The sequence below is a fragment of the Neovison vison genome, chromosome 7, assembly GCF_020171115.1.
Source record: "Neovison vison isolate M4711 chromosome 7, ASM_NN_V1, whole genome shotgun sequence".
NCBI classification, from domain to species: domain Eukaryota; kingdom Metazoa; phylum Chordata; class Mammalia; order Carnivora; family Mustelidae; genus Neogale; species Neogale vison.
In genome coordinates, this window is record NC_058097.1 from 27,357,368 (window position 1) to 27,645,725 (window position 288,358).

The 288,358-nt window shown below is 46.8% G+C and overlaps 1 protein-coding gene, 2 long non-coding RNA genes, 1 other non-coding gene and 1 pseudogene across 6 annotated transcripts; 2 read left to right on the forward strand and 3 right to left on the reverse strand.

Moving 5' to 3' along the window:
• Nucleotides 1-2,548: 2,548 nt before the first annotated feature.
• Nucleotides 2,549-168,423, reverse strand: GNAO1 (G protein subunit alpha o1). Of its 3 annotated transcripts, XM_044256116.1 has the most exons (9): nt 167,991-168,402; nt 167,726-167,768; nt 85,471-85,612; nt 28,596-28,756; nt 23,558-23,686; nt 21,573-21,702; nt 8,277-8,430; nt 4,915-5,130; nt 2,549-3,857 (listed from the first exon to the last, which is right to left on the reverse strand). In XM_044256116.1, exons 1-8 carry the CDS (start codon nt 168,106-168,108, stop codon nt 4,943-4,945), a joined length of 1,065 nt encoding a protein of 354 aa, XP_044112051.1. In that variant the 5' UTR covers nt 168,109-168,402; the 3' UTR covers nt 2,549-3,857; nt 4,915-4,942. The 3 variants fall into 3 exon arrangements, with proteins under 3 accessions (XP_044112051.1, XP_044112049.1, XP_044112050.1); XM_044256114.1 differs by having other exon boundaries at nt 2,549-5,130; nt 167,991-168,400; XM_044256115.1 differs by lacking the exons at nt 2,549-3,857; nt 4,915-5,130; nt 8,277-8,430 and adding exons at nt 11,411-15,647; nt 17,631-17,784 and having other exon boundaries at nt 167,991-168,423.
• On the reverse strand, nt 42,513-42,621 carry LOC122914786. The gene has a single exon (XR_006385864.1). It is a non-coding gene; the product is annotated as a U6 spliceosomal RNA (small nuclear RNA).
• On the forward strand, nt 94,484-99,482 carry LOC122911437. The gene is made up of 3 exons (XR_006385464.1): nt 94,484-94,577; nt 98,409-98,569; nt 99,318-99,482. It is a non-coding gene; the product is annotated as an uncharacterized LOC122911437 (long non-coding RNA).
• Nucleotides 168,424-169,284: 861 nt separating the features above from the next.
• LOC122913786 lies at nt 169,285-224,910 on the forward strand. Its single transcript, XR_006385740.1, has 3 exons — nt 169,285-169,697; nt 170,762-170,864; nt 224,855-224,910. It is a non-coding gene; the product is annotated as an uncharacterized LOC122913786 (long non-coding RNA).
• On the reverse strand, nt 203,652-203,809 carry LOC122914752 (annotated as a pseudogene).
• Nucleotides 224,911-288,358: the final 63,448 nt, after the last annotated feature.

Genomic DNA, 288,358 nt, shown 5'->3' on the forward strand with positions numbered 1-288,358 from the left:
AGTGATGAGTAAATGTTTAGGCCAGGATAATTTATTTGAAGAAATCTTTCAAAAGCCTTACCTTGAAATGCTGTTAGTAGATTTCTGTGATTTTTTTAAAAAATTGGTTTTGTTTTGCTGAGAGCATAGCTATTTGTTTTTATTGTAAAACAATAATAATAATAAAATGCAAACTCTTCTAGTGTGTTGTGTGTGGCTAGAAGCTAAGGCAGTTTCTTTTCGAGGGGCCCGAGTTGAACCCCACTTTGATGGAGGGTTTCCTCATCCTGACATCCTAGGTGTTGCACACGTTAAAGATGACCCTCATTCTGTGTGTTCTTAGGTTTCAAATGTGTGAAAAGAGGGAACGGCTTGGAGACTGTTTCAGAGGGTCTTGAGACATTGGAATAAAGCAGTCTGCCCGTGATCAAAGCGGAAACCTGCCTTCTGTAGCTTAAAGTGACCCAGGAAGAGAAACCCTCAACGCACCCTTAGATTTTGTACCTGGACAGGAAAGAATCCTGGGCACTGTATAGTCGCTTGGCTTCTTCTCTTCTTGGGGGCATCTAGGACAGAGGCTCAGGGTGGTGGTTGGAGGCCAGGCCAGGGTCTGGCCACACTGGGGCGGGGCGGGGGGGGCGCTTATCCTGTGCTGTCTCCTGTGCACTGGCGGTCTCCGGGGCTCCAGCTCCTATTTGTCAGCTGCGAACAGGTGCTGTGGGGAGTGACGGTGGACTTGCCCTTGCCCTCTTCACGCTTTTTTGGAAGTGATCCCTGTTACTGCTCCATTTTCTTATGGGCCCTGTTTTATTGACATCTTAGGTTCTCCAAAGTCCCTCATCCCCAGCCCCCGCCCCCCACCCCAAATTTTGAGGCTTTTATGAACCCCAGAACAGTGGTCCTCGTGGATGTCTTTCTTGTGCTGATAGAGATCCTAGGTGTCCAGGTGGCCACACGGACCTGATTTCTTACCAGATCTGTGTAGACCATGTGCCGTCATCCTCAGCCAGTGGACGCCGTCCTCTCGGGAGTGGAAGGCAGGCCGAGGGCTCCGCCGAGTGGGGCATAGCACATGCAGGGAGCCACGGCCTTGTGACCAGCGGTGACATCAAGCGGTGACCTCTGCCCGCCTGCCCTGCCGCCCTTCCTCATCTGGAAGCCTCCGTGTCTCATCACCCCTACTCGTGGTAGGTGAGAAGTGGTTCCAACCTGACCGCACTGGAGTCCCTCGTGGCGCTTCTAGAAATCATGAGGCAGAGGTTGCCACCCCCTAGCTCCTTGTCCTAATTGACTCGTCTTTTCTGCACTCTTTACCCCAAAATACTTCCTGACTTGGTAAAGAGGATAGGGCAGAGTCCTGTTTGTTTTTACCTACAAAACTCATCTGAAAGGTAGGAAAGAACACTGTTGGAATATGGCTCATTTTTAGGGAACTTCAGGTAGACAAAGTCACGGCACCTTCGACCTTCTGTCTTCATGCTGGTGTGCCCCCAGACCGGTGTCATGTTGTCCAGTTGCAGGCCATGCGGGCGACTTTGCTGTCACCAGAGATGGCGGGGAGCCTCTCCCTGCAGGCTGGTCAGAGGCTGCTGGTGGGAAAAGCACAGGAAGGGGAGGAAGGCCAAGGGTGTCGGATCGGCTCTTTCAAACAGGGAGGCCTCTTGTTACTCCTAGCTCTGTGCCACAGTATAGACAGACCTCTACCGCACCCACCCCAAAACTCAAAAGACCCTTGGGGTTGCATCTGTTGGTGTGTGGAGGGAATCCAGCCAAAGGACCTGTCTGTGGCCCTCCTGTCCCCCTAGGTGGCTGTCACACTGACTGCGTGGATAAGAAGTGATCCATGGACATGATACAAGGACTTGGCTGGGCTGGGTTCCCTCCAGGTCCCAGTCTCAAATGGTTTGCTGGTCATTCTAGCAAAACCCAGCGAGCTAGGGTAGAGGGTAAGGCCTGCATCCTGGAGGAGCAGAGAGTCTGATTTCCTGTGCCAGGCTGAGCTGATCTGTTATCCTGTGTGTTCCGCCTGTGGTGGGCTTCCTAGCAGCCAGGTGCAGTAGGGGAGGCTTCTAAAGGTGTCCAGGTGGATAGATGTGACCCCTGTAGGTACAGGAGGCCCAGGCAACTTGGCCTTGTTAGGACCGACCACCCACCTTCTCACTTCAGTGGGAAGAAACAGGGCGGTATCTTAACAGAAAGTTCGGAATTACCTGCTTTGCCCATCCCACCCCCCATTTTCCTCCCATTCCAGTCCTCAATGCTACCCTTCCCTCAAACCAGCTGAGTGAGGGGAGGCGGGGGGGGGGGCACCAGGAGGAAGAGGGCATCCACAGGCGGGGCAATGGCCAGCCCATTCCTAGACCCTCCTTGTTCCTAGGTGGCTGAGCTCAGTGGGCTCCCCTTGGTGGCAGCACTGGTGGGGGGGAAGGGGGATGTGGAGAAGGTCAGGCATGTGGTTGGGGGGTGGGGAGAAGATCCTTATCCGGCAGCCAGCCTCCCACTGTCTGGCCCAGTCAAATCCCTCCTTCCCTCCTGTCAGAATGAAGCCCGAGGGTGAGAGACTCAGGAATACAGACAAACATTCTCTTTATTGAGCTACACATGAATTTTCCATTAGTCAGAGAAGTAGACTGGCAGTGTGTAAGATATCACAGAAACCTCACCGATTGGGAATAGAAAGGCTTAGAAAGACCCGTGGGCTGTTTTTTTTTTTTTTCTTTTTTCCTTTTTTTCAAGTTTTTTTTTCTGTATTTTTAATTTTTTTGTGTGTTTTATCTTTTTGCCTCCTCTTTATCTGAAATGGCCGTGACTGGTCTTCTTCAGCCAATAGTAAGTCTTAAAAGTGACACTGTGAAGAGGTTGGGGGTTTGGATACTAGTCAAAGTAGAAATGACATAGGACTGATCATGGAAACTGGCTTTCGTGTAAACACTACATTCCATCTGTTTTTAAAATTTTTTTTTTGCTTTTTTTCCATCTTGTGGTATTTAAAAACTTTTTTTTTGTTTGTTTTTTTATCTGCAGCACAAACATCCCCACATGAGAAGGAGCGAACACAGGTCACTGAAACAAAGGAGGAGGGGGAGGGGGCACACACACAAAGGAAGCATCCATCCGAGAGACTGAGAAGCAAAAATGTTAAAGGAAAAAAAATCCACAACCCCGTTTCCCAAAGACTATGAAAGCTGATCCAGTGTGTGATACAGAGTGCTCACTGGGACAAAAACAAAAGCAAAAACAAAAACAAAAACAAATCATAGAGGGAATCTGTAGAAAGGAGGTTGGTGGGAAAATGGTTTTCTGCAGGGCTCTATCTATATGTTCCATCGGTATTCTTTTAGGCAGCTACTGGCCAGTGAGAGCTGTGCTTTTCTAGGTGAACCTGGAGTGAGCCTGGGGCAGGCTGGCACATGGCAGGTGGGGCGCTCTGGGAAGCTCAGCCTGACCACGCTCCCCAGGACCCATGTCCCCAGGAGGGGCGGGCAGATAGGTGGCACTTCTGCAGGTGTGGGAGGGTGGCTGTGGGGGGGGGGGGCTCTACACTGGGGATGGATGGGGGTATAGGTGCAGATGTGTATGCTGCTTTATTTCCAAAAAAGAAAAAAAAAAATGGATGAAATGATTTTTCTTTTTCCTCTTTTTTTTTTAAGCTACAAAGCACATGAGAAATGTTCTTTTTTTTTTCCTTTCAAATTCTAAATGTAAAGACTCAACTAAAACCAGATTCTACAGCATTCTACAGAAATACACAGCCGTCAGTCACTCTGGGGTCGTAGGTTGGACAGGGGCTTGATACAGAAAGGCTGTGTGTCTTACAAAGGCCAAAAGGTCATGCTACCAGGAGATCAACGTCAACAGCAAAGAGTCCGTGAAGCAGTCTGTAGAGAGAGAGATAAGGGGGTCCAGTCTGACCATTTTCTTTGATTTTAAAATCCAACCAACCAACCAAAAATAAAAAACAAACAAAAAAACACAAAACCCTAGAAAGTTTTTAATAATGTGGGGGTAGGACAAGATGGGGCAGCGTCACAGGAGGGATCAAGAACTCCAGGAAAGCCCAGCCCAGGCCCCCTAGGAGGCCTTACCCCATGGGACCCTGACTATGGTCAGGCCTACAAGAATCCGGCCCTCCCCAGGCCTCTGCTGTCCTCCTCACCTCCCCCCTGCTCCCTCTGGGCCCTTCTCTTTCCAGGGGGCTGGCTTCAACTCTGCAGGTGAATTGCAGCCATTGTTTCAATGTCCCCTCCCCTCAGCTGCTTCTAGAAAGCAGGCCAAGTCTCCAGTTCCTCCAACTCTCGCCTTTGAATAAAGAAAACTCAAGAGACAGTGGATTGGTCGGAGCAATGATTCTTCTAAATCCTTGAAATTAACAACCACCGCCACCCAAGACAGAAGCATCCTTGGTTTTCCTGTTGTTGGGAGTAGAGGGCAGGGAGAGGTTTAGGGTGTTGGCCAGTTTTTGAAGGGCTTTGGAATTTGCACGAGAGCAGGACAGAACTGAGACCGCACAGCCTCGGGGGAGTGGCAGCAGAGAGGCTGGACCCCCCAGGCCTCTCTTTGCCCTCCCTCTGCTCACAGATAACGGGTCTCAGGGTAGAATCACGTGGCTGTTCTTAAAAGGATGGACTCCCAAACCAGGACCCCCACCACGACGTGTGTGTGTGTGTGTGTGAGTGAGAGCGCGTGTGCACGCGTACAAACACACGCTCAATTGCTGTCCTGGGAAAACTCTGATGATCTATGGGATGGTGGTCAGTTCTGTCCGAAGCTCTTTCTAATACAAACTAAAAAGAATTTTTTTAATATATATTTGTATATATATAAGGTCTTGTTATACCTTTTTAAAGTTTATTTACCAACTTGCATTTGTCAGTGGTGTGTGTGTGTGTGTGTGTGTGCACGCGCAAGCTTTTCTGTGAGTGCTGGAGTCATTACCAAATAGGGTGCTATACAGGACAAGAGGTCAGTACAAGCCGCAGCCCCGCAGGTTGTTGGCAATGATTATGTCGGTGACGGCGTCGAATACCACCTGGATATTATTCGTGTCTGTGGCACAAGTCATGTGACAGTAAATTTCTTTGTTGGGTGAGCGGTTTTTGCTTTCAAATTGTGCTTGGATGTAGGCGGCCGCGTCCTCGTACGTATTGGGGCCTGCAACAAGACAGAATAGGGGGGAGGCCCCTGGTGAGAGCTGCAGGGGCAGGGGGGCTGGGAGAGAGGCTGGGAACCCCCTCCCGGCAGAGGCACGGGCTGTGCGGTTCCGGGCATGGTCGCATCTTTCAGGAAAGACCCCATCAGCTTAGCATTCGCCCGGTTCTGGCCTTTGTAAGGCCTTTGACTCTGTTTCCACACTGGATCCGCCCAGGAGCCCTGGGAGGGCAAGGGCCATAGTCACCCCTTTTGCTTTCTAGGGGAGCACACCGAGGCTGGGGCCCAGGCTGCGTGTCCCCACACTCACCCGTGATCTAAACCAGGACAGGGATTCTGGTAGAAGAGCTCCTGGGAGGGGGCGGCCCCAGAACTCGTGGTGTTCCAGGCTGTGACCTGATGAGCCGTGGCTGCGCTCCTTTCTCTAAGGCTTCCTCTCTCGAGAAGCCCCTCGGCAGGGCTGGGGTTTGGGAGCAGTGGTCTCCCTGAGTGGGAAGTTCGAGGGGCTTGCCGTGTGTAACTGGCCTGGCTGCCCTCCACAAGCCCTTGGCTGTCTCCTAGGATCCTGGCCAGGGCCTGGTAAGGGCAGTTTTCCAGCCAGCTACAGCCCAAACCTTTGCAGTTCTGCCCGGCAGACGGCTTTCAGTGACCATGGAAGGTGGGCCAACAGAGAACTGCCTGAAAGTCCCGTGGAAGGAAAATGCCCTGTTTTCACTAGCGCAGCTGGGATTTGGCCAGCATGGAAACGATCGGATCTTTCTCCCCCTGCCCTAGCCTGCCCTGGCCCACTCTCCAGTGGTAAGGTGTGAGCCATGGTGGGGCGGACTGGGGCTCGGGCGTCTGTGGCCAGAGTCTCGAAGAGGAGACGTCAAAGTTAAGGGGGTGGGGAGGTCTCTGAGGTGGGGGGCAGGGCAGAGGCCTCAACCCCACTCTCAGCTGGGACCAAAAGCAGAAGTGCCTGGAGTGGCAAACGTGGGGAAGATATCAAGTCAGCGGCAGCTCAAAGATTAGACTCCGCCCCGGGTGGACCCCGTCAAGGAGCTTCCTGCCCAGAGAGCACCAAGACGAGGCACTGATGGCGGGGAGAGCCCAATGGGGCGCCCCAACCAGGTGGCGGGGTGCCCACCTGTGACTTAGCATCTGCGGGGTCCGTCCATCCCTTCGAACTCACCTCGCAGCCCCAGCCGCCCCTGCCCCTTGCCCTGTGGCCCGTTTTGTGTCCCACGAGCCTTGGCGCCCATGCGCCACCGTGTCAGGGACTGTTTGTTACCCAGCGAGACTGTTTGAACTCAAGCTTGATTCCTCTGGAGGCCCCGGAAAACTCCCCATGTTTTCCCACATTCAGGCTAACTTTCTCTGGGGGTGTCCAGAGCCCTATACCCCCCAGCACCAAGACGGACCAGTGCTCGGACCAGGTCCCAAACTGGGCTCCCGGGGGGAAAGACCCTGGGGACAAGGAAGAGCTTAGGGTCAAGCCTGCACTGTAAGGGTAGCGCTGGCCTCAGGAGGCCTGCGGGGGCCCGTGGCTTCCAAGTCCCTCTCTGGTCACCACCACTTTCTAAGGACCTGAACTGATCCTAAACGGCCTCAGCTGAGGCTGTGGGAGGGCAGGAGTGTCCGTGAGAGCAGGCTGCAGCCAGGCGGCCCACAGGCAGAGCCTCCCTCGGCCCCGGGGCAGCTCGGGGCCAGGCCTTTCCGGCTCGCCCCATGCCCTCCCGGACTCTCTCTAGCTCCAGGGCCAGTTCCCCTTTCTTGGTTTTCATCCTCTGAGTAACATTAGGAGGGTGACAGCCGGTGGGAAGTAGGCTTGGCGCCTGGCTCTGTTCCTTCCATTGACCCAGACGGCCACCCCGAGCAGTGGGCATTATTGTTAGGTACCGCGGTGCCCGGATGGAAGGCGAGGCACAGGTGACAGGTTTGTCCACAGTGGCAAGCTGCCTGGCTCCAGGAGCCTGTGCCCGGGATGGGGGGCAGGGCGCCCTGCGGATCCGCAAGCAGTGTGGTGCCTTGATGAGGGGACAGGCCGATGGGTCTTCCTCCCCGCCAGCGATGAGAGGGCTGACTCTCTTCCTCATAGTAGAGGGGGTAGAGGGGGCGGCCCCTATTTCTTCTGGAATCTGGTGGGGTTCAGGGACCTGTGTAGCCCTGGGAGCCGAGTCTAGGCCTTTCTCCCTCTCTGGGGTTGTCAGTGTGTGGGTTCCTGGCGGAGCCAGCTTGTGACACGTCCTCTTCTACCACTGCCCTAAGGGCCACTAGAAGCTTCTTAGTCCCCAGAAAAATGAAGGCTGGGCTCTGGCCTCCATCAGCGCTGTTCCAGCCTTTAGCAGCAGCCCAGAGCGGGGACATCCTACAGCAGCTGCCCTCTGCCCACTGAAGGAGGCGACCTGACCCCTCACCCGCCCCCTCAGAAAGAGCTTCTTCATGGGGGTGATGGGAGGGGTCTGTGACGTGTCCTTCTGGAGCCTGATGACAGAGAAGGTGCCCCACTCCCACCCCGAGAAGATGGGAGAGAGGCAGGCAGGGAGAGAGGAGGTGTGCAGAGAGCTGGAGTGGTTTGACTTGAGGAAAAGGCCTTCACAGGAAGAGGACAGCAGGGATGTGGGGGGCAGGGGGGCCGAGGTGGTGAGGGAGGGGTAGAAGGCCCTGGCCCGGCACAGGCAGGCGTGCTGCACACCGTGCACCCAAGCAGGTAGGGGCTGAAAAGCAGCCCAGATTGCCTCGCAGGCCACGTGTCCATGCTTGCGAATTCATGCCAAGGTGCTGTGTGGCCCAGCAGCCTGCTGGTGCAGGGGTCAGGGGACACCACTGGCGGGCGAGCCCGGGGGAGGCAGGAGAGTTTTTCTAGAGGGTGAGCAAGATGAAAGGGGAAGCCTGTGGTCCTGTCCTGCCTCCTGAGTCCTGCCAAGGTGCTCTCAAGTCACGGCATGGCAAATCCAATGGATCGGGAGGGTCCACTTCCCACCCCACCCAGGGCTGTGTCCTGGGGAAGGCCGAAACCGGGTCACACCCGACCGTGCGTCTCTGCATCCCTGCCGTACTGGGGCAGAGGCCAGGCAGCCCCGCCCTGATCCCACGGGCAGTGGGGCTCTGGTTTGGGGCTCTGGAGGAGACCAGGTCCCAGGCAGAAGCGGGGCCTCCCCGACACCCACCTGTGTATTCAGGAAAGCAGATGGTCAAAGGTGACTTCTTGATCTTCTCACCAAAGAGATCTTTCTTGTTGAGGAAGAGGATGATGGAGGTATCGATGAAGAACTTGTTGTTACAGATGGAGTCGAAGAGCATGAGAGACTCGTGCATGCGGTTCTGCAGCCCCAGGTGGGGGAAGGACAGCCAGACAGACAGCGGGACAAACAGACACGGAGACAGGGAAAGAGAAGAGGAGAATTAGGTTTGAGAGGGAGGAATGGGGCCGCTTAGCAACTCAGGCAGGGGCTCCTGGGCCCCCGGGGCCCGTCCAAAGATGACAGTAGAGCTGCGACCTGTCACAGCACAGGGCCACTCGGGCCAGCGTTCGGGGCCGTCTATACCGTTGTCCCAGGACTAATGGCAGAGACTGGACTGGGTCGTGGTTATGGCTCCCTGGGTGAGGCTGGGACCAGGGCAATGTGGGCCCTCCTTGGGACAGAGTCCCCAGCCACAGGAGAGGCTCCCTGCATGGGCAGGTGTGTGGGGGTGGGGGAGGCTGTGCTGGATGGAACCGGGGAGCTGGGTTGTGGCACTTCCAGCCCAGGTCTTTCCGCTGGGGCCCAGTCTGCCGATGATGTCCTCTGGGAGTGGTGAGGGATGGAGGGAAGTCAGGCCAGGCTCCTGGCAGCATCCTTGGGGGCCACCACTGTGGAGAAATGGTCCTGCCCAGGCTGCCTCCAGGGAAGGGCTCTGAGGGGCTGGCCAGACTTCCTCTGGCTGGGTCCAACTCAGCTATGTTGGATGCTGCAAGGGGTTTGAAGCAATGCAGACATGAAGTACTGTCTCGCACACCAAAGGCTAGCAAAGGAGTGACTGTGGTGGGTGCTCCCAATGAAGCAGATCCTGGGGGGTAGCCCTTGGCCTGGGCAAGGACTGGCTCATTCTACAGTAGGGTGCCAAGCTTATCAACTTAGGTAGTGTCTCTTGGCAATGCAGGGGAGCACATCTCTCCATGAGTGAAGCCATTTCTGCTGGGAAGGTGGTTCTTCCACGAAATGTGCCTTCCTGGGGGAAGGGACAGTCACTCATTTTCCCCCAAAGACCCTGTCCTTGCCTGGGGAACTTATCCATTCCAAATCCAGCTCCATGGGTAACTCCAGGCCACGCTGTCCCTTTTTAGTAAGAAGATTGAGACAAATCATCGCAGAGAGCTGGCATGGGCACCACGGGGCATTATTCTGTGGGGATCAGCTCATTCCCCAGGGCCCAGCAGGCAGTGGGAGCTGAGTGCATTGCTGGGGGAGTCGCTGTGGCCACCTTCCTCTAGCTGAGTGGAGGGCGGGTGCCCCCACCGGTCACCGGGCACCAGACACCAGTCACCAGGCCCCGCTCTGCAGAGCACCCAGCTCAGCACTTCCCATGCCTCACGACCCTTAGGGAACAGGGAGAACTGGCAGAGCCGAGACCCAGGAGAGCAGAGACGTGGCCCCAGCTCTGGATCTGAGCCAGAGCTTATGACCCCAAACAGGTGTGTCCCACCAAGATGAGCCGTCTGTGGCCTTTAGAGGAATAAGTCAGAAGAGGGTCACGACCGGGTCTGCGCATCTTCAGCCCCTCTCCCGTGACTGCATGAGTATCCCAATGACCTGGAAGGGTCTCCCAGCCCCAAACCCTGTTCTTATGGCTCCAGCCAGTTGCTGGGACAAGGGCTTAGCTGCCCCTTGGGGGCCTTCATACAACTGGCATTCTTAGTATGCAGCTGTGGTATGCAGCCTTGTCCTCCTGCTCAGTAAACCAGTTCAGTAAACACCTATGATCTTGTTATCCCGCCCGGCCTCAACAAGCAAATTCTGTTCTCAGGCCCGAGCATCGGCTCACCATCTGCACAGTTGCATTGGGGGGCGGGGGTGGCTCCTGGGCCACAGCCGGGCCCCAGCTGGCTCCCAGGGCCTGTTCAGATGACGGGCAGAGGCCAAGTGAACGGAAGCCCGAGGCCAGGGGCTGGGAACACTCAGGCTCATGGCGCCACCTCTGAGGGCGGAGGACGGATGCTCGGGCACCCAAGGACCCACTAGGAAAGAGCCTCCCACCGCACAGAGCCACCTGGTCCTATAGCTGGTCACCAGGAGCGGAAGCCCACAGCCAGAGGCCCAAGCCCACTCCACAACTGTCCCAAATATCATTTTGGTCTTTGGACACCACGGGATACAGTGGGACATATGCTGGAGTGCTCCCAGGACCAGAAGGGATCACCAGGGTGACCTGAGCCGAGGGGGGACTGGGTCCCTTTGGCACACGGGCCGGCCTAAAGGGTTTGCAGGAGACGTGGGGGCCGGCCATTGGGGCCCCACATGTCCACTCTGCTAAGACTCAGCCCCTCCACGGCCTCTCTGCCCAGCAGCGCCGACTGGATTTGCGTGCAGGGCTCTGCTGGGCTGCGGGGGGACTGGAGGACGAATAGCTCAAGTCCTGCTCTTGAGAGCTCACAGTCTAGCTGCGGAGATGGCGCCCACACTGGGAAGTCTTTGGTCTGCAGAGGTGCTCTGCATAGCTGGGCCTGGTTTTGTGGGGAGGTCTTGGAGGACAGCAGATCCTGGCAGCACGGGGAGAACACGGGGGAGGGGAGGCGCCGGCACTGAGCCCCCTCCGCACCCACAGGCCTGGCTGCCCTTCCTCTGCACACGGACTGGAACCCACCACCCGCTCCAGAGCTTCCCCGGAGAAAACGGGTGCAGGAGTAGATGCCAAACGGAGACGCAGCACTTGAGAAAAGAGAAAGAAGCCAGAGATCACAACCGGGCGATAGCCACCCTCTCCTGCCCTCAGTCGCTTTCCTGCCCACCCCACCAAGGCCAACAGCCGCAGGAAAGCTCCATGGGCCTGGCCACTGCATCCTACAGGGCAGGGGTGAGGCTGCACCAAGCGCGCGAGGACAGGAAGGTAGGCTCGTGGCTGTCCCAAGGGGTCAGCAAGGTCAGGCCAGCCACCCCCAGAAGCCTGTGCCTGTCTGCCAGGCGGCCGGCAGTCCTGGCCCAGGGACCAGCCGGGGGACAAGCACGGGGACCTGTCATGTAGGTGCTGACGCAACGCATCACGCTGGAGGAAGCTACACTCTTTATTAACGGCAGGTCACTAATGAATACATTACGGCAGCCAATAAATTATTACAATAACTAGAGATTTATTAAACCAACAAGTCACTCTTCTTACAAAATTACAGTTAATGTAGGGTGGACGGCGGCAGGGCTGGGAGGTGGGGCTTGCTAAGGAGGGAGAGCAGCGCCTGGGCTCCCCTCTGCCTGGGACAGGAATGAGAGAGTGTGGAGGAGGGGGAGGGGCAGGGATGAGCCAGGAGAAGAGCGGGAGGGAAGCAGGAGGATGGGGTGGGCAGGCGAGGAGAGGACGGGTCACAGTAGTGCTGTGAAAAAAGGGTCTGGGCTCCTGCTGGTGGAACTGAAGCACTGGGCCTGCGGCTGAGCGCTTCCCCTCCAGAGGGAAACCCCCCAACCTGACGAGAGGGCCCAGGACTTAGGACTCGAAGGCTCTTTCTGCTTCTGTTCCAGCCTGCCCCTCCCTTAAGGGGCAGGGCGCTGGGGCGGGGTCTGTCTGGAGCCCCGGAGCCCCCAGAGGGAAGGCCACTCAGGGCAGGGTGGCTCAGGACTTGCCTCACTGCGGGGTGGGGAGTCGCGGGTGGTAGCTCCCTCCGCGCCCTGGTCCCTGGTCTGTGTGTTGTACCCCATGCCGCCTCCCCTGGGCTGCTGTAGGCTTGGGCGCTGACCCGGGGGAGCCGTCTGTGGGCGCTCACCACTCATGCCCCGGACTGAATCGAGGTGGCCACCAACCAGAATCGCGGGCCTCTCCATGCCTGAGAGCTGTCGGCTGCCCCTAATAACTTCCAGAAGCTTGGAGAAGAACAGTGTAGCCTGACTTCTCAAAGGGGACTGGACAGACTCCCCCACCTGGTTGGGAGCAGGGGCTGAGCTGGAACTGGGGCGGGTTTACTTACCAAGAGGGTTGAGGAGGCCTCTGAGTGAGGCCAGGTGGAAAGAGGGAGGGACAGAGAGGGAGGCTGGGGCTGGGTGGGGGGGCAGGAAAACTTGCAGAATCAGCCACTGGGGGACAAGTGTAAACACTCCTGGGGGCAGCCCCTCCCTGCAGGGCTCATCCCTGCAGAGGGGAAGTGCCTGGGTGACAAGACTCTGGGGCCTTCCCTGTTGGGGGTGTACAGACAGATTGCTTAGGAGGGATCCCGTTGCGGGGAGTTGCGGGGAGCGCTTGCTGTCGCTGCCCACCGTGTGGGAGAACCAACTATTTCCCAGTATGGTTGCGGAGGGCCTGGGTGTCTCCAGTTCCCGCAGCGAGGTGTGGAGCTGGGCTGAGGGGAGAGGCAGGTGTGGCCTTCTGCCAGGGCACTGTCCCCACTTGTGGGTCGGTGTACATGGCTATAGACCCTCAGGCTCCACTGGGGCCAGAGAGGGCACAGAGGAGGGGGCATGTAAGGCCTCCATGGAAGATGGCCAAGGAACCCAAAGTGTCACAGCTATTGTCGAGGGACCCAGAGCTCTGCTTTCTGCTCAGGCCTGGGGCAAAGCCCACACCCTCCGCAGACGGGTTTAACCGAGCCCCTACTTGGGCCTCAGGCCCCCCTCCCTCCAGCCAGGCCGGAGAGCCCTGCGGACCTCTTGGTTCTCAGTAGGAAGGCCAAGACCAGGCTTTTGTGAGGGCAGTCAGTGCGGGGCACAGAACTGGCCCACAGGCATCTAGACGGCAGGCACTGTTATCATGGGTTTGGCAAAGGCGCTCCTCCTAGAAATCCAGTTTCTCCTCAGCCCACTGAATTAGAGCCATTCACAGACTTGCAGCATGGTCCTTTCGGGGACGCGCACGGGGCCACTGCGGACGAGAGACCCACCCGTGTCTGGTCTCTCACACTCTCACACTCTCACCCTCCTCCCCTCACCCCCACACCCGCGGCGGAGCCGGACTCATCACTGTCTGTCATCCCTCCCCATGCTGGCGCACTGGGAACCACGTGGATGGGAGACGCAGTGGACAGGGAGGGACTTTCGTCCCCCGTACCCTCTCCTTGTGCGCTCCCACTAGACAGCAGGGACCCCTACTGCAGGCGGGGCGGGACAGCGGCAGCATGGCAAGCAGCAGCAGGGCGTCCCGGGGCACAGAAGGGTGAGAAGGTCCCGAGTGACCAGCCCTTCCTCTTTCTTGTGCTGCAGACGGGACGGCCCTGGGCCCAGGCGGCCGGGGGCTCCCACCGCCAGGGCGATGGCGTCAGAGGTGGGACTGGACAAGCAGCCCTCCTCTGGGCCGCTGCTTTTGGGTCTGGGCTCAAGGGGCTAGTTGGGGGTGTGGCCGGTCCCTGCCAGGGTGGTAATACTGGGAGAGAACGAATTTGTTTTAAATGGCCTTGCTGGTGCTGGCCGCTTGTGACGGGACAGGGACCGCTGGCTCTCGGGGCCTGTCCTCTGGCACGCCAGCAGCTGGTATGAGGTGCTTCACATACAAGGCAAGTGACACTGAAGTGCCCTCAGGCTGGTGGGGTGGTTCCTGCAGCCCGGCCGCCCTGTGTTTCCCACAAGCCTGGGGGCAGCAGTCAGAGCCCGATGAGGGAGGGGGCTTACCAGGGGCGCCCCTCCCTGGAGGCATCTGGCACTAGGGGGGACGCCCTGGGCCTCCCGTGCAGCAGCCAGAACTCCGTGCCTACTGGAGCTGAGAAGCCTGGAGCTGTCGGCACGGGGCTCTTCCTGGCTCCGGGACAGTCCAGGGGGCTGCACTGGGAGCCCAGGACTGGAGCCTGGAGTGCCTGGAGAGCAGAGGGCTGGAGGAAGCAGCCAGAGCCTCTCCAGTGGCAAGTCTGATTCCCGAGGCAGAGCCTGCCCTACAGGCACACGGGGCCTGCCTAGAGAGTTGGCTGGTGGCACTGGCCCATGGAAGCTCCTGGTAAGAGAGGGAGGCGGGCTGATGGCCCAAGTCCAGCCGGGGCCTGACTTATCAGAGTCACCCCACCCCTTTCTGCTCAGTACAGCAAAACCCCTCCAAGCCATCCTAGGACTCTCTCTCCAGAGAAGGGGGTGCTAGTGCTGGCTATGTGTCTGAACCAGCCTGGGCCCCCCTCCTGGTGTAGGTCCCAGCCTGAGTCCCGCACGTCTGTCCTCTAACCTGAGGGACACCACAGGCTTTGGACAAACTCTGATTTCTTCACCAAGACAGAAAGAAGCTGAGGCCTTGGCTGCAGGTGCCACATCGACACCAGCCCTGGGTCTCCCCAGCCTCAGAACACGGTGCCTGAAGGGCCGTGCCTGCCCCTGCCGAGCCAGAACTCGAGAAGGAAAAGCCTGTCTACCCACTTTCCGCAGCAGCTGCCTGGAGACCCAGGCGATGGGAGAAAGTGAATGGTCCCCCTTGAGCCTGCAAGCACGGGCCGTGAGGCCCCCAGCCCAGACAACACCAGAGCTCCTTGCGCTCAGCCTCCCCTCCGCCGCCGCCTCCCACCTCTTCCTTGACCTCGGTCTAGGCGCGGGACTCGACCCCTCCCACCATCAACTACATGCCTTGGCAATACCAGTCTCAGAAGCATCTCCACACCTATGAGGAGTCAGGGATGGGGTTCCCCAGGAAGGCCACGGGACCCTCCGAGGGTGTGCAAGGAAGGATGGCCTGGATTAGAAAGGGCTGTGCCTGGGGCTGAGATCCAGGCAGAAGCAGGGGGGAGGCACTCGCCAAGGTCGAGCCCTGGGACCGGCACACACTTGAGCTGGTCCCACCTTGGCTTTTGGTGACGGAGCTGCCCCGACCAGACAGACCCCAGAAGAAGCTGAGCAGTGGCTCCCGCTGGCCTCACCCTGGCCAACACGGTGCCCCCCAGAGACACCCCCACACAGGAGCTTGCCCGTTCTGGACCAAACGGCGGCCAACCCCCGCCCCCCCCTCGCCAGGATAAAACGCTCAGAGATGAAGCAGAGGCCCAGGGGCACTCAGCCCCCGTGCCTGGCCCCCGGGTTACCACGCGCTCCGATGTCTGGGGAAGGGGCGGCCCGTGGAGGCTGTGCTCTCCTCCCTCCTGGGCACCAGCGGGGAGCTGCTGTGTCAAGTGCCGAGAGCGGCTGCGCAGCGGCAGGGCTCTGGTTCCGGGGCGGGGGTGGGGCAGCAGGCCAGGTGGGGAGGCAGGCAGCTGGGGGGTGAGGCAGGGGCTCAGTAGAGGCCGCAGCCTCGCAGGTTTTTGGCGATGATGACGTCCGTCACGGCGTCAAAGACAAACTGGATGTTGTTGGTGTCGGTGGCGCAGGTGACGTGGGTGTAGATCTCCTTGTGAGCGGACTTGTTCTTGCTCTCGTACTGGGCCTGGATGTAAGCCACGGCTTCCGTGAAGGCACTGGGGCCTGTAGGAGAGACCGGGTGTGGGGCCGTGAGGCAAGGCCACTGCGGGGCCTGGGCCTCCCCGCGACAACCCCGAGGGCACAGCCTGATTGGGGAAGGGGCGTGATGGCCCCCGCTGAGCCCACGGGGCGGGTGTGTGTGTGTGTGTGTGTGTGTGTGCTATGAAATCAAGTCTGTGGTCCACGTCCAGTTTGAAAACAACGAAGCAAAATAACAAAGCTCCCAGTGGCTCCTCTGGATGAAAGGTGAGTCCCGTTTCACGGAACTGCTGTTTTCCTTTTGAATCTGCACCCACTGACTCCCACTGCGAGTGTGCAAGAAGGAGGTCCTGGGCTGACACAGCCCGCAGGCCTGTCCTCCGCATGTCACCTCCCTTGGCCACTGCTGGGCGCCTGTGAGCCGCCTTGGCTTCCCTGCTCCGTCTCCTCACCCCTTTGCTTACTCTGGTCGCTACCAGGGATTAACAGCCGCCTGGGGGAGCCATGCTGCCCGGTTCCAGGTGAGCCCAGGGACAGGTGTTTCGGGAGAGCAGCTGCTGTCGGGGGAGAAACAGAACTGGACTCCCGACTTTGCACTGGAGCCTTGTCCCAACTTTGCACTGAAGCCCCCAAGGGCTCCGGCAGCCAGGTTCAAGGCCTGGTAGGGCCGCCACCACCCGCTGGGGGCAGGCAGGGAGTGGGGCTGATCTTAGAGCCCCAGTGCGGGGCTGGGCAGGAAGCCTCGGGGGGGACATATGTGGAAGGGGGTCCCGGCTCCTCAGGCACATGGGCACATGGGCCTGGCCTTGAAGGTCTGCCAGACCACAGCTCCTTCTGAAATCAGGGCTGGAGGTGAGGGAAAGTGTCCCTAGGACCTACAGGTCATCACTCAGACCTCCGGAGCCCCAAACCAGCCGTGGTGACCAACTCATCTTGCCTGCTTCCGCTGTGCCACAGGCCACAGCCCAGGTCACCGAGGACAGGATCCATAACCCCCTAGCTGGTGGCCATGAGGGCTTTGTCTGTCTCTGGTCACATGCTAAGTGGGGGCCTGGCCTTGAGTGAGGGGGCCCATACTGCTTGCCTGGCCCCAAGCTATGACCCGCACATCTCCTTTCGAGGAAGTGGGGTTCAGCCTGGAGGCTCCCCTGAGAGGCCTGCCTTGTTGGGACTCTGCCCCTGCCCTGTGCGTTCCAGGCCGGGGGCTGGTTGGGCTGGGAAGGCCCATTTCTCCACCCACTCACCCCTCTGGCCAGGCTCTGACCATCTGGAAAAGTTGGTGGCCACCCTTGCTAGTGCATGGGGCCCTGGTCAGGCTGTCCTCCCCAGCTGCCCATATATCCCGCAGCTGGGTCAACCATGGCAATGGTATCAGCGGTGGCTCTGACCTCCTCAGCCCCTCTGCGGGGAGCCCAGGGTCTCTACTGCTCGAGAAGCTCTGTCATCGCCCACGGTCACTCGCCGCATGTAGGAGCCCATACGCGAGGGGCTGGTTAGTTACAGGCACCACGACAACAGCCCCGGCGTGTGTTCAGTGAGTTCCTACTATGTGCCAGCTGCACGCTAAGTGCTCCCTGCTCACTGGCTCACTCTGAGTCCTGAGGGAGGGCTGCAGAATCCCAGGGATTACGTGACCTGCTCTGAGCGGCAGGGCTGGGCAGGACCCTCAGGCTGCCTGACTCGAAGCCCCTGCTTCTAAGCCCTTTATCATCCTGGTGCTGTCACCTCCCTGATAATCTGTGTTTCCAGATGGCCAAGACAAGGCTCCCAGAGGGAACCGGGGCTCCAGCAGGCCTCTCCTGACTGCTTGGCCTGCCTCCTGACAGCACATTCACAGGGACGGCAAGGGGGTGGGGGAGCGTCTTTGTTCTCTTCCGGAGCCTTCCTCACAGAGCCCAGTGCCTCCTGGAGCACCGTGAAGGTCCACTGGGCTAGGCCGAGGGGCAGCTCCCTCAGGAAGCAGCTGCGCAGGCTCTGGCTGTCCCTGTCGGGACCGGGACTCTCTACCTGTGTATTCGGGGAAGCAGATGGTGAGCGGGGACTTCTTGATCTTCTCTTCAAATATGTCCTTCTTGTTAAGGAACAGGATAACGGACGTGTCTGTGAACCATTTGTTGTTGCAGATGCTGTCGAAAAGCTTCAGGGACTCGTGCATGCGGTTCTGCAACAGAGCGGAGAGGCAGGTGAGGGCTGGCAGTGCCCGGGGCCCTGACCACCTGTGGCTGTGGACAGCACACCAAGCAAAGGCAGGGCCCTCCGACACGGCCGACCGTGCCACCGGGGGACGGAGACGGGAGGCCCCGCGGGACAAACGGACACGCTCCTCACTTCATTCCACACGCAGGCAGGCTGGGGGGCAGAGCAGGGCGGGCAGGACGGGGAACGCTGCCCACCCCCCCACCCCTGCAGAAGGCCGCCCTGGGGTGGGGCAGTCAAGTCCCCTGGAGGGGCTCCAGCTCATGGAGAGGACATGCACCATGCACGCGGGGGCAGGGGCAGCACCACCATCCAGCATGTCTACACGGAACCACGGGCCATGCAGAGTTCTCTACCGGGGTCTCATTCAGTTTCACCAGCAGGGGTGGGAGGGTGCACGCATTCCTTTGGGAAACATTAACCGAGGACGAAGAGATCCTCGAATTAATCCAGAGTTGGAAGCAGACACCAGGGGACAGCGTCTGGGGGGTGATCTTGCTGTGGCCTTGGTGCAGTTGAGGGGTCTGGTTGGTTGGCTGGGCCGTGGCTAGGCCGGCGGCCACTCTGGGTGGCCTCGTTGTTGGGGCTGGTTTCTCAGTAGAGTGGCCAGAAGAACCCCAAGAAGAAGCCCAGCAAAACAGATTAACACAGAAAAGAAGATAAAAACCCAGAATGCAGGAGGAAAAGCAAGAGGAAAAAAACAGAAATACTGGTTCCACCAGTCTCGGGTCCGGGAAGTCAAGGGCAGCCCATCCTGAGGCCCCCACACAGGCTGGCAGAGGACCAGGACGTCGAGGGTAGGAGGTGGGAGTGGGCGGGGCAGGCCGTCACAGCAAGTCACCCGGAGGGGCCCTGACAACCTGGTGCTTTCAACTCTTAACTGATGGTTTCGGTTGGAGGGAGGCGCTTCATACCTGCCCAGCTTGGAGCGTCTCCCAGAATCTGCACATGGTTTTGGCCTTGGTTTGGCCAGTGAAGGCCCTGCAGGCAGCGGTGACGGTAGTGGCCTGAAGAAGCGGTGGCAGGCCGAGGCCTGGGGCTGCTGGAGCCACCAGCCTTGGGTATGAGGACAGGATGAAACCCTCGGGCTGCTGGGGTGCAGAGGGCTAGGCGGCTGGCTGGCGGGGGTGGGGGGCAGCCCCAAGGCCCCCGGGACCTCCGGCCAGGCTCCAGGAGCTGTCTGTAGACTCTTCTGTCCCCGGCAGGCCCCGCTCCTGCCCCAGGCCAGGAGGGACGTGCGGGATGACCACGGAGGAAGTCTGAGGACCAACGATGGGTCAGCAGGGTCCTGCTTTTGCTTCCCGGGGCGGAGTGTCCATGTCCCACAGCTTGTCCTTTCGCCACACCCTGGGACGGAGCAGCCCGACCGCGGCCGGCTCCTGAGTGCCGAGTCCGATGGGCCTCCCTGCTGCCCACAAGGCTGCTCGGCCACCGTAGCCATTTTGCGAAGGAGGGAAGGAGGAAGGGAGAGGCTGCCACGCTCACCCCGTGGCAGGGCCAGGGCCTGGCTCTGCACCAGCATTGTGTGGCTCCTCAGCTGCCCAGCACGGCCATGTCCTGGCCACACAGGTGTTTGCCGAGCTCTCTTGCTGTCCCCGTGGCAATGAGCTGCCTTTGTGAGTGGCTGTCCTGTACTGAAGCCCATTCGCTCTTCCCAGGGGGCGCCGACGGCCTGCTTCTGGGTGGAAAGGGCTCCAGGAAAAGCCTGTTCCTGGCCTTGGCTTCCCCAAGGTCCTCTGCTTCAGCCCTTGTGCAACAGGGCCGGGAAAATGGGGCAGGAAGACGAGAGAGGGTGGAAGGGGACAGTAAAGGCAAGAAGAGAAGGAGGCGGCGGGGCCCGTGGGCCGTGTTCCCCGAAGGTGTGCACACGCAGTGAGGGGCTGGCGGGGAGCTTCCGGGGGTCAGCCGGGCTGGACGGGGAGGGTTGTGCGAGCACGAGGCCTGGCACCTAACCAGACCACGGACACGGGTGACCGACGGCTAAGGAGCTTGGGGCCCTGTGGCTGCCAGACCCACATGGATGTCCCCTTGCTTCGACCCAGGGCTCCAGAGGTGAGTGAGAGGTCCTGCCCCACGGCTGTGGAGCCTGGGACTCAAGGTTTAAGCTGTGCGCAGACCCAGGAGGGCAGGTCACAGGGGGGAGGCGGATGGAGGGAGCGGGGCCCTCCTGCCCTCCAGCTCTCTGCTTTCTTTGCAACCCTTGGGTTATAGACGCGATGCTAGCCCAGCCCTGCTTCTTACTCCCGGGCTTTGGAGGGAGGAAAGATGAACCGAGTAAAGCCCAGACCACATGGGTGGATGCCACTGTCGGTGACGAACAGCTTCGAAACCATAGAGTCAACCGGCGGAACAGTGAGAGAAGTGCCAGGGCCGTCCCTGGGCAGGGGTGCATAGTGGGTGCAGCCGGTGAGTCCGGGTCCCAGCACAGCCCAGCGCAGGCCTCTACCCACCACCCGGCTCCAGGGATCCGAGATGCCGCAGCCGGCCGAGGCCACTGACGGTACAGTGACTGCTTTACCAGAACGAGCTCCCAGCCAAGGCCCTAGGAGCCTCACCCCTAGACAAGGCAGGGCTCAGGGGCTTTGCTGGAACCCAATTCAGGGGTGCAGCTGGCCCCAAAAGAGGAAGGACAAGGCAGACCATCATGGGGTTCACCCTGGCCCCTTCAACCCCCTGCTGGCGGCTCCGGTCCCAGTCTGCCGAAAACCTCATCCCGTGCCAGTCCCTCCCCACAGCGCGGCACCCCAGCCCGCAGCCCACCAGAGGTGCCCAGAAGGCCTGCAGGACCAGCAGGCCGGGACTGAGACGGGACAGACGGCGAGAGACCACCTTGCTCAGGGCCTGCCGTGACGACCGACACATGGCTTCACGCCCTCAACGCTGACTCTGAGAGGCTAGGGCCCAGGGTTTGCACGTGCGTCCCACAGATGGGGCTGACCCCACAGCCAGGACCCCACGAACCCTTCAGGTGCCACGGGTTCATCTCCAGGGACCCTGCAGGTGCATCACGCCGACACCCAGCTTCCCTCGCAGGCTCCATAGACAGGCCTGCTGCTCAGTGGACGCCACCCCCCGACACACATAGGGACAGTTGCCAGCGACAGTACAACCACCAGCTCCGCGGTTCCGATGGTTTCACGCGCATTCTTTCAACGTGTCACCAGCGGCCCCGAGACGAAGTACTACGGTTACCCCACTCCTGCAGATAGCAGTAGCCGAGGCAGGGAGCGAGCCGCCGGGACCTGGCAGCACAGCAGGAGCAGGCCCCGAGAAAGGCCGCACCTCCCTCCAGCTGAGGGCCTCTCTTTGAGGCCAGCATGGCCAACCTCCTCTGAGGAGGGGCCCCGCACCCCGTGCACTCCCCCTGCCAGCCACACGCAGCGCCTCTGGCCACAGCCCGGTCGGTGCTGGGGACAGGCTGTCGGGCCTGAGACTGGCTATTTCTGTCTAACATACATTCTTGCCTGGCTGCACCTTGATTTCTTTTAGGACTGACTGGCTTCATTCGGTTCTGGCCCGGCGGCTTCTGGGCCTCTGCTGTGTTTACCGAAGAGGCACTGACGGCCCACAGTGGCCTCTCCTGCAGCCGCATCACGGGGCGTCTGCCTGGCCCCCCTTCACAGGAGGGAGCGGGTCCGGCCCCCAGCGGCGGAACCCCAGCCAACACAGCTGGCCCTGCCCCGGAGCCCCCAGGGCCACTGAGACCGAGTCTCTCCATGCCTCCACAGGCCGGGTGGGCCCAGGGCTACTCACCGTGGTCTCGTCTTCATGGAGCACCTGGTCGTAGCCGCTGAGCGCGACACAGAAGATAATGGCTGTGACGTCCTCGAAGCAGTGGATCCACTTCTTGCGTTCAGATCGCTGGCCCCCGACGTCGAACAGCCTGGGAGGGGAGAGAGGGAAACTGTGAGTGGTGGGCGGTGGGGTTCAGGCTGGTGTGGGAGTGCCTGGTCAAGCCCCGAGCCTCCCGGGACACCCTGTCACAGGAGCTGATGGGCGGACTGGATCGTCTGCCCCATGATGGGCTGTGCTCATGTTGGGGCTCAGAGACCTGCCCTTGCACCTCGAGAATCTTACAAAGGGGGCACCTCAGGTGGCCCCCAATAATCGTTTCTGTGAGGCGCTTCTCTTGGGCAGCACGCATAACCTGTCGCTGGGCTTCGGCGTGTGTGGTCCTGTCTGTGGTCTGGGCAAGCCCCCGGTCCTGGGGGTGTCAGGTGGGCAGGGATCAGTGCCCATTACGTGGAGGGAAAGGGAGGCACCAAGGGCCTTGTGAAGGGCCTGTGGTCCTGGCGAGGGCTGATAAGGTAGAGCGAGGGTCTGACCCGGATCTGCCTGCAGACAAGACACCCCTGCTCCATGCCATGCCTCCCCAGCAGAGGGCTACCTCCTCTCTCCCTCTAGACACCACCCCCCAGGACACAGGAGGGCTGTAAGAGGAGACTGCGGGCAGGTGTGACCGTGTCCTGGAGGTAAGAGGTCCGTCTCCTACCCTCATGCCCCGAGCAAAGACCCACCGCCTCGGAGGCCTGGGCTCTGAGCCAGTGTGCATGGGGATTGCAGGCCCTCCCGACAGGGGAGAACCTTTGTGGGCAGAGGCCAGTAAGTTCTGTGCAAAGAAGTAGGCTGGTTCCTGTCCTACTACCGCCTCCCATGGCTCCTGCTTCTGCATCTGAAATATAGGGTCACGGCCCCTGGCCTCTGTGAGCCCTCCCCAATGCTTATTCTCACCCTCTGCCTGCTGGCAGCCCTGAGTCCAGGTCCCCTCCCTATGCCCAGAGGCGTGGGCTGGAGACACTGAGGAGGCCAGAAGGTTAGAGACACCTTGTGGGGCTGCTCAGCTGATTGCTGCACTCTCCAGATTCAGGGGAGGCTCTGGTGTCCAGCGCTGACTGTTGGGTCCAGGGCCGCCAAGGCAGAACTTGAGCCCCCTCAGTCTGTGTGAGAGCAGGATGGGGCTAGGGGGCCAGTGTGGGGTCCAGCCCTCCCAGGCAGGGCACGTGGCCACAAAGCAGGCCCTTACACTGGTCTACCGGCCTGTAGTCCCTGCCCCCTGACTTCTCCTCCTGCTTTATGGACACCCAGAAACCACATCTGGCAGGTAGGTGGGAGCAGGACAGGGACTCTCAGGCCTCAACACAGGGAGGTTAGCCCAGGTGGGGACACAACTCTCCAGGAGGGCCTGAGAAGTCCAGCTTCCTGCCTCAGGCTAAGGTGCTCTGAGCTCTTGGACTTGAGTTGTGTTCTGTGTTTGGGGACAGCCTTGCTCCTCCCAGCCCTTGGTTTCCCCACATGTACCTAGAGACGGTGGGTCGGCTGATCTCTAAGACCCCTCCAGCTCTGAGATTATCCGGGTTCTTGGTGTCTCACAGGCACTGTTTGGGTCTATCCATCCTCCTTCCCTCCCCCTCCCACAAGGAGGACTTCAAGGGGCCACCTGGGAGATTTGCCTTCCTCCTCCTCAGAAGTCATCTAGGGACAGGACTCTGCTCCTCTGTCCACTCCAATCCTCTCTGTTCCTTGGAGACCCACTCCAGAATGCCTCTTCCAGGAAGCCTCCCTGGTCGTCCCGGCCCCTGAACTTGGTGGAAAACATACACAGGCAGGTCCCTTCTTGTATCTAACTGCCTGTCCCAACTGGAAAGCTCCCCAAGGCAGACGAGACAGGGCCGAGAGGCCGGTGTTTCCCATCCGTCCCAGTGCCCTCGTCAGGGTTTGGGAAACTCCCTGGGCCTCACCTGAAGTGGAGGTTCTTGAATGTGAAGTGGGTTTCTACGATGCCAGTGGTTTTGACCCTGGTTCGGAGGATATCCTGCTCGGTGGGCTGGTAGTCGGCGGCCCCGATCCGATCCAGGCTGTCCAGGTAGCTGGGGAGGGCAACACAAGGGGCCCTGGAACAAGCCGGCCCAGTCCCGGGCAGCGCCCCCTGGGGGCCGACCGTGGAAGCAACGGCGGCCCCGCCCCCCACCATCCATTGCCCCGCGGTTGCGGGCAGAGAGTGGGAAGAGCTTATGTTCTACCCTCACATCCTCAAAGAGCCTCTAGCTCAGACCAAGGGCTGCTTGCGCAGGGCCAGGGGCGGTGCTTTTAGAGGTCAGACTCTTACATAGTGGCCAACAGTTACCTTTGACTCTTGGCATGTGTGATCATGTTTCACCCTTAGTTGCCCTGAATTATATGAACTGTTTTAGAGATTAGAAAACTGAGGATCAACAAAGGCCCAGCTGGGAGCCGGGGCTCCAACCCAGACATCTGGTCCACCCCCTAACAGTACTCCTGAGTGCTGCCCAGAGGCATCTGGGCATCCGCTGGTGTTTCCAGACTTGTTTAGTCTACCGGAGCACTGGTCCTTGGAAGCGAGGCTTAGAGGTGACACAGCTCAGAGGTGACATGGGGATGGGACCCATGTCTTTGGCATCAGGGCTCTCTTTTCATGTCACCACTGGCTCTGGAGACAGACCAGGTCTTTGCACTTTACCCATCCAGCCGGAAGGGCTTCGGGGTTAGGTTTGAACCCAAAGCAGGGGTGGGATCTGGAAAACCAGAAAGCAGGGAGGTGGGCCAGGCCTGAGGAGTATTCAGTGATGCACAGGGCTGGCTGGGCCACTTACCCCCTTGTGCTGGGGGAGAACCGCACACAGCCCACAGGGGAGGAGTCCCGAGGGTCCAAGCCCCAGGACAATGTGGGGTCCTAGTTTGCGTAAGGAGGGGCTACCCTTCATTGGCACTAGCCCTGGGACCTGTGAGGGTCAGTTTCTCAGCCTGAGGATGCTCATGGGGCTGGAGGGGGAAATGCCTTCAGCAATGAGGGTTTCCACTGGTAAACCAATAATCCAGGCCCCCCTCAAATCCTTGTGAGGATTTTCCCTGAAGAAATAAAACTGAATGAGGGAATCCCAGGGGTAGGAGGCATAAGCTTGAAGTCACATAGTTAGAAAAGGGACCCTGCTAGGATTTGAGCCTGGATGTGCCTGACTCCAGATCCCGTGCTCTTTGGGCCTGGACCTGGCAGCTCTGGCTGCCTCAGCATCTCTCGACCAGGCCCCTGGGAATGTCTGGACTCTGGGCTCAGCCTGGAGGAGCCCTCCCGGCCTGTCCCAATCCTCCTAACTTCTCTGGGCATGACCCCTCACACCCCCCTCACTCCCTGCCCCACGCCCACTGCTTCTGCTTAGGAGCTCTGCTGGTTTTGAAATGACCCTCGTTCTGTTGTCTCCAGCTGGATATCAGGATGGGGGAGTCTCTGGCCTTGGCCCCCTTGGCCACCCCCCCCAATCCCAACAGGGGAAACCTCTTTTAGACAGAAAATCTGTCTCTCTGTCTCTCTGTGCTGCTGAGCCTCACATATGGACGTGGCCAAGGGAGGGGAGGGTGAGCAAGTGGGAGAGGCACCTACTCGTTCCCCAAGCCCCCATCTCCCTGGGTGCTGGGATGAGACAGTGAATACGACCAGTACCGTCCCCACCTCCCCAGAGCCTACATGTGTTTGTGTGCACATGTGTGTGTGAGATAATTAACAGTTAAGTAAGAAGGAAAGACAAAGGCAGTTGGTAAGGAGGAGGCCTGAGGAGCATTGCTATTGGGCAGAGGGGGCGCTGGGGAAGGCAGGATGACACTGGAGTGGAGGCAGAGCCTCTCCCCTTGCAGGTACAGAGGACACCCTGCGGTGGTGGAGGGGCCTGGGACGCAGGCCCTGGGCAGGGGTGGTGTGGTGGGAGGAGGGAGCTTTGGGACTGGAGTGGGGTGATGGAGGCAAGGGTGGGGCGCAGCTTGTAGGCACTTGGGCTTTCACGCTGAGCGAGATGGGAAGCTTCTGGAAGGTTCTGGTGAAGAGTATGGGAACAACGAGTCTGCTGCTGTACGGAGAGCAGATCAGGAGGGAGGAGAAAGGACCCCTGTAGGGAGGTTGCTGCAGCCTTGCAGGTGAGAGGCCGCTAGGCTGGGGCCTGGCGGAGGCGGGAGTGGGAGGCAGAGTCCATTAAAGCCACCTCCTCGTGGTATAACGAAGCTGCTCTTAGTGGGAAGAAGAGTGGGGCAGAGCGGGTTTGGGGGAGGGAGGAGCTGGGAGTCAGGTGGCACATATTAATTTGGGAAGTGCTGAGATGTCCGAATGGACAGGGAGGAGGCAGAGGGAGGGCTGGGCTGGCCCCACACGAGGGAGATTTGTCGGGGCGTGTGAGGAATGGAGGTGGACGGGGCTGGAGAAGCTCACCCAGGCCCTGAGCATGGACTGGAAGAGGTTCAAGGGTTCCAGAGAGGGCACAGGCAGGAAGTGGGGAGGGAGCAGGCATGGGGGTGCTACAAGGAGGGGGTCGAGAGCCTGAGCCATCTCAGCGGGGCGCAGGAGCAAAGCCAGAGAGGGGTGGGCTCCGGAGACAGGGCAGGAGAAGAAACAGGCCCAACCAGACCATGGAACTAGCTTGTCCAGCCCCTGCCGGGATGTGCTTAGGTTCCTGGGCTCCCGGGGCTCGTCTCAGCAGCATCCGGAGGGTCAAAGGGAGAGCCAGCCCTATCCACAGAGGCCTGGGTGGAGGGAGCCTGGCAGCACCAGCCACCTCCCTGTCCCGTCAGGGCCCTGGTGTCCTCACCAGTTAAGTGAGGGGATTGGTTTGGGGGACAGGGGGAGTCACTCACACCACCCCTTGGAATTGGTCCCTGAGTCAGCCCTATGGGGCTCTCTCTCTCTCCCTCTGTCACAACAAATCCGCTGTTAACTGTTTTGTATATTGCACCCAGGATTCTGTCAGAAAAGGGGATCTGGCTGCTAAGACCAGGGTCGCAGAACCACCCTGGACCAGGCAAGGTTTAAGGCCCTTCCTTACCTGACTGCTGTGGGTTCCCGCCCTGGCTTGTCCTGGGACCCTGTCCCAGAGACAGACACATGGAGAGAAGGAGCCAGGTTTCCTCAGCTGACTTGGCGGGGAGTTGACAAATATTGACTCAAGCTTCTTACTTAATGTTATAAAGGCAACCACCAGAAGAACCACAGGTCATCCCTTAACTAGCAAGAAGCTGGTCATGAAAGTGGGGCAGAGACATGGGAGGCGGGCAGGTGAGCCGAACTCCGATCCCATCCCGGAGGCCACTCAACACTATGGCTGCTTGGAGGGTCAGGTTTTCCTGGACAACACTGGGACAGAGAGATGAAATAATTACGAGTGGGAAGGGGACAGACCTGGAAGAAGGAGTTTACTATTAATTTTATACCTCTCTGTAGTGTTAAAAAATTTTTTTTTCAGTGTATTTAGGTTATAATTAAATGGACAACAATTTAAGTGGAGACCACTATTTGATGGCCTGAGGGGAGTGGGGGGTGGGGATGGGAAGGCCCTGGACTGGGGCCCAGCAGGGGTGGGGAAGCCATCCCCCCAACCCCCAAATGGCTCAGGGGGGCGACCTGGGGCCACTGGAGGAGTGACTTGAGTGTGCGCCGGCAGCAGTAGGCACAAATCCCCACGCTCACACCCCTGCCCACCAAGGTAGCCCTGGGGGGCTCATCAGGGCCCCAGGGCCCGGCTCACTACCACCTGGGACCCCTAGAACCTAGCGTTGACCCAGTAGATAGTCAAGGTGTGCAGAACTGGGGGGGCACTCTGGCCTTGCTCAAGTCTCTAGTTTAGTAGCTGTCATCGTGGCCGACGGAAATGGCCCAACATCTGTGAGCAAGTGCCGTTTTCTGGGCCCTTGGCCCTGCGACACCACCAGGGGGTAGGCCGGGATTTCTCAGGCTCAGCACTACTGACATTTTGGTCCGGATGATTCCTGCTACAGAGGGCCGTCTGCTGCACTGTAGGACGCTCAGCCGCATCCCTGGCCTCTGTCCACTAGATGCCAGCACCACCTCCCGAGTCGGGACAATCAGGAATGTCTCCAGACATTGCCACATGTCTCCTGGGGGCAGAGTGGTGGAGCAGCAGGGGTGAGGACGGCTGAATGAGACGCGTCCTAAGACGGTAGGTTCAAACCCAGAGGCTCCCACTGACAACTTGGGCACAAGACTGCAAAAGTGGGGTGTGGTCCCAGAGTCTCCAGGACAGAAGACCTGTCCGCAGCCCGGGCAGGCCATTCCCCGGGGCGTGGAGCCCCTGCTCTGAGGAACAAGGGCATGTAACCTTAGGGACACTTGAAGTGACAGAGCTGCTGTCACAGAAGAGCCCCCACAGGCTACTTCTCTGCTCCCCCCTTTGTTTGTCCCCCTTTCAGCCTCTCTGGCTTCCACCAAGCCTCTTCCCTCGCCTTCACTCCCCCTTCTCTCTTCTCCTTTCCTTCCCCGTATTTGGTTATAACGCACTATCAAAGGATATGTTTGATCATTTCCTTAGTCTTATTTAAAATATTCATTTTAAAGATAGAGGAATGGAACATTCATTTCTTCTAAAATGAAACAGAAATGGCATCATGTCAATTACTTTCTGCCCATATGGCTCTTGGTTTGTACTTACAGGGTCAGGGCTTCTCCGGAGGGAAAAAGCTATTAGACTATAGACTTTCCTTCTGGAGTGCCAGGCCCTGTCCAGGGCAAGGTACTGACGGATCCCGCCCTCTGGGAGCCCTACTGTTCGCTGTCTCTCGAGTGTTCGGCCTCCCCGGCCTCTTACCCCGGGGGAGCGAGGAGAAGCCCTTTCCCTCTCCTTCCAGACACCTTTCCTGACACCCGTGGCAGAACACATCACGCCAGTTCTGACCTCAGCCGAGGCCCTCTCCCTGTGCACCCACCTCCGCCTCCATGCTGGCCTCTGTGCCTGCCGGCGGCCACCCCAGCCCCAAGACACTCACTATTTGGCAGAATCGTTGAGCTGATACTCCCGAGACCTGTTGAAGCATTCCTGGATTCCTGAGTCGCCCCAGAGCCGCATCATGGCGGAAAGCAGTTCTGCAGAGAAGGGCTCGGTGTCTTCCATCCGACTTACCACGTCACACACCATCTTGGCGTCAGCCTGTGAGGAGACAAGGGTGGTCTTTGAGGCTTCGATGGCGTCACAGACCTGGCCAGGCACAGGCTAGGGTACTGGGACCTCGGCTCAGCCCTTGGCCTGCTCAGGAAAGGCGGGCCACTGGATATAGTGGGGATGAGAGCTATTGGAGCCTTCTGTCTGGCACGGCGACTTTCAATGTGGCAGTTTCTACTGTGCCCCATGCAGCCTGATTGTCTCCTATGGGCAGGAGGGGAGCATATAGGGCTCAGTCCTCCGCCCGCCAGCTCAACCAAGGCAGCCCTGCTTTCATCTCTTTTGAAAATGGTTTTGCAGAGTATTCTTTTGGGGGAAAAAAAAATAAATCAATGTTTTTGACTGTTATAATTTTCTCTACTTCTTACCTAGGTGGAGCAAAGTCCCTGGAATTGGGCAAATCAGGAAGAGGAACGTTTTGGTTACTTGAGAATTCCAGGTAGCTGAGGGCCTGGCCCCCAGGGGACCTGTGTCTTGGGGGACAGAGCATGAAGCATGAAGAGGCTGGTTCTCCAGTTACGTCAATATTCAATGTCAAGAGCTGAGGCCCCTGGCTGGCCTAAAGCTAAAACTTAAAAAATTTTTAAAAGATTTTATTTGTTTATTTGCAGTGGGGAGGCAGAGGGAAAGAGAGAGTAACTCAAGCAGCCTCTGCGCTGAGTAAGGAGCCTGACGCAGGGCGTGATCTCATGACCCTGAGACTGTGATCTGAGCCAAAATCAAGAGTTGGTCGCTTAACTGACTGAGCCACTTAGGCGCCTCCAAAACTTAATTTTATTAATTTTTAGTTACTTATTTGCCGTTGACCTGTGGGCTACCTCTCCCTGGAGGCTGGAGAGGCCCAGTCCTGGTTAAACAAGGGAAGGGCAGAGGGTGAATAGAGAGATAGGGAGTTTGTCTCTCTCTGCCTCGCTCCCCCTCCTCCTCGGTCTGACGGGTACCCCAGGGTGCCCGGGGAGCCCGACACTCTGCTGCCCTTGCACAGACATCATAGTATAATGAGCAGGTGTCCTCCCCCTTCCCTTTCTCTGGGATACCACACAGGGTCCCCATCTTCAGAGATGATGGATCACGGACGTGTAACCCCAGACGGGGAAGGCAGTGGTCTCTGGAGATGCAGGGGCTCCTGGAGCAGTCACAGGACCTCCCCAGGCCAAGCACCTTGCACACACACAGAGCACTTTACGCCTACAAAGCACGCGCCTGGGCGCGCTCGTGCACGCGCGCACGCGCACACAGCACACACACACACACACACACACACACACACACACAAAGTGCCTCCTGGAGGGGTGAGGGGAGGCTGCAGTAATGGGCCTGGCTCTCCGCCCGTCTGGGTCCATACACCCTTCGCTTCCCATCTTTGCAATTTCTTGTCCCTGAACACAGGACACAGTTCCTCTGTCCTTGACTGTGAGTGGCTGGGGACCCCGCTCCGGCCCATATAAGAATGAGGAATTTCCTCAGCCTGCCCTTCTGAGGCCTCGCAAGACCCCGCTTGTCCTGTGGGGCCTCCGCCATCGTCATGAACACGCCCAGGCTCCCCCATTCATCCCAGCAAGAGGATGGGGGACCCATGGAGCACAGTAGAGGCACCCTGGGTCTCTGATCCCCAGCTGAACTTCTGCCCCGTGGAAAGAAATAATTGCTGCTGCAAGTGACCGAGTTAGGGAAGGTTTCTTTGTACTGTTGTGGCCATCGCTAACTGGTACAGTAGTCTCTGTGTTACTGTCCCCATTTTACATGTCGGGAAACTGAGGGCCAGAGAGAGGAAGGCACTCACCTCTGCTCGTGGGTGGAGAGTGCCAGAGCTGGGAGTCGGCATCAGGAGGCTCTGACCCCAAGGCCAGCCTCTGGGATCAGACCCACAAGTTCTGAGAGCAGCTGCCCAGCAGTACCTGTGAGGGCCAGTGGTGCCTCACGCAGGGTCCACACCAAGGGCAACAGGTGCTACCCACAGGCTCCGCGCTCCATTGGAGAGAAGTGTTGCTTTTAACATCGAGATGGGAGCGGGAGCTGATGCACCTCACTCATACCTGGGCACTTGTCCCGCTTGCCTCAGAGGGTCCCTACAGAGGGCCAGCTTCCTGGCCCAGCCTCACTGGCCCTCTGCTCCCGCCGTGTGGCAGGCTGCACGGTTTGGGACTTAGTGTTCGGGATGGGCAGGAGGGCGTGCGCACACAGCCAGGCTTCCTTGCCCTCCTAGAGAGGTGACTCTGAGACGCGTCTGCCAGGCTTTTAGAAGACCCTGGCTGCCCCAAACCCCCATTCCTGCCCCTACCCTGCACGAATATCTGCACTCCCTTCATCCCTTCCCTCTCCTGGGTCACCTACCCTGTCCCTTGGTGCTTCCTGAAATGACCTGAAATTCCTTGACTTAAGGTCAATTTTTTGAGGAACCCAAACCAGGACAAGAAGGTGCCCATCGGAGCCCAAGCCCCAGGCAGACCTTACCTACGGAGTGTTCCCATGTTTCTGCCATCACAGGGCCTGCCCCAGGTCACTCTCTTGACCCCACCATGCAGCCCCTCAGCACAAGCCCCCCAAAGGTTCAGAAGAACATGTCTGTCTCGTGGCCGCTGCCTGCCCCCCGCCCCGGGGGGGACATCCTAGTGGCCGGGGAAGAGGAGAGGCTGGGAGTCCATGGCAAGGAGAGGGGGTGGCTGCCCAGTGGCTCCTTCGTGCTCACATGTGCACAGACCAGCGGGGCCCAGGCCATCTCCCAGTGCAGGTCAGGGACCTAGGGTGGCAGGTGTGGGAAGCTGAGGCAAGGAAGCCGAGAGGGGGCTGGCGGGCACATGCCCTACTCTGGGCCAGCTATGGGATTTTTCAGTAGGATCAGCCTGAGAGGATGCGCCCCTAGAGTCCGCGGTATCACCAAGACCTGTGTCCTGCTCCTGGCTAAGGCCCCAAGAACGAAGCTAGCAGAAGGAAGCAGGCCAGTGTCCTGGGGTTCAGGGCCCTCATCCTCTCTGCGGCATGGCCCTGGACAAGACAGGTCCAGGGAGCCAAGTGGGTGCAGGGCAGAGTGGGGCTTGCGGCATCTACCCTGGCTGGGCCGTTGGTGTTGGCTTTCTAGGGTCCCCTCCTCCGGCTGCCTTTCCCCCCGTTCAGCATGCACGGGCTGGAGCCTGTGGTGGGTGGGGCTGAGCCCTGGCTGGGGGGAGTGGGATGCCCCAGGCCTGCCCTATCCCTGACCTCAGGGGTCCTCTGGCCTTGGGTCTTCATCACTAGCTGATCCCTCTACCCTCAAGCCCTTCCAGCCCCCAGTCCTCTGACTGGGCTAGAGGAAACACAGACGACTTCACCCCTGGCAGGTGGTTCAAGAAGTGAGGGAAATTGCTAGAAATCTGCAGGTGTTCCTTGGGTGGAGACACACAAAGGAGATGAGGTTTAGCATCTGGGCACTCTGTGTTTGACAACAGATTCTATACAAAAGGTAAGTGGGGCCAAAGCCTTCTGTGGAGACTTTCTAGAACTGAGCTGAGCAGCTAGGTAGCTATGTACACATCAGAGGCCCATTTACTGCGGAAAGCAGAGGGGCAAGCTCTGGCGGCCGTCTACCCGGGGAAGGAAGCTGCAGCTGGTCTGGAGGCTAGCCGGCCAAGCCCACAATGCCAGCCCTGATCCAGCTTCCCTGGGGTCCCGTCCCAGAGATCCTAACCTTCCACTCACAGCTGACACGGAGGGCTGCCCACCAACACAGGCTGGCCCCCCAGATTCTGAACCATGCTGGAGAGGAGTTTCTGCAGCCTCTGAGCCTCCCCTGGGGCACAGACCTGGAAAGCTGGCCCTGGGGCCTGGGTGATGGGTGCCCTCGGCAGGCAGTGACTCAGGCGGGGTGGGTGAGCTGGGGTGCTGCCTCCACCTGGGGCTAAAAACAGGCCTATGAATCAGGGGCCTACATGCTGACTCTGCTCTCAAGTGCCTGGGTGACCTTGGGAAACCTCGGTCTTCCTCAGCTCTCCACGTGCCGGCTGCCTGTCTTGTGTGTGGCCTGCGGTGCGGTGGTGAACTTGGCCAGAGCTTTCCCAACTTCCTCCTTTGGGCCCCACCTTCCTGGTTTCTGCCGGGTCCGTGACAAGGGAGTCAGGATGTGCAGGAGAGCGGAAGACACCCTCGGACCTGGGTTTATAAACCATGGCTACTCTTGACCCCCTTGTTTGTCCGCCCCCTCCCCCCGCCATGTCCCAGCATTCCAGCAGGATGACAGCACAGTGTGGGGAAGGCTGGGACAGCTGGCTTGCTGGGCATTCTCCAGGGGACAGCCCAGGGGCTGGAGCTGTCCTCCTGGCTTCCTCTCATCCCAGAGGTGTGGCAGTGGGGACGGGGATCCTGTGCCGGTGGCACCCCCCACCCTCCCCCAGCTGCCCTTGCTGTCTCTGCCCAGTCTCCCCCAGCTCAGTGTCCAGCACCACCACTAGCTCAGCTGCCCAGACACAGACTAGGCATCGCCCTTGGTTCTGCTGCTTCCCTTCCAGGTCCGGTGTCCTGCTGGTTTTTCCTTCAAAGCTGTGTTCAGTCACACCACTTCTCCCCACCTTCTCACACATGTTCCTGGGGCCAAGCCAGCACCATCTTTCTCCTGACTGCCCTCAGTCCCCCTCCCAAGGGCTCCCTCCCTCCCTTGCTTCTCTCTCGTTTGTTCCTCGCATGGCAGCCAGCAGACTGTTAGTGTGACATCAATTCTCCTTAGAAAAAGAACTGAGCACACGGACATCCAAATAAAAGACTACATTTCCTCACTTTGCTTGCTGCTAGGTGGGACCTAGTGACAAGTTCCACCCAATGAGAGGTCAACCAAAGTAGAGCACCCTTTTGAAAGGCAGGTTGTACCCTTTTCTCTCACTTCTTCATTCCTGGAGCTGGAACTTGGTTGTGATGGCTGGAGTTCTAGCAGCCAATTTGGACCATGAAGATGAGGTCCATAACCTAGAAAGTAGAAAACAGCCCTAGGTCCTTGATAACTCTGTGGACACCCCAAACCTTCCGGAGATTTTTAAAGAATTTAAAGTAAATTTATTATTGAAATCATTATTTTTCAGGGCTCTGATATTCACAGTCAAACCTAATCCTAATGGTTAGAATAGGTAACCTCTGTTTAAACTCTTTTAATTGCTTCTCATCATACCTAAATTCCAAACTTATTACCTTGGCCTCCAGCGCCTGCCTAGCTCTCTGTCCCAATCACTTCGTACCTTTCCCCTCTCATGGGGGTCCAAACACATAGCCCTTCTTTCTGCTGCCCAGGCAAACCAGGGTTATCCCACCTCAGGGTGTTCTGTTGGCCAGCTGATCTGTGCCTGGGCCCATCCCGACAGCACACTGGCCACAGGCACAGCTGGTGATGTCATGTGTGCCTGTTCCTCAGGGCGGGGACGGGTTCCTGATTTCTCACAGTTCCCTAGGTCTCACAACGTGCCTTGCATATAGCTGGTGCTCAGTGACGTTTATGGGACAAAAGGCTTTTTGGCACTTAAATATCAGTCATGGCCCCAATTTCTCACTCCATCCTATCTGTCCCCTGACTCTTCTTATCTGGTTGATTTCAACAGTATCTGTAGCTAATTTAATCATCACGGTAACTCTATAGGGATCCATCCTATTTAACAGACGGAGAGACTGAGGCTCTGAGGCAAGGGAACTTGCCCAAGACCATGCAGCTAATAAGGAGGATAGCCTGAGGCCAAGGGCAACCTTCCCTGCGCTCCTCTAGTCAAGAGCCCTGGACTTGTCCTTGAGGCCAGAGTGGAGGATGCACTGGTCCTAGCCCAGCTCCCTGGAAGGTAAGAAGGAACAGTATGAAGGGTCAGGCTTGGAAGGGAAGGAAGGACCATGCCAATTTGCTCTGGGACCCTGCAGAGGGAGCTAGGCTGGTGCCAAGCTTAACAAGCAATTAATAGACCCAGCGGAGTCTCTTGTCCCTTTGTCTACCTGCTTTCAGGGACCCCGGGGAAGGTGCTCACACTGGGCCTGACCTTCCCATCCAGGTCTCCTCCTGGGCCAGTAGTGAGGATGTACTCCCTCCCCCAATCCCATTTCCTCACCACTGAGATGTCTTCCATCCCCTCATTTTCTGGTCCTAGAGTCCAGCTTCCCTGAAAGAGAGCACTTCCTCTGATCTGGCCTGAGCAGTTCAGGTGGGGCTGACTCTGTCCCCTGGTTCCAGCAGGGGACACATGGTCTGGGCCCAGCCAGTCATCCCACTGGCCTCAGTGAACAGTTTGGGATAGACAAAGAATCCATATTTGTTAAATTAGACTACAAGCAGCCCCACTAGCCCAGACAGCCCCAGGACATTTGTAGAAGCAGTCACATATACCTCTGACTTTCCAGTTACTTGAGTCAATCCCTTGATTTTTTCGGGCCACGCTGGGGTGCTGACCAAGGACAGCTGGCATCAGCCCAGTTGAGCGGCTGGAACGAACAACCCATCCTTCCATTCACCTGCCAGATGCTGCTGGAGCCTTGGAAGTGCCCAGGTGTATTCATCAGCTGAAACTACGGTGGCTAACTGCACTTTTAACTGAATCCTTGGTTCTTCCAAACCTTTCCTTTCTCTTCAGGGCACTTTGCACTTTTCAAGAGACAGCGGCAAAAGGGCTTGGAGCTCAGGTGCGACAGAGAGCCTCTCCCTTCATCCCCACAAGAGATGAGATGCAAAGGGTGTGTGTGTGGGGGGGGGCATGTGAGCAGGACTTCTCGGTCGGGTGACCTGGGTTTACATCCTGGCTCCACAGCTCTCTAGCCTTGCGACCTGGCACTGCCCACGGCACCTCTCTGAGCCTCTGTTCCCTGATTAGTTCTCCCCTCCCAGGGCTGTCTGGGCAGATGAAAACAGCCGAGGGACGTGACGCAGCTTTGCAGCATAAAGAGCCCTGCACATGTTCGTTATTATAAGCTAAGATGAAGTCCCCCAGACACAAACAACAAGCTGACATAAAATAAGCCCGCTTTTGTACAAGACTTTTCAGGCAAGCAGGATCGTCTTGATAACAATAATCACAGTAATTATAATAATAACCCCTTTCATTTGAGGAGTTGCTTTGGATCTTTCAGAGTTTTGCTCCATCTCTAATCTCCCAGGCTAAGTGAAGTGTGAACTCACGGGTGTACACGCGCATGCACACGCACGGACCCAGTCTTCTAGGGGCAGGGAAAAGCCAGCACCTGGCCCCGCCCCACCCCGCCCTGTGTGCTGCAGTTACCAGGGCCCCCGCCAGGGGGCAGGAGCACACAGGAAAATGGGAGTGGGAGCGCCTCGGACAGCCTGAGTGCAGAAGACCAGGCAGGGCAGGGCCAGGCAGGGCCAGGCAGGACAGGGCCGGGCAGGGCGGGCCGAGTGGGTGTCTCTGCCTCCCTCAGGCTGCGGGGAATGTCCTCTCAGCTCCTCTAGGGGAAGAGGCACAGAGACCCCAGCTGCTGGAGGCCTGGCCTCTGACTGCAGTCCTGGCAGGTGGAAAATGGTGGGCTGGGCACTCAGCAGCTGTTGGCCCAGCCCACCAAGCCTGGACCCATGAGGCAGCAGGGTGGTCGTGTTCTCTCTCACACGCACACCCAGGGGAGAGCCCTCGCTTCCTGTCTCGGCAGGGCCTTGGGACCACCTCTTGGGTGGAGAGGGGGCCACACCCTCACCCCTCTGGCAGGGGCCCACCTTTCTGGCCCTGGGCTGGCAGATGGCTTCCAAACTGTGAGCCTCCGGGAGGGGCTGCACACCAGGGGCAGCTGAGACGTTTGTGAAGTGTGTTCGTGAGTGGTGACTGTGGGGGCCCTACATGCATGTAGTGGCTGAGGGCCAGATATCCTTGGGGCTTTCTTCACTTGGACTTCTGGGTTTTAGCAAGGCCTGTGTCTATAGCACACTGTCTGTTCACAGGGTCTCTGGGGGAAGCTGGGGGACATCACAGGTCTACCACTTGCCCTAGGGAAGGGAAACTTCCTGGGTCCCCAGAAAGATTCTGAAGCGGAACCAAGGATTTGGTGGTTTCTAATCTCACTTCTTATCAAATCTGCCCATCCATCCATCCGTCCATTACTATACTACCTATTGAGGGTGCCTACCCACCACACGTCACCCATCCACCCCCTCAGCCATCCACCCATCCATTACATCATTGACCCATCAGCTACCCTCGTTCATCCAGCCACTCACTTCCACACCCACCCACTGTCCCTTTGCCTCTCTTCTATCCTACAACAGCTCCTGTCTGTCCCTTAATTACTCATTGCCATGCCCATTCCTTTCACTCTGCCTTGACCTAGCTAGCCACCCACCTATTCATCCACCCATTTACTCATTTACCCATTATACGCCCACTAACCAGTGCAGTCTCGGCCTCAAGAACTTTCGCGTTTGGCAAAAAAGAACATACCGCCTAAATCTCCCCAGCCCGTTAGCTGGTGCCCCAAACACAGCAGGGGAGAACTGCCCCCTTGGCCTTTCCTCCCGATGCCCAGGTCCCCATCTTTGTCAGGACCCTGCAGTCTTCAGGGATTTGTCTTAAGCCCTTCCGAGAACCTTCTCTGTTCTGGTCCAGGCTGCCTCCTGCGGAGGTGGAGAAGGCCCGGGTTTTCTGAAGGATCACACTCTTTGCAGCCTCAAAACCCTTGGATCTTCGAATTACTCAGAAGCAGCTCTTTCTGCTGGCTCACGATCCATCGAGCTGGGGCTTATAGTGGAAATTGTGGGCTGAGTCCTCTGAGACCCTTTCACGGGTTCCAGTGCTCAACACCTAAATGTTTCCTCTCCGAAACCATCCGTCAGCCCCTGTGACTGGTCATGGGGTCCTACCCCCGGCCCCAGCCCAAGTGAGGCAGAAGGAGCCGGGGCTAGTCCAGTCATTGTTTCTTCCCCACAGGCTGGCCGAATGTCTTCCTGTGCTGAGCCCAAGGCTGGGGGCGGGGACCCACCAGCCAGCAGGACCTGGACCTCGCTGGCCCAAGCCTGTAGTCAGTGGGGGCATTGGGTGTATTAACCGATCTGACTTCTGGGAGGAGGACACTGAGTAAGTGCTGGGCCTGGTGGAGAAACTGGGGTGGGTGGGGAGGATGTGAGAGAGGTGTGTCCGGGGCACAGGCACTGGGGTCAGCCATGTCCAGGAGGCAGGGCACAGTCCAGAGACGGGTCTTCCCTGAGGAGGGAATTAAAGGGGGAAGACAGAGACCCTAATGGGAGTGTCCTCGAGGACGTCAGATGTCTCTCTGGCCACTGGCTGGGCCTGAGGCCTGGAGGGCCATGTCGCCCTTAGACATTAAACTAGGAATAGTCACCTTGCCTGCACAGGCGGCCCAAGGGGCGCCCACACAGACTGCATCTTGTAGGGCATCTGTCCTGAGCAGGTTAGTGTGAACGCGTGCACCTCCGTGGGGAGAGGGCTGGAGGCAGCCTCGGTCCCCTGCTGGGACAGCTCTGAAAGTCAGAGTCCCGCGGAGTGAACGCTGATGCTCCCTGAGTGCGGGGCCTGGGAAGCTCTCTCCCTTGGCCTCCCCTGCCCTCCTCTCAGGGCCCAGCCCCTCCCGGCCCCAGCTCTGCGGCTCTCAGATGGCGCTGCTTTGTTTCATCTGTCTCCCAAGGCTACCCCTGCAGGGTGTCCAGTGTGAGTCTGGGGAGAGCCACGGGAGGGTAAAGGGCGGTAGTCAGTCCACAGCTTCTGAGTGGGGAGGTGCTAAGGCCGGTGCAGAGTGGGCTGAGACCTATGGAGGAGGCCTGCCAGCGCACAGATGGGAAGACCATGCAGGTGACTGGCAGAAAGGGGGGGATACAGGACCGAGGCTTGCCAGGGCCCTCGGCGGGGAGTTGATGGTATGTTGACATCACCGAGGCCTCCGATCACCTCAGATCCTTGAGGATGAAGTGGAGACTCACCCCGGTCCAGAGGTCCTGTCATCACCTACTTTGGGACAGCCCGACATGGTAACCACTTTCTCTTGGTGCCTTTCAGCCCTTGGCGGGTCCAGAACCTGCCAGGCTTTACCTCCTGGGCGTCTCTCCTAGACAGGGGTGCGGGGGACAGCTGAACCACCAAGCAGGCACTGTTCAGTCAGAAATAAACTTTGAGGTGAACGGGACAGGAATTTCCAAATCTGTGATACCCTCACCCTCCGCCGCCTTTCTCCTGAGCACAATGTTCTAAGATAGGAGAAAAGAACTAAAATTGGAGAGGCTAAATTTCTAAGAAACGAACAAGGGCAGAATAAAATTACCCACACAGAGCTCAGTCAAAGGGAAAGAAAAGTGATAATGGCCAACCTCGTCTCGTCAGAACACGAAGTGACGATGGTTTAATTAGAGCCGCCTCACTTGGGAGATATTAGCAACACAATTATGGAAGAGGGAACATGGAAGCTGGACCACCACACACATGGCAGGGGTTGGAAGATGGCCCGCAAATCTGGAAGAGGGCAGGTATGGCCGACTGGTGCCTCTCCCCAGGCTTATTCGTTAATACCCCTTCCTGTCTCCTTGTCCCTAGCTGGAGGCACTTGTTCATCATTACCTTGATCAGATACTGCCTTTGTTCAAAAAGGAGCGTGTCACCCTGCTTCTGGGATCTCAGGGAACGGCCTGATGCAGTGCCTCAAGTGTCAGAAGATGTGGCTCTGCCTCCAACCTGCTCGGGGACCGTGGGCAAGACTCAGCTCCTCTCAGGGTCCCAGGGTCCCCAAAGGCGCGAGGACAGGATTGGCTACACCAGTGGTTCTCAAAGTGTGGGCTGCACCCATGGGGATCTCCAAAGTGCTTGTGGGGGTCCACAAGATCAAAACTGTGTTCGGGACGACGCTAAGGCGCTATTTTTGACCTTCCTAATAGCATCACAGCTTGCACTAACGGTGCAAAAGCCACAGGACAGAACACCACTAGCTCCTGAGCCGCAAGCAGGACCACCAGACTATCCCAGCAGCCACCACGCATTCCCGTGGCCGGTCACAGAAGATGCCACTTTCACTTAAGAATGTCCTTGACGAAGTAGTAAAAATCATGAATTAAAGAGCGATCTCTACCCTGAGTACCCATCTTTTTCATATTCTGTGGGATGAAATGGGAAGCATGCATAAAACGCTTCTGCAAACCGAAGGATGATGGCTTTCTGGAGGAAAAGCACTTGCAAGCCTGAGCTGCCAGTGAAAATAGTGCCTTTTTTCGTGGGACACCACTTTCATTTAAAAGAATGCCTGACAGATAGACAATGGTGATTCTGATCTGGTCTCTGGAAGACATTTTCTAAAAACAAACCAAGCGAGCCCATCATTTCAAGGAAAACAATGAACATATCTGGCACCAAAATGAAAAAAAAAAAAAATTCCAGCTTTCAAGTGAAAGAATTTTGGAAAACCTGTGTTTGCCATCTTGAGCTTCATAGCTTCCCAGTACCTGGAGGCTTTTCTGATGAGGTGGGTGTTGACGTTAACAAACATGAGTTTTTAATCCTGTGTGCTGAAACATGTCAACATTTGGAAGAGCCGTGTAACTCTGAACTAGCATTTTCCAAATGACCCAAATGGTGTTAAAAATCATGCATGGTTAAGAGAACCATTCAAAGCGCAAAGCAGATAAATGGACATTTTCAAGAGACTTTACTTTTTTAAGAGAAGGTTTAGATTTATAGCAAAACAGAGAGGAAGGTAGAGGTTTCCTATATAACCCCAGCCCCCCTCTGCTGTCCACATCCCTCACCAAAGTGGTCCATTGGTTGCCAAGGATGATCCTATGTGAATACATCACACTCACCCGAACTCTGTAGTTAACCTTGGGGTTCACTCTTGGATATTGTACATTTTGTGGATTTGGACAAATTTATAATGCCCTGAATCCAGAATTATGGAATCGCACAGAGTATTTCCTCTGCCCTAAAAACCCCCCATGCTCTGCCTATTCATCCCTTCCCCTCTCCCACCCCTGGCAACCACTCTGATCTTTTTACTGTCCCCATTGTTTCGCTGTTTCCGGACTATCGCACAGTTGGAATCATACAGTAGGCAGCCTGTTCAGATCGGCTTCTTTCACTTAGTAATGTGCATCGAAGCTTCCTCCATCATGTCTTGTGGCTTAAGAGCTCATTTCCTTCCAGTGTGGAGTAGTATTCCATTGTGTGAATGGACCAGTTTCCTTCCCCACTCACCTGCTGGAGGGTATCCTGGTTGCTTCCAAGCTTTGGCAGTTATAAATAAAGTTGCTATGAACACTCACGTGCAGGTTTTTGTGTGGACAAAAGTTTTCACACCTTTGCAGACAATATGGAAGAGCCTGATGGCTGGATCCTGTGGGAGGAGTATGTTTCATTTTATAAGAAACTGCCAAACTGTCTTCCAAAGTGTGGCGCCATTTTGCCGTTTCCCCAGCAACAAGCGAGAGTCCTGTGGCTCCACGTCCCCGTCAGTATTTGGAGCGGCCAGTGTTCCAGATTTTGGCCACTCTACTAGGTGCGTAGTGGTAGTTTGTTGTTTTAATTTGCATTTCCCTGATGACATATGATGTGGAGATGCCGTACACTCTCTGCCATCTGTACATCTTCTTTCGTGGTGTGTCTGTTAGGAGTTTGGCCCATTTTTTTTTTTAAAGATTTTATTTATTTATCTGACAGAGAAAGATCCCAAGTAGGCAGAGACGCAGGCAGAGAGAAAGAGAGAAGCAGGCTTCCTGCTAAGCAAAGAGCCCGACGCGGGCCTTGATCCCAGGACCCCAAGATCATGACCCAAGCCGAAGGCAGTGGCTTAACCCACTGAGCCACCTGGGTGCCCCATCTTCGGCCCATTTTTAAGTTGGGTTGTTTTCTTACCATTGAGTTTGAAGAGTTCTTTGATTATCGTGGACACCAGTCTTCTAGTAAACATGCTTTTAGCAAATATTTTGTCCTGGCCCCCGCTTCTTCTTCTTCTTCTCTTGACGGTGGCCTTCACAGAGCAGTTTTAAATTTCTGTGAAGAGTAGTTTATCTACTCCTTTATGGATTGTGACTTTGGTGTTGTGTCTACAAGTCATCGTCGATCCAAGTTCATCTCGGTTTCCTCCTATATTCCCTTTGAGGAGTTTTATAGTGCTGCCTTTTACATTTAGATCTACCTGTGATCCATTTCAAGTTAATTTTTGTGAAAAGTGGAAAGTCTGTATTTAGACTCTTTTTTTTTTTTTTTTTTTTTGGTATGTGATGTCCCAGTTGTTCCAGCAACATTTGTCAAAGAGACTGATGGATTCTGATGTGACAGCATAGGGATGGGTCCCTGCTATAGTTTCAGACTGCAAACATCCTTTCACAAACTACTACTTGTCCAGTTTGGGTAAGTTTCAAAGAAGAATTATCTGAAAAGGCTAGTAAAACCTTCCTTCCTTTTTGAAATATGTGTTTATGTGGGGCCAAATTTGATTCCTATTCTTCAACCAAAACAACGAATCATGACAGACTGAATGCAGAAGCACATATGAGAATCAAGCTGTCTTCTATTAAGCCAGCCATTAAAGAGATTTGCAAAAATACAAAACAATGACGTTCTTCTTACTACATTTTTAGAAATCAGAATAATTTTTCATAAAAATATTGTTTATGTGTAATAGGTTTATCATAGTTATTTTTGAATGAATGAAGATTTAAAATTTTTCTTGGTTTTCATTTTTTTTTTCAACAAACAAATATTTATTGAGCGCCTATTATGTGCCAGGCACTGTTCTAGGAATACCCCCTCCCTAGAGGGGAAAAAAAAAACAAAACAAGATAGAAGCAGAAAATAAAATGTGGACTGCTTCAAAAAAAAAAAATGTGGACTGCTTCACAAATTTGCGTGTCAGCCTTGTGCTGGGGCCATACTAATCTTCTCTGTATGGTTCCAATTTTTAGGTATAGGTGCTGCTGAAGTGAGCACTCTTGGTTTTCTTTTCTAATGCAATAAAACTTGATAGCTGTAGCCTACATAAAGAAATTTGGGGTCCTCCATAATTTTTTAAGAGTTTAAAGGGGCTCCCCAAACCACAAAGTTTGAGAACCACTAGACCAGATCATTCTTTCTCAAACATTCTCCCCTAGCACCTTTATAACTTCTACAAAAGTCCTGTTTCATCTATGACTACCAGTTATTAATTTTCTTGGACACATCTTTGTGCTTTATAAACCTCATATCCTTACAGTCAATGAAAAGTGAAGCATTCAAAAATGGAAGACAGCCATGAGAACAACGACGGCGAAAGCGGACACCAACGTTAAATTCTCGCAGGATCCCGCTGCCTGCTGAAGGCTTTTGGCCTGGAGTCGTTTTGTCTTTGTTAACAAGGGGGAGAGTTCAGAGGTGTTAAGGGGATACTAGTACCAGCCTGAGACTTTCTTCTCGAGCTTCGCAGGCTGACGGAGAGGAAGGAATCGCGTTCTGACTCGGCGAAGCCATGTTAATAAACGTAGTGACTCTGTCCACCATCTCTCAGTACTCACACCGTCTCATTGCACAGAAGGGCAGCACGCACCCCCCCACCCCGGGCATAGGGGTTTCCCAAGCAGGGTAAGAGGGAGCTGATGAGGGCTCCACCTGCATAAGTGTGACTGAGTCACCCCCCCCACCACGCGGGCTGAGAGGTGGGACACAGAGCCACAGCCAATACCTCTTGGTTAGAAAATGGAGAATTGCAAGTTTTTGCCAGTGGTGGTGGACAGCTGCCAGCGCTGGGGTTCAGGAGGAACCTCTGGGGTGAGGACCCAGGGCAGGCCAAACCAACCGGGTCCAGAGGATCAGCAAGTCCCGGCTACTGCTGTGTCCAGGGTGAGCACTGGAGCTGGCAATACCGTCCCCCACACAGAGACACACTCATGGACATGCCTGCCAAGGAGGGGCCCCGAGACATAACCACAGTAGCCAGTATTTAGCGAGCACTCCCGTGGACTTTAGTTCATTTAATGTTCGTAAGTATTACCGTTTGGTCCTTTTATAAAGAGACAAACCAGAGGTCGGATGGGCTGTGATCCGGCCCAAGGTCACTCAGCCGGCAGGTTGGTGCGGCTGGGGTTCGAACACCAGCTCTCTGGCTCCAGAGCTTGCACAACCCTGCTTCCCACGTCATGCTCTGGGGGCACAACTGAGGCCTGGGTAAAGGAGGTGGGGCCTTGTCCGAGGTCACCCAGCAAGCCTGGGGGCGGCACCCGCCGGCCGGAGTCCTGGTCTCCCGGCTTCGCCTTGAGGGCGGGGTCTGGGAAGGCTGTCCCCCTGGGCTTCCCTGAGCCCCACCGCTAAGGGGACAGGGCTCCCAGACGGTGCCCACTCCGGGACCCAGTGTTAGCGTGTTGATGCTGGCACTGTGTACACATGAGGCGGGTGGGATGGCAACAGGTGGTAAAAAACAAGGGTGACAAATAGTCTCGTCAACCAAAACACTGGAAAGGCAGAGTGGCAGCCGTGGCTGTGCCCCAGCTGGACCGGGCAGAGCGCCAGCGGGCCACCCTGGGGGCGGCAGGAGGCAGAAGATATGGTGGGACAAGGCCGGAGGCCGGCTCCCGGGGCCCCCAGTGCCTGGCCATGAGAGAGGAGCATGGGGCAGGGAGGCTGGGAATTGGGTGAAGGGGGCCTGTCTCTCACATGAGGTCAACAGGGAGGGGAGGATGGAGCGCCGCACCCCGTGGGGTCTGCAGGCAGCTCGAGGTCAGGGGGATGAGAGCTGCTCCATCCCCGGTGCCACCTCAAAGGTTCTCTCCAAGGCGTGGGACCAGGGTACATGGCCTCCCCTCCCTTGAGGCCCCACTGTCCTCATCTTCCTGACATTGACCCTGGGTGATCAAGGGCATGGGGTAAGGACAAGGCCCTAGCTGCACAGACCTGGGCATGGGAGGGTGGTCAGGGGCCTCAGAGCCTGAGGCTCAAGTCTGCTGCATGGGGCTCATTGAGGAGAGGGTGGGCCGTGGAACACCCCTACCCCCGTGGGATGAGGTGTGCAGAGGCTCAAGCCAGCCCTCACAATCTGAAATGGCAGGGCCTCAAAGGAGGCCATCTGGTGCTTCCTGGGCTCAGGTTCCTCTCCCCTCCCAGACCACTCTTGCTTTCTTCTGTCCCTCTGTCTCCTCTCTCTCTGTTCCCACGTCTTCTGCTCCGGTCCCAGCCAGGGTAGAAGCCAGCCCCACAGCACCTTTGTCAGGGTTAGGAAAAAGGAGTTCTTTCCTCCATGCTACACAGCCTGGCAAGGGGAAGGTGGGCTTAGTTTCAGCCCTCTCGTGGCTGCTGGGTTAGAGACCCTTCTGCAGGCCACCACCTGCCTTGTAACTGAACTAGAGTCGATGGAGTATGAAAGTGAAGTGCGTCGCCTGTCGGCCAAGGCTCCCAAGATGTAACCGTGTCCCCCCTGAGTGCACGTGATGACAAAGTCCTGGGTAAAGCAACTGGGCGGCGGTAGTGCCATAAGATGGAAAGAGCTGGCCCATGAATCACCATGCGGAGGAGAGCCACCCACCCGGAGCACCTGCCCTAGACTATCAGATGGGCAGGAAAGAAACTTCTGTTGCGTTTGAGCCAGGAAACGCCGGGCATGATCATGATAGGAGCCAGGGGTGCCCTGTCTCTGTGTCCTGCTACTGTTCCTCCTCTCCTGCTTCCTGGACAGGAAACAGATTGCCCTCTCAAGAAGCCGGCCGCAGAAGGGCAGAGGCCTGTTTTCTGGAATATCAAAAAAATCTGTGATCCCGCTCCTCTCCCCTGCAAACAGGAAAGGGGGCCCCAGAGCAGCGCCTCCTGGGCCTCAGCCACTCACATACCTGCCACAGGCATAACTTTCGTTCACCACTGCATCTGCAGAACCCTGTGGGGTACACAGCAGGCGCTCAAAAATGATGTGAAAATTCGGCTGGGTTTGGATACCATCTGTGCCACAACTGACTTCATGATTTTCTTTGGACTTATACCTACTTAAACTTATTTTAAGAGAAAGGAAATGTAGTATCACTAACAATAATATATTCAGAAGTATATTCTATAGGTTAGTTTTTTTAAAAAAAGATTTTATTTATGTATTTGAGAGAGAGACAGAGTGCGTGTGCAGGCTCACAAGCAGTGGGAGAGGCGGGGGGAGAATGGAGAGAGAGAGAGAGAACGAGAGAATCTCAAGCAGACTCCACACTGAGCCCGTAGCCCAACGTGGGGCTCCATCTCACGACCCTGAGACCATGACCTGAGTTGAAATCAAGAGTCGGACGCTTAACTGACTGAGTCACCCAGGTGTGCCAGTTTTTATCTTTTTCTAATATGCACTGATGTTAAGAACTACTGAGATAGAAATCAACATGTGTGTCCAGCATGCTAGCTAAGGTCTGCCCACTTCCTCCCCTTGGGAAGCAGCTTCCCGCAGCAAGCAGCATAAAGCAAGCACCCGGCCGGTGTGTCCTTGGGACTCGGAAGGGAGCAATGAATCCGGCTCCGGGCCCTAGGTGGTAGGCTGGGAACATCCCCCCATTATGCCTGGCTTTGACTCTTTCCCACCAGCAGGGCCTTGGGTTGGGGTTCTGTGAGGCTTGGAGGATCACCCAGACTTCTTGGGAGCATGCACTGCCTCCTGGGGACAGCACAGGGTGGGAGTGGGCACACCCTGGGCTCCAGGTCTCCTTGGCCACAGACTTCCTGTTTCCTTCTCTGTCTCAGCCTCCCTCCTTGTTCCCTGGTTTTGGTTCCACGAGGGAATGAGCTCACCGGTGGTTGCAGGTTCCAAGGAGTGTGTGGCATTCTCACTGGAAGGGACAGGGTACCTGCTTTTCTGTCCTGATGGATGCCCCCATCTCCCCACCCCCACCAGCCAACTTGTGGCCTCAACTTTGTTGAGATGACTGCCCAAACTGCTCAGACACAGATGCAGGAGAACCAGGGCCTCTGGCCTGCTAAGGAGCTTTGTTGTCATGGGTACTTCGGGTCTCCTAGCTGCCAATGTCCTCTTAAAGGGGAGTGTGAAGGTAAGTGCCCAGCACCAAGGCCAGCAGGGAAGACAGAAGGAAGGAGGAAGGGACACCCATCCTGCCCACCTGTCCCCAGCAGCTTCATGGCTAGGTGGGCATTTCCCCTCCAATGAGGTGGGTGCCCCCCAAGCAGGGGCTGTAGGACACTTCTCTTGGTATGCTGATGGGGGCCAGGGGAGAACCACTCCTTCCAGCGAGCCACTGAATCCAAGTCTAGAATTGTCCCTTAACAAGCCTCTGAGCCCTCACCTAGCCACCAATTTAACTCCACAAAACCCCCAAAAGGAAAACCACTGTGGGTTTCATTCCTTAATGTGGATTAAGACCTGACCTTCTGAAAAAGTGGTCCTGACTCCCCTTCTGTTGAACCTCCAACCCCCTCCCCCACCATTCCTCCCTTGGGTCCTTCTTTCTCCCTCTAGCTTCCACCTACACAATGCTCTGGCCTCCCATCCTAAGCCCATCCCTGACACCAATGCCCCCTGCAAGCCACCGTCCTCCTTGCTTCCTCCATTTGTCCTGCCACCTCCCTGCCTACCTCCGGTGGGGGCTTTCACTGCCCTCCCCATCCCCTGCTGCTGTCTGTTCACTTCTCCTCTCTCCAGATGCTGAGCCCTGTAGATGCTACTTCCTGGTCAAGGCGCTGTCTTCTAAGTCATGTGAGTCCACTGTGGGCTGTCTCCTATGTGGGCCTCTGTCCCTCCACCCAACATTTAAGTTGCTGAGGGCTCAGTCCTCAAACACCTTCTTGCTTTTGTAAGCCGCCTTCTCCCTGGGTGGGATGTCAGAGGATCCTCCTCTATGCAGGGGGCTGCCGAGTGGCTCCACCTGACCTCTGGTGGGTTTACTGGCTCCTCCACTTGGCTCGGCATGTTCCCAGTCTATCCCACCCTCTCCCCTGCACCTGGGTTCCTGGGCCACTGTCTCCATCACTGCCTTCCTTCCCGTCTCAGTCCTGTGATGGCTGCCAAAGTAGCACATGACCGTGGTTATTTCCTTAATTTTTAAAAATGACCTCAAATGGACTCATTTTAAATAATCAGCTTATCCTAAACAATAACCTCCATGAAATCAGAGGTCTCTGTGTTAATTTAATACATAAAAGTCCTCCAATGAAAGCTGTTGGTCTGTAGGAACGGCCCCAGGAATGGCCGCACCACTCCACGGGGACACATGGCCCTTGTGCAACGGTAATTCTGTGCTTCCGGTCACGCACGCCAGAGACCCCAAAGCCAGCTCCATTCTCTTCCCTTGTTCTGTTCCTCCAGCCAGTCTGATTCCCAAGAACTGTCATTTGCCCCGAGAAAGGTCTGAACTCAGACCCTCCCAATCTCCCTGCAAGGTCACTCTTGCCCGTGGATGACAGCAGGACAGCAGGGGTCTAGCCCAACCAGTCTCCTGGCCTCCAGACTGTTTCTTTAATCTACTTTCAAGAAAGCATTTATTCACACCTCAGCCCTCCACAGCTCCCACATTTTTGGAACCAAGGCTGCCCTACTGCAGCTCATTCCATTACCCCCTGCCTCTCAGCCCCCTCACCACCCTGCCGCCCTCCGTTCGAAGGAATTGGGTAGCGACCTTTGCAGACAGGGACATGTAGAGAGGAGGAAATGGATGGCACAGAGACCCTGGTGGGTGATCAGGAGGGCGGGGGACAAGTCGGGGGAAGCAAGTGGGAGGTAGGGGCATGAGGTCGCTGGATCTGTGGAAAATGCCAGGATCTGGCCTCCGAGGGCCCATCATTTCAACTCCGTGACTTAGTTTCCTCAACTATAAATGGTGGTGTTGCCCGCGCTGTGTTCTCATCCAGGGTGCGTGAGAACCCAGGGTCTGGATGGGTGTGCCCTGGGAACCAGGCATGGCTTAAAGCATGCCGTGTGGGTGTGCGTGTGTGCATGGAGATGGGTATGAATGCATAGAGATGGGTATCGGCAATATGAGAGAGTCGGCCTGGTCAAGCTGTCTTTGTGAGCTAACCCAGGGTGCGCAAAAGGAGGGGCACAAAGGAGCTTCTGAGGGAATCCTGCGCATCATACCTGGAGTGACTCTGTCCAGAAAGCAGAACGATATCCTGCATTTTGGGTGGCTCCCTGGGCCAGCTGGCCCCTGGCCCTCCCACTTGGGAGCTGACCCTCCACCTTCCAAGTTGAAAGGGACTGGTATTGCCTCTTCCAGGAGTCTTGGAGGGAAGGGGAGGGCCTTGTCCACCTTTTGGGGCTTAGAGGCTGGCAGGGAGGAGTCCCAGGAGGCAGGGGCCCCTCCCCAAGAGGATGCTGGGGGCTATTACACAAGAACCAGGCCTGTTTCTATAGCACAGGGGGAGACTGGGGTGGGGTGATGCCTACAGCCAGCCCAGGCCACAGCTCTGCCCAGTAAGTGCCCCTAAGATGGCCCAGGCTGGACAAAAGCTCATTCTTCAAGGGCAAGGCTGTTGCTTCAATTAGCTCTCCTCCCAGGAGCGGGTCCACTGATCCCCTAAAAGGCGCAGCAGGCTCCCGAGGGCTGCGGCCCCCTGCGGCCCCAAGCCTTTGCTCCAGTCCCAGCCACATTGTGCCCAGAGGCCCCATGCTGCTCTTTTCACTCCCTTTGCCTGGCCAGCGGTAGGCGATGCCTTTGAAGTCGGTCCTCTGTTCCAATTGGAAACTTTGTTCAGAACCAAAATTAGAGAGGCTGCACAATCAGCTTGCAATTTAAAATGCCACCCAGGCCTCTCCCTAACCCCCCCTTTGCAAAATGTCATCTTAATTAGATGGAGCCAGGCTTCATGTTTTCCGAATTTCAAGGTAATTTCTCTAGGACATTTCTCCCCTTGTAGTTATTTTTACCTCCAGCATAAGGCGGGGGCAGGGGGTAACGTGAGGCCCATCTGCGGGCTGTGTGCACCTCCATCCTCCAGCCGCTGGCGTTAGCTGCTCCCCCCAACACTCCCCGGCTCTCCAGGAGGCTGAACACACTGATCTGCGAGCTTTCCTGGGATATCTGCTGAGGGTTTTTCCTCGGTTTAATTCATCATAACACCTTCCAGACCTCTCTGCCAGGCAAGGGGCTCTGCTAGGGCTTGGGATGGAACACTGCAGAGGCTGGCTGGCTCGGCCAGCACTGTCCCCGGTCAGTTTTTACCCGGCCACTCATCTGGGGGCCCAGCCCCTTCCTCACTCAGCCTGTCACTCGCTTTCCTGCCCCCGCCGGCTGCCCTGCCCCACGTGCTTGAAGGAGCGTCCCCAAAGTGTGGGCCACTGGGGACCCTATATTATGCCACTGAGTTACACACCTGGGAGGTTTCTAATTCTCTTTCAAGGATTCTAAGTAGTCGTGGGTAAGAAAGTCTCAGTTTGGTGCCATGAAGTCTTTGACGCCCTTGACCATACTAATCATCTCCTTGGACCAAGAGGAGGGCAGGCTGCTTAGGATGGGTCTCCTCCGGGCTCCCGAGGCATTTTACAAACGCTGATCCACAACCCCAACCTACTCTCAAGGAGCACACCAGGGAAGTCTCCCATCATGGGCTGAATGGTGTCCCCCCTCCCCGCTGGATTCATATATTGAAGCCCTAACCACCCAGTACCTCAGAATGTGACGGTACTTGGTGGTTGGGGGGTTCTTTAAAGGGGTAATTAAGTTAAAGTGAGGTCTTCAGATTGGGAGCTAATCTATTACGGCTGGCGTCCTTAGGAGGAGATTAGGACACACACGGAGAGGGGAGACCATGTGATACAGGGAGAAGACGGACATCTACAAGCCAGGGAGAGGGGACTCAGTGGAAATCACCTCTGATGACACTAAAATCTCAGATTTTTAGCCTCCAGAACTATGAGAAAATAAAGTCCAATTGTTCATGCCACCCAGTCTATGGCATTTTGTTTAGGCAGGCCTAGCAAATGAACACAGCTTCCAAGAATGGGCTCTCCCTCGGGCTGGAAGCAGGGGTTCTCTCTCCATCATTCCGAACTCTACCCAAAAAGCAGTGCAGGATCTGGGTCCTGCCTCCTCTTAAACCTCATCCTGAGGCACCCTTGCCCTCACTTACCACCTGCCAGCCACCCTGCCCCCTTTCTAGGCTTTGCAACACACATGCAAGTTCATTTCTACCTCAGGGCCTTTGCATGGCTCCTCCTGCTACCTCAAGTCTGCAAGACTGGCTCCTTGTTTCTTCTTCCTATCTCAGTTTAGTATATGTACTGCCTGAGCAAGGGCCTCTGGTCTCAGTTTAAATATAACTCCTAGAGAAAGCTCTTCCTGACCACACCCTTCCCTTCTGAAGCAGGTGCTCCTTGCTGTCCCCTTGACAGTCTTCTTTTCTTGAATAGCACTTATCACAACATGTAATTATGTATACTTGTTTCCTCGGTGACTCTTTCTCTTCCTAGAAGGATGGTGAGCTCCAAGAGTGTAGGGCCGCATCTGCCCTGTTGCCCACTTAGTTCATTCACAAGGTGCTGCTTGTGGAATGAATGAATTCTAGGCCATAAGTGGAGATGGATACCAGGTGCCACCCCCTCGTCCTTGGGAGGCCCAGTAGCACAAGGAGCTAAAGGTGGGGCAAGAAAGCAGAGAAAGGACCACCCAGCGCCTACCCTCAAGGTCACTGCTCAGCTCAACAGGAAATGTGGGGAAGGAAGCGAGGTTAGGGCACAGACCGGTGATGAGCCAACACGCCACAGGTATGAATGGAAATATGATGCCAGGTGACCCCCACCTGTCCTGGACATCTCCAGGGCAACTGCAGGCAAGTGTGCTGGCCCCACTCCAGCAGAGGGAGGCAGCCTCCTCCACAGGGCCTCCCTCTGCCAGCTGAGCAATGACAACCACATCTGTGTGTGGAATGCACATGCACCCTTTTGCAGCCAGTCCGAGATGGGCGCTCAGAGAGGTTCTGCACCTGAGTCATGCCCGGGCCAGTGCCGTTTGCAGGGTGAAGAGGTTGGTGCTCTCCTCTCAATTCCAAACCCTCTGCTATTCCTCTGAAGAGACTGTCTGGCTTGGAACATAGGGATCCTCCGCTTTTCGAAAGTTTATGTTATGCCACTTCTCTCTTATGAAAGACCCATGTTAGCACCTGTTTTCTCTAACCAGAAGTCATCCGAGGAGGATTTTCACTTTTACAGAAACAAACAAACAAAAAAGGCACAAAGCAAAACCAGCATTCAGCATTTCTTTTGCAGGGAGCCCTGACAGAGGCAACACGTACCCCGAGGAGAGAGCGAGAGCGCCCCCACCAGGCTCCTTCCCTGGAAACTGCAGCCTGCATCTCAGCCGCCATAGCTTTGAATGTGTCTCTGAGCCCGAGCTATTGCCATTCATTTTGTGTACCCATTAGCAAGACGCATTTCAAGGTATCAGAAACACCTGAAAATAAGGTTATTTTGGGGGTCTGCAAATGCTCAAAAATTTTCCCATATAAATTAATAGTAATTGCTTCTTTGCTTTATGTCTTTGCTTACAAAAGTTTTCATAAGAATGCTCTGTTTTTGCGTAGTGGGGGAGACCTGTCCTGCAAATGGAAACTGAAGAAAGAACATGAACTTCACTAAAGTGGAGAATGTTTGCCAGCATTAAAGAGAGAGAAGGAACTTGTAGACCAACTTTGGAGCCTAACTCTATAGTTATGTCCACATGGGCTCAGGTCCCAAAAAGTTAATGTAAATTAAAAAAAAAAAAGTCACGTTATGTTCAGTGCATCTAATAGAGCCCTTATTTTGAATAGTAAAGAAACACATTTTCATTAATAGAAAATTAGTCTCTCCCTGGATCTGCTGAATAAAGGACGAACACCTCGAGAAGACCAGCTTGAAGAGGGACCAGGGCTCTGCCTACCTGGGACGGCCACACGTCTTGGTCATCCCTAGAGACAAGACTGGAACTGAGGGCAAGGACTCGAGCAAGGAGAGAACAGAACACAGGTGTCCAGCTGAGGGGCCACGTCCCTGAGAAACAAGTGAGGCAAAGACAAGGGGCTCACTGAAGTCTGGGATGGCGGGATCTCAGCCTCACACCCCAGCCCCGAATAAGGGTTGTACTGAAGGTAGCTCTTACCACCTTCTAGTTTACGTGTTTCCCTGGACCCTGAGCTCCTGCGACACCAGACTCCTTGCATTTAGGATATACCACTGAGCTGGGCACACAGCAGGGGCCCAGTAAACATTTGCTGAACAGATGAACTTGGTAGGTAAAGAGTAAAAAAGCATTGTACCAGGGGGCTGGGAGACCTGGGGCATAAAGAGGTAGTCTCCCTGCAGCGGCCTTCCAGGTTGCTTTCCTCTGCTGTGTTCTGTAATGTAAGGGAGCTGTACCGGGTTGACCAGAGGTGGGAAGCTGGCTTCAACTTGAGGACCAACTCTGATGGAGCTGTTGGCTCCTGGGGGCACTGGTAACCTGAGAGGAGTCAGGAGAGGCTCAGTGCTGTGACAGATAAGCAGGGGCTGCCGAAGTCAAGGGCTGGGGGTCAATGGTAGCCCACACACCCCATCTCTGCCTCTCTTTGAATGTGATCATATCTGAGGTCACTGGTACCATCTCACTCTGAAATGCTGCAATTGGCAGGCAAGCACTTAACAAGTTCTACCATCACGAAGGGCTCTCTGGCCCCAGAGGGTGAAAGCGTCACCCAAGGCCTTGCCACCTAAGATGCCAACTGCAGCTCTGCTGCCTCTAGGCTGGGCTTCCCAACCTTGCCCGTGTTATAGAAAATGATGGCATCTGTACAGCACCTTGCAGTAAATGTAAGAGAGGGTTCCTTGGGTGTGCCCATAGCACATTTCATGCCCCAGGACGTGACGGCGGAGAGTCTGCTCTGGGAAGGCTCTGCTCCAGCTTTCATTCCTGGCTCTCTTCTGGGGTCCTATCCTGGGCTCCAGAGCACAGTCAGCTGCTGAATGGGCTTCGTTGTGTCAGTCTGGAATGCAAGACTGTGCTCCCCTCTTGGGGAAGGAGCTGTGTCTTCTCTTGGTGCACCCCACCGCAGCCATGGGCCAGAGCACAGAGCTGGCCACCCAAAAGGTGGGGCTGGAGTCATGTGAAACTGTCTGGAAGTGGCAGAATTAGTAGTTGAAGGCTCCTTATGACGCCTGTGGCCCTTTTCCATGGGTTTCACCTTGATTGGCCCTCAGCGGTCCTGTTTCAGGCTGGGGGGAGTTCCAGAAATGGCACTGGGAGGTCCATGAACTAAAGCTGGGAAGCTAGATGATATGCTCTGGGTGTGTGCTGGATGGACGCTGGCCACAGCATTTTATTCTCCCAGAAAAATTTGAGGTGGAATTATTTATAGATAGGAAAAAAGTGTTTTTCCATGATTCACTCAATTAATTAGAAGCAGCTGTTTTTAATAATTTGGGGGCATGGAAGAAAAGGGAAATGTCAGGGCAAGGCATACATCTAAAGTTAAGGACGCAGGTTAGGGGAGGAAAGGATACACACAGTGATGGTCATCGGCAGGGCGGGAAGTGGGCAGGCGGCGGGCAGGCGGGTTGTGCTCGAGGCCCTTTCTGAGCAGCAGTCAGTGTGAGACGCCCCAGCACGCAGGGCACCACTGACCATGGAAAGAGGGTAGACTTTTATTTTGGGTGTGGTGGAAAGCCACAGGAGGGCGGCGGGAGAGCCAGAAGTGAGGCCACAGAGAGGAAAGAAGGATTTCACTGCAATTATCTATGCTCCCTCATCATGCAAGTTGGGAAAGTGAGGCACAGGGAGGAAGGGGCTGGCTCAAGGCTACAGGGTCAATGGTCGCTTAGTTGGTAGCTCCCAGCACAGAGGTGAGGGGAGGAGCAGGTGGTGGTGGATCCACCTCCCTCCACCGCTGTGGGAGAGGCCACAGATCGCAATGCCAAGCAGCCGAGGCCTAGGGAACCTCAGCCTGCTGGGGCTGGCCCTGGTGTCCCTGAGAACTGCAGACTGCTGGGGGCGGGCGTGGTGTGGTGGTGTCAGTGGGGCTAGAAGCAGCAGATTCTGAGCACACTGAGAAGACTGCTCAGGTCTTCCAGACAGCAACACTGGGAGCCGAACCTGCCCTTGGAGACCAGGCCTTCTTAGCCTCTCTGTCTTCATTGGTAAAATGGGGATGATAATAGCACCTCATTGCACGCTGTGGGTTTTAAGTGAGTTATTGTCGTCAAGTGCTGAACCCTTCAATCACGTGTAATGGCTGAGCTGTGTTCCACTTGGAAGAAATGCACAGTAAAAAAAGTTTAAGTCAGGAATCTAGCTAAAAATAACTCACCAAAACAAAACAGAAAAATCACAATAGCCAAAAAAAAAAAAAAAAACCAAAAAACCCCAAAAACCAAACACCAAAAAAACCTCAAACCCAAAACTGCCAATCTCTCTTTACACACAGAACCACACAAAGCAATAATGAAAAAAATCACCTGCTTCTGTGGTAAGTGCTTAGAGAGTCAGCAGAAACATGGTCCTGCCTGCCTCTTCCTCCCCTGGATAAGCAACTGAGAGCAAGGCCAAGGGAAATGGAGGCTAAGAGATCTCCGAGCTAGAAGCTAGTGCTGGAGCGTGTCTAGATCTTCCCAATCCCCCAAACCTATCGGCTCAACTGTCCATCCTCTGGAAGAGCCTTGATCTTCAAAGGCACAACCGAGTCACCTCAATGGACGTCATGAAGTGTGTTACACAGTCCCGTCATACTCCCAGGGGCTCAAAATGGAAAACCCTCCACCAACTGCATTGCTCAGGGGCCCACAGCTCCATGTTCTAGGCCCCTGTAGCACGGAGAGCGTTAGCACTGCTGCACTGGCCGGTACTGATCACGGTCAGCATCAGCTGGCCTGGGCTCTTATGGCTGCAGAGACTGACTTCAGGGCATTGGGCAGTCCAGGGGGATGTGGCCTCACGCTCAGCTGCGACAGAGCCACTTGGGTGGCGAGTGGGCCAGGGAGAACTAGGTCCCCAGACAATCAGTGGGGGCAGGGGCCGTGCTTCTGGAACGGACACTGAAGATGCCTGGGAACCCCCACGAGTTAGTGGGAGACGGTCAGACCCTAATTTGTAAAATGAGGCTTAGGTAGAACTCCTCTCCTTGGTGGTTCATTGGGAGCCCTGAAACTGTCCAGGAAAACACAGGGACACCTATGGTCCTGCCACAGACACGCCATCAGCTCCATCAGGCACTGCCGGGCCAAAAGCAGGGGGGTGATTTTCTGATACTTAAGTAATCTCTACACACCCAATCTGGTGCTTGAACTCACAACCCCAAGATCAAGAGTCGCATGCTCAACTGACTGAGCCTGCCAGGCGCCCCTAAAAGATATTCTTTTTGCTTCTCTGGGATAAGCCAAAGAGGGAATCATCCCATTTCACACATGAGAAAGCTGGAATCTGGAGGTGAGTATTTTACCCAGTGAGACAGCTGGAGGGGGGGTAACCCTACGGTTTGGTCTGGGCTCTGCCACTAACTGTGTGACCTCACCAAGCCCTAGCAACCCAATCTGCTCAATAGTTCCAACTTCTTGGGGGTGTCGTAAGGATCCAGGGATGAATATAAGCTGTTTGGACAGTGCGACACCAGCAGAGGTCAGCCACGGCAGAAGCCAGGTGGCTCCCACCCTGACTTCAAGTGGCCCCCGATTCCCTGCATCTGCTTCTTTCAATCCTTTCCATTGTGAGAGCACAGTCTGGTTGTTGTCCTTAGTTGCTGGTTTATCTTCTCTGAACTCTAATTTCCATGAGAATTACTCTTCTCAAAGGCTTCAGCTAGCCTCCTACACACTCCACATAGTAGGTCTTTCATGGGACCTTTTCAGGATTATAAGTGGCTCCTCCAAGAGGGCTTTGAGAAAGCTAGAGGCTCTCTCCTTCGAGAAAGCACACAGCCCAAAATACACAAAACCACATGCACCATATCTACACATCCAAATGCGTGTGTGTGAGCGTGCACACACACATGCACACCCCAACTTTCCTTTTGTTTGGGGATTACAGCCGTAGAAACTCTGATTAGGAACCTGGCCAGTCATAAAACACAGGGATGCACATGGTTTCTAAGCCGCAAGCTTTGTGCTGATTGTCTGGGGTCCCGGGAAATGGGGCTGGTTTCTCCCAGTGGAGCAAGAAACCCGGCCACGTTGCCAGTGTGACTGTCCCCATCTGCTGAAGATGCTAGGCCCTCACCATCCATGCTGCTGGAGGAGGCTCTTTTGCTGAGTCCCCATGCAAGTTTAATAACGTTCTCAGTCTTGGTGCTACATAAACGCGTTTCCCACTCTGAGGCTTCAGTTCTCAGGGGGAGGCTTTCAGAAATCATTCCCGGAGTTATTTGATAGACTAAGTAGACAGCTTATTGGAAAAAGTGATTCAGAGGCAAGAATGAAAGAAGAAAAGGAAGCGCTGGGAGAGGCCCTGGAAGAAGAGAAGGGGAGGCACGGGGCACTGGTGGGCCGGAGCTGGGACCGCTGGCCCTGGGGACAACGGGGCAGTTGCGGCTGTGGTCACATGCAGCGGCCGCGCCAGGCCCTTTCTGAAAAGGCTTTTCTTTGAGAGAATTAGACGCTGACTGGAGGAAGCAGGCCCAGGGCCCCACTTCCCCAGAGTGGGGTTCACCTCCATTAACCTTTCTGTAAAGAACCAGAAAAGCCTTCTTTCTCCACAGACAGCCAAGAAAGGGGCTTCACCTCAGCCGTAAAGATGAGAAGGTTCACCTGCGTTGTGTGCTCTGAACCACCCTGGGGCTGCTGGCCTGCCTTTGGAGTCAGACGGGGCTGGGGCTTGGTCCTGGTCTCTTGTCATCTATCAGCTGTGTGATCACGGGCAAGGCACTCACCCTTTCTGAGCCTTATCTGTAAAATGAGGATGATCATAGACTCAGCACGCTCCTCTGGGCAGGTGAGCGTTCCTGGACTTCAGTCCTCTCTGTCCTGCTTTCAGAAGTCCTGCCTGATCTGTGTACCAACTCTGCCCTTCAGTGCACAGTGGGTTTTGTTGTTGTTGTTTTTTACTTGACTTACTTCTGAAAAAAGTTAAGTCCTGATTTGGGACTTCTAATATCTTGGCAATCATGAGCTGAATAGGCTACATATTTTTTGGAGTCGTATGAAAACAGATATATCACTATTACAGTGAAGCAGGTCAGTCACAGTAATAATGGAAGCAACAGGGTCTGGCACAAGCCTCCCTTTACAGGGTAGCTGGTCACTGCCCTGCCGTCAGCACGGTCACTCAGTAGTGCAGGCTGACGGGGAGGTGACAGTGGGGCCTGTCCAGGTACATGTGGGCTCCTAAGACTCTTCTTGCCAAAGCCTGGACCCCAACATGGGCTCCCCTTCACCTGTTTCTCCCCACGTCTCCCATACTGCCTCATGTCTATGCATACAGAAAATCACCCTATACGAAGATAACTACATTTTTATTGTCTAGATGTACATAAAGGAGGGAATCTGTCCTCCCTGACCCAGCACAGCTGCACACATTTTCGTCTTCACAACTCCTTCCCCCCAATTTGGTAAAACCTGGAATTCTAAGGAGGGAAAAAGTACTCTATCCAGCACTGCCTGGTTATTTGTCAATTCTGCCGAGCTGACTAACCCAGAATTTCCTAATTACAACTCCACCAGGAAGCTGTAACAGTTTCACTTAAAAAAAAAAGAAGAAGAAGAAAAAAACCCTCAACACCCTCAAATTCAAACCTCAGCAAAAATTCTCACCTTATAAAAACAAACAAACAAGCCAATCAAACAGTGGGTACACTGTGCCCATGGCTTCTGTGCAGCTGGAGTCAGTGTGTGCAGAAGAAACAGGGCTGGGTGGGACTCGGAAGTCCCGGCACCAAGTTCAGGATTTGGACTCACCATCGGTGTGATGCTGGGCAAGGCCCTTGACCTCTCTGAGCCTCACTGCCTCATCTGCAATGGGGGTCAAGGCAGGCTGGCTGGTGAGGCTGCAGTAGGGACGAAGGGCAGGGTATGAGTGCCTTGTGAGGTGTGGGGCACCATGGAACCATTAGAGGTGTGGGCTGTTTTCTGGTGTAAGGGGTTGCTTTTGGGCCTGGCCTTGACTGAGCGGGGAGGCAGGGAGAATTTATGTGACCCCACCCTGGGCACAAGGAATCCCATAACTCTACTTCCAAAGGGCTGTTTTCTCAGTTGGCCGATGGCTAATCATCACTGGAAGATGACTCTTGATCCAGGGGTTTTAGTACTTTAACCAGGATTCCTAGAGACCTAAAAGCCTAAAGGGCTCCATCTCTAACCGGGGCATTTTAGGCGTGGGGGAGACGGTGGTGAGTGGGGCTCCACCACCACCTTTTGGATAGTACGCCCCTTGTAGGAGAGTTCTGGGATGGTTACGGCTTCCAGATAACTGACAGCCTCCTGTTCTATTCCCAGCAAAGAAACTTGGGTCCCAGAACCAGCTCCAATTCTGACTTGGAGCCTTGGGCCGGCTCCTACCACAGGCTCTGTGCGGTTTTCCAGAAGTCCCCGAAAAACCACTTGGATTAGAGATCAAGCTTTGCTTTCCAGTCCCTCCCTGCCCCGGGTCCTTGCCCCTGGGCCCGGGAGGCTGCAGCTGCCAGACAGCCGGCAGGTTCTGGGGACAGGTGACCACCTGGGGCAGAGGCGTGGTCTTTCAACTTTCGGACTCGGCATCTGGGTGTCCCCTGGGTAGGCGCTGGAAGCAGACAGAGCCCAACCGCACTGCTGAAGCTACTCTAAAGTGACCAGCCAGCCATTTCTGGGTCCCTGCTGATGCGGGCGCCCTTGAACGCTGCTTTCTGAGGCCACTCCACAAGGGAAACAAAGCTGCTCCCTTCAGAGCTGAAGGACTTTGTTTCGCTGAGCTCTGTTCCCTGGAGCCTGTCGCCCTGGCAACCGGGTCTTTGGGGGATTTACATCTCCTGCATCACAACAGGGAATGGCTACTCAGCCAGTGGTGGGGGGAACCCACAACACAAAACCCATGCACCGTCCCCCCACCCCAAGAGTGCCCGCTGCAAAACAAAACAGGATCAACAACAACAAAAATCTCCCACAAGCCCATTTGGCCTTGGCTGGCGACCGGCCAAACAGGAATTCAAACTTAATCAAACTTTCATGTCTCCCTTGTAAAGCTCAGGAAATCAGTAATTGGTTTTATAATTGAATTTTCTGATCACGTATTAAAGGAATGGGTCCTGCCAAAGGCCAAGGAATGGCCTGTCTCCAAGAAGGACAGCCAAGGTCCCTGACGGAGGCTCTGGAAGGTAGAGGAGGAGAGCTGACGGCTGGTGGGCTAAGAATAGGGCCTGTTATTTATAACCAGAGAAGAAGCTAGTGACAGCTGGGCCTTGCCCTTACACAGTGGTCTCCCCCAAACAGCCACCCCAGGAGCCCTGGGTTTCTGGCTCAGAAAGGAAGTCTTTGGCAATGGTGGCCGTGGCGCGTGAAGCGCAAGATGGGGTCGGCAGAAGACGGGGACCGTCTTGGTAAGGAGTGAGTCCAAGAGCGCTGGAGAGCAGGAAGAGGCTTGACTGGGGCAGGGGCCCACACAGAGAGACAAAGATGATTCAGGAGCCATTCTGGAACAGGAAGTGAGTGAGGGGAAAGGGGGTTCCGAGGTTTTTGGCCTGAGTAATGGGGAGGGAGGCGGTGTTTTCAGTACAAAGAAGGAGAGCAACAATACACACATATTGAATCATGATGTTGTACACCTGAAACCAATATAATGTTTTATGTCGAAAAACAAAAGAAGGTAGAAGAAAGCTGCTCTGTGCGGCCAGTTCTGCACGGGTTAGGGCGGTGGGGTCGGGTGCTGAGGGGTCTTAGCGACAGGGATGCTAACAGACACAACAGGGCTTTTGTGCCCTCTCCCTAGGTGCGTCACAATTGTCGTGTCTTTTCATCTTCACACCAGCCGACGAGAATGCATTCAATGTTGCCATTTTCCAAACAGAAAAGCAAGGCTCAGAGAGCAGAGGCGAAGGATAAGCCAGGCTGGGACTAGGGCCGAGACCGCCTGATCCCAGAGTCATAAACGCAAGCCCTAAAGCCATTCCATCTCTTTACCTGCAGATAAAGCTACCCCACAGCTGGACAGAAATAATTAGTAAAGGGGTTCCCAACCCTCAAAAGGGAGGTACGGGCCAGGATGGGAAGCTTGAGAGTCTACGTATCAATATCCATTAAAAATGTTCATTGCAAAGGCAAGTCACGGGCTGGGGAAAATATTTACAGGACACATACCTGACAGAGAACCTGAATCCAGGATCTATTTTTTAAAACCTTCTTACAGGTCAATAATAAGAAGACAACCCATTAAAAGGAAAGAATAAGAAAGATGTGAACGGATCCTTTACAAAAGAGGGTATAGGAATGGCCCCAAAGCACATTAAAAGGCGCTAAATATCATTAGTCATCAGGAAATGCAGATGAAAATCACAGTGAAATACCACCCCGTACAAACTGGAGGAGCTAAGAGGAAAAGGGCCGACAGTTCCAAGTGTCAATGACAGGGCGGCACAGGCGGGAAGTCTCCCACATTGCTCATGGAGTTTTAAATAGTACAACCGCTTTGGACCGCAGTTTGGAAGCTTCGTATGTGGTTCCCATACCCCTGCCATATGACCTAGCAATTCTACTCCTGCACATTTACCGAGAGAGGTAAAAACACGGGCACACAAACACCTGTACGGCAATATTTTGGCGGCATTATTCTTTTCAGCCCTGAGATGTCCACTGACCGATGAATAGATAGGCAAACGGTGCTCTGTGGTCTGGAGTGAGTCTGAAGGCTGGCCACAGGGGAGTGACCGGGTGTTACAGCGAAAGACAGCAGTGAGATTCCTGGGATCCGGGGGGGATCTGGGGGGCCAAAGCTTGCAGGCATCCAGATCACATTCTGTCCAGTTGGTTGTTTGTTTTTAAAAGCAAAGGCTTCTACAGTGATTGATGTGAGGACAATAGTCCTTAAGTTCTGCAGGCTGGGTCCTGCACAGGGCACTAAGCTGGTCCCCGCTCCAGGCGCACAGGGAGCCTCGGGCTCAAAGAGGGATGTGGCATGCTTAAGTCAGCCCCACAGGAAGGGCTGGAACTGGACTCCCCTTGGACAGCCCAGCCTCTGAATCAGGCACATCGGGCTCAGAGCCTCGCCCTGCTGCTAGCTGGACAAGTGACTTCTTAGCCTTTCTTTGCTCATCTGTACAATGGCGTTAATAGCACCGATTGCAGGACTATTGGCACAGTTAAATGATATGATGGTTTTCTTAGTAACGACATTAGTAACTAGTACCTAGTGAGCAGATAACATGTTATCATTTGATCCCTAACTGCCCTCTCTCCAATATATATATTTGGATATATATATATATATCATATGTGATATATATATATATATTATGGGGACATGCTACAGAGGAGGTAACAGGTGCAGACGGTCATACAGCTGGTGAGCTCTGGAACCATCAAGGCAGACTGGCAGCTGAGCCTTTTTGTCCCATGTCATGTTCCCAAACTCATTCACTCATGTGTCTTTTATCCCCATATCAGTAGAGCCCCCAAATCAGCTTCATCTTGAGTGATAATTTATGCAAAAGTTATGGGTTTTAAGTGTTAGAGATTAAAAAAAAAAAAGATTTTATTTATTTACCTGAGATAGAGAGAGAGTGAGAGAGCATGAGAGGGGAGAAGGTCAGAGGGAGAGACAGACTCCCCCCTGCAGAGCTGAGAACCCAAAGTGGGACTCAGTCCCAGGACTCTGGGATCAGGACCTGAGCCAAAGGCAGCCTAACCAACCGAGCCACCCAGGCGGCAAGTGATTTTTTTTTTTTTTCCTAATACACATTATCATAAACATATAACCTCAAAAGTAAAAATAAAAGGTTTGAATGTATCACTTAATCTCATAGCCACTGATGTATGCGTGTCATGCCAGGGTAGCACTGATAGACAAGAGAAGGCCCCAGAACACTGGCTCACAGCGCATGGGGCCCAGGCCCCCGGGCAGACGTGCAGCCAGCACCGGGTCAGCCCAGGTTTACAGAGCTCGGATAAAGGAACCAGAGAAGCGTGGGGCAAGGGGAAGGGGACACTCCACCCCAATGGCCACCAAGTGAGCTTGACGCTTTGGTCCACCATGTCCCGGACAATCAATGCTCTTCAACCTCTCAGTCGGGCCCCAACGTGGGGCAGAAACAGGGCCAAAAGAGCCAAGAAATGGACTTCTCACCACCCAGAGGCGGCATTTTGAAGAGCTGGAAGCCATGTCGCTGAAATTCACATCTGAGCCCTAGGGCAAGCCTGGCTCCCTACAGTCAAGAGTATTTTGACTTTTCCTCTTGAGGTCATAACCAGACATTTCTGAGACCTCCTGGCACTTAGATGTGACCAAGTGACCAAGTTCTGGTCGATGAAGAGTGGCCTGGCCTCCAAAAGCTTCCCTTGTAACCTTCGATGTGTCCAGCAGAAGACCCCGAGGGTCTGGCAAAGCCACAGATCAGAGAAGGAGTTGGCTCCCAACAGCGTGCACTAGCCTGGCCCACCAGCTTTGACATCAGACCATGATGTGAATGAGAACAGATCCTTAACTGTGTTTAGCCGCTGAGGTTGTGGACTGGTTTGTTGCAGCAGGAGAAGTTGGGCATTTTCTGAAGTGTCAGAGAGCTTGTGTGGCCACTGTGCTGGGACTTTGTCCTGAGGCGGTACCAACACTTTCTCTAGTATTTCTGAATGACCTTGGGCCTCTCCCAGAGTAGACATTAACCAAATGGGCTAGGAGACATATGCCCCTGAATCAGACATGTGCGGTACAGTGGTGGATGGCAAATTCTGGCTGCATTTTATGCACAGGGTAGAGACAGGGTAGAGACTAGTGTTTTTTCACTGTTCTGGGGATGTGATGGTTTAGTGCATGCGAAGCTCCGAGGACGCAGTGGGTGCCCCCTGTATGGTGCTCTCCCCTCCCCTTGCCCCACGCTCATGCTGTGGGGCTGTGGGCACAGCTCAGCTCACAGCCTCAGAACCCCTCAAACCCAGGGACAACCGCAGTCTGGGTGCAGGTCAGGCTGCTGGCTGGGTGAGAACCTGTTGGCAACACTGGGAGAGGATGTCCTCAAAGCAGTAAAGAGTCTAGTCCTATGACCCCAGAAAAGTGCAAATCCCTAGAGGAGAACAGGGAAGAAAGAGGAGGAGGCCCAGAAAGGAGAGGGAGGCCCAAGGGAGAGGGCAGGGGCAGGAGTGGGTGGAACATCTACAGGACAGCATCAAGGAAGAGGAAATACAACCCATAGAATAGAAGAAGATATCTGGAAGTCATATATACATATCTGAGAATGGACTAGTATCGACAATACATCAAGAACTCTTATAACTCAACAATAAGATAATCTAACTGAAAAATGGGCCACGGTTTTAAGAGTCTTTCCAGAGAACATATACAAATGGCCAAAAAGATATGACAAGATACTCAACATCCTTAGTCATTAGGGAAAAGATGTCAGAACTGGCAGGGATTTACTTTTGTGCCAAGCCCGGAGCTTGGAGCTGGGAAACACAGGGTTTCCGCCCTTAAAGGGGGCTCAGCACAGAGCTGTGTAGTAGGCAAAGGCTATATACAGGTCAGGTCAATTTATCACCAAGGTCAGAAAGGCTAAATAAATCTTCTTATTAGGAGTCTATAGAGTGAATATATGTAACCACCCAAAATTCCTATGTTGAAGGCCCAACTCTAAGTGTGGCTGTATTTGGAGTGAAGAAGTAATTAAGGTTAAGTGAGGTCATAAATGTGGGGGACCTGATCTGAGAGGATTAGTGTCCTTATAAAAAGAGACATCAGAGAGCTTTCTCTCCCTGTTGGGAGCAGGTACCTAGGAAAGACCGTGCGGAGACATAATGAGAAGGTGGCATCTGCAGGTTAGGGACAGGGCACTCACCAGAGACTGAATGGGCCAGAGCCTTGACCTCAGACTTCCTGCATCCAGGACTGTGAGAAAATAAACTTGCTTTTCTTTTCTTTTCTTTTTTTTTTTTTAAGAATTTATTTATTTATTTGACAGAGAGAGATCACAAGTAGACAGAAAGGCAGGCAGAGAGTGAGAGAGAGGGGAACAGTCTCCCTGCTGAGCAGAGAGCCTGACGCGGGACTCGATCCCAGGACCCTGAGATCATGACCTGAGCCGAAGGCAGCGGCTCAACCCACTGAGCCACCCAGGCGCCCCTAAACTTGCTTTTCTTAACCTACCCAGTCTATGCTTCGTTAGGGCAGCCAGAGCAGATGAATAAGGAGCTTGCACATACTGATGTACCAGGCAAACGGTCAGGCCCTACACAGTGTCCCAAACACAAGGTAGGTACCACTTTTACTCCCCAGTTGACAGCTGAAGGAAAAGAAGGGCAGAGCAAATTGGCAGTTCCCCGCTGGACACACTGCTGGCTGGCAAGCTGCACCCCCAGGCTTTGTGAGGAGGCAGGGACAGAGGTTACTTGCACAGGCTCTGTAAACACTGGAGGAAGGATGAAGAGATGTCCATGCCTAGGCCATGACAACAGGGAGTTCCAAGGCCACCAGGGCCTCCAGCTCCCCCACAGCAGTCTATGTACTCTCACTCAGTACCCTGGGGGTTCTTTATCCCCCTGTTCAGGACCCGTGAGTGCTATGCAGAATCCAGGTCAGGAGACTGTGCTACTCAAAGATAAATTCTGGGTGATTCTTTTGGTGGCTCTCTCTACTACACCCATGGGAAGCCTCCCTGCGCATCTGTGGGTGCCATGGCCCTGGGGGCCTCGGGATCCACACAGTCAGCTCACTAAGAGACCCAGTGAGAGCATGTATTCTGGGGTTTTTCAAAGGACCACACAGCTAGTGACTAGAAAAGCAGGACTTTTCCAGAACTCACACCAACCTGAGACTCTTCTCAGGCCAAGGCTTGGGGAGGAGGAATGGGCTGGGTGCCTGACACCCGGACTTCGCCAAGCCTGTGGGGCTCATGGTGCAAGGTGTCCACAGGGACTCTCGAGTCTGTGATGGTTACTTTTTGAGGCTGGAGAACCGGGAGGGCTGGGTAGGGGAGAGCCTGCCTGTAGCTGTTTCCTGGGCTCAACAGAGACACTAGCAAGAGGGACCTTTCAGTTTCGGAAGGTGCGGTGCACCAGACATATATGAGATAAGTCCATTCTGACCCCAGCAGACAGCTTAGCCACCAGGGGCAAGTAACTGTTTATGGAGCAGAGTTTAACTGAGCACCGACCTGCCCTGGGCCAGGCACTGGGCTACGTGCTGGGTACTCATTCCCCTGGAGCCACGCAGGCACGGTCCCTTCCTTCCCTGCGGTCTAGCAGGGGATCAAATATTCTACACACATACATTTACAAATGTGGCAAGGCCGTGAAGCAAGCTCCGAGGGCTCTGAGAGCCTCAGGACAAAAGGCCTGGCTTGCTGTTGGGGGATCAGGCAAGGATTCCCAGAGGTGACAGTAGAGCCCAAGTCTAGGGAGACAGGGCACAGGGGGCAGGGATGGATGGGGAGAGCAGGCGTGGGAGAAATGTCTCCTGTGCTGGTTCTGGGGCCAACGAATTTACAGAGTTTAAGGCATGAGAAGCAGGCCCTGTGGCAGGAGCACAGGCCCAATGCCGGCCCGGCTTGGTTTTGAGGGACACAGAGGGCTGTGAAGCAGAGATCAGCTACACATTTGGAAAAGATCTTGCTGGCTGTGGCTCGGAGCACTGACTCCGGGTCAGAAGAGGCTGAGGGCTAGTGAGAAGACTCCGGGGGCTTGAGCAGGGCAGGCAGGGCACAGAATGGGTCTGGGGGAAATTCAGCAGCGGCACTGGCCAGTGCTCTGAGCTCTGGGTGCCTGGAGGGCACCACAGGACATCTGCCCATGTGCTCTGGGTTTGGGGTGTGGGTCTGTCACTGACATGTGTGCAAAGCATTTGTGACAATGCCCAGAGGTGTCCCTGGCATCACCTCCCCCGCCGCCCCTAGAGCCTGTACCGTATGCCTTGCCACCTCCTTCTTGTCAAGCAAGCAGCTCCTGAAATCCACCTTCCCTCTCCCCACCACCCAGGGAGCCTTCCAGATTGATCAGACCCAAACTGACAGCTTCACCCAGCCATTCATGGGCCCCTGTCACCCGCAACACGGTTGCCCTTGACACAGATGCAGCAGTGGGAACACTTGACAGCGTTTTTCTGCCTGGCTTAGTAGCTTCATCCCCACGGCTCGGGGCCTTACACGCACCAGTCCACACTGGGGCTCCTGTGGGCCTGGGGCCACGCCCATCCTTACAACCCCGTTCTGGTCCGCAGGCCCTGGGTGCTCATGGAGGACCCCCACCGGGGCGAGTTGCCGCCCTCTGCCGCTAACAGCGACTCCCACCTGGAAAGAAGTCAGTCCAACTTCCAACTTCCACACATGTCCTGCTTTTGAAACTCTGCGGTTCCTTCTCTTTTGGATAAAAGGGAAGAGCCTTGTGCTGGCAATCACCTAACCTTAGCAATTAAGCTCTGCCAGGAGAATTTATAGAACTGTTTAGAATTTATAGAACTCACATGGGGGAGGAGGTGGAGGGGAGATCTTAGAGGCCATCTGGTTCTTCTGTAGGGCCCTGTGGGATAAGGGACATGCCTGAGGTCACACAGCCAGCCGGGAGTGGGGCTGGGCCAGGAACTGAGCTTTTCTGCCATGAGCTGAGGCCTGGCATGCCTCTGGCTTGAGAAGGACCCTCACATGATTAAGACCCCAGCACTCCCTGATGAGAACCTGGGGATCCCAGGCAGACTGGGCTCTCGCCCCTACGGATGTCAGGGTCACAGCGAGGAGGCCTGGCTCATACCAGCTGTTCTCCCTTATGGAGCTAGGTGCCTGGTGGGGTTAGGACTGGGTCTGCATTTCCCCACTTCCCCCACTTTCCTTGCAGAGGCAAGGCCTGATTCTCCTCTACCTTTCCAGCTTGAAAACCTCTAGGACTTGGAGCCCAAAGACGTCCTAGGCTTGCTTCCTGGCCTGCTTCGGATGGTGACACCAGAACAGTCTTTCCACCCACTCACACCTGTGGCTGGCAAGGCCCAGGAACCAGTGAAGGAGGCAGAAGAGCTGCTCGCTCAGCACCTCGACCTCACCTGCTGGCAGGCTGGGTGACCATGGCATGGTGTCAGTTGACGGCTACCAAGGCTGGCCCTTTCCTGGTCTTCCAGGAGTCACTGGTTATCTCTACATACACAGCTCAGTGCCTGGTCCCAGACCGTGGCTCGCAGAGATCTTCTTGGCGGGGGGGCCCAGGTGGAGAATGTGGGCCCGCATCCTTGCTAAACTGGTTGAGAGCACAGACTGTGGGCCAGGCTGCCTGGGTTTGCTCCCGCTCTGCAGCAGTGTGACCTTGGGCTTCACTGTTAGCTCCTCTCCCTGAACTTCAGTTTTCTCATCTGCAGAACGAGGGCATAACGGAATCTATGTATCAGTCAGGGTCCCACCAAGAAGTGGGAAGTCCTCCAAGGGGCAAGACGAGGACCAGATGTGTTCCCATGGAGACAGTGCTTGGAACAGTGTGGGCACAGAGGTGCCCAAGGCTGTCCTTCTCTGTGCTTCTGGGCCCAAGCAGAGTGCGGGTGAGGGTGGAAGTCTTCGAGGGATAACCCTGGACCCACTCTAATTCAGGGACGGCAAGAACGAGAGCCCCATCTGGTGTCACTGCTTCACTCTTAGTTCCAGGGGTCACACCTCCCATCCACGGAGGCAACAGCAGCAGAGGGCTGGGGAGACCAGACAGGCAGGGGGGCGTGGGGCAGGGACTCTGGAGAAGGGAAGGAAGCTCAGGAACAGTTACTGGTAGGCGGGAGTGTGGCTCTTGTTTCCTGTGACCTGTGATGTGACCTCGTGCGGGCCTCTCCTCCCACTGTGCCTCTGTTTCCCGTTCTGTAGAAGGAAGGACCTGAACGAGAACGCAGGTTGCAGGGAATGCTTACATAACTTCATCAGATGACTCAAAAAAGGAAAAAAAAACCCAACAAACCAGCAGTGGGAAATTCGGGGTGAGACACATACAACAAGCTTCCTTTCTGGAGGGCCTGGAGTGTCTTTGACATTGCGACGTGCATAGCGCTTCCCCGAGAGGAGACGCAGTCTGGGTTCCCAAGCTCACTCGACAGGACAAGCATGTTTTGCGCGATCACGTCATGGGACTAATGCCTGAGGAGTCCCAGGCCAGCTGAGTGTCAGTGAGACTCCCAGCACAAAATCGTACGCTTATGGCAAGTGCTTGCAGAGAAAGCTGTGATTATAATCCAAGGGACAGGAGGCCCAAGGAAGGGAAGTGTCAGGAAGAGCGGCGTGCTCCGAGATGCTTCCCTGAGGAGGGGCCGGAGGTGCTGGGCGAGGTAGAGCCAGTGCTGCGGAAGGAGGCTGGCCACATGGGTCCTGGCCAAGGGGGCTCTGAGACCCTGATGTTCAGAGAACCGCTGGGCTGTGGATGAAAAGTGGATCTGAAGCAAACTGACACAAAGCAACAAGGTCCAGGGAAGACATGGGCCGTCCTGCCCTCCATGCAGTGCTGGTGGAACGCCGCTCAGCATGGGCTCTTCCCCTGCTCGACACCTCTGAGCTGACGCCACAGAGATGCTATCCTCCTTGGCCCGACACTCAAGGCCTTCAACAATCCAACCCCTCTCCTTTTCTGCCCCCACTGCTTGCGAGAAGGGGCAGCTGGAGCTGCCTCTCAGGCCTGAAAGGAAGCAGTGACCCTGAAGGTGACAGAGCCTCTGAGCGGTGGGCAGAAGGGCTTGATCCTGGGTCACGTCTGGGCAGCTGAGGCAAGAGAGAGACGCCCTTCTCTAATTGATGTCACTAGGTGGGCCCCATGGTGTAATGGTCAGGACTCTGGACTCTAATTGATGTCACTGTTACTTAGGGGTCTTGGTTATAGCAGGTAAGCCTGTATCTGGATTGAAATCCACTGTTTTTTTGTTTGTTTAAGATTTTATTTTTAAGTAATCTCTACACCCAACCTGGGACTCGAACTCACAGTCGAGATCGAGTCACACGCTCCACTCACTGAGCCAGCCACCTGCTCTTGAAAGACACTGGTATCATTTTTTCTATATATGAGAAAACTGTGGTTTAAGGTACACAAGGAACCTGCCCGATGTCACAGAGCTCAGAAAGGAGGGTCTGGTTTTGACCCTGTACCTGACTCCCAAGCCTGTGCTCTTTGCCCACCACATCTAGAGCTTCGTGTGGAAGTGGGGCAGATCATTCTCCACGTGTGGATACCAGAGTCAGCTCCCCCGCCTCCCCACAAACTCCTGGACCCGGTCCGGGGGGGGGCAGGATCTGGGAGTCAAGCTACTCCGCCACTCGAACACCCAGGCCCAGAACCTGCAAACGGCAGCAGAGCCCCCAGCAGGCTCCTCGGGCCCAGACAGCCCCTTCCTTTCCTTGGCCAGTTGTCATTAGGAGAACCAGCTGCTCTGGGCACCGTGCAGGGAAGTATGGCAGGAAGGAGAATAGAAGGAAGACAGAGGGCTGGGGAAGGGGAGGAGGCGCCCACAGAGCTGGAAACGCTGGACCTAATTTGGCAGTGAGCTATTTCAGGACTGCGCCCTGGGGACCTGGGACCAGAGACACCAGGGGGAGGGCAGTCTGGGTGTGTGAAAGCTCTCCGTCCGCAGCTCCTCAAGAAGCTGTCAGCCGCTGCTGGGCTGCCTGGGGAGAGAGGAAGGGGGGAACTCGGCCTGCTAGCACTTGCGCTAGGTGACGTGAGCTGGCTGGCTGAGCCAGAAGGGCCTGTGGGCGTCAGTGGAAGTAACAGGCTCACGCTGGGTTTGCAGGAGCACATTGCAACGCAAGAGCTCCCTGTCCATGGTTATTTGTTATCAGAATGACAGAATTATCTCTAGTTTACCAACGAGGAAACTGAGGCTAAGCATAGGGGTTTGAGGGAGTCAAGGCTAGAACATCCAGAAGGGACTGAAGTCAGGGGCTGGGATGGGGAGGCCATAGCACTCCGGAGGCACAGGGCCTGGAGGAGGTTCCCCCGAGGACTTCCTGGATGCCCAGAGCAAGGTGACCAGGGCTGTCCTTGTGCTCAGGGCTTGGGGTCCCCTCTGCATCGGTTAGGCTGCGGGGGTGGAGCAGAACTCCTTCCACTCACCCAACAGACACCTGCAGGCTCTGGTAGGCTCTGAGGCGGTGTGCCGAGGAAATATGGCCCAGTGTCACATGTGAGGTAGGTGGTGGGCAGACCTGGAGGGAGTCCCAGTCCCTTCTTGGGACAGACTGTGTGCCTCTTTCTCCCTGGATGCCCACAGGAGCCTCTTTACTCTTCCCCCTGTTGCCATTCTTGCTGCCACCTAGCCATTCTCCATCCGGCAGCCACAAGGAAAAATCTTTAGTGGCTTCCTTCTGAGCTAGGAACAGAGCCAAAATTCTTCCCATGGCTGAGAAGTTTCTCTCATCTGGCTGGCCCCTGGCTCCTTCTTCAGCCTCATCTCCTACCCCTATGCCCCCTCGACCTGTGGGCCTCAGTCACACTGGCCTTCTTCAAGACCCTTACACTTGGTCAGAACTCCTCACCTCAGGGCCTTTGCACATGTTGTTCCACCTGCCTGCAATGTCCTGTTTCTTCTCTCCCACTCTTGTTTGCTTCACTCACGCCAGTCCCTGCTGCTCTTTGTCAGACACCTTTTCCTCTAGCACAGGCCAGGTCGGTCCTGCAGCCAGGATGTTTTCAGCTCTCTAGAGCTTCTAAGGGGTGTCCATCTCTTCCCAGACTGAGCTCTGGGACAGCAGCACCCCTGCCTGTTTCCGCTCACCCAGGGTTTGGCACTTGGCCAGTGCAGACATGGCCAGAACACAGGCTTCCCAAACAAATGGACGAGTGAACGAAAAAGAGAGACAGACGTGGGCATGTCGGAGAGGGAGCAGACATTTGTATGCGGAGGGCCTAAGGAGTGGCTTGCCATGGGAATGGCATCCACACGGCCACACAGCCCTAACACAAATTACCAGCAGCTGCCAGGCACTGGGCTAAGCCCCTGCTGACTCAGGGATACCTGATGGCGTAACCCTTCCACTCACGAAGAACCACCTCAGGAGCTCCCCAGGCCCCTAGAACCGTCTGCCTCCCCTCCCCCTCTCTGCTGCCCTGCCTCTTCTTCTTGTTGTTCCCTCTCCGGCTTCTCTCAGGCCTTGCCAAGCTCTGACTCGGGAGCTGTGCTCCTCAGCGCCACTCCGGCCAAGCCAGCAAGAGCAGGAGTTGAGGCTCCAGAACCAGAACCAACAGGTCCGGGCAGGAGGTGGGGCGTGCGGGGAGGCCCCCTCTTTGACCTGCAGTAACTCAGAGGCCTTGGCACTAACCCTTCACGCCAAGTTTGAAACACTGTCATGTACAGACTTCTGGTCATGGCTCCTCCCCAGACAGGCAGTGAAGTGGGGTAAGAGGGGAAGGAAGAGACAGCTAGCTGTTCACGGAGCGCGTACCTCGTACCAGGCGCCTTGCTTAGCTCTTCGTCTGTGTCATTGCTTTTAACCAGAACAAACTTGTCAGCAGGTAGTGCTGCCATCCTCAGTTTTTGGAAGAGGAATCTGAGGTGCCCTGGACCAGGTGAGCAGCCTGAAATCCAATGTGGTGAGAGGCAGGGCCAGGATTCAAGGTCATGTCCCTCTGACTGCAAAGCCCGGCTCTAGCCCCGGGTGAACGCTGGTCTCAGTGAGTGGTTGAGGATGGGCCTGTGGTCCAGCAGGACCACTGAGAGAGGGACCTCCAGGACCTGGGGCGGTGCTTAGGGAAGAGCCAGCAAGGTGTGGCCTATCTCCGCATATGCCAGGACGCTCGCTCCTAGGTCAGGTGTGGTGGGAAGAGGTAGTGAGTCTACTGCTGTAGCCAATGATAGGCAAGGTGAGAGAGCAAATTCATGGAGCCCAAGGTAAAGATCACATAGTGGGACAGAGTAGAGAAATGAGGAGAAGCCAGGGATGTCCTGGGAGCGGCTGAATCAAGCCACACCTGCAGCTGTCCCTCTAGACTTTTTTTTTTAAAAAGATTTTTATTTATTTATTTAACAGACAGAGATCACAAGTAGGCAGAGAGGGACGCAGAGAGAGAGAGAGGAAGGGAAGCAGGCTCCCTGGTGAGCAGAGAGCCCGATGCGGGACTCGATCCCAGGACCCTGGGATCATGACCTGAGCCGAAGGCAGAGGCTTTAACCCACTGAGCCACCAAGGCGTCCCCCCTCTAGACTTCTTAATCCCTGGGCCAGATGACTTTTTTTCACAAGCCAGTTTGATGGTGCCTTCTATACTGGTGACCAAAAGAGGCCCACTTTGTCCGGAGAAGGGTCTTTGGCAATGACACCAGGCCACTGTAAGTTGCCTTGCCAGTAACACGAAGGAGGAGGAAACAGAGTCAAGCACAGGATGAATGTGTACGTGACTGTCAAGGGGCAGACAGGTTTGGTTTTTGCCGGGAAGCCACCCCCACCCTAACGTGTGTGGAACTTCCTTGGTGCCTCCTGGCCCCACCCCCACCTCCAAAGAAGCAGGGCCGATGAGCTGGGTAGAGACCTGGATACCACCTTGGCCATCCCCACGCGGCCTACGATCGTGGTCTCCCCCATGTGATGCTGCTGCTTTGACAATCCTAACCCCTTTCTCAGTCCCCAGTGCCCACCAACAAGCTGGATTTTAGCAAACAGGCTCCTCTGTGGTGTCCCGCTCCTCTGTGGTGTCCTGGGTCCTCAGAAAGGGACTGCACATTCACAAAAGGCTCAAACTGGGGGCTTGGAGCAAGTGAGGTAATGGACATAGTTGGGGAGAGAGCACGGTAGTAAAAGGTGACAATGCAGGTCACAAAACTTTCCCAGGTGACCCACTGCAGGACCACATGGCTGGCACTGCCTTGTGAATGATTACAGTAGGTCTGGAGCTGATTTTTAGGTAGCACAGCTATAGTGCATTGTGTCTGCAGTGGGTCCAAGGTATTCACTGTTAAGCATATACATTTAAACTACACCACACTTTTGTGACCTTGACTTGGGCATTCTTTACTTTTTGATATGCCAGGAACCTCACAGAAATGGCATTGGTCAGGCAGGCTGTCTCTTAGCCATCTTTGGCTAGTTCTCTGCCATCTTCTAAGGCTGAGAGGTCCCCTTGGTAGCTCGCTTGCCCCCTGAAAACCACTATGCTGAGCCGGAAGGATGCTTCCACAGGAATGGCTCCGCAGAGAGGAGGCCAGCAGCTCCCGCCGTGGGGCAGCCAGACAGAGACGGGACGGGCTGTAACGCAGGGGCCTCCCAGACATCACAGGAAGGGCCATTAGTGGGGAACCACGTCAGTCCTGATGCTACAGGATGTTTCTTTGCGCGGCTGTAACATTCTCCCACCGTCAGAGCAGAGAAATTAGCGGCTTGCAGGGGGTGGGGGGTAGTAAGCGAGCAGGAGAGAGTCAGAGAGAGAGACAGAGAGCCATGCAAGTGTGAGGCATCCTTGCCTGCGGCCTTCATTGACTGCTCTCTGCCTTGTGTTCCTGCGGGCTCTCCCATTTATGCTTCCTTTTCCTTTTGTTTTAAAAATCCTATGGCCCTATCTATAGGCAATGAACACATGAACGGGCAAAGGCCACGGTGGCCTGGCTTAGCAGCCCTCTACTTGACATGCCACGGAAGGGGCACTGGGGCCAGATGGGGGCCAGGGCTGGCTGCGGCCTCAGCCACACCTCATAAGCCACTGAAGCTGGGGTGTGGGGGTAGTGCAGGGCCAGGGGGCCCTGCCCCACGATGCTCCAGATGGATGTTCTTCCCCTGGACTCCGCCACCAGCTTTAGGCTGCTGGCATTCACTGGCCAGCAGCTATTTTCTTGTCTCTGGTGCCCCTGGGGACAACATCGACTTTCTGGGTCTCTGTGGGGCTACAGATGGATGTTTGTGTCCCTGTTGCCCTGCAAGTTCCTGTGTTGAGGCCTATTCCCCAGTGTACTGGTATTAGAAGGAAGGTCTGTGAGAGGGGATGAGGTCATGAGGGCAGAGCCCCCATGGATGAGGGGCCCCCATGGAGGGCCCAGTGAGCCCACAGAGCTCCCCCATCCCTTCTGCCATGTGAGGGCCCCGTGAGGAGACAGCTGCCCAGGAACCAGAAGGTGGGTCTGATCTCCGACTTCCCAACCTCCAGAATGGTGAAAAACGCGTCTTTGTTGTTTAAGACTGTGGTATTTTTCTTATATCAGCCTGAGGAGATGAAGACAGTGGGACTACGACAGAGCCAAAACCAGAGAAGAAATCAGGCCCCTCCTCTGCCATCGCCTGGAAGGACAGGTCACCCTGGAGTCCCCATCCCCCAGATCATCCGCCGCCCCCACCCCCATGGGCTTTGGACTCGGCTTCCCAACACCTCGGCATGCCACCTTCATGGTCTCTCTGCTTCTCACGGCTGCCTGCAGGGAGGGTGGCAGGCGGTACCCCGTGTTATCCCTGAACTGCTCTCTGCCTGTGTGTCCCACTGAAATGGCAAAAGGGTCCACAGTTCTGTCTTCTCCACTCCCTTACTGTCCGGCCAATGTGGATGCTCCGCTTCTTCCACCCGCCTCCGGACTCCTCGCGAGGAGGTGTGCTTCCTGCCATCTTGGAACCAAGAGCACCCAGAAAGCCTCCAAGTGCAGACCCGGGCCCTGGTGCTGAGCCCTGGGAGTGCCAATGCTCGGGCCTCCCTATCCACAAGACATTGACTCTCCCTACGGTTTCGGACACTGCTGGGAGGGTGTGTTTTTTTTCCTCACGGCCAAAGGCATGCTAACTTACTCGGTGACACTTGGAGTGGCTGGCTCGAGCACTTACCACTTAAGAGTTAAGGGCACGACTACCTGAGATCCGAAACGTCAAACACCTCCCTAACCATGCCGGCTGCCTGCCCTGCTTCTCAAAGAACAAGCTCAGGGATTGTGCTCAGACTTGGCGTGGCATCTCTGGGTCAAGGGCCTCACAGCAGGAAGAATGTGGGCTTTCTCCTAGGTAAACTGTTTTCAAAAACTCTGTCCCCAAAGCAAAGCAACGTCTTCAGAAGGCCCTGGGGCGGCATACTGAGCCCAGCGTCCTAGGAGAACGTCCTTCACCTCTGGGCCTGGACCACAGTCCCCCATGTCCAGAGAGAGGATCGCAGGGCCCAGGGTGCTCCTCCATTAACAAGGGAGACCAAGGTGTGTTCTCAACACTAGACTACTAAGGCAGGGGATGGCTTGGCCTTTTATCAATTTATCAACATTTAGTAAAAGGTTTTCTTTTGGCCCTCAGCAAAATCCAAAGTCCGTCTGAGAAAGCTCATCTTTCCTTCAGCAGCCTCTAGTCTAAGGGCCAGACGTGCGTGAACTGGCTCGCTCGAGCCTGCTCTGGCTTCCCTACTATTCCTCTAGGATGGACAGCTGACCACAGGACAGAACCTAAGCCAAAGCTGTGTCACCCTATGTGTTCTCAGCTGCAGCGACCGTCTGCCCAGAAGGCCCGGACCTGTCTCCCTCCTTCCCCTCAGCGGCCATGCCCAAGCAACCTTTTAAAACTAGAGTAGTTGGGGGCACCTGAGTGGCTCAGTGGGTTGAGACTCTGCCTTCGGCTCAGGTCATGATCCCAGGGTTCTGGGATCGAGTCCCGAATTAGGCTACTTGTTCAGCAGGGAGCCTGCTTCCCCCCTCTCTCTCTGCCTGCCTCTCTGCCTACTTGTGATCTCTCTCTCTGTCAAATAAATAAATAAAATCTTAAAAAAACAAGCGAATAAATAACTAGAGTAGTGGTCACTTTGCTTTAAGGCATATGATCTGAATACTAAGTCGCCTCTCCTGAGCACCTACTGTGTGCCAGGCCCTGCTCGAGGAGCTCGTGCCTCTTGATTCGTGTTGTCTTCAGACAGGCAGGAGTTAGGACATGGTTACTACGTCTGTCATCCTCACCTGCCTCAGGGCTCATATCACGGCGCTTCCATAAAAATAGGAAGCGCCTGAAGTGTCTGTCCTGCTTGCTCGTGCCCCTTGAGGGCAGGGGCTGTGTCTGTCCTATTCATAGGAATGCCCCTAGCACCTAGCCCAGCACTTGGCCTGAGAGGGCACACACCTGGAGTCACTCGTGAACCCGTCTGTCCACTGAGCCCTACTCTGCACTGAACACAGTGATACCGGGAACGTGTGGGCAGACAGGGCTGCTGCTGCAAGCCTGGACCAAGGTTCCTACAGCCAGATCTGGCTTTGGACCGCAGGGAGGGGGTGGACCTGGCTGCACTGGGTCCTGCAGAGCTGGAATGTAAGGGCTGCTTGAGGCCTCAGAAATCAAGAAATCTACCTTCTCTTCCCAGAAACACGATCTCTGCCGAAGCTAGGGAGCCCCAACACCTTTTTAATCTTTGTAGCCAACCCTGCTGGATCGTAATGCATAGTCTGCCACGAAGTGAGTACTCGGTAAGTATTTTTGAAGCGAATGACTGACCAACTGAATGAAAGAAAATGAGGCCCCACATGGGCTGGGTAATCTGAGGCAGACTGGTCAGATGGAAAGAGAAGAGAACCGTGACTCCAGAAACCTGACATTCTAGTCCTTGGCTGCCTCATCCTCTCTTGAGTAAGTCCTTTTCCTGTTTGGGCCATATGGGGCCTGTTTTGCCCCATCTGCAAAATGGAGCAGTAGAATTACGATGGTTTTGAATGGAGGAGTTTTCAGCTCTACCCATCTGGCCAGGCCAAGGATCAGAGCAGGACTGGGCCTGGGCTGGTGTGACTGGAGAGCCAAGGTGTGCAGGGCGCGGCAGGCGTCCAGGCTGTTGCCACACGGAAGCCTCTTCCTGGCGTCAGGTTTGGGTACAGGTGCACGGAGGCCGTCATCCGTCACCTCCCCAGTCCCCATCAGATCTGACAACCACCCCTGAGGTTTCTCCAGGCGGACACAGGCCAGACAGCATCCTTGTTTCTGCCCGATTCAGAATTCATGTAAACTACAGGGCAAACGCGCCGTGCAGATGAGGCCACAATATTTCCCTGATTAAAAAAAAGATAGGGTTCTGAGCTCCGCTGTGTGAATTAAATGTCAAGATTTCTTGTACCAGAGGAGATCTGATGACATTCCGGAAACCAGGTGTGAAATGTGATTCTGCCTCCCTAAAGAGTTGCATTTATCTCGGGAGGGGCGGGGAACGCGAGGGAGGGGGCAGTTCTAATGAAGCCCCTTGGTGGGACAGAGGAGCACCAGGCAGCCACGCCAACCAGCTCCAATCTCCAGTCCTGTTTAGGTCAGTAATCCTGTCCTTGTGCCTCTGTTTCTCACATGCAAAATGCAGATCAAACTGTACCCACTCCTCACCAAACCCCTGTGAGGATAACTCATCAAGATCTTACCAATAATTATAAACAACAAAACCAACAAAAAAGAACAAGAGTTAATATGTGCTGTGAACTTTCTATGCGTCGAGCACTATCCCAAGCACTTTGTGTGGAGGCCAAGAAAAACAAGGCTGTACCCATCTCGAGTCTAGCCCTGACATAAGTGCAGCCATCTTGATGTTCCAGATTATCACAAAATATTTCTTGGGCTCTGACCTACTCAGGTTAGCACTTTAAACAGTCCCTCTCTCCTTTAATGATTGATTTAAACCCCTGGACTCAGCTGCCTCTGTCTTTCATAACTCCCCTACACATTCCCTAACTGATCAATGTTGACCTGAGTAGGTAGGGACAACTCTAAGCCCCTATTCAGCAGGAAGAAGTGACAGAAGATGAGATCTTCCACCTTCAAAAACCTTAAAGATTTAAGGGTCAAAATTGTTCAGGGGGAAATGTGGAGGCTGAGAAAATTAAGGCCATCCCACCTCAAGTTTAGCTGATGTGGGAAACAGAGGCAGAAGAAAATCATTAAAATTCCTTACCTACTGACAAGCCCTTGAAACAGACAGAGTGGCTCTCCCCTGGGGACTTAACTGCCCTCACCTTGAGGTTTTGCTAAGGACAATCCTAGCCTGACCGACCCCCTACCCCGACAGGTCCCACCAGGATCCTGTAAGTCTACTTAAACAATTACTTTATCTCTAAACCTCCAAGATAGTGTCGAGAATCATTCCCAAGCATATGGCCCACTGATACACATTTAAAGGGTCTCACGAGAAGATTTTTTTTATTGGTAATAAATAACCTTTCTCCCAACAATAGCTAGCCCCTTGGAGACTTACATCATCCATAATCCCCTTTGTCCTCACCCACCCGAGTCCACCCCTACTCTGCCTTTAAAAATTCTGACTGTAATCTGGTTCAGAGTCCAAGTCCCTACTCCGCCGTGTCGGGTATACTTGGGCCCAAGCTTAAGCTTGTCAAATAAACCCACGTGTGACTGCATCCGTGCCTGGCTCCTTGGTGGTCTCTCAGACATGAAAACTTGGGCATAACACTTTGCAAGCATTATCTCATTTAATCTTATAGCGGAAGAATGAAGAAGGTATTAGGATTATGACCATTTTGAAGACGCAAATACTGAGCACTGAGAAAGTTCAATAATTTGCCCAGGGCCATAGAGCTGGTGGTATAGCTGGGCTATGAACACAGTATCTAATACTTCTTGTGTCAGGCATTGTACTGAAGATCTCTATTCTGTCCTTGAGAAGTTCATGATTTATTGAGAGAAACATGCACCTGTTCAGATGGCGAACAAATGAAAATGAGAGTATTTTCCACTGAATAAAGTCTACAAGTTCAAGGCATTACTTCTTCTTATTGTCCGGCTAGTTTACAATGTGTGTTACATACCTAAGTATACAGACATGCACATCAGTGTTACGTATGTTCATATGTACGTGTGTAATAAAATCTGTGAACATGGGGTTGTGTCCCCATCCCCACACTGGTCCAAGCGAACCTTCTAACCCAGTATTTGTCCAGTTTCCCCCAGCTTTTCTTTCTTTTAGTGTCTGAGTTCAGGCCAGTTCTGCCAGACAAGTTTCTCTGCTTTTGTGATGCAGATGCAGGCCCTGGGCTGAGAACTGAGGAAGCAGGAGGAGGGAGAGAGACTCAGCTCCAAAGGTTAAGACAATTTACATGATAATGAGCAGGGTGGAGGGGTGGGGCATGTGAGGAGGGAGAGAGCAGAGGGAAGCAGAGGAAGGGAAGGGAGGAGGAGAGGGTGGGAGAAAGGAGGCGGTTGGGGGAAGGAGAGATGGAAGGAGAGGAACAGATGGAAAAAGGGAGAGAGGAGAGGAAGAGAGGGAACCTCTTACAGGTTACAGAACAGCCTCCCAACAGAGAGGAGAGTTAGAAAGAGGGAGAAAAAAGGTGGGGGAGAGAGGAGGAGAAAGAGGCCAAAGGAGGGAAAGCCTTGAAGGCTGGGAGTAGAGAGGGGGTGTCTGTAGAATTGGGGGGAAACAGCACAAGATGGTGGGGGTGGGGAGACAAGAGAAAGACGACGGGAAAGGATATATGAAAAAAAACAGGAGTGGGAGTTGTCCTTTGGGTCCCTTTTCATATTTTTAGAGAGACTTAGGATAGAGAATTGAGATTCTTTTAAAGATCTGGTGTGCGTGATTTTGCTGTGCCTATTTAAATGGGACTCTGCTCTGGACCCGAATCACAGGGACGACAGCTTTGTTAGGAGTCCTATCTAGATCATATACCTACGTGTTTTGCCTGCAGGACCTTGGGCAAGTCACTGAGCCTCCCGGCCTCCTTTTATTCACTTGTAAGGGATAACCACAGCACAGGTGGTTGTTAGGATTAAGTAAATAATGTCAACTGTTTCAACGGGGTCCTGAAACATACAGACCAGAAGTCACTATTATCACCACCTTTAATTCCTAAAGCTTTGGTTCTCTGATCCATCTGCTTGCTGATCACTCCCGCCGGGCAGCCCACTAGTTCGCAAGGAGACGCAGCACACTGAGCCCAGTCCAGCCCCATCTCCTGCTTGCTGCTCCAGGTTTCACTCGCGCTCAGTAAGCCAGTCTCTGGATCCTCACCCTTCTGCCCCAGCAGCCCATCAATCTCAGGCCCTCACCTTCCTCTCATCAGCACACATCACTTTGCTCCCCTTCCTTTCCAACCGCCATGGAGAACCGAGCTTTGCATGTGTGTCATTCCCCGTAGCTCCAAGCCTTCCTCCCTACCTGCAGTCCTCCTCTTACTAGTCCCTCCACCCCTACACAGGCCATCATGAGACTCTCCTAAAAACTCACTTTCATCCCACCCCTCCCCAGAAATCCTCAGAAATCTAACAATGGCTGCCTGTTGCCACCAGGATCAAATCCAACCTCCTCGGTGCACCTTCCAAGCTCCCGCATCCCCCCTAAGTCTGGACCCCACTGCATCTTCTAACTCTCCCACACCTCACCATATCCCAACCCTCCATTCTGGCCACTGGCCTTCTCTGTCCCTCAGATCTGTTTTGGTCGCTACCAACCCACAGCCTTTACTCCTGTTCCTCCTACTTCAAGTCCTTTTCCTTACCCATATCTGCCCTTGTCAAGCTACATCCCTGCTTCAAGGTCAGTGCCAGCCTCATTTCTTCAAAGAGGCTCTCCCTGACTGCCTTCTAATGGCTGAGTGCATTCAGCTTGTGAGCCCTGTCTTCCCAAGGAGATCAACTCCCTTTTCCCCCAAATTCTAGTTTGTTAACATATAGTATAATATTGGTTTCAGGAGTAGAATTTGGTGTTTTATCAGTTGCATACAACACCCAGTGCTCATCACAACAAGTGCCCTCCTTAATGCCCATTACTCATCTAGCCCATCCTCTACACACCTCCCTCCATCCACCCTCGCTTTGTTCACCACTGTTAAGAGTCTCTTATGGTTTGTTTCCCTCTCTCTCTTTTTTCCACCTTCTTATATGTTCATATGTTTTAAATAAACTCCTTAAAGATCAATTCCTTAAAGGCTCTGTGTCACATACCTCTGAACACTTAGCACAAAGCCTACCCATAGTAGGTACTCAGTCAGTATCTGCTCATTTAGTGATGAATCACAGGTACTTTTCCTTTTTTCTGTGACAGCTGAGGAATTGAGACATGTCATTCCACTCAAGGGGCTTTTTGTGAAGGCCTACTATATTCTGAGCCCTGTGCAGGTTGTTTGGGTGAGGAGGGGAGTGAAAGATGAATGACACAGGCTTTGGGCAGAAGGATGTAAAATCATGAAGGAGTTCTTATTCCAGGCTTTATGAGTGCCAGAGCCCCCTGAAATTGTATGTGGGATTTCCCAGATGTGTGCATGTGTGTACTGTTCTGGAGAGAAGGCTTACTGCTTTCATTAGCTGATCAAAAGGGTCTTGATCACCCTAGAGCACAAGGGTCGCAGCTTTAAGGAAAGAGTAACATAACCAATCTTCATGCTGGTGCATGGGTAAGCGCTCAATGGAGGGAAAGAGAGCCTTGAGCTGAGTTCTGCTGTCAAGGGGATGGAAGAGAAAGGAGCTGAGCTGGGCCTCACTCAACAGGAGGAATTCCAGGAGGAAGAGAAGGGGCGAAGGGCACTGGAAGCAGATGTATGTCCTGAGCTAAGGCCTGGAGGCATACGAGTGTGTGGTGTCTTTAGGGAGAGGGTCTGTGGTCTGGTGTGCCTGGGACATGGGGTGTGGAAGCCCCAGACTGCTGTAAGGGGAATCCTGGATGCTTGCCCCCATGTAGTGGCTTCTTCAGGCTTGGGTTCATGCACAGAGAGGCTGAAGGAGAAAGCAGTCGCTTCTCCCTCTACTGGAGAGCCAGGAAGGGTGATGAGCCAGCTACCAAGAGAAGTTAGGGACACCTGTTTTAATGAGGTACAGCAAGGGAAGCTTCTAGATGCTTCTTTGTATGGAGACTGCAAAACTGGCTGGCCCAAGCAGATTCTGGATGTGAGGCTGTCTTCCTCTAGATGTTTCATGATGGGTTGGGGGAGGAGGGCAGAAGGGGAGAAGCTAAGAGAATAAAGGAAGTCGTTGGAGGCCAAAACACGAATCTGGATCTGCTCCACATGGGGCACTTTTCACAACATGCAAACAGCAGATCCTCCACGTAGGCCCCTCCCGGGGTCCTGAGAGAGGAAAGAGAAAGCTATTGGAGACCCAGCCCTGGGTCAGGGCATCTGGGCACCATCTGGCTGGCTGTAGGCAGATCTGACTGAAAGGCGTCCAGTACCCCAGGGCCCCACCCCTCTCCCAGGGTGTGGTTCAGGCATTCTCTCTTCCAACATGCCAGCCTCACTCCTTTCTCAGGACCTTGGTGCCTTGGTGCTTACTTGGAAACTTTGTTCCCCTCTGCTCGCATGGTTGGCTCCTTCTCAGAGCCAGATTTCATCACAAATGTCCCTTCCATGTCCAGAAGAAGATTTCAGTTTGAAGTAGTTGCCTCTTCACCCCAACCCAGATTAATGTATAGGGATCCCTGCACTCAGCTTCCCAGACGGCAAATCCATGCCAGCGTACTTCCAGAAAATACCATCCCCAGATGTCTGGCTCATTTTGGCCTGATCTTGGGTCAACTTTTCTGCTCCTCACAGGGGACATGACAGAGAGGTGCCCAAGGGCCTGGAGGCCTTTGTCATCCAGGAGGGTTGTGCCTGAGGAGCTGGTGCTGCCCTGGGGGTGGGTCAGACACCCCACTGTGATGCCACCCACTGTTAACAGGACTGGCGTCCAATGCTACCATGTCCGGCAGACTCTTCCGGGCATCTCCACTCTGTTCCTGGTGTCCCTCTGTACTGGTACCTCCCCTGGCCCCCTGCTTGATGACTGTCCTAAGGGGGAAACCTCAAAGAAGAGAAAGACCCACAGAGGCCCCAGGGGCCCCCAGCGCCGTCCTTGATACACTGTATTTATTCCCAGTGATTCCCAAGCAATCCCCTCTCTGTTCAGCATAATCAAATGGTGGGGAGGGGGACAGGAATCCCACAGGAATAAGTCGTGCTTTCAGAACTGAAGGAGAAAAGAATTCCAAAGTCAGAATGAATTTCCGTGTTTTGGTCAGGGCAGGAAGTTTTTGGGAGGGAAATGGTTGGGAGGCAGGCATGGCAGTGAACACACATCCGCTTGGAAGAGCGCACGGGCCGTGGACGTACGTATGTGTGTGTCTGTGCGGCGGGTATGTGCTGTGGACATATGTGCCTCTTGCACAGTTGCTGTCATTTGGGGGACGGAGATTCAGGTACCTTGTTCTCCCTCTGGCCAAGAGGCCTAAGGCCTGTCCTTGTCTAAAGATCGCACTAGGCATTTCCTGCTCTGGGTTTTCAGGGCCGAGTTAATGAAAATGAGTTAGCATATGTAAAATGCTCAGTGCAGAGCCTGGCAGCAAGGAGGTGCGCCATGAAAGACAGCCCTTCCTATTATCACCGTGACCATTACTATTATTAAAAGAAATGGAGCCTTGTAACCTGCTAGGCTGATTCTGATGATGGGAGTATGTATGTGCTAAATGCCTGGTTTCTCAGGGTGCCGCCCCCACTGGGTTCATTTCTGGATCCCCAGCAGCCAGCACAGTGCCTGGCCCACTAGAAGCTGTCAGCTTATATGTAATGGAAATAAGACAAGCACTAGTGGTACCCCTCTTTCCACAGGCCCTGGCTCTATGGCCAAAACCAAAGCCGGTCCCCCCAGTGGGAAGAGCTTCCTCTGCAGAACTGGTTGCAGAACTTGGCCTCTCAGAGGAGCAGTGGGAGGGGCCCTGCTTCTCTAGCCCAGGCTGGCCTTGGACACACCCTCCATCAACAAATCACCCCCATCCACACCACCCCCACCCCCGCCATGGAGGAGAAGCCCATGCCAGAGCTGGCATGACTCTGCCCCATGGAGTTAGAATGTTGTGCATAAAATACTGAATTTTACACTTAAAGCTATCTATCAAAGGTTCCTCATCAGACCCAGAGGCAAGGATAGTTTTCCTCTGGGAAGGAGATGATTTTTTTTAGCAAAGACAGGATATGTACAACGCACAACTGAATCACACAGTAATCAGAGATGAATTCTCTCTATCCAAAGGCTCCAAAAGGCGGGTCTGGGCACTCAAAGACCTCCCCATCTGTTCTCTTTCTCTGCCCTCCAGGACATAGGGAAAGGGTTGCTGGGATTCACAGTCTCACCAGGGGACATAGAGCCACTTCTGGATAGAATTCTCTAAGACTGTTTTTCCTTCCTTCCCTCTCTCTTTTATTTAGCTTTGCCAAGTATAGCTGTGTATGTTTCAGTCTTATGGTTAATGCAAATGTTTGCAAATAAGAGGCTTTTATACACTTATTCCATTCACCACTTATCAGACACCTGGGAATTCAACTGAAAAACAGTCCCTTATATGTAAGTGTTGAATCACTAAATTGTACACCTGAAATGAATATTAACAGCATATGTTAACTCACTGGAATTTTAAAAAATTAAAAAAAAAATTAAAACAGTCACTATTCTAGAATATCAACTTCCTGCAGGAAAGAGAGCCCCTTAGGCCCTCCAGCTCACCCGGGAGAGGCAGACAACACATCCCCTGGTGTAAAGGAGGATAGAGAGTCAAATCCAAATGGCTACAGCCTGCTCCCAAGAAGGCAAGGGATGCTCTCCTGAGGAGGGGAGATGGTGCTCAGGTATTTCTCATCTGGTTTGAGAAATACTTCGGTTCAAGTTAACTGCCCAAGGGCAAGTACTTGTATAATGCTGCGGGAGTCCCAATTTAAGACATCAGCAACCCTCTGTCATATGCAGAATAAACCCCGGCACTGGGTGGCTGTCGTCTTTGTTGGCGACTTTGCTTTGGAGGTGTGCCCAGCACCTACACCCCTGTTTGACCGAATTTGCCAGGCTGACTGGTGCATTGGCTTGGGCTGGAGACTAGCCTTCTCTATCACAGACAGCACTCTCTTCTGGTTCCTATAAGGCAGCCGACATTATAAGGAGGACAGGCCTTCTCCTTACAGTGCCCATGGGCTCAGCAGCCTACCTTTCTCTCCTTGTCACCATATTCGATGCCCAGAGTGTCCATGGCCCGGACGATGGCTGCCAATGACTGGATGGTGTTGCTATAGACAACAGGCTTATACTGTTTCACGTCTTCTCCGGAGAAGCCATCTTCGTGGATGATCCTAGAGAAAAAGCACACAGGCCGCATCTGATGAGTGCACTGTTCTCACTTGGCACCAAGAGCCCAAGGCCTGTCAAGCCTCTGGGGTCAACCTGCTGGCTTAGCTGGCCGAGGGCAGGGTCCGACCTGGATGCGGAATTCCTGAGCTGAAGGAAGACTCTACCTGAATTACTGAAAATTCAGCAGGAAAACAGAATAGTGGTAAGAAGAAATGCAGTCTTTTTCCATTCCTTGGACACAGTGAGAGAGATGGCGTCAGCAAGGAGCTGAGTGTACCTGAAAGTGCTTTGAACGGTGGGGGTGGGGTGGGGGGGCGGGTGGGTATACAGTAAGAATTCAATATATGTGAGCCGTTAGTATTTTTAAGCACAGCTCAGGGTCTTAACCTAAATTTCCACTTAGAATTATGTTGATGAAGACCCCTGCTAAAAGCCTGCAAACGAATAATAATTTTTCTTTTGGGGAAAGCTCACAGTGCTTGAAGGTAAGAGGACTCACTTAAACGAACTGTCTTCATCTTTGAGCATGGAAGACTCCACAGAAAGGGTGTACCTGCTCTTCCATCCTCGGCTGGGATTTGACTACCACGTCACCTTTATTCTGGAGGCTCTGAACAGTGACACAGGGGACACATAGGTGACATTATAGTTCCCAGAGGCCTTGTGACACTCTCTGCTCTCCTGTTCTCAGGTTCCTCTGAGGTCAGGGGTAAGGCTAGATGTGCCCTAATGTCCCTTCTCCCTGCACACAGTAGTCACTCAATACATGCTCACTGCTCCCCAGGTTCCAGAGAGGAGAGAAGGCTGGGAAGAGGTGATAAAACTAAAACTTGGCATGGATTCTCTTCCGGTTGAAGTAATTAAGAAGAAGCGAATGGTGTTGAAGACTAACCTTGGACAGGAGCCACCACGGCCCCCAAGATAACCGTGCACACTCTTCACGGGTCACGTGTTACTGTTCAGGATTGAATACGCCATCCAGTACGGACATACATCAATCTAAGGGGTGAGGCTTCTCTTCCACCCCACCACAGCACCTTCCCATGCCTTCATTACCTTCAGCGCAGAAGGAAATCGCTCGCAAATCTTTTTTTAAAAAGAGTTTTACTGAGATATAATCCACATGCCATACAATCCACCCACTTGAAGTGTGCAAGTCAGTGTTTTTTAGTCCATTTACGAGCTTGGGCAACACTATAGTCTAATTTTAGAACATTTCGTCCTTCTCCAAAAGAAACCCTCTACCTATTAGTAGTCACTCCCCGCCCCCCATGCCTAGTAAGCAACCACTAATCTGTATTCTGTTTCTACAGATTTGCCTATTCTGGATGTATCATATAAATGGAATCATACACTACACAGTCTTTCATAACTAGCTTCTTTCACTTAGCACCATGCTTTCCAGATTCATCATGCTATAGCATTTTCTAGTACTCCATCTCTTTTTATTGCCCACTTATATTCCATTGTATGGATATACCACATTTTATTTACCCAACCACCAGCTGATGGACACTAACAATTCTTGTAAAATTTGACTTGATACTGGGTGGTAAGTCTTTAGCTTGGGTTTCTCTAAGAAGCAGATCAGAATGACCCTTCTGACTTTTCTTAGACTTCTTTAACCCTAGATCCAAGTTTCTAGAGGGAAGATACACCCAGATTGGATCATTGGTGCACTACCCCAGAGGGATCTTAGAGGAAATTGCTAGCTCCCACTGTAAACAACTAAAAAATGAGAAAATATATACACCAAGCAGTTTCAGGCACAGTACAGGACTGTGATCCTAGAGACAAGGGAAACAAATATGATGAGTCCTCTGGTTGTGATGGCTTTCCACTTAGGAGTCATGTATCAGCCCTCAATGAAGGGAGGGAGAGCCCAAGCAGAGCAGAGCAGTCTCACTTAGTTGATGAGGTAAAGATCAAAATTCAGGAAGGCTGAGGTAGCTGGGATTCCATGGGCAAAGCACCAGAGAGAAAAAAACCACAGAGAGAGAGAGAGAGAGAGAGAGAGCTCTCCATGCATGACCAGGCATCTCTTTGAGTCTTGGGCTGAATAGGGTGGGATTGCATGAGCTCAGCAAGGAGCAAGCATCAGGGAGCTTATAAACTGGACACTTCCCAAAGCTCACCAAAGGCTGGGAGATGTGCAAGTTCTGACCAGGCAGAGTGGAGAGCCCTTATTAAGCCATGAGGACACTCAGCAGAGACTCCAGAAGGCTCATGCCATAGTAGTAAGGCTAAACTGGCTCTAGAGTAAAAGTTACTTCAGACGTGCCCTGACAAAGCTCAAAAATTAGATGCAAAAACATCAAACTGATCTACAAATAACTTAATTGCCTTAGAATAAAGTCCAACTCTCTTTAAATGAGGACAACAAAATTAGACACCTAACAATATAATATTTTTAATATGTAGCATCCTATACAAAATTCCTGGCTATGTGAAGGAGCAAAGGGCAACCCATAACCAGGAGAAAAATCAGTCAATAGAATCAGACTCAGGAGTGACAGAGATGATGGAAATAACTAGTAAGACTTTAAAAAGACCCATTTAAAATATTTTCAAGAAATTAAAGAAAAACATGGACATAATGAGTAGAGAAATGGGAGACATAAAAAGAACAGAATGGAGTGTCTAGAGAAGAAATATCTGAGATAAAAATTTCACCATATGGGATTAACTCCTGGAAGATTAGTGACCTTGAACAATAAGCAATGGAAATGATCCAAACTAAAGTAAAGAGAGGAAAAAGGCTAAAAAAAAGGTATTGTGATATTTATAACATAAGTAAAACGAAAACTTACGCAACAATAGCACAGAGGATGGGAGGAATAAAATGGAAATATACTGTTGAAAAATTCATATACACGAAGCACTTAACAGTACAGCATGGTAAATTAAGACATATAATATAAATTTTAGACAACTTAAAAGCTATATAAAAAAGCCCAGTGTTGCCCAGGCTCCAAGACCAGACTCCCCTCCGAGGGTGGGACACGCCGGGAGACCTGAGAGGAGCAGCTGGGATCTGTGACTCCCCATGATACCCTCTTACAGGAAGCCAGTGCAGTGAGTTTCTGATTCTTCATTTTGGTCCCTGGGAGTACTTTTCAGACCCTTGGTGGCCTTCAGAATTTACCCCCACTCGGGACAGAAGTATAATTTTTCTCACCCATTAGTATCCGTCATGATAGCACCTACTAAGGCAGGGAGGCCAGGTTTTTTATTATACCTACTTGACATTAGAGGAAGTGAGCCCGAGAGAGATTAAGTAATTGGCCGAATGTCTTCTCCGTCCAGGAGTAGAGCACAGGCTCCCTAGTATACTTCACTTTTCTACCCCACCTCAGTCCTTGGGCTGGACTGGGTAGAAAACCACCTGGAAGGTCTCAGCCTGGTGCCCGGGCAGGGGGTCGGGGGGCTAAAATAAAGAAGCTTCAGGGGAGGTTTGCAGAAATGAGGCAATGCAGGGAAAACTTGCTCCAATCATGACTACTAGTTCAATTACTTGTTCAAAAGGGCGGACAGTAGCTTAAAATTGGGCTTCCTGTTTCAGGGTAGAATTTTATGTTGGACTTTACCAAGTAGTAAGTATATTGGTCTTACTACCAGTAAGGAAAGTTGGATGATATAAGACAACACCAAAACCAAACCAAACCAAAACTACTATTAGTAATCCCATCATTCAGGCAAAAACACTGATGTTTTTAGTGTCAGCCCTAGTATTGCTTTCACGCCACCTTCCTCATCTTCTCCCCCCAACAGGGATTTGAGTCATATATCCTTAAAAGTATCACTTGAGGCCCCTTTATTTGCTATTCCCCATGTCATCCAGAGAGGCAGAGAAGAGCAGTGGAGGCTGACTTCTTGGGCTAAGGAGCCAGACAGATGTGGGCAACCCTAGCTCTATCCTGATGAGCTGGGTGTCACTGGTAAAGGATTTAAACCCTCAGGTCTTGGGTTTCTCCTATACGACAAGCTGTTGTGAGGAATAAATGCAAAATGCCTACTATATAGTAAGTATGTATAAATGATAGCTGTGAGTAGTAATAGTTGCATTCTAAAGCCAGACCCCCCCCCCACCAAACAGAATTTCCTTCATTGGTATCAAGGACCAAAATAAGAACAGTGGTAGATGTTGGGGGATTTACTCTCTGCCTTCTGTGCTTTACACATACCCTCTCGTTTAATCTTCAAAACAATCCTAGGAGATGAAAACTATTATCATCTCTTTACAGATGAGAGAACTGAAGCTCAGAGAGACTAAGCCACTTACCTGAGGTCACACAGCTGGTAAGCATCAGAGTGGCATTCGAGACCCTACTTGTGACCACCAGACAGATGCTGAGAGGCAGAGTCACTTCTGCCCTAGATCCCTGTATCCAGGCTCCCAGAGGATCCAGAGATCTCACACACAAAGTGAATATCAGAACATGTCCTATGGTATCAGTGCAAGGAGTGTGGGGCAAGGAAAAGAGGCGTCTGGTCAGGGTTATTTTTATTTATGTATGTATGTACGTACGTATGTATGTATGTATTTATTTATTTAAGGAGGCTCTATTCCCAAAGTGGGGCTTGAACCCATGACCCTGAGATTGAGAGTCACATGCTCTACTGACTAAGCCAGCCAGGTGCCCCCGGTTAGGGGTTGGAGAGGCAGCCCAGGGGAGTCTAGGCTCTTGTGACCGCTTAGGTCTGAGCCCTAGAGGACATAGCACTAGGATTTGGAAAGCAGGAGTAAGGCTGCGTGTGACAGCTTAGCGACAGTCAGTGGCATTTCCAGTATCATAGTGCAATAGCCCCAGAAACTGATCTTCATCCGAGGGTCAGATCACATCCCAGAGACATCCTGTGAGCCACTGGATCCAGTCATACCTGAAGCTAATCCTATCTCTACATTTTTGAGTGACAGGAGCCCAATCATTCTCCTAATTTGACTTGGGTTTCTGCCACTTACAACTGATAGAGTCGTGATAAAACATGCTTTGCACCTTGAGAACCACAATAAGCAGAGATCATCTCCTGCTAGACTTGTTTATTAATTTTCTGTCTTTACCACCAGCCTGTCAGCCCCTGGAGGTCAGGTACCATAGCCCAGCCATCTCGCTTCCTCTTCTCCGCGTTATTTGGCTCAGTGCTGGGCTCTGGACAGCACTCAGAGAAAGTGGGACATAACTACGTGAGCCAGGAGTAGACAGACGCACAAGCTCCACCTCTCTCCAAGGAGCTCACTAACCGGAGGCGGGTGTGTGTGTGTAAGTGTGAGTGTGAGAGTTGGGGTGGGGTGGGAATCCACCAGATTTCTTACGCCTGCAGAGCCAGGCTGGCAAAGGGAAGCCAAGCTAGATGCTGCAATGGCGCCCACACCAAAGTCAGGGACCCTGAGGGGAGGACCAAGGGCTGACTCTGCAGCCCTGAGTGTTTGACTTTGGACAGGCGCCACCGGCTGGTCTCTGGAAAGTCTCAGGAAACCTGGCGAGGCAACTGCAGGAGGAGATCTCAAGTGGAAATGGGGAGAGAGAAGGAGGGAGGGAGGGAGAGCTGGTCTGAGATTTCTGGGCAGAGGCCAACAAGGAGGGACCCCCAGCCTCCCCAGCCTTGGCTCCTTGTCTCTGGGGCCTTGGGGACCTTGCAGGAGGCCTGAACTTGGGCTCTGCTCTCTGCTTTCCCCCCTCTCAGGACGCACTCCGTTGCAGTGAGACTCCTTGGGCACACTGGCCTTATATGGTCACAGAACCACAGGCTCAGGAGCTGGAAGGGACAGAGGAGGATCGTCTGGCCCAGCAGCCAGACAGCCCAAGTTGGAACCACAGATGCTTCTGAGATGGTGACAAACGCACCAACAACCAGTTTTACTCCCAGCTTCCGGTGGTTCAGAAACTTAACGGTCTGAAGTTGCTGGAACGCGTGATTTTCCATGCCATCTCCAGGCTAGACTGGATTCCTCTCCTCTGCTTCCCTTTCTCCTGCACTGGGGATGTCTGTCTGTCCCCCACCGTAGTCCTGTTAGGGATCTAGATTAAGTGGGGTGCTTTGGGAGCCTGCTTTGGGAGCCAGACTTGAGCTGTGGGACTGAGTAATTTAACTGCTTAGCGATTCAGCTCCCGCAGCTTTCCGTGGAGATGAGTCTGGTAACACTAATTCTCCTCTCCAGTTGCGCTGTGTAAAGGCCAAGCGCGGGGCATGGCAGGCACTTGATCGGTTCTGCTATTATTATTACTGTTGTTGTTGTTGTATTTGGTGGGGGGGAGGTGCAGTTGGCTGGCTGTCCCCGTCGGTCCTCTTGAGGAGGGGGTGTAACCTGGGGCCACAGAGCAACATGGCCAGGAAGCCACGGGAGGACTACTGCCTGCAGGGAGCAGGAAGCCACAGCCTCAGCCACAGAAAGGAAGATGGGGCAGGGAGAGGGGGCGTTCTCGGAACTGGAGTAGATTCGAACATCACAGGAGCAGCAGCGAGCTAAAAAGCTGAACTCCCTGATTTGGGGGCTGCTTAATGGTGTTACAAAATGTGTTTCTGATCACAGCCGAAGGTTCATACGCTGACTGTCTAGGTTAGAGTCGGTGTTGAGTGCCTCACTATGTGATCCCTGACAACGGTTCCCTGTCGTCAGGGAGATGTGGTCAGCCGCGGGGCTATGGCCCTGGAGCCACACCCTTACCTCGCAGGGGTGGGCAAGGACCTCCCTGGATGCACAGAACACATTTTTAACCCAACAGTGAATGGTGAGATGCCAGTGAGTCCATGACTCACACACAGTGATTAGGGGCTCCACAGAACCGATCAGACAGCACGGGGCCCAGACAGGACTGGAACATGAAAACACCAGGAGAGTATAATGTGTGTCCTGTGAAGCCACTTTTATAAAACTACATTTGTGTATGATGATTTTGGTAGGAGGAAGGGGTGTGGAGGGAGTAGGAGGGAGGGGGGAGGATGCTTAACAAAATATCGTCAATAATCATTTTTGGGCAGTGGCATTCAGTGACTTTTTTCCTCTTTTATTTAGTTGTTTGTTTTGTTCCATTAAAAAAGCTTGCATTTGTTATTTGAAAGAACAACACATACTTCCCAGTGGGAAATAGACACTTCATGTCTAACCAGGGGCATTTTGGCCAGGGAAGAGGACTAGAGTAAAAAGGGGGAGAGTCATTAATCAAGAGAAATTTTCTGACATGTTTCACTTGGGTTCAGCCTGATGTAAGGTCTTATCAGACCTTGAAGCCCGTAAAGCCTGGTCTCTGCCTCCCTGGGGCCCTCCTTCTGGACGATAAGGTGCGTGTTGAGAACACCATTGCTAACGACATAAGGTGGTATCTGCCTAGGGCCAAATGAAAGGTCTGTGTGTCAGACACTTGGACTGCCACCCAACAAACATTCCCTTCTCACCATGGTGAGGTCCTCTCTCGGCCTCCCTTGCAGCTACGAGTGACCGTGTGATCCAGTTCAAGTAAGACTGAAGGGAAGTTGGCTAGAAATGCCTCGGAGAAATGGTTTTCCTTCTTGGTCCAAAGAGAGAGGTTTTTGAGAACAGCTTTCCTGCCTCCCTACTCCACTGCTCCCCTGCTCCTGGCTGTCCCTCTAATGGCCATTCCTTGGCTTCTTGCCTCTCTATGTGATTGTATAAGAAAGTGAATACTGGCACCATGGCAGCCATCTTGTGACCTTGAGGTTAAATGCCAGCATCCTGAAGATGGCAGATCTAAGGGCTCCAGGGGTTTCCCAGTGACACCACCGAACTGCCAAATCAATGCTGGGGCCATCTGATAACAGAGGGCGTGCTCCTACCACGGTGCCCTCTGCTGGGACAGGGAAATAGTCCTCCTTGGAGCCAACATAGAAATAGTCATTTTCCAGGCGGGAACCACTGACTTAGAGAGAAAAGACTTGCTTACAGGCACATGGTTAGCTTGTGGCAGAACAGGGACAGAATTCCCAGAGGCCTTCCCCATTGTGCCTCTGAATTCCTGTAGTGCTCCCGTGAGGAGGGGGACGGGTGGGTGACACCAGGTGAGAAAAACATCTATCGGTTGCAAAGCAGAAAAGATTTTTTTCCCCCACTTCTGTCTTAAAATCTCTAGCTCCCAATGATTTGGAGGCTTCTTTGAGGGTATTCTGTAAGCATCTCTGTCCATTCATTCATTCATTCATTCACACATTCCCTAATACACTTTCTACCCAATGTTTGGGTAGCTACTACTGGCATGGTATCAGGGGCTGGGGATCTAAGAGTGAATGGGAAGACACAATGGAGCTTGAATTCTACTGCAGAAGGTAGGCACTGAATAAGCAATTTCACAAATGAGTAATTAAATTGTAATTGGAGTGAATGCCACCAAGAAGAAAAATACCAGTGGCAAGAGATACAAGAGGAGGCCCTACAGCATGGGCTTGGCTGCACACGCAGGCAGACAGGACTCCAGAGAGGGGGACCAGCACGTGCCAAGGTGGCCCTCTCTACGTGGTCCCTGCGTGTCTTCCAGAACCTCCTCCCCACCCCCAGCAGGCACACGGGGTACTGGGGAAATGGGTGATGAAGGAACAGAAGCCTGGAAACCAGAGATCCCAGACAGGAGGGCTGCTCTGGATCTGGGGCGGAGGTCTGAGGTTTCCTCCAGAGGGAGGGTTCCACCCAACTTCCTGGAAAACCTGTAAACAGCAAGTTAACCCAGTGTGGGAAAGGTTGCAAACACCGGCCAGCCTGAGAGTACTGGCAGGAACAGCAGACCAGCTTGAGGGGAGGCACCCAGGGACAAGGGGCCTAGAGCACTGCTGAAAGCCAGACCTCTCCTCTTCCCTGGGGAAGCTCCCACCGACGGTTCTTGTGTCTACTTACACTTGACAGAGGGTCCGAGTGCCCTGCCCAGTGGGGTGCGACCTGCAGGAGAGACCCTGGCCCCTGAGTCTGTGGATGCCACCAAGAGTGAGGACTAAGCAGAGCGGTCAACAGGGGGCCAGAAGGTACTGTGTGTGCAGGGCTGGCGGTGGATGGGAGGTGGGTATTTCCAGCCTTGCAGCCCCAGGTCCCTCGATGACTGGCTGACTGACTTCCTCCCTCCCTCCCTCCCTCCCTCCCTCCCTTCATTCCACGAATAGATACCGAGTACCTGTTAGGGGCTGGACACACCCGGACGCTCCTATTGCTAACAGTGTGGACTCGGGCCGGTTGTCAACCTCTGTGAGCCCAGGTCTCCACTCTGTCAAGTGGGGATAATGCCTCTGTCCCAGGGCAGTCAGCAGTATTAAAGAATGTGTGGGGAGGACCTGGCACCCGCTCAGGCCCATTAATTGCCAACTGCTGCTGTGATTTAAAAGTCACAGACCAGGATGCCTGGGTGTCTCAGTCGGTTAAGCATCTAACTTGGGTTCAGGTCGTGATCTCGGGGTCGTGGGAAAGAGTCCCACATTAGGCTCCCTGCTCAGTGGAGAACCTGCTTCTCCCTCTCCCTCTTCCTGACACTCCCCTGGCTTGTGCACTTTCTCTCCCCTTGCTCTCTCTCTGGCAAATAAATAAATAAAATCTAAAAAAAAAAAAAAAAAAAAGGTATAAAAGTCACAGGTACTGATCAGTACCAAAGCAGGGCTATACTTCTACTCTCGTCTCCTGGGTCTGGGTCCCTCTCCAACCCAGGGCAGCAGGGCCTTGACCTAAATGAATAAGGTGCTGGGGGCGGGGTGCAGAGGATATCCATGTTCTGAATGACTGGCTCAGAGACCCCTGACTGGGCAGAGGTAAGATGTGTGTGTTTACAAGGTAACTATGCTGAGACCCTGATTTCTGATTTCCCAGAGCTCCAAGAGAGCTGAGCCAGAGGCCCTGGTGGGAGGTTAGAAGGTTTGCTCTGGTCTAAGCTTCCTTGAATAGCAGAGCCAGAACTATCCTCAAGGGGATGGTTCCCTCTTCCTCCCATCCACAGAACTGAGTACAATGTGTCAAGTGCTGTTCATACAGGCAGTGGTGAACAGGATGAACATAGCCCTTGACTTCAAAGGACTCCCTGTGTAGCTGGGGAAGACAGAAAATAAAGAACTAAATGAATAAATATTATAGAGTGATAAACACAAAAAGGAAGAGTGTTGGGGGTTAGAGTTAGGAGCCAGGAAAGGAGGTGGTGTATGAAAATGAGGCCTGAATGATGAAGACCAAACCTTACATATATGTGAGGAAGACAATTTCGAATAAAGAGAACAGCAAGTGCAAAGGCCCTGCGGCACCCTGTGCATTAGAAGAATGGTGAAGAGCCAGTGGGGCTGTAATGGAGTAAGTAACAGGGATAATGAGGGCAGTGGGGAGCTAATCCTGTAGGGTTATTGTAAAACTTATATTTTTTCATAATATGCATTAAAACAAACTGCCACCTATTAAAAAAAAATGTGTCCCCCATAAACCATTGTGAATTCTGCCATTGGTTCTGCTCTAGGTGTGGATCACTTTTAAATGGCAGCTCTCCCTCCTCCTTCCCTGACTTCTCCAGCTCTGATGAAAAGGCCTGTTGTTGGAACACTTAGGGATTCCAACTTATACAGCTAAGCAAAAAAGAAAGAAAGAAAAAAATCAGCCATCATCCCACCACCTGCAGGGAAGCACCATCCACATGTTAGTGTATATTTCAGTCCTATTATCTGAGAGCCCGTAAGTGTACTGTCTTCTGAAGCAGAATCACACAGTGTGCTTCCGTATCACCCAGCAGTTGTCACTGGCTGCTTGGTGTCCCATCATCTGAGTGGGGCCTGAGTCATTCGGCTGTGCCCCAATCAGCGGACTCTCGGGTTGCTTGTGGACGGGAGCTTGCCCCAGCTTCAAAGTCAGCTGTTGGGGAGGCTGCCTGACCATGAGCCCATGTCTCCTAATAAAGGCAGAAAGCTACAAAACCTGGACGGGACAAGCTAAAGCCTGGGTGACCCCTGGCCTTCCGGGCTGGGCTCGAGCGAAGCATGTGAGCACAAATGGGACCTTTCAACTAGAAAGGAGAAGAAAGATCCAACTTAAAATCTAGCTATTTCATGGTGGGATGAAGTTGTATGGTTTGAGAAAACTTATTTAAAAAATAGATGAGATCCCTTAGTAATTAAGACTATATTTAATACTTGATATTCTTAGAATAACATAGAATAGAAGGGTATTTAAAATAATGGTATTAAACCAATCAGTCCCCCGGGGGAATGACTGGTACAAAACAAGGGATATGTCCTGTTGACAGTGACTTGCAGAAATCTGTTATAAAGATGCCAGTTTTAATAAGGGGTAACTCGGGCCAGAAGCAGTGATGTCAGCTGCCAATTGTCACCAGACAGAGCCAGGGGCAAGGCCAGGACTTGTTGTGATTCCAGGACAGAGTCTCTGCTGCCATTATCTGGAAAACAGAGTGGACCTTGCCCTTTCCCAAGACTCTTGGTGCTGTGGGTGAGGGGGGTCGCATGCCGGCTCTCACTCCAGAAGGGTGTGACGCTCAGAGCACTGCCTTCTAGAGCCCTGTTCCATTTTCTCTTCATGGCAGAGGGGCTGGTCTGAATTCTGGGACCCTGGCCTTGGATTAGAGACTTACGTCATGTCTTAGAGTTGGAGGCAGAAGACCCAGGTTCTTAGGCAGTGTGACCACTAACAAGTATCACAGCCCCAGGTCAAGTGGGCAGAAGAAATGCCCGGAGAGCTGGGGAGTCTGACCTAGCCCTCTTTGGTTAGTGCCATCACCTTGGCCTGGGGCTCCACCTTGGTGCTAGAGGTGCTCCCCACTATGAGGATAGCCTTGGCTTCCTAATCCTTCCAGTGTTTTTAGGAAATGCTCCATTTACTATGATGGCTTAGGCCCCAGTTTGCTCAGGAGACCTGAGCCTTGGGTCCACCACTGACTAGGTCTGAGAAATTGGACATGTCCCATAGGTCTTGTTCACCAACCGTACTGCCCCAAGCAATGCCTAGACATCAAGAATGATCAGCTAACGTTGGCTGAGGGTGCTGAATGAAACGCGATTGTGTAGGAACTCTTCAGCTCTAAAATGGTGGCTCTACATGTGACTCCTTCCTGGGAAGCTAGCTGGCCTTTAAATTGTGGGCCAGGATGAATGTGCTTTCCCGACCCACCCACTACCTCCCCCCCAGCTGTAAATCCCATCTCCCAACCTTGGGTGCTGACTGGTCTTCCTCCTTAGGGGCCAGAATCTGTGGCCCTTTTCCTACTGATGTTAATTAGAATTACTCCCTCACTCACTGATGTGAGTTCATTCCCTTTTATCCCTGACCTTGGTTCTCACGGGTTTTCTACGGGTCAGGACATACAGACACCCTATGTTGCCCACTCTACGCTCACTTCTCGGAAAATCCAAAGCCACTGTGTTAAATTCATTGGTTATGTTGCGAAGACACGACAGAGAGCTTTATGGCTTCTGAGCCCTTTTTACTATGCCTTATGTAAAGACGTGAGCTTTCATTAAACACAGTAAGAAGAGCCTGGCAGTGAGGCAGATTGGTTCAATGTTGATTTTACTGCCTAAATCTAAGGAACATTTCTGGTTTCCCATCTGCCCTATTAGGGCAGCTGCTAGATTGCCCTTTCTTCTGCTGACATAATGAAATGAAATATTCTTATTAGTACAATGTTTCATATATGAATAATATACATTGGGAGGTCGTGTGCACAACTTTTTAATTATATTTTGTGGAAAAGGCACAAGTGAGGCTGCAAAGCTCTGTTCATCTTGCTCAATCCTTGGGGAAAAAGTGCTCTCCGGGCACTTCTTCTGCCCACCTGTCTACCGAATGTTTATTCATTATTTATGATCCCTGTTCAATAGCCCTGGATCCGGTCTCAAGAAGCACAGGAAAGGAGACAAGAGCACTCGAGCCCACCGTCTCTGGCAGACAGCTCAGAGACAAGACGTTCGCCAGCTCGAGCCACCTAAGCTTCTCCTCTTCCAGCCCCAGGCTGACCGGCTCTGTCATCTAGGCAGACCAGGTGGGACTCTGGCAATCTGTGGGAGGGCTCCTATTTGGGTTCCTCGCGGCTCCCTTGCCACTCGCTGTGGGGTGCAGTGGTGACTCACTGCAGATTCCGCCTATGAGCAAAGACGAGCTTTGTAAATGGCACATGAGGGCTGTCGCGGACATCTGCTGTTTTTGTTTGCCCGACTTCTACTCTCCCCTCCTTTGGAGAGCACGAGCCTTCCTCCCACCATGGGGACTCTCCCGATCTCTAGTCTAAGTCCCTGGGGCGAGCCCCTGCTCCCCACCTGCCCAGTTAGGGTAGCACATCCCTGGATCTCGACATGTCTGGCTACTCAGTTACACGAGTCGATGCGTTTCCTTCCATGCCTCAGCCACACTGAAATGAGGATGACAGCAGAGCCCTCAGGAGTTTGTTTAGAAGGACGGCGACAGGACACGGGACAAGCTGTGCAGACTTCCTGATCTGAAAGGGGGTGTCTAGTTACTGCTTAGCTTCTCGGGGCTCTGAGGGCTACGACACTACAGGAAAGGATGGACCCCAACCCCACTTCGCCAGTGACCAAGCCAGGTTGCTGGTCACTTTGTCCTGTAGGCATTTTCGGGGGCCAGCGGCTCCCCAAGCACTGTCCACTGCCCTGCAAGCCCAAACAAGCATCAGGAATGTCATTCCTCTTGCTCCTAGACTACAGACCTCAACAGCCTGGAAAAAGTCTTTTCACAGGCTCTTGGTTTTCCCCTTCCTGTTCTTTTTTAACCAGGGTTTGTTTTTCTTCCACTTCTTACCATGTGATTGGGAGGAAGGACACCAAAACACCACCACCAACTTGCAGAGACAAAGTGGCATGAGAAGAGTCCCCCATTCTCCACTTCAGGTGGCTTGGCATGCACTCAGGGGACAACTCGGAGATCTGCCATGGACCTCCCTACACCCCGCCATCGTCCCAGACGGCAGACAATGCTAGGTGAGTGTTTTATTCTGAAACAAAGAGATAAACAAAAAGCACCCTTCTCAGATCTCTACCTAAGAGAGTTCAAGGCAAAAGGTAGAGATCACCAAAACAGGGCTCTTTGGGGGGGAAAGTCACAATGTCCGCTGGGGGCAACGCTTGTGGTAATGTCTGCCAAAAGCAAGTCTGAATCCACATTCCTCTCCAAGGTAACTCATGTCTCCCTCAAAGCAAACAGCAGCGGTCAGTTGTCATGCCAGCTTTTGCCGGACACAGACGGCCACGTCTGTACTCAGGTCCCTGAGCCTTTCTGTAACATGTTCTTCCGGTTCCCTCTGCATCATCCCTTTATTGAGTCTTTAAAAGAAGGTGAAGGAGAGGGCGCCTGGGTGGCTCAGTGGGTTAAAGCCTCTGCCCTCAGCTCAGGTCATGATCCCGGGGTCCTGGGATCGAGTCCCGCTTTGGGCCTCTCTGCTCAGCAGGGACCCTGCTTCCTCCTCTCTCTCTGCCTGCCTCTCTGCCTACTTGTGATCTCTGTCAAATAAATAAATAAAATCTTTAAGAAAAAAAAAAAAAAAAAAAAAAAGAAGGTGAGGGAGAATTCCAGGTGAAGGCCTGTCTTGCCAGACCAAAAGAAATATAGTCACAGAAAAACAGAGCAAAACCCAGCTTGGCCAGCCTTCCTTCCCTGGCGGTGGCCGTGGCCCAGAAAGGATGCTAGTCTCTGTGTGGTGGAATGAAACGGCCCCGCCGTGGCCTCTGGGGCTTCCCACCCCAGCCTTTCTCAAGCAGATGGAAGCTCCTTGTTAATAACCGCTAAGGTATGGTCACAGCCCAAAAAGGAGAGTCCACAGAAATCACTTTGTGGGCTTCCACATCCATTCCCCTCTCTAGGGATGCTGGGGTGGGGTGGAGTGTTCTGCTCTTATGGCCGAAGGCATACATTCAGCCTGTAGGCGGGAGCCTGGCTGTGCCCTCTTGGCCTAATTTTGCCTCAGCTGGGCTTAACATGCAATGGAGTTGGGGCTCCATCGATGGCTCTGTTGCTCACCTGCGAGGCTGACAGGAGGGTACGTAGTTCCCGATCCCTCGCGGTCTCCAAGCCTGTTCTGAGAAGACCGGCTTCTGGGCCAGTGACTAGCAGATGAGGGACTGTGAATGTGAATCAAGCCTGAAATTGGCTCAGACTGAACTCAAACGTTCCAAGGAGGATGGGCCTCTCAAGCTACCATCCTGGGAATCCACTGCTTGGTCAGATGTTCACGAGCATCTCAGGTAAAGACGAAAGAGACATGCACACTGCTTACTGTCTGAGCTCTCTCGAATGCACGCCACTCAGCACACGGGGGGCAGTGAGGCTGAGTCGTGGGGAGCAATGGTGGCACCCGTTGAACCCCCACAGGCTACCAACATGTGCTGAGGGCTTCACCGACATTCAAACCTTCACCCCTTCCAGCAGATCCTTGGACCTCACCTCCCGGCACCCAGCCTTAGGGAACAGTTTAGTTTTCTCGAGAAAACTGGCTAACAGAGAAGTTAAAGAGCTGTCCCAGGGTCAGGAAAGGCAGGTCTTCCCAGGAGCCCAAGCCCCCAACCACTCTATGGAAAGTCTGTGAACCACCATTTCCAAGAAGCACTGATGACCTTCCAGCACAGTCGGGGGATGGAGACTGGGCTGATGAGGGGCAAGAGGACTGCCAACTGGAAAGGAGGGGGAAGGGCGCTTCCACATTAAGAAGGGGTCTCAACAGTCAGGTTTCTGTCGTCACACTGGCTCTGACTTGGAAACTCTTAGCCCTAGTTAAACATCCGGTCACCTCTAAATCTTATCAAATGAACCTGTATCCTGGCTCTTCTTCTTCTTCTTCTTTTTTTTTCCCCAAAGTATTTTATCTATGTATTTATTTGAGAGAGGGAAAGAGAGCACGCGAGTGGGAGGAGGAGCAGGAGACAAGCAGACTCCCCACTGAGCTCAGAGCCCGATGTGGGGCTCGATCCCAGGACCCAGAGATCATGACCTGGGCCCAAACCAAGAGTCGGCGCTTAACCGACGGCTCCATCCAGGCGTCCTGGTGCTGGCTCTTCTGCTGACCCCTCCCAGCCCTGTACCTGCTCCACTCAACGCCCTCTACCTGATACACCGCTTCCTTGTGATGCGTCTCCACTCTCTCACTGGGCTGAATGCCCCAGAGGCAGACACAAGGTTGTGGGAGGTGTGGACGACAAAAGAACGGGTGGAGTATGTCCGGGGAGATCCCTGCCCCTGCCAGGTGGCTCTACCACATTCACTCCCGCTTGTTAGCACCAGGGCCAACTGCTGAGACAACTGCCCTAGGGTACTTCTGCACCCCTGTGCTCTGAGCTCCCACAAGCTCACTCATCAGGATGGTCTGGGAGCTGTGTGGTTAGGGACTGGGAAGGCTGGTGGGAGGGGCAGAGTATACACACCATCTTCCAGCATTGGACACAAATAGGACTGCCGAATTCAATTCAGTAAACACCTCCTAACACCCCCGAAGTGCAAGCAAGGCATGGTCCCTGGTCTCTTCGGTGTGTGGGGAGGCAGCATTTCTGCAGTGTGTGAGGCCGGTGGTGTGCTCAGTCTAATTTTGATGTGTGGCTCCGGTTCCTGGTGGGCCTTCCTGGGTGGTGCTGCCTATGCCCTTGGAAGGCTCCAGCCTTCTCCAGCTCCAACATGGACTTGCAGACTTGCACGGCTCGCAGATCAACCCTGGGGTTCTCCCAATGGTTGTACAGGAACGCGTAACCAAATATTCAGCTGCATGGGGCGGGGGTCTGTTGTTGCAAGCCTGTTACCATACTCTGAGCCTCTAATAATGGGCCATAGGAAGCCAAGTGTGTGCCTGGCAGTGCTTTCTACGAAGAACAAAGAGCTGTGTGCAGGAGCAGCTTGGACCGAGCTGTCGCCTCAAAATGAGAAGTACCAACGGGGCTCAGGGGCCAGAGCTAAAACGGGGCTCCCCTGTCCAACCTCAGACGAACCCCTCTCCCAGTCCTGCTTTCAGGCAAGAGGCACGGCACGCACTCATCCCTCACTGCTCTTGAAGGAGAAGACGAAAACTCTGCGTCTGTTTCCCTAGCACCGCTCAGTCTCCTGGATGGGCTGCCAGTCCCCGACACCAGCTCCCAGGGAAGCTGTGGGGCCACAGCTCTGGGTGGTCCTGCACAGCAAGTCCCAGGATGTCAGGAATATTATCACTGCCCTTGCTTTCATGAACCAAATAAAGGTGAGATGGCTGAGTAAGGCCATTCGTGGAACAGGCTTGCTGCCTCCCACTGCTGGAGGGACAAAGCGAGGGGTTTCCTGGTCTAGCTGCTGTGCCGCTGCCCCTCACGGCGATGAATAACCAATGCTTCCTTTTAAGTTCTCCCAGCATTTCTACAGATACTATTTGAATAATAACAGCTCCTACTGATTAAACACTAACTTTGGATTAGGTATTTACATATATTATCTCACTGGATCCTCATAACAGATCTCAGGGATGAGTAACACAGTTATCCCCATTTTACAGATAAAGACACTGAGGCTTAGAGAGGTTAACCAGTTCTTTGGCCAATGTCGCAGCGCTGGTAAAGGGTAGAACGGGGGATTGAAACAGTGGTTCCTCCATTATCTCCATTCCAATGGCCCTGATAATGGCCCAATTTTCCAGTAATGGGGGGAGATACAAGTATTAGGGTGACCAGCTGGCCCACTGTCCCAGAGCAGAGGCCTCCAACTGGCCATCTGCATCCTGGACTTGGGCCAACAGAGGGAGATGTGTTTTGTTTGGTCTGCAATGGTTTTGAGTTTTTTGAGTTTGGTTTTGTTTTTTATTGGAGCAAATGTATTTGAATCAGGAGATGTCATTTTTGGCTTCTGGAAAAAGCTGGACGGGCTGATGTGCCTTTTCAGATAGGACCTGAGTCTGGCCACCTGCTGTGGGGCAGGGCCAGGGTGCTCTGGAGACCAGACAGGTCCCACCAATCTGCCGCCCTCAGCTATGGCCCACTGGCCCTGTCACCCCTTCAAAGAGCTGCTTAAGTGACATTAGCCACATGTTCCTGGCAAAATAAACATTCCCAGCATGTTAGTAGGAAGGAAAAGTGCTAAACTCATGGCAGGTTTCTTCTTCTCCTCCTCCCTCTTTTTTTTTTTTGTTGTTGTTGTCCTAATAAATATGGGTAGTAGCCAGGAATTTGACAGGTCCAGTGAATCTGGAACATGTAGTAGGAACCATGTTCAAACTTGTGAATCAGGTCCACCTTGCTTCCATCCTTTCAGTCAGCCTTGTTGGGACGATTCCACACCCCCTACGGATCTGACAAGATGCATAGCCAACCCGAAGGCTCTGTACAGCTGGAAGTTTGGCCACAGGCCAGGTCTGCACTTAAGTAAGTGCTGCTGGGTTAGACGCATGGAACACTAATGACAATCACGTGGCCCCGGCTGCCGAGAAGTGGTCCAGAAGTGATGGGAAGCAAACCTCGTGAGTTAGCCAATGCAAAGGCACTTAGCCAACAAGTGGGAAAGACACCTATGCACTGGCTAACCGTGAGGAAAGAATCCAATCTCTAAACACAGCAATGCCCCCAGGCTCAGGCTTTGGATTGCCTCTCAACATCTCCACTTACTTTTTTTTTTTTAAAGATTTTATTTATTTATTTGACAGAAAGAGACACAGTGAGAGAGGGAACACAAGCAGGGGGAGTGGGAGAGGGAGAAGCAGGCTCCCCGCTGAGTAGGGAGCCTGATGTGGGGCTCCATCCCAGGACCCTGGGATCATGACCTGAGGCAAAGGCAGATGCTTACTGACTGAGCCACCCAGGTGCCCCTCAATATCTCCACTTACATATGCACGAGGCGCTGCAGACCAAGAAGTCCCTCACTGAACTACTGATTTTCCTTCTAAATCTCCTCCTCTGTCAGCCTTCCCCACCCCAGCTAAAGGCAAATACTGTTGCCTACCAAAGACTCTGAGCATGCCACCTGATCTCTTCTTGTTAAAACGGAGATTAATAAGTGTTAAAGAGGTGTCAAAGACATAGTAACACCAAATTCAAGAATTTCTATTTCTCATGATCAGAAGAATGGGAAGAGAACTGAAAAAACAAAACAGAAAAAAACGTGCCCACCGTGGGCTTCACTGTAACTGAACACTGTGTCCCTGTTACTAGAACAAATCATCTGAAGGGTCATCAACAGCTCCCAGCTCGCAATGCAAGGGACCCTGGAACAAATGGTTCTGGAATCTAGTCCAGTGTCTAATCTGATTCCAGCAGATAGAAGAGTGGAGGGGGTTTTGGGGGCAAGGGACTGGGTGATAAAATCCCCGGGCATAATGACAGCCTGCCCCTAGGAAGGAAAGCTCAGGGGTTATCCAGTCTCAGCTGACCCACAGGAAACCCAGAGGATGACAATGACTCTGAAAACAGAGCAACCTAAAGGAGATTAGCATCTCTGATCTATCTGCCCATCCTGAATCAGAGAACTGCTGAGGCTTTTGGGGTGGGAGGATGTGTAGAAGATAAGGCTGAAAAACTGGTGTGGGGATCTCTCCCCTTTATTTGAAGACCTGCTTCACAGAATATCAGAGCAAGGAGCAAAGGCTGGGAAGAGACTACCCAAGGGAGGCCTGTGGAGCCCAGTATGTATGTGGGAGTTGGGGAGGAGGGTTGGGAGCGGATCTTTGCTTGACTGGCCCAGGTATCCCTGGAGCCCAGGGGGCCAAAAAGTAGCAGAACATATGGGCTGCATACCACCTGACCCTCTGCCTCTGGGGCTGAAGGAGAACAGGGAGGCCAAGGGGGAAGGATTCTTTCAGATGACCCAAGAGCATGCTAGTGGCTCACCTGCCTTGACACTCCTGGCCACGAGGGCAAGGGTAGCTCCACTCCCCAGCGGAGTGTTATCGCTGGGGCACCAGAGTAGTCTCCACAACTGGAGGCACCAACAAAGAACAAAGACCACTCACAACAGGCTTCCAAGACCCACTAGCAGAAGATCAGTCAGGATAAGCAGTGCACACATGAGCTGAAGGAGGGTTGCTCCAAGAGACAAAGGACAGGTCAAACAGAAAATCACATGTGCCTTAAAGCAATTCAGGGCACACATGAAAGACTTGCTGCGTATTAAAAAAAAAGTCTTGCCAACTATAGTAGGTGAATTCCTGTTGAGATGTGAGTTAGTGGCCTGGAAGACCAAATGGAAAAACTCTCCAAGTCTAGAGCCAAAATACAGAGACAGAATTCATGAAGGAAAAGATAAAAGGCCTGGAGGACAGACCCAGGGAGATCTAACCTGAGAATGCTGGGAGTTCTAGAAGAAAAAAAAAGGAATTGATGGAGGAGAGCCAGTAATTAAAATGACAAATAGAAGAGAATTCTCCTGTGTTGAAAAAAGACTTGAGTCTGCAGACTGCAAAGAGCTCACAGAGTTCCAGGAAGGATGACAAGAAGAAACATACACATAGGTTATCCCTGGAAAGTTCCTGAACTTCAAGAATGAACACAAAACTTTAAAAGCTTCCAGTCAGTTAAGTGTCACACTCTTGATTTCTGCTCAGGTCAGGATCTCAGCGTCGTGGGATCGAGCCCTGTGTTGGGCTCTGCGCTTAGTGCAGAACCTGCTTGAGATTCTCTCTCCTTCTGCCCTTCCTCTGTGTGTCTTTTTTTCTCTCTCTCTCAAATAAATTAATTATTAAAAAAAAAAATAAAAGCTTCCAAACAGAAAGAACACATTGCCTACAAGAAAACAAAAAAATCAGAGTGACATCAGGCTTCTCATCTGAAGCACTAGAAGCTAAAAGAGCATGGAATACCATCTACAGACTACTCAGGAAAGAGAACCAAATCCCCTCAAATACTCTGCCCATCATTTTTCATGGCAAAAGATATTTTCAGATATACAAGAATTCACAGAGTTTACCACTGACACATGAAAAATAAAGCAACAAACAACAAATGCAGCGGAACAGAGACCTTGCTGTGGGGAAAAATGAACAGGTCAGGAAACTATGATGAATACAGACACTTGCTTACACACTTGCTCCTTCCCCTTTCTCCTAAACCTAAATGGAACTGGTAAATAAGGACTCTGAAAATAGAAGGGCCATACTATGAGGGGAAAATTCCAACAGCAGCCCAAAGCTAAAAATATTAAATTATCCTAACAAATCAAGGAGTTGAAGAGGAAGGGAATAAAAATTTTCCAAGGTCTTATCTTAAGTAGTGGACAGGGAAATAATTCGAAGGTCTCATCCCACTGAAGTAGAGAAAGGCAGGGAGGAAATGAAGCTTCCTGGAGGGAGAAGTAGTTATTTCGTGTTATCTTGACTTCAAATAATAGTGGAGCAATATGCATTTGATTATGAAGTAAGAGAAAAAGAATGTAACATTTAATACAATGGAAAAGTAGAGAACTTCCAAACTGACATAGGAAAAGAAGGGAATGCAAAGCCACTACATCAAACCAGCACAAACAAGAAGAAAAACACAGAAATAATGATGCAAGGAAATTAAAGACATACCATTAGACAACAGGAATAAAATCAAGTATATCAGATTATGGGCTAAATGTCTCACTAAAGGACAGCAAAGGTCAGATTGGGTTAAAAAATTAAAACAAAAACAAAACCCAGGTACATGATATTTATAAGAAAACTAATTAAAATAAAGATATGCAGAAATGCTGAAAATAAATGCATAGACAAATAGAAATCAGGCACATGCAAACAGAAGGAAAGTAGGAGTGTCAAAATTAATTAGACAATGGGGAATTTTTAAAAAATTGCAGACAATAAATATATCTTTAATGATAAAAGGAATGCTTTTAAAATTTTTTATTTATTTGAGAGAGAGAGAGAGAGAGAGAAACAGACTCCCTACTGAGCAAGAAGCTTGATAAGGGACTCAATCCCAGGACCTGGGATCATGACCTGAGTCAAAGGCAGACACTTAACTGACTGAGCCACCCAGGTACCCCCCTCCCCCATCCTTTTTTAAAATGTAGGCTCCAGGGGCACCTGATGGCTCAGTTGGTTAAATGTCTGCCTTCAGCTTAGGTCATGATCCCAGGGTCCTGGGATTGAGCCCCACATTGGGCTCCCTGCTCAGAGGGAGCCTGCTTCTCCCTGTATTCCCTGCTTGTGCTTTCTCTTGAAAATAAGTAAATAAAATCTTAAAACAAACAAACAACATAATGTAAGTTCCATGCATGGGGCTTGAACTTATGACCCTGAGATCAAGACCTAGCTGAAATCAAGAGTCAGACTCTTAATCGACTGAGCCATCAGGTGCCCTGATAAAAGGAATGCTTTATGAAGCAGTTACAATCATCTGAAACCTGTAGACATTAAACAAGAGAGAAGCTAAATATAAAGCATGTATTAGAAATGAAATAAATGCAATTTTAGTGTGAAATTTCAAAGATGTCTATTTCAGAAATGAACACATCTTCGAGGCAAATATTAACTAAGATAACAAAGGAAATGAATCATATAACTTGAAATACTAGAAATATGTAGGACCTCACATTCCTTGAATACAGAATGGACTACTTTTAGGGAACTGGATCATTTACAAAAATTGATCATGTATTGGGTTTCAGAGATAAAACCTGAACAAATTTTACAAAGGAAAGCTTTCACAGACCACAGTATCTGAACACAATCAACAAAATTGGAAATTAAAAAAAGTTGAGAAGAAAAATATTGACCTAGAAATTAAGGAACCCACTCCTAGATAAATCTAGGATTAAAGAGGAAATCAAAAGGGAAATGACAAATTATCTAGAAAGCAGTAAAAAAGAACATTTCATATCAGTTCTCACAGGACAGAGAAAAAGTCATGCTCAGAGGAAATTCAAAGCCCATATAATTAAAGAAGAAGTATGAAGAATAAAGGGACTTTTAGTCCTTTTCTTAAGAGATCACAAAAAGAATGAACCCAAACAAAAGAAACTATCATTGTAAGTTAGTAAAGTTAAAAGCTGGAATTTATAAGGTAAAGAATAGTGGACTAGCGGATAAAATAAATAAATATAATAAGTAAAATAAAACCCAATGTGATCGATTAAGAGCAAATATACAAAGAACAAAAATGAGAAAGGAGACCCACCCACCGCTGCAGAAAAAAAAGAAACATAGAAGAATATTACATGCAGCTTTCTGGCCAAAAACATGAAAATTTGATAATTCCCTAGCCAAATATAAATTACTAAAATTGACCCAATAAGTAGAGGAACACTTGAAAAAAACAAATTACCATAGAAAAAGTTGGAAAGGTGATTAAAGATCTGTTACTGAAAATGGGACTAGGTATTTAGCACCGGATAGATTCAGTGAATTTTATCCAACCTTTAGCAACAGAGACTTCCAATATTATTTCAAGGATCCTTAGTCATACTAATAGATGGAGAATTCCCCAATTAGTGGTATGAGGCCATCATAACTTTAATTATTAAAACATGAAGAAGCTAGCAGAGGAAGACCATTCTCATTTATTAAAAGTGATGCAAAGATTATTTTAGAAAATTATCACATTGAATATACCCAAGTCGCATGAGAAGAAACATGTTACAATGAAACCTGTTCATTTTAGGAATGTGAGTAGTTCCACAGTATTATCCATGGCAACCACAAAGAGGGAAAAGCTATTTGCTCACATCAATAGATGCTGAAAATGTACTTGGTAACATTGAAATCATTCTTCATTAAAAACCAGGAATAGAAGCTAATTACTGACACAAAATAAAAACTGTTTACCAAAGCCCAACAGAAAATATGATTATAAACAGTGACATTCTACAATCATTTCCATTAAAATCTAGAGCTGGATAAGGATGGCAGTAATCACCATTAGTACTTATCAAGATCTACTACTACAACCCAATGTAGTAAAGCAAGAAAATGGTATCAGTGATGTAAAACAAGAGCTACAACACCTTTTTGATGATCTCTGTGTAACCAGAAAAACTAAGAGACTGTTGTCTCTCTCTTTTTTTAAGTCTATCATAATTAATAAGAGAAATGGTAAGGTGGCTGAATCTAAGATAAATACTCAAAAATTAATGTTTTTTTTCCCCTAGCAGCAAGTCCCTAAGAAAGAAAAGAAAGCAAATAGCTCATTCACAACAGTGACAAAATGATAAGCATCTAGGGATAAATTATATAAGAAACCTACAGAACCTACATTAAAAAAAAAAAACAATAAAAAAATCTACTATCCAACAGTTCCGTGTTTGGTGTATACCCAAGAGAAATGTTTACATGTGTTCCCCAAAAGCCGTGAACAAGAACGTTCCTAGCAGCACTAGTGACAATAACTCAAAATCAAAAGTCACCTCCATCATTTGGGGAAGGAATAAATAGAATTGTGGTCAGTCCCGCAATGTAATACTATACGGCAATGCAGAGGAACGGCCACAACTGTATACGCAGCAGAACGGATAAACCCGAATGTTAAGTGAAAGACAAAGGCATACCACAGGATTCTATTATTCAAAATACCCAAACTGGCAAAACTCCTCTGTGCCGCTGGAACTCAGGAGGATGGCTTCCCAGGTCGGGGGAATGAAGAAAACACAGCAGTGCCAGCCATGTTCTATGTCTTGATTTGGGTGTCGAATACTCGGGTGTGCTCACTTTGTGAAAATACATCAAGTTGTACATTAGGATTCGTGTATTTTTACTAGATACTTTATACTTAAAAAAAAAAAGATATTTTACTGAAGGCAATAAAACAGATTTGAAGAAAAGACATATGTTCTTGAATGGGAGCACTTAATATTATTAAAGAAATTCCCCCATATATTGGGATTTAATACAAATTTCAATAAGGTTTTTATTTTTATTATTATTATTTTTTTAATTGGAAGCTTGATCCCAGGAAGACTTGACATCTCCCTCCCACTTCCAAACAGAGGAGGAGGTAGAGGCTCGATGTTGGCTTGTCTCTCCCATTCAGCCACTCACATCCCCCTATCCCCAGCTGTTTCCAGAAGATGATGCAAGTGTGCAGCCCATGAGGTCAGAGTCCCACCCCTGCCTCTTACTGGGGGTTGGACCCGAGAGGGACCCAGCAGGGTGACATAAAGATCGCCACTGAAACTAAGCTGGTTAGTCCAGTGAGAATGCCTGCTTTCACCCACCAAAACCAAATGGATGGAAAGTGCTATCTGCTCCCATTGGACTGTGAAAAAGAGTTCTACTTCTCAGATTCACCTCTGGCTTTCTTTAAAAGCTTCTCAAACACCTGAGCATTTCATTATGGGCTAGCTTATTTGATATTCACACATATTCTGTTAAGGAGAAAGGACAGCTATGCTCTTTCTCCCCATCTTCTAGGAGAAAAAGCAGGAGTTTGGAAAGGTAATATGACTTGGTCAAGGTCACAAGCTGACAGGCAGCCCGTGCTGGGCCTCCCACTGTGGTCTTCTGACTCCACATCCTAGGCTTCCTTCCTGCTAATCTCTGTGATAAGACCAGTCACAAGTGAGATGGGGGAGTGGTGTGGGTGACTGGTCCTGGCAACGGACCCAGGGTCCTTGAGAGAGCCTTTTCGGGAGAGCTGGCCATATCCCGGGCCAGGCTAGGGGAGGCCCGGAGGAGGGTGATGCTGTTCCCTGCTCAAGCACTTGGCTCCAGAGGTGGCTGCCGCCGCTGCTATCTCATCGGACACTCAGAGGTCAGGAGAGAGCAGCTCCCCAGATGAACTCCTGGAAGGAGGCAAGTGTGTCGGCCCCTCACCCGTGAGCCCTACTGCAGCCTCAGAGTCGGGCTCCGGCATGGCACTTCCCTGGGGCGCCCTGGACTCCGCCTGCCAGCAAGGCTTAGTGAGCGGCAGGAAGGCAGCATACCAGAGCAGCTGGGTGCCCCTAGCCTCTGCACACAGGGCCCACCCAACTGCCCTCGGGGAACAGCAAGACTGGGCTGACACTAGAGTAGGCGTGTAGGGCGTCCGTGAGTCCACCTGAAGGTCCCAGTGAGGACACTGGGTGAGCTGCTCCCCAACTGAGAACTCAGTGAGGGGACGGTCCTCAGGGAGGGTGAGCCCTGAAGCAACACCCGAGTCCCTGAGGGGGGGACCCAGACCCCAGGGTGGGACGGAAGAGGTGGACAGCCCGAGGGGAACATGCTGAGGAACTGCTTTGCTCTGTGCCCTGGAGCGCGCTCAGTGGTTCGCAGGCCCCATCTCCTTTCAGTCTGGCTCTCTGAGGAAGGGGCTCTTCTCGTCCCCATGTCACAGCGGAGACGTGGACGCTGTGAGAAGCGAGATCATTTGCTCACGGTTACCCAGGTTGTAGGCGGCAGAGCCAGGTTTCTGTTGAACTGCGAAGCCTGTGGCCTACCCTAGGTAGCAGCGTGCCCCAGCCCCTCCCGACTCCCTCCTGGGCTGCCCCTGCTCTCCTTGCATCCCAGCGCTCTACTCCGCTCAGCACAAGGCTTGCTGCTTCCCTGAGCCTTCAAGCCTTTGTCTGAGAGGCTCCTGGGAGAATCTTCGTATCTGGGGAACTGACCGAGGGGGTCAGAAGACTTGGGTTCACACAGGCTGTCCCACTCAGTCCTGTTACTGCTCTGCACCCAGAGACTAGTAACCAGTGGGGACAGAGCACGGCACCTATAAGTCACCTCACCACCTTCATGTGCATTCTTAGTGAATTAGGAACTCACGTTTCTGGCCTGATCAACTCACTTGACGTGGGACTTCCCTCCCTCCTCCTTGGTGTGATCCTACTTTGAGGGCAGAGGATAATTTCTTCCTCCTTATAATTTCTGCTCTTGCTCCCTCTGTAGGGGACACGTCTGATTTGTTGTCCCCATGACAGGGCCTCCGAGAACTGGAGACAATTCTAGTGCCTTCTGGCCTAAAGCCTTCTGGCTCTATCTGGACCCAAGGAGAAGTATCACAAACACCCAGAAATGTAACAGGGTGCCTTTGAATCCACCTGGAGACGCCTCCTGATCAGAGAAAATGGAGCCTGGCTGGCCAGCTGGAGTTGGAGTTCAGATGAGGCACATGGAGGCACACAGTCCTCCATGGTACTGGAATGACTCCCGCAGGGAAAAAAAGCTCAGGGTACCAACCTTGGGAGCAGAATGAATTGTCACATGATCTGCAGGCCTATCACCTGACAATGGTTTGTGTGAGGGCAAGGAGTGGGTGGGGTGCGGAGTGCGAGGGGGCTCATCCCCAGGCAAGCTCTTCTTTATAAAGGAGGCTGTTAGGAAAATCCAGCTCACACGTGGCCACCTGGGGTTCTATACTCTAATCCCTCCTAGGACCCATTTCAGCAGAAGGGTGAAATATTTGCTGACTGTTTTGTACGAGTTAATTAACTGTTATTAAAACATGCCCTCGAGCTTAATGATGTTCTTTATTTTACCATTTACATATCGCAAGCCTTCAAGTGATGGTAACTCCTTGAGCTGACTCTTCAACTTGATTTCATTTGTGCCGTTTCGAGAACTTCTCTCTTCAAATATGCATGCAGACTCGGAGGGAGTCATAAATGTCATGGGCAATTTTCCTGGCGGAGCAGGCTATAACACTGGTCTCGGCGCCGTACGACCTGGATTCCAAGGCCAGACCTGCTCTTCATGTCTGGATCACCCTGAGTCAATAATTCGATATCTCTGACCCTCCTCTGTAAGGTGGGAGAATTCCCACTCAGCCACCTTCTTAGGGATATTGTGGGGATTAAATGAGAGGTCTGTGACAGCTTGTTATAGGGTGGAAAACACAAAAGGGCACGGTGGGGGAAAAGAGGCTGGACTTCCCTCAGAAGTGGAGGTCATCTTGGATTGGATGTTCGTGGCGTGGGACATCCTCGTATCTTTGACCTTTTTGCCAGCTGCGTTCTGGGGTCTGTAACTCCTCTATTAGGACTTTGCAGCGCCGCCCCTCTCCAGCTCTGGGTCAGTGTCATGAAGGTGAGATCTGCGCACACTGCATGCCTCAAAGCCACGGCCAGGTGGTTGGTTCAGGGATAGGAGCATCAGCCAATTAGAGTCAGTGAGAAGCAGTAAGCCTTTTCCTGGGACACCCAGGAAGGAAATGGACGCTTTGTAAGGGGATTGAAAGCTGAGGCCAGGATGGCCTGAGGCTGAGGCGGTCCACTTGGAGGCCCTGGGGGGTGAGCCCCCAGGGGGTGAGCCCATCTGAGAGTGACCTTAACTAGAGGAAAGCTGAGTTAAAGTGCCGATGATGCCCCGGGAGCCCTTGGATCCAGACTTTTCAGTGACAGGTGTTGCTAAGTTTCTTTCTTATTTAAGCCAGTGTGGGCAGGATTTCTACCACTGGTGACTGGAAGGGTCTGCTAACAACCTGAGTGAAAGATGGGACCACTGAAGACTCAGAATCAGTTTCTGGTTATGTCGCCCAGAGGAGAGTACTCTGTCCCGCGTGCTCTGCTTCCTGCCCAAGAGCCAGAAACTAACCCTGGCCTCAGCCCAGGACTTAAGCTGAGGCCATGCAGTCCTCAGCGCAAAGTAGAACTGCTTAGGAGAATTATCACTTATTTCATATTATTACTCATCACTTGCTACTTAGGAGTAATCTTTCTTATTTTAATTGTCCAAGCCTCCAAGTTCTGCAATTCCTTCCTTGAGATGGAATGATCTTTGAGATCTGTGGTTTTCAAGGACTGTTCTGAAGATCCTTGATAATCCAAGATTATCCACATGTTTCGTGGTTACGGTTTCTTCCTCCCCTCTCTGCCACACTGTGCATAATTCATCAGCCCAGCCTGTTTGTCCCATGGACCTGCTTTGTATTTCATGCTTCTGTGCCTCTGCTCAAACTTTTCATCCCACCTGGACACCTTCCCTTCCTACTTCTCAGCACCGATTCCTCCCGGCAATTCGAGGCTGGACAGACACTGTCAGTGGCCAAACCATCCACCGTGTGGCCTCTCTTTGCCGGCCAACTAGCCGCTGTGTTCTGATGTCTGCAACTCTTCCTGACTGTTCTAAGCTCCTCATGTAACTCCACCTGCCCAGCTGGTGACTGCCTTAAGGAGAGATATGTGACCCAGATCTGTCCAATGAGACTTAAGGGCCAGTCTACCAGCAGGGCTTCTGGAACAAGGGTTAGTCCCTTTACTGCACCTGGATTTAGGTGTGTGACTCCATGCTGCCCGGAGCTGCCACAGAGAGGAGTCCGTTAATGTGCTGAGGCTGGCAGAACGCAAAGGCAGGAAGACCTGGGTCCGTGATGGCTTCATTGGGCAACGCGGGGACTGCTTCATTTCCAGGCTTTTTGGCCTGTGGGCTAGTAATTTCCTATACGGTTTAAGGCACTTTGGGCTGTGTTCTTTGTTACCTAAAGCCAACAGCCCCCTAACTGACACGAAAGCTCACCTCGAAAATTGCCTCATCCTTGGAGGTGTCCTAGATCACGCCAATCCATAGGAATAGCATCTTCCCCAGCACTGCCCTCCCTAAAGCACATTCACTGGATTTTCTGTCAATGCCAGCAAAGTGGAACAGTTTCCATTCTAGGAGTGAGTTTCTGAAGCAAGGTGCGGAGATGTGGGGGCTACATTTCAGCTGAGCTGGGAAGAGCACTATGGCAGTGTCCGCCATGACTTTAGGAGGAAGCATATTTGGCTTCATGTGTCTAAACACAACTCCTGACCTTGCCACCCGAATCTGTTCCTTCTGTGGTCTTCCGTGTCTCAGTGAGCAGCATCTCCATTTTATCAGTTACTCAGGCCCTGGACCTTGGACTCACCCCTGACTCCTTCTTTCTCGCACACTCACAATCGATAGGAAAGGAAATCTTGTTGGCTTGACCTTCAAAACATCTCCGGAACCTGACTGCTCTACCGCCTCCCCTAAAGCACGATTGCCCTAGTCGAGGCCACCATAGTACCTCTCTTGAGTAACTCCAACAGTCCCCTAAGCTTCTTCCTGCTTCTACTCCTTGTTCCCAGGCTATTCCGTACAGTGAGATCAATACTTTCCAAAGACTTTTGTCAAGCTCAGAATGGAAACTCAAGTCCTTGCTGCGGCCTCAACCATGGCTAATGTGCCCTCTCCTGACCTCCTCTTTCCCCACGCCACCGTTCACCAGCCCTTAAACTCATGAGGCCCCCCTTCAGGGTCTTTGCTGTTCCCTCTGCTGGGAACACTCTTCCCACTCGCCCACATTCCCTTCAAATCTCTGCTTAGAGTTACCTTGCAGGGGCTGTCTCTGACCACCCTCAGCTCCCTCTAACCCCCTTCCTGGGCCTTACTTTCCTTCTTAGCATACCTGCCCCTGACATACTTTACTCCCTCTTTGGTGGCTCTTAGTCACTGCTGCACCTCTGAGACTAGAGCAGCTCCAGTCACAGGGCAGGGGCTTATTCAGAGGACAAACTCTGTAACCCTCAGGAGATGAATACATGCCTCTTTATACAGGGCTTCAGGGAAGAAGATGCGAGTTGGGCTTTGGAGGACTGCTCATCTCACTGTAATCCAATTATTTGTTGAGCGTCTATTATGTGCCCGGTGCTCTGCTGAGGCCTTGCAACTTCAAAGACAGGGGGCGGTGTACAAAAGGTTTATAATCCCATATGTGAGATAAGATCTTGAAAAAGACTAACCTTAATAAAAAGCAGCAAAATGTCAGATGTCGCAAGAGAAAAGAAAAACCACCCATGTTCTAAAGGGGCTCAGAGGAGGAGGAAGCTGAGGGAAAAATCAGGTGGGGCTTTGGGAAAACCATGACACTTCTCGGCCTAGGAGAGGTGGGTGTGACAGGCAGAGATGTGGGACATGTGGGCGGGGTTATTCCAGGTAAAGGAAAGCGTGCACTCCAAGGCAGGGAGAGAGCAGAGCGCAGGGTGCTGGTGGTAATGTTCCACTCCGAAAGGCCAGCCCTGGCCTGTGTTCTCTGGGGAGTACAGATGGTGTGTGTGTGTGTGTGTGTGTGTGTGTGTGTGTGTGTGTGTGTGTGTTTGAGAGAGAGAGAGAGAGAGACCAAGGGGAGCGGAGCTGGGCAAAGGCTGCTTCAGCAGGCATCTGGACACTGGATTACACTGGGGAGAAAGGAGAAAAATGACCACTTAAAGAGGCTGTCATTCTAGGGCTGGGTCACGTAGGAGATTTAACTCAGCCAAATGGGCTTTTTATTAACACTTTATATTGATGTCATATATTCTTTTTATATGTACAGAATATTACATCGTAAAAAGGCCTATTTGATCAATTTATTTAATGAACAAACACAAATTAAACTTTTGCTCTTTAAAAAAAAATCTTTTTGAAGAGGCGGATACCCAGGAAAGAGAGCGGGGAGGGCTGGAGCAGGGGCAAGAGTTGTAGGAAAGGAAACGGGGAGGAGGCGGGACAAGAAGGAGAGCAGTAGACCGGCCACAGCGAAGACAGTAGGGGGCCGTCTTAGCTTGGGGGGCCGGGGGCACATGAGGGAGAATGAAGAGCACAAACAAGGCCCACAGCAGAGTACTGGGGGGACAAAGGTGTTATGAGCTATTCCTAAAGGAAAATCCTGGCCAGAGGAAAAGCATCTTTGGTCCATGAACGTACTGGCTTCTCTCCCTGCCCTGGGCCGCCACCCGGAAGCTCCCTAAAGCTGCATGGAGCCAGGAGGCCCTGAACTTGATCATAAGCCCATAGATGGTGGCAGAGCCGGGGGTTTCTGCAACTGGATCCCTGCTTCTGTGTACCGGGCTCTGGGTGTGTCACCGTGAACGCAGACTCCATGAGAGAGGTTTTCCTCACTGATGCCCTTTGTGATTACAGATGGCAGATTTAAACAGGGGTTTTCCATAACATGACCTTTGAGGAAAGATTAATGACTGTTTTAGGAGGACCTGAGACTCACGAGCCCTGAGTTGCTGGATGAAAAGGGGAGTTTGGATGGTAGGGTTCTCTCTGACTTCACCTCAAACAGGTGAAGGGAGGTGGGAGTCATATTTCCCCCAAGTCAAGCAGACAGGTACACGCCCTGAGGTCATAAGCTGAGGGGTGGCCGGGCTGCGAGGAAAGGAGGTGAACCTGGGGGCTCTGGAGACCTAACATCTGTCTCTGACTGACTCAGGGACCCTACAGAGATCTCTGTTGGGAAGAAGCAGACTAATCGTGAATTGCGCTCTGGACTCTGAAGATCTGGGTTGGAATTCTGCTGCCCCTTCCCCTAACCCACCCGAACTCAGTTACCACCCTCCCACTAGCCTCTCTCCCAAATGCCTGTATTTTCCCCAATTTGTAATGGGATTGCTTGTGTGTTTATTGTTGCTCGCCTCTATAAAACCTTCCACGCCCCATTAGGACACAGGCCGCGCTTATATTGCTCATCATTCGGTCCCAAGGGTGGTACCTGACCCGGCACACGGAAGTATTTATTCACTGTCTGCTAAGTGGATTGATGTACCTGGTGAGCTAACGCCTTGACCTCCCTGGGTGTTCCTGGTGCTCACGAAGCCCTCAGCCCCGTGCACTGACACCATACCCATCTAATGGATGGGAGCTGCCCATTAGAGCTTCTGAAAAGACAAGGAACTTGGACTGGGTTTTCAGAAGTTAGAGCAGAAAGCAGATGACCATCTGTCGCCCTAGCCCCATCATTTTGAGGATGGAGAGCCCCGCACAGAGAGGGGAAGTGATTTACCCTGCCGAGCTTCCCAAGGAACCTGCCCTTCCTCCACCCCCTCAGCTGTAGCCTCCAGACTTGGTACTCTGACTGTCTCAACTGCTATTTTTCTTGTTCTCCGTGGGCCATGTTTTGACAGACAAAGTACACCATATCAGTTCCCAGATCTTACGAATTCCTGAGGGGCCAGCTCAAATGCTATCTCCTCCAGAAAGCCTCCCCGGGCCCTCAAGCATCCAGTGGCCGCCCTTTATATTCGAGAGCCCCAGCCCTCCTTCTGGCCCAAATGATTTCTGCCCTCGCATTTGGGTGATTAGAGCATGTGCCAGCAAAACCCTTACCTTCTGGCTCAGGAACACATGCACAGCAACCACTGCCTGCTTCCCAAACACTGAGGGCAAGGCTGTTGCGTTTATGCATTAACGAGTCAGTGAGGGAGATGCGCCGGTTCCCCAAGGGCGCGCCACTCTTTAACGGGTCAGGGCCATGAACTCTTGTACAAAACACCTGAGCATCACCCCAGCCAGGCTGAATCAAATGCAGCTTCGAAGCTGTGATTCCAAGACAAATCCATACAAACTGAATTTAGTGCCTGCTCAGAGCAGAGGCCGCAGTGACGGGTTTCCACGGGTGGCTAAATGGTCCTGATGAGTGGAAGCAGCGGCACTAGCCTCCGGGAAAGGCCACATCTCCCTGGACCAACAGTGGCAGAGGAGGTGTCTTTTTAAACAAGCCAAAAGGGTTTTCTCATCTAGAAGAATAAATAAATGTTGTTCAACGGCTGCTTCTTGGCTCAGTTGTCTTGAGGCTCCAGCGTAGGCTGATCCCAAAGGCACTGTTTTACGCAATGGAGACATTTTAGTAAAACAGGTTTTGAGAATTAGTGACATAGAACACGAGTGCTGGAATAGGCCTGAGGGGCCATCAGTGGAGCCCGTACCTCAATTACTCCTAATCCGGTTTATTCGCAGAGCTCCCCAGGCACAACGGAGGATGGTGCTAGTGAGCGGGCCTGGAGCCTGGCCTTCTGCTGGAAGAGAAAAAGCAGTGGTGGCTCAGAGCATTGCGGGCCCCGCCCATTGTCCCGACAGCATGGGTGCTGGGCCGGTCACCCACTGGCTGATTGTCCCGAACTCCTGAGTGAGGAGGAGAGGCCTCCTTTGCTGGGACTCTTTGCTGGGAAGCCGAGAGTCCAGGGCCAGGCAAGTCCCCTGGGGTCCCCTGGAGTCAAAGGACCTTGGAGGATCACTAGCTCACAGAGAGGCAGAGGCCTCCAGATGCGTGCTGGCCTCGCCCAACAAGTGGCCCAGAGAACAGGCTATGGAGGACTGCTGTACCACGCAGCACTTCCCAAGCAATGAAGGATTCCATTTCTCATTTTTGCCAAGCACAGTCAGATATGAAACTGCCAATCAGAGCTTCTCATCAGGCTGAGATAACCAGGGTTACTGCCCAGACTAGATGTAATTCCAGCCAGGAGCAAAGACGCTCCCCAGTTTCATTAGACTGCAAGGCCTTTCCCCAGATAGGATCACTGCTAGATTTTTTTTTTTTTTTTAAATGCTAAAGGTTGTCCACAGACCTCTATGACTAACTTCAAAAACTCCAGGATGGGGCCCTCTTGCATCTGGCCTGGTTTAAGAGAAGAGGTTTAAGACATGGGTTAAGAGAAGAGGAAACAGGCCCAGTAATGCTGCACCTTACCTAAAGACTGTGTGAATTAGTGTACATGGTCATCCAGTGTTTCTTGGGTGTCTTTCTCTTTTATGTGCATGGTCAAGTAGATAGTGACTCCCCAAGGCCAGTGACCTCTTCCCTTTATATCTGGCACAGCACACCAGGTGGCCAAGAGTGGCAGGGTCTGGTGCCAGGCAACAATTCTGCTTCCTCGTGTGCTGGCTACATGACAACAGACACAGGACTGCGGCTCTGTGCCTCAGTTTCCGTAGGGGTTAAGGTAAGGATAGTACCTGGGGCAACTCTGTTTTAGCTTCTTCAGCTGCAAAATGGGGGAGATTCATATAAGAAGGCATACTGCCTTGGGGGACTGTGAAAATATTCAGTTAATAGAGGTAAAAAGCTTAGAACTGTGCTGGCACTTAGTAGTCAATAACTATTTTTAATTGCTTTGTTGGAATTTAATTCAAATACCATACTGTTCACCTATTTAAAGTGTACAATTCAATGATTCTTGGTATATTCACAGATATGTGCAATCATTCGCACACTCAATTTTGCACCACCAAAAAACGGTGGCCCGCTTTTTCTCAAAAAGAAAGCCTGTAGCCATTAGCTCTCACCCCTCTCCGCACCTCCCCTCCCATGTCCCTTCTCATACCTAAGCAACTGGTGAGCAAACCGATTTTCTGTCCCTACCAATTTCCCTCTTCTAGAGTTTCATATGAATGGAATCATAGAGTATATGGTCTTTTAGGGCTGGCTTTTCTCACTTAGTATAATGTTTTCAAGGTTGATCCATGTTATACATGCATCAGTATTTCATTTCCTTTTATGGTCCAATGATAGTCCATGGTATAGATGGACCATGTTTTGTTTGCCCATTTGTCTATTTGGGTTGTTTTCCAACCATCAGGTCATAAAGTCAGACCGCAGAGGCACAAGGTAACTCTATGTTTAATTGTCTGAGGCATTGCCAGATTGCTTTCCATGGAGGCTGTACCAATTTTGCATTCCCACCAGCAGTGTACGAGAGTTCTGATTTCTCCATCCTTGACCCGCACTGGTTTTCTGACTAGCCATCCTAGTGGGTATTAAGTGGTATCTTGTGGCTTTTGTTATTTGCATTTTTCTGATGGTTAATCATGCTGAGCATCTTTTCATACACTTCTTGGCTATTTGTAGATCATCTTTGGGGAAGCATCTATTTAGATCCTTTGCCCATTTTAAAATTAGGATATTTGTCTTTTGAATTGTTTCATATGTTCTGGATACAAATCTCTTATCAGATATATATGAAATGCAAATATTTTTTCCCATTCTTTGGGTTGCCTTTACATTTTCTTAACGATGCCCTTTGAAACCCAAAACCTTTTAATTTTCACAAAGCCCAATTTATCTACTTTTAAATTTTGTTGCTTGTGCTTTTGGTGTTGTATCTTAGAATCCTTTTCCAGATTCATAAAGATTTATCCCTGTGTTTTATAAGTTTTTGCTCCTGTATTTCTTTGATTCATTTTGAGAAAAATCTAATATATGGTGTGAGGTAAGGGTCCAACACCATTCTTTGCCATGTGGCTTATCCAGTTGTCCCAGTACCGTTTGTTGAAAAGACTGTTCTTTCCTCATTGAGTGGTTTTGGCATCCTTGTAAAAAATCAGTTGGCTGTATGTTTGTTTCTGGACTCTCAATTCTATTGCATCGAAGTACACATCTCTGCTGTGCCAGTACTACACTGTTTGATTACTGTTGCTTTGTAGTAAGTTTTGAAACTGGAAGGTGTAAGCCTTATCTTCTTTTCTTTTTTCAAAAAATTTTAAAAAGATCTTATTTATTCATTTGACACAGAGAGACAGTGAGAGAGGGAACAAAGATGGGGGAGTAGGAGAGGGAGAAGCAGGCTTCCCGCCGGGCAGAGAGTCCGATGTGGTGCTCGATCCCAGGACCCTGGGATAATGACCTGAGCAGAAGGCAGTCACTTAATGACTGAGCCACCCAGGCGTCCCTTTTTCAAGATTGTTTTGGCTACTCTGGGTTCCCTGAAATTCCACATGAATTTTCAAATCAGCTTGTCAGTTTCTATAAAGAAGGCATCTGGGATTCGGATAGGTTCTGCAATCAATCTGCAGATCATTTGGGGGAGATTACTGAATAAATATGAACTTTTCTCTCATCTTTTTCTTCCTCCTCCTCCTCCTCCCATTACTACCATTCTACTATTACCATTAGCACTAGGAGAAGTAAATAAGACCACCCTTGTGAAGTGCCCGCACGCAGTAAGAGCTCAATACATGTTTGTTATTAGTGTTTCTGCAGTGCCTGAGGCTGTCCTAGTCTGGCAGGATAGTGGGCTGAGTGACCTCCACAACCCTCTGATTCTGGTGGTAACCATCCTGTAATGCAGGGCGTTTCCAGGTATGGTACAGGGAACACCCAAGTCCAGGGCTTTTCATTTTCCCAAGTGTGGCTTCGCACTGAGGCTCGGGGTTGGGGTCTCTCTTAGCAACAGCACAACTCAGCTCATATACAGCCCACAGGCCTGTAAGCAGGAGCTCTTGTGAGTGATACAATCCACACGCACTCAACCAAAATGCCTTCTCAGCTGCCTTGGCAAGAAGGGACGCGAGGACTGCGTGGTAAGGAAAAGATGGGTCTGATTTAGCGTTTCTCAAACTTTGGTCATTCAAGGACCACCCTCCTGCTGTGTGCTCATAGCTGGGTACCACCATACTTCATTAGCTTAGTAGTTGAATATAATTCTATACACTAGAAACAAATATCTTATTATTTTAAAAAAGGAATTTTATACTGTTGCCTTAAATGGAAAGCTGGTATCACATGCTTTAAATAAGAGATAGCCATGAAAATAAATACAATGGAAAAAAAAAAACCATTTACTAAAATGCTCTCTGTTAAAAGAAGATTAGCAAACCTTGGAGGGAGATGTTAAAGACATCTTATTGCCCAACTGAAACTGTCTCCTTGACGTGATCAGGACTGGAAGAGAACAGAAGAGGGGCTCATTTCCCCCACTCAGTGACTGAGTGGTATCCAAAGTTGCACACTAGGCTGAGAAAGGGGCTAGAGAAGTGAGGCTCCCCCACCACCCGCAGCTTTGCTGCTCCACCAAAGTGGCATTCCCTGATGGTGGGAATTCCCACACCAGCTCTGGGCATCATCCCCCATCCACAGTGCTCTGAACTCAGCAGGAAAAATGCCATTGGAGTGCTGCAGGGTCAGGGGCAGAGCACTGCATGGCCCCTCTTGGGCTGCAGAGCCGGACTGCTCTGTTCTCAAGGTCTGCCCCTGCTCTGTGATGCAGCGAGGAGGGGCTGGGCCACCAAGCACGCAGTGTTCAGAAGACAGGGTGCTGGGCGGGGGGGATGGTGCTGATGCCACCTTCCCAGAAGGAGAGCTTTTCCCCGCGAAGGCACCTTGGCCTTGGCTGTCACCTGCCTTCTCCCTCTGCACAAGGGTGGCCATCCTGAGCACAGACAAATCAAACCAGAGCCCACAGAGAACTTGTGCAATTACAGTTGTCCAAATACTCCTCCCACACCTGCGCTCTGAAGGCTGACCCCACTAGAGAAGAACCCCTTGGCCCACTTCACAGCTCACAGCTTTGTTATCACCCTCAGCAACCTGTGGCTGGAGAGAGAGGAAATCACAATCCAGACAAACAATTAAACCAAGATTAAGTCAAACCTCCACTTAGCATGTTGTATAGGATTTTATGGAGGAACTGGCAAAGGTCTACAGAAATGGGAAAAATAAGATTCTGATATGAGATTCAGATAAAAGTCCAAGACAATAGAAGAAATGCCATCTGACTGACATGTTCAAAAGTACACACATATGGGACCCCCACCCAATGAAAGAATTAAACAAAGCCATGACTGATGGGACAAAAAACAAGCCATTTTAGGGAAATAGTGGAAAACTGCTATTACCCTGGGGAGTGAAGCTTCTCTAGTGTCCATATCTGCCTCCTCCACAGACACCTGAAGGCAAGGCAGCCAGTGTCGTGCACCACTAAATTTGGGTCTGGGGTATTTAAACGAAACAAAATTCGGATTCACATAACTAGAGGGACAGGCAAGGGTCCAGGGAATGGTGTTCACAAGACAAAGGGTCTCCACGTCTGCCGTTTAGTCCTCTTGCACTTAGCACAGACTGAGCTGACATCGATGAGTGGACACTTCCCCAGAGGATGCTGGGGAGACTTTGAGATGCATCTCCCATCTCTTCCTCAGCGATCAGGGACTGCCTGAGCCCCTGTCCTGAACCCAGCATTTGTTACATGAGGCCTTCTGCTTCACTTTTCAGACCAGCACAGGGTCACCTTCTGCAGTCCTAGGGGACAATGAAAGCTTGATCTACCTTTGTGGAGACAGGACTCCCCTTCTGAATGGCCCAGGGGCAGTTCGAGACCCTTCTCCTCCAGAGGCACCACCACAGTCTCTACCAAGTTGCCTCCCCCCAAGATGCTGTATGCTATCTGTTTCCATCTTTTAATGAATACATAGCAATCCCATTTATCCACCTTGGAAAAGAGATCCATGGCCAAAGGCTTCAGTGAAAGCAATGGCATTCAGAAGGGTGTGGCACCTGGATTATATGTAGTGGGCTCCCACATTTGCCAGTCTGTTCTGAATACAAAAATTCTGAACTTTTCCCCTAGAATAATAAATATTCAGCGACTACCTCTAGAACTTATTGCTAAAGCAATTCTTCATTAAAACCAGAAGAATAGGATGCCTCATTACCTCTGGATAGTGGCTCCAAAAGGGGACAGATATTATTTGGTAGTGTCTTACCAGTCCTGGTGGACTCAGTGGCTGGGGGGGATCAGGCTGTTCCGGTATGTCCCCAAGACCTTCACTATCCCTGGAGGGTTTTTTTTTTTTTTTTTTTCCCCAGTTGCAGGAAGCCTAGACTGGAGAAGGGGACACTGACCTGGCTGTTTTTTATTAAAGCACCTAATTACTAATGAGAGTTCTATTAAAACATTTTCTTTGCTGTGGCAACCTACTCAGTGCTTCTGAGTGGCATCAAGGCAATTTCCCACGGTAGCCATAGTGATGGTAGCTGATGGTGCATTTTATAGAGCTGGCCTTCACCTTGGCCATGACTCATGGCTGAGGCACTGAGTGTACTCATAGTTACAATTCACATGGGAAGGGTCTCAGCCTCGTATTTCTGATAGGCCGCTACAAAACTTTCAGAGGTGCTTATCACGTGAGTCTGTGATGCAATGGTAAGGTGTATTTTCTGTAGTCTCTGTCTCTAAAGGCAAGAAGAGAGAACCAAAAGGAAAAGATCTTTCAAGAGGTCTGCGCAGCATGCAAAGTCATATGCAACTGCATTTGTTTGATATGTGTAAATGTCCAGAGTCCATACTAAGTATAAGGATGGTTATCAAAGTGTTCAGTTTGATACTAATCAAAGTGATCAGTTTGATACTAATTTTTGCTTAGAAACACGCACATGCATTGAGAGAAATCTGAAAATAGATACACCAAAATGCTAACTGTGGTTTCCCTGAGTGGTGGGAAAGCAGGTGATATTTATTTTCTGCCATTTTTAAGTCATTATATTCTAATTTATCTACAACAAACAAGTGTTAATTGTGAACAAACATGTTATTGAAAACACATGTGTATAGAGAAAGGCATGCCAGAGCAATGGGTCTGAGTCTACCACTGTCTGTCTGTTCCACGCACCACACAGTGGAGACAAACCAAGAGCAGAAGCAGAGTTGGGGGCAACGATGGCTCTCCGGAACCTGTTTTCCAAAAGAAGGACCATTATGACCAATTTTTATAGCTACACCGACATTACCAACATTGACAAAGAATGTCATAAGATGGAAGGCAAAGGCAGACACTATGGAGCTGTTATCGTCTATTTGCCCCTACTCTCAACCTGGTCTCAGTTCCGAGACGTTAAAGTCCAGCTGTGCCTCTGAATGCATACATGGGCAAGGATGTTCAGGTATGTCTTCGGCCAGGATGCACCTTTTTCTTAAGGAAAAGAAATGCACCTTTCTACATTAAGATGGAAGAGAAGGAGCTGCCAACCTGCATCTCGGCCTCTGTCTCAAATCCCGGGCTCTGCTGGCACTCCTACACAGGCTGTCATAGATCAGGGAAGCCTGACCCTCTCAGCCCCACCCTTGAAAAACCTCATTTTGGGGCCAACTACAGAAGGATCCAAAAAGTGTTCTCCCCTATGCACGTGCCTGTGGGTATATGTGATGGGGGAATCCATGATGGAGACCCTCTGTCATCTGAGACTCAACCCATGCACCTCCTTCTCCTCTCACTTCCTTAGAACGTGATAAAATGTATGAAATAATGCTTTGGGCTCAAAGCTTTGGGCAAACTTGAAAAAGGAGGTTCTATCACAGCCAGTTATGGCTTATACAGATGCGACTGTACAACTGGTACCCCCAGGTACCTAGATACTGAACTTTTTAATCCACTGCCAGCTGGTCTTGCAGTGCGCAGCTGCTAAATAAACAAGAAAGGGTTCGTGTTTTAATTTAGATGACTTTGTGCTCCATAACTTGTCCATTTTTTTCCCCCCGGAGCCAGAGTGTTTGTTATTTCTTTGCAATTTCAGAAGTTATGAAATGATTCATGGTTTTGTTGGAGCTGAAGTCAACCAAAACCATTCATAATTGTGAACAATCTCTGTTATTGTTAGAGGGAGAACGCCAAGGCATCTGTGCTTCCCAAAAACACACGGGGGGAGAATTCCAGTTTGGAAATGGAACGGCTGTGCTTTTCCCCCTAGAGTTAAATTTACCCAGACTGATTTCCAGGGAGATTGTTGCGTTCTTCTGGTTGGAACAGGGGAGTGGCCACCAGAATGCACGATTTCTTCTCTCTCCGACACAGGGCACCCCCGTGGTGACAATCTGCACACTGGTGTTGACCCATTAGAGGCAGGTCTCCCTTCCAAGAGGGTAGGATTCATGGAGGTAACACCGTATCAGTCTTATCACCCAAAAATACAGCTTGCACATAGTAAGTGCTTAAAGTAAATACTTGCTGGATGACTGCACAGACCCCACTAGGCTAATGTTATTACTCTTTAGTTCTTGGATTCTTCATGTTTATTTGTGTTGCTTGGTAAGACCTACAACTGTAAGAGAAACTAAACAAAAATGAGAGAGAAGAATAAAATGATGGTGATGGTGACATTAAGGACAACGATGGCAAATATCTGAACACTTTAAGTGCCACCAGCATGCTAGACACTTCATAGATAGCATTCCATCCCACCCAGTCCTCATGGCTTTATACGTTAGCTGCCATTATTATTCCCATCTTGCAGATGAGGTATGTGAGGAACAGGTAAGTGGAATAAACTTGTCTAAGATCCCCCAGCAGTTAGTAGTGGAACTAAATACAGACATCCAAATGTGCCAACCCCTCCGGTCCACCGACACTGCCTGCCGCTGGTGAAAGCACTTCTGACTCCCCTTTCTGGAATGTACTCAGCCTCTAAAAATATTTAGTGGTGGTAAAACTTCATTCTCTATTGGTGAGTCTGAACATGTGAAACAAACAAAAGTCATTCAAAGCCATAAGGAATTTGATGATCATAGAAGATTGGGAACAAAGCTGCTGGTTTGATGATAAGGACAGGAGGCCAGTTTGCTCTGCTAAGTCATGGACCAGCCAGGAAAGATCACTCCAGGGAAGAAGTAACATGGTGTAGTGAAACGGAGCACTGGACTGGGAGTCAGGATTTTGTTTGCAGGATGGCCAAAGACTGGTATTTCATCTTTCTGAGCCTGGCCAATGAAACTGACAGCACTGGTCTGGAGCAGTGAGGTTCAGACCTTTTGGAAGCTTTATCTGGGAATCTCTAAGGTCCCTAAGAATGGTACTTCTACTTCCCCTTCCTCTCTTTTAGTCTACCTCTGACAGTTAATTCCACAGATTCAAACTGATCGCCATGTGGGTGCGTGTGTGCGTGTGTGACAGGAAAGGCACAGTTTAACATAGGCTCCCTTCTCTCCAACAGTTCTAAAAGTTTGGGGTCTTCCAATATCAGCTACTGCAAGAAATGCCCCTACCACTCAGTTCTTCTCTTCAGAGGAGAGCAATATGGATTTTCCAGCAAAGGTCAACCAGTTCAGCATCTTTAGGAAAGATCTGAGAAGCAATGATGGGAGAACAAAGTTTCCTCTTTACCTAAGACGTCAAATCAAGCATGATTTCCTGGACTCAAATGGAGCCTGGGCTGACAGATGACAAAGTCTTTATCTTAAGACCGATGCTTAGCTTCTCCATGTCAGAATGGGCTAGGACTCAGACTCCCCATCTCTGATGAGTCCTGATCCCTCTCTGCGATGATTTCAAATGACAAAGCCTTACCCAAGTCATGTACATAAAGTGCTGTTCCATTTCCCTTCCTGTTTGACACATGGCCATGAGATGTGCACAGGTTGAATGGTGAAGATCAGTACCTTACCTCCTGCCAGAACTAATGCACATTCATCTTGGTCCCACAGGCTAGCTGCAAGGTGGGATTATGCTTTCTTAGTCCCAGGACAGAGGTAGGTGACGTGGTCAGAGCGTAAAAGGATGCAGAGACTGTAGCCCACACAGCACAGCAGTCAGGGAGGCCTGAAGAGGCCGGGCCTGCTGCACATCTCCATCAAAGTCCCATTCAAGTGGAAGGTTCTTTCTCCCATCCAGGTACTAACCAGGCATGACCCTGCAAGGTTCTTTCTTAGCCAGCGTTCCACCATGAGCACTTACATTTGGAGACAAGTTTTAGATTGGTGTGTCCTCTAAGGGCACACCCTGAGAGTTGAGGGGAAATGACCGATGGCAGTGGCTGCCAGAGCATTGGACATTCACCTGCCATGTGTCCTGGTAGACTCTGTGGGCATCTCTGCTTCCTCCTTTGTGAAAGGGCCAGGTGGGATACATGCTCTCTTTAACTCTGGACTTCTCTGTGATTCTGAATCCATTTATAATGTTTCTGGATGAGCTACATGGACTGAGCCTTTTGTTAACATCCTGATGGCACATGCAACCACAGGGAAATCCTGGAATTTCATATCCTAGAAGAAATAATTCATCTCAATCGTCAGCCCTCAAGACGGCATAAACCTGATACCTTTTCCCCTGTCTCCAGCCATACCCTAAGAGCATTGTGAGCTGTGGCTAAGCATCTCTGCTTGGTCAGAGAATGCGTGTCCTCTGTGGGTCTCAAACACCTGGTCTCACGTTTAAGCTCCCTGGGGAGTGGGGGTAAGAGCGATATGGATAACATGTGCAGGGGAAGCTGGTGGCTGAACCATCACAGGCCAGGTGCAGAGCAGCTGTACATGGCCATGCACTTGTCACCCTGAGTGAAACCCAGACCGTTGACCATAGGGAGAGAGGCAGACTGGTTTCTTCAATTCCTAGGGTTAGAATGTGCTCTCTTGGGAATCTTTGAGTTGGAAAAGGCCATCAATACACCCACTGCAGTCACTAGAACAACTGTTGTGGCGTGGTGGTGCTGGTCCTATTCTGAACCACGTGCCCTCAAGAACTCGGATGCTCTCAGACAAGACTCTCCAGATATGAGAAGCAAATGACCCAGAGGCTAGGGGAAATGGAAGGTTCAGAACCGAGAGAAACTGAGTCAGCTCTGAAATAGTTCACAGGCTCACGCAGGCTTCTGCCTTTGGTGAGATCTCTCCAAACTGGCTGTTCGAACCCCTTGGGAGAGTTGAGGAATCTCAGGCCCAGCTGAATCATGGCTAACCTCTTTTTCCAGCTGCGCTTCCTGAAAGATAGCGTTCAACTGCGGCACTCAAGCATTTCTGTCTACCCCCGCTCTAGAGATCAGTCTGATATGCACCCCACCCCAATCGTAAGTGTCCCTAGTCTAAGGACATTCTGGGCCAGAGGGCCAAGGACATGAGCCTGATGGGTCACACAAGTTTTGCTTAGACCTCTGTCACTCCCTAGACTGTTTGCCACTGGGTTCTCCAGCCAGAGAGAGTGGGATAGATTCCCCCTGGGGTGTCACCTGAGACCGGGAGGGTTTGGGTCACTCACAGTCCTTAAAAATAACTAAGTCTAGGTAAACCCTGGCTCCTTTAGGAATAAAACAGCATGGGACCACACTACCATGAAATGGAGTGGAAACAACCCCTTAGCTTAGGTGCCCCAGGCAGGGTTGAGGTTACCGGAGGCGAAGAGAGGCCAGGGGCAAATCAATATCACGGCTTCCCGGCAGAGCAGGGTCAGCACAGCGTCTTGGCTGCTTATTTTGGTCTAGTGCCTTGGTTTTGTTTCCTCAAGAGAAAACAAAATCAACATCGGCAGGCCAACGGTTCACATGCCATTTTGTGGTTCAAACCCCAGAGGAAGGAATGTGGAGCCTGGTGGGGAGGGGGGCAAGAATGCCAAGGTGGCCAAAGAGCTATTGGTCCTGCTTTGATAGCAAGGGCCACTTCTCCTTCTGGAAAGCAGCTGCAGAGGTAACCTCTCTCCTGTGACACTGTAAAGGTAAAGCGTTCTCATGCTGGCAACTCTCCGGCTGGGGCAAACACAGACCTGCACGCGATAACCAGGAATAGAAATCCACAAGGCTCGGAACCTCGAGGCCCGAAGCATTCAGATGACACTGTCACCTTCCAGGAATTTGCCTTGCACTCTGCTTCTGAGTTCTACACCATGACTTGCATCCTCTTGGGTGCTGGCTCCCCATTTATGCACAGAGAAGACAGGGCAAAGGAAGCCAAAACCTTGCCCTGCAGAAAGCGGCTCATTTTTAACCTGGTGCCTGCTCTGCTGGAATCCGAGTCTCCGAAATGTGCTTTGCTGTCCATACAGAGATCATCCATTCGTTTTCTCACTCATTTGACACATCTTTACTAAGCATCTACTATGTGCCAGCCCCTGTTCTAAACACTGGGGGTACAGGAGTGAACAAAACAGCTGCTGCCTACTTAGAGCTCTCATTCTAGCGATGATAACATTAAAGGCAAGTGCTGGGTGAATATTGCCGCTGCCCCGCACACCATTCTAAATGGATCAAAACACGGATCTCGTGTCATCCTAAAACAGTCTTGGGCAGATACCGTGAGCACCCCACTTAACAGGAGAAGGAACTAAGACTATAGCCGAGCTGAGTAACACCCCCTGGATATGGCAGGATTCAAACCCAGTTAACCGCAATGACACTCTCCCTTCCACGCTATGTGAGCGTCACTGATGCACCTTCCTGACGGCTGGTCTTGAAAGCCGTTTGTGAGGAAGACGCTGTTTTGCTATACTCAAAAAGTGCAAAGAGCCTATGCCCTGTCTCAAGACAACAAAAACAGAATCTAAGATGGAAAGAAGAGATGTCCTCATGAAGCCATCTTTCTTCCATCCTTCTAGTAAGAAGAAGCAAAAGGCTAGCTGGGGAAACTCTACCTCCATCCCCTTTGAGGAGGACTTTCAGTTTCCCCCAACATATTTTACTATTAAAGAAAAAAAAAAAAAACCAAGCAAACAAACCCAGGAGTGTATAAAATAGAAAAACTGGGTACTCACTTGAGTGAGTGATGGAGTTGGGCTGTGGCTGGAGGAGACGAGGCCTGAGAGGCCGACAGTTTTTCATGCACAGAGTTCTGAGGTCAAACAAGTATGGGGAATGTTGAATTAATACAAAAAGAGCTGCTGAGAGTTTTTTGAACTACAGAACTTCTCAGAGTCTTTAATATGCTAAAGATCACTGTATTTCTCCAAGACAGGGGTTTAATCAACAGCATTTTCTAGACTTCCATGTTGTACAACTATTTGGTGGGGAGGTACAGAACTCATGTTAAAAGCTCACACAGGGCGCCTGAGTGGCTCAGTGGGTTAAAGCCTCTGCCTTCGGCTCAGGTCGTGATCCCGGGGTCCTGGGATCGAGCCCTGCATCGGGCTCTCTGCTCCGCAGGGAGCCTGCTTTCTCCCCTTTCTCTCTCTCTGCCTGCCTCTCTGCCTACTTGTGATTTCTCTCTCTGTGTCAAATAAATAAAATCTTAAAAAAAAAAAAAACTCACGCAATCAGGGATGCCTCATTAGTGTGAGACTCTTGTTTTCAGCTCAGGTCTTGATCTCAGGATTGTGAGATCCAGCCTTGCATCAGGCTCCATGTTCAGCACAGGGTTTGCTAAAGTTTCTTTCTCCGGCCCCTCCCGACTATGCGTGTTCTCTCTTTCTCTAAAATAAATAAATGAGTCTTTAAAAAAAGTTCATGCAATCAGAATTCCAAGGACTATGAACCTGGGAAACACTCGACTCACTGGAACTCCTTGCTTTAGACTGAAACGTTTGTCTCACTGGGCACATTTCTGACTATGTATGCATTTCTCCAGTAACTACCTCAGAGTTAAGAGGTTTAACAGGGATGTGTCAATCATATTAAAGCGGGTATTGGAAGGCCCTTGTGAAAGATTTTCTTTGTTTGTTTGTTTTTTTGTAGGGCAGGCTGTAAGAGGAAGGAAACATCAAAAGAGAAACAGTGGTAAAGTAAGAATTAAAAAAAAAAAAAAAAAAAAAAAGGTTCCAATCTGGGCTCTGCCATTGTCTTGCTACATGCCCTTAGATAGGTCCTTTACCTACTCTGGGCATCGGTCCTCACTTACCCTTCTGTAACAGAGGGACTACATGGCCTGAGGGACCCTCTAGCTCCCATAGTCTTTCTCACACTATGATCTGCCATCCAGCACAGGCAGCATGGGGTGACTGTAACAGACACACGTGCCTCCCGGGACCAGGTTCACCTTGCTGAGGGCCCTGCTCTGCTCGGGGGGAGGGTATTGGGCCTCAAAGGACCAGAGGCCCATAGGGAAAGCAATTTGGGCCACCAGGGAATCAAAACCCCTTGACTTCAGGGGTGCCTGGGTGGCTCAGTGGGTTAAGCCTCTGCCTCCAGCTCAGGTCATGGTCTCAAGGTTCCTGGGATCTAGCCCCACATTGGGCTTTCTGCTCGGCGGGGAACCTGCTTCCCCTTCTCTCTCTGCCTGCCCCTCTGCCTACTTGTGATCTCTTTGTCAAATAAATAAATAAGGTCTTAAAAACAAAAACAAAAGCAAAAAACCCTTGTCTTCAGATGCCACTGCCTGGTATCAAGCTTAGTGAGTTTTGAAAGAATCACAGTCTGTTCAGATTTATGTAAATGGTTCAGAAACCAGGAGGATATTCACTCTTTCCTTGATCCAGTCCCTCCCCACTGTTCCCCCCAATACCACTATCTCTCCAGTCCTATCCTATCACTGCCTCTCCTTCCCACTGCTACCCGCTGGTCTGAAAACACTTCCAGGTACCCCACATACGGCAGAGGCCCCCAGTCCACACACACCCTTCTCGCCCATTCCATAGCTCTTGGTCTTCCCCAGAACTGCCTAATTCCTCCCAGTACCTTTGCACTGTACCCAGTTTCTCCATTCCCCCACAACTCCCCACCATTCCTCCTTTTATTCATTCAACAAATACGTAATAAGCACACAGAATGTGCCAGGTACTCGTCTAGGTTCTGGGGATATGGCTGTGAACAGAGTAGACCTGGCCCTGGCCCACAGGGAATGTCTGTTCTGGAAAGGGGAACAGACATGAACAAATAAATACATGAGAGGTCATGGTTAGTGAAGAATTAAACAGAGTAAGGGCACAGGAAGCGATGAGGGTGCTATTTTTTTTTTTTTTAAGATTTTATTTATTTGAGAGAGAGGGTGAGAGGGAGAGAGAATCTGTAGCAGACTCCACGCTGAATCCAGAGCCCACTGAGGGCTCAAAACCAAGAGTCAGACGGTTAACTGACTGAGCCACAGGTGACCTGAGGGGTGCTATTTTAAAAGGCAGGGTGTCAGGGCACTTGGGTGGCTCAGTCATTAAGCAGCTGCCTTCAGCTCAGGTCACAATCCCAGGGTCCTGGGATTGAGTCCCACATCAGGCTTCCTGCTCAGTGGAGAGCCTACTTCTCCCTCTCCTTCTTCTGCCTGCCGCTCTGCCTACTTGTGCTCTCTATCAAATAAATAAAAACTATAAAAAAAAAAAAGGCAGGGTGTCATTTTGAAAGAAGGCCTCCTGGAAGAGGTGATATTTGGTTAGAGATCTGAACGGGGGTGGGTAGAGTGAGTCTATTCTCGCCAAGCCAGCCACGCTAGGCTTCAGAGAGTTGGGACGTGGTCGGGCTGGGTTTGAATAGGGACCGACCAAGTCCGTCAGAGACACAGTAAGCCAAACTGCCAAAGGAAAGGCGGCATCCTCCTTGGGACTTGGACATCCTCAGTCTCCTTGCCTCTTGCTGTGTCTTTGAGTCCTGGCCTAGGATATAGCCATAGGATGGAGGTTAACCAGAGGGGAAGAGTGAACAAAGCCTCAGCTCTTTCCCAGCAGAGACAGACACCCAGGCACCAACTACACAGCACTGGACTGGGAAGCTGAAGACAACAGATCACAGCAGGGTGGGGACCTCAGTTTCCCATCTGTGAAATGTGTGGGCTGGATGGAATCTATGAGCCCTTCCAGTTGTCAACCACTGTATGACTCTGAACACGCACAGACATGGTTTCCAGGAAGAGGCAAACAGAGACACACAGAGGAAAGAACCCGCATCCGACAGCCGGTGGAGCACCGTCACTCCCCCCTTCGAGAGGTGATGGGAAACTCCGTCACTGGCATTAACCTGAAAAGAGGTCCCTTCCGAAAGGCCCTCGGCTCTCCCGACATCAAAGTCTTGTGGACCGAGTCTCTGCGGTCCATTTCACACACCACACTGGCCTTCTGGTTTATATAAAACAAACCATAAAGGTTATTCCAACAGCTTCGGGGCTAGTTCATCCTCTCCCCACCCACTCTCTGACTGGGGATGAAGGGCAGAGCTATAAAATCTGCTTGAGAGGCAAGCCCTTATCAGGAGGCCGGGCAAGGCACTGTTTGCTGAAGGCCCCATTCGCCCAGGTGCAGCCACCATCCAGGTCTGAAACAACAGATGGCTCGGGCTTGGAAGTGAACATCCCGTTTCCCCTGGACAAGCCGTGTTTACACAGGGACGAGTGGCACGAGATCCTGCCACTCGGGGGATGGAAGGGACCAGGCCCCACACCAGGCCCCACTGTGGCCTTCGCCCGCTGGGCTGGACGACTCCTGGTGCACGGAACTCACACCAGGAGCATACCACACACAAGGTCAAAGCCGAGCGGCAGCCCTCATGAAGTTTTAAAAGAATTATGCCATGTAAGTAGCTAAATAATCAGAAGCATTATTTTCACAGTAAGATAGATAAGAGGGGTTTCCTTTATGGTCTGAATCTCACGTGGGTTTTTAGAATCAAAGGCCAGATGTCCCAGAAACTCTGGGCCTGCGGTGGGCTGCTCCAGCAGCTGCCCTTGGCCTCCCTGCGCACACACTCCCCTTCCATGCGGCCGGCCCAGTCGAAGGGCCTGAGGAACTTGCTCAGGGTAGTAGCTGGGCTTTCTGTCACTGCACAGATACTCCCTGTGGGCTGCCCTGTGCCCACCAGGGCTGGAGGCACTGCGGAGTTAGGTACGTTGAACTTGCTGGGCCTCCAGTGTTTGTTGTTTGCTTTTATTTTGTAAAACTGAGATAATAAACTTACCTCAGTTACTGCGAAAGTTAAAGTCTTTCTTTTTGTCTGTCTACCCCCCTCCTAGAACAGGGCCTGATAATCAGCAGAGACCCCATTACTCATAGTTTCCATCCCCAGACGATGGGTAAGACAAGTGCAGTGTCTTCCAACAAAGCAGACACCCCTTAAAATGATTCTCCCTCTACCCTCTACCCTCCTCCTTCTGAGCCTTCAAGTCAGTTTCTGTTTCTCCTCCATCACAAAGGTTCACTAAGCAGCGTTAGGTTATATAGAGAGGAGGTAATTCATTCAATCAACAAATATTTGTTGAGTTCCTTCTACGTGCCCGGCACACAGCAGAGAGCAACAGCTGATCCTTGCGTTCACACACGTGGGGAAAGAGATAATGAGCAAAAAATGTATAAAAACATGTCAGAGTGCAGTAGGCATTTTTAGGAAATAAAAGACAGGTAAAGGGAAGGGGTGGCAAATAGTGGCGTGGGATACTAGTTGACACAGGGCAGCTGGGTGGAAAAGCCCTATGACCTGAGGCAGTGAGGCGAGGACGTGCTCACTGCACAGCACATGGCAAACTAATGAGCAGCCCTGGGACTCGGAGGGCCCCCCCCTACCCCGGGTTCTTCCCATGGCACTAGCTCTAGGCCAGCAGGCCTGGCTTGAGGATGGGGGTGGAACCAGATAGAGCACGCCGCCATGATCCACAGGGGCTTAAAAGAAACGTGAACCTTTCTAGTTATGATAATTTTTCTATTTGTCCTTAGGCATTTTAATATACATAATATAATTACATATATTTAGGATATAGACCCAAAGGTTTTGTACTAAAAAAGGTACAAAATCCATAATGTCTGGGGAGCCCTGCTGTCCCCCAAGGTGGGCTCTACCTATCCTAGTCCAGCCTGGCTGGGCCCAGATTAGGCCTAGGGGAACCTTCCTCTCTGGGGGCACTGGGAATACATGAACCTGTCCCGACAGAGGTAGCTGGGACTCCTCCTCTGGCTCTGAAAGCGCCACTAGCTCCAGAGCCATGCTCAGGGTCAGCAGGTCAAGCCAACTCCAGAATGGGACCTTCCCATCAATCTTGCTGGGCCACATGTGTGTCCAGCAGGCAGGTGGTGACGCAGGGGACAGAGTCTGAGATGGTGGCCAGAGAATGCACACTCATCTACAATGATGGCTCTTTCTTTGTTCTTTTAAAAAATGCAATAGAGGCCAATAAAACAAAATTAAACAAATTACAGTAGTTCCCCTTCATCAACCCACCCCCCATACCCCACACAAAATATCTGAGGGTGGGGCGTGATGTTGAGGCGACCGTACTGCAACCTCTGTTCTGAAAGTTGTTTCCGAACTTTCTCCAGACTCACTTTTAAAAATCCTAAGAAATGCAGGGTAGAGCTGAGGATGGCACAGTTTCTGGATGGTGGTTGGGGAGGGGGCAGTGTGTGCAATGCTTAGGCTCTTGGGGGTGATATCAAATTCAACTGAGTTCAAACTCAGCTTTGCCATCTACTGGCTGTCCAACCTCGGTTCAGTTAATTAGCCCTTTTATCTGCACCTTACTCTTCTGTCAGTGGAGAAGAAACCACCAAAAGCTTTGGTATCGGAAGGATTAGCATTTAATGAGATGAAGCATGCACACGCCCAGGGCTTAGGAAGCAGACGTCCCTTATGCATCTGGACAAGAACGTGGCCAGAAGAGAACCATGTTTGTCCCTGCCCCGCCTCACTCCCCGGGTGTCAGCACTCCCACTGAGCTGCTCAGAACCAGGCCCCTTAGAATGATGGGGGTTCCTCTGGTGGGTGGTGACCCCCCCATCCTCTGCAGCTGAATCAGCAGTGTGCTGGAGCTGGCTCACCCAAATTCGCAAGAGCTAGCTGTATCGTTCACTATCCCGGTGGGACTGGTAGCCTGAAAGCAGCCCTAGTGGGCACAGGACACCACAGACACTGGCATGGTATAAGTAAGGGCTTCCCTTCCACCTCAGGCTGGCCACACCACCACCACCACCGTCCTGCTCATGCCCCAAATACTGCCCGATTCCAGTAACTTCTCACCTCCAAGACCAGAACCCAGGTCCCAGTCGCCCCCATCTCTCACCCACCTGGAGGACTTGGAGGCCTTCTCCCTATCTCCTTGCTCCCTCTTGCTCTTCTACGGCCATCCAGATATGTCCTCCAGAGCCATAGTGAGCCGTCAAAGTAGAAATCAGATCACATCTCCTAATTCACTCCCTCTAGGGGCTTCTCAACACACATTCTTGAGGTCCCTAAAAGCCCCTAGGCCCCTCCTACAGCTCCAGAACTCCCCCAGCCTCGAGCCCCCCACTTGGCTTCAGCCACTCTGGTAGCCTTATGTGCCTGGTGGTCACAAGCTCACCACTGACTCTGAATTTGTGTTCCTGCTGTTCCTCCAGTTTGGGAAGTTCTTTCCTAGGTCTTTGCTAACCCTTCTCATGACTGGGTCTAAGCTCAGATCTCATTCTATAAGGAAGCCCCCCACACCCAGTGACCACTTAGCTAAAGCTGCTCCCCAGCTCTCTTCTATCCCATGTCCCTCTCTTGATTTCTTCACAGCATTCAGTTCCTGTCATCTATTATTAGTGTTTGTGTGACCTCCTGAGACTGGAATGGCTGCACCCTTGGGCGGGGACTCGGATTCTCCTACACAGTTGTATGGCCAGTGCCTGGAACAGCACATGCAACAGACACTCAGTAAGCACTGATGGTCTTACTGATGGGTGGGGCCGCCATCATTCCACGACTGTTTTACCCATGCTCTCTTTGCTAGAATGAACCCCCTGTCCCAGCAGGAGGAAGGCAAGAAGGCTCCAGCCCCACCAGATCTGCACAGAATGCACACACCTGCAGGCTCACCTGACAGCTGAATGAAGGTCAGACTCAACTAGACCCAAATAATTCCTACAAATGCCCTTTGGTTGACAGGGAGAATCACTGCTACCCAGCCTCCATTTCCTCCTCTGTAAAACTGGGGGAAAAAAATTCTACCTGCCTCGAGGGACTGGTGTCTGTCAAGGCAGGCAATATACAGAAGTGCCAGGCCCTGGGCAGGCATACAGGAGGAACACATGTTCGTCCCACTTGCACAGTACCTGACCCACGCTGCATCTTCTGTTCCTCTCATAAGTCACCTGGTACCCCGTCATTGTGACACTGGACATTCCTTGCTGAGAAAGGAACCATTCAGACTTTGCTCAACTCTCCTCACACAACCAAACATAGCAATGAGGCCCTAATTCCCATGCGACATGGAAAACGCCCCATTCGGCTCCACAGAGATATAATGGCTTTCCCTGTGGCGGCCTCGTGTCAGGGGCAGCCTGGCACAGCCTCAGGGACCACAGACACTGGGCTCCACTCCGTCCCGCCTTAGCTGGCTCTCATGGAGATAGGGGACACTACCAGCTGTCCAGAAAGATCTCATTGGCTGCTAAGCTGTGTTCAGTCTAAGCAGAGCCAGGGAGCCCTGGGGACAACAGTACATCTCTGTCCCTGAGGTTGATGCGAACATTCTCAAATCAGCCCTCTAAAAGGGGCCTGAAATACAAGGCTGTCACTTGGCAATGTGGAGATATCTAGATGGGTTACAAATGAGGCAACTGAGTCCCAAGGAACCACATGGCCCTTGGTCCCGTAATGCTGTAAGTAAAATGGGTCGGCTCTACTCAGGTGCCTTGCTATTGCCAGCCACGCAGCTTGGGTCAAAGCAGGGGAGCATGACCGCAGGCATGAGAGGGCATCAGGCTTCTGACTGCTGTTCTACGAGGGAGCTGCTGCTAGCAATCTACAGAAGCCTGAGGGACAAGCTACAGTGAGGTCTTGCCAAAGGCCACCTCTAAGAGAAGAGGGTGGGGGCTTTCTCTTCTGTGTTAGTTCTTCTTTCTGAGGCTGTGCCAGGGGCCAGGGCCAGAGTCAACTCCTCTATCCTGCTGGACTGCCTCTGGCTTGGCCAGTACCGCAGGGTCTAGAAACCCCCCCAGAAGAGAATTCATTGTGGTGTAGAGAGACGTACCGACCAGGGAGGGACAGGCTGCATTCTGGGGCTCTGCCACACTGGTCACCAGAGGCAGCATTCCCCTCCACCAAGCTGATTTCCAGCTGCAAAATGAGGGGCTTGGGCTGTTGACCTCTAAGAGACTGCTCAGACAGGTCATTTCCTCTTTCCAGATCTCGGCCATGTACTCCACATACATCTCTGAGCATCTTTCCTAGGTAGGCACTGTATTAGGTGCCGTGGGGATAAAGAGATGAATGTCCTCTTTCTCTCATGGAGTTTTGAATGTTATTGCTTAGGCAAGTTATGTAATGTCTCTTAGTCTTAGTTTCCTCGACTATGGAACAGGTTTGATAATAATTCCCACAGTTAACACCGAGTAAACATTTACCGCCTGGGCCAGGACCTACCCGGCTAGGCTTTATGTTCAGGGCTCATAGCCCAGGGGCAGGAAGCATCATCTTCCTCACTTAACAAAACTGAGAAGTTCAGCACTACTTCCCTCAGTCACTGTGATGGAGAATAATGGATGGCCTCGCAAGAATGCCCCCACCCTAATCCCTCCGCAACCTTACTGGCCAAAGGGGCTTTGCAGATGTCATTAAGGTTAGGGACATTGAGAGGAGGAGATTATCTTGGATTATCCAGGTAGGCCCAGTCTAATCGCATGAATCCTTTCCCAACTGGGTCAGAGAGAGATGCGGTGACAGAAGAGGGACGGAGAGATGCTGTGGAGGAGGACTCCCCTCATCTCTGCAGGCTCTGACCATGGAGGGAAGAGGCTACAAGCCACAGAAGGTGGAAGCCTCCAGAAACCGGGAACAGCCCTCAGCTTACACCCAGGAAGAAATAGGAACTCCTATAAACACCAGGAACTGAATTCTAATAGCAATTCAAGAGAGCAGGAAACGGATTCTCCCCTAGTGATTCCAGAAAGGCATGAAACCTATCAACACATTGATTTTAGTCTGGCGAGAGCTGTGCCAGACCTCTGATCTACAGAACTCTAAGATAATAAATGTGTATTGTTTTAAGCCATGAAACGTGTAACAACGTGGAACAGCAGCAATGGGAAACTAATGCAGCTACTACCCACCCAGAAGGTACTGGATCTGGGAGCTGGGGTTCCAGGGCCCGTGTTCTGTGCAGGGCCTTTGTGCATGCCACGGACACTCGACCACGCTATGACGCTCAGCTCACAGAGAATGCGTAAGAGGATACCAATTCACTGTGCTTGGCACCCAGCAAGCACTCAAAATATGCTAGCTACTATAATCGCCCTCATCAGCAGTTCTCCTAAATCTAGCAACGAAGCGATGTCACACTGCCTTCCCATGTGTCAAATGAAGGGGCTGGCCCGCATGCTCTCCCAGGATCGGTGTCCTGGGTTTATCCTTGCTCACTCCCTTCCTGCATTTCCACCTGAGCTGGAAGGTCAGGCTCCCAGGCTCCAGGGTGCACCTCAAGTCTTCAGAGGGGCTGACTGCAATTCCCTGCACCTGGGAGCACACGTGAGAAGGAGAAGCTCTCGATGAGGGAACAGCTCTGATCCTTTTTTGGGGGGGGAAGGGAATGCCACCAATCCAGGGAATCCTAGGGCTCCAGGTTTTGGGAGTACATTCTAACCAAGACTGTCACATCACCCTGGCTGGAGAGGGGCAAACCCCGGGTCCCCTCTTAAGGATGCCTTACACAGGGAGTCCACCACCTCCTGCTATGACAACCCTCATGTCCTGCAATTTCTGGGGTGTGGGGGAGTTCTCTGACACTCTTGTGGGTCTGTTGCAGAGCTAATGAAACGGACTGCAAGGCACGTTGCAAACCAAGGAGGCGGCCTCACTTGCCCTGCAAAGCTGTGAGCACGTTGCTGCTCCCTTCCTCCCTCCCACTGACATGCTCTGCTCTGAATAGGGCTCCCATAAAGATCTCTCCTGTGAGATAATCATAGACTCTCCGGGGCACGCCACTCTTAGCTGTCAGCAGCACTGAGGAAGACCTTATAAAGGCTTTCTAAACCTCCTGTTCATCTCAAAGTTGAGCTCTTAGAAACCCTGTGAAATCCCATTGCAAAACTTTGGTGGTTGACTCCCAGCTCCTTTCCTAAGTCTCCCCCACATACCATCTGGCCTCTGGCCATCGCCCCCACAGAAGCAGAGTGCTTGGGTCCCACAGCTCCATCTCGCTGACCACCATTGCTGGCACTGGTGCTAGTCACCCTTCTCTCTGCTTTGGCCTCCTCCCCGACCCTGAGATGACAAATCAGACTCTACAGGATGCTGGCACAGGTACAGTTTTGCTCAAATGATGACAAAGGCCACAGAGACACACCCATGCTCCTATCCTCTCTTTGCTGCGATCAACTGCCTTTGGAGAATTAACAACTATTCTCACAGAGCAAGGCCATGGCCTCATTATCTGGTCCTGAGTTTCTTTATCCGTGATCCAGGAGCATCCCAGGCAGGGTGTGGCGGGTCAGGGTGCTGCCTTTGGGAGACTGTTAACCCCGTATATAAGCACTGTTTCTTCAAATTCAAAAATGCAAGAGCATTTTTCTGAGGAGACTCTTAATAGCTTCATCAGTTTCCCAAAGAGGTCTATGACCCGAGGGACATTAAGAACCTTAGTTTTAGGCCCTAACCTCCTCCAGGAGGTTTGGGACACTTGCAGGAGAAACTCCAAGACCCCTCTGTTCCAGAAGCCTGGGCCTTGTCATGGAACCTGGTTGTAGTGGGCCTCTCAGTAAATGATTTTTAAAAGGAAGATTTCTGAAAGGACCCTCCAAGCTGCCGTGTTCATGCGGGGAGGCAAGTGTGCACGGAGGAGGTGGGGGTGAATATTCACAGGCAGGTGGGCACAGTGGCAGACCCGCACGCTGTGAGGTCTGAGTCCTCATCCCAGGTGCCCAGTCTCCAACTTGTTTCTCTACCTGCAAGAAGAGGCCAGAGACATCTGTCCCACACAGCTGTCCCAGGAGCTGTGGGGAGGTTTCACAAAACTCTGTGTGGTATGGAAGAGCTCCGTCAGCAAGTGCCGCCGTCTCCTGCCCTTCTTGGCAGGTTTCTGTGGCTACCATTCCAGTAGTACTGTTTCTCCGCATCAGGCAGAGAGACCATATTCCTCTGCTTTGCTGGAGTTTTGGCTGACGAGGACCTTCTCTAGTTCTAGAAATTTAGATCCTCAGATCTTGGAGAGTCCAAAGCATCAGGGTCTTTTCATACTGATGGGAACCACGAGGCAGGTTTCCCCTCTGCTCTGGAACCTTTAGCATACATCTCCACATACTTCTCTCTCAGGGGCTGTTTTGTAGGTTGGGGGTTTTAGGACTCTTCCAGAGAACAGAGGAAGTCATGACAGAGCCACATAAAAAGTAGAGCATGGCAATGGATGAACGCCTGCATCAAGGGTCAAAGAGATGTGGGTTCAAGTCTTGACTTCTTGTTTGCTGTGTGACCTAGAAAAAGTTAAAATTCCTCTCTCTGTGTTAGTATCTTTACCTGGGGGATGGGGCATAGGGTGGGAGAAGGAAAGATCTCCAATTATCTGCTACAAAAGAGAAATCTTCAAAGACCTCTGGCTTCCTGGAAGGCAGTTACAATCGTGATGATCTGACCCACTGAGGGGACTCCTGAGAAGACATTTGTTTTAACAGGACATAGCCAAGAGCGAAGACCGATGTGACACTTTAGCTTTCCAAGTCTGGCTGACTTCTCAGCCACACAGGAACTTCCTCCCTAAGCTAGGGGCTTGCAAGAGAGGGCAGGGTTAACCATAGCAGACCTTAACCCAGTGTGGTGCTTTCAACCCAGGACCCACTGGGATCCAAAAGTCATGGTAGTCAGGTACCAGTCTGCTTCCTAAGTTCATCAACATCTCCTCCAGCAACTGAGTCTGAGACATTAGGAAATTTAATATCTCTGACGTTTTAACAGAAAGATGTAACTTGCTTTTGGACCATGGCTGTGCTGAAGTGGAGGAATGGGCTGCCCATTTGGGGCTGAGTCTTCAGGTCTCACAAGGTCCCCAGTGGGGATGCTGCTATTTCTAAGATGCACATTGCACATTTCCTACATTTCATATCTGTGTATTTGGATAAGGGAGGGAGCAGGACCAACGTGCTTATACAATGTGATATGGACTGAAACAGTACTTGAAAATTTTGACTGTTCTGAAATAAAAACATAAATATATTTTTTAAAAAAAGTGTCTTTAGGGTACAGTGGCCTCTCTCTGAAATGTGTCAACTCAGAAATGTAGCTTGGGGCTTGGGGGTGGCTAGGAGGCAAGGAATGGTTCCAACTGAGCACATTTCCTCAAAGTAGTGTCGTTCATATTTTCAAGAAGGTGTGGAGGTATACCCACAATGAAAAGATCATAGGAGGAGTAGTGGGTAGGTCTGAACACTGTGCGATGAGAACCCCAGTGGCCAGTGGGTTCAGAGGAGTTTTCTGTGAAGTAGTGTCTGTGCTGAGGCCTGGACGGTGAGTAGCTCTGGCCAGGCAGGGGAGGGTAGAAAGGGTGCCAGGAATAGGGCACAATGTGGACCAAGGCCTAGAGGTGTACGCAAGAGCACATAGGGTTTGTGTCAGAAACCGAAGGAGGATGAGTGCAGTTCAAGCATACAAGGAGGCAAGGCGACTGTTGAGGTAAGAGGCCAGAGAGGCAGGCAGGGCCAGAGTGGTTGGAACCTGGAGCCTGTCCTAGGGAATCAGGCAGCAGGGCGTCAGCAAGTCGCGGCCCAGCTCTCATGGGAACAGAAAAAAATGTCCTCCAGTGCCTGTGGAGCCACTTAGCACGGTGCATGGCTCGGCTGGGCCCCAAGTTCACTGTCAGGTCTCACCATCTCACATTTTACGTGAATATTTGAACCTGGAGATCTTTCTTGCCAAACATACCACAGCAGAACATGAATGCTCTGCCTTGGTTTTCTCCACTGACACTGGTACCTCCCTGGTACCTCCCGTCCCACTTCCTCCCTACAACTCACACCCCAGCAAGAACCGAAAGGCTGGATGATATGGTCTATCCCCACCTACCAGGAAAGGCATGTGAGGCTCAGACAAAATCACCTCCTGACTCCGGACAGTGTGAGCCAGGTGAGCCTCCAGCCTGGGGAGCGAACAGCTTTACTCAATGCAAGGGGGCATTTTCCATCTCCTACAAAGAGCAGTAAGGGAAAGAAGAGGGAAGCATCAGTGGGCCATTTGAGAGGACTCTCTAGTCCATGTAGGGATAGGCACAGCCTCATAACTGCTTTTGACATTCCCTAGAATATCAGAAACACACACTGGACATTAGAATCGCAGTGCAAAGCACAAGAGAACTGATTTCAGATTATGAGCTGTTTGGCACCTCCCCTGCCTCCACCTGAATCAGCAGCCCTGCCCTCCTGGGAACATACACAGTGCATTCTCTGCCCCTTACCGGACTTCACCATGTGTTACAGTTTATCTACTGATGCTTTTGATCTCTCCTACTTGATTTTAAGCTGCTCCGAAAAAAGATCTTCATTCGTAATACATTAACACAATGGGAATACTAACCCTGGAGCCCTGGAACAGTGCAGCACAGGGTCCTAGGAAAGCTCTTGAAATCATATCCTGGCCACACCCCACGATGGTGAGCTTGGACAACAGACCTACCCTTATATTATTTTCTCATCTGTAAGAAGAGAGTCATAATACCTACCTCATGGTGTAATGTCTGATGACCAAATCATCTTACTGCATGTAAAACACCCGACACCTGGCCAACCTTCAAAAGATGTGGCCTTCTTATTTTCCGCATTTTCTATAGTATATGGCCAAGGGCTTCATAAAGACTCCTTCAAAAACTGGATGAAGGGTCAACACTCAACTCTAATGCTAGGGTATCCTTCAGGCTGGCAGCCCTGAAGCCAGGAGGTCAGCTGGATAGGACTTCTTAGAATCCAGGCCCATAATAGGAAGTTGCAGAGGCTCAGCCTGTAGAACTACTATCCTGAATTTGATGTGCACACTACCTCACTGCAAGCATTTAGCTAAATCTGGTGTCCTGTTAAAAATGACTAGGCAGCAATCACCTTGAATTGAATAAGAAGACCCAGTCTGTCACTTTTTCGCTGAATTGTAAATCAGAGAGCTCACAGTTGATGCCGCAGCAAAACTCTGAAGGCAAGGACATGTCACAGAGGGCCTTTATCTATTAGGCAAACTCAAAAGATTAAAGGTTTTTAGGATGGAAAAAAACTTACCAAATACAGCAAATAATCAATCTCAAGTCCCAAGTCATGGAAAATAAAGCTAGTGCACGAAGTAGCTATATTGAAATGAGATCTTTAAAAAAAATTTTTTTAACCCCTGTTTCTGCTCGAAAAAGATGTCTTCTCGACACTTAGCAGACATCTTTGCTCATGGTAGTATTAGCTGCGTAACTGAGCTCTGAGCAAAGTTCTTTACCTGGATTAACTCCTCTAATCCTTAGTACAACCCTGTGGGGCAAGTGCTGCCAATATCTCTAGGTTACAACCGAGGAAACTGAGGCCTCATCAGTGTGAGCAGCTTGCTAAGGTCATACTGCCAGTAAAGTGGCAGGGCCAGGACCAATGGACCCAAGCAGTCTGCTTCTAGAGCTTTCATGCTTAACCACTGGGCGTTACACTGGCCGTCAAAACCTGGGCTCTCAAACATGGTGGAATTACGCTGAACCTGGGGGCGCACTTAACTGACAGTTTATATTTCCCATCCCTATGAGACTTCACACCCATGATCTCATTTGCTACTCCTGACAACCATGAGACTAATAATGCACGTCTTAATACCATCTTACAGGGGTTAACTCCCTCCCCGCCCCCTCCGAGGAGGATCGGGAGAGGGTAAGGACTTGCTAATTCCTAGCCCACAAGTGGCAGAGGCAGGACATGAATCCCTGGGCCCCGCGGTGGCCGGCGGGTTTGTGCCAGAGAGGGCTGTGGCCATGAACTTGGGTGCTGGGCAGTTCAGGGCATCTAAAGTGGGTGCTGGGGCATCTTCTCCCAGTCCTTCACTCTGGGAGAAGGGTATGAAGGGTATGAAGGAAGCTCACAGATGGCTGATACTAGCAGTTGAGCAGGGAAAACTGGGGTGTCTGGGGCCTGCCCTCCTCTTTTGAGCACCCCTCCCTGCTCCCCACAGAATCAGACTCTCCCAAGGCTGGTAGATTCAGAGAGGCAATGCTTAATTTCCTAGGCCTTGGTTTCACAAAAAATACCTTGACCACCCTTTCAAGGATTGAGAAATGGCACACGTAATAATACACATAGAACAATAAATAGAGTAAGACATATGCATTTTAGGTGTCACTCAACAGATTTGTATGGGTGTGTAGCCTGTGGGAGCACTGCCTCGATCAAGATACTGCTTCATTTAGGTTATTGCCCTCAGCAGTACATGTATAGGAAGGGAAGGCCCTGCCACAAACTCCTCTGCTGCTCCCATCTGGCCCCAGCACCTGCTGGAAGGAGTTGAAAACTGAAGATCTGTAAGACAAGGGAACAGAGGCATGGGTCTAGGCTGTGGAGAAGGGAGACAGGGGAGTCGCAGAAGGAAGCTCCCTCCATAGGTGTGCAGACAGCAGAGCCCTTCCTTTTCCCTGTATATAGTAAGTGCTCAATAAAGAGCTGTGGTGTGGCAGGCTCACTCTTAACCCACTGGGGACCCAAACATACAAATAATATACACCATGTATGTATACTGAAGTTTCACATAAGCATTGCAAAAACTTCTTCTACACCCAACAGTCAATTTACAAGAAAACCCACAAGAGCGTAAATGGGGGGTGCCTGGGTGGCTCAGTGGGTTAAAGCCTCTGCCTTCGACTCAGGTCATGATTTCAGGGTCCTAGGATTGAGCCCCGCATTGGGCTCTCTCTATAGCAGGGTGCCTGCTTCCCTTGTCCATCTGCCAGTCTCTCTGCCAAATAAATAAATAAAATATTTTTTAAAAAAGAGTATAAATGGGCTCCTCAACCTATTATGTAAATTTACCCTGAATATTCACTGTGTACATCGGAACTAACTGGCTCATGGGGTAGAAATGATGATGAATTGGGATTCCTTCCACAGGAGGCTTACAGCCTAGATGAAGAGGCTAGTCTTAACACATACCAAGTATTTGCCAATTGGTGAACAATAACAACCATGGTTATTATTATGTTCCTAGTACGGGGCTAAATACTTCCCACTCTGTTTCATATGGTCCTCACCCCCACTTGCCCAAAGTCACAAAGCTACAAGGTGGCCCAGCCAGGATTCAGAGCCCTTGCTTCTTCATTTCCTCTTCCCCCACTGTATGTGGCAAGCTCCCTTTTCTCCATCAGGTCTAATTTCAGCTCATGGTGCCCAGGGCGGCCTTAGAAGACCACTGTTAAAAACGGTAACACATTCCCTCCTCCCCTTCTCTCCTCAGTAGGCACTCAGTACGTGTCTGCAGACTGAAAAAAAATGAATGGACAATATTGGTGAAGAGCATTTTGACCAAGGGGTTTCAGACACTCTAGGATGAGGGCTACGAACATCTGAAAATGGCCAAATCCACATTCTTTCTTCCCTGGAAGAATTGCTAGTGTAGGTCTTGACCAAAGAGTAGCAATTGGGTCTGACCTGGCTTTGCTGAGTGACCTTGCAGTTCTCGTGCAGGTGAGGGGACATCCGTGGTGCCCACTGCCGTGGAGAGCTCCCGGAGATGTCCCTGATGATCACACAGCGTGACCCCATGTGTGCCCATGTCATTGTACAGAAAGGGCCCAGCAGAACCCTTCTGCCACAGAGATCCTACACACAAGCCTTGCTCTTGCTAAAGTCAGCCCAGCATCTTCTGTAACAAACGACAGTGCATCACCCTTGTCTGGAAGCTACTTGTCCATCAATTTCTGTGACTCGAAACCCTGCCAAGAGCCATGAAGGACAACAGAGAACTCTGAGCAGCAGAGTGCACAACACCAGCAACTGTGTCACCCTCACACACATTTGTAGAGCAGTTCATAGCAGCCAATTTGTTTTTACACAATTAATGCCGCAGCATTAACAGGCAGAAGTACAGAAAGGTCCGGGCACCAAAGCGCAAGCAGCCTACTTGTAGAAGACGTCCTCGCTTCTATCTTACGTAGTCTTGCCCTACACACTACTGCAACACAACCAGTCATGTAGTTTCCCAGGCCATTCCAGATTCAGAGTGGAACCAGAGAAGGGAAATGAGGCTCGAGGTAGGAACACAGAAAGCATCAAGACATGACAGATGACAGCAAGTGAAGAGACAGGACAATTACAGAAAGCATATCAAAGTGGAGTTAATTGCATTCCAAGTCCATGGGGGCAGGGCAGGGGGGACCGGGGGTGGGAAATGGTCTGTACATCAATTGCCCTTTGGGGCACTGCTGACTTTTAGCACAAAGCAATAAGAAAAAAAATGATGACTTGGGGCCATCAGAACAAAGGTTAAATACTGTGTACGGCATTCAACTACTTTTGGTAACACCATATGACTACTTTCTTTTGTAAATGTCCCTCCTAGTCTCTAGAACTCTCTCTGAATTGATAAATAGAGTTTGAAAAGAACATTTACATTTTGAAAAAAAGTTAAAACCCACTCTCACAAGTAGGCCTGTGACAGGACTTCCTGGCTTTTCTCGGTTGCTAAAGACCTTCCTCCCATCCGATCGCCAAGTAGCTGAAGTGTGCGCTCTACCGCTGTAGGTCTAGGCCGAAATACACAGCTTGCCCCTTCCTTTCCCCCATTGGTCCTCATTGTTTAACTCCGGGGTTGCATAATTTACAGTCAGCCTGTGAAGGGCCGTGTGTTCCAGAGTAGGAAGCTGTCACACTGAATAGAGCACTGCTGGGCTGTGTTCACAAACAGAGCATTTCACAATTTCTTTGCACAGCCAGCAACAGCAAACCTCTTCTTTGCATGCAGGCAGTTCCCGCCAATCAGCGAGACTGGGGGAAGGGGTACCAGGAAGAACTACAACCATAAATTCTCTCTAGTCCACTGTATAACAAAGCAGGGTCATAAAACCCCAACCATATTTTCAAGAAGTGAGGACTGAAACAAGATGCCCAGGGCCAGTCCTAATTTGGTTCCTAGAACCCAACAAGTTGTGAACTAATTCTCTCAGTTGGGAGGGAACGATGGAGGGGAGGGCAGGGTGAAATGATCTCAGGACTTTGGGTAGGAACTCCACCCAGGAGTTGACAATAAGCAGGCTCCTGTGAGTCTGAAGATGACAGTACAGCTTTTTTAGAGGCAGCCCCAGATCTGGCCAGGGCGGGGGCCCTGGGAGATGGCCTGGTTGAAGTTAGGAGGCCCAAAGACTTCTGTGGGTGTCTAAACTTGAATGAGAAGGTGTGCAGACTGGTCTATGCATGAAAGAGAAATAGGACTCCTCCAACTTTGGAATGTCCTCTCAGTGATGAACCGAGGTGTGATCCTCAACATATTTTTTGAATAACCTCTGAATCTTCCTTCATCTGTAAAATGGGGATAACTGAAAATCAGCCTCCAGTGACAGTTAAGCTGATTATGTGTACTAAGCGTCATAAATAATAGCTGCTCAGTAAATGTTTTTTTCCTCTTCCCTGATGGCTTACCCCAACCCTTCCTGAACAGTTGTTGGGAGGTAGAAGTGGGAGAAATGGGACCACACTCATTCTTGCTCTGTTACTACCTAGCCATGGGAACCTAGACAGGTCACTTCCTTCTCTGGGCCTTACAATCTACAGATTAGCCATTTGAATTTATAGAAAAGTAAGTTTCATGAATACAAAATCAATATACAAAAATCTATCATTATTTCCATATACCACCAACAGATACAAAATGCAATTCAAAAAGAGAAGTGGTTACAAGACCACTGTAAATAGCAAGTATTCAGCTATAAATCTAAATGAAAGTACATAAGACCTCTATGGGAAACACTATAAATATTTTTTTAAAAGATTTTATTTATTTATTTGACAGAGAGAGATCACAAGTAGGCAGAGAGAGAGGAAGGGAAGCTGGCCCCCTGCTGAGCAGAGAGCCCTATGCAGGACTCAATCCCAGGACCCTGAGATCATGACCTGAGCCGAAGGCAGCGGCTTAACCCACTGAGCCACCCAGGTGCCCCGTTATAAATATTTTTTAAGACAAATTATGATAACCTACATGGACCAGGAAAACTTGAGATTTAAAGACCAATCTGAAGATGTCAATTGTACCCAAACAGATTAATGTCATAAACAGAGTCTAACATTTACATGCAAACACAACAGGCCAAGACCAAAACACCCATGAAGATCACCAAGAGGAGGGATTTGCTAAACCAAACATCAAGACATGTTAGAAAGCTGTAGTAATCGAGACAGTGTGGTACTGATATAGGAACCAAGTCCAGCGGAATGGCCTAAAGAGACAAGAAACAGGTCCTTGCATATATAAACACATGACTTAAAATAGAGGTAGTTCTACAGAACAGCGCCTGAAAAAAAATGGCTTTTTGTATAAGCAATGCTGGCACAAATAGGTATCATTTAGGGAAAAAATGAAAACTAGACCACCATCTTACCCCACATATAAGAATTACAGGGGAATTAAACACCTAAATGTGGAAGAAAAAAAGCTTCAAAGCTTTTTAAGAAGGTAAAAAAAGAGGGTAGCTTTTACCACTTCAAGAGAAAGAAAGATTACTTAAATAGGATACAAAAAACAATAAGCAAAAAGGGAAAGACTGCAAAATCTGGCTACATTAAAAATAAGAACATCTTTTTATCATGGCTCACCATTAACAAAGCAAAAAAACAAGCTAGCAAATGGGAGGTAATATTTGTAATGAATAAACTGGAAAAGGACTAGTCTCCAGAACATATAAAGAACTCTTATAGATTAATAATAAAATTACAACCTAATTTACAAGGTCACAAAAGAACACGTGCTTCACAAAAGGGGAAATCAACTGCCCAACATATATGTAAAAAGATGACCAATCTCATCAGTAATCTGCACTGTTTTACAAGGATACGTACAGTAAAAGCACAGTGAGACACTACTGTTCACCTATACAGTTGGCAAAAATGTAAAATTCTGATAATACCAAATACTGGCAAGGATTTGGAATAACGGGAATCCTGTCTGCCAGCACAGTTCAAAATCGAATAACCACTCTGGAAAACAATGTGGCATTATCTAATATAGGTGAAGATTCCCAGCAATTTCATTTCAAAGACCACTTCAACAGAGGCACGTGTCTTATGACCACATGGGTGTTCCTAGCAGTACTCTTTGTAACTGCCCAAAACGCAAAATAACCCAAAGGCATATCAACAGTAGAATGGATAAATACATCAGAGTATAATCATAGCTGGTAAATAATGATGTGTACTATACAGCAGTGAAATCAATAATATATAGCATATTCATCAATGTACATAAGTATTTGTAAATAATTCACAGAAAAATGATAAATGTTAAGAAGAGAATGCTATAGAATACTTATAGCAATGAAAATAAATGACATACAGCCATGCACGATGTGGATGAATAATACAAATGCAATATTGAAGGAAAGACATAAGACTTAATAATATATAAAAGTATGAGTCCAATTACATTCCAACCAGGAAAAACTGAACTATATGAGTACAGGATACATATGTGGGTGGTAAACTCTACAGAAGGATAAGGAAACACCACAAAAGTCAGGAATTAGGGAGTAAAGGAGGGAGCTGTGATCAAAAAGGGATATTTAAGGAAATTTCCTGGCCATTAGCAACATCCTATTTTTAACCTAGTGATGGTTACATGAATGCTTGCTTTTTAAAACAAATTAGCATTTTGGACGTATATTAATTTATGTCACAATTAAAACGCTTTTGTTGTTGTTGTTTAAAAAAAGATATTTTCAATGTGACCTCCTCCAGGAAGTCTTCCAACACCCCAGACCGATGTAGGTGTTCAGCATTTTCCACTTCTTACCTGGCTATAATGCTTATTAACTGTAAGGGCATCTCCATTTTCAAGGGCAGAGATGGATCCCGTCTTGGCTCACCATCATATCCTACGCAGTGTTGAGCACATGGTGAGTGCTTAGTAAGTATTTGTGGAATTAATCAATGATGGCGTTGGTGGATCTGACTTGGTGAAGAGTAATCAATTAGCCCAGTACCAGTACGCTGCCAACTGGTAAGGATGCACTGAGTGATATGACGGAAGGAGAAACACACCTGGAGTAGAAGAACTGGGATCTAGCTCCATCACTGGTACAGACCATATCACCCTGAATAGATCTCTTTTTTTCTGATAGTAACAGTGAATTTCAACTATGTGCTAAGTGCTTTTAGCTCTGTTAACTTCGTTTAATCCTCACATTGTGTCTGTAACGTGTTTCCTATTCATCCTTCTCATGATTAAGAAATTCAAGTTCCAAGAGACTAAATAATGCTCCCCAAATCACACTGATAGTCCACAAATGGCAAAGCTAAGATCTCCAAGATTCACGCTTCTCTGATACTGCTACTTCTTTTCCCCTCTGTTTCTTGGTCTGTAAAATGGGGATACAGGCCTGTATGGGGATTATGTGGCCTGACAGGACTGTTGTTAAGGCCCAAAGGTGACAGTGAACGTAAGCTCTCAAGCACCATGCAGATGTAAGGACAGTAATATGTAACAGTATCTACCATGGGTCCACATGAAGGAAGCAGATGGCTTCTACCCCTGTAGAGCTCTCAAGTCAGATGTAAAGGAGAGCTAAGTAAACGGGAAAACTGGGAACACACATCAATAAACTGCCCTAAGAAAGCCGGCGGGAGAAGCACATAATACAGCTCAACTCTAAGACCAGCGGTGAGGGCATTGTGTCAGGCACGTAAGGCTTGTGCACTCCCTCCATCCTCCACCCGGCAGCCAAAGGAATTTTGTTAAGGCTTACTGCAATTCTTTTTCTTTTTTTTCTTTTTTGATTAAATGATGTACTTTTTACAAGTCAGATTTACTGAATTATAATTTAATTACAGTAAATTCACCCTTTTAAGGTATGGTTGGATGAGGTTTGTTAAACATACATGGTTGAGTGACCACCATACAATGAAGAGACAGATTATTTCTATCAACTCTGAAAGTTGCCTCATGCCCCCTTTGTAGTCAATTTCTCTTTCCCACCAACCGTAGAAACCAGTGAAGTGATTTCTGTTCCTATGGATTTGCCTTTTTCAGAGTGTAGAGGGATCTTTTTGATCTTTTGTCCTGTATTTCAACCACCCATGGCATTCAGCATGAAACCCAAATGCCTCTCTCTGCATGGCCACCAGGCCTCTTTAATCCCATTTTGTGTCACTTTTCCTTTCCTAAGGTCCAGCTTCCCTAGCCTTCTTTCTGCTTCAGGGATCTTTTTTTCTTCTTTTTTTAGGTGAGAGAGAGATAGAGAGAGAGAGTACGCACACATGTGCACAGAGGAGGGTGAAAGGAGTAGAGGGACAGGGAGAGAGAGAATCTTAAGCAGTTGGGCTAGAAGCCCGACACGGGGCTTGATCTCACCACCCTGAGATCATGACCTGAGCCGAAATCAAGAGGCAGACACTTAACCGACTGAGCCTCCCAGGTACCCCTTCCTCAGATCTTTCTTGACCCCCTTCCTTATCCCTTATTCTGCCAACCACTCTCTTCTGTTTAAATCTTACTTCCTCCTTTAGAACATATCACTGTATGAAATGACCTTACTCATTCATGAACTTGTCTATCTCCTTTCTCTAAAACTGTAAGATCCCTGAGGGTAGAGAAGCTGTCAGTCTTATTAAGAGCTCCGTTCCTAGAAACTTAGAATGAACACATGATTGGTCTTCCACTAGTATTCAGAGTGAACAAACAGGACCCACTGAAGGGAATAGGAAAGTGTGTGTAACTGAAACTTTTAGGAAAGGATTAAAAAACAACAGATGTTTTTGCACACGGGAAAAAAAAGGTAGTAAGACCAGATGCCATTCTATCATCCCTTCCCCAAAGTTCTGCATCGACAGGGCCACAGAGTGCCTGAGAGACAGAGCTGCCACCTCCTCTGCCCTTGCCTTCCAGTGACCTCAGGCTTGTTGCTCTCCTGAGGCATGGGTCTCTCTGGCTCTTCTTCGGCCCACCCTGCTGGAGCTCCCCCGCACAGCTAGCTCAGGTTCATAAGCCTTCTTTCTCCTAGCCAGTGAATTCAGAGAGAGGGGACCCCCAAAGTTGTTTTGTGTTTGAACTCCGGAATCATCTTCAGCACTCCTCCCCAAGCAAGAGGAGCACAGAATCCTGCTCCTGTAACCCGCGATAGCACGCGGAGACAGAGTCCTACCTCACAGGGCCCCACACGCTCTGTGGAGAGGACACGTCGATGCACACGCGCTGGTGTCCACAACTCCCTGAGCTGATGCCCCAGTTTTCTTTCTCAGTTAGCACTAGACTTCTGAAAGCTTAATTTTGTTATAATTTATTATCTCAGTTGGGGGTGGCCAAGGGAGAAGGCGGGGAATTCCTTTGCCACAAAAACATCTGTTTTGCTGGACAGCAAAATTTAAATTATGACCTCAAGACTTGAGCAGGAGTGTGCAGATCATTCGATCCGGTTTCCTAATTTTGTAGGTGAAGCTCCTAAGGCCTAGAGAAGGTATGGAACTTGCCTCGGGCCACCAAGCTAAATAGGGACAGAGCTGGGGTAGCCCTCAGGTTTCTTTACTCCTAGCCCAGACTTAGCCACCCTAATATCTTGAGGATGGCTTCTATCTGAAACTGCTCTTCCAAAGGCCAATAATAGCCATGGTCACCAAATACAATGGCCCTTTTTCAGTCCTTATCTAGGTTGGCAGTGCCATGGAATAGAGCCCTGCAGCCACACAGAACTTCCGGAAGCACATTCCCTCCCTGGAGTTCTCAGCAGGGTACCGCTCCTGCTCCTCTGACTCCCAGCCTCTTTTCCCAGGGGGAGCTACTTATGAGCCTACCTAAGGCAGATGTCCCTGCTTCCCTCCACATCGGGGCGAGGAGGGGCTTCTCCTCTCCATCTGCATACTCATCCCAGGGGAGCTACACCCCCTCTCACGGCCTCACCACGCAGGGCAGCTGGGCCCAATCCTCCTGCCAGCCCTAACCTCTCTTCTAAATGCCAGGATGCCTTCCTAACACAACCACTGAATGATGTGAGCATAATACAAAAGTCATCCTGGAAGGATCCAAAATTCGCCCTTGTGCTTTGACTTGCCCTCTTCTGTCTACTACCCCACTCCCTGGTCCTACGCCTCCTGACTTGATGGCATCACTAAACTCTAACATCCAGGTTCAAAACCAGGAGAACTTGTCTGATCTCCTTTCTTCTCCCCAAGCTCAACTAGATACCAGGTCTCACCCATTCTGCCTCCCTCAATCTCTTCCCCACCCAGTTCCTCATTGTGGTTCCTTCCAATTTCCCAGTTCAGACTATAAAAATCTCCCTCTGCTTTTCAGCATCTCCACTGGTCTTCCTCTTCAAGCTCTGCTGACTTGGCACCCTACTACCTTACCATGGATGGTAGTGCACACTACTCTATGTTCTAAGTATATGCACCTTAGCAAGGCAGTCTGGGAACCCCACAATCTAGCTCCGCTCTTCCTTTCTAACCACTGCTCGTCAAATTCCCAACAAGCCCTTTGGTCACATGATTGCCCAGTGCTCCCTGATGGCGCCCTGCATGTCTGAGTCCTCCTTCTGGGCTTAGCTCACACTGTTTGTTCTTCCTGGATGACAAGGGAACAATCCCACCTGAAATTAGTTTACGTAAAAAAAGGGATTTACTGGTTCACAGAGCCAGCTCAGAGATTATAATAATTACTGTTAGATGTCTTTCTGGCTTTCTTCATCTTATTCTGCCTTCTCTTCATTCCCTCCCTCACATCTCAGTCTCTCAGCCTCAGTCTCTTCCATGATAAGCAAGCTCCCTCCTCGCAGAGTAAAGGAGACGTGGAAACAAGGCCCCGGACAGCTCCAGGCTTTCATCATTCCAACCCAGGGAAGATCTTGCTGGGATCCCAGAAGAAGAGCTTCTTTCTTGTACAGACTATCAAATTCCAAAGAAGGACTCTGACTGGCCTAGACTGAGTCTTATCCCATCCCCCAGTCACTGTGGCCAGGAAAATGTGATTTTGTGAATGGCAAGGCCTGGGTCACACACCCACTTCTTATCTTCCAGTGGCAGAGGGGCAGTGACCGGCAGTCTCACTGGAACAGCCTGGAAAAAGTAAAACAATGGGTATCCACTGAACTTTCATCTCTCCACCTAGCTGTCTTGAGGCATGTGTGATCCCAAGCCGTTGTCCAAATCAGACTCCATCGTTGCCTCTTCTGGGCCTTCATGGCACCAATTTGTCTCCTTCAACTGACTCAACTCTCTTGAGGGTAGGAATTGAATCCCTCGGTGATCAGCGTAAGGTCTTACTCAAAGGTGTGACTCCAGAAAAATTTTCACAGTCTGCAATTACAATGCCTGACTATTTGTTTATGAAGTTATTGCCCGAGTCCCCTGGGATCTGACTTGTTCACCACTGAATCTCTAAGCACCCAGAATGGTGCCTAACACATAACAGGTGCTAGATATATACTGGGTAAATGAATAAATGAATAAAGAAAGACTACCAGGCTTTGGTGTCCCGGTAAATGAGCACAGTTGCTTTTTCAATTCTTCTCACTTCAGCAAAATAAAAGGTAAGGCAGGAACCCCCTCAACATCTTGTCCCCATCATGCGCCCTCCAAATATTTCTCCACGCACTCACTAGCCTCACTGCCCTCTGGCAGTCTCAGGGAAGATGACACACATTTGTGTCAATACCAGCTTGCCCAACCATACTCTGCATCCCATCTCTGCCCCATCCTCTTCGGGGTCTGCTCCTTCTACCACTTCTTTCCTATACCTTCAACATCTCCCTCCACATGGGCCCTTTCCTTCCTGCTTCTCAACAGAACCAGGTCCCACCATGTTAACCAAACAAACAATTAAAATAAAGCCCCTGCTCAACCCTATTCCCTCTCTCCCTTCTTCTGTCCCTCTCCTTCGAGAACCCATTTTCTTTTCCGGGGGTCTCCATTCATGGCCACCACATGCTCAGTCCCACTTACTTAATGCCCACTGCAATTTGGCTTTCCTCCTGCCACTCCACTGGGACTGCTCTTGCCAAGTTCACCAACAATTTCCCAGATCCACTGGGTACCTGTCAGGCTTCAGCCTATTTGACTACTGCAGTATCTGATTCATCCTCCTCCTTCTGGAAATTCCTTCCTTCCTTGGCTTACATGCTGCTGCTCCACTTCAGTTTTCTTTCCGTCCTTTAGCTCATGACCTTCTTGGTTTCCCTCACAGGCTCCTCTTCCCAAATGATTATCACATCCTGGAGCTGGGATGCATGCGTGTTGTGGGGGCTGCATCTTCTGCCTTTTCGCTTAGCCTGGTGAGGTGATGAACTTTCATGGCTCCCACTGCTCACAGTAGCACAGAATCCCACATGGACCCTTCTCCCCAGGTGTGTCCTACGTCCTACCCCACATATCTGACAGGCTGCCAGGGATCTCCACTTAGATGATCCACAAGAATCACCACCATGAACAAAGTCAGTCTCATTTTTCTCTGCAGTCCTTCCCTCTCCCTCTTGCATTGCTCATCTCAGGAAATGGCACTACCACCCCACCAGTAGCCCAACTAGGAATCCTGAACTCATTTGTATCTGTATCCTTTATTTATTTATTTTTAAAGATTTAATTTTATTTTTTAAGTAATCGCTTCACCAAGTGTGGGGCTCAAACTCACAACCCTGAGATCAAGAGTCACATGCTTTTCTGACTGAGCCAACCAGGCTCCCCCTTGTCTATATCCTTTAAAATGAAATTCCTCAGGATGGCTGGGTGGCTCAGTTGGTTAGGCGTCTGCCTTTGGCTTGGGTCATGATCTCATGGTCCTGGGATCAAACCCCACATTGGGCTCTCTGCTCAGTAGGGAGTCTGCTTCTCCTTCTCCCCCACTCCTTCCCACCATTTGTGCTTGCTCACTCTCTATTAAATAAGTAAATACAATCTTAAAAATAAATAAGTAAAATGAAATTCCTCCCCAATGCACTTCCACCTGATTATCAAATAAGTTCAATTTTCCCATTCCCCCAGTATCTCTAGTCTGTTTCCTTTTCCCATTCCACTGCTTCAAGTTACTTTTTAATCTTTTCCCACCTGGATCACAAAAATAACTTTCTGCCTGGTCTTTTAACCTCTGGGCATGACTCTCTAGTTCACATATGTGATCCTTTTCGTGCAAGAAATGACCCTGCCACCCATTTCCTTAGACCCTTATGGGTCTCGAAAGTTCTCATCACAAGAAAAAAAAATCTGTAACTATGTGTGGTGATGGATGTTAACTGGGCTTACTGTGGTGAATATCTTGCAATTTATGCAAATATCAAATCATTACATTGAACCTCTGGATGTAATATAATGTTGTCAATTGCACTTCAGTAAAAAACAAAACAAAACAAAACAAAACAAACAAACAAAAAACCCTCCTGGTGGCATCTTATTGTACTTAGAATAAAATCTGAAGTCCTTAGCACATCCAACAAGAAGTTTCATGGTCTATCTCGGTTTCTTCTTACCTCCTTCATCTCTGACAGTCCTCTTAGAGGCTATGCTCTAATCAAACTGAGTTATTTTACACTCTCGGCCTGCTCCATGTGCTGACATATCTCAGAGCTTTTTCACATGTTTGTCCCTCTGCCTGGCATTCCTTTTTTCCACCTGGCTAGCTACCTTCCATTTTTAAGACTCAGTCCACGGGCCACTTTCTCCCTGAACTTCCTGCCTAGAGATGGTGACCTTCATCCTCATGGGCTTCCTGATCTGAAGTATAATCATCTTTTACATGTCACCCCCTTTGGGCTAAGTTCCTGAAGGGCAGGGACCTAGACCTTCCTCTCTACTTCCATGACACCATGTACATGTCCAGCGAATCAGTAGATGCTCAGTAAATACTTATGGATGGAAAGACGGATTGAATGAAGGATGGATGGATGGATGGATGGTTGAAAGGCTGTATATACACTACTATTTTGTCTTTCCCAAGTCTCCTCCGAACCACCTGCTTCTACCAAAGCCAAAGTCTTCAGTGGTAGCTTCTCTCTCCTGCCACCCACAAAGAGCCCACACTTCCGTGGCAGCACCAGCAAATGATTTCAGGAGCTGTCCAGATGGTGGTTGGGGAACACGCTGGTGTCAGAATCAGTGTCAAATGTGAGGAAGGCCACCACCTCCATTTCCAAAAGGAACTCAGCACCAATCAAATACCTGCTATTCTCTCAGCCCCTATCCTCAGCCAAAGCTGCTGATGGGCACTGGGTCCCGTCTGCCAGCTCTACCCTGCCCACACTGGTGGTGGTCTAGAAAGAACCCCGTAGGGTTAGAACGGAAAGGACATGGGCTTTGGAAGTAACCACATCATGGTCTAAATACATCACTGTCACTTACAAAGCTGTGTGGCTTTGAGCAAGCCACCCAAATTCTGAGCCTCACTCCTTCATCTGTAAGCAGGGAGTTGATGGCTATTTTTCCTCATAGGTTGATGTGAGGAAAAAAAAAAAAAAGAGGATAATGGATTGCATTGAAAATTATGAATGCTACGATCATCAAAGTCTTCCAATATTATTTATTATTCTGGCTTATGTACAAGTGAGTTTGAGTTCATTGTGAACCTCATTTCTTTCTCTTCTCTTCACTTATCAAGCATTTATGAAGCACCTCCTGTGTGTCAGACATTGGGCTCAGGGCTGTATTATGAGCAAAAATAAGTCACCATCCCTGCTTTAGGGAGCTGTGGTATGGAAGGGGCACTGAGGCCAGCAAAGAAGACAGATCTATTACATACATAATTAATTGACAATATATAGTTAGTGCTCTGAGACCCTGGAGGCAGGTGACCCAGGGTTGATTTTATGACACAAGGAAGCTGTCCCTATAAAGTAACAATTTTCCATAGAAAACCTCTCAGTTGGCTATGATGTAGACAGAGAATCCAGGGTAAGTTCTTAGCCATGTACTATCCTGACATGCTATTCCCTTTCTCTTTCTTCCTTCTTGGTTGAGAAATTAAGTGAGTAGGGGGACAAATTCAGGGCACTGACTATTAGCCTTGGAGGATTTTATTTTACTTTAATTTTTTTTGTGCTATGAAAAGCACAATGTTTTTCCTCTTCTCTGTAAAGAAAATTAGAACTAAAGATGGCTCAGCAGATAAAAGCTGTGGGCGGTAAATACTCCCACACGATTCCCCCTTGCATTTCAGGCTTCTAGGTTTCTCTTTGCATTTACTGGATCTTAGAGCTAGAAACCTGAAAGAGGCCCGAGAAATTCTGTGGTGAAAGCCCACGTTCTAATTAAGAGATGAACAAACTGAGGCCCAGAGGGTCTAAATGACCTGTCCAAAGTCAAATTAGAGAATGAGTCGAAATTAAAACACAGTTCTCCTTATCCTCCCCTTTTACCGATCTGCAAATCTCCTAGTCCCTGGGATCTGAGGGACTTGACCCCAGGCAAGTTCCTTTACCTGCAGCCATCCCTGGTAGAGCCAGGCTGTCTCCATTTCTAAGAATCCTAGAAGCCACAGACAAACCACTTCTCCCTCTAACATGTCACTGGGGCTCTCCTCCCAGAAACATCCTGTTTTTTACTAACAGGATACTTTCAGATCCTCCTCTTCGGTTTGAGAACCACATCTGCATGAAAAGTTTGGTTAGAGGTGGTTTCCTCAAAATGCCTCTCAGGACTATGACTTTCTTGGCTGACAAAGCTTTGTGGTTGAGGTTGCTATTCAGCAATTCTCTTGGCCTTCAAAGAGCTTTCCCAGGTACCCCCGACCCCTGCAGGATGGAACTGTAATTTTATGTTTAGAAATGCTCATCAAAGTTCCCAATTTCACAGACTGGTCAGAATAGGGAAGGAGCTGGGGGTGACAGAACCCTCAGAGAGGCAGGGGGAGAGCCACTTGTCTTGACTCCTGGTCCAGTGCTCTTTCCCACTCTTTGTAATGTCACTCCAGCCTCATGGGCTGAAGCAGCTGCACCATCAAAAATGTCACATCAGTTATGACAACACAGTGTGTTATGTAACGGCCGTGCAGAACAGGCAAGGGGAAGAAACCATGAGCATGAACCACAGCACTCCCCTTCTGGCTTTCAAGGAAGGTAAGGCCCACATACTTCAGAAGAGAACTCCATATGGGAAAGGAACACCCACTAATCAGTCAAAGGAATAAAAACTAGAGCTGACATTTGTATAATGATTTTTAGAACACTGTTATATGGGCATTTCATACACTACATTATTTACTGCTCCCAACAACTCTATTAGGTATTTTTATTATCAGCCCCATTTTACAGGCAAAGAAACTGAAGTACAAAAAGTTAAGCAACTTGTTTAAGGTCACACACCAAGTTAGTGGCAGAGCAAAGATTCGAAGCCAGGTAGCCTGGTTACAGAGTCCGTGCTCCTAATCACCTGTCAGTTTTAGGGAAGCATGCTAAACGGCTTCTCTAAAAAACAAAACCGGTTATTTGCTCGAACCAGTAACAGGCCACTGCTCCTTCCTCTCCTATCCCTCTATGCTAATGCCGGATTTGTTAGATGGTTTCTTTTCTAGCCAGTATTGTGTATGAGAAAGAAGCACAGGATAATATAAGAATGTGATGCAAATTTAAAGAAATTCTTAGAATGGAGATCATCTGAGCACCGTTCAGCCGTTTACAGTGATGCAGTCCATAAGGTAAAGTGCCCTATCCATAGTGCCCGCTGTTCTTAAATTCATGTAGTATGTGTACAGACACACACAGAGGTTTTATTTTTTTGTCAACATCAAAAGTTCTTCTTTGCCAGTATCAAGTCTGGGGGTAACCCTTTCCAAAATATTTTCTCATTTTGAAATCATCCCTTTCCCAGCTTGCCTATTGCCTTTCAGATCACGATGTGGCTCTTGTGATAATGGTCTGTCTAGCTTCATAAGAAATGAGAGCCTGAAGACACCCTGGGAGACAGGAAATCAAGTCCCTGCATCCAGATGGACTGACCACATGTCAGAAAACCAGGACCGTATTCTGCTCATATTGAATCTCCAGTGTGAACAGAGATAGGGTACTGTGAGTCACTGAAGAACACGAGTGACCTGTCCTATCTTTAGCAGATGTGGCACTCTGAGGAGCACGCCACAATCTGGGGAGTTCCAAGTGCTAGAGAAACAAGACCGTACTCCGACTCTGATCGTTGCGCATCTAACCTAGTCCCACACCGAGAGAACAGCAACTCCGGAATCTGTGAGAGCCATGTCGATCCAGAAGGAAGCCTCATGCATTTAATCTAGTCAGGAGCAACCCTTTCGACAAGCAGACACGTTCTACTTCAGAGGCCAACAGGTAACTGGGGTTCAGGAGTTCTGCGGCTGATTCCTGAGATCAGGTGGACCGTTTGCTACTCTTCTGGCAGGAAGGTCTGTTGGTATTTACAGCTCAGTGAACAGTAAGCAGGGAGAAAGCACCATCCATCAGCAAAGGAGAACTCGTCTGCTACTTGATCTGACATTCTGTTTGCGCTCACACGGTCTCCAGAGAGCAAGGTGCATCCATTTGAATAACCATGGAGATAGGAGGAAGGGGGAAGGGCAAAGCAGCCAAAGAGAGGACTCCAGAAATAACAAGTAGGAAGAAGAGCTGCTCTAAGAAGAGTAGCTCTCCAGAGTGCTGCCTCCACGTGGGACCATGTGGGACCCTTCGGGGATGTGCAGGAAACGCCCTTTTAGACAGCTGCCCTTTACAGAGTAATGGCTGCACGTGGTCATTCCCTTCCACACATGACTGCCACTTAATGCAGGCGCTGCACGGCAGCGTGCGGGATGAACACGGACTTGCTGTGAACCTAAGCTACAAAGGCAGAGACACCCAAGTTACAAAGGCAGGGTCAGCTGGTGGGAGGACACCTCCAGCTTTTGGTGGCAGGTGACGTCTGAAGACCCCCTGCCCCAGCAGGATGGGGTCTGTCCTCAGAATTAGAACCTGCCGTATGGGCTGGGATATTTGTATAAGAAAGGACGTCTTCACCCAGCAAATCCTGCCATTTGTTTTACAGTGGTACCAAGCAAGCATTTTGGGAAAAAGCACACACCCCAAGTGCCCCATTTTACTGTGCCCATTTATATATAAAGCCAGCAGCTTGCAGGCCACGCCTCAGTGCCACCTTCCAACTCTCTGTCTTCCTAAAATCCACTTACTGCTCCAGAAACAGACAGCCTGAGTGTAACATCACAGACAACTCAACACCTCAAATGAGGGTGAACTGTGGTACCTACAGCAACTCCACGAGTTCTTTCGTTTTTTGTTTTCATCAGGTAGGTAGCCCTAACAGTTGTCACGGCACAAAGTGGGAAGTCCCACTTTGATATTCTGTTGCTTCCACACTTCATAAAATACGATTCTTCAGGAGAGCTCTTTGTAAGGGTTTTGGTAATTAAATAAAATTAATACCTCCTTTTAAATTTTTGATTAGTCTGAATAAAGTGTCCCACGGATTGCAAAAATGATGAGGCCGTATCGTAGATGAGGTCCCGCCCTCCTAATGAGCAGAATTATGTAAATACCATGTATTGAAAAAGGTCACTGATTACTCATGGTGTGTGTAAAATTTTGTTTGTGTTGTGTCAATGATCGTTGTTTATTTCTCAGTACTGAAATGTTGTCTGACACAGAGCTCCCAAAGGCTAAATCATGATCACCTATGCAAAGGAAAACAAAACAAAACAAAAACACCCCAGCAAGCTATGTTCAAAAGAAACTTTTAATCAAGCATTAAGGATCAGGCTTTGAAAATGATGGTCTAATCTCTGGCACCTCTTAAGTGGATGGAGGTTTCCCACTATAACATGCATCAAGCAAAAGAATTTCAAAGGTCATTCTCCCTGCAACGTTCTTAGCCCGAAGTGAGTGTTAATACTTTGTTCTGAGCAGCATCTACTATTCAGTCCTTTGTCATATAACTTCACTTACTATTTATATATGGAAGCCTATTCCTTCCAATCAGTACGTCACAACACACAGTTGAGAATACAGGCTCAAAGGATTGGCTCTTTGCTCTTCTGGAAATGCTGATTTAAAAGGATCTGGAGAAATCTGAATATCAATATTCTTTCTCTCAATCCAACAGGAGCTATTAAACCCCAGACCCCATTAGGAAATCATTATATTCTCACAGGGCAATCACCCATGCAGAACTCTAATTTCATTATCCAGGTGAAATAAAACAGCATCTAAATTAATTCATACATCTGGCCTGATAGCTTGGTCACCAATCCCACTACACAGGGAAGTCCAGAAGTGCTTTCTGCAAATGCCACCCAGATTTTTGGGCCCTACCCCACCCACAGTACAGGTCTCCTGACTCAAGTAACTCTCAGTCAAGTGGCGATTGGGAAAATCATCTCTGCAAGGGAGGACTCAAAAGAATTTGTCACTAGGATACAGTGACACCAATCCCACATTTTGTGGTTAATAAAACAAGTCCTGCATCCAGCTTGGCACAAGGCCCTGATCTGATTTATTTCGAGCCAAGCTGGAGGGCTCACAGAAAAAGCTACCATTCATGAATGCTTCAGGAGGACAGGATGGCAGGGTCCCTTGCAGCAAAATCTACACGGCCAGAAATCTTTTACACTGACCTTTTGAACAAACCTAGCCTATTTCCTAAAGAGTTGGTGTATTTTTTAAAAAAATTAATAGTTTTACCTATAAAATCTCAGTTTTGTCTGACATTTTTCTCCAAAAATATGTCCTGTGGGAGTAAGACAAGTGGGGAGTAGGGGGTACAGGGGAAAGAGAAGAAATGCTGATATCTGATTTAACCATCTCAAACATCAAAGGCTTGACTTTTTCCCCCTCCTCAGTGTAACTAAACATAAGACACATAAGACTTTCCCCGGAAAAGCCTACATGCAGCCTTCATTTAAGATTTCCTGCCCCAGTATATAATTAGGAATTTTCATTCTAAAATGGCACACCTATTTCCTCGGAGAACTCAGCTCTCTTTGAATAAAAAAGGCGACGTACCCTTTGGGGGACTCGGTATATATTTTTAAACTTCTTATTAAATCAACCTAATTTATGGGACACGTTCGGGGGAAAAAAAGCAGGTAAGGAGTTGCCCTGCTGGATGGAAAGTTAATTTGCAGACTACCCCCACCCCCTTCCCCGAGCCTTTCCGAATGCCTCCGGCCCCCTCCGAAGCGGCTCGGTTCTCTCCGCCGGAGCCCCGACTCCGTTCCGAACACTGCCGAATCTCTCCGAGCCCCGCGCCCAGTCCGCACCGAACCTAGCCGAGCGCCACCGAGCAGAGCCCCATCGACTTTTCCGGCCTGAGCTGGGCGCTGTCCACCACTCGCAACGCCTGAAACCTCACCCAGCCCCGGTGGCTGGGGCTTCTACCCGGCTTTGAGGCCACCACTGCAGATTACAGACTTCTGAAGTTTTGAAACATCCCCCTCTGGGAGAGAGGGGTGGCGCTGCTTGCATTTACCGACCTGCAAGGGCTCCAGGCAGATGCAACATGCACCTTGTTGCAAAGAGCAATTCCCCAGGCCCCGCCTCCCCATCCATTTGGGCTGCACAAGCTCCAGAGAAGCCCCAGGCCAAATTACCCGTGGCTCAGAGGGGTGCGGCAAGCCGAGGGGGCCTCTGCAAAGAAAGCCCCAGGGAGCTCTCGAACGAAAATAAGAATATGTCAGGCAGACGTGGGGAAATTGTCTCTGAGTCGCTACTCCCTACCATCATGGCGCCGCCTAGAACCCGCTTGTCATGCCTGTTACACATGCAAGATTTTTTGCATCTTGGTTCTGAAACCGCAAGCATGCTTCGTCTCCCACCCACCTTTCCGCGAAAGGGGTTTTTATTTTCCATTGTTTTCCTACGGGATGCAATTACTTCAGCTATTCTGTCAAGTTGAAAAATAATCATTTTTGTTTACTGCACAGCAACCTCTAATTAGGAGCTGTGTGTGCACGAAGGTGTCACAGCAAAGCGACGTGGAATCCTCGCTAAACGGTCTTAACGAACTCCTCATTCCCGAACTGACAGCCCAACGGAAGCAGCAGGGCCAGGAGGCCGTGAGGGCGCACACCCCTTCCCCGCAGGCCACCCCCTCCCAAGCAAAGCTTCCTGTGGGCTCACCAGGAATCGCCGAGAGGATGGGGCAAGAAGCAAGCCTGAGAGTGGGAAGGAGGGGCGAGGCTCCTTACTGAGAAAGTGTGGAAGGGAAGGAATATCCCATTTTGTTTAAATTTTCAACCATCACTCAAATCCACCCCCAGTTAATTAGGAGGGGAAACTGATATCTTAGGCAGAAGGGGGCGGCCAAGTGGGGCCTGAAATCCGCATTGTGGGTACATTACAAGGAAAATGGCCTATGAAGAGTGTAAATGAATACATTGATAAAGGCCACTGAGTGAAGGAAAACTGCCCCTGTCAGAAGAGCCAACGCTGGGAGGGTGGGGGGGGCGGGGGGGGGGGAGGAAGGGACCGGCATTCAGCCTCAACCAGCATCCCTCTTCCACCTCTGCCTTGGATACAGCTGTGCCAGTCACATCTGCTTGGAAACCCATCTCCTTCCCTACCACATACCCCTTCCCTACCACATACCCCTTCCTAACCCTAGTCCTTTTGGGGGGGGTGGGGAGGGGGAGAAACCACAACCTCCAATTCAGCACCAAATCCCTGAACAGCAGACATTTGATCCTCCACCCCAGCCTAGGACTGGGTCCCCTCCCATCTTTTAGTCAAGTTCAAAATCACTGCCCCAGTAGAAGAGCAGGGGCAAGTGAGATTAAGGACGTGGGAATGGAGGGGGGGGGCGGGTGGAGGGAGGAGGAGAGAGAAGTACAGAATGAAACCGAGACAGAGATAGAAATGAAGGTAGTGATACACCCAAGAAGAGTAATGATCATAATCATGCCAATAGTGTGATGTTCTGATCAATATGGCGGACACTGTCATTCATACAACTACAGGCGCTCCATTCCCCACCCCCCCGGCAAAAAAAAAAAAAAAAAAAAAAAAAAAAAAGCAACCCACCCACCGGGAGTTGGGGTGGAGGACCCAGAACCAACGTAGGGCGGGGGGGAGGGGAGTCAAATCCAGGTAGGGGTGTGTGTGTGTGTGTGTGTGTGTGTATGTATGTGCGAATCAGAAACCAGGCCTGGAGAGCAATGTAGAATGAGCAAGGTAATACAAATGACAAAAAATTATTAATAAAAGTACAAATCCCAAGACCACAGGGACTTACTTCATCTGCTTCACAATGGTGCTTTTTCCTGATTCTCCAGCCCCTGTTGGGACAGACAGGGGGAAAAACTGGTGAGTGTCAGCTTAGGGGAAGTGGGGGGGGGTGCATGGGGGTAAGGCAGGCGAGAGGGTGGACGATCCTAGGCACACAGTGGTGCCAAATCGGGGACCAGGTCTTCCCAGGCACGAATAGGGTGGGAGAGCAGGTGGAGGTGGGTGCGGAGTGGCCGGGGTCGGGAGATGGGGGTGGCAGCCCCGGTCCTTACCCAGCAGGAGTAATTTCACGTCTTTGGCGGCGCTGATGCCATCCTCTTTGAGGTTTTTCTCAATCGCCTTGCTCCGCTCGAGGGCGGCTCTCTCCTCTGCGCTCAGAGTACATCCCATGGTGGCCCCTTCCCTGCCACAGCCCGCACGACTCGGCTGGCACGGCTCCCCGGCTCGGCGCGCCCCCCACCCCCCCAGAGAGCAGAGCCTGGGCTCAAAGGGGAAAAAAACCACGATATCCTTCCCTTGGCCGAAAACAAAAATGTCGGGAAACCAGAACCCCCCAAAAAGACAGCCGCTAACAAGATTCCAGCGCGGAGGCTCGCGGCAGCTGGCGGGCTCTAGGGGTGTCGAGGCGAAGGTGGCCGGGGTCTGGGGCTCCGGGGCCAAGGGAGGAGGCGCCCGCGGTCCGAGGAGGCGCGGGCTGCAGGCACTGAGGCTTGTGCACGACCCAAAATAAATAAAATAATAGTTGAGGCAGGAGCCGCAGCCGGAGCCGGCGGAGGGTGGGGTGGGGGGCAGGGTGGGTCCTTCTGCCGCTGCTGCCGGAGGAGGAGGAGGAGGCGGCGGCGGCGCGGGGTGTGGAGGGAGTGAGTGAGGGGGTGCTGCTAGTGCATGTGCATCGCGGGTCCTCAGCCGACGGTGCGTCCGCGGCGCCTTCGCCGACCCCCGCGCGCAGAGCAGGGCTGGGCAGGGGGCCGGGCCGGGGGGGCAGGTCTCTAACGGGAGGCGGTGTCGCTGTCTCCCAAAGCTCGCATCGCTCGGTGGAGGCTACCGGAGAGAGAGGGAGAGCGCGAGGGAGCCGCGGGCAGCGGGAGCTCGAGAGAGAGAGAGAGAGAGAGAGCGAGAGAGAGAGAGAGAGAGACAGAGGGAGAGAGGCTGGAAGGGAGGGGAGAAAAAAATGAAGGGAGAGCAAGCGAGTGCGCGCGCCACAGCCCGGGCGGGGGAGGGGGCGAGCGCAGCGCGCGAGTGCGCCAGCGGCTCTGCGCACCCCGCACCGCAAGCCGCCCGCTGACGTCAGCAGGGCCGCGCGCCGGGCCCCCGGGACGGGGAGGGGCGGGGGCCAGGGGAGGCGCGCGCGCAGGGGACCGCGTCAGCTGGCGGCGGCGCGCGCGGCGCTGCCTCTCCTCCCCCCAGCGGCCCCCGGCCCGCGGCTCCCCTAAGTGGGCGCGTGCGGGGCCTGGAAGGGGGCGGAGCCTGGGGCCGGGCGCGCGCCGGGGCGTCCCTCCCTGCCTCCGCCCCTGCCCCCGCCCCCGCCCCCGCCTGGCGCGCGGGCGGCGTGGACCTCCTGGTCAATGGGAACGCTGGACTGGGCCGCCGGTGACGCGGTCAGGTGGGCCCCCCAGCTCGCGCCCCGCGCCGCCTAGTTAGCTCTCCCGCTTCCGCTCCATCTTGGCTCCGGTAGCTTGGCTTCTTGTTACTCTCCAGCTGCTGGGGCCGTAGCAGCCGGGACCAAGTGACCTCAGCAAACGCGAGGAGACAGTGGGTCTGAGCAAACCCGCGTTCCCGAGAATTCGCCTGGGGCGTGAGGGCAGATGCGGATTGTCCGCTTCCTGCGACCCACCAACATTAACTGAGCACCTAGTATGTGAGACAGGAAGCTGTGAGGAGAGGAACACATCAGGATGAGACAAAGCCAGGGCCTGTTCTCAAGGAGCCTCTTCCTCCCCGTGCCGTCGTGGACCCTGCTCCGAGATTCCCGGCCATAGGTATTAGCCCAGCACACAAGTCCCACCCTGGGAAGCTTTCTGGTCGGGAGGGACAGGTTTTCATGAGCCTCCTAGCACATGCTTACGCTCTACGCAGAGTTTAAACGCTTTTGCTCATTTTGAACGGTTTAGCTTGGTTGAAGTCTTTGCATTGAATTCCCTTGTCCTGCCCCTTCCCCAAAACACAAATACGTAAAATAAATTTTAGATTTTTGGTGAGAGAAGAGATTTTATTCCTTTTGTCAATTTTTAGGACACTTTCCCCCTCTTCTTTTTTCCAAATGAAGACCCAGAAACCGGGGTCAGTTATTTAGCATGCAGCTAATCAAATACTGAGGAAACACGTACATATTTGCCAAAAATCAGGCATGTTCTGGGCGGTCGGTCTCTGAGATTTTGAAAAAACTAGTTTTCACTGCACAAAATGGTTTTACAGTTAGTTCCCGCAGTCAGCCCCAGGGGCCCTCCTAGAGAAAGGGGCCAATAGGAAAGGTTGCGTAGGGATAGGACAGGCAAGAGGCCAGTGGAAAACGTTTTTTCTAACAGTTGGGCACTTCTGTGACTCTGAAAGCGAACTTGTTTGTTTCATTTCAACAATAGAAAAAAGCATTCCTGTTTTTGGAGATGTTACCCAGCATAAAAATATATTTGCAATGGTGGTTGGGTGGGGGGGGAAACTAGTTAAGGCCCACCCAGAAGAAAACATTTTTTTCCCTTGAGTTTTTTAATGAGTTATTTGTCTCTTTATATAAATAACTATGTCAACAGTTGTTGTAATGCAATTACAAATTGTTGTAATGCAATTTGAATATTTAAATTTGAATCATATTTTATGTATTCTAGGAAACCTACAAAGGGCTTCTAAAGAATTTGTTTTATAAAATAAATAACTTCTTCGCTACCTCTCCTGACCCCATCCTCTTTTGGTGTGTCTCTGGGGAGGGGAGCTTAAGGGATAAATCTGGTTTGCTTAAAAATCAGTATGTCACTAAAAATCAGCCTTTCAGATACAAAACAGAGCTTGGGTACCCAACGTTCTATAGAATCTATTATTTCCTCTACAGGTTGCTAGGATGATTATGCAGATCTATCTGATAAAGGGAAAAAATTTCAGCAACTTCACCCAGCTTCTACTATCTACACGGCTGCATTTGAAAGGCCAAAGAGGTAAGAATATAATCATTTTTTTGAAGATGAAGGGCCAGGTCAGTCTTACATCTTAATATATTCTCTTTCACATCAGATGGTTCTTAAAATGTTAGTCTTGTGGGGAATTGTTAGGAATTTTGGGGGAATGGTTTAATCAAACTATCCTTGCTTTTAGTTTTATTTATCCTTTCTCAGTATTACTTTTTTTTTTTTTTTTTTTTTTGGTGTGCGTGTTTTATTTACTCAGTACTTTCTTTTTTTTTTTTTTAAAGATTTTATTTATTTATTTGACAGAGAGAAATTACAAGTAGATGGAGAGGCAGGCAGAGAGAGAGAGAGGGAAGCAGGCTCCCTGCTGAGCAGAGAGCCCGATGCGGGACTCGATCCCAGGACCCTGAGATCATGACCTGAGCCGAAGGCAGCGGCTTAACCCACTGAGCCACCCAGGCGCCCCTACTCAGTACTTTCTAAGCACCTATCTGTCCTGCCCTAGGTAAAGTTGTAGGCACCACAGATGTAGTACTTCAGGTTTGTCTACATGTTTTCTTTTTCTGGGTCACTTTGCATCTTTATAACTAGACTTCATACAACAACTAAGAATAATCCACTTTATCTGTATAGTGCCTTACAGCTCATAGAACGCTTTTGTAAAACTTATCTCTTAGGATGTTTCCATGTAAACCTCAGTTAGGCATTGTGCTGTGGGGAATGGCAAGGAGGAGTGGAAAGAGCCAGGGTTATGAGTGCAGATCAGCCCGGGTATCCATTTTACAGTTGAGAAAACTGAGTCTCTGAAGGGGTGAATAACTTGTTTAAGGTTAGGCCATCATTAAATAATAAACCAGAGCTCCTTTTATAGGTTTGTGGACTATGTGGGCAATAAAACGTTATATAATAGCCCCAGAACCCACACATATTTGCCCCCTCAAAGGAAGTCAAGATGACAACATCCCAGTTCTCTGTGAGCTATTAGTAATTAGATAATACTGCAAGTGTTTAATTTGTCCACAATTAATTCCTGTGGGAATGGGGAAATTACAATCCTGACATCAGGAATGATCAAGGACAGATTCCATTTGCTTTTATTTCGTATGATCCCCAGAATTATGTTTCTCTGATTATTGCTTTTGGCTAAAGAATCATGCGCATTTACCGAATCCTCAGTCCGCTCTCTCCGTTACCATATACACACACTGTTCAGCATATTTTAAAGTTTTAAAAGTAGGTAATTAGAATGTTCTATATACTCTCTAAAAGGGGCAACATTGAGTTGCCTTTTTACTACATGCACTCTTAATGCTGGAGGACAGGAATTTATGATACATACAAGACTCCCCAACCTGACTTACAGAATGCGGGCTCTGATTAGATGAGCTGAATTTCCCTATTTCTTCTCATTTGTAATTACATTAGTTAAATATGCATATATTGATAATCTACTGTGTTTAGTATGTTGATTTAGATTCAAAAGAAAGTTTAGGTAGGTATAAACTTGGATTCTTGAAACCCTAGGACTGTTTTTTTCAAAACCATTCACATCAGAATTCGCTGGGGTGCTACTTAAAAATTCAGTTACCCGTCTTACTTCTATGGAGTCAGACTCCTCTGCAATCTGCATTGATAGCCACTCCCAGGTGCCTTTTCTGTACAAAAAGTGCTAGATCTTGTACGTTATACAGAATCTGTATGTGCCAATTAATTCTGTTAGGAGCTTACTTTTTAAAGTTCAAATATCTCACGTTTCCAAATTCAACTTTATGTTTACTAGTTTTTTTTATATTTTTTGCTAAAAGAAAGGATTATAAAAATTGCTCTTCCTGGGGCGCCTGGGTGGCTCAGTGGGTTAAAGCCTCTGCCTTCAGCTCAGGTCATGATCCCAGAGTCCTGGGATCAAGCCCTGCATTGGGCTCTCTGCTCAGCAGGGAGCCTGCTTCCTCCTCTCTCTCTGCCTACTTGTGATCTCTGTCTGTCAAATAAATAAATAAAATCTTAAAAAAAAAATCGCTCTTCCTTATGAACACCACTGTCGTGGGAAGAAAATAGACTAAAACTTGTGGTTCATGAACTAAATGAATCCATACTAGGCATTTTAGGGAGAATGATAGATCACTAGAGATTTTAAGCTTGTGCGCTAAGGGTTTCTATTATGAAATTGATAACTCACAATTTAACTTAGTGGTTAATATAATTTGGGAAAGTGTCTGGGGTTGGGCTAAGAGATGGCTTAGTGTTTTCTGGTGGATATCTGGCATGAATGAAGGAGATGCTTTTTTTTTTTTTTTTTTTTTTTTAAATCAAATCTCTGTTTATGTCCCTAGAGGACAGGCCCCCATATTTAGTCCCTATTCAACACTTTTCTGATATTATTTTGAATATATCTCTCAGACCTACTGGAACAAGGGTTCTCAAATGTTAAATGGTGCTAAGAGTTACCTGAGATGCTTTAAAAAAAATGTGGATTCCTGGGTCCCATCCTCAAACTTTATCAATCAGTAGGTCTGAGATGGGTCCTGGAATGTTCATTTTTATAATCATACCTTCACCCCCAAGTAATACTGATGCACTTTGGGAACCACATCACTGGAAACACAGCAACTCCTTTGAGGTGAGGGAGTTGTCCTATCACTTTGTGTATGTCCCAAAAGGTCAAGCATGGCCCACTGTCCACAGGTTGTCAGTCTTAATACTTGTAAATCACATTCACATATCTATAGACAAGGGTTAAATCAGATCACTTACCAAAGTTCTCCCCAGCTCTGAGACTTTTTGATTTTTCTAGTAGAAATTTTGTGACTTGATGATTTGGGAAGATTTTTAAGATTAAGTTCAAAAAGGTAGTAGCTTTTTTTCAAGTCAGGTTCTAAAAACTGAAATGATACTGAGTTTAAATAAATAAATGGGAGATTTATTGGTATTTGGGAGCTGGTGAGAAGAGAGCATATGCTAAATGTTTTTGAAGCCCCATTAGAAAATTCTTTGCTAAATTTTGTGTCTTGTTTGTTATTTTGTAGAGTTCATGAAAAAAAAAAACAGTTGTTTCTTTATTTCTATTGTTAGAAATAAAAGATGCTATGGGAAGAAATGAAGGGATTGTGTATTTTTTTAAATGAAGGGACTTGCATGAAGGAGCAGATTAAGGCTTGTAGGTAATTGAATTGAGCTCTTAAGTTATTGAAATCCATTATGTGGTCCCTCTTGAGAACATTATTTGTTGAGTGTACTTTGATAGTTCAAGAACCCCAAAGAGGGTGTGCTTTATGATTTTTCTCAATTTAGGATAGCAAGAGAATCCCCCAGGGATGCATTTGGCTCAGACTGAGTGGAAAGTTTGAGGGGCTAAGACTGGTGCTTTCACATTGATAAGATTGACCAAGAGCTGAAATTAAAGTTGGAAGCTTGGCTTAATATAAAGGCATCACCTACCAGCCATGGTCTGTGTTAGAATTTTCTTGGAAAATCTTTCTTTAGAAGTCAAGATTCTTATTTTTTTTTATGCTGGGAATAATGGTACTTTTCAACCTCCCTTGGCTGAAGTTGACAGATAAGATTAGCAGGTACTTGTTTATAAAGTATTAATTTAATACTTACTAAGTCCTCCAGAAGACAGGAGATTTCCTGACACCAAGATTTCTTGCATTATTTATCATATTTTCTATCTCCATAGAGCCTTTCATGCATGCAGCTCCAACACGTTTTAGACATTATCTCATTAGTCTTCTGTAAACTTCAAGGTCCAAAGAATTATCATCACATTGCTCTCTACAAATAGAAATGTTTCTCTTTGTTCCTGTCAGTTGTATTTGTGAAAGCAAAAAGTAGGAGAATTTTTATCTCTGTCCAGTTAATCCCAGTTTGAACTGGCTGTAACAAGTATAACTGGGGAGACAATTAATTCAAACCTATTAGAAGTGGGTTGAAGATAGAAGTAGGTGGACTAGACCGATTTAATTTTGTGACCCTTCTCCATCCTCTTCATGTGATTTGGGGTGTTCCCAAGGCCTGCCAAATACCAAGAACACGCTGTTCCAGTAGGGTAACATCGTCTTCAGTTGAGCAGACATTTGGGCATGCTGTCTGTTCCCCAAAGGCCTGAAAAACCCTGACCTCTGTGACAGAGAAAAAACATTTTAATGAAATTCCTATGTGTGTGATAGGCACACATCTATAAAATTAAAGAAGGGCAATTCAAAGAGACACATTTTTAACCAGACACCTATCCCACAGGACTTTGAGCTAGAATCATTCAGAGCTTCAAGTAGAAAGAAAAGAACTGAACTGATTTCTTCTCAAGCTGTCTCTGTCGTCTGCTGCCCCTCCCCATGGCCACTGTAGCTTTCAGAGAGGGCTACGAGAAGAGGAAAGAAAAAGGAGGAGGAGGACTCTGAATTAGTTATATACATTTTAAATAAAAAGCAGTGCTGTTCCTAATGACCAAAGAGGGAACACATAACAGATCTCAGTAAAAACACTGAATGCAGTAGTTTAAAATGACCAAAATTAATGAGGTGAATGCCCAAAAGCAATCTTTTTTTTTTTTTAAATTTTAAAGATTTTATTTATTTACTTGACAGAGCATAAGTAGGCAGAGTGGCAGGCAGAGGGGGAGGGGGAAGCAGGCTCCCTGCTGAGCAAGAGAGCCTGATCCAGGGCTCATTCCCAGGACCCTGAGATCATGACCTGTGCTGAATGAAGGCAGAGGCTTAACCCACTGAGCCACCCAGCCGCCCCGACCAAAAACAATCTTAAAGAAAAAAAACAAAAAACAAAAAACAACGTTGCGATCTCTGGTTATGAGGTGGGATGAATGGGGCATGGAAAGAATTGGTTGGTTTGATCGTCCTTTCTTTTGATTCCACCACCTCTACTTCTGTTCTAGGAAAGAGGGGACACCAATCATTTCTCTTTCTATTTTGCCTTTCCCATTTCTGCTCCACTCCTTTGGCTTGACTCCGCCTACCCCCATAAACATTTCTCCAGCAAGAAAATAGTGATAAGAAAGACGTTTCCCCCATCATTGGCTTTATTTATTTACTACGTGTTCAGTGTGCTTGTACCACATGCCAGACTCTGTGCTAGGTGTCGCGCTAAACTGTGGAATACGACACACATGGTCCCCTGGCATCATGGCATCCGTCGTCTCTGATTTTTGAATTATACCAATCTCTCAGACATTATTTGATTTGATCTTTTCAACAACTTTGAAATAGCCAAGATTTCTATTTACGTTTCAGGCATAACGAAGTTAAGCTTTGAGAAGTTAAAGTGATTTGCCCAAGACCAGCTGGTAAATTTTATGATCAGGATGGTCACCCTAATTTTCTACATTCTAAGACAGTGGTCTTCCTGCTATATCATGCTACTTCCCTGAAATCTAAGGTTCAAAGATTATATCTAAAGTTGCTCTGTGAAATAGCACCCAGACCAATTGTATTATTCACATTTTGGTTAGTTTTTGCTTTACTCAATAATCCTCCCCTGCACTTTCAGATATTATTGATCATCATAAATGGACCTTTCCAAGCAATTCGTGATCCCATGATATTTATTCTAATAAATGATTTCTAGCTCTTAATATAGAATAAATCATTTTTGTAGTGCACAATTATCAGAATACTCTCCATGTTTGGGGGCACCCCCTCTCTCATAAAAATAACAACTAGAAACTGGGAGAAGACGATGTATAGCTGTTAAAGGAAGATAGTAGAATGCTTTAGTCCCAATAGATTTGGACAGATAATAAATGAAAGTAATTTTGAAAACTAAAAGGAAGTGGCAGCAAGAAAGGCAGCAAAGTATAAAGAGCACTGCACTGGGAATCAAGAGACAGAACTTCCCGTCTTGGTTCACCCAACTTTGGGACATTCAGTTCATTTTCCAGGGCTTCATTTCCTCAATCAAGGAACTGAATTTCAGGCACCTACTGTATTCTACCTACGTAATTCTAAATCTGAGTTAAGTGGACAGAGATTCTGGAGCGTGACATTGGGGAGGCTCTAGAAGGCAGATCAGTTGGCCCCTTCAATGGAGCTAAGTGAGAAAATGTTACAAATCCATTCAGTCCTTGAATATGAACTCACCTGTTCCACTTCTGAAATGGTCCCCTTTTCTCTTTTCCTCTCTTTGGATCAAAAATGAATCTTCCATCCTCTTAAGTCATTTGCTTTAGAAATAGAACACCTCTGTAAAGAAGACAAGCCGGTATTATGAAGGGACCTTAGCTTGACTTTGATTTTTTCAACTTAGAAGGGACACCACTCCTAGATACACTAGATTTTTGTTGTTGTTGTTGTTTTTACATCCATCACCCATCGTGAAAGGTTTTCTACAGATTGCCTCATATTCCTTTCAGCACAGCAGGCAGATAATGGCTAATAATCACCACCCAATTGATTTTGAGAGTATTTCTTCGTGGGTGAATGGAATGAGTGGGGAACATCTCACAGGGCTGAAGAGGGATAGCCAAGGGATTCCCATAGATCCAGGAATGAGACAGCCAGTGGTAAGTAACCAAAGGGGCAGAAACGCTTGCCAAGTGGTCAGCCTTTTCTCCACAACCTCCACTAGATCTGTTCAGTACTACCACTGTGATATTCTCTGGCATTGGTTCTAACAGTTCTTCCAGTGCTTCACTTACTTCCCACACCCCCAGAGTACATCTGCCAGATTAGTAAGCACTCTGTTAGAGAATACTAGTTGCTCCCTGCCTGTTTGCTGAGTTTCACCCAGGGACTAGAGGAATTCAACATATGCTTTCACAACTTTAGAGATACCAAGCTCTAAGCTCGCAAGAACCAAGGATTTATGGGTTCATCTAATGGTGAGATAAAAATTAAAGTTTTTCTTTTACTACAAAAGTAATCTATTTTAAAGAAAAGTGGATGGAACTGAGAACACCTGGATTCTCTACCCTGGAGTGACTAGGCTGTGATGTTTCAGAATTTCTTGGGGTGAGGACAATTGTTGTTGACTCCAGGACCCGTTGCTCCTTGCTCCCCTTAGGGAGCTATTCTATTTAGGACTCAACCCCTTTCACAGCTAGCTGCCTACATTATAACTGCTGAGAAGAACCACTGTCACCCCTGTGGCAACATCCTGAAGCTTACATCTGGAGCAGAATTTAAGTAGGGAATGGGAAGTTGGGTCAGATAGGTCCTTTGCAGTCTTGTTCCCTGGAGCAAGCTAACTCTTGTAATGGATCCTGGACTGATCCAGTCTGTGATCAAGGAAGTCCAAGAGCCCCTAGATGTGCTGCTTGGTAGCTGAGCATCAAATCAGTCTCTGTGCTGGTCCTCCTTTGAGCTAACTCTGACCCTACAGAGTAGCCTCTCACTTTGGTCCATGTGACTGATTCCAGTAATGGGCTATCTAAGTTCTTTCTGACTCTGCTTTGGGATTGGAGTTCTACTTTGATCCTTTCAACTTTGTAGAAATTAGAATCCAGTTCTTAAACCTAAGTCTGCCTGAGTTACTACAAGCTGCCACATCTCCGAAGTTCATCATCTGTTTGAAACTTTACCTGTTGCTAATCCCCAACTCCTAATACATCTCTCCAGTTTGGTTTCCATCTGTTAATATTGTAGGACCGTCCTCCCACCCCCGTAATGGTCAATATGAACAATCTGCTTGCTGCCAAATTCCCTTAACACCATGTCTTGCCTGCATATTTAGAGATTTTCCTGAGTGGATCCATTATCCTGCCCAGTTCCACTGTGATTGTCTATAGTCATTTTCAAACTTTAATGTGTATAAAAATTACCAAGAGTGCTTGTTAAAAGTGCAGGTTCTGGGTCATTACCTTTAGAAATTGTGATTTAGTTATTCTGAAACAGGGCTTAGAAACCTGCATTTAAACATATATCTCTAAATAATCTTGAGATGTAGATAGTATGAAAACTACACTTTGACAGACTCGGTCTAGTCTCTGGAACTTGATTGTTAAGTTCATCCCATCACCAACCAGACCTGATTTTGACAGATCATGAGAAAATCACTTTTCCATGAGGATTTTCTGAATATCCTAATCGTTATGACATTTTAGAATATTGTTTTTGTTTCTACTTTTCTGCTTACTGGAAACTTCACAGAGGTTCTAATTCTTAGCTCTCAAATCTGGCTAGTAAGTCATTTAAACATACTACAATTTAAAGACATCAGATTTTTGCTTTATACTTTGGGTGCTGGATTCTCTGTGGTAAAGATAACTGAGTGTTTTAGAAATGCATGACTCAATGTCTCTGACAACAGCCTGCATTTTAAGGCATTGATAGAATGTGTCATCCTCTTCTTGGGTCTGGAGTCATGCTTAAAATATTGCCCTTGTCAATGTGCCTATATATGATGTCATAAGAGTAGCATAAACTCATGTATAGATTGGCATAAAGAGAAAGGAGCTGGACGCAGGAGCTCTGGAGACAGAAAGAGTACAAGTGCAAGATAACATCTCTATTGTAGTGTTGTGGCTTATGTGAGGCCTGGTCCAGATGCAATATTCCTCAGATTCAGGTTAAACACTTTTGGAAAGAATACTTCAAAGGGCATATTGCGTACCTTCCACACCATTATATCAGGTATGGGAAAAGGCACTCCCTGTGGTGCAGAGAAAATTCTGAGTCATTTGGGACCCCCAGGGGTATCAAGAATCCCAGAGAAATAGTTCTTTTTCCAGTCAGGATGGAGTAACAAGTTCTGCCTGTTTATCCTCCCACCTGAAACAACTAGAAAAAAACAGACAAAATACATGAGAATGTATTTTAAGACCTTGGACATCAGGCAGTGAAGGACACTGATTCCTGAGAGACAGGAAACAAATGAGGTAACCCTATGATTGCTACAGTTTACTGCCTTGAGGGAATTTTCAGACTGTGGTACAGGGAGGGAGAATCTAAGGGAGTACATCAGATGGAGTTGAAAATCCAGGAGGACCAACGATGGTAGAGTTCTCATGGCAGAGTTCTGGAGGGGAGAGATCTGCATAGAGAACTCTGGATATCTGCAGAGTCCTTCTTGAATATTCAGCTTGCTAACTGGCACATGCATGTGAGGAAACTACCTAAGACCAGAAAAGAACCATTAGAGACTATTAGAAGGAATAGTGGCAGCACTCACACAGGTCCAAAAATAGGGCCTGTTCTTGTTAGCTAGAACAAACATCTCATAATTCATGGAATATTTGAGAGAGTACTCAGAAGGTTCCTGCCTCAGTAGTAGAGAATAATCAGTTTCAGACTAAATGTTGCATTGATCCTACCCAACAAGCAAGATCCAAAATGATCAAACTGTTTCCAGGAGACTTTATTGTTATGAAATAAAACTCAAGAATATTTAAAGAAATACAAAAAATACTCAGAATGTCTGACATCCAAACAAATATTACCATGCATTCAAATAAACAAGAAAAATCTGACCCATAAAATGGAGGACAAGCCATCAAGCAAAACCAAATTAGAACTGACACAGATATTAACGTTAGCAGAGAAAGTTAGTAAAAGTTATTGAACTCCATCTTATCTGAAAGTAGAGACTTAGAATATTGTTAATGTATAAATTAAATGTCATGAGGTGAAAGTTATCATAGATGGAAAATACACTAGATGGGATGTGCACCATATTAGGTATTAAGAAAAAAAATTCATGAACTTGATAATGTAAAATACAAACTATTCAAATGAAACACACAGAGAAAAAAAGAGTTTTAAAATATGAGGCAGACATAAATCATAACTTATCAATAATTATATTAAATGTAAATGGACTAAATACTCCAAGTAAAAGGCATAAATATGACCCAAATATATGCTGTTTACAAGAGACAGTCTTTAGATTGAAAGACACAAATACACTGCAAATAAGAGGATGGGAAAAAAAAAAGATATGCCATGCAAATAATAATCAAAGAAGAGCTATAGTGGCTACATTTTTATCAGACAAAATGACTTTAAGACAAAAATTGTTAGAAACAAAGAGGGATATTTTATAATGATGAAAGGAATATATAACAATTTATAACATTTGGGTATAAAACAATTATAAACAGAAATACACTTAATGTCTCAAAATACATAAACAAACATGGACAGAATTGAGGGGGAAAGTAGACAATTCAGTAATAATGGTTAGATGCTTCATTATACAACACTCAATAATGAAAAAAAATAATTATACAGAAGGTCAGCAAGGAAATAGAAAATCTGAACAACATATAAGTCAACTAGGCCTAGTAGGCATCTGTAGCATATTCCACCCCAAAACAGCAAGATTCACATTCTTCTCAAGCCCACATTGGAATGTTCTCCAGGCTAATTAGGTCATGAAACAAGCCTCAAACTTGAAATAAAATAGATGGAATAAAAAAGAGCATCTCCAGCCACAATGGAATTAAATTATAAACCAATAACAAAGAAATTTGGAAAATTAACAATTGTGTGGAAAATAAATGACACATTTCTAAGTAATCAACAGGCCAAAGAGGAAATGACAAGAGAAATTAGGAAATATTTTGAAAGAAATGAATGTAAAAACACAGCATGCCAATACTTTGAGATTTCAGCTAATGCAGTACTTACAGGGGGAATTTATAACTAAAATGCTTATATTAGGAAAGAAAATAGAAAAATCAGTATCCTCATCTTCCACCATAAGAAACTAAACGAGAAAAGCAAACAATTTCAGCAAATAAACTGAGGAAGGAAATAATAAGATTGGAAATAGAAGAAGTAAGGAATAGTAAAAGGGAGAACATCAATGAAGCCAAAAATTGGTTGTCCAAAAAGATCAACAGAATATAAAAATTTCACTGAGAGTGATCAAGAAAAAAAGAAAAAAGCCTCAAATTACTAAAATCAGAAGAGAAGGAAATTATCACTAATCTTAGAAAAACAAAAAATATTACAAAGGAATGCTATGAAAAATTGTATGGAAACTAATTAAATAACATAGGTGAAATGGACAAACTGCTGAAACTGACTCAAGAAGAAGTAAAAGATCTGAGTAGACCTGTAACAAATAGAGTTTGGATTAATTATTTAAAATTTCCCAGGACGCCTGCCTGGCTCAGTTGGTAGAGCACGTGACTCTTGATCTTGGGGTTGTGAATTCAAGCTCCATGTTGGGTGTAGAGATGACTTAAAAATAAAATCTTATGAAATGAAATAAAATTTCCTACAACTCCCAGGCCTAAATGGCCTCACTAGTGAAATCTACCAAACGTTTGAAGATGAGTTCTAATATTTTAAAACCCTTTCAAAAAATAGAAGAGGAAGAAACACTTCTCAACTCAATCTATGGTAACAGTGTTTCTGTGATACCAAAACCAAAAATATCACAAGAAAACTTCAAACAAATATCTGTTGTGGATATAGATGTAAAAATCCTTAACAAAATACTAGCACTGAATCCAGTCATATGCAAAAGAGATGCACCATGACAAAGTAGGATTTATCTCAGAAATATACACAATGTTGATATAATATCTGAAAAACAATGTAATGCACCATCTTCATAGAATAAGGGGTTAAAAATATGATCATCTCAGTTGACACAGAAAAGGCTTTTGACAGATTCTAGCAACGGCAGTCAACAAAGTAGAGATAGAAGAGAACTCTATCAACATGATAAAAGACATCTAGGGAAACCCTGCAGATAACATTATATTTAATGGTGAAAAACTGAATGCTTTCTTCCTAACCTCCCGAAGTTAGGATGCCAGCTATCATTCTGTTTAATATTTTACTGGAGATACTGGTCAGGGAAATTAGACAAGAAAAAGAAATTAAAGACATCCAGATTGGAAAGAAAGCAAAACTCTCTATTTGTAAATGACAGGATCTAGCAGGCTTGCAGGATGTCAGATCAATATACAAGGCAGTTATTTCTTGATACACTAGCAATAAACAATCTGAAAACAAAATTAAGAAAATTTAATTTACAATAGCATTAGAAACAAAAAAATACTTGCAATAAATTTTTAAAAAAGAAGTAGGACTTGCTCATTGAAAACTACATAGTGTTGTTGAGAGAATTTAAAGAAGATCCAAATAAATGGAAAGGTATCCCATGTTCATGGATTGGAAAACTTAGTATTATTAAGATGGAAATAATTCCCAACCTGATCTACAATTTCAGCATACTCCTTATCACACCCTCAGTTGGCTTATTTTGAAGAAATTGTCAAGCTGATCCTAAAATTCATGTGGAAATGCAAGGGACCCAGAATAGCTAAAACAATTTTGCCAAGGAAGAACAAAATTGGAGGACTCATACTTCTTGATTTTAAAACTGAATACAAACCTGCAGTAAGGAAGCCAGTGTAATACTGGCACAAGGACAAACATATAGAAGCATATAGATCAATAAAAAAGGATTAAGAGTCCAGAAATAAACTCTTATATTTATGGTCAATTGATTTTCAACAAGAGTGCTGAGATAATCTAGTAGAGAAAGAACAGTCTGGATAGGTTAAAAAGAATAAAATTGGGTCTCCACCTCACACCAAACACAGAAATTATCTCAAAATGGGCCCTAGGCCTAAATGTAAGAGCTAAAATAATAAAACCTTTAGAAGAAACCATAGGAGTAAATCTTCATAATATTGAGGAGATGCTTTCTTAGATACAACACAAAAGTACAAGCACAAAAGATAAATAAATAAATTAGACTTCATCTAAATTAAAGCCTTTCATGCTTCAAAGGACATTATCATGAAAGTGCAAGACAACCGAGAGATGGGTGAAAATATGTGCATATCATATATATGTTAAGAGACTTATATTTAGAAAATATAAAGAACTCTTACAAATCAATAATAAAGAAGACAATAATCCAGTTTAAAAACAGATACAAGATCTGAAGGGAGATTTCCCCCAAGAAGATACACAAATGGCCGATAAGCACATAAAAAGATATTCAGCATCATTAGCCACCAGAGAAATGAAAATCAAAATGGTAGTGAACTACCACTTCACACTCAATAGAATGGCTTTAATAAAGGGACAATAAAGTGCCATGGGGGTGTGCAAAAATTGGAACCCTCATAGATTGCTGGTGGGAAAGTAAAATGGTGTATCCACTTTGGTAGTTCCTTAAAAAATTAAATATACCTCATAACCCAACAATTCTATTCCTATTCCCAAGAAAAATGAAAACATACATGGACACAAAAACTTAATCTCATAACTGCATTATTCATAGTAGCCCTAAAGTGGAAACATGCCAATTGTCAATCATTTGATGAAATGATAAACAAAATGTGGCATATCCAATAATAGAATATTATTAAACCATAAAAAAAGAATGAAGTGCTTATATGTACTACAACATGGATGAACCTTGAAAACATTATGGTAAGTGAAAGAAATCAAGCATGGGAGACCAGGTATCATAAAATTCTGTTTATATGAAACGTCTCAAATAGGCAAATCTATAAAGACAGAAAGTTAATTAGTGGTTGTTTAGTGTGGGCAAGGGAGAGGATGGGGAATTACTGTTAATGGGTTGCCAGACATAATAGTGGTCTCCAAAGATGTCCATACTTTAATCTTTAGAACTTGTGAATATATTACCTTACATGACAGAAGGGACTTTGCAGAAGTGATCAAGTAAGTATATAGACCTTGAGATAGTGAGATTATCTTGAGTTACCCACACAAATATCTAATCACATGAATCTTTAAAAATGAAGAAGCTTTCCCATGTTTGGTCAGCGAAGGAGATGTGAATAGTCAGAGACATGCAATGTTGCTGGCTTTTTAGATGGAGGAAGGGGACCATGAATCCAGAAATGTGGGTGCCCTTTAGAAGCTGGAAAAAGCAAAGAAATGCACCTTTCCCTAAACCTTCCAAAATGGAATGCAGGCCTACCAGTATTTTAATTTTAACCCAATGAGGCCATTTCAGATTTCTGACTCCAGAACTCTAAGATAATAAATTTGTATTGCTTAAGCTACCAAATTTGTGGTAACTTATTGCAGCAGCTATAGAAAACTAATACAATGGATATCCTTTAAGGATAATGAAAATGTTCTAAAATTATATAGTGGTGATGGTTGGACAACTTTCTGAATATGCTAAAAATTGCTGATGTGTATACTTTAAACAGATGAATTTTAACATATGTGTCTCCATAAAACTGCTTAAAAAAGAGAAGAGCATCCGTGAAGTAAGAGAGCCAACATATATGTAATTTGAGATCCCAGAAAAAGGCAGAAAAAGTATTTGAAGAAATAATGACCAAAAATGTTCAAATTTTGATGTAAACTGCAAACCCTTAGATCTAAAGATCACAGTGAACACCACACATGAGAAACTTGAAGAAAACTATACCAAGTCTCATCATAATCAAACTGCTCAAAACCAGTCATTAAAGAAAAAACTTAAAGACAATCAGGGAATAAAGATGCATTATGTGTACAGGAACAAAGATAAGGATGAGAGTGATTTCTCTTAGGAAATGAGAGAAATAAGATAGTGAAATGATATCTTTAAAGTACTAGAAGAAAAATACTGCTAATATAGAATTATATACCTACAGAAAAGTAGTCTCTAAAAAATAGAGGCAAAACCCCCCTCTACTTTTTCAAGAATACAAAAGGTATATTCATCACCAGTAGACCCACACTACTAGAAATTCCAGTAGGAAGTTGTTCAGGCAGAAGGGTAATGGCACCAGGTGAAAATAAAGATTTTAGAGAAAGAATTAGCATCAGAGTTGGTAACTGTATGAGTAAGTATATAAGACTTATTCTTATTATATAAATTTATTTGGAAGAATTTATTGTCTAAATATATTAACAATATGTTGTGGGGTTCATAGTATAATGGCAAAAAAGGGAGGAGGGGAGAAATAAAAATACACATTTTAGGGCAATAAGATTCTTCCATGTAAACTGATATAATATTATTGGAAGTTACATGTGATTAGTTAAGGATGTATACCATAAATGCTGAAGCAACTGCTAAAATGTAAACTAAGAGTTATAGCTAAATAAGCCAACAAAAGACATAAAATGGAAAAATGGAAAAATAAAAACTCAATTGAAAAATAAATTGAAAAAGGAAAAGGGAAAAAGAATAATTGGGAGAAACAGAAAATAAATAGCAAGATGATAGACTTTAACTGAACTAGTAATCACATTATTAGTAATAATAATATTAGTAATCACATTAAATGTAAATGGCCTAAACACCCCAATTAAAAGGCAAAGATGGTCAAATCAGATTTTTAAAAATGATCAAATTAGATATGGTGTTTATAAAAAAACACAACTGAAGTATAAAGACACAAATAGGTCTAAAAGGATGGTAAAATATATACCATGTTGATGCTAATCAGAAGAAAGCTGGAGGGTCTACCTAATATTAGACAAAGTAGATTTCAGAGCAAAGAATATTACCAGGGAGAAAAGAATGTCATTTCATAAGGATAAACGGACAATTCATGAAGGAAAAAATATGAATTCAAACTTTTATGCATATAATTACACAACTTTAAAATATATGAGACAAAAACTGATAGAAATTAAAAAAGAAATCCTCAATTATGGTTGAAGTTTTCATAAGATTCAAAGTGATTCATAAGATATATAGAAGATTGAGAAAAATACAAATGATTCTACAATCACTATCAACCAGCCTGACCTATAGAACACTTTCCTTCCCAAGTACTCGATGCAAATTCTTTTCAAGCACATATTCTAGGCCATAAAATACATTTTCATTCATTTAAAAAGATTCAAACCCTGCAAAGTATGTTCTGTAGCCATATCTAATCATATCAAATAAGAAATCAGTAACAAAGATGTCTCAAAAATCCCCCAATATATGGAAACTAAATGCCATACTTCTGAATCACTGTGGGTCAGAAGAAGTGAAGAGGGAATTTAGAAAATATTTTGAACTGAATGAAAATGAAAACATACCGCAAACTGTGGGATGCTGCTAAGGCAATACTTAGAGGGAAATTTGTAGGACAAAATACTTAAGTGAGAAAAGAAGAAAAGTTTCAAATCAATAACCTAACATTTCACTCTAAAACTAGAAGAATAAATTAAATCTAGAGTATGCAAATGAAAGGAAATAGTAAAGATCAGAACAAAGATCAATGGAATATAAGACAAAAAATAGAGAAAAAAGAGATAAACCCAAAAGCTGGTTCTTTGAGAAAATTAATAGAACTGGTAAACTCTGGTCAGACTGATAAGGAAAAAAATATATAGGAAACAAATTACTAATATCAAGAATGAGAGAAGTGATGTCAGTAGATTATGCTGATATTGGTAAGGATAATTTGGGAATACAATGAACAACTAAGGTGCCAATAAATTCAACAACTTAGGTGAAATAGACAAATTTATTTTGAAATACGCAAATTACCAAAGCTTACTCTAGAAGAAATAGATACCCTGAATAACCCTATGTGTTACTGAAATTGAATTTGCCATGAAGAAAATGGCAGGCCCAAATGGCTTCATTTGGGAGTTCTAAACTTTTAAGGAAGGAAAAATCCTAATTCTCACAGATTTCCAGGAAATCAAAGAGAAGAGAATACTTCCCAACTCACTCTATGAGGCCAGCATTGCCCTGATAACAGAAACAGACAGACATTACAGTAAGAAAAAAAATCACTGATCAGTATTCCTCATGAACATAGATACAAACATTCTAGAGAAAAAGGAAATTATTAACTCTTTACTAAAAGCAAAACTCTAGTGCCTCTCCTAATTCAGCAGAGGTTTTTGGTAGACAGCTACATGCATTTATATTTCTAATAAAGTAATAAAGTATATAAAATAGATGTACATTTTGATATTTCGTGTTCCTAAGAAACTACTTCAGTGTGAAGAGGCACTGGAACATTAAAAAGCCACAAACAGAAATGGTTTTGCCCCCTGGGAGAACTTTATAGTGGCTTTCACTATGTAAAGACAGAAGACTGGCCACCTCTGTTTATATATCATTTAATTTATTTGACAGTCCAGATACAATTTATTTTAAGGTGAGCTTACTCTTTGTTTCTTTTGACTATCATTTTTTTGCATTAAAAAAATCGTCTGTAATTAGCACACATGGTTCCAGATTTTAAAATTCATTACTATGATTTATTCTAGAATATTTTGAGCTTATGATATCTAGACAATATTTCACCCACCTTTGTCTCATTTCTTCTCAATTTTGTCAAGGTTTGTTTTAATAAAGGTGAAATGAATATACTGTTTCTATATTTTCAAAGTTTATTTTTATATTTTAGTGATTGCCTAATATACTAAAGAAATTATTTAATGCTTTATATTCATTATGTATATTTTTTCATGATAATCTTAACAGGTGATATCTTAAGTCTACTCATAAAATGATGAACCAGATATGTTTTATTCATATATTGTTTTACCAGAAATATGTTGGTTAACTTTTGAATTTATGCCAATCTATCAGTTAATTGGGTTATTTAAAGGGTGTATACAATACTATCCTTGGTCCACACAGGTATAACTGGCTTTATTTTGTTATTTTTTAATTTTCTCATTTGTTTTTAACCCTTCTCTGTGGCCATATAATATGCTTTTAAAAAGCCAAGATTCTAGCAATGTTTCAAGCTCTTGCTAATACTGTTGTTTTATCATTATTACTACTAATTTTAATTTTGAAACTCTAAACACAAAATTAGCTCACAGAATCATATGGGCCCTATGAAAAATACATTTCAGTCTATAGTTTAAATATAGCATTACCATAAACACTGACACTATTGGTGTATAACCATTTAGATAAAATTATGTTATGGTAAAACTACATGTCACTTAAGAAAGAAGCAAAATCTATTTGGTGAGACATTGAACATTTGATTGTGATAATTCCAAGTATCTTGATTATGCATGAAGATGATAAACAAACTAAGGATATAATTGAAGGAAGTGCTATCTTGATTTAATGGCTCTCCAGAGGTTATATTCAAATAATTATCTTTCATTTGTGGATTGATAAAATAATTAAGTTAATAAATGGAGCCCTAAAACTGTTTTAGAAGCCACTAATATAACAACGATAATCATCATGTTAACAAACCATAATAACAATTATTACTGCTACTATTACCACCATTTGTTGAACCATTCATTGGGTCAGTCAGGCAAAATACATTCTTTATTTTCATTCTCACCACAGTGCTATAATGTAAGAGTTGCTATCCTCGTATATAATGGGACAGTCTCTCAGTTTTGTTCTTTTTCTTTTGTGTGTGTGTGTGTGTGTGTGTGTGTGTGTGTGTTTGTGTGAAATCCCATCTCCTCCATTGTTAATCCATATGGTGTAGGTGGGAATGCTCTAGCCCTGGGTGCCAGAGGGAAAAACAAAGCTTAGAACTGGCCAATTTGAGAACCTCCTCTCACTGGTTACAGTGTTTGCTTTAAGGGGCAAGTGACTCAAGCTGAGCCAGTGAAGATTTTCCCAAGACTATTTCTGGAGCTGTTGCTACTTTAAGTAACAGTATGGCCTATCTCAGACAAGACTGACAGCAAGATCAGATTGGATGTTCAGGATGGGAGATCCAGTTGCTAATGATTAACACCTATATTCCCCTGTCTCTAAAGTTATGATGGAAGGTCAGAAACATTCATGGGCACATCTGAGCCTTGCTCCTGGGATTTGTGTGGGCAACATAAAGTGGACTTTTACATGGCTATCTACTTTAGCCTCATACTAAGCTCCAGATCAGTGAAATCATGGTTTTTATGTGATGGTTTTATTTTTTTCCTGTACACATTAAGGTAATCACATAGCCATTAAGAAAGTGATATCTATGTACCATCTAAAATAGTTTCGTGTCTTCCACAACCATGTTGTGGGGACTGTTGGGCTAGAGAAGATACTGCATCATCTCATGTTGTTGAGGATGCCGCTCTTGTTTGTGCATTTGTGTTTAAAGTCCTATATTGACATCTATATTGTAGCAACTTGCTTTCAAAACAAAACAAAAAAAGCTACCATGAGCAATGAGGTTGGGGAAGGACACCTAGAAGAAACACTTCGGATTGCATTTGAAGTCATATTTTGAGCCTATAGGTCTTTGAAATAGTTATGAGGTGGTCCCTTTGTGTGTATTTGGTAATATTTTTCTCTTGTAGTCCATACCATTTCTCTGGAGCCTTACCTGTAGCTCTGGGCAAAAGGAAGCCACAGTCCCACCGTTCCCAAGTTAGAATATCTTTCTCTTACTTTCCTATTCAAATACATCCTTTCACTTCTGTTTCCTTCTGTTTAATCTTACAGGTTAAGCTCATGAGGTCAGGCTCAGGTCTGTTTGCTTTTCTACCATATTCATAGCACCACACCAGTGCCCAACACAGAGTAGGGGGGGTCAATGAAAATGTGTTGAATGAGTGAATGAATGAATGAATGAATGAACATGTTTACACAAAGGCTTATCAGGTAAGCAGGTCAAATATCATTGATGGTGGAACTGAGGTAGGGAGTTACGAGGTGTCTTTAATGTCATATAATCAGTGACAGACTTGGGACTACTTTTACCCCTTCATAGTGTAGCTCCCTGAAATAAATTTGTTGAATAAATAAGTTAATGAAACAACAATATATACTATTCTCCTAAACACACTCAGACAGAAAATGAATTTGTTAGATAGAAAATAATCATTTTATTTAACTGAAAAAAATGTTGTTTTTAGAAGAGGAACATTTTAAGGAGAGACATTGCCTTTGTGGCTAATGTCATTAGGAACTAACGGGAAGGGGGGAGGTATAGGAATGAGGAAGAGAGAATGGGCAGATTTAAAATGACTTAAATACCTTAGAAATAACTGAACATATTGTCTATCAATAAGAGTCGTTTAATGACGGAATGGCAATGTATGCCTTAAACTAGCTCACAGGCCAGTTTTTGTCTTTGTCATATAATGTGATTAATAAGAAACTTGTTTCCTGCTGGAAAATGCTGCTTGTGAGATATATATTTTGGCCCACAATGCGCCAAAACATTTGTGTCTATTTACCTTGAAAAAAATCCCCTTCGGAGATAGCATGTGGAGAGGAGCCATCTGTTCAGGATCACACTCTGAGCGCGCTGACTCTGTATATGTTAACTGAAAAAACAAGGACTGTTTCCCCATTCGTCTATCAACACTATGGTAAAAATGTACATACATTCTAGAATGCATTAGTAACTGCTAATTGGCTATTGAATAACATATTAAGCTGGGCACCCCGGAGTCTGTGTACTCAGTCGCCGTTTCACTGTTTTTACTCTGCCACCAGACCTTAGAACAACTCATTAAATGTGTATCCCATGTACATATGAAGAAATGAAGAGCAACACCCTAACCCGAAAGGAAACATTTTGTGTTTCATTACAGAACAATTTTATAGCAAAAATAGAAATGACTGTGAACCAGCCAAGAGGTTTTTTCCAGTTACTTTGTTTGATGAAGTTTTTTTTACTGTACCTTCAAGGTCACCCTCATATAAAGAAAGCAGAGTTAACATCTGGATTTCAAAGAAAATTAATCACTTCTTCTGAAAGCTGTCCAATTAATCTGTTAGAAGGTGTCATCATTAAGAAATTAAAATGAGAGCGCCAGTACTCCCTTCCTAAGATTCGACTGGAGTGATGAAACTTCTGCATTCTATTCTGTAGTTTGGCTTTGGCAACCTTGAACACATCTTCTTAACCTTTTAAAACTCATCTAAAGCATGTCCCCTAGAGGTTTGTTTGGGTTTAGAACCACTTTGACATTTTTTGATTAAGTGGTGAGGTGGACTGAAGCTTAAGGAGGCTTGGAACTAATGAAATATTTTTTATTGTTCTTTTCAACTTTCTTCTCTAGAGGATCAAGGAACATTTTATTCTTGGACCATTTACTTATTCACCAAACATTTATTGAGTACCATGAACCTGACCATGACTAGCACCCTCCTCTCTTCCTCTGGTACTTTGCTATTAGATGATGCTTCTGAGAACTCAGCAGGAGGCCTTTATTTCCCTTATGGAATGTGAGTGCATGGTGGCTGTTTGCAGGGACTTCCATTCTGCTGTCTATGCAAGAGCAGAATTTTCTGGCCCTCCATATATGATGAGTACTTTATCATCTACTGCTTTATTGCTATTAAATGTTTTATAAGCATTTGTTATTGGAAGGTAAGCTCCTTGAAGGAAGAAATCATGGCTTATTTTTCCTCTATTTCTCTATTAAGTACAAAGCAGTAGTGAGTTCTTTACCCAGGAATCCAACGGGCTTTATAGGACTTGTGAGCTCCCTGAAACTGTGAAAATTATTTTTGCATGTGCAGTTTTTTATGGAGAGGGTCTGTCATTTTCATGAGATTTTTAAGGCGGTCAGCGGCTCAAAGGCTAGCCACTAGAGGATAATCACTCTAATGGGGTTTAGAAGAATACTTGAATGGTAGAGACTACTCAAGACAGATACGACCTTGATATACAAGAAAGTGTTGTCATGGTTAGAAGGCATGCTTGGTGATGGCTCTCTGGTTCCCTAGCACCGGAGATGGTCAGTGAATAGCTGGGTAACCCATCAGTGATAATACTGTTGGGATGTTGATCTACTCTTTCTGCTCTATTCTGTGATAATAATTTTCATTAGAGAATACTTCTAATTCTTCACACTTCCCTCTGACCCCTCATATCCATTTTTGCGTGACTCACTTGAACTATTTTTATACCTAAGGAATCTTTTTGACAGATAACCAGAGGCCTACAAATCAAGCTATGAGAACTATGACCCTAAGAATATGTGTGAAATACCGAATAACAGGCAGCGAACTTGATATGAACTCTAGAAAATACAGAGAAGGTGGAATGATTTTTGAGTTGAGGATGGAAGAATCAGAAGAGAGCAGTTGACAAGCAGGTCAACACAGTTGCTAATAGATTAAACAGAATAGGATTTAATTGAGTACTAAATTGGGCTAGTTACCTTTAAATTTAGGTCTCTGAGCCATTTCGGTTTGTGCTGTAATTTTGCTACTTTCATTCAGAGAAATTAGGACAATGCAACTCCAGAGATGAGTTTCAAAAGTGCAAAGTGGTGAAAACACACTCATTTTCAAGTAAGTATATATGCAAATTCATGCATGAATAATACATACATGTGTGCAATAACAAGTTCATGCCTCAGTACCCGTGAGGGTACCGCTCTAGCCACATGAATGCATTAATTCACACATATACCAGATGTGAGGACGACTAAATAGAAAATTTTCATTTGCAGAGAACTAGAGTATTTTCAAGCACATATCCAGCAGGTGAGAACAATATATAATGTGCTGATTGATGTCTCTTTCAGGGTTGTCTCAAAATGTTACAAAACACAGGATGTCACAAAACACAGGATGTATAGGAACTGCATACAGGCAGAACCCAAGCTGACAGTCTCATACCAGGAGATAGTCTAAGTGAGAGAATCCTAATGATATCCATTATAATCTGAAGGAGATTGGCCATACGACATGCTCCAGTTTTCCTTAGTATATTGTTAAATCATAATCACCAACAGCTCTAGTCCCACAATCTTGGGTTGGGCATGGGGCCCTTTAATGAAATGTTTCCTCAAAATGCTTTCTGGCGATCTTCTGAGCTAGCTGCTTTGTTTACTCTTCAGCATTCTGCAAAATCTCACTTAGCATCCTTTAGCCTGTGCATTTTTGATGAGTATGGTATTACTATTTTTACATACATTTTGTAAACTCCTTTGAGGAACACAGAGGGGGTACCCAGAAGGAAAGAGGTGGTGATGAGCACCTCCGTTTACTTAATCCATCCCCCAATCTTGCAGGGACCAGTATAAAGCTGTACCTATAAAAGCTCACTGATTTGCCAAGTATTTTTGCTCCGAAGGGACATCACCTATTTTTAGCAACAAAGAAGTGTTAGGAAGGGGAGGAAAGCATACCTCAGAAGGACAGATCTGAAATGAAGCCCAGAATACTGAGGAGAGTGGAGTGGAAAAGCAAAAGAGTGCCTAGTGAAAAGTCGCTGAAGCAGAGAGTGCAGATCTCATGCTCTGGGTGGTTGTAGGAAAACCTCAATTAAGAGTTCTGTTAATAGAGAATTGGGGAAATGTTATTCAAAGTCCTCTTAGCCAGGCTAATAAAGGAAATCAGGCCGTGGCAAACTGAACTGATTGTTTAATTTGTTCAGTAATCTATATTTTTTTATTTTTATTTTTATTTATTTATTTTTATTTTTTTAAAGATTTTTATTTATTTGACAGAGAGAAATCACAAGTAGGCAGAGAGGCAGGCAGAGAGAGAGGAGAAAGCAGGTTTCCTGCGGAGCAGAGAGCCCAACGCGGGGCTCGATCCCAGGACCCTGGGATCATGACCTGAACCGAAGGCAGAGGCTTTAACCCTCTGAGCCACCCAGGCGCCCCATCTATATTTTTTTTAGATTGAAGCAAGCTATCAACACATTTATTGAGTGAGTATACTTATACAAAGCATGGTGCTAGGAAATGATTGGAAGTGTGGGAGTATGGTATTTAAACAATACAGAATGAGTACATGTTCTCCAAAAATATATGAGAAGCTATGTGTTAGAAGCTATGTTGCATGCTTTTTTTGTATCTTATACCATTTAATCTTTAAAACAATGATTAGGAATCAAAACAATTCCTATTTAACAGATGAACATTCTGAGACTCAGAAAAGCTAAGCTTTTCCCTCCCTCCCTCCCTCCCTCCCCTCTCTTCCTCTTCTTTTTTTCCCCCCTTTTTCTTCAAATGAGGTTGAATTCAAACGGTTAGTAGAATATGGTTCCTTTCTTTCAGGGTTTCACTCTTTCTGAAGATAGCAGAATTATAAATCTGTAAAAGAGCTATAGTAGAGGTATGAACCCAGTAATATAGGCATTTAGAGGATGGGACATTCCATTATACTTGGTGATATCAGAGAAGGCTTCCTGGAAGAGGTAACATTTGAATTGAGTGTTAAAAGATGAGGAGTTCATCTAATAGATAAGGAAGATAAGTCAATATTAACAGTGTTGCAGACACTGTTGGCTGCCCAGTCAACACCCATCACCTTCTTTCTTTCTGGAAGAGCTGACATTTTCCTCAGGAGTCTTTTCCCCAGCTTGACCTGTTCCTTCCTTTAGGGGTAAGTGCTGATTGGTTTAGCCAATTATGGTAGGTCCATTTCTCTTGTTTTATTAGCTTAGAGGTAGGCATACCAACCAGTTTGGGCCAATGGGACATAAAAGGGCATCTGTTTAGGGGGCTTTAGGAAAAGTTTCTTGCTCTTAAGAGGGAAGCACTGGAAGAGATTGCCTTTTTTCAATCTCTAGGTATTTCTGTGCTTAGAAGGGGTGCTTAGAACTACTGCAGCCAGTTTTTGACTATGAAGGGAGCCAGTCTGAGGGCAAATTGAATTTTTTGAGGATGGCAAAGCAAAGAGAGAAAATGACCCTGTTGAGTTGTTGAACAGCTGTTCCTGCTTTTCAACTTCCTGTCACATGATGTTACAATTGTCCTTGTTCGATCAGAGGAACCTGATTTGACCTGGAGTCTCCCAGGCATCCTCACTGATAATAGAGAAGATGCAAAGGCATGGGGCTCAGAGCAGCCACAGGGCACTTAGAAATTGCCAGTGGTTCATCATGACTGAAATGCAGGGTATTGTGGAATGGAGAGTGATGTAATGGCTAGAAGTGAAATAATAGATAGGGGTCAGATCATGAAAGCCTTATATGTGAGGATCAGACATTTGGACTTAACGTTGCAGATAATGGGGAGATACCGAAAAGTTTTAAGCAAGGTAATGGTATAATTAGATTTGTGGTTTGGAAGCATTTCTCTGACTACAGTGTGGAGGATTGAAGAGGATAAGATTTATCCTTCTGAATACCAAGGTCATTCAGTTCAGAGGAAAATGGAATCCTATGCAGGTTGATCTCTCGCTCCCTTATCGTTCCATGGAATTGGAATTGGAAAATGGAATTGGAAAGGCAGAAGTTAAGAAAATATGCACAAAGTGGAAAATTAGAGGTAGATAGTAAGTGCTTCAGGATTTCATCAAATAAGACTATATTGGGAGTCATGGGGAATTTCAAAGAGGGGGTTGAATTTCAGCTGATACTGAAGGACTTGGAAAATTTGGGTATGGAATGAAGCATAAGACAATGTAGGGCAAGGCCAAGTCAGGCTGAATGGAGAGTTCTGGGGGAGAGGGGGAGGATAAAGCTGGAATGATCTCTTGCAACCAAAATGGCAGAAAAATGAATTGAAACTTTACCCGAGTTCTTTTACTTAGCAGCTGTGGAACACTGGGCTTGATAAACCTTTGTTTCCTCATTAGTTGAATTGGGATTACAAACATATACTTTATTAACATCACCAAGTGATGTACCAATATCACGTACCCCTGATATCATGTGAAGACACTTCCTATTTGTGGTATTTGGGGAAACAAATAAACAAACAAACAAAAAAACAACCATGAGAGAAATGATCAGACAAACCCAATTTGAGAAACATTCTACAAAATACCTGATCAGTACTCCGCAAAACTGCCAAGGTCACCAAAGGGAAAGAAACACTGAGAAACCGTCACAGACCAGAGAAGTTGTCACAGGCCAGTCACATGACAACTGAATGCAGTGTCTCCTGGACTAGATCCTAGTCATTAGACATTAATGACGAAACTGGGGAAATCCAAATAAAATTCAGAGTTTAGTTAACACTAATTTCCCAGTGTTGGTTTCTTAATTTTGGCAAACTAACCACAGTAATGGGAATAAAAACAATAAGAGCCACAGAAACTGGGTGAGGCCACGATGTCATGGCTATCTTTGTAAATTTTCTGTAAATCTGTAGTTTTCCAGATTAAGTTTATTTGAAGACAATATACCCTTCACTGAGCAGTTACGAGGATGGAATGAAAGGCTATGTATAAAGCAGCTAGTACGGTGCCTGACACGTAATAGGGCCTCCTGTGTTTTGTAAACTAGTGATTCTCACATTTAAGGTGTATAGAAATCACCTTGAGGTGTTTTGTCAGAAATGCAAACAAATCCCAGGACCTCAGTCTCAGAGATTCTGATTTAGTGGGTCTAAAACAGGGCTCAGGAATAAGAATTTGTAATAGGTGCCCTCTAGGGATCTTAACATGGGAGTTGCTGCTATAGAGTGTGGGGATTCTGGGCTAGGAGTTGTATATTCCCCCAAGGAGGAAAATAATGGAGATATAAACACCTGCCCTATTTACCTCAAATGGGTTGAAGGCAGAAAAGGGGGGAAAATGTAGAAGCAAGCACTTCAAAAACTGTAAGTTATAATTTAAATCATTACACATTAATTTGGGATGAAAGAGAGGTTTGATTAGGTAGGCATTTAATAATAACAGCAGTGTGGTTGAAATCTAATTTTTATTCATTTCAGCCACCGAAAATTATTCAGCTGCCTTTCCTGCTGAAACATTCAGATGACCCATAGGACAAAGGCACAGTTCAACCCCTTCAATTACAGACGAGCTAACTGAAGTTGAGAAAGGAGATGTGACTGATTCAAGGTCACAGAGCTAGTTACTAAAAGAATGGATTAGAAACCACTTTTTTTTTTCCAGGTTTGTTGAAGTATAAGTGACAAATAAAAATTGCATATATTTAAGGTTTCCAGGTGACTTTTTAAAAGATTTTCATTTTTAAGTGATCTCTGTGCCCAAACTCAAACTCGCAACCTTGAGATCAAGAGTCACACGCTCCACCAACTGAGCCAGCCAGGCTCCCCCGTGATATTTTGATATATGTACACATTGTGAACTGATCACTACAGTCAAGCTAATTAACATGTTCATTACCTCACATAGTTACCGTCTTTTTTTGTGTGGTGAGAACACTCAAGATTTACCCTCTTAGAAGATTTCAAGTATGTAATAAATACAGTGTTGTTAACTGTAGTCACCATGCTGTATATTACATCCCCAGAACTTATTCATCTTGCAGAACTGAAATTTTGTACCTTTTGACCAACATCTTCCCATTTCCTGCTCCCTTAGCCCCTAACAACCACCATTCTATCCCTTGCTTCTATGAATATGACTCTTAGTCATATCATGCAGTATTTGTCTTTCTGTGTTTGGCTGATTTCATTTAGTATAATGCCCTCCAGTTTCATACATATTATTGCAAATGGCAGCATTTGCTTCTTTTTTTAAGGCTGACTAATATTCTGAGTGTGTGCGTAACATTTTCTTTATCCGTTCATCTGTTGGTAGATACTTAGGTTGTTTCAATGTATGGACTATTGTGAATAATGCACAGCAAACAGGGGAGTGCAGATTCCTCTTTGAGATAATGATGTCATTCTCGTTGGACATAATGCTAGAGGTGGAATTGCTGGGTCATACTAGAGGAACCTCCATACTGTCTTCCAGAGTGGCTGCCCCAGTTTACATTCCCGCCGGTGGTGCACAAGGGTAGAAGCTACTCCTGCCAGCTCCCGTTCAGGTGGTGGTTTCTGCGATCAGATGATCATTGGATGTCACAGACTTTTCATGTGGACTCTGGAAATAGAGAAAGGAGGTCTGACTTGTTGAGGAGGATGCCAAAAGTTTGTTGACCTAAGTTCTGATGACAGGTTTGTTCTAGAATAACTTTTCACTTCAGCTAGATAGAGGAAAAAAGGATCATCTGAATAGGAGAATAGCCCTTTGTGGGTCCTCTTCAATCATACTCAACGTCCACATTCTCATATCAGCCTGTGCTTCAACCTGCAAAAGCTCGGCAGGCTTTCGGAATTCTAACTGACCGAGCAGACACACCTTCCTGCCCTGCCTCAGCTTAACCACATCACCGTGGCTGCACCGCTGCTAAGTCTGCTATTCTGAGGTAGTGTGGAACCCGGGACTACTTAGGAAAAATAGAAACCAAGGCATATCACTGTCTGTCTTCCCTATCTAACTTGATAGAAGGGAAATCAGATTTAAATTAAGGTTATCCTCTCAGCATATTTTGTCTTGCCCTTCTGCTCACATTGTAGCTTCCTGGGGCTATGTTCTGAGGAATAGAGGTGGGGGTGCCCACCCACGTATCCTAAGGCTGTCTGGGAGTCTCCATCATCCCTTGGGGTTTCATTCCAAGATGGCAGGGCAGGAAATACACTGTCCCTGAGTCTTCACTTTCTTGCTCCACCTCCCACCCCTGCCCCAGTGCCTTCTCACAGCCCAGAAAGGGCTTTTCCTTCCACTTTATGTACTCGGAAATGTCCTTGCATTATAAATTATATCCTCCCTACTCTGTGATTTATGGTAAAAGCCCATTACTCTGAATGTTCCATGTTTTGGACTTATTAATAATTTTTTTTTACAACAAATCCTGGCTCTTGCAAATGAAATAAAGATGTAACTCTAACTCTTGTTTTCTCTGAAATAACCTTTATTTAAGAACCTATCATGAAATCCAGAAGTTAAAAACTGAAGAGGAGGGGTAGGGAGTGAGGTGCTGGGTGAAAGCAGGGCAATAAAGTTAAAATGTGCATTTTGATGGATGAGACCCCCTCGGCCTCCTTCCTTCCTTATCCATTTACATTCTCTCAGAAAGCTATAGGAGGTTGAGCTCCACCACAGTGAGGGACTAACCAAGAAAGAGGAGGTTTGGGATTCAGGAAGCTGGCAGAATTGGGTAAGGGATTCTCAGGATGGTACCGAAGGAAGGTCCCAGGATGACAGCTGTGTGTTTACGCCTAGAAAGCAACCGGTCCAGCCCGGAAGGGAAGGTGAAGGGCTCCAGGGAAAAATGATCATCATCTTGCTTTCACCAAGTGAAAAGTTGAATTCAGTTGCTCTTAAAGGGTATGGGAAAATCTAGTTTCTAGAACAACACAGCAACAATGGAAATCTTAGCCAATTCTAAGGAAAGTTATTGACCTCAGAGAAAAAAAAAGTTGCAATAAAAAATATTTAATAAAGTCTGACTCTTGCTTTGAGTAAAAGAGAACATTTATATTAGAAAAATGAGGAGAGGAATGTGGATGTAAGTGAGCTATATCACCAAAATAGTGTGGTAAGTCAATGATTAGTGTCCAAAGTTCATGAATCAAGACATAGCAATTCAAGCACATTAGTTAGAAATACAGGAGGATGACAACAGAGAGAAACAGCTAAAACATTTGAAAATATTTGCTATTTTTAAAATTAAAAAAAAACATTTTATTTATTTAGATGACAGAAAGAGAGAGATCACAAGTAGGTAGCTCTCTACCAGGCAGAGGCGGGGGAAACAGGCTCCCCGCTGAGCAGAGAGCCTGATCCAGGGCTCCATCCCAAGACCCTGAGACCATGACCTGAGCCAAAGGCAGAGGCTTAACCCACTGAGCCACCCAGGCGCCCCGAAAATATTTGCTATTAGAGAACAGAATATGACCCCCAGTTTTTTATGGTTTCTTTCAATAATATTCTCTCTCTAACAAAAACTAAAATCCATTTAACAAATCAGTTTGTTTAGAAATTAATGTATTGTGTACTTAAAGGCTTAAACTAGCAAAAAAACAAACACAAACCAAGATACTTCACATTGTGCCTGAAACAACCCAATTTTTTCACTTGGTTTAAGATCCCTGATCTACAACTCAGTTAATCTTGGAAGCACTTGGGGGACATGAAGTTTTCATATACGCATCGTCCACACTCTCCGTTAAACTGACATGCCAACATTTCTAGGGTTGAAAGCAACGACTGATAGTGATTATGAGCTTCTGATGATACCACTTTCTTCCTGCTTTTAGGTCTTTCCCTTATTTATCTATTTATTTATTTATTTGTGGGGGGAGAGAGAGAGCATGAGCATGAGGAGAGAGGCAGAGGGAGAGGGAGAAGCAGATTCCCAGCTGAGCAGGGAGCCCGCTGCGGGACTCAATCCCAGGACCCTGGGATCATGACCTGAGCAGAAGGCAGACCTTCAACCAACTGAGCCACCAGTTACCCCAGGTCTTTCTCTTTTTACCTCACACCTGGGACACTTTGTGGAAGTCTGCATCATGATCCTTGCTATTTCCAAAGATTCATGACAGAAACTACTAAACATATGTAGTTCTAGCAGTTCCTAATTGTAGATGATAAAATAACAGCTATATCTATTTATTCATATTTACTTATATTGCCTGGTAAACACAATTAATTATCTTAGATACAATACTTAGTTGGTATCATTGTTGCACTTGAGAAAGCCATATGGTTTGTGACTAAATACAGTGATTCCGTCTCAGTGCCCCCTTGTATATACGTTGTCTAGATTCTTTTCGCTTCTCATGTTTGCAACGAAAATAGCCATCATCACTGAGTAGATGTTTCAGTGCAACCAGTGTCCTGAATTGCCGTCTGTGGAGTAGCCCCCTCATCTTCTATGTTCCGCTTGTCCTTGTTGTTTACAGCCAGTTACGGATTTGTATCAGTGCTGCTCTGTGAAGATCCCTGCCAGAACCCTTCACTCTTGTCATCTTTAGAAGTTCCCTTTGGTCAGCTTTCTCTGCCTTCTCTTTTATCCGAGAGCTTCATTTTGGTTTCCTAGTCTTTGTGAGCTCTTCTCTATGTCTCATTAACATTTTCCCTATAATTTCTCAGAGTTCTTCACATGTTAGCAATTTTTGCATTCCTTCAGAATTTTTAAGTACTTTAAAAATATTTTTAAATAAAAATTTAAAAAAATTTTAAATATTAGGTAGCTCTATTAACAATACATCATTTTTGATACACATAAGAGAAGTAAAACTACTACTGTGTACTCTGTTAGGTTTACAAGGGTGCTAAAATTTAATGTTACCTGGTAGAAATTCTAAGCTGATTCTGTAAAACTAAGTGAATAAAATCCTAGGAATGTATACAATTCTTATAGTTACCTGTTACCTGTCAATGTAGTATTTATAAATTTGTAAATTAATAGTCATGGAATTTCACTTGACTGCTGAATGCTGGCACAGTCTGGAATGAGCATGTGAAAGCCATCCGAGATTTTCAGATGCCTGGCTGGCTGGCTGGGGAAAAAATTGTAGAGAGATAACTAAATAAATGAATATGTAGATTAGTCTGATGTCTTGGCTTTCTTCCCCCAAAGTGTTCTTGAGTTACCCATTCAGTGATCTGGAAGGCTAACAATGCTAGAAAATGGAGTTTTCTACACAGTTTTATAGGTATGTAATATTTTAGGAAAATAAAACGTATGAAAATAAGAACTTACAAAGAGATTCAAGAATGATTATTTATTTTACAAGAAAATTTACCCAGAGTCCTTCTTTAAGGGACATCAGATTTCTTGTAATATGCAAGGCTAACCAGTCCTGTATATGTGTTACTCCTGTAGTTTTCTTTTAGGATTGGTATATTTTGTCCTCCCTAAATTGTTGACTGCCAACAATTCAGGATCAAGTTAAATACAAACTGAATTTAAAAATACGTGTTTACTGAGGTGGTTGATACAGCATTGTACCTTTGTGCACTGAGCTTCTATCTGACAGGAAGTCCTGGGAAATGAAACATGGCAACATTACTGCATATTTGATAAAACCATTTTATCAAATGAAAGTTTGCTTGAAAAACAAACATTTTTAAAATTTTAATGAAGCTTTTTTTTTTTTTTTAAGATTTGTTTGTTTTAGAGAAAGAGCGTGAAAGTGGGAGTCTGTGTGGGTGAGCAGGGGTGGGGCAGAAGGAGAAGGAGAGAAAGAATCTCAAGAAAACTCCACACTGGCATGGAGGCTGACAACCCTGGGATTATGACCTGAGCTGAAACCAAGAGTCAGATGCTAAACTGACTGAGCCATCTAGGTGCCCCAAGGTTGTTTTGTTTTGTTTTGTTTTTTAAATATGAAGAAAAATATAGAGAATATAACAAAAACCAATGAACCCATTATCAGATTTAATAACTATTAAGATGCTGTCTTATTTTCTTATCTTCCTTTCCTCCTTAGAGATAACCACTGTCCTGAAATTGGTGTGTTTGAATCGTTCCATGTTTTTGTGTTTTAAAAAATTCCATAAATATCATAAGTAATATAGTCCATGGTTTTGTGTGCTTCAAAATGTTAAATATGCAGCTTGCATTTCCCATTTAGCATTAGGGTTCCGAGGTTTATCCATGGTGATACAGTTCATTCATTTGAACTGTGATACAGAATCTATTGTACAACGAGGTCAGTTATTTATCTCTTCCCTTACCAAAGATGCCAAGACAGTTTTCACTTACTCTGGTATTACAAATAGTGTCATAGTAAACATCCTTACATATTTCTCCTTGTGCACATGGACAGGAATTTGTCCAGAGCAGTCACTCTCAAACTGTGTGCATTAAAATCACCTCAGTTGCTTCTTAAAACACAGATTGCTGGCGCTGGAACTGTATTCCCTCCACCATTATACAGAACCTGCTAGATCCAGGCTTCCATAGCTAAGACCTCCAGATCCAGTCATTTCTGTCATGACTTGCATTAGCCAAATAACTCCACCTGTTGCCTTTTTGCCCATGTAATTGAGGTAAATGTACAATGTATCATCTAACTCAGAACTCTTTTGAGTCTGAAAGGGAGCGTTAGAATTGCGACACCCTACTTACCATCCGGATTTGGATCAAAGGTTCTTGTGACTCTGATTGGAAAAATACAATTAGGAAGATTTGTAATTTAACAGATCTGCACCTAAGAGTGAAGCAGTCTGGGAAATGTGGCTTTATGGATCCTAGTTTTGGAAGGTACACTTAGTCTGTGTAGAAATATCAAGATCAGCCAAAATCCTTCAAAAAATTTTGAACAGGCCTACTTAACAATGATTAGCTTGTAATTATTTTAAGTTTTTTTTCTTTCTTTCTTCTTTTTTAAAAAAATCTGTCTTATTGCACTGGCTAGGACCTACAGAAGAATGTTGAACAGTTATAGTAATACCCATTATTTTTCTCTTCTTTTTCTTTCAATTAGCAATAATCGCGCCTCGGATAAACCTCATTGGCTACGATACTGCCACTGAATGCTTCTAAAGTTGTATTTTTAATTATGATGTTTTCTGTAGTGTTTTAAAATATATTGTGTCAGGTTTTAAAAATTTTCCTTTTATTTCTGGTTTTTGGGGAGTTTTTCTTTTTATGATAACTATCCGTTAAATTTAATATTGCCTTTTTTATACATAGTAAGGTAATTAATTTTTTTCTCCTTTAGTCCACAAATGTGTTAAAACACACAAAAAGATTTTCTAGTATTAAACCAGCCTTGAATTCTAGAGATTATTTCTACTTTGTACTTACATGTATATGTGTCTGTCTGTGTGTATTTATATATAAAGTATAAATAGTTGGTTTTGGGGTACTAATACATTCCTTAGGATTTTTTAAAATATGTTCATGAATGAGCTGAGTTACATCCTTTCTAATACTGTATTTTTTCAATTTTGGTGTCATGGTATGCTATCCTCAATAAAATGAGTTAACATTTCTGTGTTTCTTGTATTCGCTGGAAAATTTTAACATAATGATCATGGAAAGTTCGACTGTGTTCCCTATAAAGCCATCTGGCTTGTGATTTTTTTTGGTGGGGGGAGTATATATTTTTATGTATCAGTTCGAGTTCTTTAATTAATATAGATCTATTCAATTTTTTTATTTTCTATGAGTCTATTTTGGTAAGTTATCTTTTTCTAGAGAATGATTCAAATTTTGTTGTTTCCAAATTTACTGGTATCAAGCTGCTCAACCTATTTTCTTACCATTTTTAGAAGTGTCTATTGTATTTGTGACTCCCTTCACTTCCATATCTGTTTTATTTATATCTTCATGTTTTCCCCCATGCTTAGTCTTAATCACAAAATAGTTCATTTATTTTTTTCTTTTCAAAAAACAAGTTTGAGGTTTGTTTCTATTGTTTCTTTGTTTCCCATTCATTAATTTCTGCTTTTACATTTATCTTTTCATTCTACCAACTTCTTCCTAATATCTTGAGTCATTACTTTTTAATTTTTCATGTTTTATAATTTGTTCATTTAGCTGTGCCCCACACATTTTGAAATACTCTTTTCTTTGTGCATCAGTTTTAAATATTTTATAATTTTCATTGTGAATTCTTCTTTTAGTCATAAATTATTTAAGAGTACATTGAAAATTTCCAAATACATGAAATATTTTTAGATTTTTTTGTTACTGATTTCTAAACTTAATGTATTTTTTTTTAAGATTTTATTTATTTATTTGTCAGAGACAGAGGGAGAGAGAGCGAGTGAGCACAGGCAGACAGAGAGGCAGGCAGAGACAGAGGGAGAAGCAAGCTCCCTGCAGGGCAAGGAGCCCAATGTGGGACTCGATCCCAGAACCCTGGGATCATGACCTGAGCCGAAGGCAGCGGCTTAACCCACTGAGCCACCCAGGCGTCCCAACTTAATGTATTTTGAGTAGATATTGTGGTATGTGTTATGAGAGATTTTTTTGAGATTTGCCTTTGTCCTGATATGTGGACAGCTTTTTTTTTTTTAAAGACTTTTATTTATTTATTTGACAGAGAGAGAGATCACAAGTAGGCAGAGAGGCAGGCAGAGAGAAGGGGAAGCAGGCTCCTTGCTGAGCAGAGAGCCTAATGCGGGGCTTGATCCCAGGGCCCTGGGATCATGACCCGAGCCGAAGGCATAGGCTTAACCTGCTGAGCCACTCAGGTGCCCTATGGACAACTTATATAAATATACCATTTTTATGTCAAAAAGAATGTAAGTTTTCTAATTGTTGTATGTGTTATTTTATGTAATTATTGTCATTATGGCAAGTCTTTTAATTGTGTCATCATATCATTTACAGCCACAGTGTTTTTTGTCTTTTGATTACAGAGGCACATTAAAAAATCAATCATGACTGTAAATCTTTTCCTTTATCATTATAACTCCATTTTCCTGTATATTTTAAAGTTGTTAGGTTTATACAAGTTCAGAATTATTTTGTCCCTTAGTGAATTAATTTTTTATTTTTATGTATCCCTAGTAATACTGTTTTTCTTTGTACATTATTTTTGTTAGATATAAATATCTTTTTGTTAGCATTTGCCTGATATGTTTCCCCATCATGTATTTTTAACTTTTCTGTGTCCTTATGGTATAGTTGTGGCTCTCAGAGCCAACAGATAACTGAATTTTATTTTTAAATCCAAATTTAAATCTCACTTGTCCAATATTGAAATCTCACATGTCCAATATTGAAATTCTTTTTGTTTCAATATCCATGAAATGTGACATTATTGTTTATTGCTGATGTTGATGTTTTACCAGTTTCTTACCTCTTCTTGATTCTTTTAGTCCATTCTTTCTTTTTTGGGTTCAATTTCCTTTTTTCCTAAAGTACACCCTTAAGTAAATCTTTCAGCAAGGATATCTCAATGACTTGCTATCTCACAGGAGAATTTACTCTACTCAGTGTTCTGGGCAGATAATAACTTAACTGCTTTGCGTAACTGGTGGGTAGAGTTTTCTCAGTTCGGTTGCCATAGTCAAAGCGATCCTTAAAGGGAGTTGGCCTTATGTGGAAGCCCAGCTTTCAGCTTTCTACCACTTCTAACCCAAAACTATATTTCCTGAGTCTGTGCCTTATAGCTTCCAGGCTCTAAGACCCATTCTTAGACTAAATACCACTTCTTCATAATGTCTCCTGCTGCTCTGGCTTTATAGTCCCACTGTATTCTTTTCACCTGAGGGAATTCTCACTTTCTTTTAAGCTTGGCTATGTATTATTATTATTATTATTATTATTATCATTTTACTAATATTTTACCCAGCACTTCTATCCATTTGGAATGAGAAACAATTTTATTTCTATTTAGAGCACCATGATCATAGATGTTGAATCCTAAAGTTCTTTTCCAAACATGTATGTTTTTATCTCTAATATGATTTTCAGTTACACTGTATCTTTGGCCATATTTAGGAGATTAAATATTTGGACACTTACTTTTTAACTGTTTTCTCCATGTTGCAAGTGAAACACCTTTTCAGTGTGCCCGTATTGATACATTTTTGCTAATGGCCTAGAATTTTTCCTACCCCACGCCCCACTGGCTCTCTCTTGCATACCTTCCCACTACCTTCTGACTACATGAGTAGTTTTTAAATCATTAGCTCCTCTCATTGAAAAGTGATATGGTGAACATGGGTTTAAGTGATTTGACTGTGGCCCCCCAAATACCTCCTTCTGAAAGTGTCTGTGTCTTAATAGAGTACTGGGAAATATAAAGAATGAGTAGATTTGAGGATTGAAGAAGGTTATCATGAGAGATATTTTGGGTTCCAGTAATCCAATATTCTCTTCTGGTGCCCATAGACCACGTGGCCTCACAAACTGCTCTCTTCGCTATCTCTGTTTAAACGTATCTCATCCTCTAAAGAATTCAGTATCAACTCTCATGGACTTTGATGTAAATAGAAACTCAAAAGTGGGGCAGGACCAAGAAAGCAACATGGCTCCTAAACATCCTTCCTCCCATAGATACACCTAATGTACTGCTACACATGGAGCAGTTCCCTCTAAGAGAAATCACTTCTGTACATCAGATAACGGAGAAAACACCTACATCAAAGTGAGTAGGAAAGGCCATGACATACTCTGATCATAAACCCCATCCCTGGCATAGTGCCATATAATTGGGTAGGACCCTTAACTCCCAGCTTCTCCTTCAGAAGCACAGGGTTTGAATTGCACATCTATGTCCCAGATTTTAAGGCTCCCACTCAAGGGATGGGGTCTCCAAATACCTAGCTCTGAAAGCCAATAGGACTTGCATTCAGAAGACTCTCAGGACTATGGAAAACAACGGATTAGTTTTTAACAGGTGGGTGAACACTTACTGTGGCTGTCTCCCAAGGTCTTAACAAATATGGAGAAGGCAAAAATGCTCATCTTCCTGTCTTTCCTTTGGAAGAGGATTGACTGCATACCTCACCTTCTGCTGCCTGAGGTTCTAGCTTCTAATTTGCATACAAAGAAGGGCTAGCTGCTGTAGTCTTCCACAGAGCCTGGGGGGCTTTGGTGGGCACTTTCATTGTTCTCTGTCTCAATCAGTTCAGTGATAAAATCAGGTCACCAACATCTCTTTTGAAGGATCTTGTGCACATGCCTGTCACTCCAGCTTTTGCAGTTGTAGCCTGAGAGTTGGACCCCTGAATTACCTTTCTCTGAGCTAATAGGGCTTGCATTTATGTATCCCATGGGACTGTGGCAAAGAAGCATTTTTAATTTTATTTATTTATTTGAGAGAGAATGAGAGAGAGAGAGAGAGAGAGAGCGCAAGAGAGGGGGGAGGGTCAGAGGGAGAAGCAGACTCCCCACCAAGCAGGGAGCCCGATGTGGGACTCGATATCAGGACTCCAGGATCATGACCTGAGCTGCAGGCAGTCACTTAACTGACTAAGCCACCCAGGTGCCCCCAAAGAAGCATTTTGAAATGAGTTCAGGGGCACCCCTTCATGGCTGTACGCTTAGGCTCAGTTGACAGGGAGCAGACAAAAATGCCCATCTCCCAGATTCTCTCTGGAGGGGTTTAACTACATACTTGCCCAGCTGCTGCCTGAGAGTCTGGCTTCTAATCAGCCTATATTTATGTGCCGATTCTGATCCTCCCTTTTAGGACACTGACAGGTCTTGGCACAACCTCAGTTACTAGAGCAACCAAGAATAAAGACAATAGCTTGAAAAATCACTGAAGTTTTAGAAAAAACCAGGAGCTCAGGCCAGGCTGATTGACAACATGCATCTTCTACATAAGACCAGTCTGTCAAGACTAGGAGAGGTGACTGTTTTATCTAATGTGCAGAAACCAACACAGAGAGTTAGGGAAAATGAAGAAAAAAGAGGGATATGTTACAAATAACATAAAAATCTCTGGAAACCAATTTTAATAAAGTGGAGATAAGTGATTTACCTGGTACAGAGTCCAAATAGCAGTCATAAAGATACTTACTAAGGACAAGAAATCAATGGATGAGCAAAGAGAATTTCAACAAAGAGAAAATATTAAAAAGTACCAAACAGAATTCATAATGCTGAAGAGTGCAGTAATGGAATTGAAAATTCAACAGAGGATTTCAACAGACTAGACAAGTAGAAGAAAAGATTTGTGAACTTGAAAACAGAGCAGTCAGATTTATCCAATAAGAGGAGCAAAAGAAAAAAAAAAAGTGAAAAGAGCTTAAAGCACTTATGGGACACCATGAAACAGACCAATATATGCATTATAGGGGTCCCAAAAGGAGGAGAGAGAAAAAAAAAGGAGTAGAAAGCTTATTTAAAGAAATAAAGTCTGAAAACTTTACTAACCTGGGAAGAGAAACAAACATCCAGATCCAGGAAGCCCAAGTAATACCAAATAAGATGAAGATTAAGCACTCACCTCAATACATATTATAACTAATTTGTCAAAACTTAAAGACAGAGAATCTTATAAGTAGTATGAAAAAAGCAACATACAGGGGAGCTCCCATAAAACTACCAGCATAATTTTTCAGGAGAAACTTTGCATGCCAGAAGGAAGTAGGATGATATATTCAAAGTGCTGAAAGAACTGCCAGTCAAGAATATTCTACCTGGCAAAATTGTTCTTCAGAATTTAGGGAAAGAGGAAGAATTTAAGGAGAGAGTTTTCCAGACAAAAGCTGAAAGAGATCATCACCACTAGACCAACTTTATAAGAAATGTTGAAGAGAGTTCTTTAAGCTGAAATGAAGTATTCTGTGTGAAAACATAAAACTCGCTGGTAAAGGTAAGTATATAGTTATATTTGGAATAATGGTGATGGATAAATCACTTATAACTATAGTTTAAACATTAAAAGACAAAAGTATTAAAAATAAATATAACTGCAGTAATTTGTTGATGGACACACAGTACAAAATTATTTACATTGTAACATCTAAAACAAAATGTGGGGGTGTATAAAAATGTTATTTTTATATGTATTTAAAATTAAATGCTTATTTAAGTTATCAACTTAAAATAGACTGTTACAGCTATGTTTTATGTAAGCCTCTTGATAATCACAAAGTAAAAACTTACAGTAAATACACAAAATAAAGAGAAAGGAATCAAAACATACCACTGTAGAAAGTGGTCAAATCCTAACAGAAGAGAGCAAAAGAGGAAGAAAGGGACAAAGGACTTAACTCTGTTCCACCTACAAGAGACTCATTTCTGCCTTAAACAAACACATAAACCGAAGGTAATAAAGGAATGGAAAAAGGTATTATATGCAAATGGAAGCCAGGGAAAGCAGGAATGGCTATCCATACATCAGAGAAAATTAAAAAAAATTATTTATTTGAGAGAGAGAGAACACATGCACAGGTAGGCAGAGCAGCAGGCAGAGGGAGAGGGAGCTGAACTAAAGGCAGACACTTCACGAACTGAGCCATCCATGTACTCCAAGAAGATGAGTTGTTTTTTTTTTTTTTTAAAGGATTTTATTTACTTACTTGACAGACAGAGATCACAAGTAGGCAGAGAGACAGGCAGAGAGAGAGAGAGGAGGAAGCAGGCTCCCCACTGAGCAGAGAGCCTGATGTGGGGCTCGATCTCTGGACCCTGGGATCATGACCTGAGCCAAAGGCAGAGGCTTAACCCACTGAGCCACCCAGATGCCCCCAAGAAGATCAGTTTTAAGACAAAAACTGTAACAAGAGACAAGGTGATTGTATAATGGCAAAGGGCCATTTCAATAAAAGTATATAATAATTGTAAATATTTATGCACTCAACATCAGAACACCTAAATGTATAAACCAAATGCTAACAGATGTCAAAGGAGAAATATATAGAATAATAGGGAGGCACCTGGGTGACGCAGTCAGTTAAGCAGCCAACTCTTGATTTCAGCCTCAGGTCATGATCTCGCATCCAGGGATTGAGCCCCAAGTCAGGCTCCATGCTCAGTGGGGAGACTGAGATTCTCTCTATCCCTCTCCCTCGGCCCCTCCTCCCCCCTTCCCTCATAGTGTGCACTCTCTCTCTGTCTAAAATAAATAAATATGTCTTTAAAAAAATAGTAGAGAACTTCAGTACCCACTCTCAACAATGGATAGGTCATTCAGATGGAAAATCAATAAGGAAACATTTCACTTAAAACATGCATTAGACCAGAAGGATCTAACAGACAAATATAGAACATTACATCCAACAGCAACAGAATACACATTCTTCTCAAGTGAACATGGAGTATTGTCCAAGAGGGCTCATATGTTAGGCCACAAAACAGGTCTTAATAAATTTAAGAAGATTGAAATCATATCAAGCATTTTTTATGACTGTAATGTCATGAGACTAGAAATAAATTATAAGAAGATTGGGAAATCTACAAATACATGGAGATTAAGCAGCATGCTGCTGGACATTAGGTTAAAGAAGAGATCAAAAGGGAAATTTAACAAGTATCTTGAGATAAATGAAAATGGAAACACAACATGCCAACACTTATGCAGTACTGCAAAAGCCATCATAAGAGTGAAGTTTATAGTAATAAATGCCAACATTAAGGAAAAAAAATCTCCAATAAGCAATCTAATTTTCCACCTCAATGAACTAGAAAAAGAACAGACTAAGCCCAAATTAATAGAAAAAAGGAGATAACAAAGAATGGAGAGGAAATAAATGAAACAGAGACTAAAAAGACAGTAGGAAAGATCAATGAAACTAATATCTGGCTTTTCAGAAAAATAAAATCGACAAACCTTTAAGTAGACTAAGAAAAAGAGAAAGAAGACTCAAGTAAAATCAGAAATGAAAGAGGAGACATTACTACTGATAACACAGAAATACCAAATACCATAAGAAACTACTATGAAAAAAAAAAGAAACTACTATGAACAATTATATGCTGACAAATTAGATAACCTAGAAGAAATGAATACATTCCTAGAAACATACAACCTACCAAGACTGAATCATGATGAAATAGAAAATCTGAACAACAGTTACTAATAAGGACATTTGTAATCCAAACTTTTCAACAAAGAAAAATCCAGGATGAAAAATGCCTTCATTGGTAAATTCTACCAAACATTTAAAGAACTAATACCAGTCCTTCTCAAACTCTTACAAAAATATACAAGAGGAGGGAACATTTCCAGACTTGTATTACAAGGCCAGCATTAATCTGGTACCAAAAGATAGACGTGGACACTACAAGAAAAGAAAACTACAGGCCATTATCCTTGATGAACATAGATGTAAAAATCCTCAACAAAATATTTGCAAACCAAATTCAACAGTACCTTAAAAAGATCATACACTGAGATCAAATGATATATACCCCAGTGATGCAAGGATGGTTCAACATATGTAGATCAATATATTAGATAATACCCCATCAACAAAATGCAGAATAAAAAATCATATGATCTTCTGAATAGATGCAGAAAAAGCATTTGACAAAATTCAACATTTATTTATGATAAAAGCTCTCACAAGCTGGGTATTATACCTCAACATAAAACCATAGATGACAAGGCCACAGCTAATATTATACTCAGTGGTAAAAGGCTGAAAGCTTTCCCTCAAAGATCAGAAACAAGATAAGGATGTTCACTCTTGGCACTTTTATTTTATTATTTTATAGTACTAGAAGTCCTAGCCAGAGCAATTAGGAAACACAAGGAAATAAAAGACATTCAAATTAGAAAGGAAGAAAAAGTAAAAAATTGTCTCTGTTTGCAGATGGTGTGATATTATATGTAGAAAACCTAAAGACTTTACTAAAAAACTGTTAGAACTAATAAATGAATTCAGTAAAGTTTTAGGATACAAAATCAATATGCAAAAATGAGTTGTGTTTTTATACAATAACAATGGACTATTGTTGGAAAGAGACATAAGCTAAACAGAATAAGGCACAACTTTCATGGTATCACTTTTATGTGAAATTCTTTAAAAAATCAAACTCATAGAAACAAGGTAGAGCAGTGATTAGAAAAATCAGAGGTTGGGAAAATTTGGGAGATGCTGGTAAAAGGGTACAACTTTCAGTTATAAGATGAATAAGGTCTTGGACGCTGGGTGGTTCAGTCAGTTGAACCACTGCCTCTGGCTCAGGTCATGGTCTCAGCGTCCTGGGATTGAGCCCTGTGTCAGGATCCCTGCTCAGCGTTTGTCTCTTTCTCCTTCTTCCTTTTCCCTCTGCCTCTCCTCCCACCCATGCACTCTCTTTCTCTCAAATAAATAAAATCTTAAAAAAAAAAAAAAAAAGAATAGGGTCTTGGGACCTAATGTATAACATAGTAACTACAGTTGGTAATATATTATTGAAATTTGCTAAGAGAATAGAACCTAAATGTTCTCAGCAGAAAAGGGTGGGGGAGTAAATATATGAGGTGATAGATGTGTTAATTAACTTTATGGTGGGAATCCCTTCATGTATACATGTATCAAATCACCACATTGTACACTTTAAATATATTACAATTGTATTTGTCGGTTATACCTCAGTAAAGGTGAAAAAATGAAAAAAAAAAAAGAAAGTCATGTCAGGAACTATTACCTGGGGGGGAAAAAAAGAAGGTATGAGAGAATTAACACTCTCAGGAGACACGTCAACCAAAAGGGACAGAGCCTTGTTTAATGCCCTTAGGGAGAGACAATTCTCTGAGGTTCCAGTGACCTCAATAACACATTCTTCCCTTGCTTTTCTCTTTTTCTTCTTTCCCTGTACCTGATCCTTCACTCTGTTCCCTTGGATCATCCTCAGTAAATGCCCTGCACCTAAGTCCTGGTCTAAGGCTTTGCTAGGGAGCCTGCAATCCAAGACACATCTCTCCTGCAATTTTGTACTGCTTATATGCAAGTGTAGTTTTGTCATGATGTGCTTGCAGGCACCGAGAGACAATGTACAGTATTCTTTTTAAACTCTATAATTAGTATTATACTACTAAAAAAACCCTCATACCAATAATCGTCTCCCTAAAAGGAAAGCTTTTCTCTTCTTCTGATCTTTTTCTCCATTCTTTCTCAAAACAAACCAAAATAAAACAAAAAAACCTCAAACTAAAACAAACACAACTCATAATTAAAACACCCTATTTCCACAAAAACATCATAACCTAAGACATAGCATCACAATAGCATCACATCAATTGTGAAAATTATAGTCCAGATGTAGAATAGTATCTGGGCCATCTTTCATCATAGCATGAACGTGAAGCCTATTTCAAAGAGAATGAAAAAGAAAGTCATGTATTTGTATGTGAAAGGTTTCATAAAAGTATGTGGGGTCTGTCATATTTGTGCATCTAAATCTAAGGGGAAATTAAGTAATTCTGTAACTGCACACAGTCATCACCAGGAGTTCATCATGTGAAAGAATAAAGATGGTCAAGGAAGACCTTTAGGCTTATGTCAGAAAATGTTCCCAGATGCATAAATGCCTAATTCAACTACTAGTCCTTACCAGTTAAGCAGCTTGTTGAAAAGTCAAGCTCCAGTCAGAAGCTGCATCCAGGCTCAGATGTTGAAATCGGTATGTCCTGCTGGTTAGGCTGTGACAAGCCAAAGGTATGGCTTAGCTTTTTCACTGAACCCTATGGAGTGGCATGGCGTTTAAACTCCAGCTCCTTTATATACACTCATTTAGATGGTAAACCATTAGGAATCTCAGAAGGTGAGGGTGAGAAATCTACTTATTTCAGTCTCAGCCATTATATTTGGAGCATTATGCAATGAGTGTCCTAGTAAAGTCAGCAGAACCAGATTACTTGGGATAATAATTGACAGTTAAGGAATTACAAACAGGTAGTAGATGCAAGGAGTTGTAGGACAGTTTGTAGAATAGAACTTTATTTGTAAATGCCACCAGTGGCACTGCTAATGATAATAAAGAAGCAAGGAGCTGATGTTAATAAATGGGTAAAAAAATCATTTCAAATGAGCACATTTGTCATTTAGAAACAATATTTGTATAATGAGGGTTCAGTTCCAACTTGTAGGGCTAACTACTGTTAACATTTAATTGTGTATCTTTTCAGAAGCTTTTTTTTTTTAAGATTTTATTTATTTGACAGACAGAGATCACAAGTAGGCAGAGAGGCAGGCAGAGACAGACAAGGAAGCAGGCTCCCCGCTGAGCAGAGAGCCTGATGTGGGACTCCGTCCCAGGACCCTGGGATCATGACCTGAGCTGAAGGCAGAGGCTTTTTTTTTTTTTTCCAATTTATTTATTTTCAGAAAAACAGTATTCATTATTTTTTCACCACACCCAGTGCTCCATGAAGGCAGAGGCTTTAACCCACTGAGCCACCCAGGCGCCCCTATTTTCAGAAGCTTTTAATGAATCTGTAAGCACATATAAGCATATCTTGTATTTTTTTACCTAAAAAAATCATATAACTTGCATCATAAGCTTTTTCCATATCAGGTCATATAGATCTTTTAAATTCCTTTAACTGTTGCAAAGTGTTGTGGGAAATACTTTATTCAACTAGTCTCCTAATAGTGAACATTTACCTTGTTATTATAATCCTTGAACTTTAACTAAGCCTACAATAATTAGCATTATTCATGTTGCATTTATACAAGTGTGAGTATATTTGTAGATATTGCTGGGTTACAATTTGTATATATTTTGAACTTTGATAGAAAATACCAGATTTTCATTCAAAGAATAAATTCCTTGAAATCAAGTGGTATGTGCATTTTATATTTCAGAAATGTTGTACCAAGTTATATTCCTGGACAATATGACAAACTAGATAATCTGAATATATTCCCCCCAAAAAGACACCTGGAGTATTAAACAACATATAACAAATAGCCCATCTATAAAGCTAGGGTTGAAAAAAAAAAAAAAGTGAGGCAAATCCCCAGGTACCAAAAATGAAGAAGAAGCTGAAAACCAAGGAAAGAAGAAGGCATTGAAGCCTCTGATGCCCAAAGGTATTTGCTGTTCCAGGTAACCAAGATGCTCAATCTTTAACAGTTACACGAAGACTAGACCTTGGGCCCAGCATGTGGAGAAATGAGGACCCTCATATGAAACCGAATCTTCAAGCATATCTGTCACGAAAAGATGGACTAGAGAAAAAAATAGCCAGCAAAAGAGATAATAAGGCAAATTCTCTGACTTGACCTGGTAATACAGTGGGTAATACAGTGTCTCCTGAGAATTCATAACCAGAGACATGGTCTCAAATTGATTAGGTGTTCTAATATATGCTATCTTGGGAACCTTGGGTGCCTAACAAAAGCAAATGCAAATCTTCTGTAAAAACTCACATCTTCTACTCAGGCTGCCTAAGATTCCCATGGACATAAGGCTTGATTGAACATAAACTGATAAGACAAACTTGCACCGTACAGGAGGAAATGGATTTCCATATATGTTACAAGCAGAGAAAACAGTGGTTATTAGAACTTTTGTATCTTTAAGATAATTGAGCCATCAGATAACTGAATATAACATGAGTTTCATCTTTTTTGAAGATTTAAGGAAATGATATCAGAAGATAGAACTAAGAATATACACACAGCACAAACAAGACTTAACAGATTTTTGTTTTTATTTTTCTAAATATTTTATTTATTTGAGAGAGAGAGTAAGTGAGAGTGAGTGAGAGAGAAGGAGAGGGAGAGCAGCAGAGGGAGAAGGAGAAGCAGACTCCCCTATAAACAGGGAGCCTGATGAAGGGCTCAATCCCAGGACTCAGGAATCATGACCCAAGCTGAAGGCAGGTGCTTAACTCACTGAGCCACCCAGGCGCTCCATGACCTAACAGATTTTAAAAAGCAAAGTAGAACTTCTAAAAATAAAAAATACAATAATTGAATTTTAGAATGGAATAGAAGGGCTATATAAGATTAGACTTAGCTGTAAAAAGACTTAGCAAACTGGAAAAATCTAAAGGAGGTAACCAAAGTGTAGCACAAAGTTGTGAGGATGGAAAATATGAAAAATGTTGAATGTGCAACACGAAAAGGACAAACATACATTGTATTGGCATTCTAGATGGGGAAGAGAATGGGGGGAGGATTGGAAGTGTTTGAAGAGATAATAGGTGATAATTTTCCATAATAGATAAAAGACACGACTCATTAGATTCAGGAAGCACAATGAAGTCCTAATTCTCCCACTGCATTTTAGCATAGATAACATATTTTTACAAAATATAACTATTTTCCAAGACCAAATTCATGAGATTGTTTTACATTTTGCAAATATTTTTCATGTCTGGCCTGATAGATAAAGGCTAGATTCTCATATCTGCTTCTGCATTCAATCTGTTTTAATATCACATATCATGTAGCCTCTGGAAAACTCCACCTTGTGAGAGGAGAATGAAAAAGATGAATCGTGTTGTAGTATTATTACAAATACAGTTTTGACCTTGTGGAACTTAAGAAAGATTATCCAGTTGCTTTAAGATCTCTGGAGCATACTTTGAGAATCCCTAATTTGCAGTAAGTTTCCTATTACAGGTCATGATTGGTGAACTCAGTGTTACAAATTCTAAAAAAAGGAATATTCTACACATACACACATACACTCTCCATATATGCTCTACAGGAATCATGCTTTTTCAGGGAATTAGAATAAATGAAATACACTTGGATCTGAAACGAGACTCAAGGGATTAATTTCATCTCTCTTCCATGATTCAGAGGATATTTTAGGGTCCTGCAAAGCCATCTTTGTGAACATGAAGTACATTATGTTGGTATGTGCAGAAGTCTTGAGTTACACCAGATGGTTTTGTTTTGTTTTATTTTGTTTTGTTAATAAGATGGTAGATAAACTACTTGTTACCATAGCATGACTGAGTGATATATGTGAAAGATAAATAGGATTCTCTGCTACATAATTGCAAAACTGCCCCAGAAGTAGAAGATAAAATTATCTATCAGGAGACCAACACAATGTTTCAGAATCATAAGGAAACTGATGCAACAATTGATGTAGAAAAGCTGACTTTAGAGGCCACTGGGGGAGAATTAGAGGATAGTTTATAATTGCCTGGGAAAAACCTTGTTTACTTAGCTTGAGTTCAATGTTGCCATCAAATTTTCTTTAACTAATCTACATTTGATGTTTCTCATTTCCGATTTTATATCATTAAAGAGATGGCCCCCATCTGAATCCATTAAGGAATCAGATTCTTGTGCTCTGTCAGTCTTGTCCACATTGAACAAACGTGATCCCCTTGCTTTTCCTTTCTTATTTATCTCATTGTATAAAACCTAAGACACAAGACATTATTTCAGTACTGCCCAAGAGAAGCACAGCTATAATAACCCATTAGATCCCAGTTATCTCAATTTCAATTAAAAAGACTTACATTCTCTCTAAATATTTGGGTGAATCCCCAAGGCTTAATCCAAATTCATTTCGGCTGAAACCTAGATAGTGGAAGATTAGCTGGCCAATTTTTAACATGGGACACCCTGTGACTTGCAAAATGATGGAAAGGATTAAAAATTGTTTGTTCTCCACCTCATTACAAAAAGGATATGAGATAAAAGAATGATTTGTTCCAGTAGAATTTTGTTCATTATACAAACATATAATGAGTACCTTCTGGGTACCAGGCAGTTTGCTAGGCTCTGGTTTAGAAATCAGAAACAGTCTTTGCCTTCATAGCTCCACTAGAAGAGCTATACCTATAAATAAGAATTGATTTATAATTAAGAGGGCCCCCTGGATGGCTCAGTTGGTTAAGCATCTTACTCTTGATTTCAGCGAAGGTCATGATCTCAGGGGTCATGAGATCAAGCCCCGCATCAGCCTCTGTGCTCAGCAGGGAGTCTGCTTGAGATTCTCACGCTCTGCCCTTCCACCCCACTCATGCTCATGCTCTTCCTCTCTCTCTCTCTCTCTCATAAATAAATAAATCTTAAAAAAATTAAAAACTTTTTGTTGTTGTTGTTGTTGTGCTTCTTAGAACTCTCACTCTCAGGGCATCTGGGTGGCTCAGTCGGTTAAGCATCTTGATTTCTGCTCAGATCATGATCTCAGGGTTGTGATATAGACACCTGCTCCCCGCTTCCAGCTCTGTGTTGGGGATGGAACCTGTTTGAGATTCTCTTTCTCCCTCTGCCTATCCCTGCACCTGCTTTCTCTGTCTCGAAAGAAAGGAAGAAAGAGGAAGAGAAAGAAAGAGAAAGAAATCTCACTTTGGTTGAAGTTTGGACAGGAGGTTAGAGGCAGAGAAGCTGGGCCAAAAAATGAAGGCATAAAATCAGTAGGTCTGGAGAGGGAGATGACAGTGCGTCAGGGCAAGCCCTAGGCTTCTGACTTATAGAGGTCTGCCATGGAGAGGCTAGGAGAATGAGAAGGGCACTGAGGAAAGCCTATCGGGCTTTCAACTTCTAGGGAGATGTTGGAAGAGCCAGTGAAGGACACTGAGAAGGGAGGTGGGGAGGAGAGAGATTGAGAGAAAGCTGAGCCAGGGAAGAGTGCTCCCATGGAAACCTTGGAGGCAGAATTTCAAGAGGGGAGGGATGGGCAGCATCCAGGGTTTCAGGAAGACCTCGTGGGATAGACTGAGAAACCCTCTCTTGATTTGTTGGCTGGTGAGGCTTAGGAGACTTCCATGGGATCAGTTTCAGTGGAAACCAGATTGCAGTGGGCTGAGAAGTGAGTAAGTGGCAAGGCAGCAGAGACAGTGAGACCAGACATCTTCATGGGGATGGTTTTGAAGGCAGAAGGAGAGAGAGAGCACGATTGCCAGAGAAAATGCCGGGGTGGGAGGTAGGAGTTTATCAGTATGCATGGTGGAGGAATCCAGAAGGGTGGAAGATTGAAGATCAATGCTTTCTCTCTCTCTCTCTCTCTGTGTGTGTGTGTGTGTGTGTGAGAGAGAGAGAGAGAGAGAGAGAGAGAGAGAGAGAGAGAGAGATTACTAAGGGAGGTCCCTGAGCAGGTGGGAGGGAACTAGTCTCCAGCATAGGTCTTTATTGAGAAACCGTAAGTGTCTGAGAATTTAGTAAGAGTATATTCAGCACACTTGTGTACATGTATCTCACATATTTGAGAGATTGGTGTGGAGGTGGTGCGGCAAGTTTACGGAGTAGAATTTTGAAAATAAATTTCGGTTTTATCAGGGCACTGGAAGATTTGGTGTATCAAGGAACTGTGGAACCTGAATTTTTTTTAGTTATTAATTTCTCTATTTAGGACATTCAAATTTTAGAACAACAAGGCCACCTTTATTGAATCCTGACTGCTAGCTTAATTATTTGTTTTGGAGTGCTCAGGAAAGACATGCATTTTTATCACTGGAGACTACTTAAGAAATCCTTCCCTCTTTCACCTTTTTCTATGCCTTTATCCCTGTTGACTCTGAGTTTTCTATGAGTCATCCAAAGCTGTTTCCCCTTCGCTGTTAATATACCTTGTAGCGTTCCACAGTGGGTTTTCATGTGCTGCCTATGGGTCATCTACTTTTTAGATTAAATAGTATTTTCTTTTCCACAGCTGGATTCTAGTACAGATGCTGGTGACCCTCTGAGTCAAACCAGATGTGTAAAGTTGTTAGCCTTTGGGGATGTCTTTAAAATGAGAAGCGACATTATCCTCTCTAAATAGTTGCTGTTGGTTCTGTGCTTTAAGAACATCAGGGATGGGGCGCCTGGGTGGCTCAGTGGGTTGAGCCGCTGCCTTCGGCTTAGGTCATGATCTCAGGGTCCTGGGATCGAGTCCCACATCGGGCTCTCTGCTCAGCGGGGAGCCTGCTTCCTCCTCTCTCTCTCTCTCTACCTGCCTCTCTGCCTACTTGTGATCTCTCTCTGTCAAATAAATAAATAAAATCTTTAAAAAAAAGAAAAAAAAAACATCAGGGATTTATAATAACCTATTATGTCACTTGCTGTTGTCCTGCTTGTAGGATTGGTGGAGAGGGGAAGGGAAGGCAAGGTTTGGTGGACACACAACTCTGAACAGGGTTGGGGGGGGCGTGCCTGAAAGCCTATATTTGTTCTTGAATTTGCTACTCATTTCTGTTGTGGAGTGAGAGAAGTCTCTTAAATCCCACTGCGTGTTAGATTCTTGCTCTGCAGAAAGGAGAGGAATAGAGCATCTGCAGGTGGTTCATGGGGGAATGCAACACTTATGTAGCAATTAAGAGGAAGTTTAACCTAATATCATAAAATGTTCCTGACAGTTGGGCTTGTTAGAGTATGAAATGGACCCTGGGGAGAGCTTCACTTGGCACAGGCTTCACCTGGCCACAGTATTTATTAATGATTATGAGAGTTAGTCTAGGTCTCCCAGACAGGGACAGGCTTGGTTCCCATGGTGGTTTTGTTTTTTTTTAAATAGATTTTGACATTGATTTCAGACCAAAGACACATAAATCTTCTTCCCACCTTAATCTACGAAAAGAAACACGTTCCCAGTTTATTCAGCGCACCCACTCTATCCACCCTTGGGAACTCCTCCTAAACATGTACTGTTACAATTTCCGGTCTGTATTCACTGAGTTTATGTTGCCAGCAGTTGCTGACTTAGATTCCAGTGCTAGGCCACCTTTCTTGTCACCTGAGTTGGTTTTTATTTTTCCCAAACATACAGAATATATTTTCTCCAAACAGTATCCAAATGCTAGATTGTCAAAATGAAGTTGACAAAAGTAAGCCGTGCTACACACTATGAAAGGGACTAATCAAAGCAGCTTTTTAATTGCCATAGTAATGATTTAGATGTGCAAAAACTACTAAAGTTAAATTTGCATGACTCATTAATTAAGCAAAGCTCACAATTGACAAACATAATTAGCACATCCAAAATTGAAACTACATCCTGGTTCTCTTAACTTGGAGCCAAAAGAGACAACGTGGAGGACTCAAAATCCCCTTCCTTTCACTGTCTACAGGTCTCACTGCCAATTCTCATATTTAGGTTTGTTAGGCACAGAGCATGGTTAATTGCAAAACATTCCTGAGGATGTTACTTTTTTTTTTCTTTTTTAACAGAAGTCTCAAGAGTTTGGCATATTTGCTCCATCTTTTAGCAGCTAAATTCTATCCAGTAGAGTAGATACCTTCTCAAATAGAGGCAAAGTTATCTATCTGTTATCTCTATCATCTGTCTTTTCCCTTATTCATTTCTCTTTCCAGAGATGGTTATTAGACCAGTATATCTGGCACATAAATGTTTTATGTGGGCAACTAGTTTCATCTAGAGAACCTGAAAACTGTGTAATGGTAAGTCAAGTTACCATGAGGCTCCATCAGTGAATGTACCCACAGCTTTCCCAGGCAAAGCATGAGGTTCTTAAGTAAGTCAGAGTCTCCTGGAGTCCTCGCTGAGCCCAAACCACACTGGGTTTTGAGGAAGTAGGGAAAATATCCTTCCAGTTCTCTCCTGCTCATCCAATGTTTGATATCACCTGGCTACCAAAGTAGGATTACTGTGTTCAGAGTAGCCTGGGAGGTGAAGTCACTTCCCCTGTAGCCTGGATTCTCTTCCTCTTTTTAGTTATTTATTTTTTATTTTTATTTTTAAAGATTTTATGTTTTTATTTGATAGAGAGAGACCACAAGTAGGCAGAGAGGCAGGCAGAGAGAGAGGAGGAAGCAGGCTCCCTGCCGAGCAGAGAGCCCGATGCGGGGCTCTATCCCAGGACCCTGGGATCATGACCTGAGCCGAAGGCGGAGGTTTTAACCCACTGAGCCACCCAGGCAACCCACTCTCTTCCCCTTTTTATAAAGCAAAAAGACCCCAGTTGGATGGAAGACCGATAATGAGATCAAGCACCATATTTTATTTCCCATTGTGAACCCTCAAATGTTACCTGCAAAACCAAGTCCTCATCCTTAAGCAATCACAGCACAACAATCATGGCAAACCTCCTTGCTTGCAAATTGGCTCTTGAGGGTCCCCCCACCAGTGCATCACACTTCATTCATTTCACTGAGCCAGTGCTGATGGAGTGCCTGCTTTGTGCAAGACGCTGTTCTAGACGCAGGTCACCGTCTCTCTGATGCCAGACTGCATGTGTGCATCTGCCGTGCGGGTGTACACATGGAACTTCATGGGCAGAACTTTCTTTCCTTCTGGTAGCAGCTATTCTGCTCGTGTGTAGCTAGTAAGCATTTTTCATCCTTGATACATAGATAGCAAGAAGGATTTTTGCTATCTGTTTTTATTACTAATATTACTACCAACTATTTTTACTATTACTTTTTACTTTTTTGTAATGTGTCTACTAGATTACTATCAGGAAAACTTTCAAAAAATACAGGAAACTGCTGAGGGCGACACTGGGTAATGCCCACTAGCCATCAAGCAGAATTTACAAATGACATTTATTATATTTTTTTCAGATTTTTTTTTAATCAAAGAAGTCATGTCTTACTGATAAATCGTTGATCCCTTCTTTCGCCATTTTCATTTCTTTCTCTCTCTTCCTTCCCAGAGGCACCGCTACTGTGATTCTGCTCCGTAGCCATCCCCTGTATTGTTTATATTTTTACTAAACATAGAATTTGCCCCAAATATATGCAGTATTATTTTTATACATTTTGTAAATTGCACATAAATACTCTTATACTATCTATCTGTCTGTAATTGTGCTTGGCCCATTTTACTGTATTTACATCTAGCTCATTTTATTTGTTGTATATTACTCCTTTCTGTGAGTATATGCCCATTTTCTCTCCTTTCTCTACCTATGGTTATTTAGTGTTTTTCTATTTTTTTTTCTTGTTAAAAGCAATGCTGAAGAGTATTGATTTATACACATAGGGGAGAATTTTCCTAAAGTTTCTATCTAGAAGTAGAATTATTAGGCTGAATATTATATACATTTTCCAATATTAGATATTGTTTTCCAAATGGTAGGAGAACTTCTACCAGTGATAAATAAGCTTCTACATCCATATCCTTGCCAATATTTGTCATTTTCAGGTTTTAAAATTTTTGGCAACCTCATGAGTTTCCCTGATTAACACCCTTTCACATGTGCTGACTGAGCACCTGAAATGTGGCTGGTCTCCATCATGCTATACATGTAAACAAAACAAGACAAAACAAAAAAAACAAAAAAAAAACCACCAGATTTTGAAGATTTACTATAAAAAAAGTAAAATACCTCACTGATAATTTTTTGTATGGATTATATGTTGACACAGTAATTTGGAAGTGGGTTAAATAAAATTTATTATTAAAGTGAATTTCTCCTGTTTCTTTTTACCTTTTTAAAATGTGTCTACTAGAAAATCTATATTGCATGTATAGTTCTTAGCACCTTTGTATTGGTCAGCACTGGTGTAGAAACTACAGGACAGTGTTGAACTATAGTGGTGAAAGTAAACTTCCTTGTTTTACTTGTGACCTCACTGGTCATCCTTCTGAAGATTTGCCTTTATTTCTGAGGTTTGCCCTTGGCGTTTCGTTACTTTGTTAGATTGAGGAGGCTCTTCCACCCCTACTTGCTGAGGGTGATTATAATGAATGAATCTTGAATTCTGTGGCTTTGACCACATCCATTAGGATGATCATGTTCTTTCTCCATTTAATCTTTTCAGTAAGGTCAGCTACTTTAGTTAAGTTTTTTGAAAAAAATTTTAAATCTGGAATCACCTGAGATAAACCTACCTGGCCATTGTGTATTCTTTTATATCCCTACTGGATTTCATGCCTGACTTTTTTTCCCCCCCTTAGGAATTTCCCATGTATATTCATAGATGAGATTGCTCTATCATATTGATTTCTTTTGTACTCTTTGGTACCAAGTTCACAGGACAACAGCTGCTGCTAATAGCCAGCATTTATTGAGCACTTACCAGTACCAGGGCCTCTGCATGTACTCTCTCACTGATTCCCCACACCAAACCTATAAGGTAGATTCTATTATTAACCCCATTTTATAGAAGATGAAACTAAGATACAGAGGGGATTGGTAACTTGATAAATGATGGCATGCCATTTTGGGCAAAATGGTAGACTAGATATTCCAAGAAGCCCTCCTGATCCAAGCATCTACAAATACTGAATATATATTTTTTAATATTAAGATGAATTTTCAACCTGGAAAAAAAATAAAGGAAATCCTTAGATTCTGTTGTTGTTTTCATCTTTTGACTTTCAGTTTCAATAGATCCCTGATGGGGAACAGGAGAGAAAGCTGAGGTCCCCAGCAAGGTGGGGAGCTGGATTCAAGACCTGCTGGGTAAGTAAGTCTAGGACCCATACAGTGATTAAACTGGAAAACACCTCACACCTTTTGCATTCTTAAGGTAGGCAAAAGTGCATCAGAAGTCTCTAATGCTTCAGATGTTCTGTTCTCCTTCTGAACAAGACAAAGAATTTATCAGGCTTTAATTACCCACAGAATCCTTTCCTCAAGAGTGCCATGAGGTTCAGTCCCACAACCTTGAGATCATGACCTGAGATGAAATCAAGAGTCAGATGCTTAACCAACTGAGCCACCCAGGTGCCCCAAAAGAACACTTTCAAAAAGCAGATATTTTTACTGCCTTTGGTTCTAAATATTTTACAATTCCCCCTGTAATTTCTTTAATCTTTGATTATTTAAAAATTCAGTTTTCATTTCCCAAATAGTATAAGGATGTTTTTATTTTTACTCTTTTCTTTTTGATTCTAATTTAATTGTACTGTGGTCAGAGTATGTAAACTGTATGCTATTGATTTTTTGAACTTTTCTGGAACTTCCTTTGTGATTAACTATTGATTTTTTTGTAAATATGCCACATATACATGAAAAATACATGTTATGGGGCTCCAGAGTGGCTCAGTTGGTTAAGCATCTGCCTTCGGCTCAGGTCATCATCTCAGGGTCCGGGGATCGAGCCCTGCATCCGGCTCCCTGCTCTGCTGGGAGCCTGCTTCTCCTTCTGCTCCTCCCCTATGCTCATGCTGTCTCTCTCTCCCTCTCTCAAATAAATAAAATCTTTTAAAAAAGAGAAAAATGTGCGTTCTCTATTTTTTAGGTGAACTGTTCTCTTAATGTATCTGTCCAGTTTATGATGTTTGGTAATTGTGTTGTTTGATCCTTTGTCAGATTTATCCATCAGTGTCTGAGAGACTTGTGTTAAAATCTCCTACTACGAATATGGATTATCTAATTTTCTTTGTAATTCTGTTTTTCATTAAATACACCTATGCGGGGGCACCTGGTTGCCTCAGTCAGTGGAGCCTGCAACTCTGGATCACAGGGTTGTGACTTCAGCCCTACATTGGGTGTGGAGATTACTTTAAAATAAAATCTTTATGAGATAACATAACTTATTTTATATGTTATGAAATAGATATATTTGTATTATAAATTTAAAAAATTTTATGAAATATATATCAAATAAATAATACATATATAAATTATATGTAATATGTTATGAAATATATATTTAGTTTGTATATGTAAATTGAAAAACTATTTATGAAATATATGTATGTATTATTTATGAAATATATGTATGTATATATGTATATATCTATGCTGTATTAGTAGATGCATACAAATTCATGATAGTTATAATTTTTTTAGACCTAAAAATATAATTTGAGAATGAAGCTCTTTATTTCTGTTCATGCTTTAGCCTTAAATTCTGTTTTATCTGTTGTTGGGAATGCTCACTCAAAATCTTTTGCTTGGAATTTGCCAGGGTTATCTTTCCTCATCTCTTTATTTCCTTTGTTTTAGGTATGTCTCTTGAAAGTAGTTCATTGCTGATGTTTATTTCTTTATCCACATAGTAGCTTTCTTGATTAGCTGAGCTTGATCAGTTTTCATTGATTGTGATTAATGACACAGTTGGACTTAATTCTACCACTTTGTTATTTTTTGTCTACCAAGCCTTTACCTACTTAAAAAATAATTTCTTGCATTATTTTGGATTTATACATTTCTATTATTCCTTCCTCAACCTCTGCCCCAGCAGTTTGAAAATTTTAGATTCTATTTTTTAATAATTAATGTTTTTAACATACACTTTAGGCTCTCTACCAAAAGTCTGTAATGCTTCAGTTGTTCTGTTCTCCTTCTGAACAAGACAAGGAATTTGCCAGGCCTTGATTACCCACAGAGTCCTTTCTTCAATCTACCATTTTATTGTTTTACCAGTTTTTCAAGGCACAAAATTAATTGTTATTGTCGTGATTATCATTAGCAACAAATACTTACATAGATTTACCAATACATTTTGGTAACTTTTGCTAAGTATGTTCCTTATATCACACTCCCACTCCTTTCTTCTGGGTTCAGTTTTCTTCTTGCTGAGGGATATCCTTTCAAGACCTACTGCCTTCAGAATAGCACTGGTTTTGCATGATTTTTGCTTATCGCTTGGAAGCTATTTCCCACCATCCACTGGTGTCAATTCACCCATAAGAAGCCTGCTTTCAGTCTAATGACTGTTTTTTTTTTTTTTTGTAGGTAATCTGTCTTCTCTCTTGGTGGCATTTAGGATTTTCCCTTTATCTCTGCTGTTCAGAATTTTCGCTATGGTATGCTTAGATGTGGATTTATTCTTGTTGTTCTGTCTCAGCAATTGATGTAAACATTCACTCTGAGGACTGGTGGCTTTCTTCACTCCCTAGCTTGGAAAATTCTCAGCCATCCTCAGCTGTTGTTTCTTCCAATGGTGCCTTTGCCTCTTGACTCCTCTTTGCCCCTTTCTTAATTATCTGCTTTTGGAATTACAGAGAGAAACACTGGAGTTTCTCCCATTCTTTCATGTTTTCCAGCCCTTTATCTTTTTTTTTTTCATTTATTTATTTTCAGCATAACAGTATCATTATTTTTTCACCACACCCAGTGCTCCATGTAATCCGTGCCCTAGTACCCACCACCTGGTACCCCGACCTCCTACCCCCCTGCCACTTCAAACCCCTCAGATTGTTTTTCAGAGTCCATAGTCTCTCATGATTCAGCCCTTTATCTTTTAATATGAGTTAACTTGTTATTTTGACAAGAACTTAATTTTATGTGTGCAAGTTAAGTACATGTAACTTTCTTTTCATCAATTTGAAAATACGTTGCTGACCTGATGTTCTGTTACCCTTTAACACTTTAGTGTATATTTCCTACATAAGTGTGTCTCCTATATAACTGCAATGCAATTGTCAAAATTGGGAAATTAACACCGATATAGTACTATCTTACAATCCTCAAACACCGTTCCATTTTCTCCGGCTGTGCCAATAGTGTCTTTTATAGGAAATGGTTCCAGGTCAGAAAAGTGTTATGTTTAGCTGTCATGTCCCTTAAGTTTCCTTCATTCCCCAGCTGCTCCCCAGTCTTTCCTTGACGTTAAAGATCTTAATTCTTCTGAAGATTTAGAGACCCGTTATCTTGTAGAATGTCCCTCCGTTCGGGTTTGCCTAATGTTTCCTTATGATGGGGCTTCGATAATGTATTTTTGGCAGGAATATCACAGAAATGATGACGTATCTCTTATATTGATGTGTCTTACTAGTGATGGTGGTACTTTGATCACATAGCGAGAGTGGTGTCTGCGAAGTTTCTCCACTTTGAAGTTAATATCTTCCCCATTGTAATTAATAAGTACCTTTTGGGGAGATACTCTGACTATGCAAATATCCTGTTTCTCATCATACATATTTTTAAAAAGGTTTATTTATTTATTTATTTTGAGAGAAAGAGAGAGAGCAAGAGAATTGGAGTGGGGAGGGGTAGAGGGAAAGGGAGAGAGCGAATCTCCAGCAGACTCCCTGCTCAGTGCAGAGCTAGACTCAGGGCTTGATCTCATGACCCTGGCATCAGGACTTGAGCCAAAACCAAGAGTCAGACGCTCAACAGAGTCCACCACCCAAACGCCCCTTATCATGCTTTTGCTTGATAATTTTAACATCCATCAACAGCAGCAATTAATTCACTAGTGTTTGCTTACTGGAGATTTTCTTATTTTCCCTCATTCCTTCTGCATTTATTAGAATTCTACTGTAAGAAAGAGCTGGACGTTCTCCTCTGTTCATTATTTATTTTTATTTTGGCTTTTTATTTATTTTATTTATTTATTTATTTATTTATTTTACTGTGAGGTTTTTTTTTTCCAATTTATTTATTTTCAGAAAAACAGTATTCATTATTTTTTCACCACACCCAGTGCTCCATGCAAGCCGTGCCCTCTATAATACCCACCACCTGGTACCCCAACCTCCCACCCCCCCGCCACTTCAAACCCCTCAGATTGTTTTTCAGAGTCCATATTATTTTGGCTTTTTAAATACATGAGAGGATTTTATTTTGGTAAAATATAGTTAACATAAAATTTACCATTTAAACTATGAGTAAGTGAGCAGTAAGGACACTGACACTGTCGTGTGGCCGTCTCCACTACCCAGCTCCAGGAATTTTTTCATCTTCTGCAGCTGAAACTCTTTATCCATTAAATACTAAGTCCCTGTTTCTGCCTCCACCATTCTACTTGCTGTTCCGGTGAATTTAACTCCTCCAAAAATGTTGCAGAAGAGGAATAATATAATGTTTATCTTCTTGTAACTAGTGTATTCCCTGTTTAATTCTGCTTATTTGTTTAGATTAATATGGTCTCATGGGTATTTGTTGTATATTCCATGGATTATAATCCATTACTATTGATATTACTGTTCTTTTGTTGCTCAGATGGTCCCAGTTTCGGCTGTTAGGAGCTCCTTCAGGCCGACTTCCATGTCCCTTTCACAGGTCCTTTGCTTTTCTGAGCACTTCTTTACTTTCTGACGCACAAGATGCTCCAGGCTCATCTCATATTTTCCCTTTCCCAGCTGGAGAACTGACCACTTCTCCAAGAAGCCCAGGTCCCTTTCATTGGAGAACGTTATTTAGAAACCAGGATCTGGGCACTAGATGTCTGTGCCCACATGACCAAGTGTCATTTTTTCCTGTGCTCTCTCCGTGGACAGAATGAGGAAGTGTATGTACATACATGAACACACATGTATTAGGATGTGTGTGTGTGTGTGTATAATTTATTCCTGTCTATATCCATCTATATATATATTAAGATCCTTGGGTTTATACTGATACCCCTGATTCCAATTTTACCACACTGGGCTTTCTCTTTTCCTGGCTTTCTCTTTTCTTGGATTTTTCTTTTCCTGATTTGTAGCTTCTTTCTCTGTTCTAGGCTTTCTCTTTTCCTGATTTGTAGCTTCTTTCTCTGACAGTAGGGAACCTAGTTCTCAGTATCCACAAAATATATGTCATCATGAAATTTTACTATGGTTCTAAGAGTCCAAGTTATATAAAAATGTATATTCAGAGAAAGTCGCTCCCCTCTTCCTTACTACCTGTTCCCATGCCCCCCATTTTCCTCCCTATTCCACTAGCAACCAGAAAGTAACCATGCTCATTGGTTACTGCTTTATTCCTTCCTGTATCCCTTTTGCACAGATGAGCGGATACGTATTTTCCTCCATTCCTGTCTTTCATACATAAAGGGTAACATACTGTTGATACTCCCTTTGTACTTTCCTCTTTTTTTCCACTTAACAATATGTCCTGAAAATCCTTCCATATCATTTCATAGAGATCTTCCTTTTCCTTGTTTGCTACTGCATGTAATGCAGTACTTCATTATGTGGATGATCAGTTTTTTCAATTACTCTCTTGTGTATGGACATTTAGATTGTCTCTAATATTTTGCAATTACATTATTGCAGTGAGTAATCTTGTCAGTCTGTATTTTTGTATTATTGGAGTTATATCTTTAGGCTAGAATCCTAGAAGTGGAATTGCTGAGTCAAAAGGTACGTGCATATGTACTTTTGTTAGATATGGCCAAATTCCTTTCCAGAAGAGTCCGTCAGTTTGCCTTCTCATTAGTAATGTATGTGAGTGCTTGTTTCCTTACAGTCTTGCCAAGAGAATATGTTGTCATTCTTTAAATTTTTCATCAATTTAATAAATGAGAAATGGCATCTCCATGTTTAAGTTTGCATTTCTCTAATTATGAGAAAATTTGATCACTTTTTATTTGTTTAAGCGCCACTTTAGATTGTGTGTGTGTGTGTGTGTTCATGTCATTCTTCCATTTTAAGCTATGATCTTTGGATTTTTAAGATTTCTTTATGTATTAGGGATATTAGCTGCTTGTGGTATGTGGTATGTGATGCAGATATTTTCTTCTAGCTTATCAAAGCCTTTTGACTTTGTTTGCTTTAGCCATACAAAATTTTTATTTTTATGTAGCCAAATTTATTAATCTCTCCTTTCACTTGTCTCTGGGTTTTAAACTATGATTAAAAGCTTTTTTCTATCCTATAGACTAAGTAGGAATTTGCAAGCTTCCTCTAGCATGTTTTAGTGTCTGGTGAGGGCTTAGTTCCCCCTCCCACCACAACCTCATGGTTTTTCTTTTTCTGTATTTTCCTGACTATCCTTGCATGTTTGTTTTTCCATATGAACTTTAGTTTCAACTTGCCCAATAACACAGAAAATCTTGTTGGCATTTTTATTAATAGTGAATTAAATTTATAAATAAACTTAGGAAGAGCCAACATATTTATGATGTTGGATCACCCCCCCAAGGATAGAGGAAAGTTTCCATTTGTTCAAGCCTACCTTGTATCTTGAGTGCCCAGAATATTTTATTTTGTTTATTTTAATTACTATATCAATTATTGCTATATTTTATTACTCATTCACATCTTTCTATTGGTGTCAACTTTCTAGGTTATTTCTATTTCTTTGTCATCTATGGTTCCATATACCATTTACACACCTGTCGTTTATACCATTTTATATCCCTATCCCTTAGCTCTTAACGGTCAACTTTGTATAAAGGCCACCTGGAAAAGAGTCTTCTTAATGGGGACCCTGGCCTGGTTTGGGGAATCCTGGGCAGGGTCTATAATCTATAAACTGGGGTGGAGTTAGAGTGGTCTTAAGTGGGAGGTCTTAAGTAGTCAGTTGTCATAGAAAAGAGGACTCGTTTGTAGACTGGCTAATAAGCTTCAGCTGGTGGCAGCTTAAGATCTGGGAGAAATGGGGGAATATGACTTGATACAGGCCTGGGGTATATATTAATGTAACAGAATGAACATGGACTGGAGTCAGAAAACGGGTTTGAAGCCAACTCTGCCATTTTCTGGCAAGTTGAGCCTTAGTTTCTCACGACAGATGTTAATAGTACCTGTTTCACAGTCTTTGTGAGGATTAGATATGATGTGCATAAACCACTTAGTGTCTGTTAGATAGATACAGGCATAGATATAGATACAGATAGACATATGGATATAGGTGTAGGTATAGATATAGATGTAGCTATAAATACATAGATATGTGAGTCATCTCATCACGTAACGTAGGCCAGACTAGAATAGACTATGAGACAACGGAATAGGAGCCTGTGACCTGTAACCTGAGTTCTGCTTTTCTTTCATGATCCCAGAACCATGATGGACCTTAGGCTTTGGGAATATGGAGGATGGCTGGTCATTAACCTTCAGGTTTGGGGTTACGTCGAAGGCCTGTTGTTTCTAATGTTGGACAGAAAATTATAGTCTTAACAAGGGTTTTGATACCCCCATGGAACAAATGGAAGATGAATCTTCTGAATCTGGGGAGTCTTATTCACAGACATATTCTTTCCTGGGGAATCCTTCTTCCCTGTGGCCTGAGCTTTTGATTGAATCTTTGACAGTTTGAGCTATTGGGAACTATTGTGGCTTTGGCTGGCAAACAAGGCATGATGCTGGGAGGCAGAATTGAGAGAAGTAATGCTTCGATTTCTATCTGTTGGCTAAGGACTTTTTCACTTACAAAGGTACATAGTGGAAGTAGAGAGAGCTATGTGGCTGGATAGTGGGTCGTCTTAAATATCTGTATGAGTATCTAAAGTGACAAGACATAATAAAACTTGCAGCCCAGGGAGGGGCTACAGGAGTGTACCCTGTTCCCTGCTGGGGGTGGCATGTAAGCATATGGAGGTGAGGGTCTAGCTTAGCAAAGTAGTAGAGTTAAAAGCGTGATGAGAAAGGCCTGGAAATCCTAGGAATTCCCCTTCAAAGTCAGAAATAAAAGGACTGTCATTTAGTAAATAAATGTAAATCCTGCTGACTGTGAGAAAGGGAGAAGGAAGGACAAAGGGAGGAAGAACTGGGATCCAGGGACAAAACTAATCAATAAAGTGAAACAATAGGAAGGTCAAAGAGTCAAAATCAAGTGTTATTTTACTTAATTCAAGACATCTGGCCAACTTCTCTTTGGAAAAAGACAACACAGTGAATAAATCAAATGCATGGAGAACCTCGGTTGTCCTGTTAGCTCCTCCTCCTCTATTCCCAAATTTTGGGCAGATCATATGAGAAGTTAAAATTTGCTGATTTGAGTCTCATCTTCTATTTCCTCTGCCCGGCATGTGAAGAGGCCAGTGAACCTTAAAATAACCAAATGGCAGAAAACCAAGGGAATAGGAACAAGCTTAAGTGCCTGGCCTAGATAATTAGTCTTTGAATAATCAAGAATGGGGTGCATTATAATCCTAATACTGGCACAGTAATTAGACTTAGAAGCTTTGAACTGTGATGTTAGAATTTCTGTTTGTGGATGTGAAGTTGGATAGTTTGGGGATAGTTTAGTTGTAATTTAGCAGCAAAGTAATTGATTTTACCTTTTTCTAAACATATGAACATCTTGGTGTGTATTTCTGGGAACTCTGGAAGAACAAAATAAAAGCTTAGACTGATGCAGTGACCACAGGTGCCATGTTGTTTTACCCAGGACGTCCTCCACCCTTAGTATTTTGAATGCGTACAGTGTCATTCCCACAGCAGCATTCAGATTCACGATGTTTGGAGACGCAGCTGACTCTCAATTATAAAAGTAAAAGCAATTATCTAGATTCTCACCATGCATTTAAGATTCTAGTTTTATGTTTATTTATTAAAAATAACACAGACCAGGCAAACCACTTATTTAAAATGCAGTGTGTGCTGAAACTAAATTAAAGCAGTAACCACAGACGTAGCCCTTGTGATTCTCCCAAATATCCCTTTCTTCCTTTGCAGTTTGAATCCAAATATCCAGCTTTGATTTTGATGTCTCTTCTAAGTTTTGCACCTTTCTGGGCCCTTTGCATATTAGAGATGAAGACAGGGAGAGAGAACTAAGAATCCCAAAATATGACATTCTAAAGCTCAAGTTTAAGAGTTATTTTGGTCGACAATTAAGACTTCTGTTTTGTGTGAGCTGAAGTTACAAGTGCAGTTGTTTATGAAAACACCCACAACATAGAATCTGGACTTTTCTAAAACAGCATTCCTATCTTCTGAAGCAGAGAATGCGTTTGTGATTCCATAGCTCCTACTGCATAGATTTTAGAGGATCCAGAGAAGGTAATACTTACCTCCAGTAACCTTAAAATAAAAAAACGAATGGAATATGATTTGAATAAGGCAAATATCCTGTAATTAATTGAAACTCTTTTTAAAAATAATCATCTTTAGAGGCTGAATGGAGGACCATATTTACAAGGTTAAGTGTCATGCTATATTTTAACACAAATCTTAAAATTAGGAAGACCAAAACAACACAAAACCTGAAGCTCCAGGCCATCACCTCCACCTTGTTTCAGAAAGTGGGTCTCTCTTCCTGAAAGGCAGGAATTCTTAAAGCCTTGGTGATTTTCCACCAACTCCAAGCTCTTTTGAAATGACATTTAACATTTATTCTCATTCTCCTCTAACCCTTAAACTCCCTGAACTTAGCACACATGTTGGTACTGCTCTAATAGTAAATCTTCTGTCTCATTTCTGTGTACTTTTAAACTCGTCTTCTCAACTAGATGATAAGCTTCTTTTTTTTTTTTTAAGATTTTATTTATTTATTCGACAGAGAGAGATCACAAGTAGGCAGAGAGGCAGGCAGAGAGAGAGAGAGAGAGAGGAGGAAGCAGGCTCCCTGCTGAGTAGAGAGCCCGATGCGGGACTCGATCCCAGGACTCTGAGATCATGACCTGAGCCGAAGGCAGCGGCTTAACCTACTGAGCCACCCAGGCACCCAGATGATAAGCTTCTTGAAAAAGGGGGTCGTATACTACTGGGTATTTACCCCAGAGTTACAGATGTAGTGAAAAGAAGGGGCATGTTCACCCCAGTGTTCATAGTGGCAATGTCCACAATAGCCAAACTGTGGAAGGAGCCAAGATGCCCTTCAACAGATGAATGGATAAAGAAGATGTGGTTCATACATACAATAGAATATTCCTCAGCCATCAGGAAGGATGAATACCCACCATCTGCATCGACATGGATGGAACTAGAGGGGATTATGCTGAGTGAAATAAGTCAAGCAGAGAAAGACAAGTATCAGATGGTTTCATTCATATGTGGAACTTAGGGAATAGCACGGAGGATATTAGGGGAAGGAAGGAAAAACTGAACAGGGAGATGAACTATGAGAGACTATGGATTCTGGGAAACAATCTGAGGGTTTCAGAGGGAAAGGGGGTAGGGTGATAGGGTAGCCCGGTGATGGGTATTAAGGAGGGCACATGTTGTAGTGAGCACTGGGTGTTCTACACAAATAACAAATCATGGAACACTACATCAAAAACTAATGATGTACTGTATGGAGACTAAATAATAAAAAAATAAAAATAAATAACAAGAAAGAAAAAAGGGACCATATATTCAATTTAAAAAAAAAAAAAAGATTTTATTTATTTATTTATTTATTTGGAGAGAAGGAGACAGTAGAGGGAGGGAAAGGGAGAGAAAATCTCAAGCAGACTTTGGGCTGAATGTAGACCCTGACGTCAGGCTCTGTCTCACGAGCCCGAGATCATGAACTGAGCTGAAATCAAGAGTCAGACTTTTCACTGACTGAGCCACCCAGGCTTCCCCATATATTCAACTTTAAAAAGATCTTCTCACATAGCATCTAGTAGCATGCCTTAATATATTAGAAACTCAACAGATAGATACTTCCTCCTTGACTTCATTGCTAGTATTTCAATAATGTCATATGCTTGAAGATCTTCAGTCTCTTTAAATATATGCTCTTAAGAGGTTTGCTCTTTTCTGTAATTTCATTACATTTAGGAACTCAATTCTGAGTTAAATGCATTCTGTTAACTAAGAGACACCTGTGTAAATATGCCCCCCCACCCCAGCAGACACAGAGGCAAAAGGAAACATAATGGTGGGAATGACGGAGAATGGGGCAAGGGCGTGCATTTGCATTGATTAAAGAAGTCTTTGAAGAAGTAGACATTGCTGACTACACAGGTAGCCAGCAGCGTAAGTCCAGGTTTTTATTACTTCGTACCCTGTGTTTAGATTTCCTGTGGCAGAGCACACACAGAAGAGAGAGGGCTTTGTATCTCAGTAGCAAAATTAAAAATTCCTTCCATAGCTCGTTTCCTTGGAGTATCTTACTTTGAGGAAACAGAAATTTCTTTTCTTTTTTTTTAAGGAAACAGACATTTCATACTCCCAAACGTGTTTCTCTCTGAAGCTCTGTAGTACCACTGATTTCCCTCTTGAACTCTGATTATGAGGGTTGGTGAGAGCTGGCAGTTCCACAAGCAGAATTAATCTCCTAAATCCAGTGTGTACCTTTTGGTGTGGGATAAGGCAGGGGAGGACAGAGTAGTAATATAGTAAATGGCTTTTCTAAGCTGACTTAGTTGGAAACAGGATGTTAGCTACTTTGTCCTGACAATGAGCCTGATTTTTATTCCCCTCCATTAAAGAGCGTTTTAGGGCACAGCTCTTGCATCCTTGCATCTTGCAGGATAAACCAAGTCCCCGAGGGCAAAGGCAGTAGAAACGATGACAGATTTCACTCAAAAGCTCAGTTTCCCTTCTACCTTCTGCCATTAGGAAAAAAAAAATCTTCTGAATGTCCACTGTTAATAGGAGCCCCAGAGTTCATCTTCATTCAGAAACTTCTCATCTTCCTATTGCCACCATGACCTGCTAGTATCAGCTGCTGGTTCTGGACATTAATGGAATTGGCAGTTAGTAAAATCAGTGACCATCACTGTCCAGGTTAAGCCTTAAAATGAATAAGGTTAATAAAAATACATCTCATATATAAATATAGATATATCTATATCTATATATATGATTTATTGCCATAATAATATCCTTTAAGTATGTGCAGGCTGTTTCTGTAACACTTTATCTGCTCCTCCATTGTGGTTTTTATTACTTTGTACCCTGTGTTTAGATAATGTCAATATTTCATGTCATCTATTAGACAGTAAGCTGCTTGAGGTGAGTGCTCTTATCTCATCTTTGATGTAGCCCCCAGCTGCTAGCATGCTGCCCTGAATTTAGCCAGTTTGCAGTAAATACTCACTGAACACAAGAACAAAATGGTGTGTGTTACTGATATTTAGTTCTTGTTGCTGTGTGCAAAACACTGTATGTGATTTCACTGAGTCTGGTGGAGACGTATGAACACGCGGGCAGGTTCTGTTTTCTAGTTCTTGGAGCACAGCCATGAAGCCACACAACATCTCCGGAGCAGATGTGCCTCCATATTGACTGATAGGGCTGAAGAATGGTGATTTGCTTCCTTTTTTGCTTTCCGTGCTCTTCTTGATGATACCCCACATTTTCTGGCTCCGATAGCCTCATGGGCCACACCCTAATTCCAAGTATCATTTTTGGGTTCTGACTGGTAGTTCATACTTTGACAAGGAGGCTTTGAATTGTTCCCTTCCAAATACCCTTGCATCACCTCTGCCACCCTCTTACCTACTCTCCCTACAAGTGGTCCTCGGCCTCTTGACATTAAACTACCTAGAAGCACATAAAGGTTTCTGCCTCAGAGACTTATTGCTTCCTTCTTCTTCCAGATCATTTGTAAGCGTTGACTCATGTCAGTCCCTCCATCCATCGACTATGGGCTTCTCTCTAATATTTACTCATCCTGAGAAGCCTTGGTTCTTATTCAAGTTCCCTTTAGAGGCCAGAGAGATTCGAAGCGTGGGAGAAGAAATATCTTACACACATGTTATGGAAGACTCTGCTTGCTGTGGCTCATGCTGACTTTACTTTCACTAGAAAAAAGAGGTCTGTGATGTACAAAAATCCAGCCACTGCAGAGCTAGTTGTCTGGGATTTTCTGTGATCTAATAGAGCAAGTTTAATGGCTCAAGAGAGGCTTGCTGTAAATTGCAGCTCATGGCTCATGAGAAGATATACTATGTTAATTTTCTGAACTGGGTCTCTTAGGTGGAATTACACTGAATTCATGGAGTTATTTGAGCTCCAGCGTATCCAGCTCACCAAGGGAAGGGAATCCCAGGATGTTGGCGAGCTGTTGAGTTCCAACCGGACTTCATCCTCTGCAGAGGAAAAAGGGTAGTGGATGTGATCTTAAATGCTTTGGGGTAAAACATTTTTTTTTTTTTTTATGTGGGCAGCATGCTTCTCCCCTACTGATAAATGTGGATAGTGGATATCGTGAGCCTCTCCTTTTAGAACACTTCAGTGCTCCTCGTTCCTTCAGGACGAATTCCAGACTCCTTTCCACAGTGTCTAGGGCCTTTTGTCTTCTGCTTCAGCCTGACCGCCTCATCTCCTCCCTTCTTCTCTCCAGCTGGACTGGACTACTCTCAGGATACCAAATGGCTATATTCTTTGTCCCCTCTGGACCAGTCCGTGCAGAGATGTTCTTTGGTTCTCATTATTAATAATAGTTGTTTATTATTATTATTATTATTATTATCTCACTATTAATAATGACACTGGTAGTAGTTAGGCTTTGTGCTTAGCAGGGCTTATGTGCATTCTTTCACTTAATCCTTTTAAGAATTCATGAGTACTCCCCTTATTCCCATTTTGTGGATAAGGAAACTGAGGCTTAGTGAGAGTGTAGGAGGCTTTCCCAGCTCAAGTAGTATTGAAGCTAAGCAGTCTGGCTCCTGAGCCTGTCTGAGGCTATCCTGGCTCCCAGCATGAGAGCTGCACATGGTTATTTGGCTAACTCTACTCATTGTTTAGATATCGCTTGATCCAGAAAACCCCCTAAGATGGCCCTACCCCAGTCCCCTATGGGGTTATGTGCCCTTCCTGTGCTTGCTTATACTGTATCTTCCACAGCACTGAATGTACAAATCCCCGTATAATTGATTGTTTACTTATCTGTAGCCCCCACAAGCTCCTGAGACACGTTACGCTGAGTTCTATCTGCCTCTTTTGCTACTTTATCCCTCACAGCTACCAGGGTTCATCAGGCACTTGGTGTTCAGCAGGCGCTCAATAAATGTTTATGGAACAATTGATACTTTGACTAAACTTAGCTCTACTGAAAACCCTGTACAGTTCTTTTGGCAGGAAGAGGTTAATCCCCCTCTTACTGTTTTTCAGACTTTAATGGGGGAAATGCTTAGCGGCTTCTCTTTTCTTTGGGGCTCCAACGTGATGTGACTAGACCACGGTTTTTTGTGGTTTACAGCCAAGTCGTGTGGGTCAATTGGGTTTTTGTTCACTCCAGCTGTCTCCCCCCATTAAATTCTTGTTTACAAAAGACATAAACCAGGAAGTGGGTTGTTCCTTTACAGAAAGATTCACCAAAGGATTCTCACTTCTTGTTTGGCCTGTTACCCAGTATCCAGTAACACTGAAGCTGGAAGGGACACTGGACTGTAGCTCATCCAGCCCTTTTTAATTGGGAGAGAAAAGGGAGGCACAGAGAGGCTCAGATTCAAACACTAGTTAGTGGCCAAGCCAGAGCTATAATCCACTCCTTTTATTTAAATAATGAATTTATTTGGAACCCTTAGAATACGATTATGTGATAAAGAATTTTTAACCTTCACTTTTATAGGAATAAATGTGTCGGCTGTAAAACAGCCTATAACTATTTGTAGAGACTTCAGTAGTGCAGACACAAGAAAAGGCTTTCAAAGAACTTTGTTGAAATTTAATATACATTCGGAAAATTGTATAGAGCTTGCTGAACTTTCATAAAAGTGAATACATCCATGTAGCCAGCAGTCAGATCAAGCAATGGGACCTCAACAATGGCAGATTTTTACTATAATATATGATTACTTGTATGTTGTCACCTATGTTCCATAAAATATATAACAGTCTTATAAAACACAGGATGTCCTTACGGGCCATGGGTGGAGAGGGAAAGGAACACTTAAGACGACAATTCATCGTCATGTGGGACTCTCACAACTTCCTAAAACAGTATCGAAGCCATATATTCCTTTGCTTCTGTGTAATGAAGATGCGGTTTACTTATTTTATTTGCCTCTTTGCAAAATTAATGTGTGTTCATGCTCCCATTGTAAAGTCAGAAAGAGCAATGCTTGTGACTCTAACTTACATTCTGTAGTGCTCAAATTCCTACTTAGAGCATTTTTTAAAATGATTTGTTACTTGGTATTTGTATGCATAGAGGTATGTGTACATCATTTTTTTTAAAGATAAATAGTAATTTTTAAGTTTTAAATATTTAACTTCAGAACAACTTGTATATCTTAAACAGAAAATTAATTTCCATATTTATGTTTTCCTAAGAATATTGTCCGAGTTAGGCTATTTTATTTCTTAATTAAAAATGTTATTTTATTTTAGTTCCAATGTAGTTATATTAACTCCAGGTGTACCATACAGTGATTCAATGAGTCCCTCTATCACATGGTGCTCATCACAAGTTCTGCCTCATTCTTCTTAAAAAAAGAAGGTAAGACATTTGCAAATATTTTCTTGCATTCTGTAGGTTGTCTTGGAGGGGGATGGGGTCACTGGGTGATGGACACTAAGGAGGGCGCTCGATGTAATGAGTCCTGGGATGTTATATACAGCTGAGGAATCACTGAACTCTACTTCTGAAATTTAAAAAAAAAAAAAAAAGAAGAAGAAGAAATCTTGAATCTGTTGTTAGCCATGTGTATACTCTGAACAATGATGGATTTGCATGGAGCTCATTATGTGTTTCTGGCTAACTTGGATGTATTTCTGAACAAACTGACTGGCATCTGATTGTAGAGCTGACCTAACTCTCCTAGCTGACCCAGGCATGTGACTGGGCTCATTAACACCAGGCTTTAAACATACAATTCAGTATTATCTAACATAGAACTTTATTTCCAATGTAGGCCCAGAAGTTTGGACAAATTATTTAACCTGAAATATTTTCTTCATTCCAGCTACTGGAGTAACTGATTCTGTCACATAATTATAACAAACATTTGGGGAACGAAACTTCTGCCTAAAATTGGTCCGAATGTTACCCTTATCTGAAAGGCTATTATATCACATGAACACTGCATTGTACAGTTCAATTAATTGATGGTGACTGGGCAATTTCTTGAAAATCTCTCATGATCTAAAAGTTACTTAGCCCAATGGATTTTTAATAACATCTAACATCCTAAAAAAGCTTTTCTCCCCCATTCCCTATCTCTACCCAAGGATAAAATTCATCCAATTATTCAGAGCAATGGCTCAACTAAACTTAGTCTGGGGGGGGAAAGGTTTTACCTGTTTTAAACTTCCTGCTGTCTAGAATATCCCCTTTAGCAAGCAACATATTAATCTGCTTAATTAACACATATTGTGCCTTCCTCAAGGCCAAGCAGGGTCCAATTGTATGCTATAGCTAATTTTACTTTTTCCTTTTTGTATCTCATTCTGCTTCCCCTCAGCTTCCCCTTACCTTTATCTGCTTACAACAAAAGCTCGATAGGAGGCTAGCAATAGCGTGATAAAATTAAATAGAATGTCACAAAAAAGCCTGGGAGTTTGAAAGGTGCCTCTTAACTTCAGCAGGGAGGCAGAATAACACAGCCATTGGCCTTGGCTTGGAGAAGTTTATGTGGCAAGTATGTGACCATTATTTTTTTGGTTTGCTATTATCAGACACTATTTTTCTTTACATGAGAACCATATCTAAGTAGGGTCACAATTGAGCATACGCATTCCCCAGTAAAGGGACATGTTGTCATCCTGTTGACGCCACCAAAGCCTGTTAGGACTATTAATTTTGTTGTTCATTTAGGCATGCATGGTTGCCACAGCAACAACAATCTCATAGTTCCTTCAAGCCCTGTGTGCATGGAGCATCTGTTGAGAGTCCTATGAAGGTATCATAGTTTTCTCTCCTTCCTGTCACAGATTCAACCCCATGCTTGCTCTCCTTACAAGCAATATATTTATCAGGAATCCTTAGAGAGAGAAGAGACTCTTTGCTGGGGCCCCGGGAGAACTCTAAATGAGAGCGAAGACTTTTGTTTCCCATGGGCTACTGCAGAAGACCTCAGAATAGGTGATTTGGAAGTCAGACGATTATTAAAAGTCTTGGTCAGCTGAAATGTAAATAAGTCCTTGGCAAAGTTCACAGCCAATCTTTTATACAGGGTTGCCAGGACACTCAGTGTCCTGCTTAAAGCCAAAATTGTAAATTCTAGTGCAAACTCCCGGTGGCAGGCAATAACAGGGTGCGGTCTGTTGCCAACTGTTTTTCATAGTCCAAGACCTTCTCCTCCAGAACCATATAGTTTGCAGAAATATGTGTCTTGAAGGGACAGTTTCAATTTTTTAAATTCCCACCTAACTGTAGGCTGGTAGTGAAAGCTTACATGTTTTCAAAAGCGCTCTTCTGAGACAACCATTTTCGCAGACACTATTCAGCATGAGTTCCTGTCCAACTTTTTCTCATCTTGTAATTTATACAGTTGGAACTGGAGGATAGTAACAATTTATAGATAAATTACATACTAGCCAAGTGAAAGGAGCTGAGACAGGGGCCTTCTGTCTTTGACAGCTGTTGAGAGGGGATATCTCAAGTTCTGGCAGCATCTTTAGTTGAAACTTACATGTAAATGTTAGGGCATCTGACTGAGCAAGTTTATCAAAATATCATTATAGGTTTTCTCCTCCTTCTGTCCTTACTCTGATCAAGATGATCAAGAACAGATTTCTGCATTCATTTCCGAGAAGCTTACTCATTCCTCTTCAGAATTCTCTTACCTAATGATACCTATTGTTCAAACATAAGTAATATTTAACAGAAGAATCATTTGCTTGGAGTAAATTATCTTTGAGAAGAATATAACTTGGGATTCTCTATTCATCGAGTAATTGTCACTTCCACCTTTCAGTTTAGAGAAGAAACTTCTAAGCTGAATACTATCCTTAGGTGAGAAAGTTGAGTCTGGGTTACCCTAGCTGCCACAAGAAAGCAAGGATGGTTAGAGGGCTGCTTTTTTGCAAATCTTTATAAGGACTCCTGGGACCACTTTTTGTAGAAGTCTCCCATTCCAGCCACCCTTTCTGGACTCTTTTTACTTTTAATTTCCATTTTTTCCAGCAACGAAATCGTCTCTTCCTTTTAGTTTATTTCTCTAAGATCACAAGATTATGGTATGCTGGGGCTGGAAAACACTTTCCATCCTCCCTTACTCATTTCTGTCCTCAAAACTTATAATCCATAACTATGTTTTTGTTGCCCACTTTTTAAAAACTTGTATACATGGGTTTGTTAACTACTGAACACAAACCCATTTTATTATATACAGTTTATTGTACCAGTGTGGTTTGAAAGGAAACAACCCCAAATTACAAATGAGATTTTGTTTTCTAGTTGCAACTCTGGTTTTAATTTATGGAATTAAATTATGACCCTGGAAAAAACTCTTAATTTTGCTACATCTCAGTTTCCCTATCTGTAAAATGAAAATAGTATTCTCTCATAACTATTATAAAGATAAATGAGATGATGTGTGGAAAGTATGACATACACTATATAATTCTGAGTTCTGTGGATACTCATCCATAGCGCCTATCTCTGGGGTCCACATCAGTGTAGTGACTTTAACTTTGTCCTTGACCGAGGTGGCAAAACCCTATGACATATCCACTGCAAAAATGTTTATTTATCTTGAACAAACAACTTTACTGCTCTAAATATATACATCAGTAATATTCATACATGGGCACCTGGGTGGCCCAGTGGGGTAAGCATCTGTCTTCAGCTCAGGTTATGATCCCAGGGTCCTGGGATGGAATTCCGCACCCTCTCCTCCCTCCTCATGCTCTCTATCTCTCAAATAAATAAAATCTTTAAGAAAAAAAGAAATACTCATATATGTGCTTGCAACCACAAATGTTAACTGAAGCATTATAATTGAAAAACTATGAACCACCTTAATTTTCCATCAGGAGGAAAAAGTTAAATATCTATACCATATAATACACTGCTAGAAACAAATAAGGTTAATGTATTCTGCAAGTGCATGGAAATACCTTCAAGACATATGCTGTAAGAAAAAGCAATTCATGAAGCAGCACAGAATGAATGATCTCCTTTTTGATAAAACACATACACAGAAATGAAACAAAAACCATACCTACATATGCAAATATATTTGTAAGTAAATTTGTCATGTCCCTATGTCACCTAATGTTCCTATGCCACTCTTACTCATACTGTATATGTCTACTGTTGACTGTACGGGTTAGGAAAGGGGTTCTGGTGTCAGACTGACTGCCTTTAAATCCTGGCATGACAGTTACTACATGTCTGATTATGGGCAAATGACCTTCCTTTCTGTGCTTCATTTTCTCAACTCTACAATGGATTTGACCATTTTAACCTAACTCAAGTAAATGAATCGGAAAAAACCTAGAACACATTTGAGACACAGGATAGTGTCAAATGCTTTTTATGAATTTAGAATATATTTCAGTCTAGTTGTTTCCAGTTTTTAATCTTATTTCCCACTTCAGTGATGACTCCTGACTGTGGGGTCTCTAGTAATAGTTTCCATTTGTCCCCCACCATGACCGGCATAGTGCCAGGAACACAGCAGACACTGAAGACACTTTTTTTTATAATTTTTTATTTCTTTTCAGCATAACAGTATTCATTGTTTTTGCACCACACCCAGTGCTCCATGCAATCCGTGCCCTAATACCCACCACCTGGTTCCCCCAACCTCCCACCCCCCGCCCCTTCAAAACCCTCAGATTGTTTTTCAGAGTCCATAGTCTCTCATGTTTCACCTCCCCTGCCAATTCCCCTCAACTCCCTTCTCCTCTCCATCTCCCCATGTCCTCCATGTTATTTATTATGCTCCACAAATAAGTGAAACCATACAATAATTGACTCTCTCTGCTTGACTTATTTCACTCAGCATAATCTCTTCCAGTCCTGTCCATGTTGCTACAAAAGTTGGGTACTCATCCTTTCTCAAGGCGGCATAATACTCTATAGTGTATATGGACCACATCTTCCTTATCCATTCGTCCGTTGAAGGGCATCTTGGTTCTTTCCACAGTTTGGCGACCGTGGCCATTGCTGCTATAAACATTGGGGTACAGATGGCCCTTCTTTTCACTCCATCTGTATCTTTGGGGTAAATACCCAGTAGTGCAATTGCAGGGTCATAGGGAAGCTGTATTTTTAATTTCTTGAGGAATCTCCACACTGTTCTCCAAAGTGGCTGCACCAACTTGCATTCCCACCAACAGTGTAAGAGGGTTCCCCTTTCTCCACATCCCCTCCAACACATGTTGTTTCCTGTCTTGCTAATTTTGGTCATTCTAACTGGTGTAAGGTGGTATCTCAATGTGGTTTTAATTTGAATCTCCCTGATGGCTAGTGATGATGAACATCTTTTCATGTGTCTCATGAAGACACATGTTTTGAAAGAAAAATGACGTTTGTTGTCTAACAAGAAATAGTGTTTTAACTTGAATTTTCCTATTGTCTTTAAAATTCTTAAGTTCTGCTTTTCTGTTAGCCATTAGTTTGTTAATAATTAGCAAATTGTTCATAAGCTCAACAGGCATTAAGCATCCATTACAGATCAAACATAACAGGCCCTGGTGTACAGTAGTGATGAAAGGTTTATATAAATATCTACTCAGGTTGAACTCTCTCTACCTGTTGGTCTCTACCAGGTACAAAGTTTGGTACCTGAATAGACTTTACACAGTCACTTGCAACTCTTCTACCTTGAAGAACACTCTTCAGGGACTCAGATGGAAACTAACACAGGAAGGGGGCCCCTGGGTGGCTCAGTGGGTTAAGCCTCTGCCTTCGGCTCAGGTCATGATCCCAGGGTGCTGGGATTGAGCCCCACATCGGGCTCTCTGTTCAGCGGGGAGCCTGCTTCCTCCTCTCTCTCTGCCTGCCTCTCTGCCTACTTGTGATCTCTCTGTCCAATAAATAAATAAAATCTTAAAAAAAAAAAAAAAAGATCTTGATTGCAAGAGTTTAAAGAAAAAGAAAAAAGAGAAAAGAAAACTAACACAGGAAGCCAGTAGGGCCTTGAGAACCTAGTGGAGTGTGAAGTGCTTAAGACATATGGACCTGGAGCATCTTTTCCTGTGGTTGAGAGATCTGTAATGAATGCTCTAGTTATAAGCACAGCTGAACCTTACACAGCATGTGTGGGGTTTAAGGGCATTACTTCTGGAACCACACTGCCTGAGTTTGAAATTTGAAACTAAATTTGAATCCAAGCTTCCTCTCCCCACTTATCGGGTGGGTAGTCTTAGGCAAAACATATACTCTTTCTGCCTCAGTTTCCCCATCTGTTGAATGGAAGTAATAACATGATCTCCTTGGGTTGTTTTATAGATGGAAAGAGTTGATACATTTAAAGTCCCTAGCATAGTGATTAATATATTTAAGCATTCAACAAAATATAGCTTTTATTTTCTTAAAATTAATCTTATTAAGAAACAAAGCAGCCAGTACACCAGTATGGAGGCCCCTGGGACCAGATAAATATGGAGATGGGATGACAAGAGGAGGTATTAGGAGATAGTGACTGGTGAGAATCAGATAGTTGAGAGTATTATTGACATAGGGTGAAGAACCAGAGTATCTCAAGGTTTTGGAGGTGGAATTCATCCATCCATCCACCCATCCACCCATCTACCCACCCATTCTGTAAAGATTTACTGAGCGCATACCATGTGCCAGAAGCTGTTCTAATTGTTGGCTCTATGGAGTAACTATAATATTATTGCCCTCATGAACTATATATTTTATTGGCAGAAACTGGGCCATCTGGTCCCCCTCTTATCACATGCAGGAACCCTGCTACAATGCACTGAATGCTGGCCCTCCATCCTCTGTTTTTATGTGTCTAGGGAAAGTGCATAATGAGCTAATGAAGGAGCAGTGCCTTTCACTCTTGGGTGGCTGGAAATGTCAAGTTCTTTTTAAAGTACCTAAGTATAACCCTACACATTGAAGATAATACTGAATTCTGAACAAAGCTAATCTACTTCCATAGAACAGCATTAGAAAGATCCTAGAGACTCAGAAGAATACAAATTTTGGTAAATACAATCCAGCATTAGAAGGGTAAGGAGAAACAGCCAGAGATCATGCAGGTGTGTGGCCATCAAGAATGTGACAAGGTTTTTCTGGCAGAACTAGGAGAAAACCCATAGTCTGCTGAGGCAGAATCATGAAGTGTGAAGTCAGGGGGGGGGGCTCCTGTCCCCAGCCCAGAAAGGTTAGTGGTTTCCTATCTGGCTTTTCGCTCAGCCATGTCCATCCCGTTCACTGCCTCAGATACTCTGCTATCTGCGCTGCTGAAACCCTCTGGGAAGGAGGCAAACCTTCCCTCTAGGGAGGTCACCGAAGATTGCAGTGCTTTGCTTCATGTCAACATCCCCCCAGGGAAGGAGCCTTCACTCTCCCTGCTGTGTGGATAGATTGAGGAGCCCCCAAGGCTTGGCAGCAGGTCAGGGCCAACCCAAGCTTCCAGAAGCAGACAGAGGTGTAGATTTTTATCTGCAGTTAATTCCTCTTTCAGAAGAGCATTCATCGCCTCTTGTTTCGTATTTAGATTTAATCCCTCCCTGGATCACAATTTTGTTCTGTGGATCCATCTAGCAAAACACATGATTCGAGGGCTCTTGGCCCTTGGTTGGCTCACAGAGCTCTGGAAGATCAGCCCTCTCACTACAGATGAGGAACCAGAGCTTGGGAAGGTCAAATGACCAGCCAAGGTCAACTGGCCAGTTGGTGAAAGCACTAGACTAGAAGGAGGCTTACCAGTTTTTGTCCAGGGTTCTTGCACCCACTTTAACACATTTTTATTAGCGGTAGGAAAATCTTCTCAAAAATACCTCCTAAATCTCCTAGAATAGAGATCTTATATGTCATAGGTAAAAAAGGATATGGGGGCACCTGAGTGGCTCAGTGGGTTAAGCTGCTGCCTTTAGCTCAGGTCATGATCTCAGGGACCTGGGATCGAGCCCCACATCAGGGATCTTTGCTCAGTGGGGAGCCTGCTTCTCTCTCTCATTCTCTCTCTTCCTGCCTCTCTGCCTACTTGTGAACTTTCTCTGTCAAATAAATAAATAAAAATCTTAAAAAAAAAAAAAGGATATAGAGATTCTGTAGTATGGCCCCCTGAAAGAACTTTTGAAGTTTTTGAGTACCCTCTCCCTTCATTTAAACTAATGTCCAGCCTGACAAAGCCATGAGTCTGAGATGTGTTCTACGGGATAAGCCTGCAGGTGTACCTGTGTGCCTAGGGTTGTCCCCAGCCCAGAAGATTTTGAGAGGATTTCTCCTCTTGGGTTTTATTTTGTAGTAAAAACAATCTCTGGTGGTTTTGGTTTTCCTTGTCTTGTGCGCCGGGGGAGTCAGCCAGGAGGCCACTGTCTCCTGATTTTCTATGTGGTCATTATCCATACTCCATTCAGACCACAGTTAAGACCACTGGATAGTGAATGGTCCCCCAGGGACGGTTCATGTGGTCATCTGTGGGGAGGGAACGGGGAGGTTAGGCAGGCAAACAACACTGACCAAAATATTTCTTCTGAAAGCTCTCGTACTTACAATGTGAATTCACCATTGGAAGACTGCCATGGTTTCTATTTTAAGGTTCTATGTCCCTTATGTCGCTCTGCTGCTCCTCCTTATTCTGCTGTGTAGTGTGGAGAGTAGAGATGAGGATAATGCGTCCGGGAACAGGGCCGTCTAACTTTAAATTCTGGTTTCTCATTTCCTAATTTTGTGATTATGGGCAAGCGACCCCATCTTTCTGTACATTGATTTGATAGCTTTATCTCAGTCAGGCGATTGATGTTAGGACCAACTAGACAGAGTAGAGGCACACTGGCATACAGCAGCTACCCTGTGCGTGTGGGTGGTGACTGTTAACATGTCCCACTCGAGGAAACCAGCGCTGGGGAAAGAGCACTGGATCTGTGGGGTCAGGAGACACAGGGTGGGGTGCAGGCTCTCACCCTCACATGGGTGCATGAACTTGAGATCCTCGATCCCAAATCACAGAATGCAAGACATGGGACCAGGTATTTGGTCCAAGCTGCTCATTTTCTGAGAGAAATTGGACCTCGAGAGAGGAAGACGCTCCACCAAAGTCCTCAGGGAGTTCATCATATTCACGCCAGGATGGGCCAGTACCCACCCTTCTGACTTCCAGCCCAGAGCTCTTCCTGTTGTTACTCTGGGGACAGAGGACCTTACCAAGTGTCCCCAACCTTGCTGAACACCTGAGGACTTCTAGTTGGCAGAAGTGGTTCCTAACAGGCAAGCAGTCTTTGGATGGTGGCCGTTCCAGAAGCAGCCGCCATGACATCTGTATCATGGTCAGTCTGAGTGTCAGAAGCAGACTGATGCCTTCAAGGTGCTACTGGGTGAATGTTGCTGCACTGTGGAGGGCTCCGAAGACTCACACCAGGCCGACAGGGCACTCAGAGTCCCCCGGCTTAATAACCGACCATGTGTTTCCTTTCCCTTTCTCAGCTTCTGCAGGAGAAATGCAGCATTGATTATCTCTCTCTGAAGCTGTGGAGGTCTTCTTCTGAGCTCTCACTAGAGGCCCTTGGCGTCCCTTTCCTTCTCTCTTCTGACACCCACTCAGATCCTGGGATTAGAGGTTGACCATATTATCCCCTCCTGGATACAGGGCTTTCACCTGCAAAATCCTCTTTCTGTTCTGCATCCTAGCCACAACAGACACTCAATAAAGCCAGTCCTCTGCTCATTATTCTAAATATATCTCAGGTTTCCGGCTCTGGGTTGTTGCTATGTTATGTCTCTCCATTGATTCTCTTTGAATTCTCTCAGATTAACTGTGACATTTCTATGAAGCCCACCGTAAACCGCCCCCCCCCCAGAAGTGGTCCCTGCTCCTTAGAGCTTTCAAAGCACATCTTAATTGTAACGGATGATTTCTACATATATACAGAGGTCCTCTCTCCCTTAACAAGCTCTTTAGGAACCACGTACTGTCATTTTTTTATCCTCCAAAGCGTTGAGCAGAATTCCTTGCCCAATGTGGGCCTTCAGTTAGACCTGCTTGAACAATTGTCAACTGGCTAGTAAGGTTGGCGGAAAGGCGTCCAGCCTTAATAAAAAGGTTAGTCCTTCATAATCAAACACGCTTTCTCCCCAGGTGTCTTGATAAGCCCACGATAAATCAGTTATAGCTATTCGAAGGCTCCTTGAAGCTTTGGCAATGCCCAGTCGTTTTGAGAATTCTACTTTTTAGAGATCTGGAGTGACACATTTTTTTAAATTAGTCAGTTAAAATTAATTTTGCTCTCCTGTTTCTTTTGGCACAAACTGACAATCCAAGATGGACAAGCAAACCGAATTAAATACTTTGAAAAGGCGAGTGAAAGTTTGAGGGCATCAAAGGGTGTGATGCTTGAAAAGAGCCCCTGAAATTTGCACTCATACACACAGACAGGCACTCGATCAGCCAGGCCAGCGAGGGGATGCACACAGCTGAACTTCCTACCACCCAGGAGGAAACAAGGTTGAGTTACTTTGTTTATGCGAAATTCAATGTAACCGTCTACTAGAGCCCTGTGCCTCTCAAGTTCTGTTTGCTAAAATAATGGTCCGAAGCAGTTTGTGTTCACAAAACCAAACTCAGTGTTTCCCTAAGATCAAATATTCCGTGACAGATTTTATCCTCAAATTCGGGGAAAAAATGAGAAGAATGCAAAGATTAATCCTAGGAGGCCCTTCAATAAGCCTTTCCTCCCCCATTTTCTGTTTGCATTTTAAGTTTTTTATTCAGAGAACAATAGCTGAGTCCTTCTGCGGATAATGAAGACGCATGTAAATGGAAATTCTAAGGCCAGTAATTAAACTGAAGAGCTCACTGGGCGATGTTTACTCTCCCAGATTGTGAGACTTCAGTTATCTTCAAGCTGCACTTTTTCTTCCCTCTTTTTCTTTTTTTTCCTTTCCTTTCCTTTCCCTTCCTCCCTCCCTCCCTCCTTCCCTTCCTTCTTCCCTTCCTCTCTCTCTTTCTTCTCTCTTTCTTTCTCTCTCCCTTTCTTTTCCTTCCTTCCTCCCTCCCTCCCTCCCTCTCACTCCCTTCTTTCCTTTCTTCTTTCCTCTCTCCCTTCCTCCCCCCTCCTCCCTCCCTCCCTCCCTTGCTTCCTTTCTTTCTTCCATCACAGAGATTAAAGCAGCCTGAGTTTTACAATAGCATCTTGTGCCAGAAGAGGTGGGGAGATCCACGGTGGTTTTAGTAAATAATGCACTTTGATGTCTCCAACTTGAAGTCCATATCTTGAGAGCCCCGGTGTATCTAATACTATTTGGAATGAAATTTTAAGTCCCAAAGCTGGGGCCGTTTGCAGACGGAAGTGCCTGTGGAAAGTGGATGTTAACATTCGCCTCACATCTCACAAGGCCTTGCAACAAAGCACCTCCGCCCCCTCTCTGGGGAGCTGGTGTGGTGCGCCTGTCACACACTCATGGCGCGTCCACTCTTCTTTTGGCTGCCGTCCACAAAATTATTAATAGCTGCTAACCTTGGCTTAAGGTTTTGGGCATTTATTTTGGGTAAGAAAAGGTAGGAAGAGATAAAGGGCTTTCCAGGAACACACTGTTGTGTACAAACCCTGGAACTGGTCCAGGAGCCCCTCTTTTGACCATCACATGTGCCTATGAGATCTCACTGTTTTTAAGGATTGATGTCCTTAGGGGGAAATCTGTTGATTTCACTAGTTTGCTTCCAGGTGCAGGTGCTGCGGTGCCATTCTAGAAATGTCCTGACCCCTTTGTGTGTATTCACCGCCTTCTGTATAGCAAGAGGCTTTGAAATTCAAGAAATACTGAGACACAAGAATAGATTCCAAGAATTGCTTTCCTGCTAAAATCTCAAGACAAAATTCCCTTTGTTCCCGTGAGCCCCTCTGATCACACAGGGCATTTGCATCCCACAGGGTCTCTGTAGCTCTTGTTTCTTCAGCTATCACATCGTGTTTATGATGTCATGAGTGGTTACCATGGAGGTAATTGTCATGACGCGGGAGATGTGTGAATTCAGGTGTGGAGAAGCTCAGCTGCCAGAGATGGGTCTTTGAGAAAAAAGACGAATACCCTTTCACCCCCACTTCCTTAGTAACGAAAGGGAGAAACAGGAAAAGGGAGTCGGGGACAGAGCTAGGATAACTGAAAATTAGCTTTTGGATGACATTCTTCTTTGGCTTTGCACAACTTATCGGAAAGTCTCCCGTTTATTTGTTTGCTCTTTAAAATTGTATTTCGATCACATAGCTTGTAGTACAGTGTTAAAAATAACTTTTGTGTTCTATCTTGGAGAAAAATGTACAGCTGCGGGAAGCAGAAGAGAATACTATATTATGAAGTCCGAGCTGAACGGGGAAATCTTTTGAATGATATACCCGGAAGCCCGAAGGTGATTCGCTTTTGTCTGGTTGGGGTGGGGTGGGCGGGGGAGCAGTGGCGGAGGAAGGCTGCGGCAGTCTGCAAACCACGACGGAATCAGATCGAGCCAAGCTGACAGTGCAGCCGGTCTGGCTTGCTGCTGGCAGTTGACAAGCTAGGGAAACGAGGCTGCAGAAATCCACAGGGAATTATTTCTTCTTCACGCTTACAAAGTACCGGACGTCTCTTTCTTGGGATGAAGGGTTGGGGGGTGAGGGCACAGGCGCTGCTGAGCAAGTATTTTCGATCATTTATGGAAATGATCCAGAATCCCCTGCCTCTGGCTTGGCATAATCAATGTCATTACTGCTTGTTTGGAAGCTTTGTCTTTTCTTGGAAAGGACCCGGGACTGGCAGATTCAGGCAGTCAGTGTGGTGACTGGTGGAAGAGGGAGCCTGCCAAGCCAAGTGCAGGGAGGCTCAGCACCCTTGAGCACTGGATCCTTGGTAAGGGACCTGGGTTCCAGTCCCAGCCGTGCCACTGTGGATTTTTTCTTCAACCTTTGCCAAGGCCCTTACCTACTCTGTTTTCTCATGCTACTGATAAAATGAGACTATTGTAGAAAATAAACATATTGGTCATAAAACACATACTTTTAGGCAGGCTACAAATGCAAGTGATTAGATAGCATTTAGAGTTCCCCGTCAGCACAAAGATAGTTGTTTTTCCTCCAGTGGTATCCTTCATGGGCTTGCTTTCCCGGTGCAGGTGGGCACTCTGGTGAGCATTGGTGCTGGTAGCCAACTCTCCCTGGCATTGTTCTGGGGCAGAGAGAGTATAATAGGCTTCTCCAGAGAAAAAGAACCAAGAGGTTACTATCTATCTTTCTATCTATCTAGCCATCTATCTAGAATGAGATCCATTTTGAGGAATTTGCTCCTGTGATAATAGAAGCTGAAAAGTTCCGTGATCTGCCATCTGTAAGTGAGAGACCCCAGAGAGCCAGTGGGCTGGTTGAGACTGAGTCTGAAGGTCTGAGAACCAGGCGAGTCAATGATGTAAATCCCAGTCCCAGGGCAGGGAAGAGGAAGCAAGGTACACTAGTTTGAGCAGTGAGGTAGAAAAAAAGGGCAAATTCCTCCTTTACTCTTTGTTCTGTTCAGGGGCTCAGTGGATTGGATGATGTCCACTCGCCCTGGGAGGGTGGTTTACTGATTCCAATGCTAATCTCACCCAGAAACTCTCACAGATGCACCCAGAACCGATGTTTAATCTGGGCACCCTGAGGGCCACTCTCAGACTGATACCTAAAATTAACCAGCACAGGGGAGGGAGGGGCGGTGATATCCCTGGGCCATGACCAGCCCTTCCAAGGTCAAGTACAAACTCCTAGCCTAGTATTTTGGGTCTTCCATAATTACTTCCCAACCAAACTTCTCAATCTCATTTCTTTTTCTCCATCAGGTATACCCTTTACCTTAGTCAAACCTCATTTGTTGCTGGACATACCTCTAGCCTTCCTTGCAGTGCTCCTTCTTTTCATGCCCAGTCATATTTTACCTATTCCCTGGTTCACCCATCCTCTCTTGACCGCTCCTTGTGAATAACACCTGTTACTATTGTCATGTATGGGTCGAGCATGGTGTGTGCTGTGCGGGGACGTCTGGCCAGGGCGGGGGAACAGAGGCTTACATCTCACCAAGTCATCTGACCCACCCAGGAGCCTTGTCTCTTTAGATGAGGGGTACCTTTTTCCAGTTGAAAAAAGGCACTGGAGAAAGTAGGGTGGCTTTGTTTGTACTAATAGAGGTAACTTTTCTTCTATCTTTGTCCTATATTTTCTTGAGCTTATAAGCTCCTTGCAGAGTCAGGCTTTGATTTTCTTGTAGATAATCACAGGAAATAATGCACAACTTCGCCCTGAATTATAACCAGAGCACTGGGTTCTGAATAAGAGGCTGTGTTAAAAGTTCCTTAAGGACAGAGCTTACTCATTTCTTTACCTATCAGTGCCTTTCACATGAGAAGTCTTTAACAAAAGAGAAATAAACACCCAATTGCTCACTTATTTATAGTAACAGTGGGAAAACATCCATACCACTGTCTTTTAAGAACTTGTCAACACCTGTCTTGGTTTATTAGAAGCAAAAGTAGGAATGGGACCCTTTTCCTCTGAGGAATCTGAGAATGGTTTTTAGCTGGAGCTGTTGGATCTGGGCCTGCCTTCTTCTCTGCAGAGCAGCAGTGTACTCGGGCTTTGCTGCGGGATGGAAAAGCGGGCCTGTATCTGCCTGCTCAGTCAGGAGCCAGGCTCTCCTGCGTGTGCCGAGGACTTCACGAGGAGAGCCACATGTCTGCCCCCAAGTTGTTCCTAGATCTTTACTGGGGAAGACATGTATGAAAGTGGCCATCCAATGATACAAGAGGCCCTAGAGCAGCAGGAGTGGGTCCCGAGGCCTGAGGAGTTCTATGAGGCAGTGGAGACCTGTTCTCCTTACATGGGGACAGGCCCAGGTCCAGTGACTGGGGAGAGGTGACCCTGAGTGGTGACGTAAAGCCATCTCATTCACATCCTCATCGTCCATCAGTCCGTCTGTGTGCAGATGGCTCTGGACACGTACATCCCCATCTCAGTCCCATCTATCACTGGTCTTCCCACTTGGAGGCCCCCAAAGCTCCCTAAAGCCATTAGGTCCCAAACTGATGTCAGGATCGTTTTACCCAAATCTGATCATCTTCCAGTGTCCCGTCTTCCATCGTCTGGTTTGGTAAACTCTGGTTTGGCAAATTCATTTGCTCGAATCCCTCTTCACTCCTAGCGCCCCGTTTCTGGCTTATTATATCCATGTCTCTTGCCTGAGATCGAGGCTGTTCCCACCTCACTGGGCCTCCACATCCACTCTGGACTGTCTAGCCCCTTCTCTGCACAGCAGCTGGAATGAGCATTTCAAAATGCAAATCTGATTATGTCTCGCGCTCCCCAAATCACCCTCCTTCCCTGCTCAAAACCCCTTAATGCCTTCTCATTTCTCTTAGGATGAAGACCCATATGTCCTAAATAGTGCCTCTAAGAGCCCTTCTAATCTGACCCTTGACAACTTTTCCAGCTCCATCTAGCACTGGCACCCCCAGGTCTGCCCTCAGTGTGTGGACCTTCTCCCTGTTCCTCCCCGACTCCAGGCCCAGGCAGCTCCCTCTTCCAGGAATCCTCTCTCCTGTGAAGGCTGCTGTGCCCACCCCGTTTGCCTAATTCCTCCCTTCTCATTTTCCACATATCAGCTCAAGTATCACTTTCTCAAGGAAGCCTTCTCTGACCCCCGGGCCACTTTCTCCCTTTGGCCTTGCACATTTTTGACTGCTTTTCCTTATCAGACATCACAGTTTGTGATCATATATTTTGCGGTTCTTTGATTGATGTCCGTTCTCCCAGGAAGGTGGTGAGCTCTACGGTGCCTGGTGGGATTTGGCCTCCATCTCTGGTGCCCAGTGCACTGCCCGATACACCTTGCACTCTCAGTCACACACCGGTGAATAAACGCATGAAGGTGGTGCAGGAATGGGGGCCAGCCCGTGGGGCTGCACTGTGGGCTACCCAGGAGGAAGTAGCCGGAAGTGAGGCTGGGAACAAGCTCTTGTCCTCTGGCATGGGAGTGCTGTGCAGCCAGTAACACAGAGATAGGACAGGGGGACCTTGCATGCAGGGCAAGGGCTCTTGGAACCAGGGAGGCGTGTTAGGATGCCCCTGATGAAGATGGCTGGAATTCGAGCAGTGGAACGAGAAATGGACAGGTGGGCACAAATGCTTTCAGTGTTTGCCATTTCCATCCCCCACCCCCGAAAAGCAGGAGTAGATCAAAGGGGTTTACATGATTTCCACAGGCTTAATTTACTTGACCTGAACGTCGCTGGCATGTGGGGAAGAGGGAGAAGGGGCTTGGAACTGGTGGGATGGTAGGCAGTGTGACAGAGTCCTGAATCTGTAGGTCTTTCTTCTTTCCCAGGCAAGAGTGGCTCATGGAAAGGCCACTCTTAGAACCTGCTGCCCTGAGATGATGTGTGAGGTCCAGGAAGATCCAGGGAGCCTTCTTCTGGGCCAGACAGACTTGAACCCTGTCTTCTTGTCCTGACCTGTGAAGTCTGTCATAGCAAACTGTCTTAACCAAGACTCCATGAGAGTCATAACAGAGGGTATTTTGAGAGGGGTACAGTTTGGGGGCAGAGTAGTCTTGGGAGCAGGGAGACCCATAATGAAGGGTATTTGCCTCACCCTGAGCATGGGACCACGTGTCCTATTTTGCTTATTCATTTTTTAGGATTCTTGTCATCTGAATCTCAGTGACAGCACTAGAGTTCTATAACAGATTGCTTTACTGTTTCACCACGGTTGAGGTGGATAGAATGCAAAGCTCGATGCCACTACATTTTAGCTCTTTGCAAATGTTGTTTATGGGTCTAGCATCCCCTTCTAGAATGTGTCCAAGATAATAATGCTAGTGCGCTGATAGTGTTCATGCCTAATGTATCTTATGTCACTGGACATTTTCTAACTATAAGCAGGGCTGCGATATACCACTTGTGCATTGTCCAATTCTGACCAGCGCAACTCGTGGAGATTCCCACGGGAATGGCAACACCTGTAGGTGTGCAAAGCAGGCACTAGCACTAGCCTTATTTTGATGGCTCAGAATGGTGGCATGCCTTGTTCAGTGTCATGTGACAAGTAAGTGCTGTTACTGCAGCTAGGGCCCAGCTTCTGAATCTAAATCCACTTCTAATTTTGCTGCAACTCCCGGCTAATCACTGCTTGAGTCAGCGAGTGACTGGAGAAAGATGAAGCCTCGATCAGGAGCCCATGCAGGGTCGTGGCTTGCTCTGAGGGTCTCGGAATGCTTGCCCTGCTCTGCTTGGACCTCATCCATTCTCACTGGGCATTTTCCCTCCATGGTGGGCCCCAGATGACCTGACTCTCCTGTTTTCCTACCTCCCATCCTGAACCCCTTTTATCTTTTGGTACCCAAGGCCCCACCACCACTGCCTGTCCTGTTCCCTCCGGGCCTTGCTTCCAGCTGCTACTAGGTCATCCTCTCCCATAAAGTGTTCATTAATAAAGTGGAAGGTTAAAATTTCAGTAGGGAACTACAAAAAAGAAAACGGTCTCTAGAGCAGAAAGGAGTTACTCTGTGGAAGGATAGGATTGCTGGCTAGCTGGGAGAGTCATGAATTTGCAGGCTCTTTTATGCAAAAGAGCAGAAAAGGACTGCACCAATCACATAATGCAGATGAGGAAACAGAGGCCTCAAGACTTAGTAGTTCTGCTGGGGCTGGACTGGATTTTTCCATTATGTTATGCTTCCTCCAGTCATTTGAGTTGGGGTCGTTCCCCGCATCTTTTCCGTCTTATGTGACTGAGGGCGGTCCTGCATTTGGACCATTTCTGTCCCATCAGTATTTAGAAGAGCAGGAGGGCCATGTCGAGGGAACAGGGAGCTTAGTCACTTGTGTCCTTGGACCCTGGCTTGACCCCAGGATCTGTGCTTTTAAATGCCATTATGAAATGCAGTCCATCTAGAGCTCAGTGCCTTTTGCCATCAGACTAATGCAGCCTTGGTAGAAGGCGGGGGCGGGGGTGGGGGGTGTTGGCTACCTGGCAATCTCCTGGAGCCTGGGAGAGGGATTACGCTCGCTCAGGCAACCTCATCACTGTAATAAAAATGGGAGTTATGTTTATCGACTCATCAGGACTGCCCATTTAGACGATTACCCCATTTCCAATCCCATTTCTAGAGAAAAGAGGATTGCCAGACACTTCCTCCCACCCCCACCCCTGGCGGGGCCCTGTCTGTGGTCTCGCAGAGTGGGCTGGGGTGGGGACATGTGTTGGAGGTGGGCACGCAGCAGGTGGGGAGCTTTGCCCTCTTTGCCTTCCAGAGCTGGCAAGCCACAGCGGGATGGCCGTCCCCTGAGAGATAGAGAGGAGGAGCAGTGGCCCAGCAGGGGCCTGGAGCAGCTGGCTGACGTCAGTAATTTCCTGTAGGAGATTTTGCCGGCCTGTCCGCGTCACCCTGCTGTTGCCCCTCTGTCGTCTCCCATGCGCTGCTAAAATAAACTGAAGCAGCCCTCAGGCTGCGCTCCCGCAAATGCCGTTGTTTAACCTTGTGTGTGCAGAGCCCAGGGATAAAACAGCATCACCTCTTCAGAACAGGTCAGGGAGGAGTAAGACAGACAGGTCCCCGATCAGCTGGAATCTGCATTACAATGTTTCTCTTTCCACACACAAGAACCTTTTGGGCCCTGGCTCAGAGACCATTGACTCTTACTTAACTCATAGCCCCAATTAGCTCAGGAGGCTGCTTTCCGGCACCCAAGCAGACTGGTAGTGGGAATGAAAGATGGGGGAAAGCTGGAGCCAAGAGTTAAGATCTAGACCAAGGATCGGACATCTGAGAGGACAACTGTGGATGGGAGTCCTGCTCAAATGGGGATGTTGGATGAATTAGCTTGGAAGGTCCCTTTCAGCCTTTCAGTTTGTGGCTCTGAGTGTGTCTGTTTTGACTGTGATTGTGAGGAGAAGGGTGGACATCAGTGGAAAGCTGGTACACAGCATGTAGTCTTTTGTTTTGGGGAGCCTCTGAGTTCTGGGGCTCTGAAGTACTCACCTGCTTTTGCAGGAGTCTTCCAGATACAGTGTCTGCTCTGGATCCTCCTTTATTCTTTGCCAACCAGAGTGAATTCTTGTGGATGTTTCTAGAAGGAATTTTGTGAGACATCAGAGTGTAATGGATAGATGGGGGCATGCAGTGAGGCAGGCCTGTGTTCAGATCCCTGGGTCCCCACAAAGCTATCCAGGAGACAGGTATAGCTTATTGAGTCTCAGTTTCCTTATCTGTGTATCCATTATATACATTGTACATCATGCAGCCCTTCCCTAGCTCCCCACTGCTCCTTGCTGTTCTCAGGGTGAATTCCTTCCCAGACGTATTTCCAGGACTCCCAGTAAGATTTGACTTTCAGACAAATAACGAATAATTTTTTAGTGTAATTATGCTTCAAATACTAAAAAAAAAAAAAAAAAAAAAAAAGGCTGTTTATCTGAAACTCAGATTTAACTCTGAATACTGTATTTTGAAATAGACTTTTTAGGATTGTTTTAGATTTCTTGACAAATTAGGAGGCCAGTATAGAGAGTTCCTGTATACATTCACATCTTTTTTTTTTTTAATTTTTAAAGATTTTATTTATTTATTTGAAAGAGAAAAATCACAAGTAGGCAGAGAGACAGGCAGAGAGAGGAGGAAGCAGGCTCCCTGCTGAGCAGAGAGCCCAACTTGGGGCTAGATCCCAGGACCCTGAGATCATGACCTGAGCCAAAGGCAGAGGCTTAACCCAGTGAGCCATCCAGGTGTCCCTATACATTCACATCTTAAGTGAGTGTGACAACTGTCACCATTAACGAACAAATATTGATATATTACCATTAACTAAAGTCAGTCCAACTATATCAGATTTCCTTGGTTTTCTGTCCTAAGACTCCAACCAGGATAGCACATCGCATTTAGTCCTCTTGTTCCCTTAGGCTCCTCCTGGCTATGACAGTTTCACAGACATTCCTTGTTTTTGATGAGCTTGACAGTTTTGAGGAGCACCAATCAGGTGTTTTGTAGGATGTCCCTCGATGTGGGTCTGTTTCATGTTTTTCTCATGATTAGATTAGTGTGTTTTGGGGAGGAGGCTCACAAAGGCAAAGTCCATTCTCATTCAGTCACGTTGCTGGTATGTACTGTGCACAAGACCGATCACTGTTGGCATTGACTGGGACCGCCTGGCTGAAGCAGGGGTCCATCAGGTTTAGCATCCTGTATTTCCATTTGCTAAATCTGGTTACTGTTCCGGGCTGATGAATCCTTCATGACCAAAAGACAGAAAGATTTAGATTTCTTACTGGCTTACTGCTGCAGACTTTTTCTGCTCCAGCCTTAAAACTGCTGGAAGTTCCTCTGCTGAACTACTCTCTATCTCTCTCACTGCCACGCCTTAGTGCATGCTCTTTCCTCTGCCTCGAGTGCTCTGCACATGCGCGTGCATACACACACACACACACACACACACACACACACACACAGCTTCCACCACTAGGGCCTGGTTAGGTGCTGGCCCTCTGTCCTGGATCTACTCTTGGCTGGTACTTGTCTCTCTATAGTTGTGATCTGTTTATCCGTCCTTCTGATCCTAGTGCATCCCTAGCATTTTTGCACAGTGCCTGTTGGAACTCAATAAGTGATTGCTGAATAGGGGAGCAGTTGGCTATCCCAGATGAGCCAGGTAAAGCCTCTGCTCAAGCGCCTGCCTTATAAACGGTTGATGTTCAGTAAATGCCTATTTCTTGTCTCTTTCAAAATAGAGAAATTAACAGTTCCCAGATTTGAGCACCTGTATTAAGTTTGTGCTTGCCCGATGTCCCCAACCCATGTCCCTACCTGGAGAGCAGATTCTGGAGCAGTGGTCTCCTAGGATTCCCTGAGAGCCACAGTTACTGCGTCAAAGCGTCAAGGGGGCCACTTAATGACAGAGATGTTGGGTAAGTAGGCTACGCTCAGTCAATTCTCAAATTAAAAAGGCATCCTTCTCCCAATGGAGAAACTGCAAATTATGAACCCCTTGGCCCAAATTTTCATAATCAGGCCCCTTGACCTTTTATTTAGTGAAAGGGACCTGCCTCATTCTCTTTTTGTGGCCCACACATGGCACATACGTGAGTAATGTTTATTCCCAGTGTTGCTGGATATATGTGTACATTAATTTTTCTCTTTTCACTCATGCAGTGTAGTTGTGACCCCACTCTTGAAACCCAAAGGGAGGAGACACCTCCTGGAGTAGTCCCAGGAACCTCTGCTCTACCACGGGACTAATCATAATGTCTATCATTGATTATCTTCCTTACGCTTCACCGACCTCACCCGTAATCCTCTAACCCCACAAATTGAGAATTATTATTCCCATATTGAAAATGAGAAAACTAAGGTTTGGAGTCCTTCAAAAATGTTCCCAGTTGTTTTTGATGGAGTCAGGCTTAGAGCTAGGGTTTTGAACTTGAATCTGAGCTTATCCACAGGGGTCGGCAGCCTCTTGGAGGTTCAGAGAGTTCTGAAAGACAGAGTCAGCTGTTCCCAAAGGTTTGTGCTCATCAGAATGGTTCTTAGATCTTTGTGTTCCCAGGTCACCTCACTAGATCAGGCTCCCATCTATCCATGTCTACACCTCTGCTAGAGCCTCCTGCATGAATTCTTGGACTTGAATTCCTCAGCCACAGCCTGATCCTGCCATGCTGCCATTGCCCTACTCAGGAACCACAGGGATGCCCATTTTCAGCTTTATATATCCTTTGTCTTGCTTTCATTCTGTATTCTATTCTTCCCCATATCTCACTTGATCTGAATTAGCCAGAGTCTTCTGCGTGGCTCACGCGGAGACCATCCACACTTCTACTTCAGTATTCTGACTCTATCCTTGGGAGACCCCAAGCCTTCTTTCCACTCCCCAGATTCTCCCTCTCCCTTCAGATGCTGGGAGAGCTTCCCCCTGAAAGGTGTACTGGCTCGTCCCTTACCCACCTACCTCTCCTTAGGTCTCCATGGCACCTAGCTGTGCAAGTCATTTATATTTTTATTGATTTTTCTGCCTGCTTATTCTATGAATTATTGAGAGAGGAATGTTGAAGACTCCAACTATAATTTTAATTTGTTTGTTTCTCCTTTCATTTCTGTCAAATTTTGTTGCATGTATGGTAAAACTCTCTTATTAGGTGAACACCCCTTTGGGTTGGTTATATCTTGTGGCCTTACTGAATGGACTCCTTTATCATTGTGAAATGTGTTTATCTCTTGTACTATTCCTTGCTCTAAACTCTATTTCATCTGTTAGGAATATTGCTACTCCTGCTATATGTTTACATGGTCTGTCATTTCCTCATATTTCAACTTTTAAACTATATATCTTTTATATATGTAGGGTGAATTTCTTGAAGAATAACTTTCTTAGTTTTTTGTCCAATCTGATAATTTCTGCATTATAATTACTGTTTTTAGTCTGTTTACATTTAATACACTTACTGAAATTGTTGGTTTAAGTCTACCATCTAGCTCTTTGTCTCATTTGTATTTTGCTCTTTTTTTGCCTTTTCTTGGATTAACTAATTATTTTTTGTATTCAATTTTGTTAATTGTGTTTTAATATTATTAATCCATTTTATGTTTTCTTTTTCTTTGTGTGTGGTTGCAATAGAAATTGCAATATGAGATTTTAACTACCTAACAGCACCTTCAATATATACCACTTCACATACAATGTAAGACTTTTATAACAGTATATATCATTCCCCTTTTAGTGCTCCGTCCTGTCATTGTCATACATTTCATTTCTACATTTGTTATGAACATCAACTTTTGCTTATTATTTTTGCTTTAGGTGATTATCTTTTAGAATTTCCCAAATGAGAAAAAAATATTTTATATTTACTTACATATTTGTCCCTCCCTGTGTTCTCCATTGTTTTGGTTAGACTTGAGTTTTCATTTGTAATCATTTTCTTTCAGCCAGAAAACATTTATTTAACTTTTGTCAAATGTAGTACTGGTTTGCTGGCAATGAATTCTCTCGTTATGATCTTAATTTTTGAAGAATATTTTCATTGGCCATAGAAATCTGTGCTGTCACTTTTTTATTTCAGCATTTAAAAAATATCATTCCAGGGCACCTGGGCCTTTGGCCCAGGTCATGATCTCAGGTTCCTGGGATCCAGCCCCGCATTGGGCTCTCTGCTCGGCGGGGAGCCTGCTTCCCTCCCCCTCTCTCTGCTTGCCTGTCTGCCTGCTTGCGAACTCTCTCTCTCTCTCTGTGTCAGATAAATAAATGAAATCTTTAAAAAAAGTTATTCCGGGGCACCTGGGTGGCTCAGTGGGTTAAGCCGCTGCCTTTGGCTCAGGTCATGATCTCAGGGTCCTGGGATCAAGTCCCGCATCGGGCTCTCCGCTCAGCGGGGAGCCTGCTTCCCTCCCTCCCTCTCTGCCTGCCTCTCTGCCTCCTTGTGATCTTTCTCTGTCAAATAAATAAATAAAATCTTTAAAAAAAAATTATTCCATTATCTTCTTACTTGCATAATCTATGATAAAAACTCAGAGATACTTCTCATCTTTCCCCCAGATATATAATATATAATGTATCATTTTCTGGCTGCTTTGAAGATTTCCCCTTCATGATTCATTTTTAGCAATTTGTTTATGTTGTGTATTGGTAGAGTGTTCTTTATGTTTATCATGCTTGATGTCAGTGGAACATCCAGAATCTGTAGGTATATAATTTTCATCAAAAAATTATAAATCTTTCATCCAGTATTTTTTCAAATATTTATCTGCCTTCTCCACTTCTAGGATACCAATTATATGTTTGTTAGACTGCCTGATATTTTCTCACAAGTTACTTTGGCTGTCTTCCTTTTTTCAGCCTTTTTCTTTCCCCTAATCTGTAGTTTTCATTACCCTATCTTTCCTTCCACAGTGTCAAAGCTGGTCTTAATCCCATCTATTTAATTTTTTAATTGCAGCTATTTCATTTTGGGCTCTAGAAATTCTATTTGGATTTGAAAAAAAATAGTTTCTATTTCTCTTCACATATGGTTCATGTTTCCATCTAACACCTTAAAGATATTATAGCTGTTTTCAATTGCTTGTCTGCTAATTCCATCATCTCTCTCATTTCCAGTCTATTTCCATAGACTGATATTTCAGTTATGGTTCAAATTTGCCTAGCTTTTTTCATGTCTAGTATTTTAAAAAAGATTTTATTTATTTATTTGACAGAGTAAGAGAGGTCACAAGAAGGCAGGCAGAGAGAGACGGGGAAGCAGGCTCCCTTCTGAGCAGAGAGCCCGATGTGGGGCTTGATCCCAGGACCCTAAGATCATGACCTGAGCCAAAAGCAGGGGCTTAACTACGGAGCCACCCAGGTGCCCCTAATATTTTTTTTAACTGAAGACAGAACACCTTAAATGTTAAATTGTTGTTTGAATTTTGTTATGTTCTTTTAAGAAGTGTTGAGTTTTCTTGCAGGCAGTTAATTTACTGTTACTAGTTGAATACCCATTTAGGTTTGTTAATAATGCTAGTTTAACTACTTCTTTTTTTTTTTTAAGATTTTATCTATTTATTTGACAGACAGAGATCACAAGTAGGCAGAGAGACAGGCAGAGAGAGAGAAGAGAAAGCAGGCTCCCCACTGAGCAGAGAGCCCGATGCGGGGCTCGATCCCAGGACTCCAGAACCATGACCTGAGCCAAAGGCAGACACTTAAACCCACTGAGCCGCCCAGGTGCCCCAGTTTAACTACTTTTAAGGCTTGGTTTTTATAGGGTCTCTACTGAATTCTCTGGTGTTCAACAAATAATCTTCATTCTAGTTGGTTGGAGCTTGAGTGCTTCCCAGCCACGTATAACTTGTGAGAGCTATTCAGCTAGTAGTTCTCCAACAGTTGTTCTGTCTCTGGTAGTTGTTCTCTGTGTGGTCTTATGGAATCACACCTTACATGTGGAATTTATTATTTATACAAACAAGGGCCTCCAGTGAACCTGGAGCTCTTCCTTGTAGGTATTTCTTCTTTGGTGCTCTGGTGCTCCATTTTCAGCCACCTCAACCTCCCTTAACTGTAATCCCTGTCTCTTAGGTTCAGGGAAGCTCCCATCCCCTAATTGTTTTCCTCCTCCTTGTTTAAGATTCTAGGCAGAAAGCCAGGATAATCACAGGACTCACCTCAATTGTTTCCTTGCTCTTAAACATCACAGTTTTGTGCACCGATTGTCCAGTATCTGAAGAATTGTTCAATACATTTGTCCAGTATTATAAAAGCATGTAATGGCATGGCTAGTTTGTACATTCCATCATGACCAAGGGATCTCCTCATAAACTTCTTTAGTTATCACAGAGTTGATTAAGTGCCGAACATCAAATAGTATTAGAGAAATTGAATGGGTCTGCCCACCTGGAATGTTTTGCTTATGTTCTGAGCCAGAACATGACACTAGGACAGGAGTTTCTTAAAGGATCCAAGCCTTTTGGGAACAGAATGTCATAGCTATAAGGTATTGGACATCATCCTTCCTTTCCTTGTGATTTCCACAGGCAAACTCAGTATTGTGTCTAGGAACCATCATAACAGATTCACACAAGGCCAAGTTAATGAGGAATCCAGTCACTGCCATGTGTACTTCCCAGGAGTAAGTGGTGATTGTGCAGCCTATGAAATTATTCTATCTACAGTTCACACATGGCCCAGCAGTGCAGCAGAAAGTGCAGCAAGAGACCTTCATGGAATTAAATGAACCAATATAATGAAATATATTGGATTTAGAAAGATAAGAGAAGAGGAGGCCCAGGAAGTGGGGGGTAACTGCCAAACCCCAAAAAACCTCCGAACTGAACAGAGAAAAGAGGCTTGGGCAAGGCAGTATCATCATGATTTCCCTCAAGTGTAGGAAAACAGGGATAATCTCTAACATTTAGAGGGGATAAGAGAGAGAAAGAAAGGGAGGGTGAACATACTGATCGATTCTTAAATGTTTTAAGTGCCTGTAGTGTATCAGGCATTGAGAATTTAGTGTCTTCACCAGAATATCTGTTGAGACACATACACTGCAATTAGCAAAGGAATCAAGAAATCCTCCTTGCCTTTGTAGATTCCATGGCTGAATTCCATTCTCTCTTTGCATTGTGGTGAGTTTCATTTTCATATTCCCACTCTGCTTCTTCCTTCCTGTGATCTGAAGGATCTGAACATCTGAGATTTTCATTTGCCTCTCTAGAAATAGTGGAAGTATGTTGGGTTACGTGGGGAGAAGTTGGATTGAATCAAGGAAGTAATTACAGCAGCTAGTTTAGTCTGTTTCTATTTAACTGGCAGAGGAAATTTATTCCTAAGATACTGGTTGTTGCCTTTTGAGAGAGATCTCTGGGGGCCAGTAACATTTTATGCTATCACTGGGGAGGAATTTCTAGACCCAAGCATAGCTGAGTGTGATATAGTGAAAGGTCCATGGGCTTGCCTGCTGATTAATTTTATGTGTCAATTTGACTGGGTCATGGGGTGCCCAGATATTTGGTCAAATTCTGGGTGTCTCTGTGAGGGTAGTTTTGGGTGAGTTTTAAATCGACAATCTGAGCAAAGCAAATTGCCCTTCCTCATGTGGGTGGGCCTCATTCAAATCAGTTGAAGGCTTGAACTGAGCCAAAAGGCTGGCCATACCCCATCCTCCTGCTTTGAGCTAGAGCATCAGTTTTCTTGTTGCCTTTGAACTCAAACTAAAACATAGGCTCTTCCTGGATCTCAGGTCAGTCCGCTGGTCTTTAGACTAGAATGTGGTCTTTGGATCCACTGACTCTCCTAGTCCAGCTTGTTTGCTCAGCCTGAAGATCTTGGGACTTATCAGCCTTCATAATAGTACACACATATATACACATACACAACTTCTCAGCCTTCATAATTGTACACACACACACGCATGTGTGCGCACGCATACCCTATTGGTTCTCTTTCTCTGGGAAACCCTGACTGGTATAGCTTAGGAACCACATTCAAAAACCATTCTGTTTTTGAATCCCCCCTCTGCTACTTATTAGCTGTGTGATCTCAGATAAGTTACCTCCTTTCTCCAGGCCCCAGGTTCCTCATCTATAAAGTGCCAATATTTTGCCTCTCAGAGTTGATAGAAAAGTCAAAAGAGGAAGGTAAAAAGGGCCCATTGCTAGATGCAGAATACGTAGATATCCGGAGGTGCCTTTCTTCTATGGTTTGTTCCCTCAGCGCCTAACCGACTCAGGAGAGAAGATTCTTGCTGGAGGGAGGAGGAGCAGGGAGACCGCACACTCCACTTTCTCTGTGCTTCTCAGGTGATGCAGGTGAATCAGGGAGAGGCATTCACTAGCAACTTGGATTCAACTACTAGCAGGCCTTTGAGGCAGTTGTGCCTAAGGATGCTGTGTTAGGGTTCTCCGGACAGATGGGACCAACAGGAGAAATATAGATACATAGAAAGAGGTTTATCATGAGGGCTGGCTCACACCATCACGGTGGCTGAGAAGTCCCACATTCTGCCATCTGTAAACTTAGGCCCATGAAAGCTGGTGGTGTAGTTCTAGTCCAAACCCAAAGACCTGGGAACCAGGGGAGATGGCAGTATAAGTCCTGATTCAAGTCTAGAGACCCAGGAACCAAGAGACCCACAGTGGAGGGCAGGAGGAGATGGACATCCTAGCTCAAGCAGAGGGCAAATTTGTCCTTCCCCGGCCTTTTTGTTCTAATTCAGGTCCTCAGTGGATTGGATGATACCCAGCCACAATGGTAAGGGAAATTGTCTTTACTTAGTTTTCTAATTCAAATGCTAATCTCTCCTTGAAGTCATCTGACTGACATTCAGAAATAGTATGTTACCAGCTCTCTGGGCATCCCTTAGCCCAGTCAAGTTGCACATAAAATGCTCCATCACAGATATTTTAATAACCGTCCGCCTCTATATCTCTAGTGCACTGTCCTTAAAAAGCATTATGTCTTTTCTACTGGACCCTCTGAGACAAGCAGATAGGTATAATTACCCCCTCAATTTACCATGTATGCCTCTCTCCTTTTCTTCATCACTTCATTTACTCTTTCAATAAATATTTATTGAGTACCTACTATGTGCTAGGTACTGTGCTAGAAGCACTGACACCAGGATGCCTTCCAGTCCAGAGGCAGAGATATGCAGTGAACCATCAGTTCTACAAATAATTATTGAATTGCCATGGTGGTAAGTGCCATAAAGGTGGTAAGTGCCATAAGATGGCGGGAGACACAGGGAAAGGGAAGAGAAATGTTCCACTGCACTTTGTGACATCGGCAAGGGGAAGCAGAGTAGGGGAGAGCTTTGAAGTGGGGGGATAAATGTCTATGACAGATCCAGAGATGTCAGGCTGGTGCCATCCCCTCTGTACTCCACAAATGGCCAGCCACCTTTTTTCCATAATGCACAGTGTGATCTGGTCCCCTTTCACTTGATTCTTTTCCATAACGTTGATTATCAGGAAGTTACCCCAATTGCTTTCCTATGTCCTTAACCAAGGACCGGCAGACATTTTCTGGAAAGGGCCAGAGAGTAAATATTCTAGGCTTTGCAGTTTGGACAGCCTGTTGTTGGAGCTCTGCAGCATACCTCCATGGGGCAAAAGCAGCCACGGACGATATGTACGTGTGTGACTGTATTCCAATAAAATTTTATCTATGCACGCTGAAATTTTAACTTCATATACTTTTTACATGTCACAGAGTATGATTCTCCTTTTGAGTTTGTCTACCATTTAAAAATGTAATAAACCATCCTCAGCCCATGGGCCGGCCAGAGATAAACAGGTGGGGAGCTGGATCTGGGGGTTCCAGTTTGCCAGTGCTGCTCTGGACCAACTTTCCAGCTACCCTACTTTCTCCCTGTGCCTGCCCCATAAGCTCCCCCACACCAAATCACATCTCCAAAAAATCAAGCTCATGGCTCCAGTCAAGTCAAGTCATATTCTGATTTCTGTTCCTCTGGAAATGGTGGGACAGAAGAAAAGGCAGAAGAACCACTGTTGTAACCGTGCTGGGCTATTGTAACTTCTCACACCCTCCAGAACCATTCCTGCCTTTCCCGGGCTTCCGTCCCACCCCTCTTCTCTCTGCTGCAAACTTCTCTGAAGACTTGTGTCTACTCCCTGTGGCTGTTTCATCACCTCCCACTCCGCACTCTGCACCCCCTCCAATCTGGCTTCCACCCCATTGCACCACAAAAACAGCTCCCACAAAGGTCACCGATGACCTCAGTGTTGCTAAATCCAAAGGACATTCTTCAGTTCTCATCTTACTTGCAGTTGACGCGGTTGACTGTTCTCTCCTTCTTGAAAATACTCTCTCTGACTCTGGCTGCCCTTTCTCTTCCTGCTCTGTGCACCTTCTGTCCACTACTGGGCCCCGACCTGTTGGAATTGCTAAAGGCTGAGGCCAGGGCCCGTTTACCTTCTCCCTTGTCTTTTTGGGCGATCCTGCATCCGTAGCTCCCATCCTGAACTCTCTGAGCCACAGCCCATCCATCTGTCCACTGCTTACCTGACATCTCCTCTCAGATGTCTTAAAGCACCTCAAACTTCACCTGTCCCAAACCCAAACCATCCACTCATCCAACTGTGCCCTAAGTTAACAAGCAGTCGCTGAATACTCGCTATCTGTCAGAGGCCCTCCTAGTTGCCAAGGACACAATTTTCAGTAAAAGGAGACAGAGCCCTTGAAGGGGGCTTGTAGCCTATGGGGGAGACACATATTGGCCACACCTTCACATCCCTGATCCCCCCCAACTCATCTCTCTGCCACACCAGCCCTGATCTGTTGTCATATCTGGGGGATCCGCTCTACAGCCAGAGGAGTGCTGGACACCTCCCTCTCCCTTACCAAAATCCCATAGTCCACCTGCCATTCCTGTGGACTTACACTTAGAGTATCCCTTAAGATCATTTCTCCCCATCCCCACTGCTCCCTGCCCAGTCCTGGCCACCACCATCTCTCCTGCTGGACCACTGGTTCATCCACTCTGGCCCTACTCTTCAGCCAAGTCCTCTTTCCAAGATAAAACTCTCACCATGCCCCCACCTTCCTCCCCTCCATAGGATGACACCAGTTAAAGGATTTCTAAGACTTTCCATTGTTCTTAGAAGAAAGAGTGGGAGCTTCTCAGCAAAACCCCACATGCCCCTGCTGGCTCTTCTGGCTTAGTCTCCACACAGGATTCCCCCCACCTGCTACCTCACCATGATCTGGCCCTCCTGGATTGTTCCAGGCTCCTCTTCTCATTGCTTTTCTTTTCCACTTCGAAGCATGCTACTCCCTTAAGTGGGAATGCTGCAGGCTCCTTCCTCTGCCTGGATGTTTCTGGCTACCCACCCCTCATCTCAGTTCTACCACCACTTCCTCAGCAAGGCCTTCCCCAACTTCTCTGCTCTGTTAGACACTCCTGCAAGAGCTTCAGACATCCTTGCACCACTCCTCATGGCAGTGCCACACTGCAATTTATGTCCAAAGGTTTGATGCTTTAATTAATATTTGCCTTCCCAGTAGTTCCCCAAGGACAGGGATTCTGTCTCTTTTTACTGAACAATTTGTTTTCAGCAACTAGCACAGTGTCTCCTAGAAAGTAAGTGCTCAGTAACTATTTGTTAATCGGGTAGATAGTTGGATAGTTGGATGGATGCATGCATGCTTGCGTGCCTTTTCCCTGTCTGAAGCATTTTTCCTGTCCGTCAAGGTCAGTTCAAATGCCACCTCCTACAGGAAGTCTTCCCTGATACTCTCGGTGAAACTTACCTCCCTTTCGTGTCCCTAAGCTCTGTGTATAACTCTGCCACAGCATCAATTGCTTTTTACCTCGTGTTACCATGATCATAGCTAGTGTCCTGGTGGCCCGGGTATTTCCAGACATCCAGGACCAGTTTTGCTCACCTTTTATCTCTCACTTGGCATGGTGCCTTGGACATGGGAGGCACTCAGTATATACTTGCAGAATTGATTTTTTTATACCATCCAGGTCATTCTAACCCAGACAATGATCTGTCCTCAAAACATCATGTTGTAACCAGATGGAGGATGAGCAAGGGAAACTCCGCCGCTTTCCGCTTTGTCATGTTACTGTTCCTTTTGCCCTGGAGGTTACTAGCCATCACAAGGTCTTCTCTCTCCCCGGTTCCCTTCCAGACACAATGCAAAATTTCTGTGTCCTCACTCACTGTTACTTTTCTGAGTTGGTGGCTGTTCAGGAAGTTTATTAACAGGATTCTTCGCTGCCTGGGGACCCATTTCATTCTGCCTGCTGATTTGTTACATTTAATTTTTCTAAGAATTCCCTTACCTGTGTTTTTATCAACAGCTGTGTTTACATGGCCTTAATTACTTCCTAATTGTATATATCCATTGCTCACCCTCTTTTTTTTCTTGCTGAAGTCTGATGACTAAAGCAAGAACGCGGGAGCATACTCAGCCCCCTCTCTTCCCCATCGCTATGGAAAGGGCTTTGAAAAAGTTGGAAGAGGGTGACTGGGTGGCTCAGTGGGTTAAGTCTCTACCTTCGGCTCAGGTCATGATCTCAGAGTCCTGGGATCGAGTCCTGCATCGGGCTCTCTGCTTGGCAGGGAGCTTGCTTCCTCCTCCCTCTCTCTCTGCCTGCCTCTCTGCCTACTTGTGATCTCTCTCTGTCAAATAAATAAATCAAATCTTTAAAAAAAAAAAAGTTGGAAGAGCTCATATGGTATACCTGTTCCTGACGTTATAATGACATTTTAAAAATTAATAATGTGACTCTTTAGTGCCACCGGTGTTTTGCAATCCCTATTCAGGTCAGTTATTACTGATCCCTGTTTTGTTTCTGTTCCTGCCTGCACTTTCTTCGTACCTGAGCTCCAATCTGCCTGGCATTTGGGGAGAATAGGTTGTTCTGTTTAATTGAATATTCTGGTTAGCCGAGTTACTGTTTGGTATATAAGGACCCCCTAATTTTCAGAAAATTAAAAGCACCATAAAATGTCTTTCCCTGTATGGCTAAGGTAATCATTTAAAACACAAATGATGCTTTCTCCATGCCAGATACTGTCTCAAGGGCTTAACAAGTGTTACCCCATTGAACCCTGACAAAAATCCTATGAACTGGCTTCTCTGAGCAGCCTGCTGCATGCAGATGCTAAGTCGCCTGGTCAAGGCCACAGGGCTAGGAGTAGGGGACTCAGGATTCCTGACTCCAAAGCTGTAACCCACCGCGATGGAAATCTTGGTCTCCTTTCTCTGATGATGTAGAGGGCCCCTCTCAGTTGCTCCAGGCTGTCCTGAGGAGCACTATTTAGGACTTTGCCACGGCCCAGATGGTGTAGGGGCTCTCCCTGGATTGGATGGTTCTGCCTTCCTTCTTGCCTTCTGGTCCCCACAAGGGCTTTGAAATGGATGCATTATAAATAGGTTCTAAGTTTCTGGGCCCAAAGGACTGAGAGACTGGAGAGGTTGGTGCATTAAGGGTTGGTTTTAAATCTTAGTTCAAATCCCTTAAAAAAAAAAAAAAAGTCTAAGAGACTTAGGCTACAACCTGATATGGGAGACCCGGATCAATCAGTCCATCAACAAATCTTTATTAAATGCTGCTGAATGCAAGGCCCCATGCTCAGGGCCATGGGCAGCTATCTGAGTAGCTCTGGGTTGTACCGTAGAATTGTGATTTGCAGCTTTTGATGAAAAGGACTATTTATGGCATGCCAGCGCTTATGGGGCTTATGGCTGGTAAGTCTGTTTAAGCCTGCAACTGAGATTGAGGCTTTTTCTTGAGGGAAGAAGAAAACAAAACCAAGCACCTATCCCCTCTGGAAGTGTGTAAGTTGAGCTCTCATGTTATGACACAGTGGGAACTCGGCTGAAATTGGCTTCCCTGGGAAAAACAATAAGCAGGAGGCCACTTGAGCTCACCGTCTCTGCAGGAAGGGTAAGGAGGAGATTTAAAAAGAAAAAAAAGAAAAAGCTCCATATTTTCATGGCTGTCTCAAGCACACCCATTTTTCCTTTAAATGACTCTGAACTTATCTTGCCATTTGGAAATGCTAACTGTTGGAAAGGGCAATTAGCACGGGACATGTAGACTGGTTGAGAATGTGGGGAGTGCGGGGTGGGGAGGAGAAGGAAAAAACGGGTTGTTGGAACCCGCGGAGCTGCCTGCAGGCACTGTGTTGCACATACACATGAGTTTCAAACGTGAATGGGTGGCGGCGGGGGGGAGCACTGCACATGCGCAGGGCACCAGGGCAGGCCAGAGGGACAATTCCCTGGAGAGCCAGCAGAAGGTTCCCGGGGCTGCTGGCATGGCTTGCGGCCGAGTGCCACCATGGCAGGGAGGACCCAGGGAAGTTTAAGACTCTTTTATCTTTCCAGATCCTACATCTCCTAAAGAGGGATCTGTGGTAAACCGTGAAGACACGTGCATGGCTTTGCCTCCAGTTTGGCTGAGCTCTGGCTAGGATAGAGTTTCCTGAAGTAGCAGAGTGCCAGAGCTCAGCCCGAGGGCTCTCGAGCCAGACTGCGTAGGTCCAAATCCTTACCAGCCGTGTGACCTGAGGCAGACGTCTCAGTCTCTCATGCTTCTGCTTCTTCATCTTTCAGATGGGGACGTTGATGATACCATATGTACCACGGGGGGATTGCAGGAGGATCCAATGAAATAATACATGGAAACCGGAAACTGTTAAGAATGGTGTTCGGCACAAAGCCTGCACTTAAACAAGCGAGTTGCTGCTGTCATTATTACTTTAATAATAAAATACAGTCTCACTCAACAGTGTGGCTGTGACGGGTAGACTTAGGGGACTGGGACTAGGCAGGTTTTGGGGCTTATAGCTACCTGAGGGGAGTTACCACACACTGGATAGGACTGGCCAAAGTGATACAAAGGCTCACTGTGCTCAGACATACATGATGCTGATGCCTTCATCTTCACTAGTCTTTTGGGGGAAATGTCACCATTATCTTTGATAGCTCTTTCGAACACTGCCATCCTAACACAGAAAATCAGAAGAAAAGCAGAGATAGCTCAGCTAGCTTCTGGTGGAGTGCTCTGCCTATAGGTTATTTCAACTCTTCCAAACTGCCTTTAACCTCACAAACACAAAAGATGGGAGAAGGAAAGTGGAATACCACAGGTTGCATTGCTGGAGAGTGGTTATGACCCAGAAGAACCGAGGTTGGAACCTCAAACTCACATGTCCTGGTGCCTTTAAGGCTTGGGTAAATGGCTGCTATGTGATGATTTGCTGTCAATGTAAATGTATGTTTTAGTGGTCATCATGTCACATCTGCAGGCAGTGTCTGGGTCTGTGGGCACTCAGTGTCCATAAAGTCCAAAGGAGAGGGTTGGGGAGCAGCATGAGGGGTCTGTTATGTGGTCCTTTGATGTCACGTTTCCCATAGACTTGCTCACAGGCCAAGATGGGTATCAGGGGGGACAGGATTAGTCCGTGTATTTAATTCATGGAGACAGAAGTGCTGGCTGGCCTCAGCCAATGGATAGGAAAGATTTCTGAGGCTCTTCTTTTAGGGTCCTCAGAACCTGAGTGTGGTTGGATGCATCTTTGTAGAGGGGATACCAGGAAGGCAGCCATCTCTGAGAAGCCAGAGAGCCACATTCCTTGCACTTGGAGGAGAAAACTATACCGCGCCTGTGGGGGTTGGAAAATGTCCTAGCCAGATCAGGAAGGAAGCTTCCAGCTTCTGGCCACGCTGTCTCCAGAGAAGCTCTGGCAAGCTGCAGACCTTAGGAAGAAGTAGAGGCTGGAATGGAAATAGACCTGACATGAGAAGAGCCTGCACTCAAGCCCTTAGTTCTGGCAATAGAGCCTAGTCTAAAATGATGGTCATTTGGAGACCCAGGTCATGGAGCCTCAGACTCTAGTTTGTGCTAACATCAATTGGTAGGATCTGTTCATTCACTGTAGAAGTTTTATATGGTGCATTGTGACCACGGCCTCTGGCATTGGGAAACATCTTGATCATGCTTCATCGATGGCTACTGCCTACAATGTGAGGAAGGAAGCCTTGGAGCTGTTCCATGTACAACCTGCACATCCTTACATGGTGGGCCCTGATCCTATAGGAGATTCTTCCTGTGTTTGGGTGGATATTTAATAAATTAAAGCTAAGTATAGAAAAGAGAAGTATAACACTCATAATTTCCCCTCCCTCTTCAGAAGGATTATGAAATTTACCAAAAGCAACCTCTGTTCACATCAATGAGTGGTAATCAACTATTTGTGTAGTTTGCATTTAAAATTAATTTCTTGGGTGGTGGGATTTTATAATCATTTAGCGTATAATTGATATCTCAAGTGAGATACCTTACCTTTGTGGAAATTTCAGCCTTCGGCCATTGTTTTCTCCACAGTGCTCACTCTTTCCATGGGTCACCAGGGTTCTGGAATTTTCTTCATTTGGACCTCTTTGCTGTTGGGGACCCAGCAGTCTTGGAATGGCCCTGAGGAGATGGCCTCTGGTCTAGTAACTCAATGTGGTCTCTCTGTGGTGGTGTGGCCAGTTCTCCTTAATTTTGCTTCAGCTGTGTGGTAGGCCTGTGGCTCAGATGAAATTTGGTCAGCTCTGGACCTTCTCATCAGCAGAGTAAGAAGCTGCTGCCAGGATATTTCTTTTTTTTTTAAATCTTAGACCTTAGGCTATTAGGCTATTATTTATAAAAATGTCCTCAAACCAAAAACTCACCTCTGATTTTTATACTTCCCAGAAAATAGCCCTCATTACTATGATGCTTGTTATGGAAAACCCATTCAATGTGAGTTCTGGCAAATTCCAAATACTCTTGTTTCCTTCTGTCAGAATGGGAACCACTTTGAGGCGTCATCCCTCTCACCTTCTTTGGCTGGATCTGTCTTTCCTCTAAACCCCCAGCATCAGGTGGGGGCTGAGGAGGTTTGTGGCGGCCGGTGTGGGGGCTGGCAGTTCCAAGCTGTGCAGCCCTGTGCTGGGGCCACGGGGCTTTGGAAGAGACCCTCAGTACCTACTGTGCCCCAGCTTTTGAAGGCAACTCAGCTCTGGTCTATCCAGGGATCTGCATTTTCGTGTCTTTAAATAACAGCTCAGCTGCATGGGCTGGGTTCTCTGGCTCTGAAATGTTCATATCTGGTGCCTTTGCTTTCTTTTGTGTAATTAAAAAAAAAAAAAAAAGCAAAGCTTTGATATCCCCTGAAGCAAAGTGCTATAGAAATTCAAGTCTTTCCTCTCACTGCAAGGAAATACATACAAGATTCCAGACCCATTCTTTCAGATGCTTGCTCTTTTTTTTTTCTCTTTAAAACAGGAAGTCAGATTTCTTTTTCAACTTAATTTGATCTCCTTATCAAAAAACCATTTCTGCTCTCTTTTTATTATAAATCTGGTACCACAGGAGTTTGTGCTTAAATAGGGACAACTTGGGTAGCCATTCAGAAGACACAGGAACTGCCCCAAGTGGATACATTGTCAACAGAAGAGCAGCTATAGAGCACAACCATGGAGCAGAATAACAATCACAGAACCAATACATGAAAAGAAATGTGGAAACCCTACTGTCACATTGAAGTACAGGAAGTACCCTTTTGGAAGCAATCATGAGGGTATTAGGTGACAAGTCGGGTGTGTATAGTGCTTGGGGCAGAGAGGGGATTCCTACCTTTGTTCCCTCGGCCTGGGCAGTCTGCCTGGAGGAGGTGGGCATTCCTGACTCCTCCTGAAGATCACCATATCGGACACTAGGCTTCTCTCCTTCCTTTGCTGTCTTGTAGTTCAAGTTCTGTTGTTTCAGGTTAATCATTGTTGGGATGGGGGCTGGCATCTCCATTACTGGCTGGCAGCCAGAGCTCAAGACCGCTGTTTCCTCTGCCAGGTTCTGTTGCATCCACACTGAGTTGGATATGAAAGTCCCAACAAGTGTAAATGCAAGGCTGATGGTGTCTTTTTATTATTGGGGGGGCTAAAGTGAAAACTGGAAGGCAGAAGATATGTGGATAAAATGTGGAAGATTGAGTATGTCCTGTAACCTCGCCCTCTTCCCAAGCTCCACTAAAGCAATGGCAAAGCAAAGGAATAAACCTGTAAAGGCAAAGAAAAATGGAAAGAAAATGACACTGAACAAAAAAGACACGTAATACTTTGGGACATGAAAAATGGAGAGTTGAGCACCTGTCTTGGCAGAGTGGAGAGTGATGCCGGCAGAGGAGAAAGCTAAGAAGAAGCAAGTCAGGTAGCATCCAGGAACAGCGCAAAGGCTCAGGAATTGGTGGCACCAATCAACTCTCAAAGCTGGGAGAAGGTATGAAGGAATAGAGGATAGGCAGAAGAGTTATCTCAGGAGGTCTCTTTTCCCAATCCAAATATCCAGATCCACTGTTCCTCTCCTCTCTGGCTGGAAGGAGGAGATTAAATCCTTGGGTAATTGAGCCAGAGAGAATTCAGATTGAGGGAATAGCAGGGAACAGCTCTAAATTGGATGGAAAACAGGGGATAAGATCTAAGTGTCCTTACTGGGGGGTTCCTAGGACGCTGACCTGTATGTGCCCACTCCCTCCAAGCTGGGGATTAGGGCATTCCTCAGGTGAAGTTCCCCAAGAGGGAAGTCACAGATTCTGTGGGAAATTCCACAATGAAATGGCTGATGCTTTGCTTACAACCCCGCAGTGAAGCCACCATCCGGTGAGCCCTGCTCTTGGATACAGAAATCCCAGTCACTATGGAGTGCGTTTTCCACATGTGAGCAGACGGCCAAAGATCAGCAGGAATAAATCACACCCTGGAATTGGCAGCCTAAGAGGGATGAGAAGACAGAGCAGCAATGGAATAAGCCCAAGCTCAAAGGCAATGCAACAGAAATAAAATGGAGTATGGGGTCAGAAGAGCAAATTGAGGAATTTGCACAGAGAGTAGAACAAAAATGGCAGAAATACAGAAAATAGAGAAAATGATGCAAAGATTAGACGATTACACCAGGAGGGCTAGCATCGGGCTGTCAACTACACAGGGGGTTGCTAGCCATTTTTCTGCTGTGGACACCCCCTGGCAATATGGTGAGGCCTTGTGACCCCTTCTCAGAATAATGTTTTAAAGTGTATGAAATGCACAGGACTACAAAGAAAGCCAGTCACATTTGAATACAGTTGTCAAAATGTTAGAAAGTGAAATGGTGATTTAGTAATATATGTACTCTTTATGAGCACACGAAACACAAGATCTAGAGGTGGACTACTGTAAGTTTGAGTTAGCAGAGAGCATACATGTTATTTCCAGCTCTTTGTATCAGTGTGATGGGAGCTGCTGGGCTGAGCTCACTTTAGACAGGGTGTCCCTGGGAGACAAAGCCCAGATAGTTTCAGGGGGCCTCCCATTTGCTGCCTGGAAGTACATCCCTAGTCTTGACGTCGCCCCTGCGCCTGAAGTTATTTCCAAATCCTCCCCTTCTTATCTTGGCCAGGAGGTCTTGTCTTTGCTGGGGAAGCAAGCTGTCGATCTTCCTGTTTCTCCCCCTCAATGTGGTGGCCCTGGAGCAGCTGTCAGTCATGGTGCCAGGCTTCCCTCACCACACCATTGGGTCAAGAAGGGTGTCACATCCCTGGACACAGCGACCCGTCCAAGGGAAATAGAGCCCAGGCTGATCGGGGGCTTCCTAAGGAATCTTGTGATTAGCGGTGGAAGGCTAGTTTTTCTATTAAGGGCTGTGTCTGGAGTTGCTAGGAGCTATTTTTTTCTGATATGTGGAGAGAAATTTTCTGATGTAAAAGAGAATGAGATTAAAATAGAGATAGTGAGATTGAGGAGAGAGAGAAGAGAGAGGGTGTGATGTGAGATGAACATGTCTGGGATTCAGATATAAAGAGGAGAGGGAGGGGTGGGGAGGGAGGGGAAAAGATAAAAGAAGCATCTTTTAGGTCTCTAGGGGGTTTGCACTTTCTTTCCCAGGCTTTTTGTTTCTGGGACTCTTCATGCTGTAAGTCCCTCCAGTATCCTTCCCACCCACGAAAGCCAATACCTGCCTTCTTGCTTAAGGCAATTTGAGTTGATTTTCTTTGTGACTTTGCAGCCCAGAGGGTCCTAACTAGCCATCAGGGTCCTGTGGGCATTGTTGAGTGTCAGGATTTGCTTATAGAACCCTTCTGTCTCCCTGGAGAGGCCTCTGCTGCTTGAGAGCACACAACACCCTCAGGAATCCTCTGAATCTCCCAGCGTCCTTCCTGGGGTCCTCCTCAGTCACACTGCACAGAGGTATGCCTTGGCCATCTCCTCTGATTGCAAATCGTCATTTGTTCATTTATTCAGCAAGTATTTATTGTGCATAAATGTGAGGGAAGCCCAGCAACCAGTAGAAAGGAAATACAACCACATCTAACTAAGAATCCATGCAAAAAGTAATTCATTTCTTAAATTAAAAGCTATGGGAGGGCACCTGGGTGGCTCAGTGGGTTGGGCCGCTGCCTTAGGCTCAGGTCATGATCTCAGGGTCCTGGGATCGAGCCCCGCATTGGGCTCTCTGCTCAGCAGGGAGCCTGCTTCCTCCTCTCTCTCTGCCTGCCTCTCTGCCTGCTTGTGATCTCCGTCTGTCAAATAAATAAAATCTTTAAAAAAAAAAAAAAGCTATGAGAGATCAGCAGAAGTAGTAACCAATACGGGTGGGGTCTGGAGAGGCTCCATGGGTATTGTAGATGGGCCGAGAGGTGGGACTGGGGCAGTGATATTGAAGGAAATTGTGTGAGCTCAGTGGAGGGTGTGGAAGCTCCAGAAAGAAAGAGGCCCAATCATAGCAGAAGGCTGGACTTGCAAAGTGCTATGGGGAGGCTCAAACAAGGCGCTGGGGCTGCCCATCCTTTCACACCCCTGCTGTCCAGTTAGGCCATTGGATAGTCTACTTCGAGCTTGAGTGTTAATTCCTGGAGGAAGGCTCTGTGCTTTGGCATTTTGATGGTATGAGAAGACTTCAATCCTCTACCCAATGGATTGGCTAAGGCAATCATTTCACGCCTGGGGAGATGGGTGAGCTTGTTGCCTTGGGAACCCAGGAGAGTTCACAGTGCACAGTCCTCCTTCCACAACAAGACTGGCACTGCCTCTGTGTCTGTGCTTGCCTGGGTCTGGGTGAGGGCGGCGAGGCACTGGCTGCTGAAGAAGGTGATTGGTAGCTCACCTGCCTTCCTGGGCAGGAATCTGCCTTCTGCCCCTTCTCTCCCTCCAACTGGAATTTTCCATGGGAAGATGGAAACATGGCTTTCCCCCATTGATACCATTTCTTGCTACCAATTCAGTGGGCTGAGGTGGATTGGCTTCTATTGAGATGAGGAAGAGAACTATATTTTTGGCTGGCTCTAGGGAGGAAAGATTCAACCTATTCTCTCTGTGCGTGCATGTGTGTGTGCATGTGTGCACATGTGTGTGGATCTCTCCAGAAAGCTTTTTTTCTGTAGAATAATTTGATGCAGGTAGATCATATCACTTAACCAACATCTCTTGAAATTAAACCATCCTGAACAGAGTATTGAGGTTCGTTGTTCTTTTTTTTTTTTTTTTAATTTCCATTACTCTTAGAATTTCAATAGGATAATTAAGTCAGTTTTAAGATAAGGTGGATGATCAAACCCTTTTCCTTCAGTCCAGACTGTAACTGTAGCAAATATGAACCTGCCAAATACCCTCTACCCCCATCTGGATTTCCAGATTTTTCCAGATTTCCATCTGGAAATCAATTACTGTATGCCCTTGCCTGGGAAAACTGGAGACACTTGTATGTGTTAAAAGTAAAAGGAGTGCCTTTGGCATATAGAAGAAGATCTGTCTTCTTCAGGAAGCTTTTTGACCATGCCAGTCTTCCTTCACCTCTTCTTGGGAATTGAGTGCGATGATGGTGGCGATGATGATGATGATGGTGGTGGTGGTGGTTGTGGTGGTGGCAGTAAATGCAATTGATTGATAATAACTGATTGATGGTCCAGGAGTTCTGTGTGTATTATCCCATGGTAATCCCCACAAAGACCCCGTGATGCAGCAGTAATAATAATGATAATGATGGTCACGACATGATGATGCTAATAATAACAGAACTAGAGGTAGATTTTTAAAAATTTAAATTCAGTTTCATTAATATATAGTGAATTATTGGCTTCAGACGTAGAATTTAGTAATTCATCAGTTGCATATAATACCCAGTGCTCATCACATCACGTACCCTCCTTAATGCCCAGTGACCCCACCCCGATGCACCTCCCCTACAGCAATCCTCAGTTTGTTTGCTATAGTTAAGAGTCTCTTATGGTTTGCCTTTCTCTCTGTTTTTATTTATTGTATTTTTCCTTTCCTCACCTAATTACTCCGTTTTATTTCTTAAATTCCGCATATGAGTGAAATCATGTGGTATTTGTCTTTCTCTGACTAACTTCTTTCACTTAGTGTAATACCCTCTAGTTTCATCCACATCATTGCAAATGGCAAGATTTCAACCTTTTTGATGAATGAGTCATATATATATATATATATATATATATTTTTTTTTTTTTTTTTCATCTGTCAGTGGGCACCTGGGCTCTTTCCATATTTTGGCTATTGTGGCCATTGCTGCTATGAACATCAGGGTGCATGTGCCCCTTCAAATCACTATGTTTATATCCCTTGGATAAATGCTTAGTAGTGAAGTTGCTAGGTTGTAGGGCAGTTCTATTTTTAACTTTTGAGGAACCTCCGTACTGTTTTCCAGAGTGGCTGCACCAGCTTGCATTCCCATCAACAGAATAGAGTTCCCCTTTCTCCACATCCTCACCAACATCTGTTGTTTCCTGAGTTGTTCATTTTAGCCATTCTGACTGATGTGAGGTGATATCTCATTGTGGTTTTGAAATGTATTTCATGAGTGATATTGAGCATTTTTTCATGTGTCCGTTGGCCATTTGTGTGTCTTCTTTGGAGAAATGTCTGTTCATGTCTTCTGCTCATTTCTTGACTGGATTTTTTGTTTTATGGGTCTTGAAATTGGTACGTCCTTTATAGATTTTGGATACTAGCCCTTTATCTGGTATGTCATTTATGACTATAGTCTCCCATTCCATAGCTTGCCTTTTAGTTTTGTCAACGGTTTCCTTTGTTATGCAAAAGCTTTTCATCCTGACGAAGTCCTAATAGTTCATTTTTTATTTTGTTTCGCTTGACTTTGGAGACGTGTCTAGCCAGAAGTTGCTGTGGCTGAGGTCAAAGAGGTTGTTGCCCATGTTTTCCTCTAGGATTTTGGAAAATTTCTATTAGAAGTAGACTTAACATGAAGCTAAGAAAGCTTAAATTTTAAGTTTTAAGTTTCCTCCCAATCAAGGGCCCTGAAGAAGTCCCAACAATGTTTACATGGTCACATGTTTTGTAAATTTTAGAAAGAAAAATCTTTTAACTGCAGTCAGTTAACACTGCTGTTTTCATGCCAGTGTCTCCTCTGTCACCAACCCCTTGTGCTGAGTGGCTCTTTAGTAGCCATGGTCATGTTTAGGATGCACTTCAGTGGAAGTTGAGTTTGGAATGCATTAACTTTGGTTCAGTGGGTATATTTAAGAGGTGTTCAGTTAATTCACAATCTAGTCGAGTTGTGGCATCCAATAATACTCCCACTGTCTTCTGAGCCAAGTCACCCAGTGTAAAGAAACAAAGATATTGAGGATAAGTAATTATGAATGTAAACTTTTCAAGGGTATTTGAGATGAGTCACTTCACAAGGAAACCTAAAATGCTCCTATATAGTAGGGACTTATTTGAGGTTTTTCTATGTTTGATCACAGTCCTAAAATTTGACATATCACTATGAATATGAAGTTGGAAAGCTGAAAGAAACTTTTCTGAACTATCAAAAAGAAAAAAGAAAATTTCTTCAATTGTGTTAGAGCAATGGCTGAATTTTAGCTTTCCAGTCTTTCAATAGAAAATATCACAAAGTTTTTGTTGAATGAGGGCATGATTGAAAAGTATGAAAAATATAGGAAAAAATACTCTGAAGGTGTGTCAGGCAGCTAACTAACCAAATATAACTCTAGATTTTGTAATGGTTTTGATATTTGTCTGCTTTTTACAATTTTATAATTTGTTGTGATTTCTTTTATCGTTCTAATCATTGTCATTCCTAAGTTTGTATTCATCATTCTGCATTTTATTTTTCTTAAAGAGAGACCCTAGAATGATGGAAGTATCAGTCCACATAAAGGCTGGACCCACCCCTGGAGAAAACTGAGGGAAGTCAGAGATAAGGGATTTCTCTTCTTTGTTTAGCAAATCAACAGGTATTCTTTGGTCCTCACATGTATTCTATGTCATATCAGTGGTAAGTAAGTAGTATTAAGACCTTCTGGTTGGGTCCCTGGGTGGCTCAGTTGGTTAAGCATCTGCCTTTGGCTGGGTCATGATCCCAGGGTCCTGGGATTGAGCCCCACGTCGGGCTCCCTGCTCTGTGGGGAGTCTGTTTTTCCCTCTCCCTCTGCCTGCCACTCTCCCTGCTTGTGCGTGCGCGCTCTCTCTTTCTCTGTGTCAAATAAATAAATAAAATATTTTTTAAAAAAATAGACTTCCTAGTCATCAAATATCCATTATTGTGAATAGCAAAGCTATTTTTAATGGTAAGTTTCTAGAAAAATCTAGAAAAATTTTGGGCAGCTAGGAGAGATCATACTCTGCTTGCTCCAGTAGTCCACAAGTTGCTTATTCTGTGGCATCAAGCATGGGTGCTGTTGAGCAGTGTCCCGTGCCTGCAGGAAGGAGAGTGTACCATCTGTCCTAGAAGGCTTCAGGGTTTCAGTGGGAGAGAAGCCTTCCCCTTCATCAGTTACTGGCTAGGGAAGCACTTGGAGCCTTTGGCAAAGAAGACAGAGCATCCACACAGTAGGCAACTCACGCAATTGTCTACTGATGTAAATAAGGCTGGCCTACAAATACAGAGGTTCCTGCTCTGTATTTTGAACGGATCAGAAGGTCTTTCTACCGTTTCCTGAAAGGAAAACGGTAGAAAAATTTATCCCAAGATGTGCTTCCCTCCCCATTACCAGTCATTGAAAATTGTTATATTAGAAGTTTTCTTTGTTTTTAAGTAAACTCTTATAAAACATGAGCTTTTTAAGAGACATATACGTGGGCTGTTAGATGGTCTTCCCACAATTCAGAGAAAAGAAGCTGACAGAAGTCTTAGCTTTATCTTGATAAATTTCTCTTACAAGTTTAACAATGGCAAATGGTCAAACATTAAGATAGAAAATGAGAACTGGGCATTTTTGCCTCTTTTCCCTCATCTTTCTCGTTTTTAGCTCATTGTTATACTCTGACCAATTGGAACCACAAGCTAGTTCTCTAGCAAATATGAGAAAGATAAGATTTCTCATCTGTCCTGTCTTCCCCTCACTTCCAGGTCCATGTCACCAGTGAATAGATTATCTCTTTTATAATTTTATGACTGTATGTGATCAGGCTCAATCATCTTAGTACATATCAAACAAATATCCAGAACCCCTCCAAATAGGCAAATTTCAGGTGGATAGACCCCCATAGCTAAAAGTTTGCATAATCACCTGGGCCCACTTAGGTGAAGGGCATGTGCTTTAGAAATGCCATGTGTGCTTTAGAAATGCCATGTGTGTAAAGAAGCACCTTTTCTCCCTACAGGAGGCATCATAAGGTAGTTAAGAGCATCGACTCTTAACCAGATAACCAGTCATTTAAGTTGCTAGTGTTGTCTTAAGACCTTCTGTTTCTGTGTCTCAGTTCTCTCATCCATGAAATGGGTATAGTGCTACTCCGCCAGTCATCTGCTAGTTTGTTCTCAGATCCATCCTGTATTTCCTTTGCTCTCCTCTGTCTCACAGGGGACCTTGTTTCCAAGGATCCTTTGCCCTCTGCCTTCCATGCAGTTTCCTTCAGTAGGTGGCCTTGACAGAAGCGTGTTTGGTAATGAAACCAGAGGGAAGAGAGAGGTTGATATATTACTCACCCATTCTCTCTCAGCTTTCTGGGAAGAGCTGGTAGCAGTTGTGTCTCCTCTGTGGCTTCAGTGCCCACCAGATAGTTCCTCCATCCACGGTCTCAGCTCCTACATGCGGTCCTCGTGATAGTTCTAGTTCTTGCCATTTGGCCTCAACTTCTGGGCACTGGAAGCACTAGCCCATCCTGTTGTCTCTCTAGCCCCAGGGCTGTTGGCAGTTTCCCCTTTTTGCTACTCTGTGGGCAGCCTCTCACAGCCCCCCATTTGGCCTCTCAGTGATTCTGTTACATGCGTAACTAATTCCCTGCATTCAACTCCTTCCATTTGAAAGACCTAGAGTGGTTTCCGTTTTTCTAGATGGACCCTGATATTTACAGATAGCAAATGCACAGGGCTATCAGGAGGATTGAGTTAAGGTCCATAATTTTTAAGTCTATGCCCTGGAAAATAGCTATGTTAGCTATCAATGTGATCTTCTCAGCAATGATTCTGAGAATACAGTATATAGATGATGATGATGATGATGATGATGATTTTATTCTTAGTGGTTGCAATATGACATCACTTAAATAGAAAGATCTGAAATGGACACGCCTGCCAGGGAAGACTATTGAGTGTCTCTAGTTCATGTGCAGTTTCCAGTTTCCATAGAAACCAAGCAAAGGAAATTTGCTAAAGGAAGCCTGGGAAAGAAGTAGATTCAGGTCTGTATGATCATGTTTCAAACCCTTTAACACACAGCAGACTCATTACTATTATCTTATTGTCTCTTGAGTATCTTTTCTTCTTGTGAGATGCAATAGACCCAGACTCTTCCTATGCAAAGGATGACACAAAGTACAGGATTTCTTTGCCATGGCACATTCTCTATCACATCCCCAATAGGAATGCTTCTGAGGCTACTGTTATTATGTTTATGTGCCAAATTGCTGCCTAAACCCAGCTCTTGCCATTCTGTGAATATTCAGAGGTTGTTTGTTGTCTGCTGTAAGATACAGGAGTAAAGAACCAAAAAATACTAGTTCAAGCAAAATCTTAGAATGGAGTCAGGCAAACTGAAATCTCAAATAACATCCTGGCAATGAGGACCTCAGCTAGAATGGAAATATTAAATTCTCCTGCATGCGGAGGGTGTGGGGATTCTTGGAATACAGTCGAATTCCTTGGAATCCCTCTTTAGCCGTCAGAGTCAGAGGCAGGAATGACAGAGACAGCTCAGAGTCAGACTTGCCAGAATTTGAATCAATAACTGGGCAATCATGCCTCAATTTCCAAGCAATTTTAAAAATCTTTTCTCTAAAATGCCTTTGAGAAGGCAGAAACTGGGGGGATGAGAGGATAATGCAAGCAACTAGAATAAAAAGGTGAACCTCACTACTTTTCTGGGCAAACAGAGGCATGCAGGTGTCCACCAGAGTACTCTTGGGGTGCTGGGGAGGCTGGGATAAGTTACAGTTGCTTCTTGTATGATGGCCTCCTTTGGGTGGTTCCATGTGTACTTAGCACAGAGGAAATAGAAAGTAACATGGAGGATAAGTCCCTGTGCAATAATAAGAAATATATACAGGAGCACTGGGTGGCTCAGTGGATTAAGGCCTCTGCCTTCGGCTCAGTTCATGATCTCAGGATCCAGTCCCATATCCAGCTCTCTGCTCAGTGGGGAGCCTGCTTCCCCCCTCTCTCTGCCTGCCTTTCTGCCTACTTGTGATCTCTGTCTGTCAAATAAATAAATAAAATCTTAAAAAAAAGAAAAAGAAAAAGAAATATATATAGATATCTTTCTTGGTCTCAGCTCCTAGTTCCTGACACAAAGCTTCTAAAACCCTTCCAAATAGGGATGCTAGGAGAATCTTTTATTCTAACATTGAGTCTTTGACCTTGGCTCCTGATGCAGAGTTCCTGAGACCTTTGTCATTTCCTGAGTGATAGAAGCGCCGAACAATAAGCTCTTAAATCCCTTGGGATTTCCTGGGTGATAAAATTGTCTTTTGTTGTAATAAGGGATTCTTGGGGGGCCCCTGGGTGGAGGCTGATCACCAGAAAGACCAAACCATGATAGGAAATTTGGAACATTTAGCTCTCCTTACACCAAAATTGCTTGGTGTAGGGCACCCCTTCTATTCTGGTGTTAGGTGAGCTACACGTGTGGTAGTAGTTTGAAAGCAGAAGAGAAACACAGGAATGTGGTTTTCCATTGCATTCCCCTTGAATGCGTGTGATTGGGTTGCAGCATGGTTATGGGGGACAGGATGGCAGAGACAAGGGAGCTCTAGGCTTGGAAGTTCTAGATATTGGAAGCTCTGGTCCATCTTGGTCCTGCCACTTTCAAGCTGTGTGATTCTAGGCAAACTGCTTCATTCATTCATGTATTTTTCACAAGGGGCTTGGGACAGAGAGTATATGAATCAGTACAAACATTGCCAAAATTAGAAAAGCTTGCTTGTGAGTAAGCACATGATACACATACAAATACCAAAACATCCATCAATCAGCATTTATTAAACACCTTCTCTGAAACGACTATTACTATATTAATGACATGGTGAAAACAACACAGCTTTTCCACATGGGCTGGCTATGAAAGTGGGTAAGAGAAAGTTCATGTTTCCCTGGTGGCTGTAAATAGGAACTCCAGATCAGAACCATAAGCACAGTGCTTCCTACATGGCCTCTCTCGAGCCCCCACTTGGCAGAGCCCCTCTAGCGATGTCTTGTTGCCCCCGTAAGAGTCAGTTTTGCACATGGCTTCTGTGACCGCAGACAATGTTGTTGCAATGAAAGCATCCTGCATTTCTTCCATGCCTCTGCTTTCTATCAGGAGCCTGAAAGTCAAAAGCTTTCTCACTGCGCTTTGATTTTTATAGAGGGGTAAGTCTTCATTTTAGGGTTGAGGTAAGGAGTATAGAATATAGGGCCAAGGGTTTCCATCAGGAAGACCTTGATTACTATGGAATCCAGATGACCACTTAGATCACTCCAGGGAGAGTCATCCCAAAGGGAACAAGGGGACTCTCAAACATGCTATCATTTATGTTCCTTCATTGCAGAATTCTCCACAATTACCAATGAGCTAATCCTCCCAACAGGCCTGAGAAGGCAGATCAATACTATTATCCCTTTTAGAGCTCAATATTATTATCCACTTTAGGGCTCATTATCTTATCAGCCCAATTACTTCATCTTTAAAGTCTCATCAATGTCCTGTCAAAGCAATACCTCATTTTGTGATTGTGAGTCTGTGTTACCTGTGAAACGCTGGATCTGCTCTCCCAAGAAAGGCTGGAGCCACGGGGCTGATTTTTATCAGCAATCAGGGTTACTCAAGTATGAGATTCTGAGTAACAGGTGTTGGGCAGCGACCCAGAGGCCAGGACCACCTGCCCACTCACTCAGTGACCTTGGGAAGGCATCTTCTTGCTGGGATTCTTTTTGT

Excerpts from the sequence above, each read along its gene's own strand:
- GNAO1 (XM_044256116.1), bottom strand. The coding sequence starts at position 168,108 with ATGGGATGTACTCTGAGCGCAGAGGAGAGAGCCGCCCTCGAGCGGAGC. Across the intron at positions 85,613-167,725 it reads ACCATTGTGAAGCAGATGAA|GATCATCCACGAAGATGGCT; the intron begins GTAAGTCCCTGT and ends CTTTTTCTCTAG. Across the intron at positions 8,431-21,572 it reads TCCATGAAGACGAGACCACG|AACCGCATGCACGAGTCTCT; the intron begins GTGAGTAGCCCT and ends CTGGGGCTGCAG.